The sequence below is a fragment of the Rhamphochromis sp. 'chilingali' genome (assembly GCF_963969265.1).
Source record: "Rhamphochromis sp. 'chilingali' genome assembly, chromosome: 14".
In the NCBI taxonomy this organism is placed as follows: domain Eukaryota; kingdom Metazoa; phylum Chordata; class Actinopteri; order Cichliformes; family Cichlidae; genus Rhamphochromis; species Rhamphochromis sp. 'chilingali'.
The window spans coordinates 4,099,612-4,387,969 of NC_137941.1; the positions used below are offsets into that span (position 1 = coordinate 4,099,612).

The window sequence follows — 288,358 nt, forward strand, 5'->3', positions numbered from 1 at the left end:
GGTGTCCGGACTCCCGTGGCTGTTCGGCGCGCTGCACCCCCACATCCGGGACTTCCTTGTTTCCACCGTAGGCGTCTGCCCGGAGCTGCCTCTCCAGTGTGAGGGGTCGGAGGACGTTCAGCCTGGTCCGCTGGAGGATTCGCGGCCCGGCTCATCTCCTCCCCCCTCTCGGCGAAAACTGCGCTCACGCCGCCGTCGCCCTAAAGTTTCTGAGCAAACTCCGGTGGTGAGTGACACTAACTGTTTCTTCCATGCCACTTCCAAGTCGGACCAACTCGGACAATATTCTGTTCCTGAGTCCGCAGTTTTTCACGTCTGTAACTCATCAGAGATGAACAGTAAGTTTGAAAATGACTGTGTTTCCAGGCCTCATAACATTTCTAAGTTCACCTCTGCACCTATTAAGCAAGAGACTGAGTTCATTGCCCCCCTAGAGACTGCTGTTCAGGCTGACTTAAAAAACTCTGGCACTGTAGACTCTGTGTGCGTCATCCCAGAGACCGTTAACTCTGTGTCTGGTAATTCTGGGTCAGTTAATCCAGAGTCTGCATTACCTACCCTCACACCCATGTTTGAGAATGACTGTTTTTCCTTTGCTCCTCCCGGGTCAGCAGTAATTGACACACAGACTGATAATCCCACTTTAGAAAAGAAAAAGACTATTTTTGAGTTGCATACTTGTGAACTAAGTGTTAAAACAAACTGTCCTGAGGTTCCTCTTCCTGCTGAAACCAGAGGGGACCCCCTGGAAAATGAACGGTGTGTCTGCCAACCTCCAAAGGCTACACTTTCTGTTTCTCAGGTTGCTTGTGACCCTCTGCCACATTTAGCTTTTCCTGCCTTGTCTGCTAGCTCTGACTCTGTTTCTCCAGGGATAAAGAATGTTGCTCCTCTAGTGTTAACACTAGCTGATGCGAAGTCTGTTAACTCAGGTTTTGAAAACACTACGACTGTGCATTCAATCACAACTGTTAAGGTTAAGTGCAACAAGTTACCGTCCGTCATGTGTAAACGGCTAGGGGAGCTCAGGTTGACTATTCCTGAGTTAGTTTCTCACCAAGTTGCCTTGGACACCGCCTGTGTTAACTCCCCTACTCCTGTACCTCCTATGTATAAGACTGTGGATAGTGTTTCTTCAGTCCTGAACTATGCTGCTCTCCTACCTGTATATTTAGAAACGGTCTGTGTGAATGCTCCTGTGTCCGCAACGGATCCCTTTGTGCTCTGTATTACTGACTCTGACTCTGCTAAACCTGGATCTTCCTGTGCTATGACTGTTTTAGAGACTGCTACTCCTAACATGGACAGCTTAAGGCCTACAGAGTTGCCAGGAGTGACTCGCCATGACTCTGTTTGCTATCATTGCTTCTAGCTCCACTAACTCGATTTTCCCTGTGTCTGTTTCTGTTCCTGTGCTTCGCTCTCCGCCTCTAGTTCCTGTAACCAGGGCAGCGCGGGCCCAGCTTTCCCTTGCTCCCGTACCAGTTCCTCGGGAGAGGGTGGCTGAGGTCAAGCTGGTCCCTGCTTCTGTCCCCAGCCTGGCAGAGGCGCCGTTCATCCCGGCACCCGTACCTGTTCCTCGGGTGGGGTTGATGGACACCCTGCCTTTGCCTGTTCCGGTTCCCCGGGTGAGGTCAGCCGTGACCCTGCCGACTCCTGCACCCGTCTCAGTTCCTCGGGTGGGAGCGACAGAGGTCCAGCTAGCTCCTGCACCTACACCGGCCCCCAGGGTAAAGGCAGCCAGAGCCCAGCTCGTCCCTACACCCGTATCTGTTCCTCGGGTGGGGATGGCTGGTGTTCGGCCAGGCCTAGCACCTGTTCCTGTTCCCAGAAGGAGAGCAACCCAGAGTCAGACACCTGCTCAACCACAAGCGCAACTACCACTACAACTGGCATTTCTGTCCATAACGCAGTCTGTAGCTCAGTTATTAGCGCAGTTTCTTGTTTTGTCGCCAGCCCAGACTTTAGCACAGTTAGCAGCTCCATTACCCATTCAGTCATCCGCTCTGTTACCACCTCAGTTTCTTGCTCCATTGCCTGTTTGGTTATCAGCCCAGTTCCCTGTTTGGTCACCAGCTCAGTCTCTAGTTCAGTTAGCTCAGTCACCAGCCGAGTTAATCGCTCAGCAACCCATTCAGACACTGCCAACCTCAGCTGGAAGCCTTTGTGAGCTTTCTCCGCCAGCTGAGGACTGCATGGTGCTGACAAACTTTGGACAGACTGTTTGCTCTGCACAGCCCCAGCCGTTGCATCCTAAGCCGACTGCGTGCCCTGTGCAGCTACAGTTAGCGTCCCCTCAGCCAGAAGTCTCTGCACCTGCTGGCTCTGCATCTGTCTCCGCTGGGGGTTCAGGAGGACCCCTCCAGCAGCACCTCGTTTCCGCTGGCGGCTCTGCCCAGCCCGGCCAGCACCTCCTCGTCTCCGCTGGGGGTTCAGGGGAACCTCTCCAGCCGCTCCTCGTCTCCGCTGGGGGTTCAGGGGAACCTCTCCAGCACCTCCTCGTCTCCGCTGGCGGCTCTGCTCAGCCCGGCCAGCACCTCCTCGTTTCCGCTGGAGGGTCCGAGGGGCCTGTTCAGCCTCATCAGCCTCTGCAGCTCCGCCTGGTCCAGCCTCAGCAGCATCCGAGTCTTCGTCCTCGCCTGGCCCCGCCTCGACTGGTCCTGTGCCCACCGGGCCTCGGCCAGTACACCTGACACTGGAGAGCCGCCGCTGCATTCCGCGCGGTCGGCCCCCTGAACTGCTCCGTCTCCCTAGTCGCCGCCGTTGCCTTGCGCACGGCCGGCCTCCGGACCAGCTCTGTCACCTGTGCCACCCGCCTGGTCGGCCCCCCGACCGTGTGACCCGTGAACTTTTGTGCCGGTGGGCTCTGGGTCGGCCCCCTGAACTTTATTTGTACTATGGTCTTGTGCTCCTGTGTTTTCTGTTGTTCGTTTTTGTTTCCTGTTCTGGTCCCTCCGTCCTGGTCCCCCGCCTCCCACCCTGGGTGGGTTGTTTTCTGTTTTTGTCTTGGTTCTCAGGTTTTGGCTGTCGGGAGCCAGCCCTTGTGGGGGGGGGGTACTGTCATGGTCCTGGGCCATGTTGGCCCAGTGTTCTTAGTTTTCTTGTATGTTTGTATTTTGTTCCCTGTTTAGGCTCTGTTTCCTGAGTTGCCCTGTTGTGGTGTTCCCTGAGTGCTTTCCCTTTGTGACTCTCACCCCCTGTGTGCCCCTCTGTGTATTCATGAGCCCTCGTCCCCTTTCGTGTTTATTCCGTGTCTCCCCTGCCCGTTATGTTGGTGTTCTCCCCGTGCTCTCTCTCCTCCTGTCTGAACCTCTGTACTTCCTGTTTCACCTCTACCGTCAGTCTTGTGTTCACTCCTGCCATGTCCCGTGATTATTATCAGTGTCACCTGTGTTCCCCGTGTGCTCCCACTTCCCTCGTTAACCCTCTGTGTATTTATGTCTGCGTCTCCCTCAGTTCTGTGTCGCATTCTCCCTCATGTTGTGTGGATCTTCCTGTGTCTACCTGCGAGTGTTAGTTTACTTTCCCCAGTTTAGTTTTGTATTTCCTGTGTTCTGCCGTGCCAGCATTAAAGCTGTGTTTCTCGAGTTCATCCCCGTGTCTGAGTTTTGCATTTGGGTCCTCCTCCTGCTTGCCACACAGCGATCCATGACAATAACAGTCAGGTCTTCTCAATAATAAATTGGAAACAAGTTTAGCAGTTAATCAAAATCTTTAGTGTTAACATAAGATTATCAGGAGAGCAAGTATGACCTTGTACACACTCAAAATTTTAATGGTTCATTAGGTTCATTACCTTCGATTATCTTCACTTTTGGGTGCTGATATTAGCATGATATTGACGAGCCCCGGTAACCTGAAGTGTAAAAAGATCCTCCACCTGGCTGGACAGACAGACCCAGTAAAAAATCAACAAGACTGTGAAAGATGCACTCCAGTTGTGTGAAAAGCTTTTTCATCTATCATTTTCTGCCGTTGGCACAGGTGAGATTGAGAAAACATTTTGTCACTGAGTCTGTTGGCATCTGTGAATTTCAACCTCAACATTTTGTCACATATCCAAATGTCAGTTTTGGGCCACCAGATTTTTGACGGTTATGCTGAACCATGTTGTGCAACTTGTGCTCTACTGGAATGCAGTCATTCAGGAAGCTATGAGGAACGTGATGATTATAAGGGCCCAAGCTAACTCAAGTAGCGTGCTAACTGATAACTGACTTTAGCATTTCAACAGCTGATTAAACACACTGTGATGAATAATCCTCTAATGTTTTTGTTAGGATGCCTGGGTCGTTGACCCAGGGTTTTTGAGTTTATTTATATTATTTATCATTTCTAGTCTTTGGTTTCTTTGAGTTCTGTCTTATGGTTTATGTCTCTGTCTTCTCTAGTTGCTGTCTCCCCTGTCAGCTGTATCCCCTTGTCAAGTTCGCATCTCTGTGTATCCTTAGTTGCTATCCGGTTGTTCAGTGATGACGTGACGAATCCTACTTCCGGGCCTAAAGTAGTCTGCGTTTAATATAGCTTTCGTGTTGTTAACATGTTTAATGTTATGTATTTTCTTCTATTTTATCTCAAAAAGCTCCTAAAACAGTCAGCGATCACTGTTGACCTCCCTCAGCTTTTATTACCACTAATCATTTATTTAAGCTCAGTTTTTAGAACCTTAGGATGTAACTACAGCCCAGCCCATGCAGCTGTATATGAATGACTAACCTCGTATTGTGTATGGATTATCTCAGTGATAAGGCTGAAGTTTGGTCCTTTTACAGCATCCTGCCATGCGATTACATTTGTTCCTGACCACCGAGAATACTCACGTTAACTTTTATCGAGTGGAAAAAAAGTTAGCTTGTTTATGTTATGCTAACATAGCTGTGTCGCTAGCGGTCACGCAGCACATCATTATATACCAGCTAGCCAAACTTCAGTAACCCTACAAACGTCACTGCTGTTTAGCTTTCTGTCTTCATTTATGCTGGAAGTGATAACAGAGCTGTACGTTTTAATTTGTTTCCAAAACCCCGCAGTCAGGACATGCTATATTGTATTTAGATAGAAGCTAGCGAGCTAACTCCCTGCTAACTTCTAACTCCGTTAAATGTCATAAATTACGTTTTCATGGATGCTGGATGTTAAACTCAATTGTTACACCTGGTAGAGCAGAACGCTGATCATTTTATTAAAGATGAAAGACTTTAGACAGTTTTTCAACTCTCAGTAATGCCATAGTGATCGTTTGATATATGGACCTGCAGCGGAGTTTAGACCCAGACACGGCTAGTGACGTCAGACTGAACAACCGGATATCGCCGTGTCCAGTCAGTGTCTGTCTGCCCTGGTCTCACGTCTCTGTTCCCTCTGTTGCAGTGCCTGCATGTGAGTCTGTGTCTTTAGTTCAGTCTGTGTTATGTTTCCTGTTTTACTTTGAAAGTCCGTGTCTCATGTATATGCGTCTGGTTTTGCTTCCTTTGTCTCGTTAGGCCTGATTTGCCCCAGCTGTGTTTCCCTCCTGTTACCCATTCCCTGATTGCTCCCTCTGTGTATTTAAGCCCTGTGTTTCTGTGTTGTGGTCTACCCTCATTTAGGATGTGTGTTCTGCCTGCTTGCGCATGTAAATTTATTTGTGTTTTTTGGGTTTTTGTCACATTTGCCAGCAATAAAAGCTGAGTTTTGAAATACACTTTTGCCTCCGAGCGTCTGCACTTTGGGTCCTCCTTACCATGACTCCTGCCTGCACACAGCCCTAACCTGGCAGTTTTCAGCCAAATAAAATCATTTTGTTATCTTGGGGTCAGTTGTTTTTCTCAAATCTATGACATGTTGTGCTCTTTCTTGACACACTCACATACATTAGAAGAGTGTGTGTGTGTGTGTGTGTGCCTAAATACAATTTATAATCTAGTTTATTGCATTTCCTTGCAGTTAGTTTGTGTTTTTTAAAAAAAAAAAAAAAAAAAAAAAAAAAATTCAGATATTTTCTCAAAATTCTTTCTTATCATAGTGAGGTCATGGAAGACTTTTGGGTTTGTTTTTTAAATTGTGTCATTTTTTAGTGTCCAATTTTATTTCTGAATACTTTTTTTTTTTTTTTTTTTAAACAAGTTTAACAGAGTACTGTAAAAAGCAGCAGCACACAACAGATATAACAATATAAACATGTCAACAACAATAATAACATCACATCAGATTGTATCACACTCATTCTGAGTTAAAAGCCAAGGAATAAAAATGAGTATTAAGATGTGGTTTAAAAACGGGTGTGAGGAGGCCATCCTACCATGGGCAGGAAGATCTTTCCACATTTGGCCCCTGGATTTCAGCTGGGGCTTAGGGACCACTAGAAGCAGCTGATCAATAGACCTTAGCTCAGATATTTATGGTTTTCTTGATCCATTAAATGTTTATAAAAGAAATGAAATCTTAAAATGGATCCTAAAACAAACAGGGAACCAGTGGAGGGATCTGGCCCTGGTTAAAAGACTAGCCACAGCATTTTGGATTAACTGACACGGAGGTTAGTCACTGTTGGTTTAACGCAGGGCTGTAGAGTCCCCCGGTCCAAGAGAAGAGCAGCACACGCACCACTAGTTCTGAAAACAATAACCTCAGTCTTGCTTTCATTGAATTAAAAAAAAAAAAATACTAATAAGTCCATTCATACTGTGGCGTGTTGGGGGAGCAGCTAGTTCTCTCCCATCATGCCTTGGGACATGTGCTGCTGTTTAGATGTTCTTGTTTTATTGTTTATGGTTATGTTACTTTTAACTGTTATCTTGAATGTTGTGTTTACGCTGTGGGGCAGAGTCACTGACAGTTGTTTTGTAGAGAGTGTGCTGTACCATGAGTGAGTTCTGTTGTGCTGTTGTTGACCACTGAGGCACATTGTGACACGAGCAAGTGTTTTAAAAAAAAAAAATCACCCCCAAGGGAAGAAGGTAAAGAGAAAAAAAGGATTGGCTCAAGAATTCATTTGTTGGTTTATGTCTAAAATTTAAGAGAACTGTATTTCCTTCAGGATTAATAAAGTATTCTGATTTTGCAATTGCAATCTTTTCTAGACTAATTCTGGATATTTCCATAAAGGATGATTATGTTCTTGCCACTGCTGAAAATCATCCAAATATGCTATTTTCTTCTGTTTCACCAGGTAACTTAGCGGGGACATATATAACTGCAAAAAAAGTTTCTCTGATGCAGATCACCAGAAAATTATTGACATGGTTGTCAATTTTATGGCAATGGCACATATTTTGCTGTCAATGCTAGCTACTCTGCTTGTGACAGCTACTGCAAGCCAAATCCAAATGGAGAGAAGTTTATGTACGTCTGCCGAGTTCTGGCTGGGGACTCCTATTTGGACAACCTCCACTGATCTGTACGACAGTGTTGTGGACAAAACCCCCAATCCCACCATGTTTGTTGTCTTCCATGCCACTCAGGCTTATCCTGAGTATTTGATTACATTTAAGTGATGCAGCCAACAAGGGAGATTATAAATCATAACTTGATATTACGTATAGCTCCATATTTTTATTCCTGGACTGTACTCGAGTGGCTTTTCATAATTCAGAGTTCAAAAAATCCTTTGGGGGCAACTGTGGCGCAGGAGTTTGGGAAGCGCATCTGTAACCGGAAGGTCGCCGGTTCGATCCCTGGACTCTCTGTCCTGGTCGTTGTGTCCTTGGGCAAGACACTTTACCCTACCGCCTACTGGTGTTGGCCAGAGGGGCTGATGGCGCGATATGGCAGCCTCGCTTCTGTCAGTCTGCCCCAGGGCAGCTGTGGCTACAACTGTAGCTGCCTCCACCAGTGTGTGAATGTGAGAGTGAATGAATAGTGGCATTGTAAAGCGCTTTGGGTGCCTTGAAAAGCGCTATATAAATCCAATCCATTATTAAATAGAGGGTTTACTGGTTTTCACCCTCTTCCTGAAACATCCCTTTTCTCCTTTGGCTTCTGTGCCCAAATTCAGAAAGATGTGCATGAGATTAATATATTAAGCAAACAATTTGGAGCTCCCAGATACCTCCAGCTCCTCGGTTGTGGCTCATCCTTCTTGCTCTGATAGACTGTATTCTATGTTTAGACGTGACTGGAGATATTGTCAACAGCCATTTAATGATTTTATGTTTATTTTAGCAGCAGTATGACTTCATGCTGACAAAAAGCACTACAGATGTGATGTTTACTGTGAAAGTGTGGATGGAGAAATATTGAGAAAGTCAGAAAGAGTTCCTTTGTCTCTATGTGGATGTGAAAAAAAAGCATAAAAACAAACAAACAAAAAACAAACAATAGGGTGCCTAGAGAGTAACTGAGGTACTGCATGTGAGAATGAGGCAGGATATGCATGAGGACAGCAAGATAGTGGAGAGGTGTGGTAGGTGTGACAGGTTTAAGGTGGGGGTGGGATTACATTAGGCTCTGAGCTCCTTATTGTTTGCAATTTCTGAAGGACAGACTGAAAGTTGACTATGGCTCCATCATGTATCACGATGATCGCAAATGCCATTGTTATCTATAGTGAGCAGGTGGAAGTGACCCTGTAGGGCTCGAGCTATGTTTTAGAGATAAGAGAAATGAAAGTCGATAGAAACATGAGAATACATGTGGGGGTGGGGGGCAGGGGAAACAGTGAATACGGAGTGAATAAAAACAAAACTAATTTATAAAATAATTATATTTTGTCAATTCATTTGCTTTTTTGTTTTCAGGTTTTAATTTTAAATTTTGTTCTTTTGAGTCACTGATAAATTTAGACCATTTTTTGGATGCTCAATCACCCCTAAATTTCCTCATAGCTCCCCTAAAATAACTATTATTTTTATTATTGTTTATTATTGTTTCCTGACTTTGTCTTCTAATGTTAAATTTTGCCAACTTTTCTATCAGAGAGGGTAAACTTTAGAGTAAAAACAGGTTTAAATGTTGTGTGTTCTTGATGTCATGGTGTTACAGATCATTCACACAAGAGCATCTGCATGGTTCCACAGCACAAGTGAATCTGTGGTGCAGATTAGAAATTTGGCTTAAACAAGCAAAAGTGCAATTTTCTTCTGGTAATCGATGGTCAGTAATGTGACTTCAAGCATGAATTAAAAAGTGTTATGTGTTTATGTTCTCTAAATAACAAATGAAAGCTAATGTTGGCTAGATAATATTTATAAGATTATAGCTTATTTTAACCTAATTAATAGCTGCCAGCCAAGGAGCTGATTTACTTTGTTTTATTTTGTTAATATTTGAGATTCTGGATGAACTGGATGAATTATGGTATAGACAGAAACACTGACTTATTGGAACTTACCTGCCAATGGCCACATTCAGTTAAAATGTTGCCACAAACTTTATTGAGTTGTAAATTCATTTTCACTGTTGCATTTGCCTTCTGGGTGTCAGCACAAAGAATCACAGCTCACAATAACTTCTAATGTGAGCTTCAGTAGATTTTCTTAATGTACAGGTTATGATCAGCTGACTTATTTATTTATACAAGTGAATTCCACAAGATGTCAGCAGTTCCACAGGATGTTGGCATATGCCCTACACTGACAGTATATACTGTGTTTATACCAGACAGTATACAGCTGGTATAAGGGTGGAATTCAGTGAATTAATCTAAGCATCATCAGATTTAAATTAATCTCTGCTAATAAATTAAATAATACAATATGTTACAAAGTCAAAAAATATAAGAAATAGCTCTAATATATACAAATAGTTTAATTATAAATATCCAAAATATTACAGGTGCCTACAGTTCCTTTTTGACACCAGAAGAAGCCCATTCGTTAATAAATCCGACCCTTTATAATGACAGCTTTGTTTTAATGAACTTTGTTGTATGAAAGACTCATGAAGTGACAAATGGATTTAAACCGATTATGTTAACTGTGCATATTTTGAACTTCTCTTGGAAAAAGGAAAAAAAATAAACGTTTGTCTTTTAGTGGAATAGCTAATAAAAAGGGCACATTTAGAATAGAATAAACCTTTATTATCTCACGGATGAGAAATTTCGGTGTTACAGAGCTCTTACAGCAAGGGAAAATAAAATATAAAAGGTGGGTGGTCCTATAAACATACAGGTATATCCAGGTAACAATGTACAATATATGTATAGAAAATTTGAAAAACATTGTACGGAGATATGTATAAAATGTACAGTAAACAAACAAGCTTTAAATTTCCAATTTTAAAATTATGTCAATACTAGACAACGGAAGGCAGCAGCAACACTCCAATCACATTGTCTTCAGGTTGTGGAAGCATATTTGTTGCATATTTTTTGCAGTCGTTGTTGATGATTTCAGTTTTTCCTCGTAAACATGCTGCATCTTGAATCTGCAATGTGTTTTTCTCAAATGTTTATTTTTTTTTCTTTTCTTTTCAGTTTTTTCCCAACATTTTGGGAAATTTGCTCGTCTGTCTAGTCAAAGTTTTGTTTGTTGTTTTGTTTTTTTTTCATAAATGGGCAAGTTAATTTTTCTAATAATACCGCCAATATAAACAGTATGTTAAACATTAAAATCGTTTTGTTTGTTTGTTTGTTTGTTTGTTTGTTTGTTAAATGCATTTCAACCTGTCTAACACTGATACTCGCAGAGTTTGTTTTTTTTTTAGTTTCCACCATGGGAGGAACCAGTCCTACATGCAGTCTACCAAGTGAAGCAGAAAGTGAAAGACTTTATTCTTCTTTGTGCGTCTTCCCGGCCTCTAACGATGGCCGAGGCACACTCGTATCCTCTGCTTGTTGGATTCGAAGAAACCAACATACCCAATTTAGAAACAAAGTTACTGCAGTACTTTCGTACTGTCGGTGGCGACTGTGAGATTGAGTATGAAAATGGCAGCAGGACAGCGAAACTGCACTTCACGAGAGAGGAGGGTAAGTTTGGCTCCATGAAGTAAACTGAAAATAATACTACTACTAATAATAGCTTCTACGCCGTATTATCAGTGGAGTTCTTTACTGCAGATTTTTTCTCTCTCTTGTGTCACAGATCAGAGGAATGTTCTGGCGAAAGAGTCTCATCAGATCAGCTTGGAAAAGGGCGTTTTGAAGCTGACGGTTCGTTTACCCACTGAAGCGAAATCATCACAGGTATTATTTATGATAGGCCGGTGTAGTCAAGGGAGATCTGCATACCAAGAATAGTTTTGTATGCCCTTGCCAATATAAATATGCTAAAGTAAAATATAGTAATGTTACACTATTTGTGGGTGGAAGTTGTTGAACCTCCTCCCCAGACTTCGAACTTAGGATTAGTTTATAGTAAACAACGATCTGTGTCTCGGTTTTGAGCTGTTTATCCGGTTCTAAAGGTCACATGACTTACCGTGAACTCAAAGCTGTTCTCTCTTTCTGCTGTAGGAATATTGCAAACAAAAAAACCCATTACTGTGTCTTTTGTTTTATTCTGCTTTACACAAATTAAGTATAATTAAATATTTTTTCCATTATATTTCTTTAAAGACCAACAGCTATTTATAGTCTGGTCACACAAGATTTCAGTATAATAAAAAAATGGTGAATACATTTATATTTTTTTTGTTCCACACAGGAATTCCCATTGGATAAAGACAACACGAAATGTAAGTACTGAATAAAAACAACACCTCAGTCTTATGCCATGCATGCTATATATGTAATGAAGGTATTTAGTTTCTACATAATATTTTTTTACAACCATGTGTTTGTCAAAAACTTCTACAAATCTCTAACTGGTATTTAAGGTGTTTTTTCTCTGATTAAGCATGTCTGGGTACATGAAACATTTTCCTGCTGTAATTTTGAATCGAGGAATCACTCCTCAACTCAAATACGAACTTTTGTCTAAAATATGAATTTGTCAGTTCTATTCATTTGTCTAACCCCTCTGTTTTATCAGGTTAGAGTATGTTGTCATCGTTTCACAGAAATTGTGGCTTGACATTGCAATTGTTAGTGATAGCTGATGCATGCTGTTGAGCTGGGTAAATAGAAACAAAAGGTCTTACATATCTAAATTGTTTTACATGTTTGTATTTTTTTCATTACAGCTGTTAAAAACATAAAGACGAAGAATTCCATAAAGAATGACGAGGCCAGAGTTAATCGGTTTTCTGTTTTAAAAAGTTTAAGAAGGTCATTTAAGGGCAAGGCGTCAATAAAACTTCCCGCTGCCATCTCAGAGCCCATTGACAGTGCTGTCCTCAGATACTAGCTCAAAATAAATCAGCAGCAGAGACCATTTGCAGTGAAATGGACAAACACTTCTGCATCGTAAACCTCGGCCAAACCACTGTGACCTTGAGTCCTGTATCTTCTTTACTAAAGCAAAAGGATGCCAAAGCCATCATCAAAGAGTGGACTGATACTGTGAAGTTAGTGTTTAAAAAATCTGTGTCAAAGTTCAAATCTGTGAAGTTCTGTCCAGATTCAGATGCATGGAAAGAGTCTGAGGAAAAGATCAGAGAGATGTTACTGAATGAAAATGTGATTGTAGTACCTGATAAAGACAGAGGTGCTTTATCAGTGGCTGGTCCTGTTAGTGATGTCGACAGACTGGAGAAATCTCTTTCTGAAATTATAAACAAAATCCACAGGGAGAAAACAAGTAAAACTGTAGAGATCGAAGTGTCACCATCAGTTTTCCATCTCCTGCATCAAAATGGGCTTTTGGACAACCTTCTACTTGTGTATCCAGAGGTCAAGTTGTCACCAGAGAGTCCTAATCTGAAAATAACTGGTTTAGGGGAAGAGATTAATGCAGCAATCAATGTTATATTAGATGCAGTACTTACAGTAAAACGACAGAATCTGGAAATAGATAAAGATGTGCTTGAACTGTTGAAGGATGAGCAACAAGAGGAGCTTACAGGTGCTCTCCTCACATCTCATCGAATAAACGCAGCGTTTGAAATCAGTGGAAACAGGGTGCAGCTCCTTGCTGTTTCTGACACAGATCTGTCTCATGCTCAGGACCATCTAGGACAGCTGTTAACAACTCAGTACATTAATGTTGAAGACAGTAATGTCCTGAAGAAGCCAGAGTGGCAGCAGCTGGTCAGTCACTTAGAGCAGGCTAACAGTAAGCCATGCAGAACTCGAATCAACACAACTGCTCAACAAGTCGTGGTGTCAGGCTACAAGGATAGTGCCATAAAGGTTCAGCATCAGCTTGGTGACTTCTTAACACAGAACGCTCACATAGAAGAAACTGTTGTGGTCAAAGCTAATGCTGTCGTTAAATACTTGGAAGGTTTTAACACATCTTGGATGGAGAAAGTGAAAGACAAGGTGAGAGTGTCCTACAGAAATGAGGCCATCTGTCTGAGTGGATCCAGAGTGAATGTGACACATTGCAAGACTGTGGTTGAAGGTGCCGTCTCTGCTGTAGTCTTTGACAGTCTGAATGTCTGCATGTCTGGAGTGAAGAAGCTCTTCCAGGAGAATGAAACACTGTATGTTTCCTCAATCAAAACTAAAACTGGTTGCCTGGTTCAACTAGTTAATAAGCCAGGTGGTGGACAAGACAATGATGACACTGCTGTTCAGGATATAGTGGCTGCTGTCAGGCAGGAGTTTGGAAACCACGGTGTCACTCATTCTCAACAAACTCCTCCTCCCAAAGCTCACAAGCCACCAGTTTTTCAGCCTACTGGATTGGACCTGTACTTGTATCATGTGCAGACAAATGAAGGCCTGGACATTGTTCTTACAAAGGGAAATATAGAGGCTGCCATGGTAATTTGGATTTTTATTATACTTAATTCAGATTAGATAGTTCTCTTAAGACAGAACTTTTCTTACCACAAGATGACAGACTGCAAGAGTATGTATGTAGCATTGACTACTCACCCTATCAAGCTTTAAATTATTATATAAATTATTATATAATAATTATTTAAATTGTATAAATTATTATTATAAATTATCTTTTTAGTAAAGGGGTTCACTGTGTCTTCTTTTATTATTATTTTTTGTTTTCTTGTTTATAATAGTTATTTGCACTGCTGAACTGACGACTGATCACTTTCATAACTTTTTAGACAGAGGTGATTGTGAACAGTGTGCCTCCAAACCTCAACCTGAACAGTGGTGAAGTTTCAAAAGCCATCTTGCGTGCAGCTGGACCCAAACTTCAGCAGTCAATAAATGCACAGGGTGCTGCTGGAAATGTTGGTGAGATCATTGTTACTGAGGGCTGCCAACTAAACAGCAAAAAAGTTTTTCACTTAATTGCACCTTACTGGGATAATGGACAAGGCACATCTGAAGAGGTAATGTATTTCATCATATATAATACATTTTTAATAATCATCACAGTCTAAAATTGATGACATATGCATATTCCTGAAACTAAATGTCATTATCTTTAATATTATTAAATAGTATTTATTTGTTGCCTTACAGTGTTTGCAAGGACTCTTTTTGGATTGTTTAGACATGGCAGAGAATAATAATCTAACCTCCATATCCTTGCCTGCAATTAGCACTGGAGACCTGTGTTTCCCAACAGCTGTCGTAGCTTCTTTGATGTTGGATACAATCTTAGAATTTAGCAAAATGAGACACCCCAAGCACCTGAAGATGGTTGTGATTGTACTTTACCCAGTTGATACACAGTGTATTCAGGTAAGGAAAGCTTGCACCTTAATATATCATATTTAAATAAACAGCAAGTCAAGTTTTTCTTTGGACATTGGCTGCCTTTTAATTTATTTTCAGACCATTTTCAGAGGATTTTTTGTTTTGTTTTGTTTCTCTTGGCACTTTGCACTGACCTATGAATCATGCAAGCATAACAAACTCATGGGTTGAACCAGTTTTGTATCCACGTATTAGTAAAGATGTGAATACAATTATTTTTCTTTAAGTATGTCATGCCTGTCAGGCATGTTTGTTCCCATTTCTTTGCCTGACTCTACATAAAATATCACAGATAATACAGTTAGACAGACATAAAAAAAAGGATTTTTCACAATGATATTCAAGCAGAAAACTTGCATTGGGCGCAGTTTGTCCTTAAAAAAAATCTGAGAAAATTGGACAAGCGGACGAGAAAGGAAGAAGTGGTGGGAATCTTCCTCTGGGCATAGATTCAACAAGGTGCTAGAAAGATTCCTCAGAGATTCTGTTCCATACTGATATAACAGCAGATGTAATAATGATGTAATAACATATATAAACATATATAAATGATATAATTATATATTTGTTTCTTTCTTGTGTTTCTTGTGTTTTAGATGTATAATTTAATGCCCCCCTCTTGAATCACTATCTTATCATAGTAGAGGAGTTTGTATGTTCCAGGTATCCCAGAGGCTATCTTGTCAGTAGGTCCTCCCATGACAAACTGATCCTGGGTGAGGGACCAGACAAAGAGCGATTTAAAAACTACAATGAGAACAAAATCAAGGGAACAGTTTACTCTGCCTGGGATAGGTTTACAGGAGCCCCACCCTGGAGCTTGAGAGGGTGCCTGAGGGCGAGTGCCTGATGACTGAGCCTTAGCGTATGGATCCCAGCCGTGCACAGCCCAAAAATGCAACATGGAACTAGCCTGCTGTAGGCCTACCACCCACAAGAGGCGGTGCAGTGTGTGCTAAGCAGCAGCCAGGGGTGGCGACCCCAGCAAACCCATCCCTAACTACCAAAATTAGCATTTGGGGCATGGAACATCACCTCTCTGATGGGAAAGGAGCCCGAGGTAGTGCGTGAGGTCAGGAAGTACCGGCTAGATATAGTTTGGCTGTAGTTATCCAAGGTGAGAGGCGGTAGCCTGGGGTGGGTATCTTAGTATCCCAAAGTTTGCTGTCTGTACATTAGTTTTCCCCAGTGGATGACAGGGTTTGTTCTCTGCACCTTCGGGTCAGGGAAGGGTTCCTGACTGTTGTCTGTGCCTATGCGCCAAACGCATGTGCTCCAACTATAGGAGGATCACACTCCTCCAGTGTGTGAATGGGTGGATGACTGGAAATGTAAAGCGCTTTGGGGTCCTTAGGGACTAGTAAAGCGCTATATAAATACAGGCCATTTACCATTTACCATTTAATTTAATTTTCATTGCTGCAGATTTATTAGCTGCTTATCCCAAATTCCCTTTCAAGTACGTACCAAGAGTGCTCTGCCGGATTGAGGTCTGTGGAGGCCACTGGTACAAAGTATTTTTCCAGTCTTCTGTTGTCCAGTGTTGGTGAGCCTGTGTGAATTTTAGTCTCAGTTTCCTGTTCTTAGCTGGCAGGTGTGGTCCCCACTGTGGTCTTCTGTTGCTGTACCTCATCTACTTCAGATGTGTTGTGCTTTCATAGATGTTTTTCTGCATACATGTTTGCAACGAGTGGTTGAGTCATTGTTGCCTTCATACCACCTCAGAGTAGTCTTGCAAGTGTTCTCTGACCTCCAGCACAGAGATGGGCCTCAAGTGGCCTTTTACGAAATTGAATTCTGTGTGAACTTTGTTTTTAAACTGTGCAGGCTGGTGCTTGGTATATTGCATCGTTTAACTTCTATCTTGGTTTAAATATTAGTGAATTTTTTCAGTTGTAGAATTTGGTTTTATTTTTGCAGGATTTCAGTCAGGAATTTAAGAAGTTTCCAAATGCCTCAGGCGATTCACGTTCAACAAAAGGTGAATGCACATAATATTGTTTGTTTTTAATTTTTTTTTATCACAACTTTTGCAAACATTTCAAATGTTGTTGTTTTTTTTCAATTGTTGATGCCAGGAGGCCCCTTCTCTAAGCTCACCTCGACCTCAGATATGCATGAGACAAAAATGGGAAATGTGACTATACAGGTAGTCACAAGAGACATAACCAAGGAGACAACTGATATCATTGTCAACTCGTCCAATGAAAGCTTTTCACTTAAGTCAGGTAAATCATAGAAAAAAGTGGAATATTCAAGTTCTGAAAAATATTTATAGTTATATGTAATTCTCTCCTCACTACTGCACAGTGGACATAGCAGTCAACAGAAGAATTAAGCATCTTATTAAATTAAGTATTAAATTACACAAAAGATGAATACAGTAATCATTATCTTTAATTTTTATTATGTGTATAATTTTTCCACTTTATCCAGGAGTCTCTAAAGCTATTCTAGACGCAGCTGGTAAGGCTGTTGAAGTGGAATGCCATAACTTCGGTAAGAAATCACTTTAACTTTTAGATTTTATGACACTGTAACTCAGAGTAGACTCAACCTACAGTATAACAGTTTGGGTTTTTTTCAACAATAAAAATGAAGCTGACTTAATATAAAGCCCATTTTTGTAATCATACTCTAAGATTGCCAATAAAGGAAATATGGCCTAAATAAGCATCCTCATGGTCATTAAGGGTAAAAGACATAAAGATCCACGATCTCCACATTTAGGTGCCAAGTCCAATCCAGGCATGATAATGACTCAGCCAGGTAACCTAAAGTGTAAGAAGATCCTTCACGTGGTTGGAGAGTCTGACCCAATAAAAATCAACAAGGTTGTGAAAGATGCACTTCAGATGTGTGTGAAAAGCTCCTACACCTCTGTATCATTTCCTGCAATTGGCACAGGTGAGATTTGTTCATGTATGTCAGAAGTTCATGATATGGGAAATCTACATACCATAGATACGTTAAGCCCAAACCAGAGACTTGTATTATGAAAGAGGTTATGCTTCAGATTAGAGATCAACAGACATGAAATCACCTCCTACTGACCAATCAATTCTCTGCACAATAGCAATTAAAACAATTACTCTATAAGTATTAATGCGTGATCTTAAAACTGGACATGAATTTGCACTAGTTAACTTTATGTCAAATTTGCACACAGTCTAAGCCGGATCTTTACTTACTGTCAAAGCTTTAAACACCAACACCATACATGCAGCTGAAGGAACTTCTGAACTGAAAAACTATTGTCAGCAGAAAGTATAATTGTGGACAAATAGTATGTTTACACATGAAGCAAACGTTTCACTGATAGCAACTCAAAACTGTAAGACCAGACTGACCAGTCTGTGCACTGCCTGTGTTAACTAAAAGAAAGACTACAGCTCATGGCCTCACACATGGCTCTTGGAATGCCTAGAACAATACAAGATCAATGGGACCGTAACACTCTTCATCAGGAGTTTGATGGGGATGTGGCGAACAACAGTATAGGCTAACTTCAAGACAATTGCACATGTCATTGTCAAGTGCAGGATTTAACAAGGACTTTAGAGGCTTTGGCAGTGGCTGGAAAAACGCTGGTGTTTGAGGAGTTCAGTGAGGCAGGTGAAAAAGACTGTAAGACTGCCTCAAGGCAATTCTGGCAACTCAGGATCCCACTGACACATCTTTCAGCAGAGTGTGGGGATGAGGGAATGAGTCATCCATCACTGAGGGTGAGGTCACCAAGTCAGTTAAACAACTCCTTCTAGCAGCCCCTGGGGTCGACGAGGTTAACCCCAAATTCCCGAAGGATGCTTTAGGGCTTCCTTGGTTGACTTGCCTCTACATTGTTGAATAGAAATCTGAAGCGATACCTCTGGATTGGCACATTGGGGTAGTGGCTATCTTCAAGAAGGGGGACTGGAGTATGTGCTCCAACTATAGGGGACTCACGCTTCTCAGTCTGGGTAAGTCTATGACAGGGTGCTGGAAAGGAGGCTGTCCATCAGTCGAACCTCGGATGTGGTTTTTCGTCCTGTTTGCAGAACATTGGATCAGTCATGAGCACTGGGTAGTGACCAAAAGAACGAGATCACAGATAAAGGTGGTGGAAATTTGCTTTCTTTGAATGGTGACTGTTCTCTCCCTTAGAGATGGGGTGAGGAGTTCAGCCACCTGGGAGGGGCTCAGAGTAGGGTTGGTTCTCCTTCACATAGAAAGGAGGTAGTTGAAGTGGTTCAGGCATTTAAAAAAGGATTCTTCCTGGGCGCATCCTGGGTTAGGTGTTACAGGCATGTCTCGCCAGGAGGTTTGCCTGAGGCAGGCCCAAGACACGCTGGAGGGATTATATCTCTCAGCTGGCCTGGGAACGCTTTGATGTTCCCCCAGACAAGCTGGAGGAGTTGGCTGAGCACAGGGAGGTCTGGGCTTCTCTGCTTAGGCTGCTGCCCCTGTGACCTGGCTCGGAGAAGAAAATGGATAGAATGGATGGATGGATTTGGTTACAGTTAATCTTTTTGGATTCTTGCTGATGCCCTCTACTATAATTCTGTTGTTTCTCTACTCACTTGTAGGAAACTAGAGGAAATAACTGTAGTTTTAAACGCTTACATGTACACACACAGTTAATGTCCCTCCATTTAGAAAGATGGAGGCATCAGAGTGAACTTCTCCATTCAACACAGAGGCTCTCACAACCTAAATCATGATGTCAGTTCTGAATAAATTAATTTTTTTAATTACATTTATGTATGCTGTATGCATTTTGTTCATTCCTAAGTTGTGAGTCTACATAACAGCCAAAATACTGTCTTTAATTATTAACATTTGAAATGATGAAGGCACTTGAAAATTAGCTGCCTTCACAGAAAAACACAAACACTTTAAGTACTGTATAAACTGTGTTTACTCTTTCCTTCCCAGGCTTCTAGAATTCCGATTGGCCAAAATTTCTGCACGGCTAGGATTTCACATGTTCTTGACAGTGTTTGACTGTGTTTTTGGCGTTTACATCTGGACAGGTTTTTAAAAAAAAAAAAACAAAAATGGAAAAATTCAATTTTCAAAAATACCCGTGTATGTATGGACGTAGCCTCAGTCTCTGGTTTCGACACCTTCTCAGATGTATGCTCATGATGGATAACAATAGTAGTAGTCGTGGTGGTGGGTATTCTTGTTAGACTTTCTTTTTCAGAACCATACAAACTTTAATTGGGTGATGTCACAGTGTTTTGAGTTTTGTGTGGAATTATTATTCTTTCCTTTGCATTAAGACAGGGGTGGGGTAGCTCCAGGCCTCGAGGGCCGGTGTCCTGCAGGTTTTAGATGTGTCCTTGATCCAACACGGCTGATTTAAATGGCTAAATTAGTCCATTAGTCAAGTTGTCCAGTGGCCTAGTTATGAACTAATCATTTGATTCAGGTGTGGTGGCCCAGGGTGATATCTAAAACTTGCAGGACAACAGCCCTTGAGGCCTTGAGTTCCCCACCCCTGCATTAAGAAGATTTTTTAAGTTTAAGCTTTGTACATTTTAGTTATTTTAGTGTATGCATTTGGGTCCTCTCTGCCTGAAACACAGCACCTCCATGACGGGTGACCTGGGTCATGACCCCCCCCCATAACACCTCTTAACCTTTCTGATGAAACAAAAAAGTGTAAAACTCCCCTTGGCCAGTTAAAAGGTTTTGCAGTGTGCTCAGATTTACAAAAAATGCACTACAAACTGAATTGTTTATCTTTTAAGGTAGAGAGCATGAGGCTGGGCATTGGCAAAATAAGTAAAACATCCAAAGGCAGGTTTTACGCTTCCGTAAGAATAGCTAAAGCATTCTGACAGAGCTGAACTTGTCACTCTGGTTCATCCAGTAAACAATGAGACTCATTATGTACGCAAGTGCCTTAGGTCCATAATGACAAACAAAGTATGGACATAAAGTGCAACTTATCATTTTTGAAATGAGGCAATTTTCTGTGTTGATTTTTTTAAATAGATTTTTTAATTATTATTAACCACATAGTGAATTTTGGGATTTATAAGTTGAACATCACCATTTATGGAAAATTCCATTAAAAAACAAAACAAACAAACAAAAACAGTGTACATAAAATTAATGTTTCAATAAAATACTCGATTAGCTAAATTAAACTCTAATAACTTCTACTGTAAAAATAATATTCTGACATCTAATCTTCTTAGAAGAGACACTTGCTGGCCTATACAGGGAGTGCAGAATTATTAGGCAAGTTGTATTTTTGAGGAATAATTTTATTATTGAACAACAACCATGTTCTCAATGAACCCAAAAAACTCATTAATATCAAAGCTGAATGTTTTTGGAAGTAGTTTTTAGTTTGTTTTTAGTTTTAGCTATTTTAGGGGGATATCTGTGTGTGCAGGTGACTATTACTGTGCATAATTATTAGGCAACTTAACAAAAAACAAATATATACCCATTTCAATTATTTATTTTTACCAGTGAAACCAATATAACATCTCCACATTCACAAATAGACATTTCTGACATTCAAAAACAAAACAAAAACAAATCAGCGACCAATATAGCCACCTTTCTTTGCAAGGACACTCAAAAGCCTGCCATCCATGGATTCTGTCAGTGTTTTGATCTGTTCACCATCAACATTGCGTGCAGCAGCAACCACAGCCTCCCAGACACTGTTCAGAGAGGTGTACTGTTTTCCCTCCTTGTAAATCTCACATTTGATGATGGACCACAGGTTCTCAATGGGGTTCAGATCAGGTGAACAAGGTGGCCATGTCATTAGTTTTTCTTCTTTTATACCCTTTCTTGCCAGCCACGCTGTGGAGTACTTGGACGCGTGTGATGGAGCATTGTCCTGCATGAAAATCATGTTTTTCTTGAAGGATGCAGACTTCTTCCTGTACCACTGCTTGAAGAAGGTGTCTTCCAGAAACTGGCAGTAGGACTGGGAGTTGAGCTTGACTCCATCCTCAACCCGAAAAGGCCCCACAAGCTCATCTTTGATGATACCAGCCCAAACCAGTACTCCACCTCCACCTTGCTGGCGTCTGAGTCGGACTGGAGCTCTCTGCCCATTACCAATCCAGCCACGGGCCCATCCATCTGGCCCATCAAGACTCACTCTCATTTCATCAGTCCATAAAACCTTAGAAAAACCAGTCTTGAGATATTTCTTGGCCCAGTCTTGACACTTCAGCTTGTGTGTCTTGTTCAGTGGTGGTCGTCTTTCAGCCTTTCTTACCTTGGCCATGTCTCTGAGTATTGCACACCTTGTGCTTTTGGGCACTCCAGTGATGTTGCAGCTCTGAAATATGGCCAAACTGGTGGCAAGTGGCATCTTGGCAGCTGCACGCTTGACTTTTCTCAGTTCATGGGCAGTTATTTTGCGCCTTGGTTTTTCCACACGCTTCTTGCGACCCTGTTGACTATTTTGAATGAAACGCTTGATTGTTCGATGATCACGCTTCAGAAGCTTTGCAATTTTGAGACTGCTGCATCCCTCTGCAAGATATCTCACTATTTTTGACTTTTCTGAGCCTGTCAAGTCCTTCTTTTGACCCATTTTGCCAAAGGAAAGGAAGTTGCCTAATAATTCTGCACTCCCTGTACACCTCATGATTATCAGACTGCATAACTACTAAACCTCCTTCTGTGTAACTTGAATCAACTTACAGAAGACTGATGCTCTGGAAAGTTTACTAACAAAACCTGAGACTACACATAAATAGCATGTACAAATCAGTTCTTCAAATTATAATAATAGTATTATAATATTTTTAGGTCAAGGTAATGTAAACGCAAGACTAGTAGCAGATGCCATGTTGGATGCAGTGATTGATGTGATGAGCCAAAACTCTTCCGGTCCCCTGACCACAATCCGCATAGTTATTTTCCAGAAAGCTATGCTAAAAGATTTCCACAGCAGCCTGGAACAGAGAGAAGCTACTGATCCTAATCCTAAGGATAAAGGACAGGGAACCTGGGGAGGCATTGGCAAAGTCCAAGGTAAAAATATGTAGAAGAAAAATCCAGCACTGTTCTGCTGTCTCCAGTCAATGTTGAACCTTAACTTCTAATGGTTTTGAAATGTGGTTTTTCAGGAATGTTTACTGATGGAAATACTGAAAAACCAAAGAAAGAGAAAGACTGCACAGCTGAAGGTCAGGAAGCTGATGCCACTTGCTTCCATATTTGTGGTGTCACTCAGGCTGATGTAGATATAGCCAAGAAACTATTGTTTCAAGAGCCTGAGACAACCACAATTGAGGACGAAGCCATTGGTAAACTCTGTGATGCAGACCACCAGAAAATTGATGACATGGAGAAGACCATGGGTATAAGCATAAAAATAGAAAACAGTAAAGTCAAGCTCACTATTGAAGGACTGAGCAATGATGTGCTTAAAGCTACCTCTGAGATCAATATGATGCTAACCAGGAAAAGAGAGGGTATTCCTGAGCAGTGGGAACGCATGCCAGCTGAGGCCACATGTCAGGCTTTTGCAGTACAAGCCAAGACATCAGAATATGATGAAATCCTGAAACATTTTCAGGCCTCATGCAGTGGATTTGTTACAAAGGTAACATTTGTTATTTATCACTCAGATCATTAGAGCAAAAGGTTTTTGGTGAATGGATCATCAAATTGATACTGACTAATCATTTCTAGATTTAAATTGAAAATGTATTTTCATGCATCTGTTCAAGTCTTTGTGCAGTCAAACCATTATGAAGTTAGTGTTAAACATTTTTTTTTTTAAATCTTTTAAAAAGTTTGTTTCACAAGAAAGCCAATAAAAGCAGTTAACATAAATCTACATCAGACTACACAAAAAAGCACTTTTCTTCCTCTCAGATTGAGCGGATCCAGAACCCTGGATTGTGGAAGAGTCTAGAGATTAAGAAGCGTGAGATGGAGTTGAGAAATGGTCATCAGAATAACGAGAGACGTCTTTTCCATGGTACCTGCAACAGAGCTGTGCCAAATATTAATGACCGTGGGTTCAACAGGAGCTATGCAGGAAAGAATGGTGAGATATTTGTGGGTGGGGGATGTGTCAGTGTGCCAATTGTTTTCAGTTTGATCTTAATGCTACCGAGAGTTACAGAGTTGGCCATAAACACACTTTTTCAAAATCAGCTTTAGACTACAGAAAGAATGGAATACACAGAATGTGGAGAAAACTTGCACAAGGAACAATGCTGAAAATAAATATTTTAGAAGACAGTGAGAGACAATAAAAGGTGGGAATGCGGAGATCAGAATAGGGATTATAAGTACTGGGATTGTGGCTGGTAAAAGGAAAGAGCTGGCTGATATGATGGGCAAAAAGGAAGGTAGATATATATTGTGTGTAGGATACCAGGCGGAAGGGAAGCAAGGTCAGGAGCACCGGAGGTGGATTCAAGCTGTGCTACAATGATATTGAAAGGAAATGAAACAGAGTATGGATAATCTTGAAGGGAGAGAATGTGAATAGTGTTGTGGAGGGGAAGAGAGTGTCAGACAGAATCATGGGTTTCAGGCTGGAAATCAAAGGGTTGATATTGTCTTCAGGGGGAGAAAGTGGTGACTGGAACAGCCTTCAGTGGAGATCTAGGTGAAAGGAACAGAGGTCAAATTTGGAAGAACAGATGGAAGTGGGTTTTGCTAAAAGGATGAAAATGGCTGTGGCCACCAAGTAAAGTCAAAAATCGAATATATGGGTCCACAGTGTTTGGGTTGTGGCTGCCCCTCCGGTGTACTTGCTGTAATTTCTATCTGTGGAAACCGAGGACTGAATCTTCAGATGATGTCTTCTGCTCATCACAAGACAGAGAGAGAAAAAACTACCGCATTTTCCGAGCCACCTTCTTTATACTCTTTTGTCCATTTGCGCCTCTCTCTCTCCTCCTGTCTGTCATTTACATACATCCAGCCACACTCTATCATCCTCTCCATCTTCAACCTTTCAGTCTCTTTTAACTAAGGCGGTGGTTATTTCGTTGAAAGCATTTCCTTACATCTTCTTCTTTTCCATATTATACTTAACAAAATTTTTCAATAAATACACCGCATATGAACTTTCAGTTGTGTATTCAACAGCACTTCATACCATTTCTCTTATTCAGAATCATGTATAATGATTGGTTGGCAACATATTTCTATGTCTTTGACTACAAGTTAATTTGATTTACTATTAGCAGAAGCACACAGAAATAAACTCTGTTTTTGTATCAGACATAAAAGACTGGATGTTAATATTTTCTACTCTCTCTGTTAGTGTGAGTTTAATGTGAGGTTAACCTCAATGTGAGGTTATGGAAGTTTGAGAGGATTTAGTGTTTGATTTTCAGACTGGTGCAACTACTAGGAATAACAGAAAGCGTGTCAAAGCGTTTTTCCGTTGACTTTCTGCTGCTCTTCATTTTCAGCTGCATTATATGGCAATGGCACATACTTTGCTGTCAATGCTAGTTATTCTGCCAGTGACACCTACTCCAAGCCAAATCAGAACGGGGAAAAGTTTATGTACGTCTGCCGAGTTCTGACTGGTGACTTCACTCTTGGACAGAAAGGCATGGTTACACCACCAGCAAAAAAACTCGGATCCACTGACCTGTACGACAGTGTTGTGGACAACATTGCCAATCCCACCATGTTTGTTGTCTTCCATGACACCCAGGCTTGTCCTGAGTATTTGATTACATTCAAGTAATGGTAAATGGTCTGTATTTGTATAGCGCTTTACTTGGTCCTAAGGACCCCAAAGCGCTTCACACTATACACAATCATCCACCCATTCACACACACATTGGTGATGGCAAGCTACAGTGTAGCCACAGCCGCCCTGAGGCGCACTGACAGAGGCGAGCCAGTGAACAAGATTATGAGACATAATCAACTTACATCATAAAAGTGAGCCCATTATGCTACTTTTTAACTCTATGTATTTATTCTTTGACTCTATTAGACTAGCTCTGCATGGTCCACAGTTCAAAATCATTTGAGCCTTTTATTGGCTCAAATTGTGGTCATCAGAGTTTTGTAACCTTGTAAACCAAAATATCTGAAAATCTTGTGTTTGTGCATCTATAGATGATAGTTTGTGTGCTTGTGTAACCCTGGTAAGATTTACAGCAATCAGAAGTACAGGGTTCTTTGAATGCATCGTAGTCCTTGTCTGATAGTTTAATTTCCGGGCTTGCCCTGAAGGCACCATCTGCAGCTCCGTGCGCGTGAAGGTGTGGTGTAGAGGAAAAAGGACGGCAAGGAAAAACTCCATGCTGCCGCGGAGCACGGTTTTTCCCAGTTGAAAGAGAGGAAAGAGGTTTAATTAACATTTGTGAGAGAGCTGTCGTTAGCGGTGAACCACAGACGGGTACCTACCTGAAAGGAGTCGGAGTATTTCTTCGAACTTTTTTGAACTATTCTGGTGAGTTAGCCTAGCTCACTTAGCACCGCTATTGCAGTTCAATGCACTGGAAAAAATAACTAACCAGTCAGAATAGTAGTAAATGTGTTTAATGATGTTTAAGATGTGTTTTCATAGTATTGCAATGTTGTGACAGTTTTGGTTATTATGAGTGTCTAGTGTTTTACTTTCTTGGGCCTGCTAGTTCAGCCGCGGCCAGCTAAGTGGTTATGCGCAGTTCACGTGCAATAGCTGTGCTGTTACTGTAACTGCGGGTGATGCACAGTAATACCGGTGTGTTTACTTTTAATGTGTCACAAGATGCAGATTTATTTTAATATTTCAAAAGAACCAAGGACATTAGGAACAAGGACATTTAAGGAATGTGGACATCTAACATTCTGCATATTTGTGTGCAGACTGGTTTTTTTTTTGAGGTACAGTTCCATGGGTGCCAAGTGAGGAGCTGGTATCGTGGGTCTAAGACACTGTTGCTGCTGTGGAGGCCTTCTCTGTGTCAGGACGCTACACGTTGATGCCTGCCGTACCAGGAGGGCGGTAGGAAAAAAAAACAAAAGGAAGCCCACCTGAGAGATACCTTATCATTTTCTTTTGCTACTTTTTCTCCGCCTGAGATTCAGGTCGTTTTCAGTTCTTAACCCAGGACAGTGGGTAACTGAATAAACTGACACCATAAGGAACTGGACACTCACATGCTATTTTATTTTCTTTTTCCTTTTCTTTGGGGTGTTGAAATATTGTGTTTCTTGTCTTACATCTATTTTGATTGTTTCAATTATTTTTGTGATGCATTTGAGATGGTTACTGCATTTGAAGGTATCCCTACATTGAGGATGAGCAAAGGGAACTGATCCAAAAGGAAATATATAAAGCAAACTTTGTTTCATAAACCTGTGGTCGTGCGTGTTATGTGGGTTGGAAGTCTCATTGCTCTTACAGAGTTGCTACCGCCAATCTCCTTCCCAAACCTAGATTCGGATATTGTAGACATTGCACTTGGGCGAGCAGTATAGATCATCTCTTTATAGATAGAGGGACACACGTCCAGGTTACATAAAAAGTGGCGAGCCAGCCAGGAGATTGGTTAATAGTAGCTTTCTGATCTTCCACCCCACACTACGCACGTTTGAGATTTTTTGAGATTTGTTCCACTGAGTCAGGTATGGATATTTGCAATCGTTTTGAGGTTAATGGTCAAAACTCCCTGTATGTAACAGGTATAGGACCAGAATACACAGATGAGGAAATAACTGCTGTGTTCAAAGTTAATGGAGATATTTCTAAATTAGTGAGGATCCCTGACGAATCAGGACAACCAGAGGGTAGAGCCCTGGTCCAGTATGCATCTGACAGGTCTATCTCTAGAATCGACCCCATTACTTTGGGTACCGTACCAAGTCCAAAGGACCCAGCTGTGATGTGGTTTGCGAGGACCATTAGAGATGTTTGTCAGGAAGTGGTGGGGAGGGAGATAGCTTGCAGATACCTGGACGAACTAAAGTCTGTCGCAGGCAGTGGCAGGAAAGGTTTCTTGAATGTGCTTCAGGAGGAACTGCATGGGAACCAGGGCACATCACATGACGTACACAGTAATGCTACACAGCCCTATGCAGCTCAAAATGCTAACACACCTAATAATGATCAAAATGAGCCTGCAGAGCCCACACATGTTTATAGTGCATCTGCTAGTTTACCAACGAGCCCAGTCCACATCAGTGAGGATGTTTTTAACCCCCCCCAGATCCAGAGAGTGATTGTGGAGCATGTCATCCGAAGTGAGTCCACCACTTCACCATCCCCACAAATAAGGTTGCGCACCTTCTCTGGGCGGATGCCAAGGCCAAACGGTGAGGTGGACTACGAAACATGGCACACCCAAGTTGATCTTCTCCTTAACGATCCTTCCTTGAATGATGCTCACAAGGTGAGAAGGATTCTTGAGAGCTTGCTGAGTCCAGCAGCTGATGTTGTGAAGCCTCTTGGCATCTCTTCACCACCAAGTGTCTACATCACTCAACTTGATTCTGCTTTTGGTGTTGTGGAGGATGGAGAGGAGTTGTTTGCGGCATTTCTCGGCTCTAACCAAGATAGTGGAGAGAAGCCATCAACATACTTGAACAGGCTCCATAGCCTCCTCACAAGAGCAATTTCTAGAGGGGGAGCCTCAGCTGGAAATTCCAATGATCATTTGCTCAGACAGTTTTGTAGGGGCTGTTGGGATCAGAGCATCATCATCGGCTTACAGTTAGAGTGCAAAAAGGGAAATCCACCAACATTTCCTGAATTCCTCCTCATGCTGAGGACTGAGGAAGACCGCCGTTCCACAAAGCTAGATAGGATGAAAAAGCATTTAGGTGCTTCGAAAGCTAACATGTATGCCCACCATGTTTTTGATATGCCCTCTTATGACTGTGAGCCTGTCCCACTGCCTAACTCAAAGCCGAATGAGACATCAAAGCTTGAAAAGAAAGTAAATGAGCTAACTAAACAGTTGGAAAAGCTAAACAAAAAGCCACCGAGCCTCACTCATGATAGTAATCCTCCCCTAGTGGTAAAAGCAAAGCGAGATGAAACCTCTGATATTGAGAACAAGATAGCTGAACTGACAAAGCAAGTTGAAAAACTAGCACAAAATCAGAGAGAGAGTACTGAAAAGACCGACTGCTTTGCAATCAGTAGTAGTAACATGAAGAGGGGCCTTAAGGTGCCTGGAATGCCGAGGCCGTGGTTTTGTTTTAAGTGTGGGGAAGACAACCACATTGCTGCTCACTGCTCCAATGAACCCAACCCCGCACTGGTTCGCAAGAAAAATGCAGAACTCCGGGAGAGGCAGGATAAGTTTTTAGCTCAGCAGGCTGCTTCCCCATTCACTTTAAACTAGTAGCAGCTCCTGTTGTGGGACGTCCAGGAGCTGCAGTTGATGATAACCCCTGTCCCAACAGATCAGTTGATGGTGCTGGAACACAGAAGAAAGTCATAACCCACACAATGACTGAAACCTACCGTTGCACAGAGCGATCTATACCTGCAGGGCTTGTAGGTCCTCGTTGTGCGGCTTCTGTCTTTCTTGAGGGTGTACAGTGTGAGTCCATAATGGACACCGGCTCACAAGTTACAACAGTGTCCGAGTGTTTCCATAAGAACCATCTGTCTCACTTACCTATACATCCAATTCATGCCCTTCTTGAAATCGAAGGAGCAGGTGGACAGCAGGTCCCCTATCTTGGTTACATAGAAGCGCGTGTCACTTTCCCGCTGTCTGTTCCTGGCAGGAAAGAGGAGCTAGTCGTGTTAGCACTTGTGGTGCCAGAGTGTCAGTTCAACAGCAGGACCCCCCTGTTGATTGGTACCAATGTGTTATTACGACTTTATGAACAAGTACTTGAACAGGATGGTCCAGAGGTTGTTTGCAGACTCTTCTCTAGAGATTTTGCAGTGATCTTCCAGCATATTGCCCAGATCCATGACCTCAACAACTATGCTCATCCTGTCAGGTTACATGGTGGAAACCCCATCACCATCCCTGCAAAACAAAAGTGCTGCATCACAGGTGATGTCAGGTTGAAAAGGAACAGTCAGACCACATTTGTGCTTGAACCCAATGAACATCACAGGTTGCCGGGTGGCGTGTTCCTTGAAGCTGCTCTGATGGATATTCCATTTAAGTCTAGCTGCAAGGTCCCGGTCGTCCTGCGCAATCTTAGTGACCATGATGTTACGCTGCAGCCAAAATGCATCATTGCTCAAATATGTGCAGCTCAGCAGGTCACATCACTTGGACCAGTGAAAGGTGACTCTCATCACAATAAGCCTGACAGTGACAACCTCGAGTTCAATCTTGATGATTCACCAATATCTGAACAATGGAAAGATCGTATCATCACCAAGCTTAGATCTATTCCAGAAGTCTTTGCTGTGGATGACCTGTCATATGGTCACACCACTGCAGTGAAACATCACATCAGGCTACATGACGAGACTCCTTTTAAGGAGAGGCCAAGGCCTATTCATCCCAGTGACAGGGAGGCAGTCAAGGAGCATCTTAAAGAACTGCTTGATGCAGGAATCATTAAAGAGTCACAGAGCCCTTTTGCATCCCCAGTGGTCTTGGTCCGGAAGAAGAATGGTTCTATCAGGTTATGCATCGACTACAGGAAGCTAAATGCTCGAACCATCAGAGATGCATACGCTCTTCCGAACATTGAGGAGACCTTTGCTGCCCTTAGCGGTGCTAAATGGTTCTCCGTCATGGACCTTAAATCTGGTTATTACCAGGTTGAGATGGCCGAAGAAGACAAGCCTAAAACCGCTTTCACGTGTCCCCTCGGCTTCTTTGAATTCAATCGCATGCCTCAGGGTGTCACGAACGCACCAAGCACTTTTCAGCGCCTTATGGAAAGGTGTGTCGGTGACTTGCATCTCAATGAGGTATTGGTGTTTCTGGACGACTTGATTGTCTTTTCAGACACATTGGAAGAACATGAAGCACGACTCATGAAGGTGCTGAACCGTCTTAAAGATTTCGGTCTAAAGCTTTCTCCGGAGAAATGTCACTTCTTTAAGACGTCAGTAAAGTATCTTGGTCATGTCGTGGATGCACGAGGAGTTCATACTGACCCTGACAAGATATCCGCCTTGAGAGACTGGCCTCGTCCTTCAAATAGGAAAGAGCTTAAATGTTTCTTAGGCTTCGCTGGGTATTATCGGCGGTTTGTCGAAGGATATTCCCAGATAGCCAAACCTCTTAATAGCCTGACAGCAGGCTACTATCCACCAAAGAAAAGGGGCAAAGTGTACAAGAGGGAACGCTTCACGACTCTTGTGAGCCCTAATGCACCGCTCGGTGAGGAGTGGACTTCGGAGTGTGAGAGTGCATTCAGAACCCTGATCAAGAAACTGACGTCTGCGCCCATCCTTGCTTTTGCGAATCCACAACTACCATATGTTGTACATACTGACGCTTGTCGCGATGGATTGGGGGCAGCGCTCTATCAAGAGCAGGAGGGGAAGCTCAGAGTTGTCGCGTATGCCAGTCGAGGTCTTTCCAAGAGCGAGAGAAACTACCCTACGCACAAACTCGAATTCTTGGCCTTAAAGTGGGCCGTTTGTGAAAAGTTCAGTGATTTCCTTTATGGGTCAAGTTTCACTGTGCTTACCGACAACAACCCCCTCACATACGTCTTGACATCTGCGAAGTTAGATGCTGCTGGTCATCGCTGGTTAGCCGCTCTTTCTACTTACCAGTTTACCATCAAGTACAGAGCAGGGCAGGCCAACCGCGATGCAGATGGGTTATCCCGGCGGCCTCAAGGTCCGCCTCTTGAGGATGAAGCTTTCACTAAAGAAAGAGAGAGAATAGAGGACATGAAAAAACGGTTCATGGAAGCAGGAGATGACATGGATCATGAGGTGTTCTCTGCATTATGTCAACGTCATCTTGTGATGGTTAAAGATGAACGTCACCCTCATTCAGAGCAGCCTGTCATTGCGGAGTCTCTTGTTGTCGACCCTTCTGTAGTGCCTGATGTTTTCGATGAGGGCACTTTACCATCCATGGCTAACTCTGACTGGTGTAATGCTCAAAATAATGATCCGTCTCTCTCACGTGTCATCACCTTTGTGAGGAGAGCTGTAAAACCCAGTTTCAGAGAGACAAACCTTGAACATCCCGATGTCAAACTTCTTTTTAGGGAGTGGAAAAAACTTGAACTCAGGGATGGTGTCCTGTACAGGAAGTGGTCTGAGCGAGGCGAACTGGTGTATCAGTTGGTCTTACCCGAACAGTTCAGAGAGAGGGCACTGCAAGGAGTGCATGATGATGTTGGCCATCTCGGTTCTGAGCGTGCACTTCAGCTTGCTCGTGCCAGGTTCTACTGGCCGAGAATGGCCAGAGACATCGAGGAGAAGTGCAAAAAGTGCGAACGCTGTTTCAGGCGGAAGGCTGTGCCTCAGAGGGCCGCGCCTTTGGAAAACATTTCTGCTACTTATCCACTTGAACTTCTTTGTATGGATTATCTATCCCTTGAGCCGGATGATAGAGACACGAGAAACATTTTAGTCATCACCGACCACTTTACAAAATTTGCTGTGGCGGTGCCGACTAGGGATCAGAAAGCCAGAACTGTTGCGAAGGCTTTATGGGAGAACTTTATTGTTCACTACGGGTTCCCCAGTCGTCTGCTCAGCGACCAGGGCAGGGACTTTGAGTCTAAGACGATCAGAGAACTCTGCACACTGATTGGAGCAGACAAAGTTCGTACCACCCCGTACCATCCCCGGGGAAACCCAGTGGAACGATTTAACCGGACCCTCCTTGGTATGCTAGGGACCCTGGAAGAGAGAGACAAATATCATTGGAGAGATTTTGTCAAACCTCTGGTCCACGCATACAATTGCACGAGAAACAGTACAACAGGCTATTCGCCTTACGAACTAATGTTTGGTAGGCAGCCCAGACTGCCAATTGATCTTGTCCTGGGAATCCAACCTGATATGGCAAGTCACAAGACCCACTCAGAGTATGTCAAGGGCCTTCGCCAACGCCTACAGGAGAGCTACTCATTAGCTGCTAAAAATGCCAAGAAGATGGGAGAGAAGAACAAGGCTAGGTTTGACAGGGAGGTCAGGGCAGCTGAACTCTTAGAAGGGGATAGGGTCTTAGTGAGAAACGTGAATATCAGGGGGAAACACAAACTGGCAGATCGGTGGGAACAGAAAATCCATGTTGTTGTCAGACGGATTAGCGACAGTCCTGTTTATGTAGTCAAACCTGAGACAGGGGAGGGGCCACACCGTACGTTGCATAGAGACCTTCTTTTGCCGTGCGGGTTCCTACCTGTAACTGAGATCAGAGAGCAAAGTTCTTCCACTGACGCATCGAGGAAAATGAGACTGAGGGGCAAAACAACAAAAGGCGTGCAAGGGGACACTGATTGTCAGGAGGATGAGTCGTACAGTGATGAAGATGAACTGTATCCTAATACATGGATGCCAGAAATCATCACGAAGGGTCCTTTCCTGCAGAGGGAAGGAGGCTTCAATGAGCCTCAGCCAGTTTCCAGGGTATTAAACCCAGACACCCCTTCTTTTGTGCCCCAAAGTTCCGCACACTTACCTGAAAGACCTACTCACGAGCTTCAACCAGGAACTCCTTATGTTAGCTCTGAGAATAGTGGTTCAGTTACACATCCTACTTCACACTGTAGGACTCCGGACCATATTGTCATTGATATTCCTGAACCTGATGTGACACAAATCTCACCTGATGAAGAGAACACAGATCTCATCACCACAGACCCTGTAGTTGCAGACACTGACAATGTAGTATCTGAGAGTCAAGAGTCCGAGAACGCAAGTGTCCGGCGTTCTACTAGGGAGAGACGTCCGCCTCGGAAACTCACCTACGATGAGCTGGGGGAGCCTTTAACCTTGGCCATTAGTTCATTCTTTCAGGCTTTAGGGGCTGCTATTTCACATGTGTCTGTACCGGTAGGGGCAGGTATGCATGCTGGGACTCATGCAGTCTAGAGGGGGAGAATGTAACCCTGGTAAGATTTACAGCAATCAGAAGTACAGGGTTCTTTGAATGCATCGTAGTCCTTGTCTGATAGTTTAATTTCCGGGCTTGCCCTGAAGGCACCATCTGCAGCTCCGTGCGCGTGAAGGTGTGGTGTAGAGGAAAAAGGACGGCAAGGAAAAACTCCATGCTGCCGCGGAGCACGGTTTTTTCCAGTTGAAAGAGAGGAAAGAGGTTTAATTAACATTTGTGAGAGAGCTGTCGTTAGCGGTGAACCACAGACGGGTACCTACCTGAAAGGAGTCGGAGTATTTCTTCGAACTTTTTTGAACTATTCTGGTGAGTTAGCCTAGCTCACTTAGCACCGCTATTGCAGTTCAATGCACTGGAAAAAATAACTAACCAGTCAGAATAGTAGTAAATGTGTTTAATGATGTTTAAGATGTGTTTTCATAGTATTGCAATGTTGTGACAGTTTTGGTTATTATGAGTGTCTAGTGTTTTACTTTCTTGGGCCTGCTAGTTCAGCCGCGGCCAGCTAAGTGGTTATGCGCAGTTCACGTGCAATAGCTGTGCTGTTACTGTAACTGCGGGTGATGCACAGTAATACCGGTGTGTTTACTTTTAATGTGTCACAAGATGCAGATTTATTTTAATATTTCAAAAGAACCAAGGACATTAGGAACAAGGACATTTAAGGAATGTGGACATCTAACATTCTGCATATTTGTGTGCAGACTGGTTTTTTTTTTGAGGTACAGTTCCATGGGTGCCAAGTGAGGAGCTGGTATCGTGGGTCTAAGACACTGTTGCTGCTGTGGAGGCCTTCTCTGTGTCAGGACGCTACACGTTGATGCCTGCCGTACCAGGAGGGCGGTAGGAAAAAAAAACAAAAGGAAGCCCACCTGAGAGATACCTTATCATTTTCTTTTGCTACTTTTTCTCCGCCTGAGATTCAGGTCGTTTTCAGTTCTTAACCCAGGACAGTGGGTAACTGAATAAACTGACACCATAAGGAACTGGACACTCACATGCTATTTTATTTTCTTTTTCCTTTTCTTTGGGGTGTTGAAATATTGTGTTTCTTGTCTTACATCTATTTTGATTGTTTCAATTATTTTTGTGATGCATTTGAGATGGTTACTGCATTTGAAGGTATCCCTACATTGAGGATGAGCAAAGGGAACTGATCCAAAAGGAAATATATAAAGCAAACTTTGTTTCATAAACCTGTGGTCGTGCGTGTTATGTGGGTTGGAAGTCTCATTGCTCTTACAGAGTTGCTACCGCCAATCTCCTTCCCAAACCTAGATTCGGATATTGTAGACATTGCACTTGGGCGAGCAGTATAGATCATCTCTTTATAGATAGAGGGACACACGTCCAGGTTACACTTGTAAAAAAATATTTACACGTTACACTTTTTTTTTGTTAAGGTTTGTTTACAGACAAAGCAAAAAATTACATGTAAAACTCTGCACTTGAGTTCCCTGGCTGTGTGTGTTTCAACTTGCAACTACGAATTTTGACCTGATTATTCTTCCTTTCAGCTGATTGGTCAATGTCATGTCAATCACAAATTTAACAATCCAGCCAGAGAACAGATGGGTTTGGCTGTCAGAGAGGTGCTTTACAGGAATACAGGAAAAATAGAGAAAACAATAAAACATAAGATGGTCACAGGAGGAGATAGATGCCCCTGATCTTGAGACACAAAAACTCAAAAGCATGGAGGACTCCACCCAAAGTCCAACTTTATTTTACTCCTTTCGCCTCCTAGGCAAACCCTACACAGGTTTTTTTTTGTCTTCTATTTTAAGTACAGAAGATTTGTGTTTTTTATGTGTTTGTATGTGTTGATTAAACATACAGTTTAAGGTTATCAAAGAAAGACTAAAAAGAAATAAAATCCTATTTTAAACTCTACACCTTCTGTTTCTGCCTTTACCTCTTCAGTATTGTATCACTGGAGGATCTTTACCTTCCAAAGCAACTTGAGGTGACTGCTGCTGCCATGTGGTGCTATATAAATAAAACTGAATTGAATTAAACTAATCCAGCTTTAACTTGTCACATGTTGTGAGTGTAGCTGTGTATCCATCTGAATCCATGGAAAGGTTTATCACTCTGTCCTAAATCTGTCTTTAAACTTACTTTTTTGGTCTTGCTTGCCTTAACTCTGTACCAAAATGCTTATTAGGATCACAGTCAGTCATAACATTTCTTCTGGACAAACATTTGAATGCTTGCCCATCCTACAAGAGGAGATGAACTGTTCTGCTCAGGGGAGATGGAAAGGCCTTATATGCTAAAACTAAACTAACCTTTAAAATTAAATCTAGTGCAAACTATGGATAGTGTAATACATTTCCCATTTCCTTACCATGATGAAAGTTGTTTTTAGTGAAATAAGGGTTGGGATGACAGCATCAGCACACTCTTATACATGTAGTTTCACTTAAAAATTCATTCAGTTAAATTTCACCCTATACTGTCTCCTTGTGGAAGACAATAACAGTGTTCATCATATTCTGTGATTCTTTTCAAACAAATAACATCAATACCACTTTCTGTTAGAGGAACACAAACATTTTCTGGTAATTGTATAACAAATTTTGTGTATTTTCTAGGTATGAAAACCCCCCACATCTTTTAGTATAACATGAATTAAGTATAGAATTGCTTATATGCTGGGTTGACAGATTTTTAATTTTGTCAAGTTGTCAGTAGCCCAAATTACAAATAAAATAACATTTTCAGAAATTAATTTCTCATCATAATAAATGCATCTCATAACAGTTAAAATGTAAGCCCTGTTTGTCAGTAACCACTATCCACCTCCGTGAAAGAAATTTGTCAGGTTTGACCTAATGTGTAACTTCTATATCGAAATTAGACACATGAGACAAGTGAGATTTGTGGTATTTTTTTAATGCTTAAACATTTTTATTTCTAATATTAAGTATTGGCAGTACTGAAATATAACTTAAAACACTCTTTGAATATCAATTTTCAAACAAAGGATAGCCAACTAAAATACGTCTCTGTCCTAAGATCGAGTGGAACTCAAATAGGTTTTAAACGAGCTAACTGAAAGTTCTCACCACCTGTAACAGGCAGCGTGGAAAATAAATCCAGAACATTACTTAATATGTCTGTGAAGGTTCTCAGTCATCCAGGTCATCGTAGTCAAAGGAGCTTGCAAAGAAAAGCGTCTGGACTTCTTTAAGTTGCTTGAAGACGTTTCACCTCTCATCCGAGAAGCTTCTTCAGTTCTAATGTATGTAAGTGATAATTTGTACGTAGAAGCTTACAAATGGTCTGTCTGCACTGATGTTAGGTAAAACAAGCCAAACATTATTTTTTTGTTAGAAATGAAGTAAGCTAACTAACACCGGGAAAGTCAAGCAGTTTCTTTCATGTGGACTTCGCTATGAGGTAAATTTCTTACCTGTTGCTTTTGAAGCCCAGATTTTCCTTTTAAGGAGCCGTCCTACTGTTAGGTAGCAGCGCGTGTTAAAAATGACAGTTTGACTCTTCGGCTGTTTTCTAGGGGCCTTGTCACTCATGAGCCTTTAGAATGGTCATTTTTCTCCCCCTGTCCGCTGTTAGTGTCCCGCGGTTTGATAACCACTGAGGGAAATCACAGTTGCCATCACATAGCTTTATTTAAATCAGAGTCTCTGGTGTCGCCTGCACTCTGGCGCTATCTGCAGCACACAGTGAGTCACCGCACTATTATATCTGGATTTCTGCTGCGCTGTTCGCCAAAGACTGAAAGAGTGCACGCCATTTGAAAATGATTTTTCTTTATGTGTGTGCGCTTGCGCAAAAGCCACGCTTATGTTTGTTTTTTTTTCTTGTTTATTGTTAAGGTGGAGTTTTATTTTTATTTTTTTAATTGTCAGACAGAATCATGGGTTTCAGGCTGGAAATCAAAGGGTTGATGCTAAATGTTGTCAGTGTGTCTTCAGGGGGAGAAAGTGGTGATTGGAACAGCCTTCAGTGGAGATGTAGGTGAAAGGAACAGAGGTCAAATTTGGCAGAACAGATGGAAGTGGGTTTTGCTAAAAGGATGAAAATGGCTGTGGCCATCAAGTAAAGTCAAAAATAGAATATATGGCTCCACAGTTATTGTTTGGGTGGAGTTTTATTTTTATTTTTTTTAATTAAGCTGACTGTATTCCCCACCCATGGGCGCAGGTGTGTCTACCTGCCATGGGAAGTTTCGAACGCGGAAGTTTGTAGGACTGTCATGGTTGCAGGGAGAGTGCGGCGGACTGGTTTAGCTGCTCTGTAAAACGAAATACGCAAAACAGCATCTTGTTCGGGCGCTGCGCCTACACAGGTTTTCTGGACTTCCCGACCCGAGTCGTCAGCCGTACAACGACCCAATGGCATCTCCCGGACCGGGGAGTACCACCGGCCCGGTGCAGGGAGCGGGGCTCGGGGAGAGCCCGTCGATGAGCACTGAGAAACTGAGCTCCTCGGCTGTCAATCGCATGTTAATGGAGTTTCTGATTTACTGCGGGAGAGCCGTGTTCATCTTCTACCCCGTATACTTGACGGGTTACCTGGGCCTCAGCATTAGCTGGGTGCTGCTGTGCATGTTTGTGCTTACTTGGTGGAAGAAAAATCGCCAGTGGAAGGACGCCCGGATCGGATCGGCTATTGACTTTGTGGACAATGAAAAGCACACGATCAACACCGAGCTGAAAGGTTCCCTACAAATGGCATCTTGGGTAGGTTATGTGTAAATATGTGTACAGTAAGAAACTGTCGCTCTGCGTCTGTTTTGCTTTAGAGCACTTCAGCAGCCTGGCAGCAAAGCCTTTCAGGTCAGCAGCTCTCCAGTCATGGTAGAAAAAGCTACCATGTCATTTATTTGTTTAAAACTGTAGGAAATAGTATCGTTCTCTCTTGCACTGTTTTGCATAACAAGACACACTCAGGCTGGTCCATTTTTTATTGCACCACACTCACCCAAAAGAGTGACTCATGGCACGCAACAAGGGTTAGGACAGACAATGAAATAGGTTTCTTCTAATGTTACAGGAGTTCAGCACGCACAGTGGCTGTGAAACCAGGTCAGATTTTACTGATGGCTGTAGTTCGTGTCTGACAGGCTTATCTGTTCGTGTGTCCATGACCATGAAACTTGCTGATGACAGAGCCCCTGATGACAATTAAATCAAAGTCTCAGTTCATGCAAGACATATTTTAAATACAGCACACCCGAATTCTCCTTTTAAAGCAGTTGGATGAGTTCATTTTAAATGAATTATATTTGCATGACTAATTCTATAATTGTATTGTATAATTAATAAGTAATTCATCTTCTGCACTCTTCATGTCAGCATGTTGTGCAGACAGTTTCAACGGAGATTATGTTTACAAAACCACTTCTAACTTTAATCTATTTTTTCCTAAAGGTGAATTTCACTGATGTGGAGAAGGCTCAGTGGCTTAACAAGGTATAGTACTGAAGTTCACTTACTCCACCTCATCTGAGCTTTATGAGGTATGACACCAAGTATGTGTCCCATCAACACTCTGGGGGGGTTCATTGATAAATTAGCTGAAAGCAGACTGAATGAGTGATGATCTTTCATTTAATTACTGTTAAAAGAAATCGTATTAATTGGCTGTGACTTTGAAATGATAAACAAAAGTTTAATACTATATGCCTTTTCGAGTTCACCTAATTTAAAAGTACACTGTAAGTACGATTCCATTTACTGTTTGATCAAGGTGTTTCCACATGGTGTTTTTTGTTATGTGTTCAGGTGTTGGAGCAGGCGTGGCCCTTCTTTGGGATCTACATGGAGAAGTTATTAAGAGAAAACATCCAGAAGTCTGTCAGGACCTGCAGTACTGCACTCAAAGCATTTACTTTTACCAAGATCCATTTTGGACACGTAGTGAGTTGCTGTGATTTATGCACCATTCCTTTTTGTACTGCTTCAAGTCCACTTTAATATGCAATGAGTTTTGTGACTGAGTGAGTTTCTTTAAATGCTTCTTTATTTTCAGCCTCTCAAGATCACTGGAATAAGAGCCTACACACATGAAGTGGAACATAGGGAAGTGATTCTGGACATGAACTTAAGGTCGGTCAAATACATTTTTAAAATGTAAATTCCAAGTAGTCTGCATGTTGTTTTCTCTTGCTATCATTTATGTCTGACCAGCTCAGTTCACTCTGCAGTTATTCTGGTGATGTGGACATCGATGCTCAGGTGAAGTCAGCAATCACAGCTGGTGTGAAAGGACTTAAAGTGAGCATCTCATTTTTCTGTCTTCTCTCTTTCTATCTGCGTCATGTTCTTACTGTTCTTCTAAAACTTTCTTTAAATCTTCCAGCTCCATGGGATGATGAGAGTTGTTTTAGAGCCTCTTATTGGTCAAGCACCTCTGGTGGGAGGAGTCACTTTTTTCTTCATTCGCCGCCCTGTAAGTGGCCATAGATTTTAATCCGTTATGTGATTAACATTGCTTAAATCTCCAATTGATCTCCAATTGATTTTTTTTCAGACACTGGAAATAAACTGGACTGGCATGACAAATGTTCTGGACAGCCCTGCTTTTGGGTAAGAAAATCCCAGCGGTGCTTTTAAATTGAATCATTCTCTTGTTGTCTCTTTAGGGTCATCCAGACTTTTTGATATTTATTTGTCTCACTCCATCTTTTGCCTTACAGTTCACTGTCAGAGGAGACTATCGTAGACATCATCGCTTCTCTCATGGTGTTGCCCAACCGCATGTGTATTCCCCTCATAGACCAGGTCAAAATGGACCAAATGAGGTTTCCACTTCCTCGTGTAAGTACCATCACATTTCCAATTCACACATTTAGCTTCACCTTATAACCAGCAGCTACTTGGATTTTTTTGAGTAAGCACAGTGAATTTTAAGACAACATACATTGTATATGTATACTTTTTGCTCTTTTAACCTATTTTTACTTGTTAATTATACAAAGATTCTATCATTAATATGAATCATGTGCTTTTTCTTCCTAGGGGGTGGTGAGGGTCCACTTGCTGGAGGCAAGAGATCTGGTGGCTAAGGATACATACATGATGGGTTTAGTGAAAGGCAAATCAGACCCCTATGCCACACTCAGAGTGGGCAACATACACTTCAAAAGCAAGACCATCAAAGAGAATTTGCACCCAAAATGGAATGAAGTGTATGAGGTAGGCTAACACAAACACACTTCAGTGACACGCACTTTGATTTCAGTAATGGGATTACTATTTGATTCTGCTGTTTTTGTCCCTCTTTTAATTCTCAGACAAAATTGATTTCAGGTCGAATCAGCTAGTTTTTAGAACGATTTCTGCACAACCGTCTCTGATCTGCCTAAAACATTTTGAACTTATATAATGAAAGCTGTGAAAGTTTTGCTTCACACATCAAATCATTTTCAACAGTATTTTTTTCAAAATTGATTTTAAAACATATTTTAACTGCAGATATTTATCAAAAGTATTTTCTCTTCAGTTTGTGGTAAGGACCCGACGCACACAAAGGTCTTTGCTGTGCTGATGTTTTATTATATATGGAGGCACGCTTGCATCAGGAGGCCGCTCCTTCCTCAGCTCCTCCACTGCACACTCACATCCCCACCATCCCCACCATCTCCACCATCCCCAGATATATAGAGAGAGCGACAGTCGTCAGTCACAGCACGCACCTGTCTCCTCTGCCACACCTACGCAGGACAGACAAGATAACATTTTAGGCTTTTATCTTTAACAGTCTTTGAGATATTCATGTTCAAACATTGCCTCAGATTGTACACAAAAAGGCCTGACAGTGGCTCAACAGACCATTTTCCCAAAAATATATATTGAAAAGTATCTGATATGCAAAGCTAAAATCTTTCAAGAATCATTGTATATGTTAAAATTTGTAAAATTTGTACGTAACTCGGAGATGGTTGAGCAGATGGCCTGCGCAGATTTGATGCGATCATCCTAACACAGACATTTTTCTTACACTGTAATCTCGTCTGCATCATGCTATTGAAGACAGAGATGCTTGTTTTTGCTTGTAAAAAACAAATAACTCATTATTTGAAGACTACAATTTATTAGTATCTAATATCCCATTTTCTATAAGTAATCTACTAAAAACCTTACCCATAATATTCTAAGAAGTCAGACTCATTAAACTTGAAAGACATTTTGAGATATCTTTGTTTTTTTTATGCAGTTTGTTGTCCATGAAGCGCCGGGCCAAGAGCTGGAATTAGAGCTCTATGATGAGGACACAGACAAAGATGATTTTCTTGGAAGGTATTTAGCATACTTCTGCCATTTTGTGTTACCTATGATTTCTTTGGTTCTTAGCCCTCTGCTGATATCAGTAAAAGGCTGATAGGTTGTTGTTGTCATCCCGCCAGCCGGGCAAAGGGGGACATTGCCTCAGATTGTACTGGTGCAGAGCCACGTCTGCCTCAGTGCATTTTAAGAACCAGGCAACAGTTTGAAACTGTTGAGGTCTTTTTTTATGGTCAGAAAATCGTATTGGACAGAATCTGTGGATAGCATCAATCATCTTGTATTAGTCCTTCCCAGAGTCATTGACATCAGTGGATTTGTAGCTATGAAAGTGATATAAACACGCAGTTCTGACGCATTGTTGACATTATGTTTTTATTTTACATCTATTTAGATATAACCTCGATTTGGGAGAAGTGAAGAAGGGAAAACAAATGGATCAGGTGCGCTCTTTTATCCTGAATAAGCTCAGTAATCTCTATAACACAACATGTCTTATCAAATGCTCTTGTATGTGTTACTATTTTCTATAGTTTTGTATTTACATTAAAGCTTTTGAAACATCCTCTTATTCTCCCAGTGGTTTGCTCTGGAGGATATACAGCACGGTGAAGTTCATCTTAAGCTCCAGTGGTTTTCCCTTCAGACTGACACCAGCCTGATGAAGGAGGTACAGCAGCCCAGTGTTTCTTCAGTCTCGCGTTCATACATTTTACTTTGAACTAAAAGCTGCGGCGGGATGTGCACTGCGCTCAGCTGCTCCATAAATCCCATTATTTTCCCCTCTCCAACACTTTCTTCCAGTCCACCGACAACCTTGCCTGTGCTATGCTTGCAGTGTATCTGGACAATGCCACTGATCTACCAGTAAGTATCTTCTAATGGGAAATATTGCTGTTGTTGTAAGGCATTGATTCAAGTGTGCTCAGCCATATTCTTCCACGTCTGTATAGAAAGATGGCCGTGAGGCTGCAGACCGTCATAAACATGGGAAGAACCCCAAAGAAGAACGGGTAAGACGAGAGCGTCGTTGCATAACTGATGCCAGTTAATAAAATTGGCGTCATTTCTGCATTTTCAACATTTCATTTTGCTTGTTCAAAAAAACCCAAAACACATTACATATTTTTTTTCCTTCTTAATGATAAATCGAGAAGATGTTTGCCTCAAAGTCTGTCGTTCACATACGCAGATGGTTGTTTTCTTTGACTGTCCAATAAAACTCGGCTTCTGTTTCATTTTAACACTGTGCAGTTGATAGCGCTTTCGTATCTTGATGTCTCGGTCAGATTAGCTTTCTCTTGTAGTTCTAGGTGTGGTTGTGTCTGAAAGCTGGTTCTTCCAGTTTGTCTGGTGCATGCCTGTCATTTTGTATGGGTGTGTTATTGTCAGCTAGTTTTCATATCACGTGAGGCTTTTCCAGGTTAAGTTTCTCACACTCGCACAACTCGTCAGGACTGTGCTGAGAAAAACTCAAAACTACTACAATTTTAAACTAGTTGTAGAATGATGTTTCTAAGGTAACAATATTCACATTTTTCTTAGACTTTATGAATAAATATGAATCCCATCCATCTGATATTTTGGGCAATTATAGGAAAGTGTGGGAATTATTTAAGAAAACGTTTTTACTCGGAGCGTTTAAGCTTCCACTTTGTGCAAGGTGGCATAATTTCATTGCCTCTGACTGTCCTCTGCTGGTCATAGGATGAAAAAGCAGTCAAAAGTGTGTGAAAAGTAAAGTGTGAGAGAACACTGAGTGTCTTAAGTTAAGGTTTCATTATCCTGAAATGCAAAAAAGGAGGGTTGGCCATTGTTTTGTGTGTGTGTGCGCGTGTGTGTGTCCCCGTGCCTCTAATGAATCTCAGCTTACACTTCTGTTTCCCACACGTCCCAGTTTCTGTGGTGTGTTTGCATTTAATACTGGGTTGAATTCATAAGATTCCAGTCTGCTTGTTGACAAACACCCAACGTTTGTAGAACCCACATAGAATTTCAATGACAGAAGGCAGACTGCCACCAGGTGTCACATACTGCAGCCTGCCTGTCAGGTATGCAGTGATCCATGAGATAAACGCTGTGTTTAGTGAGATTTCCTGTGGCTTCTGTCTCAGTAGAAGCTGCTCATGTTAAATACAGTAGAGGAATCCCAGAAGGTGATGTTCACCTTGTAGCTATTATTATCTAGATCTTATGTGGATTTTTTTGTTTTGTTTTTCATCATCCATCCATCTTCTTCCACTTATCCGGGGCCGAGTCGCGGGGACAGCAGTCTAAGTAGAGAAGCCCAGACCTCCCTCTCTGGGAGGCATCCTTGTTAGATGCCCAAACCACCTCAAGTGGCTCCTTTCGAGGTGGAGGAGCAGCTACTCTACTCTGAGCTCCTCCCAGATGGCTGAAGGTCTCACCCTATCTCTGAGGGAGAGGCCAGCCACCCTTCATAGGAAGCTCATTTCTGCTGCTTGTATCCGCGATCTCGTTCTTTCTGTCACTACCCACAACCTCATAGATCGACCGGTAAATTGTGAGCTTTGCTTTTACAGACAGCTCTCTCTTCACCACAACAGCATCCGCATCACTGCAGCCGCAACACCAATCTGCCTGTCGATCTCCCGCTCCCTACTCCCATCACCCGGGAACAAGACCCTGAGATACTTAAACTCCACTTGGGGCAGGATTTTTTTGTTTTCTTTTTTCACAGTTTACACAATTACTTCGTTATTCTTAATATATATATATATATATATATATATGTGCTCCTTTATAGACATTTTTTGTTCACTGTGGTTTTGCAAATGGATGGCATGTGTAAAAAGGATGAAATCAAAGGTAAACACTGACTTAAGCTCACAAGCACAGGTTTGGCCACAGCTGAAGAATTCCTACCGTATGTCTGTGAAGGTTCTCAGTCATCCAGGTCATCGTAGTCTAAGGAGCTTGAAAAGAAAAGTGTCTGGACTTCTTTAGGTTGCTTGAAGACGTTTCACCTCTCATCCGAGAAGCTTCTTCAGTTCTAGGGTCAAATGGTGGAGAGTCCCACTGGGTTTAAATCTGGGACTCTCCACTATTTTACCCTAGAACTGAAGAAGCTTCTTGGATGGGAGGTGAAATGTCTTCAAGCCACCTAAAGAAGTCCAGACGCTTTTCTTTTCAAATTCATACCGTAATTATGACAAAATTTCACACGAAAAGATGTACTTTTATTAGAGGTTTACAACTGCAAGTTGGTCATTCTGGTATTAATGTTGACATAGAAGTCAGTAATTAGAAAACTGATACTCTCACTGTCTCACTGATTTGCTTTATTTTCAGCTCACAAAGAGAGTCGCCTGCCCCAACTCCTTTGTTGAATTTTCCATTGACAAGGATGTTAAGAAAAGCAAGGTATTGCTCTCACTTAAACATGCTGATACGTCATTTTCTCCTTTAAATGTTTCTGTTCTTTATATTCTTGTTCATATGTGATGAATCCAGATGGTTAGACTTGCTGATTTGCTACCGTTTATCCACTTTACAATTTTGTTTATATACAGTAGTTATGTTTGAGAACACTTTGTGTGATAATATTTCCCCTTTGTTCATAATGTAGCAGATTATTTTTTTAAACCAGAGAATGGTCTACATTGAGGAGCTTTATTATGAAACATGTTAGAAAGCATAGCAGGTATATTTCAAGTAAATTCTCACATACACAAAAATCCCACTTGTGACAGAAACGTGTCTGTCTGTGGATGTCTCAACAACCAAACTTATTTGTTATTTCCGTGAGAAGAAGAACAGAGAACAGAGATTATCTGTATTTCACTGCTCCAGATCCTACGAGTCACAGTACTGTCAACAGCATATTTTAAAAGAAAATATTAGTTGTGTAAGAGGGCATTTAATAAATTCACTTTAAGCCCAACATAATTAAACCTGAATGAAGTACTACAGCATTTGGGCTTGTTTTTTTTTTTGCCAAAGTTCAGGTGTTAAAACACACTTTAGTCATTTCTAGTTAAATCAGAACTTTTAGTTTTAGGACTGACTTAGCATGGGGAAAAAAACTAAAGCCCACCAGCAACTCTAAGCATTATTTTCTCTAAAGTGGCCTAAAATTAAAAATGTTTGACTATTTTTGTTCTAGAAGCACTTTGACCTTTGATCAGTAATATATATAAAGTCTGTGTTGTAAAAATATTTCCATTGCAAACAAGTAGCACAGTAACTGTCTTAAAACTTTTTTTTTTACTACTCGATTCACTGTTTCCCAGGTTGTGTATGCTTCCAAAGACCCGGTGTGGGAGGAGGGCTTCACCTTCTTTGTGCGTAACGTCAAAGCGCAGCAGCTCTCTATTCAGGTTTGTTTTCTCTCTCTGGCAAAAAAAGCAACAAAGCTATTTTTTTACTTTTTTTTTTTAAACATTTTTTAACAGAAGTAAAGGTTTCTAATTGTTTTTACCATATTCTTCAATCATTATTTTTCCACAACTACCTTATAATTCTAAATCATATTCTGAAACTAGATTCTTTCAATCTGTCTGATCTCCTCATGAGGTTAATGTAATTTGTATTTTTCATATTTTCTTTGTTCATGTGTGGTTCAGGTCAAAGAGCCTGAGAAGAAGAATCCACTCGGTGTTCTCAACTTGCCCCTCAGTCGCCTCCTCAACACCTCCAACCTGACTCTAGACCAGCGCTTCCTGCTGGAGCGCTCTGGAGCAACCAGCCAGATCAAACTGAAGGCCACTCTGAGGGTGGGCATGCAAACATACACCCAAAGCAAATTATCTCTGTTGGTTTCCCCATTGTGTTTTCCACCTCTCTCATAAGTGATGGTTTTAGCCACAGTAGCACTGCTCATGTCTTCAACTCACACAGATTCTTAAATTGGAAGAGCCTCCACCCAAGCCTATCGTCAATCCTCCTTCAGAAGTCAAACAGCAACAGACCAAACAAGCAGGGAATACCTCAGTCTCCAATCCCTCCAACGCTCCATCCTCTTCTAACGCAGTTTCCTCCAAAGAAATTCCTGTTGTCTCTACTCCGAAACAAGTGCCAACTTCACCAAATGAAGGTTATTTAGCTCAACGCCGTGGCTCCTTCCAGGCGCCTGAAAACAGGAAGGAATCATCGTCATCAGCAAACTTGCGTCGGTTCGACTCTCACAGCCTGCTATCGGAGAACTCTATTGCTTCATCACGATTCGACCTGTCAGATGGAGCCACCTATCCCGAGTGAGACTTTGTTCTCTGCATGTTCTGTTAATGTCGACATCTAACCTTTTTAGAAATATGGTGAACTGAGGCAGTTGCTGCATTTTTGAAAGAGTAGAAATAAAAGTGACCTTTGCATATTTGTTTCTCTTTAGGGCCATTAGGAATCATCAGGGTTCGTTTGGAGAGATTGAGCTGGTTATACGCTACGCAACCCTGAGACATAAGCTTGTTGTCGTTGTTAACAGTTGCAGGTATGTCCCAAAAATCTGTCTTCAATAGTATTTAAGGCAGTAAAAAATGTAATTAAATATTCAAAACTTAAATACCGTGGTCTGTACCACACAGGAACCTATTCCCCTGCAGCGAGAATGGCACAGACTCTTACGTCCGCCTGTATCTCCTCCCCGACCAAACCTGGAAGCATCGTAAGAAGACGCATGTCAAGAAGAGGACAACTAATCCTGTCTTCAATGAAAAGTACGCTTACCTGATTCATTAACCATCTTGTACTAATTTTTTCAAATAGGAAGAATTGATAATTTATAGTTTGCAGATTGTGTATCTTTAAAGCTCAGCCATTGACATGGTTTCCTTTTTGTCCCAACCTGCTTTCATCACAGGGTTGAGTTTGACGTCTTACTCGAGCAAGCACAAACTAGGAAGTTGGATGTATCTGTGAAAAATAACAAGATGTTGGTTTCCAGAGAGAGAAAGGACATTGGCTCGGTGGGTAATTATACTTATAGATCAGATGAGCTACTCATGTGGTAGTGATTCCCTGAAAATATAAATAATAAAATATGTAACTATGTACAATGGGGAGGAAAGCATTAGAGCCCCTGCTGAATTTGCAATTTTGCTAACTTAGAAAGAAATGAACACACTCTAATATTGATGCAGAAACACAGAATATGAACCGAAAGTCCAGAAAAGAAAGCATTACATCAAAGTGATAAATGATTTACATGTTGGTGGTATGTTTTAGGTCACTGTCATTTTGGAAGACCTATCCACGACCCACCTTCAGTGTTCTGTCTGAAGGAAGGAGGTTCTTTTATGGCCCTGTTCATCGACCCCTTAATGTGCTGAGATAGTCCTGTACCCTTGGCAAAAACAAGGGAAAAAAGTCTCAAAGTATTATGTCTCCAGCTCCGTCATACTCAGCATTTCCTTCCTTGTAAACATGGAGGAAACTGATCCTGTAGACAGGTGTGCTTTATAAATATAATGAATTGACATCAGTAGTATCTTGATTGATTAACTGTAATCACAGTAAATTTGTAGCAGCCAGAATAATGGCTTGGTTTTAGGCAAATACTTATTTCAGTCAATGACATGCAAATCAGTTTATAACTTTTATGATTTTTTTTCTGGATTTTTGATAAATATTATGTCTTTAAAATGAAACTACCATAAAAAAAATTCAGACTTTATTTCTTTGTGTGAAACTTACTTCCCTTTCTATATTTCTGTTCCTGACCTAAGCTTTAAAACTACTTGCAGCCGTCCAGTGCCACTCTTGGCCACCTAGTAGATGAACCTATGGTATAAATTTGAAATTCCTAGGTAACTTCCTTCTTGAGTTATCACATTAACAAGATTCTCAAAAAACTTGACTTTTGAAATGCACATTGAGGTTGAGGTCACTAAGATTCAAAATTCATACAAGATTTTGAGGAGATGTAGTATCAACTTGAAATTCCTACATCGCCACTGGTGTCTGCCTGACGACAAGACCCCAGAAAGCCTTTTACAGCTGTGGGGTAAAAGGTTGTTAGTGAAACTGCTCGGTGCACGGTGATTTGTCGAACAAATATGCAACCTTTCATTTTCCAAACGGGCTCATAACAGTTTTCTTTTTTTATTGATCCCTTTCATGTCAAACTGTCTTTGGCTGTCACTCTTTTGCAGCCTGTTCCAGATAATTAATGACACTTTTGCTTCTGTCCACAGATAATAATAGATCTATCAGAAATGGATCTAGTCAAAGGCATCACAGCGTGGTAAGGGGACACTTTTCTTTTTGCATGGTTTATGTGACACTAGCTACAAACAAAATGTTAGTAATTCCTGATGTGTCGCTCTGATTGCCCCTTTGCTGTGGGGCACTTTTTTCCTGTTTCTTTTTTTTATATAACTTCCTGGACTATTGCTGCCGTTATGGAAGTTTTATAGCAATGTAGCATAAACAGTTTTTGTACAAATTCCCAGATGAGTGTAATTGTGGAGGGCATAGAGCCTATCTGCCTGATGGCAGAAGGGAATTAAAACAATAGAAGATAACCTTTGCTAATTTTTATTTTATACTTATAATCACATAAACGTGTGATATTGCTTTTCTCTGAAGGTATGAGCTCACTCTACCCGGGCTGAAGAAGTGAGTGTAACATGTACAACTGAGAGAAACTTCAGCTTGAAAAGCTGCTGCTGCAACCGCTGCAGAGAAAATGACAGACGTTCATACTCCTTACTCATCCGAAACACAGCAAACCAAGATTTATTTGTGTGTGTGTGCTTTTTTTTTTTTTTTTTTTTTTGTAACAAAAAGACCCTTAATAACAATGAAAAAAAGGTTTGTGCAAGCAAAGCAACGCCTATATTTTGGTTATTTCATCTGAACCAAAGTTCATCTTTAGTGTTATATTGTAAATAGATTTATTGACAGTTTTTATGTGTATATATATTGGGGCAAATCAGGTAAAAGCCAAATGTTTGTTACAGCAATGTAGATGAGTGAGTGCATGGTGAGGAAGGATTACAGACTTCGATAAACACTGAAATGCACGAAGTCCCACTAAGCAGATTTTACATCGAGGCAGCTGAGCTGTTCTGCAGCTCATTGGAAGTAAAACTGCATCCAAGAAGGACACAAGCCAAGTTCTTTGGCCTCAGTTACTGACTCAATAGGATGTCATTCCTTTTAAAGCTAATCTTCTCAGACCATTCAAAATAACATCTCAGTACGCCGTCACTCTCTTTATGAGGGACTACAGTTCTGAGCTAAGTAGTTAATCAGAGGTTTGACATAAACACTTTAAAGAAAGATTTTTTTTTTTTGTATTTATGTATTATTTAAAAAAAATCTCAATTGTAGTTGGTAAATTTGTTACAACAGGTGGCAGAATATTTTTAGTAGAACTGTCTTCAGACTACCAGAGATCTATAGTGGATGAAGACTTTGTCTTGGCTAATAGTTTGATGTTTTTCTGTTTTACATTAATTATTGAGCAGGGAAGCTGTTCCCAGTTGTTGTTTTTGAGCTGAAACTAAAAGGGACATTCATTTTCAATTCATATTCATGGCAAATAAATATCTTCAAACTAATACATGGTTGATTTGACATCATTTCAGTGTGAAAGTGTGATTGTGAAAAGAATAAATCTCTTCAGGCAGATTCCCAGATGACCAGCTGGGGGTATAGAGTCCCTATTCTCCCCACTGAACGCAGGGAGTATGTAATCAGTCACGTTTGTTAGTCTGTTTAGCGTCCAAAGCTTTCCAAGATATCCTTTTCAAATTTTGTGTGATGGTAGATAATATGCATATCCAAAAATAAAGATTGTAAGTGTCATGATCTTGGGTCTGGTGAATATTCTCTATTTTGTGGCTCTCGTGGCGTAGTCTTTTGTATTTGTAGCTCCCTAAGTTAGCTTTTGTATTTTGTCATTTCTAGGCTTTAGATTTTGTTACTGTGCCTCCCTGAATTCCTTGTGTTATGCCTGGTCGCCCTAGTTTCCATGTTCGTGAATTTCTTGTTTTACTTTGACAGTCCTGCGTTCGTCTATTCTGTTTCACTTTCTCCCTGTCTCATGTGTGTGATTAGTCCCAGCTGTGTTCCCTGTTCCTGTTTCCCTCGTTACCCTCTTGTGTATTTTGCCCTCTGTCTTCCTTTATCTGTTGTTGGTTTGTCTGATTGTGTCCCTCCATGTTTCCCGGTTCCAAGTATCATACAGTGTTTTGTAGTTAGTTTTTCCAGTAAAGAAAAAAAAACGTGCAAAATTGTGAACCGCGTTATAGCGAGGGACCACTGTATTGCTATTTTATTGCTTATTATATTCCTCGCACTGTTTGCAATTTCCACATGCTCTTATATGAGTGATAGAGTGCAGTACTACTTTTCAAGGCTGACTGTACTCTGGGAAAGAGTCGCTAGGGGGCAGTACCACCACATATACAGAGTCGGCTTGCTAATCTAAACAGGCGTTCCTGTTTAGGTGATTTGTGATCCTGTTTAGTTAAACATAACATAACACCGAAGAGGAAAAGCAGTTGAAGCGTACATGCGCGTGGGTCCTCTTGTTCACAGGCTTTAGGGCGAGTTAATTGGTTACCTAGCAACGGCGCTGAGTTTCTCTAAAGAGTTTATGATAACTATGAACCTTTACAGATAGTTTAACACATGTAAGTAAGTGTTAAACCAGGGTTAACACAGGTACGTTCAAAATACAACAGCTGTCTGTGTCTTCTGATACAGCATCATCGCTGTCAATTCACATATCAATTTATGTTGAACACTACCTGAACAATGACTCAGCAGGCCAAAACTGAGGGAAACTGAAGTGCCTTTAAAAACAATCCCTCCAACAGTATTGTACACAGCTCTTTCATATTATTCATGATATGCAAGCTTTGATATATAAGTGCTTGAAAAATTATTTGAAAGGACATTAAGGTTTGTATGCAGAGAAGTTGATCAGCGGTCCACTCCCCTCCCTGGACTTAATTGCCAGCTCAAGATGTCTCTCCAGAGCCAGGGCAAGTATACAGGACCACCTCCATCCTAACACCACCTCTTCAACATCCCGCCCTCTGGAAAAAGGTTCAGATCCATCAGGTGCAAAAACAACAGACTAAAGAACACCTTCTTCCCGATGGCCGTCAGAACTCTTAATGCAAACTAAGAGTGAGTAAAGACTTGTCCAACACATCCACTCTGACACTGCTATTGATCATCCATGTGCAATATCTCAATCTTTCCATGTTCTGTGCAATATTTTTTGGGCTCATGTGCAGTATCTTTGGTATGTGCAATATTTTCCGGTCTTGTGCAGTACTTTGGTCTCAGTAGAATTACCATCTCCACCCTAAATGACCACAGCACCTCCACCCTTATTTATTTATTATATTTTATAATTGTCCTTGTATGCAGACCCACAATCAGAATCAGAATCAGAAACTTTATTGTCATTGTCACGAGAACAACGAAATGAAGAATGGTCCCCGATCATTGCATCATCCCTAGCAATATCAAAATATAAATAAAACAATAAAATTCAATAAATAAAATAGATAGAATACTTAAAATACTAATAAGATGTAACAGTAAAACATTCACATACATTCCCACACACATGCTTCAGGCCGTGCATAGATTAACACAAGAGTGGCGTGATGGACATTTTTTTTGTAGTATTCAGATGTGTTATTGCAGTTGGATAACAGCTGTGTTTGAGTCTATTAGTCCTTGCTCTGATTGCCCTGTACCGTCTGCCTGAGGGCAACAGTTCGAACAGGGAGTGGCCAGGATGTGAGGTGTCTTTTATGATGTTTTGGGCCTTTTTAAAACAGTGGGCATTGTGTAGAACTTCCAGTGTGGGGAGAGGGCAGCCAGTGTTTCTTTTTCAATGTTTCTTCCTTGTCTTTATGTCAGTGGCTTCTATCTGCTCCTTTGGCCAGCTTATTATCCCAGCAGGATACCTGATCACGGGCAGGGCGTAGGTGTTCTTACCATTCAGCTGGCTCCTCAGGAATTGCCTGACCCTCTGCAGGTACTTGGTGGTTGCAGCTTTCCTAACGGCCTCTTCATGGTTCCCATTTGCCTGTGGGATCCCCAAGTACTTGTAACTGTCCCCAGTGTATGCAATGTTTCCTTCTGGTAGTTCGATCCCCTCAGTTCTGACTACTTTCCCTCTCTTTGTTGTTGTTGTTGTTATCATCCGACTACGTTTCTCCAGTCCGACTGACATTCCGATTTCATTGCTGTATATCCTGGTGGAATCGATGTTTCATTCACTCTTGGCATACAGCTTGATGTCATCAATGTACAGGAGGTGGCTGAAAACTGGCCCACTTTTCATCAGGGTGCCCTGGTTCCTCAACACCTGACGCGGACCTTGTTGATCTGGGTGACATCCGATCCGGCATCCCTTCATATTTATCTGTCTCGCTCATGTCTGCGGTAGGCTCACTTAGCATACAGTGGCTTGCAAAAGTATTCGGCCCCACATTTTGTCACATTTCAGCCACAAACATGAATCAATTTTATTGGAATTCCACGTGAAAGACCAATACAAAGTGGTGTACACGTGAGAAATGGAACGAAAATCATACATGATTCCAAACATTTTTTACAAATAAATAACTGCAAAGTGGGGTGTGCGTAATTATTCAGCCCCCTGAGTCAATACTTTGTAGAACCACCTTTTGCTGCAATTACAGCTGCCAGTCTTTTAGGGTCTGTCTCTACCAGCTTTGCACATCTAGAGACTGAAATCCTTGCCCATTCTTCTTTGCAAAACAGCTCCAGCTCAGTCAGATTAGATGGACAGCGTTTGTGAACAGCAGTTTTCAGATCTTGCCACAGATTCTCGAGAAATTTAAAGCAGGCTTAGGCTACAAAAATATTAAAATAAGTTGTCATTTTAAAAAGTTAAATAAGCCATTTGATACATTAAGCCTTTTTGTTTTCACCTCATATAAGAGAGCAAATAAAATTCTATGTACCATGTGATCTCATAGGTGCTGAATCAAGTTGTGCTAAAGTGGTGTGGTGTTTTTTTATGTGTTCAGGTGTTGGAGCAGGCGTGGCCATTCATTGGGATGTACATGGAGAAGCTACTTAGAGAAAAGATCCAGCCATCCATCAGGTCCTCCAATCCTGCACTCAAAGTGTTCACATTTACCAAGATTCATTTTGGATACAAAGTGTGTGGTTTTGATTTATGCACCATTTTTATTTGTTCTGCTTCAAAAATTCAGTAACATTCATCATTGGAAGTGCATCATAGGTGATGTATTGTGGCCGAGTGATTTTTTTTTTATTATTTTTTTTTCAGCCTCTCAAGATCACTGGAATAAGAGCGTACACACATGAAGTGGAACATAGGGAAGTGATTCTAGACATGAATATAAGGTTGGTCAAACACATTTTTTCACCTTAGTTTACAAAGTAGTAATAATAATGGATTGGATTTATATAGCGCTTTTCAAGGCACACAAAGCGCTTTACAATACCACTATTCATTCACTCTCACATTCACACACTGGTGGAGGCAGCTACAGTTGTAGCCACAGCTGCCCTGGGGCAGACTGACAGAAGCGAGGCTGCCATATCGCGCCATCGGCCCCTCTGGCCAACACCAGTAGGCAAGTAGGGTAAAGTGTCTTGCCCAGGGACACAACGACCAGGACAGAGAGCCCAGGGATCGAACCGGTGACCTTCCGGTTACAGATGCGATTCCCAACCCCCTGAGCCACACGGTAGTGTGATGTTTTCTCTTGTCATCATTTATGTCTGACCAGCTCAGTTTACTCTCCAGTTATGATGGTGATGTGGACATGAGCACTGATGTGAGCCTGGCAATCACAACTCGTGTGAAAGGACTTAAAGTGAGCATCTCATTTTTCTGTGTTCTCTCCATCGTCTATATCACATGCTTACTGTTCATGTAAAACTCGCTCTGAATCTTCCAGCTTCAGGGGATGCTGAGGGTCATTTTAGAGCCTCTTATTGGTCAAGCACCGCTGGTGGGAGGAGTGACTTTTTTCTTCCTTCGCCGCCCTGTAAGTGGCCAGAGACTTTCTCACAGCCTTATTATGACGAGTGGAGCCTTGTAGTTAGTAATGTTTAAAACTCTGCACATAAACTGGACTGGTACGCCAAACCTTTTGAGCATCCCTTCTTTAAGGTCTCAAATAATATTTTAAATATTTGAAATGAATGATTTTATTACTCGGTGTTTACTTGTTTGGTTGCTGTCCTCTCTCATCACATCTTTCACCTCACAGTTCACTGTCTGAGGAGACGATCTTGGATGCTATAGCTTCCATCATGGTGTTGCCCAACCGCATGTGCATTCCCCTCATAGACAAGGTCAAAGGGGACCAGATGAGGTTCCCACTTCCTCATGTTAAATATTTTTGGAGTTATTTTCATCTTATAACTTGCAGCTACAGTAAGCAGCAGTTCACATTAAAAAACAGAATCCTATCAAAATAAAAAAGTATAAAAATTTTGAATGTTGTTTTGACTATTGCTAGTTTTTTGCTCTTTCAGTTTACCTGACTGTTAATGTGAATACTTGTGCTTTTTCATCTCAGGGGGTGGTGAGGGTCCACTTGTTGGAGGCCAGAGATCTGGTGGCTAAGAACACACACGTGATGAATTTAATGAAAGCGAAATCAGACCGATATGCCACACTGAGAGTGGGCAGCACGCATTTCAAAAGCAAGACTGTCAAAGAGAATTTGTTCCCAAAATGGAATGAAGTGTATGAGGTACACAAACACACTGCACTTATCCACACTTTGATTCAGTAATCGATTACTGTTTGATTCTGACACTCTTTTTTCCCTTAACAAAAAAATGTGTCACTTAATTCTCATGGACAAACTTGAAAACACAATTACGTGGAGTTTGTTTGCATTTTTGCTCAGTATCTTATATCCACTTTTTCTTAATGTAACCCACTGAAATCCCATTCAGTGAAATTTAATCAAAATACTTGAAAGACAATTAAAACATTGTTGTTGTTGTTTTTGTGTGTGCAGTTTATTGTCCATGAGGCCCCGGGGCAGGAGCTAGAATTAGAGCTGTGCAATGAGGGCGCAGACAAAGATGATTGTCTTGGAAGGTAAATCGAATATTAAATGGATTTTGGCCAAATTCTTTAATGATAATAATAATGATGGATTGCATTTATATAGCGCTTTTCGGGGCCCTCAAAGCGCTTTACAATACCACTATTCATTCACTCTCACATTCACACACTGGTGGAGGCAGCTACAGTTGTAGCCACAGCTGCCCTGGGGCAGACTGACAGAAGCCAGGCTGCCATATCGCGCCATCGGCCCCTCTGGCCAACACCAGTAGGCGGTAGGTGAAGTGTCTTGCCCAAGGACACAACGGCCGGGGCTCGAACTGGCAACCTTCCGGTTACAAGACAAACTGCCAACTCTTTGAGCCACGATTGCCCCATCTTTAGGCAGCATCTGCCAATCAGTCATCAGTAGATTTCTCGTTGTAGTGCCTCCTGTAGTCACTGATGTCAACAGATCCAACTTAAAGACAGTTTTATCACTCAATATTCAACATATTTAATTTTTGTCCATAATATGTCATTTACTTGTATTTGTATAGCACTTTTCTGGTTTTACTGGCCATACATGACCAATCAAAGCTTTCACGCTTCTGGGTCGTTTGACCCAGCATTTTCTGTTTCTGGTGTTTTTGTATTATTCTGTATTATGATTTAGGTTCTGATTCCTTAGTTGTGCTGATTATTATTATTATTATTGTAATCTTCATGTTAGGGTAGGTTTAGTTCAGTGTCTTGTCTGTGCCTGCCGTGTTTCCTGTGTTAATTTGAAAGTCCGTGTCTCATGTCAGTGTGTGTAGTTTTACTTTCTTTTTAAATGTAGTGATATGATTATTGCTTTGGTATGCATTTCTGAGCCACGAAACTGATTAAAATAATGATCTGTCTGAGTTCTGATGTTATTCTACATTTCTTGTCTAATTTAGATATAACCTTGATTTTGGAGAAGTGAAGAGGGAGAAACAAATGGATCAGGTGAGCTTTTTTAACGCTAATAAACAACTAATAGCAGTATTTCTGTGCTAGAGGACATTGCAGGATTTATGTAGTGTTCAAGCTTCTGTTATAATTTCCTCTAGTTCTAGATTTGTATTTAATCCTTTTGAACATCCTTTTACTCATGCAGTGGTTTCCTGTGGACAGGGCACTGCATGGTGAAGTTCATCTTAAGCTCCAGTGGTTTTCCCTTCAGACTGACACCAGCCTGCTGAAGGAGGTACAGCAGCTTAGTGTTTCTTTGATGTCACTAACATCAGGATTTTATTATTCATCTTTTAACTGCCGCTGTAGGTAGCTCAGTGTCCAGCTGCTATGTAACTCACGTTCATTCTCTCTCCCAACTCTTCCTTCCAGTCCACGGACAATTTTGCCTGTGCTGTGCTTGCAGTGTACCTGCACAGTGCCGCAGATCTACCAGCAAGTATCTTCTAATAGGGAGTATTAGAAAATACTGACGTAAGTCAGTGATGCAAATGTGCTCAGCTGTATTTTTGTACTGCTCTACAAAAAGATGGCCGTGAGTCTCGAGAAAAGTAGTTTCACTTTATTATCTTCTAATTTTATAAGAATATTTGGCACCAAAGTACAGTATTAGAGCGCTTTATATTTAACTGAGTGTTGCGCCACTGAAAAACAGTAAAAGTGTGTTTATTTGAAATTAAAATTTGACATAGGTATATAAAAAATTCAAGCTTTGTTTTACTCATTAAAAATAACAGAGAGTGATATATTTTACTTCTCGGCAGCGAGCACATAAACATCTAACTTTCTGTGTGATTGCACATATTGTTGTTAAAACCAGCCCACTGGTCATGATGGAGATATTTTTTCATCTGATATCAGATAAAACTGGCGTCAGTTCTGAGAATGCATTTTGTAATTTAATTTCTGCTGCACTAAAAAAGAAAAATAAATCACATAAATTTGTCGTTAATGAAAAATTTAGATATTGGGGGGGGTGTTAAATTTATTTTCTTTCTACTATAAAATTGTCCAAAAATGTAACTCTCTTGAACAATATTTCAACTTTGCTTTCGAGTTTGTGGCTCATAACAAAGGGCAGTCCTTATCTTTCATTGGTACTTAGCTTTTCTTTCATTTTTGTGTCCTAGAGTTGATGATGCTTTTGAATGTTGATGTCTCAGTTTGATCAGGAGCTTTGTGTTATCACTCCAAGTGCTCTTGTGTCTGTGAAAGCTGGCCTTTTTGTCTGGCAAATGCCTCTGATTTTACGTAGCTGTGTTACTGACAGCTGGTCTTCCTCCTGAGCAATGTTCAGGTTACGTTTGCTAGCATAAAGAAGAATGCAGAAAGTGAACATAGTCGGGAACTTTTGAGGAAATTAGAACTATTAAATCTTTTTTTTAAATCAGACACACACTGACACATTACCAAGGTTGCTATACTCACAGATCTTTTTATAGTTACATGGTATTATGTGTGAATCCATTCATCTTGTTATTTAGGCACTGGCAGGCAAGGAGCATGTTTTCACAGAGACCAGCTAAGCATTTCTCAGTTCTGTTGCCTTCAGAAGCATTGCCTCTGACTGCCCTCTGGTGGCCATAGTGTGACAACGCAATAACACAGTGAAGTGTGATGGAGCATTGTTCTGCATGAAAATCATGTTTTTCTTGAAGGATGCAGACTTCTTCCTGTACCACTGCTTGAAGAAGGTGTCTTCCAGAAACTGGCAGTAGGACTGGGAGTTGAGCTTGACTCCATCCTCAACCCAAAAAGGCCCCACAAGCTCATCTTTGATGATACCAGCCCAAACCAGTACTCCACCTCCACCTTGCTGGCGTCTGAGTCGGACTGGAGCTCTCTGCCCTTTACCAATCCAGCCACGGGCCCATCCATCTGGCCCATCAAGACTCACTCTCATTTCATCAGTCCATAAAACCTTAGAAAAACCAGTCTTGAGATATTTCTTGGCCCAGTCTTGACGTTTCAGCTTGTGTGTCTTGTTCAGTGGTGGTCGTCTTTCAGCCTTTCTTACCTTGGCCATGTCTCTGAGTATTGCACACCTTGTGCTTTTGGGCACTCCAGTGATGTTGCAGCTCTGAAATATGGCCAAACTGGTGGCAAGTGGCATCTTGGCAGCTGCACGCTTGACTTTTCTCAGTTCATGGGCAGTTATTTTGCGCCTTGGTTTTTCCACACGCTTCTTGCGACCCTGTTGACTATTTTGAATGAAACGCTTGATTGTTCGATGATCACGCTTCAGAAGCTTTGCAATTTTGAGACTGCTGCATCCCTCTGCAAGATATCTCACTATTTTTGACTTTTCTGAGCCTGTCAAGTCCTTCTTTTGACCCATTTTGCCAAAGGAAAGGAAGTTGCCTAATAATTATGCACACCTGATATAGGGTGTTGATGTCATTAGACCACACCCCTTCTCATTACAGAGATGCACATCGCCTAATATGCTTAATTGGTAGTAGGCTTTCGAGCCTATACAGCTTGGAGTAAGGCAACATGCATGAAGAGGATGATGTGGACAAAATACTCATTTGCCTAACAATTCTGCACTCCCTGTATGTGCAAGGGTTTATTTCTGGTTTAAATGTTGACAGTGGCTCACAGAAACACAGACTCAGCTAACAGTAGTTGTAAACTAGAACAGATGTTCTCACTGCCTCACTGGTTTGCTTTTATTTCAGCTCACAAAGAGAACCACCTGTCCCAACTCCTTTGTGGAAATGTCCATTGACGACGACGTTAAGAAAAGCGAGGTAGGTATTGCTAATACGCCATTTCCACCTTTAAGTGCATATGTCCTTTTTTCGATTATTTTTCTTCTGTAAAAATTTAAAACACTGGTCAGTTCATCTGCTTCAGAGATTGCAGTTACATCCACACATCACAGTGACCGTCTTGCTCTCTTTCCACAGGTTGCGTATGCATCTAAAGATCCAGTTTGGGAAAAGGGTTTCACCTTCTTTGTGCATAATGTCAGTGCACAGGAGCTCATTGTTCAGGTTTGTCATTTACTCCGTACTGTTTGTAAAATAATGTAAAATAAATAGTTTAAAACCTTTAATTTAATAACCTAATTAGAAAAGTAATAGCATGTTCTCACATTTTTTCCAGTTTTTAATCAGATATGTTCTTCATACAGTTTTTGTTTTGTATGCCTGTAAACCAATCATTCAAACCTTGATTTCTCCAGTGTGTTGCCAATGTTGCAACACCATATTCCATCTGATCTCTTCATAAGTTTAATCTAATCTTTGTTTTTTCATATTTTCTTTGTTCATGTGGTTCAGGTCAAAGAGCCTGAGAAGAAGAATCTAGTCGGTGTTCTCAGCTTGCCCCTCAGTCACCTGCTCAGAACCTCCAACCTGACTCTAGACCAGCGCTTCATGCTGGAGCGCTCTGGAGCAAACAGCCAGATCAAACTGAGGGCCACTCTCAGGGTGGGCATGCAAGGCTAAAGATCTCTTAGGTTTCCCTGTTTTATTTATTTTAGTTGTTGTTTTTGTTCCCCCCCGCCCCCATTGTGTTATTCACTAGTACTGCCAATACAATTCCTCATCAGCTCTGATGTAAATCTCACACAGATTCTTAATTTGGAAGAGCCTCCATCCCAGACTATCTTCAGTCCTCCTCCACAAGGCAAACAACAACAGGCCAGAAAATCAGGGTACAGCTCAGTCTCCAATCCCTCCAATGCTCCACCCTCCTCTCACACAGCTTCCTCCAACAATATCCCTGCTGCCTCTACTCCGAACCTGGAGGGAGCATCACCAAGCAAAGGCTATTTGGCTCAAGGCTGTGGCTCCTCCCAGGCGCCTGAAAACAGGAAGCAATCATCTTCATCAATAAACTTGCGTCGGTTCGACTCCCACAGCCTGCTGTTAGAGAACGTCATCAATTCATCGCGATTCGACCTGTCAGATGGAGCCTCCTATCCAGAGTGAGAATTGTTCTCTGTGTGTCCATTTCTGTCCTCTAACGCTGACTTTTAATATTTTTACAGATATAATGAACTAAGCGAGATGCTGCATTCTCAAAAGAACTGAAAGAAAGAAAAGGTGACATTCATATATTTATTTTTACCTCTAAAGGGCCATTAGGAATCATCTGGGTTCATTTGGAGAGATTGCGTTGTCTGTACAATATGCAGCCATGAGGAACAAACTCATGGTCTTTGTTAACAATTGCAGGTATGTCACAGCGATCAAGCAGCACCAGTTATGATTTGCATTTTTAGTGTGATGACATTAAACTCTTTTTCTAATAAGCACCATATGTTGAAATAATATATATATACACCTAGGTCCAGGATATTGAAAATATGTCATATAATATGTTTGCAGTAGCTGGTATAAGTCATAAACAGGCTTAATTTAAGAATATTAAGATATTCATTATTTTTGTTTTAAATTATCTGAACTCAACACATCAGATGAGAAAAAGGCAACAGTTAGAGATTGTAAATTGCACATATAATATACAGTTTTCTTTTAAAATCCTCTGTCACGCAGGAATTTATTCCCCTGCAGTGAGAACGGCACAGACTCTTACGTCCGCCTGTATCTCCTTCCTGTCCAAAGCTTGAAGCATCGCAAGAGGACCGGTGTCAAGAAGAGGGCGATCAATCCCATTTTCAAAGAAAAGTGAGCGTAATAAACTAATTCTACATATCCCGTTTGTTTTTTAAAAAACGAAGAGCTGGGAGTTTTAAAGTTTGTGCACAGTGTTACTTTCTTTTACTTTTCTGACAATCATCTTTTGTCACAGGTTTCAGTTCGATGTGACACTCAGGGAAGCACAAACTAGGAAGTTGTATGTGTCTGTGAAAAGTAACAAGATGTTGGTCTCCAGAGAGAAAAAGGGCATTGGCTTGGTATGTTATGCTACGTCAGGGTAAACGGCATTGATACCTTAAAAATAATAAAACTATACACTGAGGAATATTCCTATTTGTAAATAAACATTTTTATAGTAATTAGAGTGATATATGCTTCTGATAAAAATAATCTTAATTTTTAAAAACATATTAAGAAATAATCAGTATTGGTGTCATTAAAATTGAAACAAATATAATTACTATCTAATATAAACAACTCATTTTTTCTGATACAAGCTTTAAAAAGCAGTTTAATCTATTTGTTTTCTATCTATCTATACATACATATGAGTGTCAGTATGAAGCATCTTATAAGGGGCAATACTTGTTTCTGGGTTTTCACTAAAATAACCACTTTCAGCACCAAATACAAACTGGTGCTGGTTTCTTTGTTTCTTTGTTGATTGCAAGTCATGGACTCTAATGTAAAACCGTGTGTGGGTGATTATTTGTTTTTAGATATAGTCATGTGAATATTTCACACCTGTTTCTCTAAAGGTATGAGCTCACTCTGCTTGGGCTGAAGAAATCCATCTAGCAAGTGGATCTGAGAAAAGCTTTGCAACTTAAAAATCACCTCATCAGCCACTGCAGGGGAAACTGCCGACATGATGCTTGAAGAGTTTCATACTCCTTTATGGATTTTTTTTTCCGAAAGTAGCAGAAAAACTATCTTTGATCGTGTAAATAAGGAACACTCTGATCCCAGGCACAAAATTCATCTTCCAATCTAGTAACACTGGAGGTCTTACTTGAAACTGACACACTTAAACGTAAGATTAAAACAAGTTTGTGTCACTTTTTGTATGCAAGAAAAGACAATTTGTCAGAACTATAACTGATGAGATATACAAGCAAAAATCAGCTTGTTTTTCAATGCTAAATAATATTTTCACAGTTTCCATCAAACTGCAGTAAGTTGAGGACTTGACCATTAATGCTGATGGTTGATCAGACAGTACCACTAAGTTAATGAGTGTCATGTGCTCTTTGTTCAACATGTATCTGGTCCCACTATCCTCGCAAAAATGCAACTTGGACATAGCTTATGGTGTTAAGTTGGCAGTAAATGAAGTTGCTTTTGGTGACCATAAGTCACTCTTTTAATGTTCATTTTAACTAAGTATTAACAACGTGTTTGTATTAGGATCTGACATTCAATTGATGACTGTTATTTCAGAGATGAACGTTTGATCCTCTTCTTTATTTGAAAGATCCTCTCCACTATTATAATGAAGCAGTGAAAGGGACTGGATCTTTTTATTTCAGCCATCTCAATCTAATTGTGACAAGAATAATCCCAGGATGACTGTAATGTATTTCTCAATCATTTTGTAAATAAGGTGACCGAGTTACCATAAGATCCAAGTTCTCCTTATGTTCCTCAGCATGTGAAGATGGCTCTTAGTGAGCTGAGTCCTTTACGTCATTCTTTCCAGTTATTGTTAATGGCTTAGTTACAGTAATGGACTCGATAAAACCCTCTTCATACTTATTTGAGATTTTACCTCTTTCCTGTTTGGGACTTTTACAAGTATGGTTCTTCATTTCTAACTACCGTTAACAACTGTTTGAAGTAAGGTTGTGGCATTCCCCGTTTTAAGCATTCCGAGCCAGTTTTGTTACTTTAAAAAATGTAATCTTGATGCCAGTTCTGTTGGGAATTATCCATCTGTTTCAAAATTGCCATTTACTCTATCAGGAGATTATTAGAAACAGTTGTGGGGAGTCAATTGAGATCCTTTTTATACAAAAAACAGATTTCTGACCTGTTCCAGTTTGATTTTCCAAAGCAGCACTTCCTTGAGATTGAGAGTCTATAATACGATTCTAATGGTATTTGATTCAGGAAATTGTTCTGTACTCATTTTAGTTGATCTCAATAGAGCCCTTCATACCATTGACTATGGTATGTTACTTAATAGGCTTGAGGTTTCGGCTGGTATCTCTGGCTTGGTGTTAGACTTGTTTTCCTCTGATTTTTCAGACAGGACTTTCTCTGTTTAGGGTAAACAACATTTCTTCTCTAACCTGTGAGGTTCCACAAGGTTCAGTCCCCGGTCTCTTACTACTATATCGCTACATCCTTCCTTTAGCTGCCATCGTTCAACCTTTCCATTTCTTATTTATTTATGCTGACATTCAGCTGTTTTTGTCTTTTAAGCCTTACCGGCTCGAGAGGCTATCCACCTAGTTCAATGTCTATCCCAGCAATTGATTTGTTTTGAATTTCAACAAGACTGAGGCCATGATTGTAGCTCCTCCTGAACTACACTGAAAAACCAGTCAAGTGATTGCTTCCTTTTGCTCGTCCAGCATTCATAATTTTGGTATAGTATTTGTTTCTTCTTTAGGCTTTAACTTTTATATAAAATCTATTTGACATTTCTGTTTCTTTCATTTAGGTGTATAGTCTCCTCGGCTGATTCATGCAAACCGTAAACTCCTTTTTTACTGACTTAGTTAAATCATCTATTTTTCACATCCAAGATTTACAAAACGGTGCAGTCAGACTGCTGATGTGTTTTACGTGTTTTATGTGTGAAATTCACATTCTTGCACAGAGATCACTAAGTGAACAAGGTCTAGACTATTTATCTAAGCTTGTTTTTACTCCTTCGAGCCTTCGATCACAGACTCTGAATTTAATAACTGTTCCTTGTTAGCGACTGGGGGGGGGGGGGGGGGGTATTGCTATTTATGTTAACTGATTTATTGCGACTTTTATTTTCTCTTTGAACTTGCTTTTGTATTATTGTTAACAGTGTTTTTTTAATCTTCTGATTTATTTTTATTGTAATTCTTCCTCATTTTCATTTATTTGAATGCACAGAACTTTGTGCCTATTTGTCTGTGAAAACAGGTGTATTAATAAACATTATTTAATCAAACAAAGCTCAGTTCCTTACTACTGAAGAAAGGTAATGAAATGTTAACGAGATGCTGTACAACTGGCTGGGTGAAAACCCTCACTCCCAGTCATTCCCATAACGGCATCCAGACCAGCTGTCTTTCCATTCTCCATCCTCTTCACAGCTGCCCTCACTTCCTCCTTACCAATCCTCTGCATTTCCTGATTCACTAACTGTCATCCCCTCTCTCTCCTTTTGTTCCTTAAAGTTCCTTTCATCTTATCAACACACTCGCACGCATATTAGTACATTACCATCTCTGCCCTTACACCATAACCTGCTGCACATCCTTTCCAGCTCAATCTTGATGTCTAGCTTAAGTGAAACTGGGACCGTTGTGGGGGGGGGCCACACAAACCACACGCAATTTGATTCTGCTCAATATATTTTCTCTTATAAACTGCTACTGGTAAGAGTAGATGTTTACAAGTGGGTAATAAAAATGTGAAACATGCATAGTGAAAATGCCAGAATTAATCAGCATTGCCAAAAACAACTATGAAGAAAATGTGCACTGACACAAACAAGAGACAAAGAATACATTGAAAAAGAGTAGAACACAAACAAACAAACATTTGTACATATTTGTAGAGTTTGCATTCAATTAAAACTGGGTGTGAGTTTCATGTGGTTGAACCCAATGCGTGGATATGGGGATCTACATTATGTGGTTAGATGAGTCATCATTAAATAATAATAATATCAGTAATAATATTAAAAATATTGGTAATAATAACAATATAAGTAATAATACCACCGCCAGTACTATTTGTACCACTACTGATGGTAATGATAATACTAAGAAAAAGACAACAACAAAAAAATCAAATGAAGCTAAATAAAGATATTAATGAAAACATGAATTGAAATAATGATAAAAGAAAGATGAGAATTGGTAACAAAAAATATATAAGTTTCCTTTTTGTTAATTACGTCATCTGCTATTTCTCCGTTCCTTTTTTTCTTGTCCATGGAGAGAAATGCGGTCTGTTTGGGACTTAAACGAGCGCAATAAAGTCGGGTTCAGTAAGAGAGGATCTGTATCTGTATTTGTTAAACTTCATCACTGAGGAATTTTAAGATCCAAAGAGAACCGAGACCTTATAAGCACATCTCCGTGTGCGTGGAAAGTCCTGACTTGAAGCGCACTACTGACACAGTAGGTGCCAGTAAGGAATCAAAAGTGCAACAACGTGCGTGTGAATGTGCGCTCGTGCCCTGATGACGTTACTGTGTAGTTACAACATCGACAATATGGTTCGGGGTGTTTTGGCACTGACTTACACAGCACCTCCCGGTGCAGAATAGGCATACAGCGTGGAAATCTAAGTTCCAGGTCTGGATTTATTTCCGTCATTTTATCCTGCATATTTATTTTTGTTTAAAAAAAAAACACGGAGAAGGTTTAGGACTACTATGAGCGCGAGGTAAGTGCGGAGGACTGGTTTGTCTACTTTTCAAATGAAAATGAAATGAAATACACAGAAAGTTGTTCGCCCTCTGATCATACAATAAGTGCGTTTTCTGAACCAGGTCCTCAGACCGTGTCTGACCCGATGGCACAGAAACCGTCCGAAAGCATGCAGTGCACGGACAGGCTGAGCTCCTCGACTGTTAACCACGTAATAATAGAGTTCGTGATGTACTGCGGGGGAGCGGTGTTCATCTGCTACCCTGTGTATCTGTTAGGCTATCTGGGCATCAACATCAGCTGGGTATTGCTGTGCGTGTTTATGCTCACCTACTGGAAGAAAAATCGCCAATGGAAAGTCGCCCGGATCACATCAGCCATCGACTTAGTGGACAATGAAAAACGCGCGATCAAAACCGAGCTGAGAAGTGCCTTACCGATGGCATCCTGGGTATGTTCTGTTTTTCTGTTACAGCCTAAACTTCTGAGGGAGGTTTTTAATCACCACACCTCTTCGTCTTCCACCAACGCCGTCATGCATGACACTGTGACACATCAACTTTTAACTTTAATGTCCAAAAGTTGATTCTGTTCATCTGGACGAAGCGTTTTGTGGGAGAAACGTTTCACTTGGATGAGTGACGAAACGTTTCTCCCACAAAACGCTTCGTCCAGATGAACAGAATCAACTTTTGGAGATTGACTTACCTGGATGATTGAGCATGCATCAAGATTTTAACTTTAATGCTTTTCCCCCAAAGGTGCAATTCTCTGATGTAGAGAAGGTTCACTGGCTTAACAAGGTACAGTATTCAAACATTTTTCACATGTTAAGAGTGATATTATCTATTAAGTCCTTTTTTTTAAAACAGGTTCTCTCGGTGAGATTGAAATCTCTTTTTCAAGAAAGATACCAAGACTAAAAACAGGTGCAAGAGTAGTTGCAGATGCACAAATACAACAATTTAAAATTTTCACATTATGCACTGTGATACACAGAATTTAATTCAAATTAATTCAATTCAATTTTATTTATACAGCGTCATATCACAACAACAGTCACCTCAAGGTGCTTTATATTGTTAATTAGACCCTACAATAATGCATACAGACAACATATGACTCACTGAGCAAGCACTTTGGAAACAGTGTGAAGGAAAAACTCCCATTAGAGACCTTAAGGTGGATATAGATGCACTCATAAAACAATAGCACCATAATCAAGTGAAGACAAAATTGTGGGTTGTGCAATGATCTTGCAGCTTATGAATGAGATTTAAAAAAAAAAACTATATAAAAACCAGATCTTCATCTTTTTTCTTTTTTTTTTTGTAGAAAAGTCTCTTTATCATCCAGCCAGAGTCTCAAGTATCTATAACAATCAACTGTTTCAGCTTTACAACCATAAAAGGTTTGAATATGGACTGTAGGGTGATTCAGTAAGAAGGACTAGATGCTACAATCCCTGATAATGCACTGCTTTAGATGGAGAGACTCTTGAGGGATGGCTGTTATGAGGAAAGGCAGCCCAGAAACTTTGTCAGCAGCACGCATCGTTGTGTGACTTTTACCCAGGCTAATCTGACATTTTCCTTTCTTGGTTAGGTTTAAGGATTAGAGATCTGATCTAGCTTATGATTTTAAAATTTAGGACAAATTGGATTCATCGGGTATTTCGGCCATCATCACTAGACACCCTCATCCAAGGAGGCCCTGCCAGGGTTGATCAGGCCCTGGAGTGTGTCACTGGTTTATGTTAACTTGTTATTTCTCTTCTTCTTTCTTCTGTTTAGTTTCCCACAGTTTATTTTCTATCTATTCACTGCAACTGAGAAATAATACTTATCTCTTTAGCATTTATGGAGCCTAACTTCTTGAAAGGGATAGAAAAGGCGATAGAGAGAAGTAAGACAAAAACAGGGGGCGCCTGATCTGGCGTCCCACACCTCCCTGCCGGATCGGGCTGTACTGGATACCTTTAGGTGACCTCATTAAGATCAAGTAGAATCCCGCCCATATTTGTAATGTTTTGTTCTTTTGATGCATTTTTAGGCTAATTTATGACAATTGTCATCTTTATTTTGACACAAACATTGGAAGAAAGATGGAAAATGTGGGAGAGAGAACATGTAGGCACACTGCAGCCATTCCAACAGTGGATCTGCTGCTTATGCCATATGGAACCTAACAACATGCACCAAATAATGATTTTTAACAGATTTAAAGAAAAATCTGTTAGTTTCATATAAATGCAAAATTATGGCATGTTAAAAATCAGTCAAAAAGAAAAAAAATGGAGTCATTGTTGATTAGTTTATTCAACAGTCTAGTTAGACCTAACCAGAACTTGGCACCACTTATTTTTAAAATGTACTGTGCTGCATGTAATGAGAGTCAGAACTACCTTACTTGTCCCATATTTGGGGGGTGTGAAGTGGTAGCACCATGACTCCTGGTTTGAACCTTTTGTCGTTCTATGTGGCGTTTACATGCTCACCCTGTTCCATGCATGTTCAGTTAATTGGTGATTTAATTGGCACTGAAAGTATGTCCAAATAAGCCCACATCAAATATCATAAAATCTGGTATCCAATACATCAGTTAGTCTGTAAATATTGAATCAGCTACACTTAGGTCCATTAAATCTTGGACAATGATAAGTTTTACTACTGTAACTTGCACTCTCCACTTTCTGCTGTGACACAACAAATTTCCTACGTATGGGACTAATAAAGGTTTCTCTTCTCTTCTTTTTTAAAAAATAATTTTTCGTCTGTATTTCGCAACAGTGGATTTGAAATCAAACAGTCAATATATGATAGAAGTGCTGACTTCCAGCTTTACTTTAAAGTATAGTATTTTCAGCTCACCTTGCAGATGAGTTTGTGCAGTGATGAGGTGTCTGTCATCTGTCCTTCCATCCACAATTCCCAGGAATCATTCCTACCAGATTACTGATCAGAGTTTATGATCACCTAATGAACTTATGGGAGTTCCTAAAACATGCTGATGCATGTGAATAAGGACTTTATGAGACTAAAACAAAACAAAACAAAAACCTTTCAGAGAAAGAGAGAGACAGAAAGAGCAAAAACCTGCAGCCAAATTAACAATCTGGTATATTCTTACAAAGATTCAATGCCCTAGCCAGCTCAGCAACACCAAAAGCAAAGAAAGACCACAGAAGACAACTAAAGTGCATTATAACACAATTGTTTCCATGGTTAAGAAAAACTTCACTGCATCTAACCAGGCCAAGAACACTCTTAAAGAGGTAGATCTATCATTCACAGAGCAAAAAATCAAATGGACAATTACCCAAAGTATAGTGTAAGAGTTTCGCAGGGCAATAATGGATATTCTTCAATGGCCAAGTCAGCTACCTGTGCTCAACCCAACACAGCATTCTGAATGCAGTGACACAGACAAGCAGCAACTTGTTTTTTGGAATGTATGTGGTATTTGTTTTCAGGCAGAAACAAAACAAAAGTTCTCCTCATACAGGAAATGTTATAGATTTTAATTGTACCCAGGTCCCTATTCATGGACATAATTGACACAAAAAGAAAGAGTTCATAGAAACAAATGATTTTCTTTGTACAACTCCTTTTTTACTTTGTTAAACAGAAAAAGCAAGCTCCTTATAGAAGAAAAAACAGGACAAAAATTGGAATGTGCTATTGAAGGAAAAGTAAAAAAAACTAACAGACAGACACATAACAAACCCAAGCCAACAACCATGGGGAGAATTACAGAATATTTTATGTAAGAACACAACCTAGAAATAACAATTTCAAAGAAAATAATAAATCAAGCAAATTCCTAGCAAATCAACTCCAGCGTAACAAAGGAAAGTCACTCACAGTCAGACATTCAGCTGGGCAATACACACAACAGGACATTAATAATACCTTTTATAGTCCAGCCATTCGCTTCCGCTTATCCTTTTCAGGGTTGCAGGCAGCACTGGAGCCTATCCCAGCTGTCATAGGGCGGGAGGCGCGGTACGCCCCTGGACAGGTCGTCAGTCTGTCGCAGGACTAACACACAGAGAGAGACAACCATTTGCATTCACACCTATGGGCAATATAGATTAATCAATTAACCTATCCCCACAAACTGCATGTCTTTGGACGATGGGAAGAAGCCAGAGTACCCGGAGGGAACCCACGCAAACATGGGGAGAACATGCCAACTCCACACAGAATGACCCCAGCCTGATGGAGGAACTGAACTCAGGACCTTCTTGCTGTGCGGCAACAGTGGTATCCACCCTGCCACCGTGCTGCCAGATAACTTTTATGCCTTTATATACCTTTTGTAGCTATTACTGTGATTTCTATTCTGCTGAAAATAAACACAATCCAGAAGATATTCGGTTATTCCTCTATAACACGAACTGGTTAAGGCCCTGCTGATCTAGAGTACACAAAACCTACACCTTGATGCAAAGCATGAGGACAGAAGGTCAAAGTCAGAGATAGATTAGCTGAAAGCAACACGGAGACTGCAGGAAGTGCAAACTATATTAAATAATTACTAACAAAAACATTTTACAACTAAGTTGTAATTTTAGAAAGCTAAACAAAGCATTTGATACATTAAGCCTTTTAGTGTTAATCTCAGTTAATGTTGTGAGTACATTTCAGTTTGCTATTCTGAATCAAGTGTTCACATGTTTTTTTGGTCATGTGTTGTCAGGTGTTGAAGCAGGCGTGGCCTTTTTTTGGGACGTACATGGAGAAGCTACTTAGAGAAAACATCCAGCAGTCCATCAGGTTCTCCAGTCCTTCACTGAAAACTTTTACTTTTACCAAAATCCACTTTGGGCGCATTGTGAGTGTCTTTGATTTGTGCAGTTCTGAAAACGAACTGGGTCTGTCATGGTCCTGTGGCTGCTACCCAGCATTTTGAGCTTTTTGCACTTTGAAGTTTTGTTTAGTTTAATTATTTATTTAATTCCTGGCTTATTTAGTGTTTACATTTACTTCATTCATTCTGTGTTCTGTGTGTTTTGTTTTGTTCCTAGTTCTCAGTTGCTTTAGAGTTTAGTTCTTCCCTCAATGTCACTTCCTGTTGCGTTGAGTCTCCTTCATTTTCATTTGTGTGTTTTCCCTGTTAAGGTTTGCTTTTCCTGCTTCATTTTGGGAGTTGGTTGCTTGTAGTGTGCTTCGTTCCACTGTGTGTGTATGTATATATATATATATATATATATATATATATATATATATATATATATATATATATATAGTTTCTGTCTCCCCTTGTCAGCACTTCTGTTCACCTTTCTCAGTGTTCCATAGCCCTAGTATGTTTCCAAGTTTGTTGTTTTTCAGCAACTTTTCAGTTATACTGTGGTACCTTATTCTTTGCTTCTTTTCTGAAATCTGTCAACGATCTAATCAATGACTCGTGTTCAGTCTGCACTCGGGTCTTCATCTCCCTACACATTACAGGGTGACTGTAATGGAAATAAAAACAGAACGCAATGCAAATCTCATAAATCTGTATTTCATTCACAACAGAACACAAAATATGTCAAATATTTCAAGTGAGAAAATACATAATTTAAAGAAAAATGTTAGCTCATTTTGAATGTGATAGCAGCAACACGTCTCAGAAAAGTTGGGATGCAGTCACGTTTACCACTCTTCTTTCTGCTTCTGATGTTTTTAGTTGGTGAAAGTTCTTCTACTGCAGGCAATCCATGTTTTTGCAGTCCATCATTACTTCTTAGAAACTCTCTCTTTCTAAGATGCTCCAAACCTTTTTAAGACATGGAGTTCAAAATGAACTATGAGTATTTTTTTCTTAAAATGGTCCATTTTCTCAGTTCTACTGTGAATAAATTATAGGTCTGTGGGATTTGCAAATTTTGCATTTTGCTTTTATTTACATTTTAAATCGAGTTTGTATTTGTTCTCCTGGAAATCCACCCTAATATCCAGTGACATTTATTCATTGGAAATGCGTTGGAGGTGATGTGTTGTGGCTGAATGGTTTTCTTTAAATGCTTCTTTATTTTCAGCCTCTCAAGATCACTGGAATAAGAGCATACACACATGAAGTGGAACATAGGGAAGTGATTCTGGACATGAACATAAGGTCGGTCAAATACATTTTTTTTTTTTTACTTTAAATTCTAAGTCGTGTGCAGGATGTTTTCTCTTGCCATCATTTATGTCTGACCAGCTCAGTTTACTCTGCAGTTATGACGGTGATGTGGACATTCGTGCTGACATGAACTCAGCAATGACAGCTGGTGTGAAAGGCGTTAAAGTGAGCATCTCATTTTCCTGTTTTCTCTCCATCATCTGTATCATATGTTTACTATTCTTGTAAAACTTTCACTGAATCTTCCAGCTCCAGGGGATGATGAGAGTTATTTTAGAGCCTCTTATTGGTCAAACACCGCTGGTGGGAGGAGTCACTTTTTTCTTCATTCGCCGCCCTGTAAGTGGCCACAGATTTTCTCAGTGTGGAGTTGTGAGAAGTGTAGTTGTGTGTTTAATATTATCGAAAGCGCTCTTTTTTTCAGACATTAAAAATAAACTGGACTGGCATGACAAACCTTTTGAGCAGCCCCGCCTTTAGGTCAGAGAATCTTTAAAAAATAATCCTATTATTACCGATTCATCCAGAATTTTTGATGTTTGCTTGTCTCACTCCATCTTTCACTTTACAGTTCACTGTCAGAGGAGACCATCATGAACATCATTGCTTCTTTTATAGTGTTGCCCAACCGCATGTGTATTCCCCTCATAGACCAGGTCAAAATGGACCAAATGAGGTTTCCACTTCCTCGTGTATGTACCATCACATTTCCAATTCACACATTTAGCTTCGCCTTATAACCAGCAGCTACTTGGATTTTTTTATAAGCACAGTGAATTTTAAGATTAAAAAAATATGTTAACTATTTGCTCTTTAAACCTATTTTTACCTTTACTTGTTACTTATACAAAGAAACTATCATTCATATGAATCTTGTGTTTTTATCTCATAGGGGGTGGTGAGGGTCCACTTGCTGGAAGCCAGGGACCTGCTGGCTATGGACACATACGTGATGGGTTTAGTGAAAGGCAAATCAGACCCCTATGCCACACTCAGAGTGGGCAACATACACTTCAAAAGCAAGACTGTGAAAAAGAATCTACATCCAAGATGGAATGAAGTGTATGAGGTAGGCTAACACGAACTCCCCCACACAAAATTCAAACACATGACTGTATTTCATACCCTGTAATGCTGGGTGTGTCACTCATCTTCGGTTTTACTTGTTTCATTGTATTGTTGTACAGCATCAGTATCTAATATTCCATTTTCTGCATGTAACCTTGTCGTCTTAGTGCTTTTAAAAACTTCCTCGCTTTTTTTATCTGTGCAGTTTGTTGTCCACGAGGCTCCTGGCCAAGAGCTAGAAGTGGAGCTGTATGATGAAGATGTAGATAAAGATGATTTCCTTGGAAGGTATGTCGTACAGTTTTGAGTTATGATGATGTTTTTCTTGGCTTTTCCTTATCTCAGTTATGCCTCAGTAAAATTCTAAGAAAAGCCCTTCTCAAAGTTCCTGGCATCAGTGGATTCTTACCTATGAAGAGCTTATAAAAAATCTAACTAATATTGACATTAACAATGTGATTTGTATTTTACATTGGCTGTCTGCTTTAGCTATAAGCTCGATTTGGGAGAAGTGAAGAGAGAGAAACAAATGGATCAGGTGAGATCTTTTACCCTGAAGAGCTGACAAATGAAAAATGTATCTAAAATCAGGGTTAATGGAATTGAAACTGAAAGAGTGTACGAAAATAAATTTCTTGGAGTGATAACTGATGATAAGCTTAGCTGGAAGTCTCATATAAACCACGTGAAAGCAAACATTTCAAAAACCATTGCTATTCTCTACAAAACAAAGCATGTCCTGAACAAGAAATCATTATACACACTTTATTGTTCTCTGTTGCTTCCATATGACTTATTGTCTTGAGACATGGGGTAATGCATATAAACAAATACTCTTCCTATTTCCGAGTTACAAAAAAGAGCTATAAGAATTATAAATCAATCGAACTATATAGAACTAACTAACATTTTGTTTATTAATCTGAATACCCTGAAATTTTATAATTTAGTTGAATATAAAATGGCACAGATAAAGCACAAAACAACTTGCTTTGCCACAGTACCCAGAAGCTGCTTAAAGTCAGAGAGAGTCAATATGACTTAAGGGGAACAGATTTCTTAAAAAAAACAAGATAAGGACGAACATAAAGCAGAGATGTGCTTCTGTTAGAGGAGTTAACCTGTGGAATAGTTATCACAGTGATTTAAAACGGTGGAGTTCATTTTCCTTGTTTAAAGACATGTTTAAAAATAGAGTATTAGAAAAATATATAAATCAAGAGTGAAAAGAGCAATAATAATAATACTGAAACTCTTGTTTTCTTTGTTTTGTTTTACTCTTTGCTTCGAGCCGTATGTACATGAGCTGCATGCTAAAAGATCTTCTGTTAAAAGGGTTGGCGTAATAAGCAAATGCTTCAGCCAATACCTTTTGATTAGCCTTGTCTCGTGCTTTCTTACTTTGTGGTAGATCTTTTTTCTGCATTCACTGAGATATTTGAATGCTAATCAATAAATCAATATTCAATAGATTAATCTTCATAACACAACATTTCTGTACCACAGTGCACTGTTTCATATAAAATGCATGTGCTACCATTTTTCCTGGTTTTCTATTTGCACTAAAGCCATTCAAACATCCTCTTACTCTTGCAGTGGTTTCCTTTGGAGGATGTGCCACACGGTGAAGTTCATCTTAAGCTCCAGTGGTTTTCCCTTCAGACTGACACCAGCCTACTGCAGGAGGTACAGCAGCCCACTATTTCTTCAACATAACATTCGAATTTGTATATTTCACTTTGAACTAAAAGCAGCAGCTGTATGTGTGTCAGTGTCCAACTGCTGTGGAAATCACATTTCTTTCCTCTCACAACATTTTCTCCCAGTCCAATGACAACTTTGCCTGTGCCATACTTGCGGTGTATCTGGACAATGCCACAGATCTACCTGTAAGCACCTTCTGTTGATAAGTAGTATTGTTCTTGTTGTTGTCATGCAAATGTTCTCAGCTGTATTTTTGTCCTGCTCAGACCTCAGACCACCAGAGGCTCAGGAAGAACTCAAAAGAAGCGCAGGTAAGACGACAGCTTTTCTAGCATTAATGCATCAGGCTGTGTCCTTGTTTTTCTTGTTGCAATTTGTTTTAATGCCAAATTTATACAGATATTTGGATCAAATGTGCAATATTAGCTCTAATAATAGAGACAGCAAAGCAAGTCCTTCACTATCACTTGTTTTGATCACATTGAGGACCCTTATGTCTTTCTGTCCTAAACATGTTTATAAAAATATCCGTGATTTTGGGGGTTATTGGGAGCCCAAAGCTTATTGAGTTTGCCAGTGAGAGTATGTTTTCTTTTACAATAATAGATGAGCATATTGAAACAAAAGCTTTGTTTTACTTTTATTTAATTCATTTCAATGTCCTGCAGCTGATAGTGCTTTTGTGTATTGATGCCAAAACACCATATCAGTCAGGTCATCTGCTTTCTGTAGCTGTTCTAGATGTGCCTGTGCGTGTTCAGAGGTGGTCTTTCCAGTTTGTCTGGCGCATGCCTGTAATTGTATATGCCTGTTATTGCCAGCTGCTCTTCATCTAACTCCTTGAACCAAGACATGTTCAGATTAAATTTCCCAGCCTTAAGAAACATGCAGGAAGGAAACTTAGAACATGGAGGAAACAAAAGGAAAAAAAAATTAAGGTTCTACTTTCACAGATTTCATAATTGATATGAATTCCATTCATTTGGTATTTTAGATAATTATAAACCAACTGGTAGAATTATTGAGGATTTTTTTTTTTAAATAACAAAACTCTTTTACTCTTTTCTCAATTCAAGGTTTCCTAATTTCATTAGTACTGTCCTCTGCTGGTTATAATGTGAAAATGCAGGATAAAAATAAACTGAAAACTTAATTTCTTATCTTTATGCATCATTATTTGGAAGTGTAAAGATGCAGGTTGGCCATTAGTATTTTTTTCTGCTTCAGTAATGATTGTCAGGATAAATGTTTTTCTTCTTCCTCGTCTTAGTTGGTGGTGTGGTTTATTACAGAGTTGAATAAAGAACGTTGCAGTTTATTGTTGGAAGACTCCCAATTTTGGTTTTGTACAAGCCAAATAATATTTTTATGAAAGGAGTGTCATAAGAATGCTACCAGAGAATCCAGGTGAAAAATGAAATAGTAAAGTAGTTGCAATTATATGTTTATATAATCCCACTCAAACTCATACATACATTTGATAAATGACATTTACAAATCCATAGAGACACCGTGAACCATTCTCCTAATGAGGACTTCATCCTGAGTGTTCGCAGGATTCCTCGGTCACTGTATTAATTAAACACTGCTTACAATTGGTTATGCAGCAATCACATTTACTATAATTATTCTTTGTTTCCTGTAAAAAAGCTGACTTGTTACCTCCCTTTTGTGCCTACCTTTAAGGATTTGTGGGTAAATATAATTACACAGTAATTTCAAATAAAATTCTGTGAAATTCCATTTAATTACATGGGACTTGGTCTTGGTCTTACCAAAAATTTGAACGTCGATTTCCTGCAGAATCAACTACATTTAAAATATGAGTATAAACAACCAGATAAACTAGTTCTTCAAAACACATTTAAAGTCAATATAAAAATCCAAAATATTCACCCGGTTATAGGAAAAAGGTCACGGAGATCTCACAAAGCACACAGAATTCATCACATAATTATGACAAAATTCACACAAAAAACAGGAAAAAAATATGGATCAGATGTAAACTGCTACCTAACCTGGTTTGCAGAGGTTTACAATTATAAGGCAGGTTATATGTTTTTTTATATTGACACTGACTGAAAGAAACAGATCCACTTGACCGTATTGGAATTGGAATAGAGCTCTACGGATGTTCTGACCAGGTCATTGTTTTGCTTTGTTTTCAGATCACAAAGAGAGCAGCCTTTCCCAACAGCTTTGTTGAATTTTCCATTGACAGCAATGTTCAGAAAAGCAAGGTATTGCTCTCACTTTACCATAAAAACACATAACTTTCCCCTATGATATCAAATATGATCATTAAAGCTGTTGTTATAGCTGTATGGGCACTTGCTTTAAATGGTAGTGCTTCACCTTTTTTCATTAAGTTACAATTTGTTATGAATGAAAAAGATCACTTTTATGATATTTACAGATTTTAGACCATTTCCGCTACCAGGAAGATCAAAACTGAGGTTAGAGTAGAGGTCTACAGATCAAATGGAGATATCAATTCATTTGAAATTTGATAAAAGCCTAAATTCAATAAAACTGAAGAATAGTTTGGGATGAGAACTCATCTGAAAATGAGCACCTACCTGCATTTTTGGCAAAATTCAAGTCTTAGATTCAATTTTTGTCATTTCTGGTTTCAAATAAGAACGTGTGTCACTTACCTACCAACAGTTTTAAGCAACATTTTTAGGTTTAGTGATCCAAAATAAATACATTTTGACTGCATTTTATCTGGAAGCATTTTGACTCTAGATCAGTGAAACTATTATAAAGTCCGTCGAAAAAAATACTGCAGTTACAAACGCAAAGCACAGTAACTGTGTCATCTTTTTGCAGTGAATAACTTGAATTACTACTGATGCACTGTTTCTCCAGGTTGTGTATGCTTCCAAAGACCCGGTGTGGGAGGAGGGCTTCACCTTCTTTGTGCGTGACGTCAACACGCAGCAGCTCTTTGTTCAGGTTTGTTTTTTAATCCAGAACAAATTGCTGTCAAAAACAACCATTTGGAAAGTATTGTTTTTAAAAACTTGACTATAATCACTGCTGCTAATAAAAAAAAAAAAAATAGTGCTATATTTATCATGTTCCCATTTAATTGTCCAATTTTGACTCAGAATGAAACTTTTACTACAATTGACACAAATGATTCTGAAGCATATTCTGAACCCAGACCTCTTTCAGTCTATCTGATCTCTTCATGAGGTTAATGTAATTTGTGTTTTTTTAAATATTTTTTTTGTTCATGTGGTTCAGGTCAAAGAGCCTGAGAAGAAGAATCACCTCGGTGTTCTCAACCTGCCCCTTAGTCGCCTCCTCAACACCTCAGACCTGACTCTAGACCAGTACTTCCTGCTAGAGCACTCTGGAGCAAACAGCCAGATCAAACTCAAGGCCACGCTCAGGGTGGGCAAGCACACACACATCCATCTGTCTTCCTGTACAAAGCAAATGTTCTCTGTTGGTTTTCTCATTGTCTTATTCACCTCTGTCATAAGTAGCATTGCTCATGTCTTTTACCTCACACAGATTCTTAATTTGGAAGAGCCTCCACCCAAGACTTTCATCAATCCTTCTTCAGAAGTCAAACAGCAACAGGCCAGAAAAGCAGGGAATACCTCAGTCTCCAGTCCCTCCGATGCTCCATCTTCCCCTCACACAGTTTCCTCCAACAATACCCCTGGTCCCTCAACTCCGAACCAAGAGACAGCTTCACCAAATCAAGGTTATTTAGCTCAAGGCCGTGGCTCCTTCCAGGCATCTAAGAAAAGGAAATCATCTGCGATTGTGCGCCGGTTGACCTCTCACAGCCTGCTGTCGCAGAACTCCATCACTTCATCCAGTTTTGACCCCTCGGATGAATTCTTATTTCCAGAGTGAGACTTTGTTCTCTGCATGTCCTTTAATGTCAACTTCTAACCTTTCCAAAGATATCCTGAACTGAGCTGGATGCTGCATTTTCAAAAAAGTATAAAAATGAAACTGACCTTTGCAATTTTTTCTCTTTAGAGCCATTAGGAATCATCAGGGTTCATTTGGAGAGATTGAGCTAAATATACGCTATGCAACCCTGAAACATAAGCTTATAGTCTTTATAATCAGATGCAGGTATGTCACAAAAATCTGTCCTCATTACCATTTAAGTTATTAAAAGGCTTAGATTAAAATATACAGAAACAGTTCTCCTAAATACCGTGGCCTCTCCCACACAGGAACTTGTTGCCCTGCAGTGAGCACGGCACAGACTCTTATGTCCGCCTGTATCTCCTCCCCGACCAAACCTGGAAGCATCGTAAGAAGACGCATGTCAAGAAGAGGATGATCAATCCCGTCTTCAATGAAAAGTAAGTCTAATACGCTCATTCACCATTTGTTTGTTGTAAAGGAATAATTTATATTTTTATACTTTGTAGTTTGTGTGTCTTTAAAGCAGACACTGAGATGGTGTCACTTTCTTTACCTGCTTTCATCACAGGTTTGAGTTTGATGTGTTACTTCAAGAGGCACAAGCTAGGAAGTTGGATGTGTCTGTGAAAAACAACAGCATTTTAGTCTCTCAAGAGAGAAAGGACATAGGTTTGGTATGTTAAGCTCATTTTGAAGCTGAACTACTCATTTGGTATTGATGTCTTAAAATATATAAAAAAATATAAAACTATATGGAACAATATTTATACATGTACATTTTTTTTCTTATACATATTTATGCTGACATTTGCTTTTTATTAAAAAAATCCTAAACATATATTGCATGGTTTATGAAAATATAACTTGAAAACTATTTTTTAAATATTTTTAAATAACAAGTACTGCTATCATAACAATTGTAACAAAAATAAGCAATATTTTTTGTGCTAATAACACTCATGCTGCTCCTGGTAAATTCTGCATTTTTCTTCCTGTCACAAGCTTCAAAGCCTTAAAAGCTTAAATCTCTCTAACTCAGCTAAACTGCTTTATGTGTTTACTCATTCTTCAGACAAATATGCGACCTCTCATTTTCCTACTTTTCTTCATTGTGGTTTAAATATTTATTTTATTTTCTTCATATGTGGCATAAATTGAAATCCTAGCTGCTTTCACTATCACACTTTTGCAGCTTGTTCCAGACAACTGATGGCAGTTCTGCTTCTTTCTGCAGGTAATAATAGATTTATCAGAAATCGATCTAGTCAAAGGCGTCACAGCGTGGTAAGGGGGCCAGTTTTCTCTTATTACAATTAGATTTATGTGACACTGAATGTGAATGTGCTGACTTTAAGTATCAATACTTCCTTCTTTTATTGTCTTGCGGTCATCAGTTTGTAAAGAAAATCCTCCCTGACCAGCTTAATTAAAGGAACAGTTTGAGGAAAATTCACATATTGACTTTCTTGCTGAGAGTTAGATAAGATTGATGGTTCTCTATTCCTCTGTCTTATCTGGTGGTAAATGAAGCTCAAGCCTGCAGCTCATTGACTTAGCACAAATAATGGAAACAGCTACAGCGGCTTTGTCCAGCAGTAATAAAATCTGCCTGCACCTTTGTTGCTGGGAACTTTTTAACTGGTTTCCTTTTTTCTATATAACTTCCTGGAACTTCCTTGCTGCTTTTATGGAAGTCTCACATTGTTTTTGTACCAATTACACAATTGTGAGGCATAAGAAGACAAATGTTTCTGTGTTTCTGTGTTTTAGTTCATTTAGCTGAAGTACAGATAAACTTGTGGTCAGATTACAGAGAACAATCACAATTCCAAAAATGTTAGGAAACTGTGTAAAACATAAATAAAAATTCAAAATGATTTGCAAATATATATAAACCCATAATAGAATATAGAATTTAAACATATGAAATGTTTAAACTGAGAAACCTTCAAGAAAGTATTACCTTATTTCAAATTTCATAGCTGTAACATGGTCCAGAAAAGTTGGGAGAGGGCAACAAAGGGATAGAAAAGTAAGTGAAACTGAAAAGAAACAAATTTTTTTGGCAAAGGTTATTAAAATATTCAAATATATAAAAAAAACAAACAAGTAAAGACTTGCAATCTAAGGGCTTACACATCTGGAAAGTCACTGTCACTGCTTTAGAGGAACTTATGCTCTCGTCCAGGTGATGCCTTTTTCAAGGAAAGGCCTTGCATATTTCAGCAAAACAATAATAAACTACACCTGTTAAAACAGGATGATCTCTTCAAATGGCAAATGTTTGTGTGCTTTTAAAAGACGAGTGTTAAACATGATTTGGAAACAGTTATGCTATGGTTCTTACGTAATAATGGTTCCAACCTGAACTCCTGGTGAAGTTGCATATTTGTTATTTTATCTGCACTTCTCCATTTTGTCCATTTTCAAATTTCACAAGTCTGATTCCAGTGAAACAAGATCAATTTTTCATGACTGTGACTCTGCGAGCCTCCTTGACATCTCAGTGGAAATGAATTCTTATTACTTTGTGCAATAGAGCCACCCAGTAACAGGAAAACTCATTTAACTTGCAGCAACAAATACACGTTTTGTAAAGAACTGGTTGACCAAATCTGGTTGTAGGGCATGGACCCTAAAAAAGCAGAGTATGCATGCTTATTTGATGCTTAATGATCTTATGAACATTTCATGCTTCTTTTCTCTGAAGGTATGATCTCACTCTGCCTGGGCTGAGGAACTCCATGTAGGAAGTGGAACAGAGAAATACTTCTGTGTGCTGTGATCTGATATAAGAAGTCAGTCTGGTTTCCAGACAGTCCTACTGAAGATCTTACTCGGAATAGAATAAACCTGAGAGCATTCTGATTCTCTTGTTTCCACATGTTTTCTGGATAAAAACCAGTGGTTGTTAATAATATAATTTCTAGGCATTAGAAAATATTCGTTTCTCTACAGAAACAAGGCAGTGTCTGTATTTTTAATGTTTTATCCGAGCCAAAGCTACCTTTGTAATTTTGTGTAAATAGTTTTTACAGTTTTTATGCAATATACTGAGGGGAATAAAAGAAATGTGTAGATGAGTCAATACAGGGCAAAAAATGTTTACACACTTTGATAAACACTGAAATGCACAAACTCATACTTAAAATATTTTACATGTCAGTTACCGATATAGGGAGAAGTACAGTATGCATTTTAAACCTAAAGACCTCAGACCAGCTACATTAATCTATTTTAAAAACTCACTCATAGCCTTTATGAATAGCTTCAGTTGTCAGTTGAATAGTTCATAGCTCAGTTGGTATTTGGTAAATTGGTTTCAACAGGCATCAGAATATCAGAGTGACTCTATTATTAGACTGTCAAACATTGATGGTGGGATGGTAAAGACGTTGTCTTGACTAAAAGTTTAATGTTTTGTATTAATTATTGAGCACAGAACCAGTTTCAGGTTGTTGTTTTTGAGTTGATGTTTAAAGTGACTTTTATTTTTACTAATATTTATGGCAAATAAACATCGTCCAGTAAACACATGGTGTATTTGAAATAATTTCAATAAGTGTATGATCATAACAGATTTCTTCATCTTGATCTATCTTTGTGTATCTTTATTTTATACAACATCATTCATTCTTTGAATGTATTGAGGAAATAAGAATAGGTATATGCAGGCACAGTGACTGTGCAGGAATGTTTTTTTTTTCTATATTCAGTTATTATAAGATAGAAATATCTCAAAGAATGCTGAAATGAAACCTATGAAGTATAATTACAAGGAGCGTAAGCTAAAAAAAAAGTTTATGGGAAAGTATACAGTATTATATAGAACATATGAAGTGCATCTTTATTAAACACGGTTTTGTTTTTATTGCTTTTCTTATTGCTCTTAGTTTCTCTGTTTTCCACTTCTCAGCGCTGTATCAGAAAGGGGGCAGTACCACCACGTGCCACACAATGAAAGGACTCGCTCACCTAAACATTGATGTTGCCAGGGGAGATTAAAGTCTAACAGACCCGCGAGGACTTTCACGACACAACGCGAAACACAGAAACAGTGTTCACGACAGACACAAAAACTCCAGAGAAAAGCAAATAAAACGTCAATTATTTTAAATATGAAGCTTTAGATTTTTGTTGCTGTTCTACCCAAACGTCCACGCGCGCGGGTCTTCCTGTTGTCCACAGGTGTTTACGCGAGGTCACCGTTAATCACTTGGCAACTGCCCTAGCAACGGCACAGAGCTTCGGTAAAGAGTTTAGCGGTGGTTTTATGGTTGCTTTGGCACGAATATGAGTTCAGCGAAGAAAAGAAGAACTATCACAGGTAGTCGCTCACTTTTGCCACTGAGTCCAGCACAGGTAAGTTCAGAATACCTGAACTCGAATATCGTCTGTGTTTCTGTGCTGCTAACTGACCGCAACAAAAAAGTTAGGAAGCCGGTGTTAGCGCACTGCGGACGTGAAGTCCAGCCTATGTGTGTAAAGAAGACAAATGAAAGCTTAACCCTGGTTGTTATAGCAAATTATTAAAGTTAATTGTTTTATTTATTCACTTACTTATTTTCAGGTGTATGTGTATGCCTGCTTTCATTTAGGTTAGCTTAGTCTTATTTGTTTTCAGGGGAGGGCGGAGGGGGACTTACCTTGAACTCCTCTCTGTTGTACCATAATAGATTCCAGTATTCTGGAGTCAAATGTCAGAGGTCATTATTATTATTATTATTATTATTATTAACAGTTAAAGCTTGGCTGGTATTGGGTCTTACAACAGGACAGTGATCTGATGCACACCAGTAAACCTCTAACAGAGCGGCTGAAAAAAAAAGAATCCAGGCTCTGCAATGGCCCACTCAAAATTCAAACCTCAACCCACTGAAGTGCTTTTGTTGGATCTTTAAAAAGAGGTGTGCATAAATGACTGGTCTCAGACCTTGCTAAGCAGAACCAACTGTGAAAAGCTGAGTGGACCATAATTACTCCACAATGATGTGAGAGACTGAAAGCCATGCAGAAAACCCTTACTGTTACTTCACATTATTGCTGTTAAATGTGCTTCTGGGGTGTGCTTTTTTTTTTAAAGGGACTGCTTCGAGTCCTGAGGAGACTTTATTTCATATGGCTGTGTATTTAATTTTTTTAGAGTTTGTTTTTATTTTTCTGAAGTCTTGTATTTCTGTTAACTCAGCAATTATCTCAATTTCTAATTTATTTAAGTTTTTGATAACTCCAATAACCTCTCTCCACTGCCCAGGTCCTCAGAAAGCAGCCCTGGATGGAAGCAAGACCGTCATTTTCGCTGTTTCCTCTAATCACACAGAAACCTGATGGGACTGAAACAGCTTCAAAACGTGGGTTCATTCCTCTAGGTTTTGAGTTGTTGCCTCTTTTTTTGGATGGTTTTATGCCAGCAGTTTTGTTTTTTTGTTTTTTGTAGCTTTACAGTTTACCTTCCTGAACTGTTTCTGTGCTGTAGGAGATGAGTTAAATGATGAGGCAGGCAGCAGGGCCTTTCAAAGCCATGGCAGACCTCAGAGTCAGTTTGAGGACAGAATGTGGATGCAGAGCCGTTGGACCTCCAAGCGTCGCAGCAGAATCCGCAAAAGCATCAATCGAAAAAACCTGAATCTCAGAAAAAACCTGGTTAAATTTATATGGTGAGTTCACTGTTTATTTCTGGTCCTTTATAAGTACTTATTTGTCTGTTATAGTACAGATATCAATCTGTTTAAAATATAAAGTAAAGCATGTTTATCTCCTCCCAGTGAATGGTGATTTCTTTCACAGTAATACACTAATTCAAACTAAAAAGCAGCTAAAATAAACATTAAATAAACTGCTAAATGGACGGATCTTTATGTCAGATTTCTTTTAACTTTTGCAGAAGCCTGAGAGCAGCCAGTCTGTCTCTTTCTAGCAGCAGTGAGGGTAGCCTGCAAGTGAAAGCACAGCTTTTACTCCACTGCATTATTTTAAAACCTTAGATGCTTTGTTTCTAATTGAAATATGATATCTAAATTATGCTAAGCTTCTAGCAGTATGTAAAGTAATTAAAGTTGCTTTTTTGTGGGCCTGAAAAAAAACATATTACTGGTTTGGTTGTCCAGCATGGAAAAAATGCTCTGCATGCTGACACCGGGCTTTGAGTTTGACATGTGCTGTATGCTTTGGCAGCATGGAAGGGATGTGACTAACCACTTCACCACACATTTATGGATGGTTTTTGCATTAATATTGAATATACATTTTATGTTCTTACTATAAAGTATAATCAGAAAACTTTTTCAAAGGCAATTTTTTACTACAAACCATAACTGAGATTAAAGTATTGCGGCTTTAATGTGTTTAATATATGGAAATACTGTTTAATATGATAAAGTGGCATCTGTTTTTACTCTTATTTGCATTTTCTGACTTAGCCGGCAGGAAGAGGAAGAGGAGGAGGAGGAGGAGGAGGATGGCAAAACACCAGAAAGTAGAGACTGTGAAATGGTAAAATTGAACTGTGTGCTTCATGGTCGGTCACTTTTTTTATTGTGTATATCCTCATTAACAAGATGTTGGACCTGAAGTGTAAAAATTCTGTAACAGAAACAAAAATCCCCATCCAAATGTTTGCAATATGGTGATGTAGTCCCAGCTTCCCCTACACTGACACCCATGCATAGATTTTAATGCACAGATAAAGGATTCAGGTTTAGAGATCATTTATGTAACAAGTTTACTGGAAACAAAATGGTAAACCAAATCCTACAGGGAATTTGTAAAGATGACTTTTTTCTTCAGTTTTTCTTGTTTACTTCGATATCATCTCGGTTGTAGTTTTGAGCAGTTCTTTTTGAAAATCTTTATATAATATAGTAATCATGTTTTCTCAGTTAAGTGCTTGCAGTTGGTAACTGCAGGATTTTTTATTTACTGTGAATGATTTCCTTTACTTAAACATGCATTTTGATTTGGTAGTATAGTAAATGCAAGAAGTAAAAACACATTAATTTGAACTTCCATAGTGGTGCACCTTAAATAAATGAAAACAAGTAATATACTAAGAATATATTGCAGGTCATTCAGAAAGCACGCACAAAGAAAAATGTGCGTGCCCAGTAAAAATGGGATATTCACATGTTGAATCATATCTTTGAGTTGCATATAGGTGCAGAGTGATTCACTGGATATAGATGGATAATTTTATCAACTATTTTTTGGCTTTTTTTTTGTCCTGTCAGAGATATAACTACTACATTGAGAATGGTATAGACCTGGACCATGTGTCACCTCTGGAGGAATCTTGGGTGGAGAGCATTATGAAAAGGGTCTCCCCAAACCTGAGGCGCCACAGCGCATCACTGGAACTGCTGGTTGATGAGATCAAGGAAGACTATTTGCACAGCATCAAGACAGCAATCTGTATTTATTCATATATACTTACTATATATATATATACTTTTAATCCGCAAATCATTCTGAGAATTGTTTATGAAATCCAAAACCAATTTATAGTCTTTTTTTATTGGGTTAATATGTTGGGTTAACACAAAACCTGAAGAGTTTAGTAATAATAAGAATAAAGTGGTTTCTGTGTGTGTGTGTGTGTGTGTGTGTGTGTGTGTGTGTGTGTGTGTGTGTGTGTGTGTGTGTGTGTGTGTGTGTGTGTGTGTGTGTGTGTGTGTGTGTGTGTGTGTGTGTGTGTGTGTGTGTGTGTAATTGCAGTGAAATATACATTCGGAGAATCAAAGGAAAGTGACAAAGAGAAAGAAAAAGATCTGCCCCCTCACAGACTAGAGTAAGTCTGCAGGATATTTATTGCATTAAAAACCTCTGCTAATATTCATAAGCAGTAACTACAAGACTAAACAAAATGTTCTAATTGTGTAAAGGCTTGTGGAAAATAGTTTTTTTCCTTACTGGCCCTTTATTGTTTACTGTCAGAGTGGAAAAGGTGCCAAAACCATGGAACAAGTCTTTTGTCCATGCACGCAAGAGGATTGGTGAAAAGCTTTACTCTGTCAACCCCACTGTGCTGAAAATACTCTACCTTTGGCATTTCTCCTTCAAGTGAGTATGGTTAGAAACATGATAGCTTCAAATTAATTTGGTTAAAATGAAATATTTTCTAATTTAGAAACTTTTAAATTACAAATGAATATTTAATTTAGTCACAAGTCCAGTATGCTGAAAATAGACTGTTGTTACTGGTATTTGGAAGCTGTTATGTAATAATTGATGGTGTAAAATATAGATCTCTCTCTGCTTTTTGAAAATTTGTGGCATTGAAACATTGCACCATGTCACAAATGATCAAAAAACAAATGATCAATGTAGAAGAGTCTTGTTTGCCCTGCTTGGCTATCTGGTTACAGAAATCTCCGGCTGATAGATGTAGAGGAGTTCCACTGCAGAAACGAGTCCATAGAGCTTTCTGAGTTTCAGCAGATTGTCGCTCGACATGTTGACAGTGCCAGAGGAGTCCTCCTCCAAGAGTAAGTCTGCTTTGAAATTCCACTGTTTTCGGTTTGAAACGCATTTGGTTGTAAGATGTTTAATGACTTATTTCATGTACTGCCTGTTTCAAATCCACCCACCTCATTTCATTAGGATTTAAATCTGAGCTGACTCAGTATTTTAAAACCCTCCATTACTTATTTTTGAGTCATTTTTTGCAGACTTTATAAGTCACAGTTGAACCAATGGCTAGAAGGTTCCACTCACAAAGGCCACAGCAGACTATCCCAAAAGTCCTTTGCCTATGCATTTAGGTATGGTGGTGGAGTCGTTGGCATGGTCACAGGAAAAGGTTTCCCTGTTCAAAGCTTGACTGAGGCCCGTCTGTGTGGAATTTTCATGTTCCCCCTATGGCCTGTAGGGGTCTTCACCTTCGTCTCACAGTCAGAAGACATACATGTTAGATTAACAGTTCATTCTAAATAGGCCAGGGTAGATAAAATGCTTAAAGTGAATAGAATAAAGTGCTGTATCAATGTGGCTTGTAGTTAAAGTGCTTTGAGTGGTCAGTTAGACTGTCGGGTATCGACATGTGTGGTTCTCATTAACGTAATGTAATCTTGAAGCTGATGTTGTGTTTCTTTTTGCCCTAGTTGGCTCCTTGAAGTACAGAACATTTACCACCAAGGGTGCAAGCGTGAACTGGTGCCTTTCAAAAGCAACATGACCAAACTAGAATCTTTTTTCAACTGTGTGGCTGCGCTGATGACTTCCCAACTGCAGAATCTTCTAACAGATTCAATCATCGACTATACACACTTAATTTCACAAGATCCGGTAAGAAGAAACTGAGTAAGCTAAAGGGATTTAAATATATTTTGCTTATATTTTATGAGAGGGTGAACACTTTTTTTTTTTTTTGGTATCATTTTAATTTGGACACCTAGCGTTCAGAACGAGCCAGTGAGCACTCAGGCTTTGTTCTGCATCTGATCTTGGAGGACAGGGAGATCAAGTTTGAGCCCAACCTCAAAATATATGAGGAGGCCTTCCTAAATGTGTACGAGTTCATGCTCAGATCTGTCAGTGTGATACCTCGTGTGGAAACCAAACTGTACTCTGACTGGGTAAGGAGACAACTCTATATATAGCCCTGTTTAATAGCACGCTTCCCCCTGATTTTTATACCTTACTTTGCTTTTCTCCAGCCAAGCTCACAGTTTGGAAGTACCCTGAAGCCCATCATCCTTCCAGAGGTCCTTCATGCCCACCAGGAGGAGGTAGGCAGGGTATTCTGGGCTGAGTGTGTCAGGCCCAAGGAGTACATCCACAAGTATGATAAATATGCCACACTGGTATCGAGGCAGGCGGAAAAAGATGTGGAGCAGGTCCTCCGTGACCAGCACTCTTTCCAGGAATTTATGGTGCAGGTGCTATACTACCAGAAGCTTATCGATGAGATCCGGTATATGCCTTCCAAGGTAAATGCATTAAAAAAAATCCTTAAACCAAGGTCCCATAACTTACTCTGTAACATTTCATGTTTCCTTCCAGTTATACTGATATATATTTTGCTGAAATAGTGTCAAATCAAAAAAGCTAAACAGTGGGAAAGCTTAAAACTAATAATCTAATAATCTAATTCTTAAATCTGTGTTTCTTTGACTGGGCTTATTTAAAAGCTCTTGCATCATTTATCACTGGTCATTTCTTAAATTGTGTTAACTGTGTCACTTATTTATACCATGGATTTTAGGTGGTACGACTTGGCATGTTTGAGGTCCAGTCCTATAAGCTCATCCAGTCTCTTGTCAAGCGTGCACGGGACATACAGCAGAAACTGGTTACACGGATGCTAGATGACCACCAGAAAGCCAACAAGAAGTTAGTTGGTTCTCTTTTTTTATACTCAGCAAGAGTGTTTTCTCTCTACATCAGCATAGTTCACCAATACATCTGAAGGAAGTTATCATTAAAAAAAAGCTGAGAGGGATTAAGCAGCTTCTGTTTGGCAGATACTACTGAAATATGCATAGGGAAGCTTAAGAGCTGGTCACTCTAAAAGAATACACTGTGTGAAAGTCATAAGGGATGTCGTTTAGTGCTCTTTGTGATTTTCGGCCCCATGTTAGCTGCTCTGTGGTGTTCTCTATTGCCAAGCGGTGCCATAATAAGATTGTAAATCTGTGAAATCCTCCGTATACAGCACTGAATTAATGCCATTCTTCCTCTCACAGGCTCTGTCATGAATTTGAGCAGATTTCAGAGAAGGCACTGAGCACACCGCCAGATACTCAAAAGCTGATGGAACTTAAGGTGACTGCACCAAAAAATCACACATACCAGGCTTGTTGCATTATGCCATGCACAATTGTCCTTTACAGATTGTTCACAAAACAGTTATGGTGTGCACTTAACACCAGTCAGTAAGCTTTGTCTTTTATTTCTTTTCTTGTGGTTTTGAGTGTTTTTGGTAGTAGGCCCTCAGCTGAGGCTACAGAAAGCCTGGAAGGTCTTGCATTCCTTCACACTTATGAACTACCTTAGTATGGTTGCTGTACATTTTTTTTAAGATATAAATGACAATTTTTTTTCTTATCCAGGCTTATATTAAAAAGGTGGAGACCACAGAGATGCCTCTTTTGCAACAAAGACTAGCAGACTCTGCCACGCAGTTGTGTTTCCTGGTGGAGTTTGCCACCCTGTCAACACTGGATATGAAGCTCAATACAAAGACAATCCAGTGGTTTAAACGTATGCCATCCATCTTTGAGGAACACCAGCAGATAGTTAGCAAAATGACGGAACAATATCAGAGTGGGCTTAAGGTCTGTGTTTTTCTGTTTCAGTGTATTTTAATGTAGAGAAAACATACTGGTGGCTAAAATACAAGGACATCTTTCCTTACCCTCATTCCAGTTGTACCGTGAGCACTTGTTGCAAGAACTGGACAGCTACAGTAAACAAGTGGAGGAGTTTAAGGCCTTTCGTGAGACAGCCAATCTCAGCAAGTACCTGACAAAAGCTCAGGCCCTCAATACCAAACTGGAGTTAGCTGCTGAAAAGGTATATCACAACTTGTTACCTGTAAGCCTAGAGATATATATCTGTACATTAGTTCACAGGCATTATCTCAGGCTGTATTATGTGTTGATGTCTTATTTATAAATCAACTATGCATCTACTCATTATTTTATCTTTTCTTTCCATGTCTTTGTTTATTTCTGTATTTTACTTCTACTCTTACCTTTTGATCCTTACCTCTGTGGAAAGATTAATGATTTAAATCTAGACGAGGAGGCTTTCGGCTGGTCTGTTTCCCAATATCCAGAGCGGAAGAAGGCGCAGGAAAAGTTGACACTATTCCTGCGCCTCTATGAGACAGCTACTGATTTCATAAAACAGCGTGAGAAGTGGCTGCATGGACCTCTCACCAGTGTGAACCCAGACAAGGTAAAAGCAGTAGAAAAATTACTTTGTATTCAATGCAGGAGTGACTGGGGAGTTTAGGTGACAGATTGAGCTCAGTTCTAATTTTCTGATTTTCATTCATATAACAACGACATTCTCTGTCTTATTTACAGCCTCAGTGGTCCAACAGTAGTATAATAAGGGCATCCAGACCGTCATAAAGATTCAGATTTCTATTTTTTTGTTGAATGGTGCATTTTATCAAGTCCCTGGGAAAAAAAAACAAAAAAAAAACTGAACAAATATAAATGCATAAATAACACAGAGCTTATTTTGTAGTATTGTGAACATTCAAAAGAGCTAACTTGGGTAGTTCAATAAGAAAGTGGTTGGTCAGAGTAAGAGTAGACCGAGTAAGAAAGCAATAAGATTAAATCATGAATATAATGTAAAAAAAAAAAAATCAAATGAACTTAGTCAACTTTCTTTGTATAACTAAAGCCCTTGAAGGAGCTGATGGATTTTTTTGACTGCATTTTTATCTGTTTGTGCCTTCTTATTTACATAATGACATCACTGCATGTGGTACTTTTTATTATACTCTGATGGTATTAGTATTATTTGCACTGCCATTTCCCTTTTATATTACAGCCATTCTTCCACATACTATATATATATATATATGAAAGCAGCAAAGCACTCAGCATTTTTCACTTCACTGATGTTGAGCTCCACAGAGCAGAGCTCCACATGAAACAACGTTTTCTGCTTAAACTCCTTTCCTTTTTTCCTTTTAATGCTTATTTAAGTACTTCTTTCATTAACTACATTCTCAGCTATTATTACTATAAGTACCTCTGTAAGCATTGCTAACACTGCTGCTGCCTCTACTACAATCAATAATTGTACTATTAAAAACACATTGTTAAATCTAGCATTTAATACTTGCAAGCAAACACCCTAAATACTCATAGCAACCATCTACCTTTTCATCTTGTGTTGTGGAAGTTTTCCATTAAATAAAGCCTGCAGATGAGCGGTGAGCAGTAGCTAACATTCTTTAATCAAAACACAAAAGAACAGAAAACCCAAGCTTGTGGAGAGCCTGCATGATTGCGGGGCAGACGGTCAGCAGAGTCTCTTCTGAGTCTAACATGGCTCTCAGTTAAATACCTTCTCCAGGAACAAAAAGCAGTACACAGCTGTTTCACACTTTAAGGTTCACACTCCCTTGCTACCTCCCAGAGTCCTCGAAGAGACAAAAGACTCTTCCTGTGGAGTTGTCTGCTTCCCCCAACTTCCTTACTAGACCCCCACCATTTGTCTTACTGTATGAGTGTGAGACATGTTAGAATCCAGTGGCACCAAGGTATCATACAATGAAATGATGTGATTAGTACATAAGTAAAAGAAATTTCTATACATCTTGGCAACAACAACAGTACAAATCTTGGAATAACCTTTAGCTTTCTGCCTTTATGTCCGTTTGTTTAATGTCTGTGTTCTTTGATTTATAAAAAAATTAAAAAATAAATTTTCTTTTTGTGTTATTATAAATCCTGCTGTAGAGTGGAGAGCTAAGTTATGATGTAATGCTAGCAAACATGATTCCTAAGGTCCACACACAGATAGCAAAATCCAAAACTGCAGTTCAGGCCTCCAAGATGGTCAGTCAGCTGACCACAGCTTCAGTCATTCATAATTTTAAACTATAATATGATTTTAAAGAGGGCGTCTATTTTTTAAACACCCTGTAACTGTAGTAATGGAGGAAACTCAAACCTTTTTTTTTTTTGGACTAGGTGGTACACATATGCATATTTCTATTATAAATTTGGGCATTTTAACAAGGGAGTCTAAAGAAATTGACCTTTGGAGCGAGGATGAGAAGACAACTTTATTATTCAGTTTAATGAGTCATTATGACGTAACTTAAGTAGAAAAAGTTATTTAAATTTTTGCTAAAAGTTATTTTAACTTTTGCTAGAAGTTATTATAGCTCTGATGAATAAACATTTGGTGGTACAAAAATATGACATAATAAATATTTTTATTGAATTACTTGATGTGAAATTTTTATAAATTCTATTTATGTCCTGTTGTTATGTAAAAAAATACCCCCATTCCCAAAATAGGTAGAAGGTGATGTTGGCAACTATTGGCGCGCTCTATACAAGCTGGAGAAATCCTTAAGTGAAGTACCCAATGCCCTTAATATAGCAAACACTATAAAGGCTAAGGTGGAAGACTTCAAGGAGCACATTCCTATGGTGCAGGTGAGAAATCAAGAGTAAGATTTGGTATTTGACTTTAATACAATATCATTTGAAATTTTGGAAGTAATTTGGACTGGATGTACTTTTTCATAGGTACTGTGTAATCCCGGCCTGCGTAAACGTCACTGGGATGCCATGTCGGACTTGGCTGGCATCTACCTGGAGCCAGCTGATGATCAGGTGTCTGTGTCTAACTTCCTATCAATGCACCTGGAACAGCACTTGAGCAGCTTCGAAGGCATCAGTGAAGCAGCCAGCAAGGAGTACTCACTGGAGAAGGCCATGGAGAAAATGGCCAGTGAGTGGGATCACATGGAGTTTAATCTCCTTAGCTACCGAGAGACGGGCACCTCAATCCTGTCATCGGTGGAAGAAGTGCAGATGCTGTTAGATGATCACATTGTGAAGACACAAACCATGAAAGGCTCACCCTTCATTAAACCTTTTGAAGTGGAAATACGGTGAGAGTCAAGAGGAATTGCTTTTGAGTAATTTTACTTTGCTTGCTTGGAAAATAAGTTTGGTGTAATGTTATTAAGGGGAAAATTCCATACACTCACTATTTAGCTGCAATCTGTTGGCAGTCTATGTATTGATTGCTGCAGGGCTCGGCTGAGATTGTGTGGCAAACAGACATCTGTGCCCCACCGCCCTTACTGCTAATGTGAACTTGTTGCATAATTTAGCTGCCAAAATTGACTGTTTCTGTGAGCATCTGTGCTGCCCAAAACACCAACAAAGAAGCCCAGAGATGTACGGCTTATTCATAGATGCTGTGGTGATAGTGAGCTAATGAGTTCTCTCCAGAAGGACTTCACATTTAAACAGATGCCACATGTGGATTAAAGTACCCACAACAATCCCTGCTGAGATCAGAAGAGCTTGAATCATTTTTTTAACCTCTACAGAGAGGTAAAAGGTCTGAAATGATGAACTGAAACAGTTTTATAGGGAAACATTGCATGTCATTGTACAAGTATAATAAGCAGCTATAGAAAATGTCTTATGGATGTTGTGTGAGTTTTCATCAAAGACATGGAAAGCACACATGTGTGGTCTTAGTTTAGGCCTGGTCGGGTTTTTTTTTTCTTTTTTAAATAACTGTGATCAGGATGAAGATGACAAATATTATATGTAATCATTGAAAACAAAAACTTTAAAAATCAGTTGGGATTTTTTTTTTAAATGCACCAACCTTTTTTATTTTTGTGAACAATGAAATATTATATAGCAAAGATTGCAAAACAAAACAAAAAAGAATAATAGCATGTAAAGGAATCAGTTTGTCTTTTCCAAAGCTTGAATCTGACCCTCTGCATCTGATTGCAACATTTTAACTGCAAAATGACTACACATCAGTAAGTAATGTTATTATAATTTTTATCATTAGGGAATGGGAGGGCAAGTTGCTGCTTCTCCAAGAAGTTCTGGACGAGTGGTTAAAGGTGCAGTCTACTTGGCTGTACCTGGAGCCCATATTCAGCTCCCCAGACATCATGGTTCAGATGCCTGAAGAGGGACGCCGATTCACAACTGTTGATAAAACATGGAGAGACATCATGAAACAGGTTTCACTGGTGAGTGTTTTTGATCTAACACTATTGCCTTTGAAAAGCAAAAAAAAAAAAAGACCTGTGTATTTGTACTTGTTCTGTGGTTTGAAATGCAAATATAGCTATAGCGCATCCAACTCAGGACATGTATTTATTACTAGACAGCATACACCTTAAAATTTCAAGTGTTCTACTGTAATCAGATTAAATTCAGCGCATTAACCTGAGCAGGTGGGTCAGCGTGCAGACACATAAACATAAACGCACACTGAGAGATTGTGAGAATATGTAGGAAAAGAACAATGTCAGCCAAATACACCGATACAGCCAAAGCAGAAGGGAGCATTCAGACAGAGGGAATGCGATAAGAGTGAATCAGTCCGAAGCGGATGGAGAACGAGGCAAAAACAACTGAGCGGGGATAGAAAGTGAGTGTTGCAAGAGCATCCTCAAAGAGTTTCCAAAGGGTAATTGGCGTCCTCAGTAGACCTGAAATGAGACACATCAATTTCAGGCAGTGTCCTCCGAAAGCCCAGCCTGACTGCACCATCAAATAGAAATTATGGATTTTGTCTGGAAGGGGCAGGGGTGTATGGAACCACAAAGAAAATGAGGTCACCGAGGGATGGGCAGCCTGCACACAAAGACGCTCATGTGTACACTCTAAGCTGCTTTGATATGTTACACTGTGTTATTGAGCATGCCAGCATAAATACTAAAGCAGTACAGTTTAAACTTAATTTTTTTCCTGTATAATGGAGCTCAGTTTCTAAAGGCTATATGTACTTTTTTCTTTTATTAAAGTAACATATGGCCAAAATGTTGTATCAATATAAGGATTAAAAATTTAATAGAAAATTCTGTAAATAGAAAGATTTGTTGGAGTGAGAGAAAAGGATAGATTATGAAGGCGTGATCAAAAAGTTTGGGGATTGGTTCATTAAAAATCAGAAATTTTACCTCAATAGATTTCAGTGTTTTTCTATTCAAGGTCATGTTTTCAAGACCATCCAGATTGCTTTCAGTGTGGTGGATATTTTTAGATATATTTAGAAATCCTGTTCTGACCACTTGGACTGTGCGTCTGGAATTTGGCTGTAGACCTTAAATTCGTCCAGAGAGCAGCCATCAACTTCAGTTTCAAATTTAGCCAGATTTTATTTAAAGGATCATTAGAGCTGGGCCTCCAGCTTCCACCGAGCAGTTTTCAACAGCTTTCAGTTACCGAGCCTGAGTGCGGTGTATCAGATTCAGTTCTGCACCGCGAAATCATACTCCAAAGTAAACCTATGCTCTAAATTGACCTTTCTGCAGTGTCCTGAAGCGTTATGTTGGAAGGAGAGCGTTCATCGTTGCGTTGTATCATGCCACACTTACACCACAGTAAAACAATCTGCGCTCAACAACTTGACTTCTTGCCAGATTTGGTTCATTGTAAGTTTGTCAAACAAAAATCAAACTATTTGGAAGCAGTGGAAGAGATGTATCGCCAATATATAGAGTATGAGGTTGGGGAAAAAAATTGGTATGGCATAGTATTATAATATTTTGCATGGGGGATATTGTATATATATTAGTGCATTGAACCAAAGAGAAAGTAGTTCAGCGTGGCACCAGAAAATGATCTTAAACAGATCCCTAAAATTAAATTATTTTAAAAAAAAAAAAATTTTGATAGGGTTTTGATAGGGAATTCCTCTAACTTTTTATAAAAGTGAATGTATAGCGCTACCAGTAATGACAAGGGGAAAAAGTGATGAGTGATGAGCTCAAAATCTGTAACTGTCCTCTGCTGCTGTAATACAACCCCAAATCCAGGCAAGCTGCGATGCTGTGTGTAATGTAAATAAAAAAAAAAATGCAATGATTCAATGCAAATCTCATAAACACACGTTTTTTTTCACAGTGCAAGACTGAAAACATAACAAATTTTGTCAGTCTAAACATTTGATATGTTTCTGTCTCCTCTTGTGTATAAAATACGTATTTATTTCGAGTCATTGCGTTCTCGTTTATAATTTAACAGTGTCCCAACTTCATTGTAACTGGGGTCATAAATAATTCCAAACAAGAGAGTTCCCCGACAAAATTGTAATTATGGCCATAAAAATTATGTTTTTCTGCTTTTTGTTCTCAAATTTTGTTCATTGCTTAAAGCTCATTTTAATTCACCACCACACGAGGGCCAGTTACAGAAAAATACCTCCTTGGCATGATCTTGTACTGCATCAAAATCTGACAAACAGTACATCCCTTCTCTTTGTCAATAAGACTGATCAGTGATGCATGAAATTAGAATCATCTCAACTTCATGCTATGACACGAGTGTGAGCAAAGTCAGATCCTCTGTCCACATCAGGACGTCTTTGCCCAGGTTGTTGTCATCACATCAGCCACTGGGAGTTGCTCAAGATCCACTCATCTTCTAGCACCTTACAGCATCACCATCTTCACTTAATTTTCCTGGTCTTTTTTTATTTTTTTTATTTGCTGCTTGTATTAGTGTGTCACTTACTTTACTATTGCATGCTCAGTTGAAAGTACAAACAGGGTAAATCAATTTAAAAGATTTATTTCTATGAACCTGCTTCCTTTTAACTATGCAGCGCACCACACCCAAGTTCCTTTGAGTGAGTGAAGAAGGAGAGAAACAGCTTACCTATGAGCACAAAGAGAAGACGACTGGCATAGTGTTTATTAATATAACCACATATATAGATATACCTCTAATAAACCTGAGAATGAGCTAGTAAACTAGCCAAAGACTAGTTCACACTCATATTGTGTAATAAAGGACAACACAATTTTTGTCCTGGATGTGTGTTATTTTTTTAAGACCTGCTATATCAGCTGGGAACACTTCCCACCCTTTGTGGGTGCATAGGAATCTACATTACCTCACAGTACCTCCATAAAGCAATATTAGCATTTCAACATAAAATATAAAAATAGACCTGTTATTACAATGTACTCCTAAAGAATGGACCAAAATCACAAATGTGAAGATTCATAGTTCATCAATCAGGAACACTTTGTCAGAATAATTACATGCTGACAGAAATGCAATCAAATGTGCCTTGTCTTTGCAATTGAGCTTGAACGTCTGATTTAGGCTTTCATTTCTCGGTTACTGTATTTTAAAATTGTATCTTTTGGCCTGATTTAAGAAAGGAAAAAACACGATCTAGAACAGTTTAAACCTCTCATTGTTTAAATGTTACTTTCACTATATTTGTAGGAAACAAAACCTTGGGAAAACTGCCTATACTTAGCACATTTTACAAAGTCAAGAGCAACCACGTGTTAAGGATGACTAAATCATTGCAAATCAGCATAAGGTGATACCGTGTCTGCACCATTTTTACCTTCAAGGTATAATCAGTAATCGTTTTGGCTTTTTCTTTCTTCTACATCCAACATTTGTTTGGCTTCCAGACGTCTCTGTGTCAAACCTTTGATCAAGTTATCCAGCCAGTATATATACTAGATAGCCTTGATGCTTCCTTGTTTTACCTGATAGATTTTTCATGTGCATTACTGTATGGAGCCCCTTACCAGATTTGTTTTCTTTTGGTGCCTGTTTCTTCTTGTACATGACCAGCAATCGGGAGAAATGCCTTGTTCTTCTCTTACTCCATGTTTATGAAATTTTGCACAATTTTGAAAAATTCACAATCTAAGGAGACACAAACACGGGTCATCTGACCAGGAATCAGACCGCGGGCATTGTGATTATGTGTTGTAACCATTAGACCAAATGTTCATCCATGTTTTTTCATGTTGACTCCACACTGGCTCTGCTCCTTCCTGTCTGTTATTTCATTCCTAGAAGATGATATCAGACTTCATTTCAGAACTGCCAAAATCTTCATGTGAGCGGGTTAGAGGTTCACTGTCCAACCTTGGAAATTAGACAGACTTTTTATTTAGACGCTTCCTGGGGGTGACAGCTCCAGAGGATATTGAATTAGTGTACAGATGAGATGATACGAGAGCTGAAATATTTCAAAGGTGCTAGACATGCCTCAGGTGAAATCTCTATTGCTCTCTCCCACCATAGATTTTTCTCTAGACTCTGTGTGACAGGTGGACCTCAGTGTGGAGCATAAAGTGGATTTTGTTAAAGGAAGAAATTGCAGTGTTTTAGTGTCACCTTCAGAGCAGCATTGACAACACTTATGCAAAGCAGAAACCTAAAAGGAATGTGAATTTCTCCTGAATGTTAATGTTTTATAAATAAATCAACTCACTCCGATCACTATTATTTAGTCATCGGAGTGGTCACTTTTGCATTTTTCTCACTTTTCCAACATGGTAACTTCATTCATTTGTAATTCTGGTATTTATGTTGTGCTTTAAGCTGTCCAGGGTGCACAGCCTGCCACTCAAAGCCAACTGGGCTAGACTTCAGGCTGTGTTTTACACTAATTTTCTGACATTTTTGGTTAATAGCTGTATACTCAACATTTCTGTTTCCAGGCTGCCACACTGTTGAGCCAGTTGTAAAATAGCACATTGTTCCTCACCAAATGCTGCCGTGCATGTTATTTGTCTCATTATCCCTCAGAATTTTGCTCTTCTGATGGATTTGAATTTGCTCTCTCTGTCAGTGGGTCTCAGTGCTGTGTATTGATATGAGCTGAGTCCTGAATTTGCATCCAGGATGTTTTCAAACTCTTATGTATAATTGTCAGTGCAGCCTCACCAACTTGGATGCAGGAAAGATGTGAAAAAGAAACAAGTGCTGATTCATCCAGGACTAGTATTATCACAGGACTCTGTATGGTATTTCCTTTTAACTAGAGCTTTATCAGACATTTATCTGACTATGACTAAGACTAGTGCTACTTCTCATTGAACTAAGTCATGGTGCTGTACAAGATTGTGACTATCTGGGAAGCTAATGTGATATAACGTTTGTATTCTAGTATTAATAGCTAACCCAGTGGAAAGCTTTATGTTACAAATAAGCCAACATAAAAAAAAACATTTTGGTAACACACCTGTGAAACTGAAGTGTGTAGTTGCCTGTTTACCACCCAAAAGCACATAAACTTAGAACTTAGAATAATCCATTTCAAACGTTTTGTACTAACTAGTTTTTTAAATGTGCTGAAGTGAGTTGACAATGAAGATCAAATTTCCCGCATTGACAGTGGACAAAGCATTAAAGGTGATTCTCTTCAATGCAGAACAAGCACGTGTTGGCTGTGATAGCCATCGACAAGATCCTGGAAAGACTGCAAATGTCCAATGAGTTTCTGGAAATGATCCTCAAAGGTCTTAATAACTACTTGGAGAAGAAACGTCTCTACTTTCCACGGTTCTTCTTCCTCTCAAACGAGGAGCTGCTGGAAATCCTCTCTGAGACCAAAGATCCTACAAGGTAAAGAACTATAAGTGTGCACACAGTTAGATTTATTTTTTATCATAACAACAGTAATAATAATTTTAATCAATTAGCTATGGATGTTATCGACAACCCTTAAAGAGAAAACCCCCCATCAAAACTAGCTTTGTACTAGAGATGGCACGATACCACTTTTTTATGTCCGATACCGATATCATAAATTTGGATATCTGCCGATACCGATATGAATCTGATATATAGTGTTTTTTAATCAATAAAACAGTTTTTTAAATATCTTGCTGCATTTTGTATAAGTTCATACTCAAGTTTAAATAAACAACAACACTAAAGCTATTCTGTTATACCTGTATGTAAAAAAACACAACTGCACCCAAAATATTTCATAGTTCAGCAACACTGATCAATCTAATAAACTTAAACCTGCACCATCCTCCCTATTCTGGTATTTTAAAGAGTACTTAGGAGAAATATTAAGCAACCTAACTAATAGGGTTGCAAACTCCCAGCAAAAGAAAATAGGGAACCACCCCCCACCCTCCACGTCATGATGCTTAATCGATGTAATCAACTTTAATTTAATGCAGGGTGAAAAAAAAAATGCACAGAAATAAATTATTTTTCAAGAATAATTAAATAGATTCAACATCTTTCTTCAACAGAATTGCAGACTGCACAGATGGTACCTTCCCAAAGGAAAAAGTACTATAGCTTACTAGGGTATATTAGACTTAATAGTTACTATATACAGTAATGGACTTCTATACATTTTAAAACTTTGGGTGTAAGATTCAGATAATTATTAAATAATTAAAAGCTAGATATTTTAAATGAGAATAAGAAAGAAAAGTATGTCTTTGTGCCCCCTTTTCCCTGTTCATGCCCTATCGGTCCCCCTGGCTAAACTTTGCTAGATCCGCCCCTGCACAGTTACCAGCCATCAGCTGCGTAGAAAAAGATCCTCGAGTAGAAAGTAATATTAAATAAATTCTAACAACAGCTTATCAAGCTTAAACGTGCTGCTGTTGTTCAGCCGCTGGTTTCCTCTTTCTGGTGCAAAGTGGGCCAAAAACAAAGAAGAGAGACGGACTCGCGACAGAAAAGCCGATCAGCGGATCATTAAGCAGTTTCACGATTGAAGTAGCAGCAGGAGAGGGAGGAAGAGAGAAGAGGCAGTCGCTCCATATATCGGTTGTTAAGCTTAACATGGGAATTTTTTACAAACATTCAGAGATGAACTTACACACTTGCTTTACTTCTCTCTGGGATAACTTCCTCGAAGATGAAATGCTGGGAGCCTACAAATACACACAGCCGCTCTATCACGTGGTACATACTGCTCGGTTATAAGCAGAGTTACGCCATGTCGCAAGTTTTGTGAGGTGCTTTTTTGATATTTAATGGATCGATTACATTTTTTATTTCTCACCGATATCCGATCCAGTAATTTAGGTCCGTATCGGACCGATACCTATACGTAATATCGGATCGGTCCATCTCTACTTTGTACTACAATGTATAGTATATAAAAAGGTCTCAGAACATTTTCCAGTAAAAAGATTTGAAACTGAGATTTATGAAGTGAAAGAAGAAATGCAGAAAAGGAAATGGAAGACTATGATTGGGGGCTAGTTATAAATTAATCATAACAGCCCTTTGTTTTCTTGTGCTTACAGCAGCTACTTTACCTCCATAGTGGTTACCCAGAAATCCTCACTGATAACCAACACTTGTCTCATTTCACCCTGGGCGTTCAGTTAATAATAAATGTGATTTGAGGCAAGATGTTCAAGCCTCTTACTCTCCTCCTGTTATTTCTTTTTCTCATTTCATTTTCATTCTGCTCTCCCTCAATTCGCTCTCTGACTGCTGGGACTTAACAGTACATCTGTACAAATACACAGTCATCAGCTCTTCTGTAAAGAAGGGATTTCTGCAGCACTGATGTGGATGGTGGGTTTGTGTAGGCCACAGAGGGGTAATTAATGTTGGGGGAAATTTGCATTACTTGTCACTGAATGTAATGTCCTGAGAAAAATGCATACTTTAAATTCAGGGACTGTTTAGCAAATACCACAGACAAATGTGGCATTTACAACATAGCAAACCACAGGACATGAAGCGTTAAATTAGGATGCTTGACTGAGAGTTATCTCTTTGAGGTTTTATAGGTCCAAGTGTATGAAAATTCTCCAACTAACTAAATTCAGTGATTTAATACTCAAAGAAGTCATAATCATACACTTGTGTACCTTTGGAAAGTAACCTGATACTATTAAGACCTAAAAAAAAAATGCTTTTTTGCCTACCTATGGATAGAAAATCATGTAGCAGCTGGTGTCTTGTGGCAAACTGAAGAACACTGAAAGTATTGAGACTTGAGTGCATTTATCTTTTTTCATGTGTGCTCTCTTTTTCTTTTTAAGAATTTCCGTTTTTAAACTCTTCTGTAATTGACAAATCCAAGTTTTATTATTCAGTACAACAAATGAGAGCTCAGCCAGTATAAATGCAGACCAATAAATCACCCTCATTGCTGGGGACATAAGCATCAAATAAAACCCCCTTTGTACAATTTTGTTTCAATATTCTTTGAAATGATTCTGTTTGCAAAAGTTTCTATTAGTAGAAAATTACACTGTTCAAATAATAATCCATTTTTTTGTTGCTTTGAATCAGTTTGCTCAATTTCCTCCGATGAAAGCGGGAGAGAAGATTTATTACGTATGTCTTTTTGAATACAGCAAAATCAGAAGTTTTCAAACTCTCCACATGGGGAATTTCGCACATAACGATATTGAAATTGTCTGGGTGATATTGATCCAGACACACAGACAATTTACTGCTTGTCTCACTGACAGTGCAGTAAAAGAGGGGCATCAGCAGCTCGCAGACAAAGCTGTAGTTTTGTCTAAAGTGGATTCATTTCAATCCAAATTAAGCTTCACAAAGCTAACAGACAATTGTATATATGGCTGTGTGCAAGCTTGATACTGTGTGTTAAAGTGAGGGACAGTGTAAGTTTGCATATATTTTGGCCATTTGATCAGATTTACAGGCCTGTGGAACTTGAACTGTAACTTTGAGTGATTCGCTTTTCTTGCATTCCTTTCCACAAGGGTGCAGCCCCATCTGAAGAAGTGCTTTGAAGGCATTGCTAGTGTGTTGTTCACTGATGTGCTGGATATCACCCACATGAAGAGCAGTGAGGGTGAAATGGTGCAGCTCCTGGATGTTATTTCCACCTCCAAAGCCAGGGGACAGGTGGAGAAATGGCTTTTAGAACTGGAGAGTGGCATGACTGCCTCCCTGCATAAGGTGTTGTGTGGATTTTTATTAAACTATTTTTAAAGATTAATTCATTTATAGCATAGAGAAACGTTTGAAAACAACATATTTCATACCTCAGATGCTGTTTTTAGATTGCTTTATAAAAGTAGTAGGATTGAGAATTTGCTCTTATGTGTTATTTCTGTTTCCAGCCACAGTTGACCGCGTATGTTCCAGGTTGCACCAAAGCCTAAGGGTGCAGCCAAACCATCATGATACACAGTTGTTTGAGTGATTTGCTGCTATTGTGGTCAATTGCAGGTAATAGGGGAGGCTATCGAGGCATACCCCAATGAGCTGAGGATAAACTGGGTGCGTGCTTGGCCAGGCCAGACTGTATTGTGTGTTTCACAAGTCTACTGGACGAAGCATATCCACAAAGCTATCAAAACAGGACAGAAGGTAATCAGCTCAATATATATCTATTTTTATATATATATGTCATATACAGTATATCCTGAATATGGGCTAAAAAGTTGATTGTTAACAATATCACCAGATTGCTGTTGTAACCAGCTGCTGGATGGAAACATCTCACAGAATAAATATTTTTTTTAATATCCGTCAGAAATTCTTTACAATTTATTTCACAGGATTAAGGACATAGCCAGCCAATTAGAGCACTAAGAAAAATGCAATCTCTTGATTGTGGACTTTTTTTTTTTATTAGTAATTTCAAAGATTGAACTTGATGCTGTTATCTTTCTGTCGTGATGAACTCTGTCTTCCTCTTCTTTCTGTTTAATGACGTTTCTCCCTTAGGCTCTTGATGCTTACCTGGAGCAAAACAACAAACAGATTGATGACATTGTGGGTCTTGTGCGTGGAAAACTGTCCAAGCAGAACCGGGTCACCCTCGGAGCCCTTGTCGTGCTGGATGTCCACGCCAGGGATGTGTTAGCCACACTGGTGCAAAAGGGGATAAGTGATGAGAACGACTTTGAGTGGCTTAGCCAACTGCGCTATTACTGGGTGGTATGTGAAAGGAGTGATTGGGGATACTGGGCATTCATGGCAACTCATAATACCATTGCAGTCATTTACTTCAGACTCTGCATCACATGCTTTGCAGGAAAACCATCTCCAAACCAAGATGATCAATGCTGGTTTGCCATATGGCTACGAATACCTGGGCAACACTCCACGTCTGGTCATTACACCACTCACAGACCGCTGCTACCGGTAAAGCTACTGCAGTAACATACTCAACAGTTAACTACACTGTTAGTTAGTCTCCTGTCTTATTACTTTTAACACAAAGATAAATTTTTTAGACTTTTCCTATCATCTTAAGGTGATATAATGTTACAGGTATAACAAGAACCAAACAAGGCTTTCACTTTCACTTTCAGTTTTTGTTACCCTTCAGCTATGCAGAGAAGGGTGAGGGAAATTCAGTGTAGAGGCTACATAGTGTAAACATTTGCATCTGGAAAGCCAAGAGCGAGTTGTCTGTCTAGGATACGCTACACATAGCTCAATGCTTACTAGTAAAAGAAAAAGTACTTTAAACAGGAAAGGGTCCAAGAGGACCAAGAAGTTGCTGCAGTTTAATTTTTTTGTAGTGAAGTTTCTTGCAAATTATTACAGCCTTATTCTCCCTGACAGGAAGAACGTTAGAGTATTTGACATTAATGTTAAAGGTTCTGTGCTGTAAGTCCACAGGTGAAGCAAAGTTTTTCAGAAAGCTTGTTGCTGTCGTCTGTGGCAGTGTCCAAAACAGTTGGAAAAAGAGTTCATATTGTTGCAGTAATGTTAAAATACCATAAAAGCTGTGCACACTCCTTCAAAACATAAATGGTGATCAATCAATGATTTTGGAAAATAAATATACATACACATATAGAAAGTGTGATGTACCTCACTGAAACTTTAATCTCTAGATTTCAGATTAAAAAGCTTGTAAGCCATCAAACATTCAAAGTTATATTTTCATTTACCTGAGAACAATAAATTCATTTTACTTACTGGTCATTTTTCCTTTTTCAGCACGCTGTTTGGAGCACTCCACCTTCATCTGGGAGGTGCTCCTGAAGGCCCAGCTGGCACAGGAAAAACAGAGACAACCAAAGACTTGGCCAAAGCTGTGGCCAAGCAATGTGTGGTCTTCAACTGCTCTGATGGTCTGGACTACATTGCTTTGGGCAAATTCTTCAAAGTGAGTAAATTGTGTTAATGTGAGTCAGTCCCAGCAGACATAGGCTACAGAGTTTTAGACGTAAGTGAAACGTGGCACTCGAAAAGATGTTTTACTTCACATAGCTCATCAAAGGAACATATTCATACATGCTGTTTCCGTCTTCTTTGGATGGAAGTGCGGCAGAACACACACATCTACCTTGGAATGTCCCACTGGTGTAACTATTAGCACTTCAAAGATGTAGATAATAGAAGAAGACACAGGGGTAAGGTTTCATTCTTACAGTGTTTCCCCTTCCCCACATGGCACACAGCCCTTTAAATGTCAGCCTCTTCACAGCCTGTTCTGAAAAATAAAATGTGGCACAGTGGTGCATTTGTTTGTGGTATACAAATATATGAAGACTGCGCGCGCCATAATTTTCTGATGTAAATATTGTGAATATTTATCCTTATAACAATAGCACCACACTAATAGGCCAGCAAGGCCGCCTCAGTGACCCACAGCGCCTCTGCGGCGGATCAGTGTCATGTAATTAGAAATGATCAGAATAATATAACTCCTTACACACATTTTTTTCCACGCTGATCCAAAAAATAGTTTGGATAAGAAGTAATGCTTATTTATTTAAGTGTGTGTGTGTGTGTGTGTGTGTGTGTGTGTGTGTGTGTGTGTGTGTGTGTGTGTGTGTGTGTGTGCGCGCGCGCGATCAGGGCCTCTTGTCCTGTGGAGCTTGGGCCTGCTTTGATGAGTTTAACCGCATTGACTTGGAGGTGCTCTCTGTGGTGGCGCAACAGATTCTCACAATACAGAGAGGTTTGTGTTTGTGCCTTTCTCTCCCTTTGATCTTTAAGAAAGTTGGTAGCACACCTGAAACAAATTTGACATAATCTCAGCAGTGAAAAAGCAGGCTTTTCTACAAAGCACACTAACACTGGCGATGCCCAGAATTTCTCCCAGAAAAAAATTAAATGTTAGTAGGTTTTGGTTAATTAACAGATGTTAAGATGCTTGTTTTAACAGTCGTACATAAACATAGAGCTTTTCGTTGTTTCCTATTATGTCAGATTTTGGACCAAATAAAATTCCCTTGAACTTGTCTGGCCTACGCAGGATTTGTTTTAAACCATGGTAGTATTTTTTATTTTTTTATTTTTTTTACACAGATGCTATAACTTTAAGTTGGATAATCTGTAATGTTATTAGCCTGCTGTTGCCATTAACCATTTCACACACATAAAACCAGCTAAACAAACCTAAAATTCTAAAGAACCAAATTATAACTTTTACCTGTTTTACCTTTTACCATTTATTTATTACACATTAGAGTATACAGCATAGTCTATCTAAATAAACTGGTTTCTCTCTCTTTTTTGTCAACTACTGTACGTGCAGAGATGCAACTAAGGCCAACAGAGCTGTGCTGTTCTGTTCGTGCCTAAAAGCTACTGTTATAGCATACTGCTATCCCTATCTGTTTCCAAGTTGTCCTCCCCCGTCGCCCCCACTGGCACCTTAGTGCCAGTCGAAGTCAGTATTGTTAACTTTTATTACTGGAATCGTGCTAAGTTGACAGATTATTGAGTTTCTTAGCCTGCTGCCGCAAATGTTAGTACCGGTATATCAATTCATGTTTATATGTGCCACTTATGGAAATGTCCTGTTAGGAAATTCCCTAAATCAGCAGTTGGATTGAATCAAAAATCCATTTGTAGCTGACTATATTGTTTCTAACTGCACTCGTGCCCCCAGGAATTGCTGCCCACACCGAGATGTTGATGTTTGAAGGGACTGAGCTTAAACTGGATCCCTCTTGCGCTGTGTTCATCACTATGAATCCTGGCTATGCTGGACGGTCTGAGCTACCAGACAACCTTAAGGTACAGTATCAGTTCTTGTCACTGTTCCTGTTTTAATTGTTCAAAATCTGATTCTTTTTTTTCTGGTAATTTAGGAAATGGTGCTGTCTTCTAAAATTAGCTCAAATTAGATTCGATTGTTTTATGTTTCTCTCTTCTACTACTTCAGCTCAGAATCTTTTGAGCCTTAAATCATGTTTTCATTTAGTACATCTTTAACTAATTTTTTTGGTTTCATACCAGGCTCTGTTCAGGACTGTCGCCATGATGGTACCAGACTACGCAATGATTGCAGAGATTGTCCTCTACTCATGTGGTTTTGTTAGTGCGCGACCCTTGTCAGTGAAAATAGTGGCTACTTATCGACTCTGCTCTGAGCAGCTCTCCTCACAGCACCACTATGACTATGGTATGAGAGCTGTCAAGTCTGTGCTAACTGCTGCTGGAAACCTTAAGGTACGTGAAAACAGATTCACGCTCATATGAAGGGAGACTGTGTTCTTAATTAGAGGGGCAGGGGAGGGATCACCGATCCGGGACGAGCTTCGAGCAGCAGAGAGCAAAATGGTTTGAATGTAAGCAGGCAACGTTAGCTCTGTTCCTCAAGCTCACTTCTGTGTGCTTTTTATTAGGAGCAGCACACATGTTCAGTGTGTGTATCCTCAAAACTGCCCTATTCTCAAGGCAACAGTGTTTAGGGGAAATCTGTTAATTGAGCTCCAAAAAATAACCAGATTTCACTGTCAGCTGTTAAACTGCTAGACTGCAGTGGTTGAACTAAAGGACCCAAAAGTAAGGAAAGCATAATTGGGGTGTGCAACATTTCTCAGCTCTTGCTCAGTCTTTCCTGATAAAAGTGGTGCTGAGCAACTTAAAAGGCAACCACTCACATAGCTGAGTGTAAGGAATTGCTTCACCCTAAAAGAGATTTACTTACATTTTTAATGCACCAGAAGTAAGTTTTAAGTCAGGTTGGGTTATAAGTTGGTGTTTCTGGGGTATTATTTTTTAATCTATTTTTCCCCAGGAGCAATCTTTTAAACACAAGAGTCTGAGGACTGGCTCATATCGGTGCATTTCAGAAAAACAACATGACAAACTGTTTTGCAGAGTACTGTAATTTGTGAAAGAGAAGGATGTGAGTCATAGTGACCTTATGCATACTGAGAATTTTATCATCGGGTTCTGTACAAGCATAGCAGAAAAATTAAGCCTGTCTTTTAAAATTTAGGTTTTTTTGTTTTGTTTTTTCATATGGAAATGTGTTTTGTGAGTTCCCTAGCAACAGCTGCTGATTTCTATTTTTGGCAAATATGGCAAATATTGTTTTTCTATGCATTACATATCTTCATCCTTTTCCACTGTTGTGGTGTTTAGCTCTTTACATTTATGCTCAGAATGGTGCCTTGTCTGATTCTCTTCTCTTCACCTCAGAGTTGTTTGTTTTACCACAGCTCACCTTTCCAGAGGAGAATGAAGACACCCTGTTGCTGAGATCCATTATTGATGTCAATCTGCCCAAATTCCTGGACCACGATCTGCAGCTATTTGAGGTGTGTGGAGCTCTGCTCGACTTGATAAATGGAGTCGTTCACATCAACTGATGTCAGCTCAAGTTAATTCCAGTCAGTTCATTTGAACCCATGATGCACAAGGACAATTTAAGCACCAGTCAGAACATCTGACTGGGTTATACGTGTGTTTGCATGAGTGAACGAATATTTATGTGTCTATCATTTGTCCTCAGTCCAAACATCAAAGTCAATGTGTGTTGCCGTTGTATGTTGTGGTTAGTATGTAAGGATCTGTACAGGGAGTGCAGAATTATTAGGCAAATTGTATTTTTGAGGAATAATTTTATTATTGAACAACAACCATGTTCTCAATGAACCCAAAAACTCATTAATATCAAAGCTGAATGTTTTTGGAAGTAGTTTTTAGTTTGTTTTTAGTTTTAGCTATTTTAGGGGGATATCTGTGTGTGCAGCTGACTATTACTGTGCATAATTATTAGGCAACTTAACAAAAAACAAATATATACCCATTTCAATTATTTATTTTTACCAGTAACATCTCCACATTCACAAATATACATTTCTGACATTCAAAAACAAAACAAAAACAAATCAGCGACCAATATAGCCACCTTTCTTTGCAAGGACACTCAAAAGCCTGCCATCCATGGATTCTGTCCGTGTTTTGATCTGTTCACCATCAACATTGCGTGCAGCAGCAACCACAGCCTCCCAGACACTGTTCAGAGAGTTGTACTGTTTTCCCTCCTTATAAATCTCACATTTGATGATGGACCAGAGGTTCTCAATGGGGTTCAGATCAGGTGAACAAGGAGGCCATGTCATTAGTTTTTCTTCTTTTATACCCTTTCTTGCCAGCCACGCTGTGGAGTACTTGGACGCGTGTGATGGAGCATTGTCCTGCATGAAAATCATGTTTTTCTTGAAGGATGCAGACTTCTTCCTGTACCACTGCTTGAAGAAGGTGTCTTCCAGAAACTGGCAGTAGGACTGGGAGTTGAGCTTGACTCCATCCTCAACCCGAAAAGGCCCCACAAGCTCATCTTTGATGATACCAGCCCAAACCAGTACTCCACCTCCACCTTGCTGGCGTCTGAGTCGGACTGGAGCTCTCTGCCCTTTACCAATCCAGCCACGGGCCCATCCATCTGGCCCATCAAGACTCACTCTCATTTCATCAGTCCATAAAACCTTAGAAAAACCAGTCTTGAGATATTTCTTGGCCCAGTCTTGACGTTTCAGCTTGTGTGTCTTGTTCAGTGGTGGTCGTCTTTCAGCCTTTCTTACCTTGGCCATGTCTCTGAGTATTGCACACCTTGTGCTTTTGGGCACTCCAGTGATGTTGCAGCTCTGAAATATGGCCAAACTGGTGGCAAGTGGCATCTTGGCAGCTGCACGCTTGACTTTTCTCAGTTCATGGGCAGTTATTTTGCGCCTTGGTTTTTCCACACGCTTCTTGCGACCCTGTTGACTATTTTGAATGAAACGCTTGATTGGTCGATGATCACGCTTCAGAAGCTTTGCAATTTTGAGACTGCTGCATCCCTCTGCAAGATATCTCACTATTTTTGACTTTTCTGAGCCTGTCAAGTCCTTCTTTTGACCCATTTTGCCAAAGGAAAGGAAGTTGCCTAATAATTATGCACACCTGCTATAGGGTGTTGATGTCATTAGACCACACCCCTTCTCATTACAGAGATGCACATCACCTAATATGCTTAATTGGTAGTAGGCTTTCGAGCCTATACAGCTTGGAGTAAGACAACATGCATGAAGAGGATGATGTGGACAAAATACTCATTTGCCTAATAATTCTGCACTCCCTGTATATACAGTGTGTTCCATCATTCCACTCCAGTATTCTCTACCAATTCTCATTTTTCATATCAGGGTATCACCTCTGACCTCTTTCCGGGAGTCAAACTCCCAAAACGTGACTACAATGTTCTACTGGAGGCCATTGAGGATAACTGCCGGCAAATGAACCTTCAAGTCACAGAATTCTTTGCTGAGAAAATCCTGCAAATCTTTGAGATGATGATAGTGAGACATGGCTTCATGTTAGTGGGTGAACCGTTTGGTGGAAAGACCAGTGCTTACCGTGTGCTGGCAGCTGCCCTTCATGACGTTTTTAAGAAGGTGAGATGTTGTTTTAAATCTAAAAATCTAACCAGTGGATTGTAAAATAGAAAGTCCCAGCTCTATTTGCACTCTATTGACACTTGGACTTAACGGGGTGGTTTGAGTGGTTGAATAAGAGTCATGATAATGGCAACAACAGCATAAGTGGTTAAAAGTGGCACTTGGCCTTAGGTTGAATGGCATTTAATATGTTCACATATCATGTTCTGAAAGAAACGGAAAACAAAGCTTATTTTTAAGTGGCTGACAAAGCAGAGTTAGTAGTTTTTAATAGTGCTACCTGAGTCCTTAATACATAAATTTAATCTGTGAAAGAAAAAAACAAAACCTAGCCCTTTGTGTCAAGTAAAAATATGTCTTACATGCAATATTCAAGGCTTATCTGAGCTACATGATTGTCCCAAGTAAACACATCCATCCACTTTTTCAGAGCTGTAGTCTTTGTTTAGTAGTTATCGATCTCCCAGAAAGGACCAGAACTGGCTTGTTGTATTTACATGGCTGAGAGGGCTGAGAGGCATCCCACCAAGGAGACAGATGAAGGCCTGCTGATGGAGCGCCTGGGAATGCCACATTTATCATCGTCATCCTTGTCGCTGCACATCCACTGATCATGTCGAGCCTCCCTCCCCTCACGCTCCATTTTTGTTTTTTGTTTTTTTCCTCCAGCAGTTTTTAACTCAAACTGACATCCTATCTGAAGTGCCATTTGAAGCAGGTTTTGCTTCTCTTCTTCAGTTAGCACGAATCCTGTCATACTGGCAGTAATTTTGTAAGCAATTTATGTGTCAAGGCAAAGACAGGTTGGTCAAATGAGTGTCATAGAAACACATTTAGTCTGTTTTTGCCTCAACTACGGAGTGCAGTCATCTTATGTATAATCATGTGGCTCACGTTTGTCTGATTTGTATTTGTCTGGACACCTTTTGTTTTTCCCAGTAAGAATATCTCTTTGCACACATGGCTTTTTTGTGTTGTTATATCAGGGTCTGATGGATGAGAACCAGGTACAGATCACAGTAATCAATCCCAAATCCATTACCATGGGCCAGCTGTACGGCCAGTTTGACCCTGTCTCTCACGAGTGGTCTGATGGCATCCTTGCTGTCAGCTACAGATCCTTCGCTGCCTCCCAGGTAAGACTGCTGCCTATGAATGATTTGCAAAAGCCTGCAGAGTACTAGCAGGAGATCATCAGAAATTTCAGGTCAGAAACAGTCAATGAGTCAAAAAGTTAAAGCAACTCTACTAGTACTTACTACTACTGCTATTACTACAGGTATCTGAGCACCAAAACATCAAAATCAGCTGACCGTTTGCTATGCTAACTGTGCTCTAAACAGGGTTATAGTGAATCCTTTTTTCTATTTTGCATCATATTTTTCCTCTCCCAGTGGTGGATGCTTGTTTCAGATATGAGATAAATAAGAATTATTTTTAACAGTTAGTCATGCACAGCTATTATATCAGGGTCCAACTATAAAAGTATGAAAATGGAACTGGGCAGAACAAGTGTACACTAAATCCTTTTTTTCTGTTGCTTTTCTTTTTGGACAAAATGCTTTTCTGTTGAGAATATAATTAGCAGTTTTATGCATGTGATTTTAGTGCTTGCAGTTTAAATATATTCGGCAGATAGTGCAGAACTGTGATTAAACTGTTAAAGGTCGAGTAAGCTTTTTGAAATTCATGAACTACTGGACTAGCTGTCTCTTTCTCGTCCCTGGATCCAAGCAACATCATCCTGCAAGGATGTTTTCTTTGTGGAGTAGAAATTGACTATACTTTATTGCCGCATAATTTTAGCATTTCTGTAACATTATTGCACTTATCTGTCAGCTCATAAAAATGTTTTTGGAACAACTTTGTATCAGTTAAAAGTAAAAAAAAAAATAAAAAAATTATTTATTATTTGTTTGTCTTCGTGCAGATAAATAAAAATTTTGAATGGGAATGTTTGCCAGTGTAGATTATTCTGACTTTATTGCGAGGCAGGCGGCAATACAGCATATGCTTTGTTCGTAATGAGTAATTCAGAACTGAATCAGGAAAGCAGGAAACTGCTGTTGCACTCCCCCTGCAAGGTAAAACTTTAAAGCACATGGTAATTATGGTACAGTTGGACCAAATGTCCTATGTGCATCCACCTACTGTTGGTAGCTGTGCAGGAATAAGATGAGATCGAGATACATTATTGTCTGCTCACCCTCAGTTAATGAGTTTTGACGGATCTTTATACAATAGGCATGACATTCCAATTAATTGCAAGCTAGTAGAAAGAAAGGCTTCAGTGGCAGGTAAACAAGAGAAACATTCGGCTGTCTTGTTAAAATTAGGTCTTTAATAACTCTCTTTCATTGTGACACACACACACACACACACACACACTAGACACACACAGGCAGACAATTTACAGGCTGCACTAGAGGCATGTCCTAATGGAAAATCATTTCTTCCCTTTATTCTCAGTGTTTCCAAATTAAGTTGTCATTTAAAAAAAGTGTTAGTATATAAAGCTGTCATATTACAAATTGTAAGGAGTAACATTATATACTGATGCAAACAAAACAGAAAACAAATCTAGCTTTTTTAAAGTCATTTTCTTCTGCAGACAGTGGTCTTCCGTTGTTTTTGCTCTCTTTTCCTGCAACACATTTTACTAAACTCATTTCATGTGCACTAATCTGGAGTAAACTGCGTTGTAGTGTATTAAATTTCTGCATACAAAATGCTTTTTTTTTTTTTTTTTCCCCCCAGATCATTAAATTACTGCATGTTCACTTCCCTCACAAGCACCAGATGGCCCAGGCCCAGGCATCTCCATTTGTTTATATTATAACAAATCAATTTAAAGTACAGCTCTTGCCAGCCCATTTAACTGGAGAATTGACACTTGTTGTCAGCCCCCATTATGACAATGTGGGTGTTAATTTCATTTATTTAGCAGACATTCTTCACTTACATTGTAATTCACAGGAGTTCAGTTGTGACCTTGGACGTATGCACAATGATTTCAGTGTGCAGTATGTGGGCAATACTGGCACATAAAGTTGTAAGACATGCACTCTTTTCACAAACCTTTAAACACATTTTTTCTAACCCTGAACATCATAATTATCAACACTCGTGTTTTTCCTGGTTTCTCTGATATTTTCAGACCACGCCCACCTTCTTTGCATTTTCTTCTGGGAAAATTCCTTAATGTGCATGATCCTCAAACTTTATTTTGAATATTTGTTTTGTTGTTAAATTTGTTGATTACCAAAGTTTCCAGATCGCCATGCTTCATGCACGGCATACACGACATACAGGTAAAGCCCACACAACCTGTTGGTGCAACTGGGCAACATGCATTCGGACTGAAGGTGTATATGTGCTTGCTAATCTGTGCACAGGCAGGACAGACCGAATTACCTTGCTATCTTAGCTGTTATTTTGATACTTCAACTCTTCTCACAGACTAAAATAAATAACTGCAGGTTGAGTACATCTGCCACTCTTTGGATGCTGAGAGCTGTTGACTTTTTTTTTCCAGCAACAGAGTGAGTAACAGCTACTTTCAAAATGAGCTGGACATTTCATACTGATCTCTGACTGTAGCTGGCTGTGAGATGAGTGTGCAGGGATCATCTATAAACTGCAAAAATGAAGATACTACAAAAATATAAAACTTACAGAGTCACCAGAATGATTTTACACATCACTAAACTTCTGTTGGTTGTACTAAACAGTCATTTTTAAAGGCTTTATATTTCACTGTACAACACTGCATAACTTCAGTGTTATACAGAGTCACTGCACTCATAAATGGTCTTCTGATGAATATATCAACATACTGCTGGCAAGCAAGCAGCTCATGATTGTGGTTAATAATCGTAACCTTACTTTATGTTTTGACCTCACAGCTTAACAATTTAGCTTCAGTTGTGTTGAAATGATTTCTTATGGTATGAATTTCATATTCCTTGTGTGTCTCAGAGCCCTGACAGAAAATGGCTCATCTTTGATGGTCCAGTGGATGCTGTGTGGATCGAGAACATGAACACAGTACTTGATGACAACAAGAAGTTGTGTCTGATGAGCGGTGAGATCATTCAAATGTCACCACAAATGAGCCTCATCTTTGAACCCATGGACCTGGAGGTGGCATCTCCAGCCACGGTGAGAGATTCCTTTAATTTAATCTGGCTATCAGGCAGGTTCTACTTGTGGCTCTGTATGATGTCAATGAGTGCAGATACCTCTATCATGGCACACAGCTGTGCCTTCAATCTGAAGAAAGCCTTGACGGTAAGGTGGTCTTAAGCTAAAACAGCTTATTTCAGGCAGAAGATGAACCGAGGTCCTGAACCAAAGCCAAGCACAAGATAAATAACGACAGAACTATAAATAGTGAGGCCACCTTGAAGTTCAGTCATTCATGAATACTCTGGTCAAAAGCCTGTTTTAGAGGACTCGACCTCTGCGGTCTCTGGGTTTGTTTATTGGGAATTTTTTTTTTTGTTCTATTGAAATTCTCTTTTTTTTAATGTTTCAATAATTAGAATGACAGATGTTTCTGTTTTGTTGTGGGACTGTGAAGAATTTTATTCTTGGGAATTCAGCCCCCTTTTCTGCCTTTTTCTGCCATTTTGAAATGTCATATTAACAACATCAGTGGGGGTTATTTGACTGGTTGATCTTCTCTGTTTGCAGAATTACTGAAAATCTGAACAGATATATGTATTCACCCATTCCATGTCCTGGTGAATACATTTATACAAATAAAAATGGTTCTCAGACGTAATTTTCAAGATAGACAAACACACTCTAAACGAGGTTCAGGCTCTCGGTTCATGCATGCTGTGGTATTTTGAGCCTTTGCAGAGGTATTCAGTCTTCGAATGCTACTTTTCTGTTTGCACTGTTGTTATTTATACGGCCACCTCTGCTATTGGCTTTGGGAGACTCTAGACAGCCATGCGCTAACATAAGCCACATTTCTTTACGAAGCCACAGTGACATTTATCAGGAGGGCATAACACTTGAGATAGCATCCTCCCCAACCTCCTCCTCACCGTTTCCACCCTCCACTGTGTAATTTCAAAGGTGCTAAAGGAAATGTGTGCTATAGGGTGCGTAATCTGTCAATCGTCAAAACAAGAGATCACAGGGGTGACACACCTCTCTCTTCCATTTGAAATAACCTGCAGTCCTTGTGTACCTGTAGTTTTCTTGCAGTATATATTCTTTGGTTATTTGTTGTGAGGCATAAACAAAGGATGTGCTTCAAATGCATAGATGTCTTGAGAGAATAGCTTCTGCCTCTGCTTTTTTTATTAAACAGACTTCTATTTTTGATTCTCTGTAGCCTGGCATCTGTTCCTTTCATTACGCTGAATGAAGAGGCATCAAACATTTTGTGATCACAGTGAACTCTTCCCAATTTGTGCATTTCCAACACTTTTGTGCACTATTGATCCCTCAGTTTTTATTTCTCTGTTTAAGAGTATGTTTATTAAAACCTTAACTTATTTACTGTTTTTGATAATATCTTCTAGCTTTATTAGTACTTCTTTGCCAAGCTATTAATGGGATGTTACAGAGAACTTCTGTCTTAAGGCAGCAACTCTTTCATTAGATAATAATTACAAATGATGTGATGAATGCACTGTGCATTAATTTGCACTATCAGTATATGTTTTTTGCTCCACTGCCATTTTTATATCACATCTACTTTCAGCATTGTATAGCTTTGTCTTCTGATAAGGAGTCTATCATAATTCTGCCTGACGGTTTATAGTTAATGTTATTTACGAACAATATTCTTGTGAGTGATGAAGGATAACTGTTTACATGTTTATTTTCTAATGTGATATAAATGATTGTGGCAGGTGTCTCGCTGTGGTATGATCTACATGGAGCCACATATGCTTGGCTGGCGGCCTCTCATGCTGTCCTGGCTCAGTACCCTGCCTCCTACAGTCAGTGCTACGCACAAAGACCTCATCACTGCCCTCTTTGACCGCCTACTGCCAGCCTGCCTACAGCTCATTCGAAAGGCCACCAAGGTGCTTAGAAACTTTTTTTAAAACACTTTCAAGTTGCCAGTACTTCGATTTTAGAGCAGCAAGTGGTCCAGTCAGCCAGGAATTGAACAGAAACTGCCTGGGGCATTTGCATGATTTCTTTTGCAAATGAATTTTGTGTAATTTTAGTTTTATGCTTCTGTTACTTTCAGATGTTTATAGTTGCCTTCTATACTAACAAATTAATTTTTTCTGAGGCTGGTTGACTTTTTTTTAAACATCATTCTTATTCCAAATTTGATTTTAGGAGCTGTCTTCAACGTCTGACACCAACCTAGTGAAGTCCCTCATGAATCTGATGGACTGTATGATGGATGAATTTCAGGATGAAGCAAAGATTAAGAATGTGGATGAAAAAAATATTTGCTCCTGGCTGGAGGTTTGTTTCCACACTACTGCTGCTAATGCTGCTACTTTCTATTGAAGTAATATAAAACATAGTAACATATGAAATAAGTAAAGGTCTTTATACCTTTTTAGCATTTTAGCCCAACCCTAAAAGATGGCTTTACAGAGCAGTCCACAATATACAGTTTTCACTTCCTACAGTCATTGCAGCTCTGTACCTCTTTGATATGCATAATTCGGCATACAGCATTTTGGCTAATTAGTTGATATGACACAGTACAAACAGAAAAAGTCAAACTCGCAAGAGCTTAGAATTACTGAACCAACATCCAAGACTCCCCATTGTGTCCGTTCTCATTTGATCACATTAAAAAATATGCGGTGTACTGCAAATCTGAGTCCTGTTATATGCACAGAATACAAATTGAGAATATGTCTCATAAAAAATTGGCACTGTCAGGTTCTGTTTTGTGTTGACGCTGTAAGTCTGGGATGTTGCTCTTTTTTTTTTTTTTTTTTTTTTTTGGGATGTTGCTCTTGGAAGTGTAAGGAAATGCTTACATGAACGTAAATGAGAAAAAAAATACTGCTGTTACTTTGATACAAAAAACCCCCAGTTTGTTTCTAAAATCATACTTGAGTAATACAAATTAATACTGTAGTTTAAAGTATTAAAGTGTGGAAGCATTTATTTTCTGTAATCTGTAGCTCAGTGTTAACAATACAGATATAACACAGAAAAGAAAATATTCCTTTTGTCTTTCTAAATTTACTGCATTAATAGGGTCTGCCCTGACAAAAAACGGAAAAATTTTAGCAGATGAGCCCTTTCATCCCCCCCCCCGTTCCAATTGATTTTTTGCCTCTGAATCATGTCTTTTGAAAGCACTGCTATTATCCCCCTGTGGCATACTGCACTGATGAATGCCTTTCAACCCTCGCTCCTATGTTTCTCAGCTAGTCATTATCAAAGTGTTGAATTAATCAGCTTTTTAACAGCAGGAGCTATCATGAGGCTGCTAAGCTTCATTTCCAATTCCTACAGTATCCCCTGCTGGGTTTTTGTTCTAACAAAGGTCCTCTCTTTTTGGATTTTGTTTTTTGTCTCATTTAATAACCTGGACAGTACTTGGAGCTGGGCTGGTGTGCCTGAATGCTTTAAATTAGTATAATAAACACAACCTATGACTCTTTAGTAAAATGTTTTAGAACAGATCCTATATGTCCATGGGATTTTTATTTTTATGCTAGACTGGTGGTATCAGTTTACCTTCTCACGCCCACCAGAATATGTAGTCTATTTAGTCGTCTAAGACTGCTCATTGGGTAAATATACTACGGTGTAGAAGTCTTTCACCAGGACATTCCAGGAGACAGGCGGGCCCTAAAACATGTCCTCCAGCAGGCGATTGGTGTGAATTTCACCTAACCAACCATCAAAAACATACTTCATGAAGGTGGCCTCAGAGCCTGACATCCTCTAGTGGGCCCTGTGCTCACTGCATGGAGCTCAATTGGCATTTGCCATAGAAGTGGCAGGTCCACCACTGGAATCCTGTGCTTTTCACAGATTAGAGCAGATTCATCATGAGCACATGTGACAGGCAGGATCTGGAGAAGGCATGTTCAGTTTGACCAGTTTGGTAGTGGGTCAGTGACAGTCTGCGGAGGCATATCCATGGTATTTGAATGAAATCCTTGGACCCATCGTCAGATGCTGTTGCAGAGGGGTCCTGGGCTTCTCCTGGCCTCAGGTAGTGAGATGATTCCTCGAGGATTAAGGAATTAATACTACTCAGTGGCTCCGCACAGTTTTTCTCATCAGACATTTTTAAATGTCTTGGAAAGTTGTCTTTTCAATGTATTTTAATGTTGTTTGTGGTGAGTGGGATGTGATTAGCTCATAAACAACCCCAGTTTCCTGAGTAGAGGAGTAATTATTATTTTTTTAACTTTGAGCTTTCGCCATTGATTTCATCAATCATATCCACAACATATATCCATACTGTAGGCGCCAGATGTCTGCTTTAGAATTTTATTTACATTTGAGTTCGTATTTGTTTTATAATTCATAGATTCATTACATAAGTCATCTTTTCAGGATTAATAAATATGAAAATATATGTTGTGTTTACATAAAGTAATGTTTGGGATTGGAATCTAAAAGGGGGTACCTCTTACTTTAAGTATGTAAGTGCAATAGTAGCATGAAACCCTGTGTGAGGGGGAAGGGGAGGAGCATGGACAGAGCGGTTAGGAGTCTCACGGTTTTCTGACCGTGTGCACAGGTAGTTCTGGATAACCTTTTTTTTTTTTTTAAACTTTCATGCTTATTTAGGAAGGAGTTCATTGTTACATCTTCAGTTTGTGATAAATAAACAGTCTTCAAATGATAATGCAACTGGAAGCATTTCTTTTGGAAACCAGGACTTGGTTTATTGGCAATTACCCTACACATACTGATATGCTTGAGCAGTCAAAACCAGTAATGATGTTCCTTTTCTTTTACAAAGGGCATGTTTACGTTCTGCCTGATCTGGTCAGTGGGTGCTAGCTGTGACGATTTGGGCCGAGTAAAGTTTGATGCTCTGGTAAGAGAGGTGATGAATGGCCCCTTAAGTAAGGAGACAGCAGCCCGCCATGGCATTCTGGTCACTGTGGAGGCTCCACCGAATCAGCTGACACTCCCCTTACCCACTAAGGGAACCCTCTACGAGTACTGCTTCGTTAAAGAGGTAAGAGTGCAAAAGGTAAGATACTTTTGTGCATGATATTTATAAGATGCTGGTATATAAATTTCAAGTGTTTTAGGATTAGAATAAATCCTAACCCTGAATAAAATAGAATAAAAACAAGAAAACTGAAGATAGCAGTGGTTTTGTTTTTGCCATAATCACAATATGTACAAAAAAGAACTTAACTCTGAGTTTTGTTATCTAGATGGAGTGACATACCAATAAATCTTTCCTCCCCTGGGGAAAAGGGACAGTAATTTATTGTCTGTCTGTGACCTTTATGGTTGCATACTGCAGTCTCTTTCACATCCCGCCATCTGGCTTTAATGTGCTGTAAATTTTAGTAATTTTTTATTTTTCATTCAAGGATTGTTTTCTTAGAAAAAGGTTAGTTCCCTTTTCAACACGGACATTTGAGATATTCTTAATATCTGCTTTGAAAAGGACATATGTACATGAGAGATAACATACCAGATGATGACACACACACACACACACACACACACACACACACACACACACACACACACACACACACACACACACACACACACACACACACACACACACACAGGTTGTGATCCTTGTACCCTCTTATTCCTCGTGCTTGTGATCTGAGGAGAGCAATTCCTTCCTGCTTTAAGCAGCAGTTTAACTGTTGACAAGCCCGGTGGCCATTTCATCAAATAGTATTATCTGTGATTAGTAGTCTGGTACTGTATGTGTCCAGCACTCACTGAGCTTTATATCGTAAATGAAAGTTTCGTCTTTTCATTATTTCCATGTCAGGGCCCGGGCAGGTGGGAGCTTTGGACAGATAAGTTAAAGGCTGCTCCCCCCATAGGCAAAGACATGCAGTTCAATGAGATCATTGTTCCCACTGAGAACACAGTACGCTACATGGCACTGATGGAGCTACTCGTCACTCACCAGAAACCCACTATTTTCATCGGTCCCACTGGCACTGGCAAGAGTGTCTACATTACAGTGAGTCATGCAATAAATCTACTTTACAGATCGAACCTTTCGAAAGCACTACAGTATTTTGTGTTAACGCAAACTGATTTGAGGTAATATACACAGTATAGCAAACTCTATGAAGCTCAAAGCTGTTAGTTCAAATGATGTCAGACAAGAACAGTCTTTTTACATTGCTGCAATAGAAGGATGTAATCATTACTTAGTGCCTAATTTGTAGTTACATTTAGAATAAAACCACTTTTGAATGTGAAATTGATCTAAGATGTTAATAGTCCACATTATTATAATAGCTGTCATTTAATACAACCTTTGTTAAGTCGTGCCTACCTACCCTGTCTCCCATCATGGTTGACGTGATCAGCAACTCTGTAGAACTCATATGGTAACAGCTGCTTTTTGCCTCTTTCTCTAAAAAACAAACAACAACAAAAACAACTGTGTCACCATATGGCGACCTTCCACTGATGCTCTATTGTATCTCAACTACAAGTTGTCCAATTAGCTCCCTCCTCTGGTTTTGTCGGTTGGTTGAATGACATCAGAATTTCAACCAGCTTTTTCAAAATAAAGTACAATAAAAATGAACTATTGGTTGTGGCTTTCAAAACTTTGCCCGCAAAAGTGGCTCATCTTCATCTTAATGTGGGTGGATGTTCCATTTCACACACATTTCTAGAAGTCTGCGAACTGGGTGTCAACCTGGACTCTGCTCTCTTGTTTCCATCACATGTCAAATCCATCTTTAAATCTGCCCTTTACCACCCAAAGAACTTCTCCAGACAATGGCCTTCATTCTCAGACTGAAACCCACACTCATATCTTCATCACCTCCCTCCTAGACTACTGCAACAGTGTACTGTTTGCCTAACAAAGCCCTTGGACAGTATATTCAGAACTTACTGTAGCTGCCAGTCTCTTACCCACACTAAGACCTGGCTCTGTTCAAGTTCTTCTCCTCACCTGCAAATACATACATGTCCTTGCTCTTACATGTCATCCTGAACTCTAATTTTTAAAATGAATGCCTTGATTATACTTTATTGCAAACACTGATACAGACAGCTGGCAACCTGATGGTCCAGTAGTCTTTCCTGATATACTTTAGGGCAGCTGATTTAAAATTGTCTAGTTTTCTTTTGTGAATGATCAGAAAACCAATCAAAGATCCAGGATTGCAATAATAGTGTTTCCTACTTTACTACAGTTCTGTGAAAAGCTATTTAATTTGCAATTGAAGGTGGTTAGTTGTGACATTTGGAGTGTACATAAAATTAATTTGGTTGCATTTTTTTACATAGCTTAAATATTTCTTTCAGAACTCTAATGTTGCATTTTTCTATTTCCTGTACTTAAGAAGCTATGAATGCTCAGAAGACATTAACTTAGTGATGCAGTAGGTCACATGTCCACAAACAATGATGATAATATCCAGTCAGAACCACATCTTACATAGTACAAACAGTTAAATAAGTCATCTACGAGTAATACATATTGCTTTGGCAAAATGGCAATATGTATGTATTTTGATGGCCTGTAACTTTTAAAAATTGCATTGTAAAAAGGTAAAGATTATTCAAATTTTGATTAAATTCACTGAAAATCAGCTCACTCTGATGTGGTCTGTTAGGACATTTTTCACTTTGAGACAAAACTGGGACATTGCCCTGTTCTGCTATTATTATCTTGTCCACTTTAAAGCTGTTTTTTATTTACATAAATTGTTATCAGATACAGACAAACATTGCCTGTGCCACTGATAGCATCACTGACTCAGATGATTAAACTTATGTGTAGGACTTGCAGTCCCAGGCTAGAGTAAGTGCTGCGAGCACACCAATCATTTGGAGGCAGCTACAGAAGCCAGGTGTGAAATGACCACCTTGGAAGAATACAGAGTATCTCTCAGCAGTGCTTTGACTATTTATATCAAGGACTAATCCGTCCTCCGTTCCTTTGCTTCATTAGTTCATCCATTAGCAAGTTCAAACTTCAGACTCTGGGGTGAGTGGAGATCATCTCACTGGGGAGTCTGCCTTGTACTCCACTGTCTGTCTGTCTGCCTGCCTGCTGAAGTGGCTCTGTCCCATGTCATAACCAGCAGACCGTGGCAGAATCCCAAATCTGGCACAAGTGATAAACGCTCAGACTATGTGAATATGTATGGCACCGTGCCCGCACTTGTATCCTCGACCGACTACTTAAAGCAAATTCACCTGCACCACACTAATCTGGGGTGAGACTCAGACGAGTGGTGCTGCTGGTTTATAATTTAGGGAAGAGGGTGATGCACTTTGTCTGCATCTTGTGATCATTCACATCACATGCTCCCTTTGATTAAGCAGCTCATTATTCAAATAGTTTGACAACCTCCATATGACCGCTTAATATATGCTTATGCAGAAAGCAAGCTAAGGATGTGCTCTGAACCTAAAGATAAAATCCTAATAAAATGCATCAGCTCTCTATGTATGCTATGTTCCCTGTTCATATAAACACAGAAGGAGATTTGTTCAGGGGGTGCCCGTTATTTTGAGCTTTTAGTAAAATGTCCTTTCTGTAAACTCATGCAGTTTGAAAAAGTCACTGATTTTACCGTTTTAGCCTGTGCACCATTACTTTAGAGCTTCTCCTCAGGGAGACACCTCTTTTCACAATTTATTTTGGAGTCATTTTCAGGGATTAACTGAGAATTTTTTCTAATGAAATACATACTGACAGCCACTTTTAATTTTAATTAGATTAAAAAGCTTATCATAATCATTTGTCCAGATAAAATTGAAAATGATCCTTTTAAGGTGTATTTGTAACAGGTACTTTTGGTGTGTTAATTTAAAATGGGGTGAAAATGAGCACAGTGTTTTTTGTTTGTTTGTTTGTTTGTTTTTTCTGTGTGCGGCAATCAACAAGGTTATTAATTTTCTAGAAGTATTACTACTACTGACATACCTAGTTCTTTATAAATCACTTGTAGGATTTGAATAAACCAGAAAGAAAGCCTTTATGAGTATAAACCCTCCACTGAGTGCAAGAGCAAGATTTCTGTTTGTCTCATGTCTTGGAGTGTGATACCTTGTTGTCGAGGTCAAAAATATTAAGCCAATTTGATGTAAATATCCAGAGGAACTTTTACTTAGTGCCTCTGATATCGACTTTTTAGGTTAACAGAAGGTTTCAGTTAAGGCTGTGATATATACCTGGTTATAACATAGAGAAGATCAGCAGGAAAGGAGAGGAAGGTGAAGTAAATAAACTGAATAGCTGGAATACGTTGGTGTGACCATCACCCTTTCTACTAACGGAACACCAGATCTCTGATCAGTAACACATTTCTGTGTGATGTGTTATTAGTGTTTGTTCTTGCTTTATATCTGTGTATCTTTTTTATTACAAAGTATTATGTGACCTGCCCTGAAACTACAGATGTAAACTAGCAGGTTTGCTGTAATCTGCCATGTTTACAGTTTATATTTTTGATACACTGATGTCCATTAAGATGCATTACTCCTGGTAAATAAACAAATAATAAATAATGAACAAAGAAAGAAATGTAATATACTGTTTACCGTATGCTCCCATACCTTGAGATCTGATGATAACTTGTGTTCATATTTCAAATCTCTTGCCTAGGACTTCCTGTTGAATAAGATACAGAAGGATGTGTACACCCCATTGTTTATCAACTTCTCAGCCCAGACTACAGCTGCCCAGACACAAAACATTATTATTTCCAAGCTAGATAAGCGGCGCAAAGGAGTGTTTGGCCCTCCAGTGGGGAAAAAAATGGTAGCGCCTCTTTATCACCTACATTTTATTATTTTTGAACATCTTGTTTCTTTGCTGGTGTGCACTCGATCGATTGAGCATTAAACAGTGTGGCAGCGTACAGTTTTAAATACACCAGATAATTTGTTTTTCTCTAGTATATGCAGTTTAAGTTTAAGAATACTAATGTTACATTCTATTAGGTGGTATTTGTGGATGATGTAAACATGCCAGCGAGAGAGGTTTATGGTGCACAACCTCCTGTGGAGCTGCTTCGCCAGTGGCTTGATCACTGGAACTGGTATGACTTGAAGGACTGCGCCATGATTAATCTGACGGATATCCTGATCATATGTGCGATGGGACCACCTGGTAAGTAGCCGCACTGATACTTAAAGGTTAATTAGAAATGCCGTCAGCCAATGACAGAAATGTCAGTGCTTGATTAAAATGTTTGTAGAGTGAGTATTCTTGTTTTTCTGTTGCTCGAGCGACTGTTGAGTCAGTGTCACAAACCATTTCCTGCCGTTTTGTGAGCTTCTCATTGCCTTAAGGTTTTTACAAATGGAAAAAATGCTTACCACATCTGTCTCCAATACAACAACCAGTGTAAACATGAAGGCAGCCTCCTCCACTGAAGCAGCTGGCAGTGACAGCTGCAAAAGGAAGGGGATGGGAGCCACTCTCAGGTGGCCACAGTTTTGGTGATGCGTGAGCTGACAGTTTTTTAGTTTTTCTGAGGTCTGCGTATCTGGCAGCCACAGAAACTAAATGCTGTCCCAAGTGTTTACCAGCTGCCACGGTGATAGCTGGTCAAGATGACTCATCTCAAGAATTCAAATAAAAAAAAAAAAAATTTCACATGTTTAATTAAACCAATAGATTTTATTAATGTATAATTTTTATGTTAAGTTTAGATTTTTTCTTGCCATTGTTTGTCCCAATCGAAGAAGGTTGGAGGGATTGTCAATCTCAGGTAAAGGAGAGAGGAGAGGTACTGTGGCCTCAGTTGAGTTTTTCATTGATTTGACTGCTAGGTGCCCACCTTCTACACTTTGTTTCCCTGCATTAAACTATGACAGCAGGCCTCTTGTTCCTCTGGAAGCTGCTTGGTAGTCTGCCAAAACCACACTGGTTTTGCTGAGCTTCAGGTGATCGCAGTAACACCATGTGATCGTGGCTTCTATTGATCTTCTGTACTCAACCGTAAAAACTGTCTCAAAGGGAAGCCAGTATGTTTCTCACTGGAATCATGCCCTTCATTATATTGATAAAATGTCAATATATTAATAACTTGCATTTTGCAACAAAATGCGCTCAAAACCTTTGAACAAATTCCTTAAATTTTTACTACATATACTATACTGTGTAAGTATTTTACAGACAAGGATGTAAAATACTTGCTTTATCAGGCTTCAAACTGTGAGTTAGTAATTCCAGTTTGTATTTTGTTGTCTGCTTTTTTTTAGGTGGGGGGCGTAACCCTGTCACTCCTCGGTTCCTGCGTCACTTCAACATGATCACCATTAATGACTTTGATGAGAAGACCATGTATACAATCTTCTCCAGGATCACAAATTGGCATTTTACCATATGGTAACACTAACAATTAGGATGTTGAGACAGTAATTTTATTCAAATTTACCAAATGTACCTGTGTAAATAACCATGCCTTGCATATACAGGATAATCAGTTACTCAATACTGCAGAAGATCTTTTTGAGCAAAATATAGTAAATACCAGCTAGGATCCAATTATTCTGTACATCAGTGTCTGTGTCAGTCATTTGAGGATTAAAGGTGGTACTTTTGCTCCCCCCTTTTTGCTCTGCCACATTGTTTACTTCAGAGACTATAAGACCAAAAGCAATCAGATCTTTTGGACAGATTTCAGATCTCCACTAGCACTCATCCAGGCACATATGGCAGCTGCATTTTAAAAATATATATGTTTTAAAGATGTTTTTGCATTTTGAAAACAGTTATATTTGTTTGAAGATAGATTCTTGATAATACCATATATTTATGAGTTCAGTGTTTAGTTAAAACAACAATTACAGATTAATTTTTCTGACTAAACTCCAGGAACAGGATCTCACCAATGAATTCATTTGATTTGCAGCTTTTTATTCCCCAAGGCATTTGCTACTCTGACCTCTCAGATCGTCCATAGCACTTTGTCAGTTTACCAAGAGGCCACCAAGAACCTGCTACCAACCCCCACAAAGTCCCATTACTTGTTCAATTTACGTGATGTCTCCCGGGTTATCCAGGGCATCTGCCTGTCACGGCCAGAGACTGCAGAGGAACAGTCTGTCATCAAACGGCTCTGGGTCCATGAGGTAATATCGTACATTACAAACAGTATGAGGTACATGAAAGCAGCATTACTAAAGTAACCTAACGTATTGCTGTGGAAAGTGGAAATCCATTATATAATAGCTTCAGTCAAGCCAACAAGATTTGGTGTTGAGATCTGTCCATATCTGTCTCTGCACATGTCTGTTTCTTTCCTTTTCTTGTTAATCCACAGGTCCTGAGGGTGTACTACGATCGACTGGTCCACGACACCGATCGATCCTGGCTTGTAAGTCATCTACAGGTTGTGTGTCAGACTCACATGAAGGAGAACTTCCATCAGCTTTTCCAGCATCTGGACCAGGACCAAGATGGAAAGGTGACTGAAGATGACCTGCGCAGCCTCATGTTTTGTGACTTCCATGACCCCAAAGGTGAGGACCGCAGCTACCGCGAAGTTCATGACTTAGATCGGCTACGACAGGTTGTGGAATCACACTTGGAGGAGTTCAACAACACCAGCAAAGCACCAATGAATCTGGTGCTCTTCCGTTTTGCCATCGAGCATGTGTGCCGGATTTCCCGCATCCTCAAGCAACCCAGTGGCCATGCCCTGCTGGTAGGGGTTGGTGGGAGTGGGCGTCAGTCTCTCACCCGTCTGGCTGCCTACATGGCAGAGGCAGAGCTTTTCCAGGTGGAAATATCCAAGACCTATGGAACCACTGAATGGCACGATGACCTGAAACAAATCCTGAGGAAGGCTACGGAAGGAGAGGCTCATGGAGTTTTCCTGTTTACAGACGCTCAGATCAAAATGGAGTCATTCTTGGAGGACATTGGCAACTTGCTCAACACTGGTGAGGTAAAGTGGATGGAAGAGAGAGACTGACTACTTCATTCAGGTGAACAGATGGTAACACATGGAGAAAAGGTGCGAAATTGTAAATATTTTCTTATTTCCAGGTGCCTAACCTGTTTGCGGTGGATGAGAAGCAGGAAATTTGTGAGCGAATGCGTGTGCTGGACAGGCAGCGTGATAGAGAAAAACAAACAGATGGCAGCCCCTTGTCGCTTTTCAACATGTTCTTAGAGCGCTGTCGCACACAGCTGCATGTGGTGCTGGCCATGAGTCCCATTGGAGATGCTTTCAGGGACCGTTTGAGACGTTTCCCCGCACTCATTAACTGCTGTACTATTGACTGGTTTCAGGTGAGTGTATGTATGTTACATACATGTTTTGCTGTGCTTTTTGTCCCATCAGAGGTTTGCACTAATAGTTGACCAGTAAACACAGAGCATGTAGTGTATTTCATGCTCCATGCTTCATTAGTAACTGATAACATTACCAGTACCACATAGCAGAGGGTAAATAGAAATGTCTGGAAGCACACCTGTTAAAAACAGGAAAACAACCTATTTCCTTCCTTGTTAGACTTGGCCTGAAGATGCCCTGCAGGCAGTGGCCTGCCGCTTCCTGGAGGATGTTGAGATGACGGAAGAGGCCCGAGAAGGCTGCATCACTATGTGCAAGAGCTTCCACACCTCAACCGTTAATTTGTCTCACCGCTTTTTGACTGAGTTGCAGCGTCACAATTATGTCACTCCAACCTCATATCTGGAGCTCATTTCCACCTTCAAAGCTTTGCTGAAGACAAGAAGAGCGTAAGATCAAGATATATTTTATGTATCTCTATTCCTTTGTAACGTTTTTCATTCAAGTGCTGCTTTTAGGTTTTAGTTTAAATTGACTTCATCAGTTGATGTGAATCAAGCGGCACAAAAATCTAGTTTGCAGGTGTAAGCGTTTCCCTTTAATCCCTCTGTCCTTTGCTCAGTGAGGTGATGAAGATGAAAAGTCGCTATGAGGTCGGTCTGGAAAAGCTGGAATCAGCTGCAGAACAAGTGGCTACCATGCAAGTTGAGCTAGAGGCTCTACAGCCACAGCTGCTTGTAGCTAGCAAAGAGGTTGATGAGATGATGGTGGTGATTGAACATGAATCTGTGGAGGTGGCTGAGACAGAGAAGGTGGTGAAAATAGATGAAGCAGTGGCCAACGAACAAGCCATGGCTGCCAAAGCTATCAAGGATGAATGTGATGCTGACCTGGCTGAAGCTATGCCCATCCTGGAGTCGGCCCTGGCTGCGTTGAATACTCTGACCCCTCAGGTAAAAGCTGAATATTTTAATATGGTTCAAAGGCTAAATGTAGTGTACAGCAAATAGTGATTAATGATTCTGGCAACAGGATATCACAGTGGTGAAGTCCATGAAAAGCCCACCCACAGCAGTCAAGCTGGTTATGGAGGCAATTTGCATTCTTAAAGGCATCAAACCAGATCGTGTGCCGGACCCCTCAGGCTCTGGTAAAAAAGTGGAAGACTTTTGGGGCCCAGCCAAAAAGCTTCTGGGAGACCTAAGGTTTCTCCAGAGCCTCCATGAGTATGACAAAGATAACATTCCTCCAAATCTTATGGCCATCATCCGCACCAAGTACATTACCAACCCAGACTTTGTGCCAGAAAAGATTAGAACTGCATCCACTGCAGCTGAGGGTATGTGTAAGTGGGTTTGTGCCATGGACAAGTATGACAAGTAAGTAATATTCTCATCTTCTGTTCTTAGTTCTGAAAACTAATGTATATGCACCAAGCCTGGGAAAGCTTTTCATCCGTCTTAGTGATTAACATGAGGCTTAGTTAGCTTCAAAGTTTCTGGCTGTATACCATGAATATGCCAGGTCCCAAGTGATTCATCTGCAAGGCCAATTCCAAGATATGACTCATTGAAAAGGAAATGTTAGCATCATTATTGTTGTGACATTTTTAAATGCTACTTTTATTTATTGATGCAAAGTTTGTCATAAAATTAAATTTTCCTGTCTGCAGTGAAGTTCTTAATATTTCTCAACAACAGTATCCAGTTTCATTATAAGGATGGCATCGGGTGACACTTTCCATACACAGTAAAAGCCTTAATTTAAAAACAATAAGATGAGATATTATTTCATTCATATTTTCATGCTGCCACGTAGTATGAAGTATTTCATCTTTTATGTTCTGAAAGCAGTCAAGAAGTTGCAGAACTTTGATATCTGTTAATTTATATTTATGCAGTGTAGATGAGTAATTTTGTAAAAATAAACTAACTCATAATGGTTTGTTTCACCTGTACTTCACACATATCTAGTAAATTACTCTTATGTATTGCACATTTAGATTTATGAAGATAAGATTATATGTTTTTCAGAGTTGCTAAGGTGGTGGCTCCAAAGAAAGAGAAGCTGGCACAGGCTGAAGGGAAGCTAAAGGTGGCCATGGAGGGCTTGAGGAAAAAGCAGGCTGCTCTAAAAGAAGTCCAAGATAAACTTGCAAAGCTTCAGAAGACTTTGGATGCCAATAAAAACAAGAAAGCTGACCTAGAGAGTCAGGTTTGCTATCTCTGATGGAGAATCCAATTGATTTTAATAATTGCCATATTTGAAATTTTAAACAGATCTGATCACTGGAAATGATCATATCTATTACGTGTTCTGTAAATGTTAATGTTAATGTTATAACAGTCAGCAGTTTCTCCACTGAATGTAAACAAATGTATGCAGTTATTCATCAACACCAAAAAAACAACAAAGAAAAGAATATGACACAGACAGGAATCAAGTACACTGTTTTTGAACTGTTGTTCAGTTTCCTTTTGTAATGATATCTTCCAGGTCGATCTTTGCAGTAAGAAGCTGGAGCGAGCAGAGCAGCTCATTGGAGGTTTGGGTGGGGAGAAGACTCGCTGGAGTGAAATGGCCTTACAACTTGGAAACCTCTACAATAACCTGATTGGGGACATCCTCATCTCAGCAGGCATAGTAGCTTACCTGGGAGCATTCACGTCAAGCTACAGACAGGTACAGACCATAGATTGTATTGAAAATAGCTTAATGACTTTTTTTTATGGCTCTGCCATAAAAAGCTGATGTTGTTGTCACTGTAGCTGGAAGGTGGCAAGAACACCTACATTTGTGAACGAAAATGTTTCAAGTTTTCTGAAAATCTTATGAATGTGATAACTTGAAAACGCGGTGAACACTCTGTATTATTGTAGGGTCTATACCTCAGAATGTAAAGTGCCTTGAGGCCACTTTTGTTGTGATTTGGTGCTATATAAATAAAACAGAAACTTTGTACCATAAGTGCATCTACTAAAAATCTCAGATGAGTTCAAATCTCAGTGATTTCCACTTCTCTGGGTAGAGTAAGTTTTCTGAAAAGCCTGTGAATGTGATAACTTAAGAACAAGACGATGTAGGATTTTGAAATTGATACTATAGGTGTATCTGCCTGGAGACTGAAGCACTGGCAGTCACCAGTATTTTTATTGTTTGCTATTGAAAGTGAAATGCAAATTAGCATTTTAACCCAAAAGATGAATTTCAGCAGTGCTAACACACTAGCTAAACTAAGCTATCAGAAATTTAAAAAGAACACTGGGTACACCAGTGTCTTCAGGTAAAATGGGCAGGTGATGTATTTGGTAGCAGGTTAGTGTGTTTGTCTGCATCTAGGAAAATGAAGAAAGTCGTTACTAGTAATCTGCTGCTTTCCAGGATCAGACACAGGAGTGGATGAATCTTTGTAAGAGCAGAGAGATCCCATGCTCCCACAACATGTCTCTAATGAAATCGCTGGGTGATGCAGTAAAAATTCGCACGTGGACCATCGCTGGCTTGCCATCGGACAGCTTCTCCATAGATAACGCAATCATAATCTCGTAAGTACTGAAGTCCAACTTTCAAAGGCCCAAATATTACCGTAATGTTTAACATTGTATTCACTGTGACTTAAATGGACTTGACTTAAATGATCTTGTATGTGAATTCTTTACAGAAAACTGAATTAAATTGAAAGGAGAAAGACAGGATTTTGAGAATCTCTCAAAGGCAAAAATAGAAGGAGAAAAGAGAACTTGAAATAGACTTTTCACCAAAGCACTTTAGAGGTGCACTGCACCTTTGGATTGTTGCTGTAATAGAGACAAGGGTATTTTATTACTCTGCAGGAATGTGTTTAGATGCTGTGTTTGAGGTCACTGTACATGTGGATTAACAAAGAACCAGGATAAAATAGGTCAGTTTGTCTAAAATGAATGGTAAAAAAATAACACTGTTTGTGTAAACCAGGGGTAGGCAACCTTTCTGATGATGTGTGCTAGTCAATGTGCCATATAATTGCATTAGCAATAAATGTAATAATGCTCTATATTAACAGTTACACACTATATAGAACAACTTTATAGAATTATATTTATTCCCAGATGTTGGCAGCTATCAGCGAATAGTTATCAGCTATTTTGAAACAAAAAAAGACACTTTTGATCCATAACAGCAAATGAACTGTACAACAGAAAATGCAAATGCTATTTATGGCCTCCTCACAACAATGATAAGAAAAATAAACTGAGCGATATGGCATGTTTGTTAATACAGGGATACACATGTTAATCTGATCTCTGGTCTCCCACTCAGAGACACAGGTCTCCGAGTGTCCAGCGTTCAGACGGCTACCTGAGAGAAAATCTGCTCACACAGATATGTAGAGCCAAATATTGTCAATGATGCCTCTGCAATATTCTGAAGACAGTTAAACTTGACAGGTAGTGATGTCCAGCAGCTGAAAATGCAAGCTCCATGAACACACACAGCTATGGATTCCAGCTGCCTTCGTAGTTCTGCAAACTTTGACCCCCACATAGTCAAGCTTTTCAGTTCAATCAGCTGCATTTCGATGTCCTCTGTGTCCAGCCAGTTAATGCGAGACAAACCCAGCTGCTCATTAAACCTTTCTGGTTTGATCAGAAAAGAAAACATTGGTCCATACACCTGAAAGTCCTGAAAACACATAGTGAATTCTATCTCGAGTCTACGGATATATCCGTGTATTTCCGTGGGGCTGATGCTGCACTGAGTGGACAGCTCCTGAAGCATTTGAAGTGTCGGAATTTAGCCAATTACAAGTTGAATCTGGTAGTTGGGGGTGTTAGCTAAGATACCGTCATTAAGAAGCGGCACAACTAATGTGTCTATGCGAGCTAATTTGCGATGTGCACCGCGGGCCCGGCCATTTATTTTTTTAATGCACCTTCTCAGATTAAGTCACTGTCGTGCCCAGGGCTGGACTGGGACAAAAAACCGGCCCGGGCATTTTGACTAGAGACCGGCCCACCAGGTATTAAAGCCATAAAGCCTTTGAATAAAAATGAACATTGTTGTGACCAGTGTTGGTCAAGTTACTTGAAAAAAGTAATCAGTAACTAATTACTGATTACTCCCCCCAAAAAGTAATCCTGTTACTTTACTGATTACTTATTTTCAAAGTAATTAATTACTTAGTTACTTAGTTACTTTTTAAAAACACGATTTACAACCTGAAGAGGTGATAAAGCGATAGATCTTTCAGCCCAATTCTACTTTTTCTACATAATCCATCATACAAAATGTAATCAAATGGAAAAGTCTCTTTTTTTAACTTGTTTTATCAGTTTTAATCTTTTAACTTTATGCATCAAGCAAAACATTTAATTATATGCAACATTCTCTGACTTGAATAAATTAGTTTAACATTTAAACCTATTTTCTACACATTCCAGCACATAAAATAAAATATTTTTTGTGTTTTCACTCACTCTTTCAAACAGATGCAAGTAAAACACAGCAGAAAATAAATAAAGTCAAAGACTCAGCGGTCCTTTTGCTCTATTTTCACCTGTAAAGCAGGAGCAGGGTAGGCGGAGGGTTACCCTGGTGTAGGTGTGCTGCGGTCAGTTGAAGAATCCGCGCGAGTGTCTCTGTGAGTTTCCCATCACGTCGTAGCTACTCGGTGCTTGCTCGGAAGTTTAGGGGTTTTTTTCGCTGTAAAAAGAAGTTTTCTTCCCACGCACGATGGACGCTAATGTTTTTGTCACTTTTTATGGAATCAAACTCAAAGTAAGGTCAGTACTTCCACACTTTAAACGCTGCACGCTCATACTCTCTCCCGCACTCGATATATTATCCATTGTTGATCTGCACACAGCTGCTGTCACCAACGTCGCACTTGCTTACGTCACTGTCATGAGACATTCTCGCAAAAAAAATCACGGTTTTAGTAACGCAGTAACGCAGCGTTCCTACGGGAAAGTAACGGTAATCTAATTACCGATTTTGCAATAGTAATCCCTTACTTTACTCGTTACTTGAAAAAAGTAATCAGATTACAGTAACGCGTTACTTGTAACGCGTTACTGCCCATCTCTGGTTGTGACAGTGATATACACTGTCTTGTTGGTTTATGTATGATTTCTATACATTTTACATCAGATAAAAACTTTAGTTGTAAGATTCAGATAATTGTTTATTAAAAGCAAGACATTTTAAATGAGAATAAGAAAGAAAAGTATTTCTTTGTGCCCCCCTTTCCCTGTTAATGCCCTGCCTGGCCCCCTGACAAAACTTTGCTAGACCCGCCCCTGCACCGTTACCAGCTGTTAGTTGTCTCTCAGAAACAGTTCATGACTTCCCATCAACTCATTCATGTCACCTAAAAGGTAAACCTGTTTCTCCATCACCAGTTCAGCTCTGATGATTCAGTAAGGACTAGAGATGGACCAATCCGATATTACGTATCGGTATCGGTCCGATACTGACCTAAATTACTGGATCGGATATCGGAGAAAAATAAAAAATGTAATCCGATCCATTAAATATCACGAAAGCACCTCACAAAACTTGCAACACGCCGTAACTCACCTCAGAACGTTAGCACGTCGGAGCAGTATGCATCACGTGATAGAGCGGCTGTGGCATGCGGGACCTGTCGGTGGTCTGGATAGCATGTGGAGCTTTGCTAGCAACTCGGCATTTCATCTCCGACAAAGTTATCCCCGAGAGAAGTAAAGCAAGTGTGTAAGTCCATCTCTGAATGTTTGTAAAGCATTCCTGCGTTAAGCTTAACGAGCGACTGCCTCTCGCTCTCCGGCTGCTACTTCAATCATGAAACTGCTTAATGATCGGCTGATCGGCTTTTCTGTCGGGAGTCCGTCTCTCTTGTTTGTTTTTGGCCCACTTTGCACCAGAAAGAGGAAACCAGCGGCTGAACAACAGCAGAACGTTTAAGCTTGATAAGCTGTTGTTAGAATTTATTTAATCTTACTTTCTACTCGAGGATCTTTTCTACGTAGCTGACGGCTGGTAACTGTGCAGGGGCGGATCTTGCAAAGTTTAGCCAGGGGGGCCGATAGGGCATGAACAGGGAAAAGGGGGCACAAAGACATACTTTTCTTTCTTATTCTCATTTAAAATGTCTAGCTTTTAATAAATAATTATCCGAATCTTACACCCAAAGTTTTAATTTGATGTAAAATGAATAGAAGTCAATTACTGTATATAGTGACTATTAAGTCTAATATATATACCCTAGTAAGCTATAGTACTCTTTACTTTGGGAAGGTACCATCTGTGCAGTCTGCAATTTTGTTGAAGAAAGATGTTGAATCTATTTAATATTTCTTGAAAAATAATTGATTTCTGTGCATTTTTTTTCGCACTGCATCAAATTAAGGTTGATTACGTCGATTAAGCATCATGAGGTGGAGCGTGAGGGGTGGTTCCCTATTTTTTATTTATTTATTTTTGTTGTTGCTGGGAGTTGGAACCCTATTAGTTAGGTTGCTTAATATTTACACTAAGTACTCTTTAAAATACCAGAATAGGGAGGATGGTGTAGGTTTAAGTTTATTAGATTGATCAGTATTGCTGAACTATGAAATATTTTTTTTGTATACAGGTATAGCAGAATAGCTCTAGTGTAGTTGTTGTTTTAAACTTGAGTATGAACTTGCAGACTTGCAAAATGCAGCAAGATATTTAAAAACAGTTTTGTTGGTTAAAAAACACTATATCGGATTCATATCGGTATCGGCAGATATCCAAATTTATGATATCGGTATCGGTATCGGACATAAAAAAGTGGTATCGTGCCATCTTTAGTAAGGACATCTCCTGGTTTCATCTTCATGTTTCCCTCTCACCAGATAACCAAACTGACATCATGACCAGCAGCTTTACAGCTGTGGCTCCAGCAAACATCAGCTGATACTAGAAATTAATATTAAATAAATTCTAACAACAGCTGATCAAGCTTAAACGTGCTGCTGTTGTTTAACGCGACATCCGCTGGTTTCCTCTTTCTGGTGCAAAGTGGGCGATAAATCAGAATCAGAATCAGAATCAGAATGGGTTTATTGCCAGATGTTGAGGTTTACAACATTAGGAATTTGCTGCGGTGCTTCAGTGCAAACAATAAGAATTAAAGTGCTATGTAGAAAGAAAGATATGTGCATGAGATATACATGAGATATATACATGAGAATAAGAATTAAGAGTGCTACGTAGAAAGATATATACATGAGTGCAGGTGGTGATCAGTGCCAGACATGAAATGATGCAGTGACACAGCGTAGGGTCATGTGTTAGTGGCGGGGACAGTCATGTGGTTATTGTTCATGTGTCCAACAGCAGAGGGGAAGAAACTGTTCTTGTGGCGAGAGGTTCTGGTTCTAAACAAACAAGAGAGAAAAGCCGATCAGCTGATCATTGAAATAGCAAAAAGAGAGGGAGTGGGAGAGAATGAGAGAAGAAGAGGCAGCTGACAGCATAACGACAGAATAACTCCAGCTTTGTGTCTTTTCCATTCTAGCTGAAGTCCGGGACAAACTGTGTTCCTTTTCAGCTCAATGCGAAACGCGTAATATTTTCTCTGAATGCGAGACGATTCAGTTTTTTACGGGATGGTTGGCAACTCTACTAAGTAATCTTATGAATAAAATAAAGTTTACTATCAGCAACATCAAAGCACCCACCCAGCTGTATAGAAACTCCGTCATGCTAGCTAGTACGCAGTACGAGTTATTGTAACTGACTGTAAAAAGTCAGCACAACGAAAATAAACTACTATTTGGTTTATATCTGACCCAGATAGACTGCAGGTCATAACTTCTTACCTGAAGTTCAGTTCATTGACAGTCAGACCGGTGGCCGCCTCGGGTCTCTCCTCCTCCTGCCTCCCCTTTCCCTCATCCACCTGCTGGCCTCATTGGAAGCTCCTCCATTGCCACCACCAAACAACTGAGTTATTTTTACACATCTGCCAGCATCTGGCCAATCCACCATCTTTCATTGTTTATACCGTAAAAAAACAACAACATAAAAATGAAAAATCACTATTGGGCATACCGCGCATGGCCAGTCCAGCTATGGTGGTGCCATCAGTTAACCCCTTGTGTGCCAGCTGTGGCATGCATGCCCAGGGTTGCCGACCCCTGGTGTAAACGAAGAACAAAATTGTGCTGTAGTCACAGTACTATTGCCACTGGGGTTCTATCCAGCTGTGAGCTGTCTAACTGCGTTTTCACCTCTCAGCTGCTCTCTGCATCGCAGTTGTTGTTCTTCAGCATTCCCCCCAACCCCGTATGTCTCACAGTTAAAAAGATCTTTCTCACTGACAAGGTGGCCTCATTTGATCACACACTGCTGTGTGTGTGTGTGTGTGTGTGTGTGTGTGTGTGTGTGTGTGTGTGTGTGTGTGTGTGTGTGTGTGTGTGTGTGTGTAGTAATGCCAGGCGGTGGCCATTGATGATCGATCCTCAAGGCCAGGCCAACAAGTGGGTGAAAAATATGGAGAAGGCCAATAACCTGCATGTTATTAAACTGAGCGATGCTGACTTTGTACGCACTCTGGAGAATTGTATCCAGTTTGGCACACCAGGTAAGTATAATAATTCTTCTAGTTCAATGCGACTGCCATGGCTGCCTCAACCACACTGTTGCACTCCCTGTTACTGCCTGCTGAGGTCTCTCTTTACCACAGAAACTAATTACTGCTGCCCCAAGACTGCAGCTCTCTTTTGTTCTCTGTTGTTCTGTAGTGGCAAAATTGAAATTAGCGATGTTTCTGAGTGAGACATTTCTGAGTGAGCCTTTATTCGGCCTAATGTACTGTTTATATGTCAGACTACTATAGATCACATAAAAGCTGTTAAGGTTCAAAGTTGAGGAAGGAGAGTACACACCACCCATGGTCCAGAAGGTCTTTGGTCAAACAATGATTTTAATGAACACACGTGTGGGAAGACACTCTGTACGCAGACAGCCAGTAGTCCTCGACTTAATCAAAGCATGAACAGATATTTTATAGCATCAGGGTTTGTTTACTGACGCCCCTTCATGCGTCACCGGTACATTTTATACATAGATCAGATCAACATCATCATGACTTTTCACCCAGAAAATCATCTTCTATTTTCATGGCTTGGTACTTTCCGTTCTTATCTTAAAATGAATTGTTCCTCTTTCTTGCCGAGACAACAAGGACGGTTCCTCTAAATAAATTTAACTAATGTGTGTGTATGTGTTGACCTCACATGCTCTTTGTGTCACCTCTTCACCTACTGTCTGTGTCTCGTCCTCAAATGCTCCTCAAAATAACCTGCACTTAGACTCTGCTTTCGGTTTCAGTTCTGCAAAAGGCACACTCTGCAAACCTGCAACTTCCTGTCAGCCTGCAACTTAGTCTTTCTGAAAGACACACACTGTTCAACCCCTGAATGCAATATAAACTCCAGATTATATTATTAATGCAATGGTAATAATGACAATTATTTAACAATAGCAGTAAAATAATTTCCCTGCTCCACACTCCCTCTCTCGACCTCTGGAACACCAGAGGTCGCAATACATTGTGTCCTCGCTCAGACCCTCTCTGGTGGTCTCGGACCTCGAGATCTCCAGGATCCTCGTCCCTCCTGTGGTCGCCGAGATCTTCTGCAAAGGAAACAAAACACCTTTTCCTGCACCTCCCTAACCTATCCTATCTGGGACTCTTTAATCAAAAGCCTGATCCTAATTATCTTCTTAACTTATTGACTTATATGTATATATATTCTTCAACGTTACTCATCCCTTTAAACTCTTTAAGCCCTGCTTTCACGTCCGGTTGCTCGCTCTATTTTTCCCTTATCTGATCATCAACATCCCGTGCACAAATTGTCGCTGCTGCAAGTTCCTCTACTCCAAAAGATCCAAAAGAAAACACCCATTCTAATCAATTAAGTTTAAGCATATAAGCAATTACTCCTGTATACATTTCATCATAGCTAAATGCTGCCTTGAAACAATTCCTATGTGTTAACTTCATTTTAACCTCACATTTCCTATGTTATAACCCATTTTGGTATAGCCTTTTTATTTCATTTGCTCCCTTTAATGTAACAATACCTTCTAATTCTAATTTATCAGACTTAACCAAAATATATGCTTTCCTTCCTCTTTGGTCCTTCTTTTAAGTTCAGTTAAAAGCTAAATGAATTTGAGGCCTGTTGCCTGGAATCAATACTGTCATGTGTGTTTCTTAACTCTGTGTCTGTAAGCGTGTGCAATCCTTCATGAACTCATATTATCCTCACAGTAGATTGGCTAATCATAGCGCTAGCCAAAGGCTCGTGACCCTCCAGAGACAAATTTGAGCCACAACTCCTTTAAAAGCACAAAATGCAATATGTATACAAATCATTTCTACGTAGAAGCTCCCCCTTTATCCTAAAAATACCTCCTATGTAATATCTGTATGTGTAAGCCTACATTATAACCACTACTTCTAGAAATCAAAAAGAACTCAAAGCTGTTCTACTCCTTCAACCCTCACTAATTTTCCCTCTAAGAATTATTCACAGCTTTGAAAAACCGGCATTGTATCTTCTAAACAGGATTCAGTTCTGTCATGGTCCTGGGCCATGTTGGCCCAGTATTCTTGGTTCCTTGTATTTTCGCTCCTTATTTAGGCCAGGTTTTCTGAGGTGTCCTGTTGTGGTGTTCCCTAAGTGTTTTTTCCCTTTGTGACTCTTACCCCCTTGTGCCCCTCTGTGTATTTATGAGCTCTCGTCTCTCTTTGTGTTTATTCCATGTTTCCCCCAGCCTGTTATGTCTGTGTTCTCCCCGTGCTTTCTCTCCTCCTGTCTGAACCTCTGTGTACTTCCTGTTTTACTTTGACAGTCTCTCGTCAGTATGCGTAATGTTGTGTTCACTCCTGCCCTGTCTCGTTATGTTTATCAGTATCCCCTGTGTTCCCCACCTGTGTGTAATCTCCCTGTGTTCTCTGGGTGTATTTAAGTTGTGTCTTCTGTTATGGTAGTTGCTGGTTCGTCTGTGTTGTTTCCCCTCGGTCTCCCTGCGTCCCTTGTGTATTTCCCCGGACCTCCCTGCATCCTCGTTTCTGGTTTGTGTTATTAGCTTACCCAGTTTAGGTTTCCGGTTTCTTGTTTTTCCACCAGTGCTGTTTTGTGCCCACCGTTGTAAATAAATATTCACCTGCACCAGAGCTGCCGCCTTTTGGGTCCTTTTCTACAACTCCACACGGCTTGCCTCGCAAACCGTGACAAGTTCACTTTTAATCCTTTAACCTTAACTTAAAAATAACAGTTTCAGTTTTACCATATCCAAATGATCAAAAACCCCAAAAGTCCTAAAATGATCCTAAATTATTAAACAATTAAATTAATAAACCCTAAACCCCCCTTTATCTTGATACATTTCATGTGTCAAGATACTATACAAAACTTAAAATGCTCAGTTTTCCCCACTCATGATCCAATCTATGTCATAAAAATAAACTTAAAACAGAACAGTTATCAGTCATGTGTTTCTTCAATTAATGGTAACTGAGTTTCATCAAAAATATTTCCCCTTTAGCATTTGGCATTCTCCCAACAATATACTATAATCCCATAATCTAACCCCAGTCAACAAAACAAAACAGAAATTTTCTCTGGTAAAGGCAAATTGTTTGTCCACATTTATTCACCCTCACATTCACTCACACATTCACTCCCATGCAGTCACACCATGTATTTGCTGATAGTGGAGCTTCCCGCACGATCAGATACTCCACCCTCAGCAAAATGAGCTCAGTCATTTTTTATTTTCCATAGGAAAATATTTCTTTATGCTTTTGGACTGGATTGACTCGCATAAAATCCTTTTTACAGGGACTTACGACCTTGATCAGTCCCCAGGTAGCTTTCTCCTCAGCCAATTATAATCTGGAAAGCCCACCTTATATTTGCTCTTCCCGATAATTTTCAGCGCTGTTATTCACTGTTGCAGGCCTGCTTAAAACAGAAATGAAAAAATAGAGCTGATTGTTAGCTCATAAAAACAAAACAAAATCACCTGACAGGTTTTCTTAAAGTGCACTGTTACAAAATAATGGGCCCCTCCCAGACATGTCCATGTTTCCTAAAACTCCCTCTATTAAAAACAAAAACACCAATCACATAATTTCACCTCCTCAATACACCGAAAGTCTCATTAAAACCACACAATTTGCAAACAAAAATCACCCCCTTTAACATACTTAAATTCAGCATAAAACCCCCTTGCGACAACGTATAATCACTAAACTATAAACTATTTCCTACCCAAATCTATACTCCTCTTGTCTGCCATGCTTCCTCGTCTGAAAGTCACTTCCTCAGTCACACACACACACACAGGAAGTTCCTTCGTCATATGGCTTCTTATATTCCTCAATTACAAACTCAAATGCATTTTATTAAACATTCACACCATTGTATCATTCATACAAAATAGCAAGCTGTTCTTCATTGCATATGTTTGTGTTCTTAGCCAGGTTTAATCAGTGTCTATGCATTAAACTCCATGAGCTTGTCTTGTCTTTATAAGGTTAATGCATTTTCTGTTTGTGTATGTCAATTTGCATATCTTGCTTTTGCAGTGTGTCAGACTCCTTCATAATTTTGCCTTTAAACAGTCAATTTTCTCCTCCCCAAATTTACTAACCCAAATTCTGATTTCCTACCTTAAATAGCAGCATTCCTTGTCCTCAGCCAGAAGGTAGGGCTCCACTTGCCACTTACCCCCTCTGCCTCAGCCCAGCGGCTTTACCCGTCAGGTCCCGTCTTCTTACTGAAGCCGAGTAATCGTGACTGTGCCTGCCTTAGGTTGTCCCAGGGTTTCGAGGTGGGATCTTACCCGTCATGGGCTATCCAGCCTTCCATACTCGCCTGATACGGGGCCCAAGTGGGCAGGGGAGGGAACACACTGGCTCTGGAAATTAGAGGAGTGTAAGCTGCTTCCTTCATTGCATCTTATATTAAACTATCTCACTTCTGATTCCTTCCTAGAATAATTTCACATATGGCACTTTGTGTATGTGTGTTTTCTATTCATTAATGTAATTGTCAGTTATTTTCTCTCTTCATTTTACCTTCTTTTGTTTGTTTGTGACGTTCTACTTTAGTTCTACTAAACCTTGACGTAAAAACAATACTCCCTTATTTCACGCACACACTCTGCATTTTGCCTACGCACACACTTCTCTCTCAGACTTCCTCTGTTCACACACCACCTTGCACTCACTCTACTATCAATTTTCATAGTGTTATTATTATTTAGTATTTTGTACACCTCACACAGAATCATTCAAATCGAGTACTCACAGCATTCACATCACAACCTTCAACTTTCACTTTCAATCCTGCAAGACGCAGAGATGGACATCTCCTTCACCTAACATAAAACTAAATTACCATATCAACATACAATTACTGAAATTCAAACTCAAATACACCGTCTGTTTTAATAAAGTCAAAGAGTAAACAGGTGTACCAAGTGTATGTACTTATGTGTTTTAAACTGAAAGAAAAAGAAACTCAAACTCTTATAACATCACTCATGCCTCTCTCAAATTAAAAACACTTTCAAACTTTAAAACCTCCTACTTTACATCACCAAAGAAATACCTCTCACACCTTTATTCATCATGTCAAAGCTTTCTCCATTTTGCACAGCCTGCCACATGTTTAACAAAAAAATCGCTGCCCGAGAAGGCTCCCACATATCAAGGTGGTCGTTCTCACAAATTTCCAGCAGACCCTCAAATAAACAAAAACAACGACCCAGGCAGGCTTCCAGTTCAGCCTCCTCAATTTCTATGCACACCGAAAACTCATGGGGAGATTCTTCTGTCTCCCCGTGTCCTACACAATTCACCTCCAAATGATCCCCTACAATTGAAATTTCAGTGTGGAATGACGCAGAGATTAACATTCCCTTATTTATTTACTATATGTAACCTGAATTTTTCTCTCTCTTATCAAATAACAAAGGTTATCTTTAAAATTTGTTATTGAACTACTAATTAAGTTGCTTTTTATGGTATCAATGGTAAACTACCCCTAAAAAGTCCACTTCATTGCGTGTTCATTGAGTTACTTCTATTAAGGCTATTTAACAAGTTCAATTTACACATACTCATTAATCTGTCACGCTTATTAGTGGCTCATGGTTACTTAAAACCTATGTCTGACTTGACCACAGAGTTAGAGCATCATTCAATCCTCTCAGGATGACCACTCCACTTACTCTGCATCCAGTCAGCTCATGAATTAACAACACTTGCAGACTGTAACCCTTTTATTTTTTGTTTATGCCTTCAAATCCACCTTAAATCTTCTTACCTAAACGTTGGTTTTAAACACAGACAATTCTTATATTCTATTTTGAAACGCTGTCACCATTCATATATTTACAATGTTATTATTTACTAAGCCAGCATTCTAATCGCAGACATTTATCCACATTTGCAAACAATAGTTATAGGGCTGAATAATCACACAAAACCGAAAGCATAGTCCTCTCATGCGCTCTGCATCAGCTGCCTCATTTGCATGCACACACACTCTCCATCTAAAAATGGCAGCAGGCAGTCAGTGCATTACTGACTCGACACACAGAGATCTCTCACACCAAATTTTCTTATTCTATATTACAACGACGTCTTATATTTACAACCACTGTCAGATCTGTCAGCTTTAGCGCCTACACAATTTTAGACAAATTTAAAATAACCGCCCAGCGGATAAACTCCCTGAGTTTTTTGCGACCAATTAACCAGTATCAAGACTTTAACTGTTTCTGGCCTCATTTCTAAAATCCCTAACTCAATTTAAAAGCGTCAACCAACCCAAACTTTGAAGTTTTAGGTTAAAGTTACACGCCCGAAGTCCAACTTCTTCTGACCAAAAAAGCGCAGGTACCGTTCCAAACGGTAAGGAGACTCTAACTCCTAGCTTAATTCCAGGATGCCCTGTACCCCACAGTTAAGCCAAACTGAACTAACCCTGTTCGCCGACAGGTCAATGTCGCGCGTCCACGACAAGGAGGGAGCGTAACCTCCGGGCTCTGCGCTTCCTAGAACCCCCACGGTTCCGTTCTAAAATAATTTATAATACTTTGAAACAACAATCAACACCCGAAACAAGTGTATAACTGAGGCAGGTGCAACCTAGTGGTCAATGGAGACTCCAACTCACAAAATGACCGCTCAGGTCCACTCTTATGACCAAATTTGGACTCTAACCAACACAATAACCAATTCCCTACCAAACTACTTGAGACTCGAACTCAATTTCTTTGGGACTTCAACCCAGTATTTAAACTTTTCTTATCAGACTCTTAACTACTTTCATTTCTTCTTAGCAGAACTCTAACTGCATCAACTCATGAAATTTTCATCAAAATCAAAACAGACATCCACCAGTAACTTTAGTGAGTAGACTTAAATTTTATCATGTCCAATTTGGCACACTTTGGAAATAATTCAACAGGTAGTGCCTTACCTTTTGGATAAGCCGGCTTATGCCCACTCACTTCGACCACTGGAATTCATGTCTGCCCGTCAGACCACCTCAGAGACCACCAAATTTCTCCATCTAAACCTCCAATCCTCCCTCCTCAACCACCGGACGAAGCCCCCAAATGTTAAGGTTCAAAGTTGAGGAAGGAGAGTACACACCACCCATGGTCCAGAAGGTCTTTGGTCAAACAATGATTTTAATGAACACACGTGTGGGAAGACACTCTGTACGCAGACAGCCAGTAGTCCTCGACTTAATCAAAGCATGAACAGATATTTTATAGCATCAGGGTTTGTTTACTGACGCCCCTTCATGCGTCACCGGTACATTTTATACATAGATCAGATCAACATCATCATGACTTTTCACCCAGAAAATCATCTTCTATTTTCATGGCTTGGTACTTTCCGTTCTTATCTTAAAATGAATTGTTCCTCTTTCTTGCCGAGACAACAAGGACGGTTCCTCTAAATAAATTTAACTAATGTGTGTGTATGTGTTGACCTCACATGCTCTTTGTGTCACCTCTTCACCTACTGTCTGTGTCTCGTCCTCAAATGCTCCTCAAAATAACCTGCACTTAGACTCTGCTTTCGGTTTCAGTTCTGCAAAAGGCACACTCTGCAAACCTGCAACTTCCTGTCAGCCTGCAACTTAGTCTTTCTGAAAGACACACACTGTTCAACCCCTGAATGCAATATAAACTCCAGATTATATTATTAATGCAATGGTAATAATGACAATTATTTAACAATAGCAGTAAAATAATTTCCCTGCTCCACAAAGCTCAGGAGAAATCAATTATATGTTCTGCATTTATTTTTTTCTCCTGCCCGGTGTTAGGCTCAAGCTGCGATGTGTAGGCAGATGTGACGATGTTTTTGGACCGATTTTATGTGTCCAAGTGTGGTTGAGGCAGCCATGTGTCTGATTTTATTAATCTCTGTAGCCCCGAAGTGGAAAAGCATTCAATCCCCAGTGCTGCTGTGTAGATGTGACCTTTTGGTCCTCAAACTGGTTTCAGAAAAGAGCCCACCATGTCTCATAGAAAAGTATACAACGTTTTTTTAAAAGTTGTGGTATAATATTGTAGATAATTGCTTCTCATATTATTTTGAAGGGGCCACGGGGGGCAACTTCAAGAAGGAATTAAGACTCAGAAACACAGAAAGCTGCACCACCATTACAGATACATCTAAATAATGAGCTGACCCAACCAGCCGCTAGGTCTTTGCTTACTGCAAGGCTAACAGCTCAGAGAGTAACTTGTCCTTTTACGGCGCAAAAGAGTCCCCTAAGGGTACAGTTTCATCCTTCACAGCCTGTTTTCTTATTTCACAGTTTTACAGTTTCTTGCTGTTTGTATTACCACTTATAATCCTGATGATGCACTACTATTCTTTTTTTTAGCACGGTTGGGCTGGTGCTTTCATGGCAAATCTCCTAGGATATGCATGTGTTTATTAAATTTAAAAACATGCTTTTTAATCTGGTAACATATATTAAATATTTATGCCTATAAAGGGTTGACCTGCTTTGGTAACTAACTTGTAAGAGAAAGTTCATCAGCTATCACTCCATCTGAAAACTGAAGAAAAAGTTAGTTACCACCTAAAGGCAAAATGTCAATTATAGATGGGCTGATGTTGGTAACATGAGAAGAGCATTATCATACTTAATGTGAAATCGTATTAATAATGATGTCATGGGAGTAAGGCGATTGCATTTTCATGTGCTTCACTGATTTCTTGATATTACTCATGTATGCAACTGCAGTGGAAGTTCACGGTTGAGTACTAATCACAGAAAGCTGAAAGACAGTTTGAGTTTAACTTTAATTCATCACACAACTTATAAAATATAGTTTATGCGAGCCAGGAATGCATCAGCACAACTATTACAAGTCTCTGTATGGAGTATAAACTTTCGTTGTTGGGAAGGGTCTCCCACTGCTCCTTAATATGATTTTAAAGATTTTTAAATTGAAAGAACATTTTCAAGCAAGATGCAGAGTACTTTCCAGAGGCAGGAACATGGCCACAATGACATGAAGTGAGAGTCCTGCATGAAATAAATGCACCATGAAATAAGTAAAATGACAAGCTGTGACACAATGCAGTACAGCGCATTTAAATCAAAACAACTGAATAAAACTAATATTAGAGAGAGATGTAAAATGAAACATGACAACAGTGAAATGATAATGGTGAAAAAAAGTTGTATTAGATAGTTAAATTGGGTAAAGAATTAAATATCAAAAGGAAAAGACCAGATTAAAGACCATTTGTAGTGTATTTTTAACCAGAAAGTGAAACATTTGGCATGAAGAGTCTCTTTTTCACAGGTAGAGCAGGCGACCGTATGCAGGGTTTGAATGCGCGTTTCTCCCAGTTCTGCCAAAATGGCTAACTGGTGATCTATAAAATACTGGTAAAGGTGTTGTAGGTAAAATGCTTTGTCTTGGCTGAAGAGTTTGGAAATATTTGAAGCTTTGAAGCAGCTCAGCTGTTGAGGCAGTAGTACAACGCATCCACTTAACACACTGTTTGCTGCTACAGCTACACATGTTTCTTTTCCAACTATTTATTTATAAGTGACTTATGTATGTATGTATGTATATATATATGTATATATTGTACTATTCTTAGTTAGCGTATTGTCTGTCTTGTCTTAATGTTGGTTTAAAATGGAGCACTGTAACAAAAAATAATTTCCCCCAGGGATCAATAAAGTATTCTGATTCTGATTCTGATTCTGATTCAACAGTTTGACAGCTTTTTATATTTATAAAGACGTCTCTCTCCTGATTAGAAAAAACATTGATTTGAACATTTTCTGTCAGTGCTGCTGGAGAATGTCGGTGAGGAGCTGGATCCCATACTGGAGCCTCTGCTGCTTCGACAGACCTTTAAACAGGGCGGTGCAATGTGCATCCGTCTGGGAGACTCTACCATTGAATATGTTCCTGACTTTCGCTTCTACATCACTACCAAGCTACGCAACCCTCACTACCTGCCTGAGACTTCTGTCAAGGTACTGTAGGGATACTGCTGTCACCACTGTTCTGTTTTTCTTCTCCCTACTATAGGATAATGTGCAGTAATTATAACTATGAAACCTTTTTTCATGTACTGAAGTCCATTTGGAAGGTGCAGTAGGATGCAGGACTGGTAGTGCAGGTTTGCAGCAGTTTCATTATAATGGCTTGCTGGGAGTTTCACTGGCCAGCTTGTTGGATCAAGTATCTGAGCATCCAGAAAGAACTTGAATGGATAAAATTCCCGGTGATTAGTTTTAATGTTTTAATTCTACGTTGTGGAGACACGCAGAGAAACCTTCTATTCAACATATTCCATCACTGAGACGTAAATCTGATACCACCTTTAGTTAAAGCAGAGGATAGCATTCATAGTCACCACACATAACAGTGCTGTTTACAGCAAGTTTCAGTGTTGCTGTAACGAGCCGTATGCAGTCCTCCATGCATTCTGTACTAACCTCTTCACACAGATGGAGCTACAACCCTTTAATTGTGTCACAGCTAAGGATAGATGTATCTACCACAACAGAGCCAACAAAGAAGGGAATAATAAAACACAAGCACACACATAAACCAACAGAGTCATCTGCAGGCTTCTGCCCTAAAATATCAATAATAATAGTGATAAATAGCATCATTTAGAACTGAGGTTTGATTTTCATTTTGTTTTTTTATTTAAAGTTTTCATTTGATATCAGATGAGATCTACTTTTCTTCTTTGGCTCTTAGTTATTGATACCACCCAAATGACATTTTTACCTCAATAACACAGTGAATCATTGTTCAGTGATATCACCTATATCACCTTCCCAATGGAACACAGCCCCCATCCACTCTGAAAAAAGGATTCCAAGAAAAGGAGCATTAAAGGAAAATTGCATTACTGAGAGGCAAGGGGTTGGAAAGCATTACAGAAGATCACATTTCAAGCATCTATTTGCAGGGGCTCTCCTCTTTATGGGCAGCCATTAGATTGATTCAACTCATTTTTCACAGCTGGCTCAATTCTTCCCTTTTTTTTTCCCCTCATTTTGCTTAAATCTTTTTTTTTTGTCTTCTCTACAGTACACTATGAGTTTCCATTATTCCCATTAAACCCTATTTGAAACGCAATAGCTCCAAATACAAGAGGGTAAGCATCTAGAAAAAAAGCCCTTAGGAGCGCAAGGGACGAGGCGAGGCAAAGAAGGAGGGTGTATGTGTGAAAAGGACAAACTGGAGATTTATACAGGCTCTGAGTCTTTACCACCAGCTGAGTGGGTCTCACGGCATCAATAGAAATGGAATTAAGCCCCGAAGAAGTGCACTCGTTTATTAGGGCAGAGAGTAGATAGCATATATAGGCTTTTAACCTCCGGGTAAGTGCAGCGCAGGATGACTACGCCTGTGGTAAAAGACACTCCTTCAACTCCTGCAACACCTTTCCACAGAAAAGGAGAAAAAAGTAAATGCATCCTACCTGTACTTTGCCAAGGCTGAAGCAGTTACTGGAATTTATTGGGTAGGAGGTTTGGCCAGGAGAACAGCTCTAAAGCCGAGACGATCAACACTTCACTTTAATGGCTGAGAAAAAGGGCGGACACCTTCCTCTGAAACATACACACGTACATCACTTATTCTTCAACAATTATGTCTCCATAGTTGTACGTGAAGTGGATATTCTGTGTGATGTAGGTGACACTGCTAAACTTCATGATCACTCCAGAGGGCATTCAAGACCAGCTACTGGGCATTGTGGTAGCCCGGGAGAGGCCTGACCTGGAAGAAGAGAAACAGGCTCTCATTCTGCAGGGAGCAGAGAACAAAAGGTACAGAGGCATATGTTAGACCAAGGTCAAATCCATTCAACTAATTCAATAAAATCTCTACTTCCCCGAGTGAAAAATACTGTAGACTATTAATTCAGAGTTTCTTCCCTTTTTTTTTTTTTTTTTTTTTCAGACAACTGAAGGAGATCGAGGACAAAATCTTAGAGGTCCTGTCCTCCTCTCAGGGCAACATCCTGGAGGATGAGACTGCCGTCGAGATCCTCTCTGCTTCCAAGGTGCTTGCCAACGAAATCTCAGAGAAGCAGGCCGTGGCCGAGGTGACAGAGAAGAAGATTGATGAGACCCGCATGGGTTACACACCTATTGCCGTGCATTCGGCAATCTTGTTCTTCTCTATTGCTGACCTGGCTAACATTGAACCCATGTACCAATACTCCCTCACCTGGTTTATTAACCTCTTCATCAGCTCCATTGAGAGCTCAGACAAGAGTGATGACTTGGAGCAGAGGTAGGCAGGCCTGACTAATGTACTAGCAAAATACTAGTTCCTGCTGGTCACCAAAACAGTGTTTTAAAGGTCTCTGTTAAAAAATTAAATGCAATGCTGGTGATGGTGCATTAATGTGATTAAAGATTATTAAATGATGGCATGCGTCTCTTTTTCAGACTGCAGATCCTGAGAGACCACTTTACCTATACACTGTATGTGAATGTGTGTCGCTCTCTGTTTGAGAAGGATAAGCTACTTTTTTCCCTCTGCCTCACTGTCAGCCTGCTTATGCATAGCAAGCTGGTAGGAATTTACACACGCACAGACACACATTTGATAATGGAGAACACACACATATTGTTTGGGTTTTGTTTTTTTTAAATAAGTGATTAGATAATCAAACAAGCTCCTTAGTGTCAGTTTTCAGCTCTGGTCTTCTCGAGGATTGTTTTAGATTATCTGTTTCTTCTATTTCCAATTTGCATAAACTACTTATCCAAAGATAATCCCCCAAATTGTCAAGCATTAATCCACTTAATTACAAATTCTGGTCATTCTGCTGCTGTGTTAACAGGACATGTCACTAATTAATGTTTTAGGTGGAAGAGGGGGAGTGGCGCTTCCTTCTAACGGGCGGTGTGGGCCTGGACAACCCCTACTCCAATCCCTGCACCTGGCTGCCTAAAAAGTCTTGGGATGAGATATGCCGCTTGGATGCGATGGAACATTTCAAAGGCCTGCGTCAGGACCTGACAGGCTGCAGAAATGAGTGGAAACAGGTCTATGACAGCCCAGTAAGTCGCCTCTCGCTGGGTTTGTTGAATATAGTAAAAAAGTATGATGACATTTTTCATTTATTTTTCTAGTTTAAACTCAGAAAAATAAACTTTGATGTAGTCTGTATTAAGTCACTTGAAATGAAATATTCAAGTCGGTTTATGTTTTAAATTTGATGATTATGGTTTATAGCATATGAAAATCAGAATTTCAGTGTGCTATTGGTACCATTGCATTGGCAATATTAACAATTATAGGGAAGACTGCTGATTCAAGAAGTAGAATCTGCCTCCATGCACAGGAATGGAGCTACACTGTCTGAGCCAGAGACCACATCAGAATATTTTACCTGGACTTTTGCTCAGTGGTTCAAAGTCTTCTTTTCAGATGAAAGTACATTTTGCTTTTTATTCGGAAATCAAAGCATCCTACCGTCTGGAGGAAGAGTGGAGAGAATCAAAAGGTGTTTCAAATCCAGTGAAGTTGGCCAGTGTTGGGTGCTATGTTATCTGCTTATGTTGGTGGTGGTTGGCCCACTGTGTTTTATCGAGTCAGCCATCTACCAGAGCACTTCATGTTTCCATCTACAGAACGCTTTATGTGGATGCCGATTTTCTTTTCTCCACCAGAAGTTTGCTTCTGCCCACAATCCCAAAACTGCTACCAAATGGTGTTTTGACCATGTTGTTAGTGTCCTTTATTGGCCAGCTAGCTGAAAGAGACTATATGGGGTATTGTCAAGAGGAAGATGAGAAAGATCCAACCCAAAAATACAGATCAGCTGCTATCATAGGGGCAGTAAATCATCCTAAAATGTAAAGTTAATCAATATTAAACATTAATTTAGCTTCTGTGACTTGTGTCATATTTTAGGAAGTGTGTTAACTTCTAGGTGGAAGTGAGTTTGGTTACAGTTTACATCAAACTGGTCCTCTTTTGGTGTCAACAGAGTATTGAAATTAAAACATCTGTCTGCAGTCTGTTGGTTTGATAGATCAGAGTGGATCCACTGACCCAAAGTTTACTTTGGAAAATTAATATGTACATCAAAAGATTTAACAATTATTATTTTTTGTTTGTTTCTATGTTTTTCATCTCGCCCTCTTACCCAAACCTTATAGATTAATTACTTGACGTACAGCGGACAAAATATTATAATTATTTTTCGGTGTGGGTGTTATCTGTGTCCTGCGGGTGGCATGGTGGTGGTTTCCTGGTTTAAACGACCACCAGCTGTTTGAGGCCTTTCTGTGTGGAGGTTGCATGTTCTCAGCGGGGTCTCTATGAGTATTCTGGCTTCCTCCCACAGTCCAAAGACATGCATGTTAACCGGTGATTCTAAATTGTCTGTAGGTATGAATGGTTGTGTCTCTGTGTCACCTTGTTACAAGCTTGTGAGCCTGTCCAGTGTGCACCCTGACTCTTTCCCTGTGGCAGCTGGGATAGACTCCAGCCCCAGAATTGGATGTGTAAGTGGAAGAAGATTGATGGATGCAATGAGTGTTTTGGAAGTGCTTGTCTTGTAGACACAGACTAGAGTAAAAGTTGCTGCTTTGCTGGTGAAAGCACAACAAGAAACAGAGTCTTAATTTCTTCTTAATATGAGTAAAAGTGTTTGATTGGCTGTGCAGATGCAAAACAATCAAACCTTGGGAAAACAGTGAATGAGATAAAATAGCAGCATTAAACACAAGGCCAGCTTCGCCCAACTTTAAGCTTAGCAGGGTGGCTCTGTGGAATCTCACAACTGGGGTGCAGCGGCGCTCCCCCCTTCCCTGCCTGGGAACAATGTGGATGCAGAGTACTTCAGTTTATATATTCAGTGTAGCATGTATGCTTTGACTATTTTACCACCTTTTGTCTCGGCTAGATTTCTTTATTAATCATAACATGTGTTCTCACTTTGATTCCACACACATGCCATAATTTGATTCGTTACATTGTTATCTTTTTTCTTTTTAGTTTTGTCAATACAACATCACTTCAAATATTGTATTTTTTTAAATTAATGATAGATATGCCAAACAAATCATAGGATTAGTTGTTTTCTCATACTGTACCCTCCTATAGTACAAGAAAATGTCTGATTCAAAAATATTGGCCCTGTTCAAATTAGCTTTTTTATTAATTTTTAAAGCCACTGGTTGATCTGATTTATCTGACACATTGAAGCTTTAACTTTGTACTTTGTTTTAAGAGTCTTTTTTTCAGTTATTATACATGTAGTGAATATAAAGGGCATACAGAACAAAGGAGGTTGAAGAGGGAAACATTTTCCTGTCAGATTATGATGCACACAGAGACACTGTCCATCTTTGAAACACAGAGAATCACAAACTGAGGTTTCATCTAATCTAATCAAATCTATTCAGCTCCTGTTGTGCTCCTCATATCTATGCAATCTAAATGCAAGAACAGCTGCTTAATCAATGTGTGGCGCATTCAAACATGCGTGCGGCGTACAGGCTTGTGTCTTTGCCGTCGCACATACGTACACACAAACCATCTTTGATTTATAATCAACAAAATCAGCCACAACACTTCTGTCTAATTAAATCGAGTTTGTTCCAGTTGTAGAATTCACATTTATTCAATTTTGATGTAAGAACAGCTGTTCAATCAAGCACACGGGCACTCACACACGCTAACACGCCCTGTTCACACAGTGAATCCCCAGGAGATCCTAAATAGGTGTATCCATCTCAAAGCACCTGCCAACACACATAGCCAGAAGTCTCTCGACAAACAGCCTAGGGGAAATAATTCCAAAAGTTTCCTCTACCATTGCTCACTTCCTCCGGTGCACTTGTTCCACTAATTAATCAAACATATTGCTGTGACCTAAAACCCATTTCCCATTTTTTTTTCTTCTCTTCCCCATTTCTGTCTGCTTCCATTTGTTGCCTTTCTTCATGCTTTTCATTTGCATGTCTAGTTATGTACAATATTTCTCTATTTTTTTGCACGATTGCACTGATTAACCTTGCCTGTCACCGAAAACTTGACATAATTATTCCTCAGCTGGTATTTGATTAGGATCATTTTGATCAACAGATTTAAAATATCTAGTGCTTTTCTACAGCTTAAAATATATATTTATGACATATGACAGGATTAATATTTGGAAAGTTATGCAGTGTGAAACTAAAAGTACTTCCCATGCATACTTAGTCTGAATCAAAACTGACTCTGCTTTGTCTATTTGCAGGAGCCCCATCAGACTCAGTTTCCTAATGAGTGGCAGGAGAAGCTGAGCCAGTTTCAGAAGATGCTGGTGATTCGCTGTCTCAGGCCAGACAAAGTCAGTCCACATGGGGAATGATCTCTTTTTATAACCTTTTTTTCACATAAAACCTCTAAAACATTCCTTTAACTTGTCCTCAGATTGTTCCCGTGGTTCAGGAGTTTGTTTCAGACAAGTTGGGCCATCACTTCATTGAAGCACCACCCTTTAACTTAAGTAACACCTTTACAGATAGCCACTGTTGTGCCCCCCTTATCTTCATCCTTTCCCCTGGCTCCGACCCCATGGCGGCTTTGCTCAAGTTTGGAGATGAAAAGGTACAGAGACATTACAACTATAGCTGTCATCCTGCTGTGTGCATCAAACTGTAAATGAAATCAAAATTGCCTCTAACAATGAAAGAAATTCAATCTCAATATTTACTGGGTCTAAAAAAAAAAAGAGAGAGAGAGAGAGAGAGAGAGAGAGAGAGAGACCTCAGTCAAAAAGCAGCTAAAAAATGAAGTGCACCACTCTTCTTATCTCTCAGGGCTTTACTGGTAACAAGCTGACGTCCCTCTCTTTGGGCCAAGGCCAAGGTCCTATTGCTATGCGCATGATTCAGACAGGCATTAACGAAGGCACCTGGGTGGTTCTGCAAAACTGCCACTTGGCCACTTCATGGATGTCAACACTGGAGAGAGTTTGTGAGGTGAGGACATGCGTTTTTTCAGTACACAGCAAGTTATATTGTTCCAATATATGCATGTATTTACTTGCTTTTTGCCTCTGTGAGCAGGGGCTGAACCCAGATACCACCCACCCAGACTTCAGGCTGTGGCTTACTAGCTACCCATCTCCCACATTCCCTGTGGCGGTGCTCCAGAATGGTGTTAAGATGACCAACGAGGCTCCAAAAGGTCTCCGCTCCAACATTGCACGTTCCTTCTTAATGGATCCCATCTCTGACCCAGAGTTTTTTGGCAGCTGCAGCAAGCCGGTCAGTATGCAAACATGTCTTGGTGGCTTGCTGTGCATGTCTACCATGGCTCCATCAGCGGGTGGATTTCAGGGTGTGTGTGTTTTAGCAGTGGGATACGAGCACCACTATTTATCTTAGATCACATCTTTCATCTGTTCCACCTCCCAGGCTGTGTTCAAGAAGCTATTGTATGGCTTGTGTTTCTTCCACGCCCTGACCCAAGAGAGGAGAAAGTTTGGACCTTTAGGCTGGAACATTCCATACGAGTTCAATGAGACTGACCTCCGGATCTCTGTACAGCAACTACACATGTTCCTGGAACAGTACCAGGTAGATGTTCTTGAATTGTTTCCATTCACGGGCAATTTTTTTGCTTACTGTGTTTTTCTCTCCAAAAAACATTGTATTTCATCGAGTGAACGCAAGCGTTTAACCAGTTACAAATTCCATGCGGTCTGGGATGTAGTGCTTTCATATAAACTTTACATAGAGCTGTATGAAGTGAGTTTATCTCACATGCAGACCCACATCCACGATGTACTCCTATATAGCTGTCAGCATCTAAGCTCATATTAAAAATTCTGGCTTTTACAACTACCGTCTGCTTTGCTCAAGTATTCCTTTTCATAAGCCATATTCAAAACCCCTCTTGACATTTTTCCACATACAGATAGCACTCCAATCCTCCACCATCCCCTCTTCCTGTGGAAAAAGCAGTAGGCATAAACTACTGAGGATCTTTTTGGAACGCAGTGACATTTTCAGCTTGTGGCTGAGTGTTGCTCAGTGCATTTTTAAGTGAAGTCCTCCTCAAGAAAATGCCAAACTGGCCACAACTTCACCCTTCTGCATCCTCACACGCTTTTTTGTGTGCGAATGCTGATTCTAAAGTGACAGGTGTGTCAGGTCACAGCATTATAACCCCCTGACAAATACTGTGTATGTCCCCTCAGTGCTTCGAAATACTTCTAACCTGTTGTGGTTTTGAATGGGATAGTTTGGATGTTTTATGGTTTCTGGCAGTGGGCTGTAGTTGGATCCTCGGGTTCTGTGGATTGTGGGGTGGGGTCTTTGTTCATCCGGCTTGTTTTACAGCTGTTAAGGAATTTTTGCATTGTGACAGAGCACATTGCTCTGCTGAAGAAGCTTCTACCATGAGGTAGAAGTCAAAGTAATGTCTGCATGAATGCCATAAGTTTCCCATCGTTTTGTTTCATTTTGCAACGAAAAAAAACGATCACTTCACCTGTCAGAGCTGGCAGATCTGTGTACATTGAAAATCAACTACCTCTCACTTACCTGCTGTTATGTTCTCTTATGAAATGAATGATTTATTGTGTTGTACAGGAAGTGCCGTTTGATGCCCTCTGTTACATGACCGGTGAGTGTAACTACGGCGGGCGAGTGACTGACGACTGGGACAGACGAACCCTGCGCACGATCCTCTCGATCTTTTACACCCCAAAGATCATCCAGGACCCTGGCTACACATTTGACCCCAGTGGGCTGTACTATGCACCAGCTGAGGGAGATGTAAGATATACAGAGTCTCAGATAAGATTTTTTTTTAAACGAATCACCTCTTTGGTTAAAGTCTGGCTGTAGGCAACAAAATAAGCACAGGATTTATGGTAATATGTCAATACCAGGGAAATGTTTTTGCAGTATTCATGATGCAGTCTCACTGATCTGAGTTGTAACTCTCTCCTTTAGTCACATTTAGTAACTTCTCGTTACTTTTATTATCTTCAAAATGTGTGTTTGGTGCCACAACAAAAACTCCATCTAACTCCTGTTTATGGCCCAAATATAATATGTTTTTTATCAGGCACACTCCATTTCCAGGGACAATAACTGACTGCAAACCTCATGATCATATGCTCAGTTCAGACTTATGGTAGATGCACTACCGGTCAAAAGTTTGGACACACCTTCTCATTTAATGTTTTATTCTTTCTTTTTTTTTACTTTTTATATTGTAGATTCATACTGAAGATAGCTTCATGATGTGGTCTCCTAAAATGGTTTCACTTCACAGGTGTGCTGTGTCAGGGTTCATTTGTGGAATTTCTTGCTGCTTTGCTGGCGACACTGTTGGGGATTTAGTCAAATTTGAAGGCACACTGAACCAACATGGCTACCACAGCATCCTGCAGTGACGTGCCATCCTATCTGGTTTGTGTTTGGTTGGACTGTCATTTATTTTTCAACAGGTCACTGACCCCAAACTCAGCTCCAGGCTGTGTAAGGGCTATGTAACCAAGAAGGAGAGTGATGGAGTGCTGTGCCAGATGGCCTGGCCTCCACACTCACCTGACCTATCCCACCTAGGGTGAGATGGACCACAGAGTGAAGGCAAAAATGGCCAACAAGTGCTCAGCATCTGGGAGCTCCTTCAAGATTGTTGGAAAACCATTTCAGATGACTGCCTCATAAAGCTCAATGAGAAAATGCCAAGAGTGTGTGCAAAGCAGTAATTATAGAAAAATATAAAATGTGTTTTGAGCTATTTCACACTTTTTGTGTTCACTACATAATTCCATATGTGTTCATTCATAGTTTTGCAGATTCTCACTGAAGCAACAATGTAAATAGTCATGAAAATAAAGAAAAACCATGCAATGAAAAGGTTTGTCCAAACCTTTGACGAAATAATACAGTTCTTCTGTATTGTAAGAAGAACTGTAAGTGTATCTGTACCTGTAAGTGTTCCTTCAGCTTTAACCTCTTCACATGTTCTACTCCTCAGTATTTGCCTTGATGTCACAATATGTCAACCAGGTTTAAGTGCAGTCTGCTAAACTAGCAGATGCTGAGTTTGTTCATGCTGTTGAATTTTTGATATATAGTACAGCATAGGTATGTTATTCACTCGTGTTTTCATTCATATTCAAATATCAGTTACACAAAGCTGCTTGCAGTATCATTGCCTTAAAATTCAATAAAAGTAAACCTGGCAGTTTTTCAAGGAAGCATATTGCAGGACTCCTTTGCATTGTTGTTGAGCTACCTTTAAAAAGTCATTAACAGATAAAATGTGTGTAACAAGGCACAGCAGGAAGCCACCATCAGTGAGGGCTGATATATTTGTTAACACTAGTACAATCTATGGTGCACACCATTTTATTTGGCATTTAGTTCTCCAGCACTGCACCCCCCTCCAACCACATCTTTTATTCATGAAGACACATTTACATAGTCATTAAAATAAATGTCAGCAATCTAAGGAGCCGACTTGTTTTTCAGCGAGTGTTATTACTCGAGATGTTTCCTGATGTTGCGTTAAAAAATCGTCCTCTTACTTCACTCGTCCCCTCTCCCTCTGTTTTCTGCATCTCTGTCGCAGTACGACAACTACATCGAATATACCAAGTCGCTGCCACTCAATCCGTCACCAGAAATTTTTGGCATGAACGCTAACGCAGATATCACCAAGGACCAGGCTGAGACTCAACTTCTGTTTGACAGCATCTTGCTTACACAGGTAACGCTACCTTGACCCTTGATAAGTCTGTATTGTATTGATCAGCTGTCACAGGAAGTTCAGACACACATGAGTAATCTTTTAGGAAAAATAAACGGGCATATCCAGGAGTACTTTGTAGAGACCTTTTTTTACTACCACAGAAATGGAAAAAAACAGCACTGAGGCCAGACCTCGGCACAAATTTAAAAAAAGAAAGAGCCAGCAGTCTTTGGTTGCTTCCCAGGCCAAAGCGCCCCCTCTTGGCCAACATCCCAGATGCTCAGCTGGAATGACCCCACCCACTCTGACCCCGCAAATACATAACACACAAACAAACACAAAATAAACAGACCGGAATACATGCATGGGAACACATTTACCTAGGCACCAAAGTTATTTCTCCCATAAACACACACAGCATCGGTATGCCTCCTGTGGATCTGTTCTAAATATTTTATCGGCCTGCATTAAAATGCACCGTGCAGCATTAATTAAAAACAAAAGAAAATCGAAATAAATATTGCAGTTGCTTTTAGAGAGACTTCTCAAAGAGCAACATTGTGCTTTGAGGCTGCAGAGACACAGTCACAGTGGCTTTGGTGGAGCTGTGTGATCCAGCATCATTATAGCTCAGCTTTGTTAGACGAGGTTAGCTTGTTCAGGATTATATATCTTACCGCTTCCCCGCTCCAGTCGATGTTTGATGGAAATCAAATGTGAGGGATTTTGCATCAAGGCCTACTCGAACATAAAAGAAGTGTGGCTTCTACTGCAAAGTGGAAAGGGGTTTTTATTTATCTGTGTATCCATTTATTTAAAGAACCACCACAGTGTCTTTGACTTCTGAAAAAATATTTCTCTATGCTAGAAGTTTTAAAGTGGATCGACACACAACACTAGAGAAGAATTCCACATTCAGCTCAGCATATATAGTGAAAGTGTATTTTTATAGCATCAGACCTGCGTTGCTACAAAGACAGAATTATCTCCACATGCATCGTGACTTCTAGATCTCAAGTTAAAATTAGAGCTCCGTGCAGTCTGGCATTTATTCGTATAAATTCCATTCAACAAGATTAATAATGGCTCCAGTCATGTGTGGACTTCATTAGCATCTAATACGATCTCATCAGTCTCAATGACCGATAAACAGGGAGACACTTCAAATGGAATGAAGCAGCTATTTATCATTCTCCTACTGTAACCCTGTTGCCATCAGCCAATGATTATCCATTACCGCTGGCTAGTGACTAAGCATCATATAGGTAAATGGTGCAAGTTGCACTAAGAAGAAAAGCGTAAGAATCACAGATTAGAGTGAATAATTATCACCATGAATGATCATTATAATTGTTGATAAGAGTGTGTCAAATTACTGCGTGGGAGAAATCGGGGGTAAAATGCAGTGAAGCCTTTCATCTCGCGCTGTATGATGAAATCCTGAGATTATACTTGCAGTGATTCCTCTGTGGACAGTGTTGCAGCTATAACCTGAGAAATGTGTACAAATTAAGAAAGAGAAGGTAAAATAAAATATAAAAACGTTGATATTCTGTGTCATTCCGTGTTCTTTTAGATGCATAAAATGTGAATCACTCAGGCACAAAGATGATGAAATATAAGCAAAGTCGAGTCAGAAGTCAGGCCCTCTTAGCATCAGGGTCTTTTCAGGATCAGAATAGCACTAGTGCAAATGAGTCTTTAAAAGAGAATACATAATTTGACAAGTCAAAGACAGCAAATGGTAATTTTCCCTAAAAAATATGAACTGTCAATCGATTGAGAACCCCACATCCTGCCTTCCCTTCTCATCAGCCCTCTGTCGCTCTGTTGTGCTCTATGTCTCTGATCAGTCCCGCTCTTCAGGCGCAGATGCCAAATCCTCAGATGACATGGTCTTTGAAGTGACAGCTGACATCCTCAGTAAGCTGCCTGAAGACTTTGACTTGGAGGCAGCAATGAGCCGCTTTCCTACCAGCTACAACCAGAGCATGAACACAGTGCTGGTGCAGGAGATGGGTCGCTTCAACAACCTGCTCGGCACGATCCGAGACTCTTGCATCAACATTCAGAAGGCCATAAAGGTACGTGGAGAAAGGGCTGGAATGTATCTCCAGCAAATTTGAAGAGTGTCTTTTTTTTTTAATCACTTTTCACAAGAGAAATATGAAAATATCAAGAATTAAGTGTTGTCACTTAGCAGCCATCTGAGCAAAAGCCTCTAACTAAATAACTGAAAGGAGAACCATAAGTCTTATTTCAGTGGTCATGGGATATAAAAACACTATTATGAATTACTTATAACTCACTTCAAAAAAGCAACACGATCAAAGTGTGTGGCTCACCCCACCAGAGCGCACAGAAAATGTGCTGGTTTACATTAAGGAGACTGTAAGATGAGAAAAAGTACTCCTGGCTAGAACTTTAGCATGATAACAGATATATCAGCAGCCGCACACTTGAAACTGTCATGAACTTCAACTGTGTACTTGCAAATGTACAAGATGACTGGATCATATGTTTCCCAGTTGGGCTCTGTGGTGGCTCTCTGGGAGACAGGTGAGACACTTGGCATTCAGGAGTTTTCCCATCACTTTCTATTGATCGTTTTGAGAGTGCCACGCCTCTCCTTTATACCGCCTCTGGGTAATACCTGACCTACCAGAGAGGGGAGTAAGCATTAAGTGTTTAAGTCTGGTCCAGGTCTCAGGAATCATTGTTGTCTGGATATTGTCCAAATGCCAAACGCTGTGTAATTGCAGTAAATTTGTTTAAGAAAAACAGTTACGCCAAATGATGAATCATCATTGATTTTACATTTCTGTTCAGTGAAAGTAATAATTCATGTGTGGACGCACATCTCTGCTGAATGATTATAGAGGAAACACTGGTAATGCATCCTCAGAAATCAGATACTATAAACATTCAGCAGAATACAGTTGGGTGCAACAACCTAATATACATCCTCTCTTTGTTAAACCAGGGAAAGTGTTGACATTATCCTGCATATAATTTTTGTCTACGTAAAAGTCTCTGTGTTACTGTTATTCATACAAGCAGTGTTGCTACAGTGGGGCAAAAAAGTATTTAGTCAGCCACCGATTGTGCAAGTTCCCCCACTTAAAATGATGACAGAGGTCAGTAATTTGCACCAGAGGTACACTTCAACTGTGAGAGACAGAATGTGAAAAAAAAAATCCATGAATTCACATGGTAGGATTTGTAAAGAATTTATTCGTAAATTAGGGTGGAAAATAAGTATTTGGTCACCTCAAACAAGGAAAATCTCTGGCTCTCACAGACCTGTAACGTCTTCTGTAAGAAGCTTTTCTGTCCCCCACTCGTTACCTGTATGAATGGCACCTGTTTGAACTCATCATCTGTATAAAAGACACCTGTCCACAGCCTCAAACAGTCAGACTCCAAACTCCGCCATGGCCAAGACCAAAGAGCTTTCGAAGGACACCAGGAAAAGTATTGTAGACCTGCACCAGACTGGGAAGAGTGAATCTACAATAGGCAAGCAGCTTGGTGTGAAAAAAATCAACTGTGGGAGCAATCATCAGAAAATGGAAGACATACAAGACCACTGATAATCTCCCTCGATCTGGGGCTCCACGCAAGATCTCATCCCGTGTGGTCAAAATGATCATGAGAACGGTGAGCAAAGATCCCAGAACCACACGGGGGGACCTGGTGAATGACCTGCAGAGAGCTGGGACCAAAGTAACAAAGGTCACCATCAGTAACACACTACAACGGCAGGGAATCAAATCCCGCAGTGCCAGACGTGTTCCGCTGCTGAAGCCAGTGCATGTCCAGGCCCGTCTGAAGTTTGCCAGAGAGCACATGGATGATACAGCAGAGGATTGGGAGAATGTCATGTGGTCAGATGAAACCAAAGTAGAACTTTTTGGTATAAACTCAACTCGTCGTGTTTGGAGGAAGAAGTAAGTAAGTAAGTAAGTAAGTAAAATTTATTTATATAGCGCTTTTCACAGATAAAAATCACAAAGTGCTTTACAACACAGAAAATGGGAATATAAAACAATATAACAGTAAATAAAACAATGTAAAACAATAAAACTATAAAAACAGCATAAGAAGAAATTAATCAAATGCTTTTCTAAATAAAAATGTCTTCAGCTGTTTCTTAAAACAATCAATGGAGTCCGTGCAGCGAAGAGACAGTGGGAGAGAATTCCACAACCGTGGTGCCACAGTCTGAAAGAAGAATACTGAGTTGCATCCCAAGAACACCATACCTACTGTGAAGCATGGGGGTGGAAACATCATGCTATGGGGCTGTTTTTCTGCCAAGGGGACAGGACGACTGATCCGTGTTAAGGACAGAATGAATGGGGCCATGTATCGTGAGATTTTGAGCCAAAACCTCCTTCCATCAGTGAGAACTTTGAAGATGAAACGAGGCTGGGTCTTCCAACATGACAATGATCCAAAACACACCGCCCGGGCAACAAAGGAGTGGCTCCGTAAGAAGCATTTGAAAGTCCTGGAGTGGCCTAGCCAGTCTCCAGACCTCAACCCCATAGAAAATCTGTGGCGGGAGTTGAAAGTCCGTGTTGCTCGGCGACAGCCCCAAAACATCACTGCTCTCGAGAAGATCTGCATGGAGGAATGGGCCAAAATACCAGCTACTGTGTGTGCAAACCTGGTAAAGACCTATAGTAAACGTTTGACCTCTGTTATTGCCAACAAAGGTTATGTTACAAAGTATTGTTGTATTTTTGTTATTGACCAAATACTTATTTTCCACCCTGATTTACGAATAAATTCTTTACAAATCCTACCATGTGGATTCATGGATTTTTTTTTCACATTCTGTCTCTCACAGTTGAAGTGTACCTCTGGTGCAAATTACTGACCTCTGTCATCATTTTAAGTGGGGGAACTTGCACAATCGGTGGCTGACTAAATACTTTTTTGCCCCACTGTAAATTATACAAGTATTACAGGAGTCTGAGCAGTTGCACTCCCAAATAGATTCTAACACCTTCATATAATTTTGATTAGTTATTTTATTCTTTTCTTAAATTGCGACAAACACACTTGGAAACTTGGAAACAGCATTCGATGATTGACTGTAATTAGACTAAATGAAATTAATAAAGCAAAGTTCCTCTGCATATAACTGCAGTCCTGTTGTTCAAAGGTTAGAAAAATAAGCCTAGACACTTGCGTGCTTGTCTTTGTAAGTTTAATGAACACATCTCTTTCTGAGATGTTCCATCGTCACCAGACTGAAGAGAAAGCCCAAGACTCACAAGGGGAACAAAGCACATCATAGTTCATTGTGGTATCAAAGGCCCCCCACAGAACAGTAAGAGTTCCCCATTACGCACCTGTCTGTCTCCTGCTAGCTTCAAAGAAAGTTAATCACATGTGTGTGATGTGTGGGTGTGTTTGTGTGCAGGGTCTCGTGGTGATGTCTGCAGAGCTGGAGGAGGTGGTCAGCAGCATCCTGAAGGGTCGCATCCCAGCCATGTGGATGAAGAAGTCCTACCCCAGCCTCAAATCATTAGGAAGCTACGTCAACGACTTCCTAGAGCGACTGACGTTCTTGCAGGTGACTAAAACAAGAGAACTGCATCAAATAAATTGGATTCTGGTCTGTTGACTGGAGTTTAGTTATAAGGATCTGACCATTTTGCTTTTTTTTTGGAGCCAAAAGTGAGCATACTTGGATGAGATGGTGGCTAGTGAGTTTGTTTAGGAAGCTGCATTTGAAAAGTGCACAGGTGTAACAGAGAAAGTAACATTTTACTTCCAGCCCATCTAAGTCCTTTACTGTGAATTAAGCTCATGAACTTACCAGATCAATGCATTAAAATTTTCCTACATGCAGCACAAGGCGATAAACATCACCAACAGGTTCAGATCAGCTCTTCAAGTTACAGGAGCGAGGCCTCGCAGACCGTGTTGTTCAGCCCTAATGTCGATCACTCACCAGGTTAAACTGGAAAAAATCTATGCCTACAGTTTTAATGGATGAAGGTCTAAAACTTTCGGAGAGCATCTTGGGGTTAGTATCTTGCCCAAGGATATTTGGCATGACTGGAGCAGACAGGGATTGAACCACCAGCCTTCCAATTAGTGGAGAACATGAGCTAAAGTCGTGCCTAAGTCAGGTATTATCACAGCACAAAATAAAAATAGTAAAGCTGATTAAAAATTAAATAACAACATAAAAATGTTTTAATAAGGTATTAACCGCATTTTTTACACATAAGTGTTATGGATGAAAAACTTAAGTCATTGCATACTTTTGCTGTATAACGATCTGCCTTAAGCTGTGCCACACTTGGCACACTTACACAAGAGTGCTTTATTCCACAGTGGCTTATCAACACGGAGGAGGCAGGGAGATCTGCTGTATTATGCATTTTAATCATGAGCAGAGTTGGCACTGGAAACACTTGCAGCCACATGACCTACCATGTGAGTCTGCAAAGTGAAGCGCTTCATCGAACAGTGCTGTCAGTTCCCACGGCAGAAATATCCTCCTCCTGTTAGTACCCACTCAAATGAAAAGAATACTGTGTGTGTGTGCATCCACTCGCAACTCCCTAAAAGTGAGCTGGAAAGTGCTGTGTTTCTTAACTGTGACTGCATGTTTGTTTAGGAGATGTTGGTAAAAATAATAATCCCTGTTAACATTTATGAATACAGAAATCAGTAAAAAAAAGGAGGAAAAATTTAACTTTTGACCCTACAGTGCAGGGATTTGGTGCTTTGTTGTTCTGTGAGAGGATTTTGCTGGTGTGGGTTGGGTCCACCTGCAAACCAGTACAAAGTTGCTCTAAAGATCATATTTATCATCTTTTCCAGGAGGACAATGCCCCCATCCCGACGGACGTGAGGGGTCTGTGATTGGATGAAATTGTGATCACTTTTGTTTCGGGGCTGGGGGTCGAAGGCTACAAGTGTTTTCTTATTCCTGTAGTGATTTCCTGAATTGGCAGGTTACATTTATTGTAATGCCACAGCACTAGCATGTGGCATGCTAGTGCATGCTAGTGCTGTGCCTCAGTGTGTGTCGCTTGATTTGTGGTCCAGACTGAAACATCTCAGGGATCAAGTGAAGAATTCAGTTTTAACATTACAATCTGTCATTTAAATAACATATGTGCTGTAATTCCTTTTGTTTGTATAAATCAGGAATTATCACAGGTTAAATTAGCAGCTCAACATAATATTAAACATATTGTACTTTAGTTACCTGCAGTGTGTAATGTTGACATGGACTTTCTTGTTCTTCTGTGCATTTATTTTTTGACTTGCTTTTCCTCACTGACTGTTTTGACTCTAAATGTCTTCTTTTCCTCTGTGTGTGTTCAGGAATGGTACGACAAGGGCGTGCCTGCTGTATTTTGGATATCAGGATTCTTCTTCACCCAAGCCTTTCTCACAGGCAGCCAGCAGAACTACGCCAGGAAGCACACCATCCCTATCGATTTGCTGGGCTTTGACTTCGAGGTCCTGGATGACAGACAGTACAATCAGCCTCCAGCGGATGGTAGGATGCTGCTAGGAGAAAGAAAACAGCAGATAGGATGAGGGAGCGTGGCCTTGGGTTAATAGTGTAAGCAGGGTATTAGGACAGGTTTTCTAAAGGCCCCTCTCATTAAATGAGGGTAAATAAAAGATACGGGGAAGATGGAGAGCACTTTTAGTAGGAAGGAATCTGAGAGATGAAAGAGGGGAATTCAAAATGAGGTTTCAAAGCAGAGAGCGAAATGAGAGGAACACAAGTGGTGGGTGTAGGAGAAGAAACAAACAGATGAAAGTGACACAAGGCTGACTGAATACGAGAGAAGCAAAGTATAAAGTGAAAAAGTAAGTTAAAGTAAAGCATCCCTGCCTCTCTCTTACATGCGGGCCTGCATCAGCCCCTCGCTGTGCCTCCAGCTCCGCTGTGAGATTCTCAGTCAAAGTCTCACATAAAGTCTCATCCTCAATCAGCTCCCTGCTGGGCCCCCACCAAGCTAACACAAGCTATACTGCCAAGCTACAAATCTGACAGTGTGTTTGTGCATTTGGGTGTGTCATACTGTAGGGGTGCCAACATCTAGTTATCTCTAAGTCATGCCCCCTTTTCCAGCCTATTAGAGGAAGAGCCTGCTGCACTCTGCAAACAAGCAGAGGTCAGTTCAGCTTAATTCATGTAGAAATGTGTTTGTCCAAATCTGCAGTTTGTAGAAGGTAAGGTTTTAATATCACAGTAAGAATGAATTGTGTGTGTTTGTGTCAGGTGTGTACATCAGAGGTCTGTTCCTTGATGGGGCGCGCTGGGACAGAAAGACCAAACGTCTTGCTGAGTCCTATCCCAAAGTGCTGCACGACTCCATGCCTGTGGTGAGCAATCGGCATTGCGTTCATGTTGGTCCTCACCTTTTATTTCTAATAATTTTGTGCTTTTTATTGAATTTTTTGCAGCTGTTGTGAGCCCTCACAAATAAAGCGCATCCTTATGGAGTTTTTCAGGGCTGATAAACAGATTAAGCTCTGTTTAAAAACTGTTTTCTGATGTCACAGCCTAAAGGCATCATTTAGTTTTCACTCAGCACTATTTTCTATTCCAGATTTAAGCACCAGTGTCAAGGCAAAAAATCATGATGTGTATGGCAGAATAAGAGGAAAAAGGCATTATTTGTAACCAGCTGATAATTCAGTAGAAAAAACCCCCACAAAACTTTGAAATGACTGGATTTGAAAGGCCTCGGTTGGAAGGTAAACGCTGCAGCGCGTGTGTGAAACTGGCTTATGAATGCCTTCCTGGTGAGGCCCCATGCAGAAACACGTAGAGAGAAGCGTGTTGGTTTATACTTTATATTACAGCTTGTGGATTTGAAAGCTCATTGTGGGCACTGTTAAATGAATTTGTGGAGCTGATAGCAAAACACTGCAGGCACCTGGTCCAAAAAAGCCCCAAAAAGCCGTGTTGCATAACAAATTCTTACATAAAGTTTGCAGGGAGGAGGTTTATTGATTGTGCTTGTGTGAATCCCTCTGGCCATCAGAAAGAAAAAGTTTTTAATTGTTGTGTTGCTCGTAAACCCCAGTGCGACAGCTCTTACTTAAGAAGGGACAAATACTGCAAAGGAAGCGAGCAGCAGCCGCTGCGGGTGTAGCTGCTGCTTCACCCAGGAGGATGTTCTCTGGACTCGGCTGCAGCCTCAGCACTATTTTACATTCTGCCTGCAGGACACTTGTCTCCTTCCCATCCTTTTATTAATTAGCAGGGCATGCTGTGGCATATGAAAGCAGAGTGATGGAAGTAAGAGCCGGTGGCTCAGAGCAGCCACTGATCAAGTTTTCCTTACGGTTTGAATCTTTTCCATTCTCTCTTCTTCACAATGCAGTCAGCGCCTATGAATTATGCACGAGACTGACTTTTTTTTAATATTCAGACAGTTCAGGGCAAGTTATTAACAGAATCAGTTCTTGACAAGAGCGGAACTTAATTAAAAATGTGTTTATTATTTGTGGGGAGAGAAAAAAGCAGCACAACAGAGGCTGCCGCGCCTGCCTTTGAAATGCAAATCTTCGCTGAGGCGCCCGTTATGGAACCAGATGAGCAGTTTTTCAGGCTGCAAGTCTACAAACAGTTTTTGTTTTTTGGGTTTTTAAAATGTTTTTTGGAGTGGCCCAGTTTATCCCTTTTGCATAACCAAGACTTCTTAATAGCCCAAGGGAGCTCTTGCTCGTTAATGCTATTGTTTTATAAGTTTGTCCCCAAAGTTCCAATTTGTAAGTTAATGTTTGGATAACAAATCGAGAGCCAGGTTAGTTTCCACTGCAGCGAATGCTTATCGCTCCATCCTGACCTCTGAACCCCTTTGAAGACACCCACGCCCATCACAGTGCATTTATCCTGCAATCAGGGCTGTTTCCTTTTGTGTGTCATCAGCGGAGGCGAAGCAAACCCCCAAAGCCAGCTGAATTATTCCACCAGTCAAATCTTATGAAAGGAAAACAACCTCTACACAACCACGGCTGCTTTCCAAACTCTAAACAGATCACACCCCAACACTTTGAGGTGCGACCACCCCATCCCGTCCCCTCTGTAACACTCTGTGCTTCTCTCTGTCAGATGTGGTTGAAGCCCATGAAGCGAGGCGACATTCCTGAGAGGATGTGTTATCTGGCGCCCGTCTACAAGACGAGCGAGCGACGTGGCACCCTGTCCACCACTGGACACTCCACCAATTATGTCATCGCCATGACACTCAACTCCAACGTTCCTGCGGAGCACTGGATCAGAAGAGGGGTCGCTCTACTCTGCCAGCTCAGCTCGTAGTCTCAGCTTTGGCTTACGTCTGGATTTGTTTTACACTCTGACGTGTAATTAAAAAAATCGGGAACAGAAACCGACGCAGGCTCTCTGGGCTTTTTTTCAGAATGTTACAAACCTGCAACGCCAAAAAATGACACCAATAATCATCCACAAAACACACAAGAGCACGTGTCGTACACAATGTCAGTGCCACGATGCATCAGCTGGACGACATCAGTGAGGCTGGTCGAGCTCCTGTAAAGGACCTCTTCACGCTGCACTGGATAATAACACAAACCACAATCTTCTCCTAAACGTAACCAAGCTTATTATAGTTAAATAAAACTACAACCAGATATCAAAAATAAACATTAGTTAACTGTTGTGAATTTGGAAAACTAAAATGACTTAAAATATGGAGGTAATACATTTGGTTTTAGTACCAGTTAAAACATTAAAACTTGCTGATGAGGGGCTGATGGACACATTTCTTCAGGCTTTGAGTGTCTACAAGACCAAGAAGACATATGCCCTCCACACAATATCATAATCATTACAAAGTCTGACAGTGATCTAACAGAATAAAAACTAAACTCAGCATGGTTCTGCCGGAGGTTTCTTACTGTTAAAAGGAAGTTCTTCCCACAGTCGCCAAAGTTCTTGCTCATAATGAGTGATACTGTTGGGTTTTCTCTGCAAGTATTATTCTAGGGTTTACTTTACAATATGAAGTGTCTTGAGGCGACCGTTGTGATTTGCCGCTGTGTAACTAAAATTGAATTGAAAATTGAAAACTGTAATAACACTGAACGTCAAAAAGTCGTTTCTTAACACCGAAACTTGACCAGTGAAAACCAGCAAATCCACCATAGAGACAAAAGCTGCACTCATACTTGTTTAACCTTAATTTACTTCACTGTCACCCCTCAAACCTCCTGATCTCAACTCCTTATAGGATTCTTAGCCCCAATAGTCCTGATCCAGATACCTGACACTGTGCAATAGCAGCATCGGACAGATACATGCGAACCCTGGAATAAAATCACAGCTTTTCTAATGAACAGGGCATTGACTCAGCTGCACAGTCTGTTTGGTTTCTTCACAGATCCATCTTCTGGGTCACTCATTTACAAACCAGCTTCAGCAGATAAAGTGAGGGGAGGATTGGCAGGAGTGCTGCCAACAGGGTTTCTCAGCTCTCTTCCGCCAATTTGTGCCGGTGTGGATAAATGTGAGAGCCAGAGCGCAGTTTGACGGGTTTAACAAGCAATTATTACGCATTAGCTCGAGCAGATGTTCAGGTGATATATGTAAGAAGGAAACTGTGGTGGACAGAAGGTCTGTGGACTACATCTGCCAATCACCGGTGAATTTGTTGTGGTAAATATAAGAGACAGGCACCGAGGGGCAAGATTATGGCAGAACCATCAAAGATCAGGAGTCCACGAAGTTTCCAGAGTTTATTTTCCTTCTGTAGGGGAGAATGTACAGACAGGCAAAAAGCAAGGATATCACATTTTGCATTTTATATCCAGGTCACTAAACAAATATACACAGAGCAAAGCAAATATGATCATGGTCTTTCTGCCTGAGAAACAGTGAGGAAACTTTGGGCGATGTGTCACAAAGTCTTACTGAGCACTTGACAGGGAGGTAAATGTTTAAATTATTTAAAAAAAGAAAACAGTCTCTATTGGAGGAAAACAATCAAATAGATGTAAACTTATATTTTAAAAAGGGGGAAATAATAAGCTTCATTTGATTCTGAATTAAAATACATTCAGGTCCCATTGCACTAAAATTCCATGTGAACATAAGATGAAATAATAAAACACTTGTACAAAGAATAACCGTGCAGATAATAAGACGACTGTGGTCACGACATAATCTGCTTCAAAATAATAAAAAAAAAAAAAAAAGGCTTGTAACACCGTCACAATACACCCTGGACAACCTCCCATGATCTTCACACAGTTCATTTAAAAAGGAACAAAAGTTTTCACCGTTTTTACTCTTGCAGTACAAAGAATAAAAACACCCAACACGTCTGTACCGCTTCACTCATGATTCAGTCAGATCGGTGAGACTCATGACGATTTACAGCCAGTTAAGACAGACGATGGATGTCACACAGTGACAGGATAACTGAAGTCTGCGTGCTCCAGCAGCTGAAGCCAGGATTGGTAGCTTTAGCATGTGAGCCACAGAGCAGCCAATGGAATGTCGGGGTGGGCGGGATGATGGGTGGCATCAAGCACCAGCCGCTGAAAATCCACACTGTGGCAGGTTTGGGCACAGCCAGCACAGTGACTACACATGGTTGGAAAAATACTCCCATTAAATAACCTTTGTGCTGTGGATCGATAACCTGGTTAATCGATTACTAGAAGTGCTGGGATGTTTAGAAGCACTGGAGTGTACTGCTCTTTGCGTCATCTGTCACAGATTGTCAGGAATTCATTCTTCAAACAACACTTTTAGCAGGAAGAATTTTTAGCTTCAACTTTTAGCTGCACAACAAGTGACGCTAGACAGACCTCATGTATTTACAGATGTATGTCTCATCAGTGAACATGAGACACCTGAACCTCCTACCATAACTACAGACCAGTTTGGTCCAATGGGACAAAGCACCTTTCATGAACTCAAAGAGGCACCCTAAATAAAAATAGAGTAAACTACAACACTTGTTATGAAGATAAAAATAAGTTTAATTCACATTTTGAAGTCGGTGACTCTCAAAGAGGCCTAAGTAAGAAACGTTCTCATTTAGCTGGAGATAGTTAGACCCTTACAGAACAAAGCTGGCTGGACGTTTGCAGCATTTGGTTCCCAAAGTAGACAAAAAGAAAACACTGATTACTGTAAATGCTAGTGTGTAAAGGCTTTGGCAGCTGTTAGCAGCAGCTGTCAGTAACCCTTTTCAGACACGCTTTAAAAAAAAAAAAAACAACAACTTTCATTTACAGGATCTGAATGTTCCCAATTTAGTTTTTAGATGCACTCCATACAGACATATTTTGATGACTTTAGTCACATTGGCTTTGCGTGTATTTGCATCTACTCCCACTAAGAAACATTTGGGTTGGCGGTCTGATGCTTGCTGGTGGGAAACGGCCACGTTGTGACGGTGGCGTCATGTTACATCCCACCAGCAGCAGTAAAAACATTAAAAATCTCTAAAAACAGTTTTTGTCTCAATTATAACATAACTATTCAAAGCACTGAAGAAGAAGAAACCTATGTTTGAATTACAGAATACTCTCACTTGTTACCTATCCCATGTCTGAAAAGGGCTACTACAAACTACAAAGGTTTAGTAGTCTTAAAAAAATTAGGCGGTAAAACATAATTCTAAGGGCAAAACTAAAGTTAATGGCAGCAAAAATAAAATAAAAACTGAGTAATTAAGACAATCTCCTACACACAAACAGCTGAATTCTTTTCTGTTTTGATACTGCAGCTTAAAACTGTCAGCGTGTTTTGCAGGTGAAGCAACACCAGCTAAAATAGTTTATTCCACATGTAGCAGCCAGGTGGGGCCGGGCCGGGCGTCGCTTTTAGGGCACTGTGCGATGCAGCTGTGGAGCTGCTCCAGTGGCCGGGGCTTGGCACGACGGCGTTTGATACACGACGTGATCACATAAGACAGCGACGATGGATGGCAGGTGAAACACACACCACAGATGTACGCAGCACAGCTGACAGGACACAGCACAGAGGGGATGAGAGACGAGGACACGGGGAGGTGTACGACGACAACACACTAACAACAGGTGATGATGGATAGGCGGCGAGCTGCTGAGCCGTGACAGCTGCCTCTCTGTATGAACACACGCCCTGCACCACCTCACTATCTACATTATTTTATTCTTTTAAACGTTCAGAACAGAGGAGGTGTATCCTGGTTGGGGCATAGCTTTGCTCCTCCGTCACTCTGCCTCTTTATGTTTCACGGGGAGCAGACAGATTGGAACTGACGGAGGAGAAGTGATGGAGGAGCAGAGTATAAACACCACTACCAGAGTCATGAGATATGCATAAGCTACCGCAGCATGTTTGGAATGGAGGCACAGGCCATGAACGAGACACGTTGCATGCAAGACCGGGCCGTTACATTGCAAACAGAGCAAGTGAAGGCCAAGAACAACACTGATACATCCAGCTCTCCCCTCCTTCTGCTTCCTCTGTCCTCCACTAGAAGCCAAAATCGAAAACAATGCGGTCTTCGAAGATGGCGATGAGCAGCATGATGCCGAACCCAGTCAGCATGCCCAGGTTCTGCAGGATAAAGTGTCCCAGCTGGCACCGCTTGTGGTCCTCACTGTCCCCGTGAAGCATTTCTGGCAGCTATAAAAAAGACAAAGTAACCAGTTGGGATAAGACTCAGACTTTCTGGGATTAGCATTGCAGATCAGGAGGCAACGAGAATACGAGCGACTGCCCGTGTGTGGGAGAGGAGACGGAGTCGGGGGACAATTATCACTCTGGGGCTGTGGAGCGCGCTCAGCCAACTCACCATATCCACCAGAGCCACATAAAGGAACATGCCAGCTGTGATGGCGAAGATCCAGTTGGTGACACTGTGCGTGTACTGGCCCACCGCGGTGCCAATCAGCATGCCAACGTAGGCCATGAGGGCGGACAGCAGATTGTAGACAATAGCCTGCTTCACCGACATCCCGGCTTTCAGCAGCACCGCAAAGTCACCTGTTGGCCAGAAGACACACTTGTTTAAACCACACACACACACACACACACACACACAGTGTGTGAGGTAAAAGCAGAATGACAGCTGTATGTCTGACTTCTGTTTACCGTCTGAAGAGTGACATGCTCTTTGTGGAGTACGAACTCCTCGGTGAGCAGCGAGGCTCACTTCATGTAGTTTTATTTATTTTTCCGGTTTATTCCATGACTCACTTTGCCTTCAGTGATGAGGTGAGCTTGTTCTAAACAAACCTTCCCACACGCATCCAACCACCACCACTTTCTGTCTTCACATAGGTGGAGGAAAAAAAACCCAGAGCCGCACTTCATATACTTATGATTACATATGCATGCAGTAGCCTCTCTACCCTCTTCAATCATCGCCGGGGCCAAATGCGAGAAGAGGCCCGAGTCTCAGCGGAAACGCCCTGGATTTGGAGAGAGAGATGAATACTGAGAAGGGGGGTGGCCTACATTTCCTGCGCCGTGTAACAAGCGGCCTCTTTTCCTCGCTAATTACCACAATGAATATATTACCACTCTGCTCTCATCCATCAATCAACCCCGGAGAAAAGAGGAGAGAACTTAACAGACGGTCCACGCACACCTCGCTTCACTGGCATTTTTTTTGTCAGCCCCCCTCTTCAACTTTTCCTACTTCCCCCTCCTGTTCCAAACCGTCAGACACTCAGACACGCCTGCTGCCGCCTCATCTACCGCAATTAACACACCCATCACTGCCAATTAGTTTCACTCTGGGTGGTTAAAGAACCCTTATAATCATCATCTTTTCCATCCAGCTGCCAGTCGGGGGACAGTCTTTGTGTTGAGGAGGAGCTGAGAGGTGCACTTGTCAAACTGCTGCGTTTGTCTGACAAGCTGCCCGACGGGGGTGAAGGCACGACAGCGAGCGCTGCTGAAGAAACGGGCACCGAATCAACAGGAAATGTGAAATTACGCGGGGACAAAGGGACCGAGCTCGCATATCTCCACATACCGCTCGAGACGGTGCTGCAGCAGTTAGCCATCTGGAAACTTAAAATAGAGAAAGGATTTTTAAAAATCCTTTCTCTATGTGTTCTTTATTTTTTTTAATCTATCTATCTATCTATCTATCTATCTATCTAGATCTATCTAGACATCTATATAGAGATATAGATAGATCTATCTCTCTAGATATAGAGATAGATATATATGCTGATTTTTTTATTTTTGCAGACGGTCATTAACTGGTACTTTCTGCTAAGCGCTTTAATATTACAGACTCAAAAGCCTGTTTCTTCTCCTTTACTCATTTCCCCTCTAAAACACAACAATAAGAGAACAGGGTGCTCTTGATCAACACAAGGGGAGGGGGCAGCCAGACAAACCTAGGTTATTATTCACCAGTTCACACGCAGCGGTAATTGACACTAGTCTATTCATCAAGAACACAAACGAGGCAATGACGCTGCAGCACAATGAGACACATCATCAGTACTGATCTGCTGTGGACGGGCCCATTGTCTGTCTTCTTTGCCCCATCCTCTTCCTCTCTCTATAAACAAACCGGCAGAGGAGAGCACTGCGGCGTTATTTACAAAAAAAACAAGCATGCCTGAACAAAGCTGTTCACTGCTGCTGAATCACACGGCTCCTCAGAGGAGGATAGCTGAATGCAAACGAGAGCACCGGCAGCTGTATTGAACAGCGTGTGCCAGGCTCAGTATATCATCTGCTCTGACAGATATTGGCGAATCATCTCAGTGCCGTCGTGTGAAAGCACGAGGCGGTGATTTAGACGCTGATTATCATTACGGGAACCAAAGCCTCCACAAAACAGCTTTGTTCCACTTGTTGAATAAATGAAGCGTGCAGTGTCTTGTGTGTAATGAGTAAATGAGTTGCTTTTGACAGTTTTATTTATTTTATCCCCCCTTCACAGTGTCTTAGTGCACGTACCGAGTTCATGAGGTAATTCGTGGCAGAAAACAGCCACTGATGTGCTGATGCCACCTGTCAGGTTTGCACTGAACGCAGCGCCTGTAGAGTTCAAAGTGTCAGAGAAAAGAGAAAGAAACAGACCATTAGAGGAAACTACAGACTGCTGGGCATCTACCAGTTAAATATTAATCTTCTGCCAAAAGACTGCTGGTTCAAGCTTCAAGCTTGGTATATAAAAAAAAAACAAAAAAAAAACCAAAAACTGTTTTGCGGGAGACCAACAGCACCGTGTTTCCAGACTTCAGACTTAACATAGACCCATTAGGCCTTATTTTCTGTCAGACATGTGCCGTTACATGACTGGATGTTAATATTAAATGACTAAAGTGAAGAATTTCATCTATTTAAAAGTGATCTCAGATCTAAAAGCTCAAGCTTTTATAAACTCTAAAACTAAAAGCTCGAGAGACAGATATGGGAGCTGGGAGTGATGTCATGCCCAACCGGACTGCATTCCAGCATAGTCCTCACTGCTTTCCTCATCTAATGGGCATCATTTGGAAAACTGCTGGTATTTCAGTGCCACTGGATTTAAATCCTGTATACTGGTGAGTTACAAAATCGTGGTACCTATGGCGAGGCCATCGCTGAAATTGTGCATGCCGTCTCCCATGATGACCATCCAGGCAATGCTGGCTATCCCAGCGTCCTTCATCTCCTGATCCGAGTGGCAGTTTCCTCCATGAGAGTGACCGTGTCCGTGCGAGTGCTTCTTGGTTTTACGTCCATTCTCCTTGGTGGGGGACTGACTGAGGTTTGCGGGTGCCAGCGGCGTCTTGTTGGTGGGAGAGTCGGGCGTCTGGAGCTCGGTGAGCTGCGTGTCGTTGTGGCTGTTGTCGCAGGAGACAGCTGTGCTGTCAGGGTCTGGCAGAGGGAGGAAATGTTAACGGGAGGACCAAAGGAGCTAAAGCTCGTAACCTGCTGTAAAGATTCACGAACAAACACTAACCTTCATTGAGCGGCTTAAGGTGGAGCCACTCTGCATCCGAGCGCCGATTTAACTTATGATCTGACAACTTCCTGCCAATCTTGCCCTCCTCATTCACCTTCTTCATGCCCTGTGAGCAACAATGCTCATTATATATATATTTATACACATTTCTTACACTGTGTTGCTTCAAAAGAGTTTGAACAAAAGACAAAACCTAAGGCAGAAACAGAGGTTTAGCGTCTGATAACGGCCCACTCCATCACCTGCAGCTGGATCAAGGTAACTCACCCTCTGGTCTTTGTAGTGCTTAAACATGCCAATACAGTGTTCAATGATGAAGAGGAGGTAGATGCCGGCCAAGGCTGTAAGCCCCTTCCACACTCCATCAAAAGCTGTTACCATATCTTCTTCCTGGTCGGCACCATGTTTGCTGTGATCGTGCTGCCCTTGAGACTGAAGACAGGAAGAGGAGCAACAGTTGACTGAGCGACACATGACATTCACACATTCATCAGAGCAGCGTAACCTGGACTCACTAAGAGGAAACAGTTACAAAACTGTTCAGTGGAACTGACGTTTTCATGTCATCAACATAAACAAATAAACACAAATGTGACACTGTTGTACAAAAACAGATGCTATAATTCTCCACAGTATACAAGTTACACATTTAACACAGAGTTAACAGTTGCTGATTTCCTTTTCTACATAGATGTTAAGGCTGTCAAGTCTCGCGTCAGGTCAGAGGTGACATAACATTTGCAATAAATTCTCAAGATAATTTTGATTTTACTCAAAGGGTTTTTAATTCTATTCTAATAACGTTTAATATAAAGAATTTCTCTTTTCTTTGACTTCATTAAATGTCTGTTACCATTTCACAGCGATAACATCAACGTGTTAAAATTAACTCAACGAAGCCCGAACCATGAACAAACTATATCAGTATTTTTTATATGGAGCAAGCAATTTAGTTTTTTGGGGGACCAAAAAAACAAAACAAAAACACACTGATGATCTGGAGGTGTCACAACTCACAAAAACTCAGGTATCAAATATCACAATGGATGTGAATGGAAGTCGTTTGTGGTTCAGTATTTAAAAACGAAGAAACATGAAGCCACCGTTCTTCTGATTAACCCACAGAATCCACACGTTCTGGTTCGATTCATTTCCACTGACGGAGCAAGTTGTGCTTGTAGTTTTAGGCTCTTTGTCACAAAAAGGTCATTTCTGTTACCACTTTACCCACTTCCATCGATTGCACAGGGGACTTAATGAAGTCGCCGCTAAGGCACCACAAAGACATTATTCCTGTGTTTAGAAGCTGCCGTCTGTCTTTTGTACTTACGTGAGGCAGCAGGTGAAGGAGAGCGTCACCACTGAGCGTGCCCACTGCCAACGCTACCAGAAAGGTGAGCAGGAACTTGAAGCACGATTGCTTGAGGATGGGCACGAGTACGACCCCCAGCAGAGACAGCAGGCTGATGATGGTGATGGACACAAATCCCCAAATCCAGACCCACACTGGAGGAGGAAAAATAAACACAATAAATTAAATGATAAAATATGAGTATTATTTATCGGACAGCTTATTTTTTTCCCCCATTTGTTTGGTAAGGACTTTTTGTTTTAGAAAAGGTACAAAATAAACGCTTTTTTCATTTCCAGTCAAACAACGAGAGACGACACCATCAGCTGCAGCTTTATCATCACATGGCTCATGGCTGCAGGTGTTTTCCCCCACATTGTTCACACATGAAGGAAAGCATCCTCCAGAGGTTTTAAATCCATGTGTCCTTGTGATGACACACGATGCCTAAAGCAAAAAACACGAGGTGACATTTCAGCAGAATTCTTCTCGCCTCATTTTTCATTCAAGGCCAGAGTCAAGAGACGTGAAGCGCCAGAGAAAAAGTGAGAAAGGTACACTATCATTTAAACTGTCAGTCGAGCTGTCAGCCCAGGACGGTCTCAGAAGCGAGAAAAAGTTTTGTCGTCAAACACGACAAAGTGTTTAATGTGGTATGAAATTCCATGTCGCACCAAAGCTGGTCCGTGCTCTCTAAAGCGATGCTGGTCCTTCACTGCTGACATTCACCTAAAGGACATCTATTGACTGAAACACTTAGTGCATGTAATGCACATATTACAGACAATTGACTTCAGGGAGGCTATTTGAGAACCATGACACGAAACACAAACAACACTCACCAACACATTTCAGAGACTTTTTTGTTAACTATAGTTCGATGTAGCAGCTGTTTGTGAGGCCAAACAAGTTTTCCATATGACAAACTCTAGGTTTTGGTGGAGCTTCAGTCATGCATACAGCCGTATCACAGGTGACACAGAGCCAGCAGGAAAACCCGACAGGCAGACCTTCTCTCCTCTTCTATTCGGCCCCAGTTGGCGGAGCTTTTGAAGACATGATCTGAAACATGTCTTACACCTGACGGAGTGGTCTTTAAAGAGGCTGAATCAAGCTGTTACTGTACCATTACACAGCTGTGGGATTAAAAAAAAAAAAACAAAAAAAAAAAAAACACTACCAAAGACATCTCTCCCCAAGCGCCAGGCTCACTACTCAGAAACAGGAGGCTGGAGATCCTCCTGGGGAAAGTATTGTGTACAAGTGGTGTGTCTGATGCTTGTAATTAGCTTTTGGGAAGCTACTCTTTTCCTCTGAAGCCATGAAAAAAGTCAGTATTTGACTGAGGATCTGTGTGCGATGGATTTACTTGCTGACGCCCCTTTGACAGTGGAGTGAATTCAGAGCACAGGCCGAAGCTGAGCACTGAGACTCTTTGAGCCATTTGGATTCAGGCTGTAACGTGCACGACATTGTGCTGATGTTTTTTTATTCCCTCATTAATTAGACCGACTTGGGCTAAAATCCTCATAAACCTCCCAACATTACTCTCTGCAGTTTATACCCCGTAATGACGGGCATGTTGGATACAGTTCACCAACATCAATTAAAAGGTTCTCCTCTCGCTGGCTCCTTCCCTCGGCTCTCCCTGTTCACTGTGTTCCCATACAGTACTTTGTGTAACACCACGCAGCATCATCTTTTAGTTTGTTCAATTAACTCGTGCCCGCAGGACTTCAGACTACTGGAAAATGCTTCGTTTTGACATTTTATTAAAGTCTTCACAGATATATTCATCTTGGCCACAAGGCTCTGGGTGTGAACTGAAAGCCCGCCCACCTTCCATTTAAATCTTCTGTTTGTACAAGGCAGCCAATTGGATGAAAGCTGGCTTAAAAAAAAAGAGAGAGAAAGAAAAAAAAGCCTTGTTTGAGATACAGACTAAACTAAAGAGCTGAACAAAGACCCAGTTTAAGATAAATAAAGATGATTTTGTTTGTGGATGGTGATCATGTAAAGCTACTCAAGCTACTAAAGGTCCCCTTTAAAAACTTTGACTCCAACGTGTTCAGAAAAGTGAACAGAAATAACTAAATCTTGCCTTTAATTCGAAATAATCCTGACATCAAAATATTTCCTCTCAAACTGGCAAAAGGGCGTGAATGACGAAGGCTTCTAACACGCCCACTTATAACATATGATCGCTCCTGGGCTCGCCATGTTTCCTCACACTGCAGGCCGTGAGTCAGCGCACAAAAATACCACAAAATGCATCTGGCGCACCCAAAGGATACCAGCCAGGGAGCATCTGACTGATCTGCACTGCCGAGATTCACCAAGGCCTCAGTGGTTTATTCATGAATCATAACATGTATATATGCATATGAATATATAAAAAAAATAATTATGTTTTCTACCATTCTTTTCTACTTTGTTGTTCAAGGATATTTTCTTTTGGGGAGGAAGCAAAGTCAAAAATGTTTAGTTCATAGCTTTAAAGGTTCTCTTGGACCAAAGCAAAGTGTTTGCGTCCTAGTATGAGTCACTACATATGTATTTTTAATCCTACTTTATGGTAAGAATGATGGGAAAGCCTGTTTTTAAGCAACTATCAGTGATTAGAGTACAACAAAGAAGTTATTTCTCCTTCGTATGTTAAACTTCAACCTCAGTCCTGTGCGGATCGCTGCTGCAAAGAAGCAGTGAAGCATCAAGCCAGCAGCGGGCTTAGTAAAACAGGAAGGAAACGCTAATTTCAGGTAATCATACAAACAAGTTTTAAGAGTCACGTGACTTGTTGTAGGTCGGTGTTGTGTCAGCACAGCTCATATTTGTTGTGTATCCCTTCCAGCGTCTTCATGGATCTATTAGAGCTTCTTCGTTCAGTTAAAGAGAAAAGGATGCGCTGCGTTTCTGCAGAACATTTTACGCACTCTACTCCCACGAGAACCTTTGAAAAGTCAGCACTCTTTGCTCTGTCGTCTGCAGCTCACTCAAACAGTATGCTGAACCCGGCAGCGAGCGCAGCACAAGCCACGTCCTGCGTGAAAGCCCCTTGAGGCAGAAGCTGCTCAGCGATTTGACAGAAAACCAGAGAGCGACGCTGAATATCAAGACACCTCCGAACCCTCTGGAGTTTTCTGAAGGTGGAGGACTTTTCCCTGCTGAAGTGGACTTTAGTTTGAGGAAGGCAGTCACAAACAGAATCGAGTCGAGCTCGTCGTCCCCTCCTTCCTTCTCTCTTAATATCACAGGACGATCGTGCCATCTGCACCTGTGCCAAGCCATACGTAGGAGTGAAAAGAAAGAATGCTTCTATTTAAAAATGGGCACAGCTTTGCAGAAGCCCACTAAATAAAATAATTAAAATAATTTTCTTTAAAATATAAATTCATCTCATTCCTGCCCCGAGGATGCTTCAAACATCAGCTTGTATTTTCAACCCCTGAAATGCTGTTTTATTTTATTTATTTTTTTTACGTAAATGTTATATACCTATGTGGTATGTGACTTTTGTTGCTATGATGCCAGGTCTCTCTTGGAAATGAGATTTTTTTACCTGGATAAATAAAGGATAAAAAAAAAAAAAAAAAAAATCTGCAGAAATGTCACTGTTACCACAATGTGGTAACAGTCACGATGCTAGCATCACGATGCTAGCCAAAAATGGACCTTTGGGATTTAAGAATCAGTCTGTGCATCATCCTGGTATTTTGGGGCATTTTAGGTATTAGTAACTGTATAATTGTTACAAACAAGAAACCCTCTATTAGTCTCTGTAAAGCACTTTGAATCACCTTGTTGTTGAATTGTGCTATACAAATAAACTTGCCTTGCCTTTATAATCACAACGGTGAGATTGATGGCCAAACCCTGATTGTTTGTTGCCAGCAGTTTTAGAAGCGTGACAGTAGAATTATAAGAGTTATTCACAGCTCAGACAACATGTTTATAAGAGCGCTCTACCTCTTGAAGCAGCAGACTACAGCTATTAGTCTCTTCAGAGCCGCTTTACTGATTCCACACATTACAAAGAGCGGCTCATCGTGAGACAAAACAGTCAATCTGTATTCAAATCTCTTCACTAACACTCACCTTATTGTTTTTATTATAACCACCATTTTCAATGTACATTATATAAGTGAAGTTTTACAGATGAATGCTTTTCTATTTGTTGCTATCATGCGGAACAACGTGTAACCCTGAGAGGCAACTGTACATCAGCCAGACAGTCCATCGCCACATCACCGCAGGTCCTTCACACTCACGCAGCTCATCTCCCTCTCTATCTCATTACCTTTATGCAGCTGTGGTTGTGTGGGCGGGTGTATGTATGTGTGTGTGCTTAGGCGTAGACATGGAGGTGGGCAGGGGGTTGCAGCAGGGCAATTTAAAGGCGGTGATAAGGGAACAGAGGAGAGAACGAAAGAGACCAACTTCTCTCCAATTACGCATCTCCTGTGAGCCACGGCTCAGAAAAATGGCCCCCGGTGTCGCTTAGGCTCTCCTAATTGGCACGGCGCAAAAAAAAAGAGGGGAGTGGGGACCAGAAAGAAGTGAACTGCAAATTTTCCGAGCTCCCCCGCGGATGCCGGCAGGAGGTAAATGAGAGGCAGCTCTGCAGCTTGTGGTGACGTCTATGGTTGAATCTTGGTGCACCATTTCTGAAAATCTAGCGCCTCTAGTTTTGCACTAATGAGGAGCCGTTGCTGTCCTTTTGACTTGTTTGTGCAGTCCTCCTCGTCATCGTTACGGTTTTAAAAAATTATTATTATTATTAATGTTTTCAGGGGCGGCACACTTTGGCCTGAAGCCCGTATGGCACAGGTTTCTCCAGGAGGAAGTGTGTGCTTAACAATTAAGGCACTTTGGGAATTTCTCCAACCTCACAGCTGAACTTCAGTCCCTTTTGTCTAATTCTGTCCCCGCTGTAAACCTATCAAGTGTAAATCTGTCTTCAGTCACAAAAGCCACTCCTCTAATTAAAAGTAAATCTTATGACCCAAAGTCACTGTGATGTCTAATTTGCAGCATGTACACAAAAACAAACACACTTACACAGCAGGGGGGGGGGGGGTCACACAAAACATGAGAACTCAAACTGAGACAGAACTCATTATGCTTTTCCCTAATTTTCTGTCATACACAAACCATTATAATGCTGGATGTTCATATTAGACTTGGCCAAAGTTTCACATAATGAGGTCAGTCTATAGACTAATCCCACCAAGCCAAAAGACTCCGGCTGCTCAATTACAGCAGAAATCATAACTAGTTATTTTCCACAAATAATAACTATCTTCAACTGTTTAATTTAACACCATGCAGCAGTAGCTACACTTGACCGAGATGAACACCATGTCTTAAGAGACCAACACGGAGACAGACAGAGTTAATAATCCTTCCACAGGTTCACCAATGGTAATTCTGGAGTTGCACTAAACAGCAAGTAAGTCTGAGCTTTCAGGACGCCGCTGTAAAGGAAGAAGGTGGGTGTGATTTCTATAGAAACGCTGAGCTTTGCTGTGAAAATTCATGGGAAAAAGTCTCATTGTCCCCTGGTTTGACTCACAGCTAGCTGCACACAGTGTTCCTGTTGTTAGCCAAAGTCTGAGGACAACTAGTTTTATTAAGACTGCTGCTGCTGCTGATGTTTCTCAGGAGTTTCTGATCCTTGGAGGTTAAAGTTCTGAATTTTTTTCCAGCCTAACCTTGAAAAGTGGCGTGATATCAGTCCTTGACTAAATCGAATACCTACATTTTTTTTCCTTATGTTTTTCTTGTAAATTTAGTGTTTTAATCTAGAGATTTTTTTCTCATTATTATCCCCCTTCACACCTTCTCTTTGCACAGGACAGACACTCTGAAATAACTTAAAGGGAGGCTGGAGATGAACTCACACTGAACTTACAGAGGATGAGCTACACCGAGGCCCATTATAAGTTAAAGAAAGATTATTTTTAAACATGAATCATGCAAAGCTACTCTAGCAGAAACCAAGAAAACAAATACAGAGCTGGAAACGAGCATAAGGTCCCCTTTAACTGCCACAACGTGATTAGACTGATTATTACACAAGTTTACAAAATACTGTAATTCCAGATGGCTTTGTGCAATCTATTCTGAGATTTACATGCTGAGCCCACCAATATAAACACATTAATGTACCGTAAAGCGTAAATTCAAAGAAACCCAAAGATGTGCAGTCTGTCTTGTATTTTTGGTTTGCAGTAGCTGAGATTACTGCTCCTCCTTTGATTTGTAAGAAAGGTTTTATAGCTTCGAGTTTTATTTCACGACCTGTAACTCATTAACTTTTATATTTTTATAATTTGCATTCCCATAAACCTGGAAACATTGTAAGGTCTCAGAGCAGGACTTAATACTGACCTTCTGACTTTATAGCTCCGCTTTTGTCCTCTTTCGGTTTTCAGATTTTCTTTTTTTGAATATTATTGATTGGAGGATGTGATCAGAATACAAACTGAGAGAAGAAAGCTCACTGAAAGAAAGAAGTAGTTGGGCACTCAAAGGGACACAAACGGTCCTTCTTTGCTCCATTTAGAAAAGACAAAAAAGGACCACTTGTTCACTGCCATGGCAACTGAAATAATTTAATAAGGAGAAGAGACAGATGGAAAGCTCCAAACACAGACTGAGTGCTGCAGTTAGGTGTGTGAATAGCCCAGAAATGTCCTGTATTAAGATGACTGCAAGAAGGCCAACTGTAGCACATTAATGGGGTGATTCCACTATGACCTCCATCCTAATCAGCTCCTGATGCTCACGGTGAATTATGGTAGCCTTTTCATATAGACAAAACTGTAAACTTGCTTATAAAGTTTTGTGTTTCACATATTTTTCTTTTTTCTGTTTAAAACAAAATCACTACTTTTAAGTCAGTTTAGTTTCACTTTGTTTACAATTTCAGTTTTTAGCGCTCAAAGTCACAGATTTCCTAGTCTCAGTAAACACACCAAAGCTGCCACCCTCTGTGTGTTGAAGACTTAAACTAAAGACGTCCACAGATACATGTTTACATGGAGTCTATGCTTGATCTATAGTTCAGTTAACTCAAACATTTCCCAAACTTTTTGCTTTTTCTTTAGTTAACTATATAAAAAAAGCCCTGAACCACAGATGAGATTCACAGTGGTTCCACAAACTACACACTGAGCAGAAGCTCATGAGGTCAGGGTCATGCCTACAGCAGCAGACGCCATAAAAAACGTCTTGAGTGGTTTTAGAGGAACATTTCCGTCTTGAACAAAGGTTAGTGTGAGACAACCTTGCAGCAGGTTTGATATAAAGAACAAAGTACATGTTTAGCAGTAAGCAGGAAAAAGCCTCCTGGACAATGACGACATCGCTCACTGCTTTAAGTGACTCGAGTCTCAAATTTCTCCAAGTCTACATTATTAGCGAGAACTGATGTTACGCCTTCCTTCAGCTGTAAATAAAACTCATGTTGTGTAAATACATGAAGCAATTTGAGCATAAGAAGCACTCTTCAACGACTGCTCTGGCTTCCAATACTCAGTTCTTCTTTTTTGTTAATGTCGCTGCTCAAACTGCTCTCCTGTGTCTCCTCTGCAGCTCTGCACAGCAGAAGGATGCCGCAGAGGTATGGTTACACAAAAATCACATTTTCATTTCCAAAACCTCGATCTTGGAGTCACGTTTGAGCGCACAAACACAAAACTGTTTTATTTATTTATTTGAATTAAAACTTTTCAAATTGTCAAAGTTGCCAAAATGAAATGAATGACTGTAAAGAAGGCAAGACGTCACCAGTTTAATGTTAAGTATATTATAAATTAAATGTGATCAACTCTACTCCAGATTAGTCTTAATATTGATTAAGAAAAACGCTATATACACCCACCGGCAGCTTCATTTGTCCCACCTTGTCAATGTGACAGGAGTGGCATCTCATACGGTCTTCTGCCGCTGCTGTCACCTTTCTGCTTCACAGTTTGCCGTGTTGTGAGTCAAACCAGAGCAGAGACGCTCTTCTGCATTGCAACAAGTGGTTGTTTGTATTGCTGTTGCATTCAAATCAGCTCAAAGCAGTTTAGCTAGAAGTAAAAACGTTCTTTTCCTTTTTTAAAGTATTTTATATATTATACTAAATATTTTAACATTTATATTTAATGTTTCTTATATTTTTTTTAACATTTTTATTTATAACTCTCTGTTTTGGGTCCAGTTTGGCACACATTGCCCTGTCCCCTTGCTATCAGGCTCTGAAAATTAAAATAAAATAAAATCAGTAAAAGATAGCGGCAGTACCAGGAAATAGAAGTCTCAATATAAAATACGGCTTAACCATTTTAAAGAAACATTATATATTTTGCAGATCTTCCACTCTTCCCTAAGAGAGGAGCTCCAGGTTACGTAAAGACAGCATTACATTAATGTTTTATGATGGGAGTCCCTGTGGTTTTACACTTATGAAGAAAGCAGTTTCCTATGGCCGATGGCATCAGACAAAAACCCTGACTTACAGTGTGCTTTGTTAACCACATTTTTTAATGTTTCACTGTGACTTTTTCCTCCATTCCAATTTCTTACCATCATATTCAGTGTCTCAACAATTTCATAATAGTAGATGCTTTTTAGTCCACCTTCCGTGACTGCTTAGCTTGCTGGTCTCACACCAAGTATCCAAAACAAGGATAAAACACTGGCTTCAGCTGCATTTTGTCATCCAAAAGAATGAAATGAAAATAAAATGAGCACCGTGGACTGAACTAAGCAGCTGACACTCATTGAAATTAATATTTCTCCTTGCTATGTGGTTTTTTTTTCCGAGCAGATCAATGAGTTTGCTCTTACCAGAACTGGCAGGCTCAAAGGCTTCCTGCTCCACATCCATCTGCTCGTAATGGAGGATGCAGACCCGCCTGTCTATTTGGTAGAGCAAGGCGGGACACAGATACGCAAACTGGCGGGGGGAGATGAGCGAGTCGGGATTGAGGCCGTAGTAGGTGAGGAGCTGAGTGAGGTTCAAACACTGGAGTGAGAAGGTGAGAACATGAAAATATAAATAAACGCAGGGAACCACTGAAAAACATTACAAATAACAGAATCACTTCTTGTAAAGTCAAATTTCACTCAAACACAATGTGAGCTGCAGCAAAAGACAGATTTTATGTTAAGGGAATTTCACTTTGGCAGTACTGACTGATCCAAACATCCACGAGGAAAGCCAACCATTCATTTAAAAATGCTGAGAGAGATTCCACACACAGAAAACCAACACGATATAATAACTTAAGCAGTAGTGCAACAACAAACACTCGAATAAGCACTGATAACTTATTAGAACAATAGCATTTAAATAAAAATCTGGTTTCTTGTGTCTGTTTATTTAATCCTTCTTGTTTTTTGTCCTTTTGTGAAAAAATACACATTTATTACAAACAAGTGGACTGTTTTCAAGGCTTTCAGATTTCCCAACACTATATTTAACTTCATCAGGGGGTTTATGTAATAGTTTTAGTTTGTCAGTCTGTTTTTTTTAACAGGATTGCTTAAAACTTTATGGACAGTGTCACATGTAAATTTGACCAGTTAATTGTTTTGATGTTCCCAAGAAGATCAAAATCTAGTCCAGATTCAAATATCCTGCTGGATCCATGGGCTCAATTAATGTATGACTTTGATGTTATTTTTAGAGTTTGCAGGAGTAACAGATCAATAAAATAAAATAAAAAAAAATGGCACAGGCTACCAATCAGAAAATAGTGGGTTAAAGATGGGGGAAAGGAAGCTTCAACTACTTGTTTGACACAGCGGAGGAGCTCAGAATGACGCAAAACTATCACAAAAGTTAAAAAAGCAAATTGGAAACCACAACAGGTGCATTTAATAAAAAAAGAAAAAAACAAATAAAAAATAATCTTACCTCCTCATGCTGATGGGTTAATCCACCTGGATGACCAGCTGGCATGGAGACTGGCAGAGTGGGCACGGGAAGTGCCCCCGGTGCCTCTCTCTTATCTTTATGAGAGTGGCTGTGACCATGTGTGTGGTTATGGTCATGAGTGTTGTCATGGTCGTGGTCATCAGATGCAGGTGTGTGAGAAGATGTGGTTTTGTCTCGCCCTCGCTGTCCTCTGACTCTTCCCGGTTTCCAGGGTTTCTTGGGTCGGTTTTCTGTCGGGGTGGGCTGCAGCCTCTGGGGCACCTGAGATGGCTCCAGCTTTTCCTGGTCGAGGTGAGTGCCGCCTATGTCTGTGTGCACTTCATGAATATGATTGTAGTCATGTTCATGATCACTGTGGTTGCTGTGGTCGTGATCAGGGTGAGGCTGAGAAGACAGGTCCCTGTGGTTGACCTGCTGGTGTTTGTGCTCTTCATCATGTGTGTGATTGTTGTGGTCGCCAAAGTCGTGTGTGTCATGTTGATGGTCATTCTCCTCTACCTTAGTGTGATTGTGATCTTGTTCATGGTCATGTTCGTGATCATGTTCGTGATCTGTCGGTCCAGCAGTGGTTTGGCTGCACCGAGTGGGAGCTCCTTCTGTGTGTGGATGCTGAGAGTCTTGTTTTTGGTGTGGACGCATCTGTGTGGTGTGACTGTGCCGGTGGCCCTGGCCGTGGCTGTGGCCAGCGTTAGTGGATGAATGTCCGTGCAGCATATCCAACACCTCGAGGTGGGCTACATGGTCATGGCCCAGATCCTCATGATCCAAACCTACAACCTTCACTTCTCCCAATCCCAAGCTAAACAACAGACTCTGAAAGCCCTTGAAATCTAGCCGGTCTTCCTGGCCATAGCGCCTGAAAAGCTGCTGGATGTAGAAGCGCTGTTCCTCCTCAAGAGCATCCCCAGCGTGCCCACTCTTGGACCCTGGGGACTCTGTGACCCCTCTCACGTATGGAGCCTCAGAAATCTGCAGGTCGCTGTGAGCGCTGTCATGATCATTGTGGTGATGCCCATCGTGCTGATGGTGGTGTCCTCCTTCATGGCAGTGGCTGCACTGATGAAAGAGGAACGTGAGCACACACAGGAAACAGAACTTTGTGTGCATGTGGACTCTCATTGTCCCCTCAATTCTCGTCACCTGCAATAAATAAATAAATAAATGGATAAATAAGTAAAAGAATAAGACCGTGACAAAAGCACTGAACTGATCTAAAGCCTGGATTCCTGTTGTACTTGCCTGTTACAGCGTCAGGCTCCCATGGAGCTAATGCATACTTCTATGGTACACTGTAATGTAAATTCTCCATAGATGGGTCTGCGTGGTCTCACAAACTAAGCAGACATGTGGACATCAACTCATGGACACAAGGGGAAGTGTAATCTAGCCTTTTTAGTCCCAAGTAAAACTTCACAATTAATCTTTTCTTTTAAGATAATCAGCACCATTGAGACTATGCTGATTAGTGCATCAGCAAATCAATCTACGAGAACAAATAAAGGCCTTTTATTTAGCTTGTAAAAGTGTAATGTATTTTGCATCTGTTTGTTTTCCTTTGTTCTTTGAAACGTATGATAAGTTTGTAGTGCAGTAAAAATCATTTTAAAAATAATGTTGTTATTTCACTTCTTGAAACCCATTTTAATATACTTGATATAATTTTGAGTCTAATGAGTTTTAATTTGTATTAATTTATGTGGCTACACAACATGTTTGATCATAAGTTTAAAAAAAAAAAAAAAAAAAAAATCATACTTATTCATTTGGAATATTATTTTTTGCAGTGAGGATATATTTCCTCATTGTCACCAAATCACAGTGAGGATCCGAATCTTGATTTATTCATCTTTTACAAAATATGTATTTATATGCAAACAAAACTTATTTAGTTAGTTTCCTGTTACTGTTTCCCTTGATTTGTTTCTTTGGATAGCAGCTTTGATTAAACAGTCAACGATGATTAAATCACCTCAATGAGACTGGTTACAGTCAACAAACAACACACATTAATTATGGTCTGTCCTTAGGTAAGAACAAATAAAAACGGACACAGTTACAGTTTCACAGTGAAACTATACTTTCTTGCAATCTTTTTCAAAATGTGGCAATGCAACAAGGAATAATAAAATCTTCCAGAATAAAAGCAAACAACCAAATGTTATTGGTCTATGTTACATACGGGAACACCATATAAAATAAGTAAATAAATAATACAAACACGAGCCACTAGTATCAGATTACACAATCCTGAGATCATTAAAATCTGTGATCGATATCAGGCCTACTAACACAATAACACACTGACATCCTCCAGTTTAAAAGTTCACATACAATGTTAGACACACACAAAAAGATGCGAGATAAAAAGCTGGCACACCACAGATAAAAAGACGATTCAAAGCTGCTACCTCCAGCTTAGAATAACAGATCTAATGACTAAATCATAAAGCCTTCTGGAGCATAAATTTGTGTAACAAATTGCTTGTTTTCCCCCTACTTTAAAATGCCTGAAGCAGCAGTATCATTCCAGTCAAATGATCCTCATAAGGTCTCTCGTGAAGCCCGTGGGTGGGTGATGCGAGAGAGGAGGGGTGGAGAGAAATAAAGAGAGGTCATATGAGGAATACTGCTGGATAATGGTGCGATGGCACACAGAAGAGACCAGACAAATGTGTGTAATCGCTCCTCCACACACTTCAGCTTGTTAGTAAAGTTTAGAGGATTTACAGCATGCACATCATGAGGGAATAGATCTGTGTTGTGCAGACCACAAATACTGTTGTAGACAAAGAAGATGATAGATCCTTCTCACAGCTGTCAAGGCTACTAACAACAGACTGCACACCGTAGGCATGTGTGAGAACCACAAACAAAGAACATCACAATTTAACCGCATTGATTTCTTTCTGGATATCCACAAAACAGCAAGAAATATCAAAATAGAAACTCAAAGGAAAGGAAACAGATCTGTGCACAAAAACTTTCCTTGGTTAAGAGTATAAGGAGAATCTATCCAATGACAATATTTTATCTTAGGATGATGCATAGTTTTCCTTCCTATAAGATAAAAATATCTCCTTACATGCGTAACACAGGAGTCATACCCACAACAAAAAAAGCCTTTTAAATCTATGCACCCAACCAGTGACGCCTTCTGATACAAATATATTTCCACTCAAATTTATAACAAAAGGAACATTCTAGAAGAAGCCAATCAACATAAAATCAAAGCCCTATTCATTCATCAGTGCCTTGATCACTGTCCAGACAGCATCAGTAGCTTATCAGCCAAAGACTATTAGCTCATAATGGAGTTTAGAATCAGTGTGTTACAGACTTTTGCAATATAATGCCATTTTTTGTTTTAAATGAACACCATAATTGTTGCTCTCTGCACCAATTACAGTAAACACACCCAAACCTCTACAAACACATTTAAACCGCATTCAAGCAAACACCTTCAAAAGGTGGTTAAACATTTCAAAACCACAAAAAAAATTCAGTTACTTAATCCCAGCTTCACTCTGAAACTAAAATCAAGCCAACTTACCACAGTGTGCTCTTGAATGAATGGTGTGTGAAATTTGAATGAGGGCGTTCTGACTCAAGGTTGCAGTAGTTAAGTGTGGTTAGAAGCATACTTCGCCACTGCCGGCAAGACGGTGTTTATAAACATGAGACAGCAGTGACCTATGAACCTAACAGCAGATAGGTTGGGGCAAAGCAAGACCTATTTTTAAGAGCACACCCTCTCAGCAGCAACAGAGCCTGCAATGTCTCCTGACTGGAGTCTTTGTTGTGCTTGGCCTTTATTGGAAACAACAGAATCTCTATCGAGTGCTACAGTTTAATTGTGTGTTACAAAAGCTAATGTAAAACGTAAGCAAGACAAATCAATTTTAAGGGATATTTTTTCCTCTCTGGAATTTTTATGTTCACATATACATGAATTTAATATAAAATTGATTTCACTGAGCGGTCAGAGAACTGTTTAATCGCAGTTGTTTCAGTACATGTTAAGAAAATAATCCTATTATCACCAGTGTTTCCCACACACACACTTTACTTCGGTGGGCTGCTGAGGTGTATAAACAGGTGCCTATGTACCTTGTTTGGCAACTCATATTAGAAATCTATCTATTCCTGTCTGAGAGAACAGAACCAATCAGACAATCCTCTAAATTTGTGTTTAAAGCCCCAGCTGTCATGTTGTCCCTACAGGCTGTCTTGCTAGCCAAGCTACTGTTGTGGGAATCCTTGATATCATTCAGCTGCTTTCCCAGAGAGGACATTGTCCCACGCTGGGATGAACTCCAACACTGTCTTGTACTGCAGCTGGTCGGTAGATCCACTATGAGCTAGATCCACTAACAGAATCTGAAGCAACCGACACCAGTTTAAGCTCAAACACAGAAAGTATGTTGTATGAATGATTTGCAGAGGGGAAAATAAAAACAGACTTGTTACCCACCAAACAGATCTCTGCCTTTCAGCACAGGTAAGTCACTCTTTGCCTTAAACTAAATGTAGACTACGTGTTCACAAGGCAATTTTGAGCCAAGAAAAACCCTGACACATTTCCCCACATCCCCAACACAGTCACACACAGAACCTGAATCTGTGGGAAATCTGATTACACAGCACACTGCAGTAAGTTTTTCACTCACCAAACACTTCTTTGCCTGCTTGGCCCCCAGTCTTGGTGTAATTAAATGGGGGTGTAACAACTCTTCTGAAACTTGCACCCTGAAAAAAAAAAAAAAAAAAAAAAAAAAAAAAGGGAGGCAGAGAAGTGAGAATCAGTCTTTCACATAAAGAAAAGGTGATGAAGCATTATGGCAGTAACAAGCTCAACAACATCTAGGCGTAGCTACATGGTGGAGGGTCTCCACTTTGATGACCTAAGGATTTCCTGGTCCTGCTGGCTTCATCAGCTGTTGACCTTCAGCTTGCACTGAAATGGTTCATGGCCCAGTGTGAAGCAGCGGTAATGAAAATCAGCACGACCATATCTCTACTATGTTTCTTAGGTGGAAAAGAGTGGAGTGTCCAATCATAGTCTGGGACAAGTCAATGCCCCAAGTATCTCAGGGTCTAGTTCATGAGTAAGACAGAATGGAGTGTGAGAGTGACAGACTAATAGGTGCAGCTATATTGATATGTTGCAGTGGAGAAAAAGCTGAGTGTAAAACCTTTTGATTTACCGGTAAATCTGGGTTTGTACCCTCACCCATGATCATGAACTCTGGGAGAATGAGGTTCCAGATACAAGCTGCAGAATTAGTTTCCTTCTAAGGTTTGCTGGTCAGGGTTGCTAGATCTGCTGATCCTCCACCTGAAAAGGAGCCAGTGGAGTTTGTCCACCTCTTCCAGACGGCCCACCATCTAGGCAGATGGGCAAGAAGAGGTGGCCAGGATGAGGGAAGTCTAGGCTTCTCTGCTTGGACTGCTGTTGCAAATTGCCTCTATCATTCAGATAAGTGGTAAACAATGGAAGGATGGGTGGAAAAATCAGACTTCATGGACATATCTTCTGGGTCTGAAAAGGAAAGTGTAGCCCAGTGGCAAACAGATGGAATTAGAGACTGTTTATTGTAATTATTATTAAAGGTGTTTTATTCTGTTCAGTTAAAAACACTCATGATTGGAGAGAGACTCTAAAGAAAAAATCCAAATTATTTTGTATGGAATTGCATTATTTGTTTATTTTTGTTTCTCAAAGGTTATTTGTTGACCTGGATACAAATGCAGTCCAACCAATGGGATTGTTTGTCCCGCCTTGTTTTTCATGTTTGGTTGCGCTGCTAAGGCTGTTTAGACCACACGCGCCATAGCAGTACCTGTGGGGAAAACGTGGTAGCTGTTGAAACAGCGAAGCTGTTGGTGTCTGCTTGATTAGCCGCCAGATTTGGATAGCCGAAGCTAGTTTTATGAATACGAAGTGCTTTGCACTGGTGAGTAACGAAACTGTTATAGCCGCTGATCGGCATCCTGAAATGTTAATGTTGTTCGCTTCAAAAAACAAACGCTAATGGTGACGGTACTATGCAAGTAGCTAGCAAGTGTGCTAGTAGCTAGCGAGTGTGCTAAACGCTCACTCCCGTTGTTCAGCGTTAGTTGAGAACTTATTAGCTGTTGTTAGGTTAAGGAAAAAACAGTATGTCTATCTGTTGTATTGAAATGTTTTGTGTTACTTTTTATTCATCACTGTTGTTACTTGACCGTGAGCAGAGTATATTGAGTTTGCTGCTTTTAATGAGCAGTGTGAATTGCTTTAATGATTGGCGATAGCTACATTGCCATATAATGAAAACGTTTAGAATTTGATTAGTTGTACAACATTAGAAATTGAAACACATTTTGTTCATGCTTTATACTTTAAAACAGAAGTGTTGTTAGTTAAGTGTGAACAATGTTCATTTGAAGTAATTCTGACCTCACTCTTAGGTCAGGTTTTTTGAGTTGGAGAAAGGAGCCGAGACTCCCCGGAGAACTTTGGATTACAGACTTTGTGGAAATCCGCAGAAGAGGAATAATTTTCCATTGCAATGGATGGCGAGCCACAGCCCATTTGGAATTGAATCTTGAAGTCTGGTTGCCTGAACTGTGGTAGGACAAAACAGTGCAAACCATACATCGATCGTGGACTGAACTCACACCAATAACTCACCAGATCACCAAACAGGCCTGATCTGGATCCTATTGACACTTTAAAAGACCCGGGTCTAACGTTCTTTTCTTTTTTATTTTGGGTATCTGTGCGCGCACACACAATTTTGGTTGTTATTGTAAATGCAATACAGTGCACAAATTTCAAATACAGTTGAACTATTGCTTCATCATTTGCAGTTGTGTTTTCATTGTGGTTACCCATCCTCTGGGCTCCTGTCGTTCCTGAAATCTTCTGATTTGCCCATTGTTTATATATTTTGTTACATACTGGTTACAAAAGCCCAGCTGAAAATGGCTTAAACCCAAATACCTGCAGGGAGTGACTTTCCTTGCCAAACGACGTACTAGAAATGTGTTTACTGAGATCATAGAATAAGGTAACTGGAGATTAGTTATATATAAGCTTCAAAAGAACAGCTCATGGACTCGATGGGGGGGAGCTTTCAAATTTCAGTGATATTCATAGACAAATTCATTTTGTAGACTTTGGTCTTCAGAAGGAGACACAAAGCCAGCCTGCAGTGTGAGCCTGTAGTCTCACAGTTTCAGTGCTCATAACATCTGGTTTCAGAAAGAAAACATGACAATGGCAAAAACACTCAGCTTTTACAAACCAATGGATAACATCACAGTGATGGCCATCTTTTATATACAGTCTAATGTAACCTGCAACATCTCAGTACCTTCTGCAGGTGACCCAGACCGTTGTACTACTGCATAATCTGTACTTGATCTTGTTTCTTTAGATATTTATACTTTAGATATTAAGAATTTGGGAAAGAAATTACCTTGTCAATGTAAACCTCTAGTGGATAACCAGCACAACCTCTGGCCAATTTGCCCAAGGAACTACAACCATTATAGTGAGACAATAAGTCCAAAAATAGAGCAAGGCCACATCGAGGCAACAGAATTAGATCTTGAGTGATACATATTCCCCGAGGACGATGGTGACCAAATTTAATCTTTACACCTGAGGACAAATGGATAAATCTCACAACTAAAACAGCACACACAAAGACAGAAATGTGCATTTGCATTCTTGTTCTCAGATGGTGTGTGCGTGCATGGTGCAAGAAAGAGTGGATGCACTGTTAACTTCTTTTATTTAATAGTTTTTAGTTAACATTGCTGTTTGCACCTTCTTGTGATTGCCAGACACAGCAATAAAAAGAATAAGAAAGAAGTGTAGTTTCACCGAATGTGAATCTGAGACATTTACCAGAGAAGCGGCGAAAAGGAAATGGGTTTTTTATGTTCTCAGCTCTGGGATCACAAACAGAAGCAAAACGACCGAAAGGGAAAGGCTATCAACTCTAAGGTGACAGAAATTTAGCTTAGCCAAGGGAAGAAAATTAAATCATTACGCATCAGCGCAGTAATTTATAGTACCCATAATCACCAATTAAAACTTAGCCACTGAAAGCCATTTAGTGTTTACTAACTGCACATATTAGCACCACCTGTATTAATTACCCGTTTTGACTACACTGTACAATATTAGGCTTGACCTGACCAAGAAAATGGTCTGAAATCTGACTCCGTTTATATGGTGGAAATGTATTTTTGTTTTTCTATAAATGTTAATAAATCTGACATCAGAACATGCCAAGAACACCACCATGTGCCCTGACCTTTAAAAAAAAAAAACAAAAAAAAAACATGGCTGCATCTAGGGCTGTGCGATATGAAAAAAAATCTCATATCCCGATATTAAGACATCTATCGTCCCGATAACGATATAAATCACAAGAATGTAATATTTTCTGTAAATTCTGTGACTCTCGGGCAGCTCGACTTAGTGAAGTGTTTCCAGCTGGGCGGCGTACCTGGAGTCGAGTGTTTTAACCGATGCATGAAACGATACATTTTTAGACGTAAGTTGTAACGCCCGCCGTTTTCTTTGTAAGCATTTATTACACAATGTGCTGCGGGGAAAAGCCTGTTCTAACGTTTGAATCTAAGGTTTATTTTTTAGCACCTGACGGCTCTTTTTTGCTTCTCATCCGTAAACGCTCTGCATACCCTTTCATGTGATTCAGTTTATTTTGAAAAGTCTCAACAGGATCTTGAACTTTATTGTGAAAGGTTAATGTGGAAACTAAACCAGCGGACACGCGATGGTTTTGCCGTCGTTGTTGCTAACGACAATGCATAAAAACAGGCGCTTGTCCATCTGTAGTGTGGTTATATTAAAAATAAGACAAAGAGAGAACTTTAGGAAATTAATATAGCCACTACAGTGACCATCAAAACCATGAAAAAAATATTGCCCTAAACAGTTTATTTTACAACACCACGAAACAAACGATAGCGTAAAATGAAACTATAGACGATTTTATATCGTTAGCCGATACATATCGTTATATCGAACAGCCCTAGCTGCATCTGGATATTTGTAGCTTAATCACCAGGCTGGGTGGCTTTTCTTTAGCACCTTCTGAGATAAAAGTGGTAAATGCCCAATGTGCTTACATGACCAGTATAAGGCAATACACCAAATGAAAACTGTTGAATATTAAGGCTGTTCTTCCTTCCCTGAGGACTTCAGGAACACTGAATTGTGCCATTTATGCGCCCCCAAGGAGGGGAAAGCTACAACCCAACTGTGCATCTGCAACATAAACCAGATGCTCCCATCCCCATTTTAAAAGCTTTTGACCACTGGCAGCTTTAAAGTCTCACCCTGACTTTAAAGTGTATCTAGAAATCTCTCAAAGAGATGAACAGATGAAGAAAACTAAAAACAAAACAAAACACCACAGCTGAATTCACTGTTAGGTTCTTACGCATGTTTGTTTCATAAGAGGAGCAAACCTCTTATTCTGGTCCACCAACAGCACTCAAACCCTGAAGGGTTTTACTTAAGCACACTTCGGTTCAGAAGTCAGCTGTGTGTAATATTAGTTTAGGTGAGACTCCAAACGACAATGGTGCTATATTATATTAAAAAAGAGACACTCTGAGCATAACTACTATTGTTCTACAACACACAAAATTAGAGAACATCTATAAGGTCTAATAATAGTTTATCTGACTGACTCCTGATTCATTCTGCAAACTGGAGCTACCATATGAGTAGGAATGTGTTATCTCATTGCCAAATGACTAAGCCGTACAGCTGAAAAAGCTAGCATTATAATACTTATAAATTAATCTTTAAAAACATGTCCTCGTTTCTCCTCAAAGTTGCTGATAACTAAAGGAATGCTGTTATTTCTCTGCAGGAAAAAAAAAAAGAAAAACCAACTTTGACCCGTAAGCTGGTTCATATGATTCTCACACGACCATACACATACCTCTCATCTCGGCATGAGGTCGGTGTCTGCAGGGAAACAGGAATGAAGCAAAACATAAATTCTGGTACCAAAGATATGTAAGTGAAACCTCTTGTGCTCACTGTTACAAAACAAGTATATTGGTTTGTGCCAACAAGACCAATAAAAGAAAAAATTTAATAAGAGATTTGTGAGGCTGGGAGATATATGCACATGGGTACTTTGTCACACTGCGTATTTGACTACAACTCCTTAGAAATGTAATTCTACTTAAAAAGCAATAAATGTACACATGGTTTCTCAAGTATTGCAATATTTTGAGCCCTTGAAATGTGATAAATCCCCCCAAAAGTCAGGCAGTTTTACAGACCTGTGATGGTTACATCAGAGCGGATTAAGCCTCCACTTTTTGATCCACACCAATAAGCCGGGAAGCTACATAACTAAAACCTTGAGCCAAGTGGGGAATGGGAACAACTTTTTTCTTGAGACAGGAAAAAAACAACATGTCAGAGAAGAGGGTTTTCTTAGTAAGGCCTCAGGCCCACATAAGAGGGCAGATGTCAGCTGCCACATGGACAAAACTGCCAGCAGATGGTCTGAGGAAAAAATGAAGGACCACAGTCACAGTCTGGCGTGGCAGGAGAGGAAACATATGACACACCTGAGTTTAGGTCATGCATCTCTGCAGACAATCACCAAAAACAGCAGGGAACATAATAGGTTGTGAATTGTTTTTTATCTCACACATAACTGCTGTCCTAAGCAGTCATTCAACAGTGGTGAGACATTACAGCACTGACACACAACAGCAAACTGTTACAGCCTAGCTTAACTGCCTCATAAAGCACAAGCAAGCCTACACTTTGCGGTTACAGAGGGACTACTTTCGTCAAACCGTGTACAAGCATTTACCAATGTTATTGGTAACAACAATGATAAAGGTAGTCATCTCAACAGGTGAAACCAGCAATCCTCTTATCAGAAGTAGCTATTCTGTATATGCATCATAAGAACCATCTCACCATGAGCTGCAGTGCAGGTTTCATTGCAGCAGACTCAGCACAGGTGGTAGGTGAAGACTACTACAAACTGATCCCAAGGTACTTTGTCAGCAACTGAAAAACATGGTAAATGAATGACCAAGAAATCCTTCCAAAAGCCCTTAAATGTCCATGTAAAACAAATCTGAGAAAACAAGGTTGGCACATGCCATATGGTTAAACCCCAGTATCCCACTGGGATTTGAAAATAGGTTGTCGGCTTCTGTGACACCTTCAGGTTCACATGTAAACAGACCGCAACTCCCCTTAAACTCCTTGCAGTCAGAGAGCGTGACAATGCTGTACAAGCATAAACATCTTTTCTGCACGATGCCACTGACTCACGCGTACACTGATGCTGAATTTGCTGTTTACAGCCATGGATTCTGCAGGAAAATTCAAGAAGCAGCTAAATGACACGAGGTTGCTGTGGTGAGACGCAGGTGCATGGCTGATGCTCTGTGGCCTGGAAGCGTGCTCATCACAGTGCAAAAACAGATTCAGACTGCAGTGCTGGATAGTGTACATACAAGTGAACTCAACTATCAGCAAAGGAATACACAATGCAAAAAAGACAACAAAATAAAAGAAATATAGAGTGATCCTTACCTCTGATTTAAAAGTATGCCCAAAACATTTGAACAAAGGCACAAATTCACGCCGGACAAATGCAGAATGTGGACCGCAGCACTAACATAAGTAACAGGTTGACTGTTTTGAGGCTTTTGAGTCCAGTGATTTAACTAATTTGTGCAGAGAGGCGGGGAGGCACAGAGGGGGAATGTGCGTGTCTGCGTGTCTGAGCAGTCAGGGATCAACCACCTGACCAACTACTTGGTCATAGATGTGTGAATGTGTGCATAGATGTGTAATACCAGGACATTCTGCCCATTTTATTATTTGACTTTTGATGTAAATTAGTTACTTGCAAACCTGAAATGAACCAAATGCCCCCTAACAGTGTTGTCTCATATCTGTTCATGAAAAATTAAAAAAAACAAATAAAAGAATTTAAACTCCTGTACCTCCTGATGTCTGCACCACTGACCCAAGTCATGTCTACTCAAGTTTTTCTTACACAAGACTGAGATTAGATTAGTTATATTTATTATCATTTCACACATCTTTGTATCTGGGGCAACTGGAAGACATTAGAAACATTCAACAACAACAGGCTCCAAAACAGTAACTTTACTTTAGCACAACAACGCACATGTAACACACCTATCACCTTCCAAAGCACACAGGACCCACAGCACTGTGTTTTTCTCAGCACAATTTTCTTGGACACTTAAAATCTTACTGAGTCTGCAATAAAGCAGAAGGTTCAAATACTTTCTTAACAACTGCTAGTTTTAAGTCACCTAGTCAGCTAACCACAAAAGACACTTAGCTTAATTTTTTGAACATACTACCTTGTGATACTCAAGAACACACTAATCCTCGTCACTGGGCTGATGGTGAAACGAACAAATACCAGGACCTCTGTGTGGACGCTCTTCAGTTACAACATGGCAGCAGTGATACTCTGTGCGGAAGCCTTTGCAGTACTGACTTTACCACAATAAAGTATCTAAACTTTGCCCTCAGCACAGGTGTTGTTTAACTAAAGGTAGTTCAACTCCAGACAGTGAAAGTTAAAGCCACTGGAAAGACTTTATCACCCAAATCAGATTCCAAGGGTATTGTTACCTGAAGCTAAACTAGAAACTGAAATCAGGTGTTTAAAAAAAAAACGTAAATGGATAAGGAAGAAAAAAACTAAAGCAGAATTTTGCACTTACAAACCAACTGCACTGAAACATACACTTAGCCACTCTATTGCACCGCACCATGTTCTGCATAATTTCCTGATTTAATTACAGTTAACAGGGAAGTAATGTAAGTAATTAGTAAGACTAATTTTGTGGTCAAAGTAGAAAAAAAAAAATATCAAGTGACAACGTTAGATTTAAATCAGTGGCTTATGGTGAAACAAGAGAACATTATGGCCAAATGCCATTTTAGTAATTACACTGCAGGACAAGCCTTACAGAAAAAAAATAGTTATAAACAACAAAAAAAACTGTTTCAATCATACATCTGCCTCTTAAAATTCTTCAGAACTTTTAGTGGTTCTTTAGTGCATTACAAAGCAGCACTTTTTCATTCAGCCCATTGAGCATTTAAAATGTACAATGATTCTTCTGTTTCTTATCTCAGTATCAGACAAACTTTGATTGTCAGCTGATCGTCTGACATTTGACTCTAGAGCACGCAAGTGAACAGCCCAGGGTCTTTGACTTTGTCATATGACCAAAAGACGTTTTGTGGCTTGTTCAGATGCAATTTTCCAAACCTTTGCATTGCTGTCTGCTTATTCAAAAAGAAGAGGCCTTCTCCTGAGAGCCTCTTTCCAACAAGTCATACTTGTTTTTTCTCATTGTAATGTCATGAACTTTAATGTTCAACATGCTAAGTGGGGCTTATAGAAGCTAAAATGCATGTTGCTTGCTTGTTTTTTCCCCTAGTTTTTCTGACCACTGACCTTGGGGTGAATTGGCTGATATGTTGACTTCTGGGAAGATGGACAACTTGAATGTTTTCCAGTTGTGAATAACTTTTTTCCATGTGGAATGGTAGACTTCAAATTGTTTGGAAATGACCTTAAAACCCCTTTCGCATTGAAGGGCAGCATCAACTGCTTCTCTAAGCTCAAAACTGATGTCTTTCCTCCTCAGCAGCGTGTTAACACACCTGAACGATCCAGACCACAAAACTGCCAAAACTTCTTTTAACAAAGAATCACATTTGTATTTGCTTGGTGGCACCTGCCTGCTACTTACCCTCTTAACCCCCACAAAAGAATTTCTACTTAGTTTTCCCACATACAGCTTCTAAACCTCGGCTTATTTTGTTAAATAAATAATGGCATAGTATAAAATGTTGTTTTATTCACATGAGGTTTCTTATCTAACGAGACTTTTTGTTTTGCTGTAAAAACCTTAAAATCAAAGGCCACACTGTATTCACATGACTGCATATGGCAAAAAAAGGTTTAGTACCTAAGCTTAACAATTACAGGATAAACAGACCTGTATTGTAGAGTAATCTCAGCCTTGGTTTAAGACTGCTGGTTTACAACAACCCTTGTATTATAAACTCAAGCCCTTAAGTTTGAAAATCAGTGGTATTTGCAAACTAGAGAAAGTCTAACATAAGAAACAATTGCATTATGGGAATTACAGGATCCAACATAAGCTACTCTTATTAAGGTGTCTACACACTCTGATTTCAGCAATCTTATAAGTTCATCACAAGTTACACTGAGCAACACGAATCTAATAAACATGGACATCAACTTTGATGCAAGTACACTGTATGATGATAGCGCCCGTTATTGAATCAGGGCCAAGAACCACGGCTGTTATTTCTTTTCTATTTTCTACATCCTCTTTAGTTGGAGAACAAATTATACACACGTTTCTTCTTCGTCAGAATCAGTTTTCCTTTTTCACATTTTTTATTTCATTTCATACAGTTTCCTGTTGGTTACTAGCAGACCGGTCACGCATTATCCAAATTTCCTGGATGTCTTTGTAGGCAATGGAGCATAATCAAGAGTCCAATGAAATGTAGATAAACAGACATGATTCCACTATTTAGTCTATGAATAATGATCAGTATTGGCTAAAATAACTACGTATATAATTTCTGGGATTATAAAGGGCCACCAATGTGGTGCCACAACATTTGGGACTGCCCAAGACTCATCTAGTATGTACCTGACTTTAGGGATTAAAAGTCAGTATATCCCAGGAGCCTTTCTTTATTCTGATCCTTCTAGTCCTCCTCACTCAAAGAGTATATCTGAACAAGGAACCACACTAAAAAGAGTTATTTAATTTAATTACCTAACGAAGCAGAACGCATATGTACAGAAGTGTGGACATCTAGATGCTAACAGGTGCTGCACTTGTGAGATCTTTAACCTACTCCCTTAATTGTGGTTGGTTTGGATATGGCATGTAATGCAGTGGAACCACATTGGGGTGGGGATGTAATAAGCCAACCTTTCCAGCTTTAGCAATTCAGCCAACGGCCTTAAGTCAGACCAAAGCACACCTAAATAAATGAGTGTATATCCTGCAGTAGCTGTTTCATCAATTTTCCACCCAAATGTTACACATATATTTTAAGCAGAGAGTAAATATGATTCAGTACATAACTACATACTTCAATGTGACTCATTGTGTTACATACACCAAATAAGGCACTGTGCTAGGAAGTATTTTTAGCCTTTCTGGTTACATATAGATGTGAAACTCAGAGTTGCATTAAACTTCATGACATCACTTTCATAGTGCCTACATTACAACATTACATAATATTTTTAGAAGTGTTAGACTAGAAGCTATTTTGCCACAAGGACCATGACCAAGGTGAAAATCTAATAAATTTGTTGAATTTGTCTGCCTCAAACTTATTACGTTTATTCGTTTTTCTTCCCCCTTAATTTTTTTAATTTTCTATAAAGGTTAGTTTCAATTATTTTATTTAATTACTATATCATAGATGGCATTTGTCAAGTGCAAGATTTAGGGATTTCAGATTAGGTATTACAACCTTCCAAACACCACCAGCCACACACTCGGATCCTTGCCAGGTAGAACTCGCTGTGTTAAAAATAAATAAATAAATGAATTAATTAAATAATTAATTGATTCCCAGTAATGAACATTTTTCCCCTTTCAGGATTCCTTATAGGCAGAAATGAAATGCCAAAGTATTATTATACCAACTTAGTACACTTTAAAACTGCAACTTAATATTGAATGAACTAGGTTACAGCACTGCCGCTGGACCGAATGTAGAGGAAACACACGCACGCAATATTTTACTCAAGCTGGCTGTTAATCAAGACGGTCAAACATGGCAGTTGCAATTGCAATAAAATCAGCACTGCAAGAAAAGTAAAGGGGGGGGGCGTTTACTCCACTGCATCCATTTTAAGCTTTAGCTATTAGTTACTTTGAACATTTAGTTTTTTAAAACAAATATCCAATCGTTATAGTAGTACAGATTAACTTAAATTAGTTTTACGCGGGTCAGTAAACTCTGCTGGCAACAGGAAGAAAATAAATGTTGGACGCTGAAAAGGGGATCACTGATTCAACGAGACAGACGATGAGAAAATGAACAAATGCGCGGACATTTCACCCGGATCACTTTGACGATGCTGATTTCAATTAAGAGCTTATAAAAAGACTTTGTGGTGATGCTCAGAAATTTAGTACAATAGAGTGAATATTTATAGAGAGGGAGGGTACTGTTTGAATGCCATATTTGCATATCACCAAATGCAGTCGCTCCACAATGGCAGCTCCCCACGCATGCAGTGTTCAGCAAGGTGGGTGAAAGCCGTGTAATGTCTACAAGTTCAATAAAAATCAGAAACAGACCAGTCACACAAGTTAGACTAGGGAGAACCGTCTGCTGTTGAGGAATCGCAGTAAAATCGCCAATCACTCATCAATAAACTGATCAGAGGGAGGGCTGAAATCCGCACGTGGTTCGAATATCAGACTAAGCGTGCTACACTTCCGCGTCCTTGAGACGTGATTTCAACACGACAGCGTTAAAAGGCACAAAAATGAACACTTGAAGTAGTCGCTTATGTTCAAAACACCGGAATACCTCACAGAGGTACTATTTCAAAGCCCCTCACTTCACAGTCAGCCCGTTCTCGGAAGGCTAACGCTAGCCTGGAAAGGAAGACAACAATCCAACCAGCTAACATAAGCTAGCAGACGACTCACAGGAAATTAGCTCACAGTCTAGAAAGACCAACGATATAAAGAACGGTGTTATGTTTCGTTACAAATGTTCGCAACAGCGGCGAACAAAATCCACGAGCCGTGGATAACGCTGCCCGGGTCCATGTTGTGGGAGTGAATGATAACAAATGGGTTTTTTTATATAGTTACCTCACTCGAGTGCCGTGTGCATCTCCTCTCCGCTCGTTACCAAAAAAAAAAAAAAAAAAAAAAAAAGTCGTCCAGCTTTACGTGAACGTACGAGAGACCAGCTCATTCACCAACGCCTGCTGAGAACTTTACGTGGAGTTCGTGGGGGTGGTCCTTAAGTCTACGTAAAGTGCGCAGTACACCAATGAAAGCGCTGACGTTTCTTTCCGCCAAATGGTGTCTGGTCTGTCATATGACTGTCTGAGGAGTTCACGTTCTTTTTTCCCTCAAGCTGTTTGTAAACAAGAACACGGCAAATAATTACATATTACAATTATTAACGTTACACTTAAGGGAGACGAGGCGCAAATTATAAATAGTTATTATTATCTTACTTCATAAGAAATATATGCGCAGTAAGTAACAGCACAATTTCAATAATAATAATAAATATTAAATAGCAAAAAGAGTTTAAAAGCAATCAAGTTAAATTAAACCACTGTATCTTAAATAAAGTCAAGTCAAAATTATATGGTTATAATCAGTTCATTGATTTTACCTCTGCTCTAACTTTATAAAGATAAGATAAGATAACTCTTTATTGTCATTGCACAGTCATACATAGTACAGTAGTACAATGAAATTGGAAAAACTGTCCTACGTCGGCACTACATATAACACAACACGACACGATATGACACATCACAACGTAACAAACAACACAACACAGTATATTAACTTAGTATAAAAAAGAAGAATAAGTGTATGTGTATTGCACACTGTTATTATTGCACATTAATTATTATTGCACCTTGTTATAAATATAAATATTATTGTTATCATTTTAAACATTGTTACCTCCCCCTAAAAAGTCCAGGGAGGTATCCAGTCAGGTCAGCTATTTGCATTGATCAGGGCTATTGCCCTGTTGTAAAAGCTGTCCTTGAGTCTATTTGTTCGGGACCTCAGCAGCCTGAACCTCCTGCCAGACGGCAGCAGCTTAAACACCCGGTGTCCTGGGTGTGTGCAGTCCCGTAGGATGCTGCGTGCCCTCTTGAGACAGCGAGTGCTGTACAGGTCCTTCAGGGAGGGAAGAGGATGTCCAATGATTTTTTGGGCCATGTTGATGACCCTCTGGAGTGCCTTTCTGTGTGCTGTGGTGCAGCTGGAGAACCACACACCGATGCAATATGTCAGCACACTTTCAATGGAGCAGCGGTAGAAGACGGTCAGCAGCTCCTTCTTCAGGTCCATTTTTCTGAGGATTCTCAGAAAGTGGAGACGCTGTTGGGCCTTCTTTAAGACCGCAGAGGTGTTAGAGCTCCATTGGAGGTCTGTGTCTATGTGCACACCCAGAAACTTGAAACTGGAGACCCTTTCCACGCACTCCCCGTTGATGCTGACAGGCTGCAGCTCGGACTTCCTCCTTCTGAAGTCAACTACCAGTTCTTTTGTTTTGGTGGTATTGAGGTCCAGGTTGTTGTCTGCACACCAATCTGACAGCCTCTGAACTTCAGCTCTGTATGCAGTCTCATCTCCCCCTGAGATGAGCCCCACCACAGTGGTATCATCTGCAAACTTGATGACTGTGTTGTCTGGGTGGGAACTAACACAGTCATGTGTGTACAGAGTGTACAGTAGGGGACTCAGTACACAGCCTTGTGGAGAGCCGGTGTTGAGGCTGAGGGCTGAGGAAAGATGAGGCCCCACTCTAACTCTCTGTACACGGTCTGAGAGGAAGTCTCTGATCCAGCGGCAGGTGGTGGAAGGAAGTCCAATTTCCAGCAGTTTATCTATTAGTCTGTCCGGGAGTATCGTATTGAAAGCAGAGCTAAAGTCAACAAAGAGCAGCCTGGTGTAACGGCCCTGCACTTCCAGGTGAGAGATGGTGGTGTGGAGCATTGTAGCAATGGCATCTTCAGTTGAAAACAAGTTTGTGGAGCATTTCACCCTCTTTGTTATATTTTCTTGGTCTAGTCAAATGACTTTCAATCACCAATAGAGCCAAAGTGACCATTAAAGGAACCACCAAATTGTGACTGGGTGACTGGACTGTCATATGACTGTCTGAGAGAGATCATGCTCCTTCTTCTTCTTCTTCTTCTTCTTCTTCTTCTTCTTCTTCTTCTTCTTTTCCAGGCTGTTTTTAAACAAGAAAACCATAAAGGAATTATAATTCGCAATTAGGAGAAACCAATGGCAATTTCATACTTAATAATTTATTTGTTTATAAGTTACAATAAGCAACAATACGACTTAAATTTACAAATACAAGTCTTAAATAAACTGCATATCGCAATGTTTCTGTTACTTATTTGTGTAAGAATATAATGAAACAGTTTGGCCTTTGTTTGAAAGTCATGAAATATGTGTGTCTGGCAGTTCATCTTCTTCTCTGACATTTAGATGAACTTTGCATTGGCTGTTTCTTTCTGCCAAACTGTGTCTGGGCTGCCACATGACTCTAGAATAATCTTCTTGATTATTTTTTACTCATTTTGAAAAAGAATACTTTACATTCCTTAATAACTTATATATACTTATATAGGCTACAACAGATAATTAGCAAAGTGAAAGTGTCTTGGTGAATATAATTTAAAAAAAAAACATAATTGAGCAGTATGTATATTGTTTTTAATAGATCTATAACCGAAAAAGTTAATTCCTTTTATAAGAGGTTTCAGAAGAAGAGATGGGAACTGAGAGAACTGTACAGCCAGCAACAACCTGAGAAAGTGAACAAAGCCTTCATCAGATGAATACACCCTCTAATTTTAACTCACATCCTCATTACTCGCGATCACTGGCTGTGTCACATTAAGGTCAACACCTTTGCTCTGACAACAAACATGCCATGATTACAGGGCGTTAACAGTGTATGACAAAGTGTTCAACTGGAGTTTCTAGTTTTGTGTCAGTCATCCTTTTCTATGAAGTGAAAACTACGTCTTAACATTCTGTCCATTTTACTTTAGTCTTCACTTGCTACACAAACATCTCAGTGGCCCACACCAAACATTCAAAGCAGTCACACAGAAGCACAAACAAGGGGGTCTATTAGAAATCTCATTTTATATATCACACAAAATAACCATCAGTCTGAACTAAACGTGACAAAGTGGGAGCAGCTCTGCACTCCATCAGACAGGGAATGTACAGAGGCTGAATAAGCAGCTTAAATAAGCTGAATCTTCCTTTTTTTAATGTGCAGGTTCTTTATTCACTTTAAACAAAGACACAGCTTGTACTCCAGCAACAGAGTATTATAAAAGTACAGGAAGCATACAATAATAATAACAATAACAACACAAAAACGAGAGTGAAGCTTGCTAAGAACATAACTAAACAATTTTTGTCTTACAATAAACAACTTGAGCAGGGTTTTTTTTTTTTAATCAAAAGTCTGTGTGTGGATTACCACTGGGACATGAAGCCACATGACCATCAGAGGATCATAGCTACCGCTGAAGGCACAGAAGTCATGTCCTCAGCACTGTCTCTGGGAATCAGGGATTTTAATCACCTAGACAAGGGTTTATATTTATATTACATTAGAAAATGTGTCTCCTGATGTGCGCCTCAAAAAAGGAGAAAGAGATCTTTGAAGACTTACCTTCAAGACTAAGCTCAGCTGATTTAGCCAAAAGAGGATCTTGACCTTGGATATCACGCAGCAGCATTTATCTAAAAAAACAGAACTACTTCTGGGTCTGGACAAACAGCAATCACTGAGGGAGTCGTTAATTTCCATCTTCACCAAGATATCTTGCAGAATACTTTCAGTGTGGCTGCCTGCCAGCTGTAGCTCAGCAGAAAGCTTGGTGATGCAGTAAAAAATGATCCCAAAAATAAAGTTACTCAAACCATTGGAGTTAAACTATAAAGCCAAAGGTATTTGCTCGTCTGCCTACTCAAATATATATGTACTTGAGTGACATCCCATTCTTAATCCATACGGCTTAATGTTGGTTCACTCTTTGCAGTTGTAAAAGCTTTAGCTCTTCTCGGAAGACAAAGTTTGAGGAAGTTTGGAGGTCTGTAACGACTGACAATGCAGAAAGTCGGTAACCACAGCCTGCTCTGCGATTTTACATGGTCTACCACTTTGTAAGTGACTTCCTGTCATTTCCAGTCGATTCTACTTTGTTATAAGACCACTAACATTGACTATGAGGTATTTTTACAGCTGGATTTTATGCGCAGAGGTGGCATCCTATCAAGGCAGCACACTGGAATTGATTGAGCAGCCTGCATGCCTAGGTGCTTGATTTTATGATTTTGTAGAGTAAGACTGCACAGATTGGAACACCTGAACTGAATGATTTGGATGCTTGAGTGAATCCTTTTGGGAATATAGTGTAATTGTCTGTAAACGCTCCCTTGAGCGTGATCCAGTTATAACATACTAAGTTGTTGAAAAAGCCCATTAAAGTGAGTTATTAGAATAATCGTTATTTTTTGTCATGTAATCTTAAATTTGTCTTATTAAAACAACTGTATGACAAAATTAGGGGTAAAAATAGTATATTTATGGCATGAACACTAACTACCTTAGAGGCTTTGTGCTAGTTTCACCTCTGACCTCTCAGTTTGGCCGCTGATGTATTTACTCTGGACTTTTTATACAGTATATTGAGGCAATGAGATTTAAAACATAGCACTCCAAGGAATCCATCAAGGTGAAATGCACTGAGCTTTCCTGTCTGGTCGTATTATGTGGTACGGTACAGAAGAGGCTGAGCACAGCTGACCTTCACTGCCTTTGTGTAGGTGGCTCTGAGTTTGTGTGCGTGTGCAGGTGAGCGTGAGGCATTTGAACGCTCTGATGGGAGCACACAGCTAATTTCTGTTGGCCACACACCAGCTGGGTCCACGTCCCGCTCCTCCCCACCCCAGGTTTGCCTCCTCCCCTCCCACCGCATGTCGGCTGTCTCTCGTGATCATAGGGAGATTAATATCAAGTGATTGGCAGCCATGTTCTCGCTTAGCACTCCAGTCATGGTGCCCCGGGGTCTCTGCCAGTCGTAAAGCAATGGCAGAAGTGCCACTGTGGCTTTCACTGTCATTTAGCCAGTACCCTGCCCCAGCAGACAGAGGATGAAAAGTGCCAATGACTGCATTGAATTATGAGCTCAACTCAGCCCCGAACATATATACAACCCAGCACAGGGAGCCATTTCCTGCTGAAATGCCTCCTGCTGCAGATTACTGAGGTAATATTTCCTGGACTGCAACTAGAGCGGTTATGGTCTGCAGGCAATCTACCTGACGCAGCTTTTGCCCACAGAGGTGCGACCGGTATGAAAGACGAGGCATTGACTTGTGGTGAAATTGCCCTTTTTATCACACAGTGGTTAAAAAGGTGAGGTGATTTTTAATGAGGACAACTACTATAACGTTTCACACCAAACTGAGGCCATAAGAGGTTGAACAGCTACTATGCACAGTTACAGACACAAGTGAAATAGTTCATTCCAGTTATACAGCATACCCTATTATAAACCTATATTACCAGAGTCAAATTAAGGTCGTACATCTTGAATGTGTCCTTCCATTTGATGGAAATAGGCACTGGGGATATGTAGCCTGGATCCAGTGTGTGTGTGCATGTTCCTGGCTGACATTTTGCTGATACAGAGCAATACTGGCACCCCTGCAGACCTGCTGGAGCTCTGTCCTGGAGGGCAGCCAAAGACAGGAAAAAAAAGAGAGAAAACTGGAGCGAAAGGGAGAGACACGACAAGTGACAAGTTTTAAATATCAGTTCATTAGCAACCTGTAAACCTATCTAATGAGCACTCATGGATTTTTCATTCCCTTTAATCGGGTGGAGGTTGAAGAAAGGTGAGAGCGCTTGCTTGTTTTCCCCTCGGGTTTGTTGTACTTGCCAAAGCTATAATGCACACACATACCACTGCAATAGCCAACGAACAGCTCCCCACCCAACAAGCTCACACGCTGTCGATCGATGCGAGCAGGGGAAGAGCGTCCAACAAGCTCCATTAGGCTGCATTTGGTCCATATGAATATCCACTGATGAAGCAGATTGACTTCTTGACCGTACTAGTCTTCAGAGACCTGTCTCATGATTGGGATCCATCAAAGACACCCAGTGTGTTCTTTGGAAAATACAATTTTAGCATTTTTTTTTTAAACCAGCTGATCTTAAAGGTCCAAAGGTGTTCACATGCCCAGTAACAAGGTAAATTGCAATTGTAAATGACTTATTTATTTCTAAGATCATGGCGACTACTCATTTAATCTTTTGATCAAACTTCTTTCTTTGTCAGGTAAGAAGACAAATGAATCCCACAACTACACACAGTCCCCACACACACCTCCTTTTATCGACATATTGACTTGCGTGGGTATTTGAGCAAGTGAATGACATTCTTGGTTACATTCAATCCAGTGACTTCAAGCTGAACAGTTCTTCTTGTTATCTGATGCAGTAAAATTGTTAAAAGAACCACAGTCAGACTCTTTAAAGAAACAAATTAAAAATGAGACATACAGCATACTGTATGTCTCACACTGCGAATGACTTATACATCACTTTAGGAGATCCTTTGAAGTCATTTTTAAATGGGTCAGAACAGCCCAGCCTATTTTTTAAATAATCTTTTTCAGGTGCAGAGAGTTTCAAATAAGACTCGAGGCCATTGTTTTCAGCAGGTTTCTTTTCTTTTTGTTCAGCTTTACATCTTAATCTCTTCTTGGAATCAGTCTGCTTGCTTGTCATGGTCTATTTGCTGCGTACAGTTTTCTGATCCAACTAAATTGGTGGATGGAGACCTTTTGCTTCAGGTGAAATGGCTCAAAATGCATGTTGTTTTCATAAAGATGTGGTGCCACAGCCAGTTTTTGCTCATTTTTATAAATGAGTATCTATTTTAAAGCATACTGTATGTGTTACATCCATCATTCCTTGCAAGCATGTTTTCCCACTGTCCTCCAGCAGGTTGTTTCAGAACTATTTACATAAAATTTCCATGATTCATGACCACCTACTCTTCCTGTGGGCTTGAGAGGACCCTGGGGCCACACCTTCAGCCAATGAGAATACTGTCTAATGAATAATGCAAGATTCCTAACATTGCATCTTTTCTGCAAGTAACAGCTGCAGGTGAAGGCTTCAGAATCTCTTCAAGGGTGCGGACATCTTGATTTGGTCATCATCTTAACAGGTCACAATAGAAATTCTGACATAGAAGTCACACAGGTACTCAGTGGAGGTAGGGGCTCATGAAAAAGGTACCCATGTGTTTGGATTTTCTAGTGTAAGTTTTTAATTTTGTAATTTTTTTCTCCACATTCTCCACAAAGTTTAACATGGATCCTTTTTTTTGTTTGTTTTTATATTTCTGCGGTTCACATTATAATCACATTAACACTCATGTAACAAATATCTGTAACTGTTTATACCTTTGATTTTGTCTGTGTCAGCTCCTGAGGGATGTGTAGTTGTTAGAAATTAGTTATGAGTTATTAGCTTGATTAGAGCTGATGAGAACATAAAAAACAATGGTAGTGATTTAAGCTACAAAAGTATAAAACTGGGTCAACATAGTCAACATAGTTTCTTTTTTTGCTTAGTATGAGACAGTAGTTCATTGTTGATCGTGGTATGAAGGCTTTGTAAAGTTACATTTTGTTGTCTTTGTGTTCGCCATGACTTGCAGGTTTCATTTGTGAGAAAAATTGTTGCTTTTGTTGGTTAAGAATTAAAGTGGTGCCTGCTTTAACATTCATTTCCAATAAGGGAAACTTCTACGTACATAGATCTGTTTCTTTTATGGCAAAGACAACACGGGAGACACAGGTGTTCAAGTTCCCACAGGGGTAAAATACTGTACGTGAAGTGTTATTCTAGGCTCCTTTGCAAGAGCTGATTTCTGTGCAAGATCAAGTGTTCACAGTGACACAACACAATTCTTTCAAGTCAGTTTCATCTTTTCCCCTGCACAGAGGCTTGCGTTTGATTCCTGACAGCCCTGACATTTTCTCAAATTCAGCCGCAGCGCCTCCTGTCAATAACAGCTGTTGTGATATTTCATCTTCTTGAGATCTTAAAGGGAAGGATTGGGCATGTTCAAAGGCTCCCTGCAGAGAAACATCATTTTACAGGCATTTAAAATCTCATGTCTACATACCAGAACCAATCCAAGAACATTTTTATTTTTCATTTTAAAAAAAATTCTCTTAATGACACGACAAAGATAAAGGGAAGTATCTGACAACACGGTGCCATCTGCAAAGAGAGAGCTCTGCTTATGCCATTCGTACTTGTACTTCTGTAGAATGCACACATTACATGGTTGTTAAAATGATGTAATAAGTAAGTGGAACGTTCTGATGGTCTGCTGCAGTGTAGTCATTAATTGCAGTGCTCCTAATGTTTTTATTTTTACCCCACACTCATCTTCTCACTCCATTCTAGCATCATTTATTAGCCAAGAGGTAAATCTAAATTAGAGCTGATGAAATTGCCAACCTTATGAGGTTTTGACAAGCAGTGGTAAATGACAGGGAACTGCTCAGATAATCCGTTTACGTACTAGAATTAAATGAGTCAGCCAGATGCCAGGTGGCTCCAAATCTCAAACACGCCGACCAGCCGAAACACTAAAACCTTTAAAAGGTGAATTATGTACTGGTGATCATTTATCCTGACATTTGGGATGCTACTCTAACACGTACCACCCACCAACCCAGTATCACGGCAAAACGTCCACGTGTCCATTTCACACTTTGCCTCATGCTTTGCCTCTCCAAAATGTTCTCTCCCCCTGCATTACCGGGGGGCGCGTTATATTATTAAAGCCACAAAGTCAGGAGCAAGCAAAAAACCTATGAAGTACAATTTACGGTCCTTAATTGCCAGAAACAATTAGGCGGCTAATATGTATATACGTGTAAATGTGTTAATAATGTCTATTTAAACGCTTTCATGTGATTATTTTCATGTTGATTGGAAATAAAATATCTTCCTCTGCTGTTACTGCAGCTTACTGGAACTTTGGAGAGGCAAAACGTATTCCAATAATTTGCAGACTGCGGTTGTGTGGTGTCAGAAGGAAGGAGTTAGGGTACACTGTGGACAGCTTGTCAGTCTATGGGAGGCAGCCTTGCTGGGAGGCAACAACGGTAACCACTGCACCAATGTGACATCAAGAAAATTATTGTATGTAATAAAAGAAACAGACCAGTAACTGCAATTACCTGGTCTTTGCATGAGCAGCAACATGAGGCATTCTGAGGATTTCTTTGCTTGATTCAATTAATATATCTTCTTTGACATTTATTGCTTGCATGATATTTACAGCTTCAAGGGAAATCATTTTAATAAGGGCACGGGTGTGATACACTGCAATCCATGCAACTACAGTGAAACATGTAATATTACTACATTGTGCTTGTACATGTCTTCAGTTTTAATTAGTTAAACCCCTGGCACATTTTTATTTAAAGTCCAGCACAATCACTTCACCCTTTTCATCTCCAGCTCCTACATTTTGACACCTGTGAAAACCCGGATTCTTAGGAGAACACAAAAACAAACTTATGAGACCTGTCACTCCCATGAAACATTTATTCTGGGTGTAATTCCCACACATCTGTCTTTTATTCCTTCTTCTTTGATTGCGTCATTTTCCTTTTCTGTCTTCGGCAACTTGTCTACAGACCAAAAAAGAAGACAAAAATCCACTTATAATCACCGCAAATAACACTTTAATAATAATAATGTTGCCACCAGTAACACACAAATAACTCAGTAAAAATGTTTGCTTTAAGTAAGACAGCTTTTCATATTTACCAGGTATGCCAGGCATCTCAAGGAGGATTAATCACAGCTTATATACCATAATAAAAAAAATGGCTGACATTTAGATTTCATTTGCATGGGAATTTTTTATCTTTTGTTCTTAAAAAAAAAAAGAAGTTTGCTACTAATGCCCAATTTTTGCAGTGTTTTATAGTTACAGATAGCCCAAAGCACTGCAAAGCAATTCAAAAGGTGATTTGATATATACAGATTTTATTACACTACCCAATCATTACCATAATTTTACGAGTTTTCCGTCACATTTGTTATGGAAACTGTTCTTCTGATGGCTGTGCCGTGCCTCTACCCTGACATCCCAAATCCGTTTTCCAATGTGCTGTCACAATCCATCAGTTTAATTTGAAAGATCACAAGCGTGCTTAGCCACGAGCGTCAATGCTGTTATTCAATAAGACGACCATGCTTAATTCTTCACGTCTTAAGGAAACCGCAAGAAAAGTGCAAGAGGAATGTGTCTTTCTCTTTTATCTGGAGCTATGTGATCAAGTAAATGGCAATACTTTTCTCAGTGTCACAGGTCACTTCATGAGACACAACATTCTATTCTAACACGTAAAAGAATAGGGTAAAGAATGGAATATGGGATGAAAAGGGACTTACAGTAACTGCATGGAAACGTCAGGAAATATAAAAAAAAGAGAAAAAACACAGATTGAATCAGATTCCAAACTAAGACAAGTGACATCGTGTTGTCAGCCAGTAAATTAGTCTATCTATGATAATGACTTAATTCTGAAAAAAACATTTGCCAGTAGCAAATCCAAACTTTTTTTCCCAGAGTCTAGACAGCAGCAGAGAAAAAAAGACCTTGGCTGAATTTTCCTTTTAAAAACTGTTTCAATTAAAACGGCTGAGCTGCCTGATTTTGTTAGTGAGCACTTGTCTCGGCACAGAAACTCACTGGTCTTTGTGGAGCAAATAAACCGTTTATTTACATCTACAGACAGTATTCATCTAAACCTTGATGGCATTCATTTCAATCTTTTCACCAAATTTCCCTTTGATTAAATCTTCATTTTTGTCCTGATTGGTGTTCTAATCTCATTCAAGAAACCAGTAAAGTTTATGCAATATTTCACTAAACTCTGTACTAATTTAAAATGATTCAAATTTTTAATAATCTGGCTTTCAAGGGCACTTTTTTTTTTAATTTTTTTTTTTACCACAAGGCCTAATCCCTGCTTCAGAAACTCGATCCAAAATGAGCAGAACAAGCCAAAGAGAGTTCACATTGTAATTTGCATGCTAGCCCTTAGCAGGAGCTTAGTTGGCGTATGCCTGAGGCAGACTGTGCCACTGTATCCTCCAAAGAAAAGTCTGCCTCATCACTAGGGAAGACCAAAAAAAAGGAAAAAGAAAACAAAAACTTGTTTTAAAAGTCATCAAGCGTGGAATAGTTTCCCTAGTGTTTCATGATGTCCGATGACATTTAGATAGGAGGCAAAGGGCTCTCTGTTTGAGTTCATTAATAAAAGTTTAAAACACAAAGTGAAGGCAGATAACTTGGAGTTATTTCCTCTAAAGGTCAAGTGAATCTCATGCAATTACTGAGTGACCGGCCAACTCTAGATTGTGCCAGAAATAATTGAAAAAGGGAGTGAAGAAAAGAAGTACTTATACATGAGTTACTTGTACAGTATAAAGTGACTTTTCCTGGAGCGTCTTGCGTCATATAACACTAAGCTATACAGAGCCAAGTAATAACAGAATGTTGCAAACACACAGTCAACACATTCTCATCCAGAGACATCAAATACCACACTGTAGGTTTATAAAACAGAGCCATAGTACCCTACTGCAGCAGGTCCATCAATGCAGCAACAGCAAAACTCAGCAAAGTAACAGGTCTATTAGACAGGAGGCCTTTTGTTTGCTATTTACTGAGACACACCCAGAATTTACTCTGGATCCTTAAGCTCGTTAAGTCAGTAGGTGATTCTAAAATGTCTGTAGGTGGGGATGCAAGGTAAATCAGGTGCTTAATTTGCATAGAATAAAGTGCTGTACATCTTTGTTAGTAAATGTGTCTTTAAGTGGTCGGTTGTTTTTTACTTTTGGTTTCACTCACTGTTCAGGTTCAGTGTCTTAAAATTACTTGGTTGCATGTAGGAACTATGCAAGAAACATCTCCTGGATGCACTGGCACACATCCTCAGAGATGTATCCTGGGGTCATCAGGATACAGGTTTCCGTTCTCGCAACATCATACACCTTCCCCCAGGCGACCCAACCGGGGGTGATCAGACCCCGACTTGTGTACCAGTAGCTACCCACGGATCAGCCCTCTTAATCCACAGCCACCTTGTGGCTTTCTCTGCCGCTTTGCTCACAGCTTGGATGGCCCTCTTCTAAAATAAATTAAAGTAGCAGGATGGAAAAATGCATGTGGAATAGACTAATGATTACTTCATAGTGTTGCTGTCAGAGGTTGTTGTAATTTTGGTGATAATATCAGTGGTTTCAATATTATTGTGCCACTCTGATGCCTGATTTTTGAAACAGCACCAGCCTTTTTTTGGCTGGTATGTGTGAAAATGATTCTAAACTGTGTACTGGCAGTGCATTACTGGAAAAGGTATCTCTGTGTTTGGCAGTTCTGCATAAAAGGAGGATTAAAGTCTGGAAAAGAAAAACATATCAAAGGTGTCCCTACAATGCTTCGACTCTTACTGCTACTAGAAGACAAGTTTAATGTTGTAAAGGACTTAATGAGGATTTTATAATGTGTATTCAGCATAGCTTTAAATTGTTAAAGATCTGTTTTCTATTACTGATATAAAAAGGAGAAGAAAAACAAACAATGTGGATTAAAATGCCACATAAAAGTAGTCAATTTCTAACATTATTACCAGTTATTGTACACCTCTTATATAATTCAGGCAGCTTTGCTATTAAGCTTAAGCTGTACAGTATCTGCAGTCGCCTGATATTGTACAGACGAGCATGCAGTCAAGCTGCCAGACACACACACACACACACACACACACACACACACACACACACACACACACACACACACACACACACACACACACACACACACTTGCTATTTCTTGGCCAATTATACTTCATCAATACAACTTGCCATTTAAACATTCAATATAAAGGAAAGTAGCTGACACGTTTTATTTGTGCTTGGTGTGCCCACTGGTTTCTTCGTGATCTCTCTGCTTTATCTTCTGCAGACATGGCCAAGTGTGTTATGCAACCTGTTTGATCGTTCTGTAGAGCTGCTTTGCAAGAAAAGGGAGGAGATGATGATGTGAAGGATTTTATTATGAAGGTGTCCCTGGGTCAGATGTCTATTTATGAGGAATGTGTTTTGTAATTTGTTACTTTTATCTTGGAGAGTACAATAAATGTCTGGATCTCATATTTAAGATCGTCTGGGTCTCTGTACGGCTGTCTGTATCTCTCTTATTACTATCTGAACACTCTGGCAGGAGAATGCAGAGAACTTTTTCCAGCTAGAAAGTGAAATTTTGACACCTCCAGTGCAGATGTGACAGCCATAAGCATGTCAATGGTCCTACCATAAAAGAACAACTGTTACAGAATTATTGTGCTATTGTTTAATGGGAAACAGTTCTCTGTGACCTTCTTGGAAGTAGTTCTGAATGATTAAGAAAAGAATAGAGCTCATACAGCACAAGGCATTTATTCAAGCAATAAAACTGAGCTCATGCATGCCTGAATTTACAATTTTTTTTTTAGCGCTCTTGCTGTCTGTCTGTCTTGGATTTCTTCTTCTATGCATGAAACACACACCTGTTCCTGTGAACATTTGATCAAAAGCAACTCTTGACTGTGTAAAAAGTGATGGATGCAAACAAGCACCTATCACTGTGTATACTTTCTGTTAGCAGGAAGGTAATGTTGGAAATAAAGCCAGACCGCAGTTAAGAACAAAAAAAAAAGCTATAAAGCCATCCAACCTAACGTTAGATAATTAGTGTGGCAATCTGCTTACTGAGAGTGCAACAGCTGCATTGCTTTTTGTTTTTTTATTTTTTTCATTTTCATCTGCCAAGAGAATTTTGGCATTGAATGCTGTGGATAAAAAATAACAGTCATATGCAAGTAATTTGCATTTACAAATATATTTTTGGACAAAATGTGTGGGGGATGCGTATCAAGAATACAAAGAATCCTCAATGTTAAAGCCTGTGTTGCTGCAAAATACTTGTAGCAATCATATCTGCCAAATATTTATCGACACATCTGAGGTTTTTATTCATTCCTTATATCTGGGAACTACAGAGGGGTCAACAGGTATAAATGTCTTAATCTTTTTGTTTTATGTTGCTGTGTTTTCCTTTTTTAACTCTCGTTTGGGATTAGCTCAAAATGTAAAAACTATATATAACCCCCTTTAGAATAGCTATAATGTTTATCATTTAATTGACTGACATTTGTTAACGGTGCATGGAGCAAAATACAACTGAGACCGATGGGAGTTTCATTTGTTTTGGGGTTTTAATCCATCCATCCATCCTTCCATCCATCAATCCATCCAGGATTACAGTTGGGCTGGAACCTGTCCCAGCTGACATGTGGGAAGAGGTGGGGTATCCTGGACAGGGTCCCAATTTATCACAGGGTTAACTGAGAGAAAGAGGAAAAATGCTCACATTTACATCTACAGTTAATTTAGAATAACCTAACATGTGTCTTTGAACTATGAGTGCTCAGAGAGAACCCATATAGCCAACATGCTAGCTCCACACAGAAAGGCCTCAGCCAGCCAGTGGACTCAACCCCAGGACCTAGCATGGCTAAAAATAAAATAGGATTGTGGGTGGAGAAGTTCTGAAAAGTCTTCTTCTTCTGACTTCTTCTGCCAATTGATACTTGAAGTTCTGCACCACTTTTTCAGTGACTTATGACTAATTGATTAAGTTTTTAACTACGTTATCCAGTGCATATACTGTAGGTTCCATAATCATCCCACTTCCCTCATTTATGTGGCAGAACATGAAACAAGTGGCTCCAGCTTGATAAATGCAAATTTCTCACAGAGATATTCTCTATTTATTATGTATAAATGTAGTTTGGCAAAGAATAGCTCCAGTGGGTCTCTGGTGAATAGAGCAAGGCAGAAAGAGAAGCCTTCTCTAACCCACAATATGTTTTGGCCCATTGGGAGGTAACTTTCCTCTGTGCATATTATATTGTAAGTCATGAATAAGTAATGGGACACAGAGTAAAGCAAGAACAAGTAGGTTGAATATTTCATCCCTCCAGTCCTATGCTGTGACCTAAAATTTGGACTCCTACAATAGACTAGTGGCAATTCAAAAATATCATGCAAATAAATGAAATTGTTCCCACTAGATTGAAAATGGTTCCAACTTTAATAGTTTGAGGGTTAGAGGAAGATTTTGACTGCAGCAGACATTAATAGGTCTGACTCTTTAATATGAGTTATAAAGGCTCAAAAGGAGAGTGATTTGTAATTGCTTCATTGAACTTGGCAGCAGGTGTTGAGGTTTCCATAAAAGGGGGATGGTTTCTGAACAATACAGAAATTTTCAGTGGATGCAATGAATTTTGATCTGCTTGAGTCTTTTGGACTTTTATAGCCACACCGATTCCTTTCTTATTTCCCCAGTGTTAACATCAGATTTGTCAAGAAAATAAAGTACCTTATTGTACTTTCAGTTTTATAGCAGCCAGTCTTAAACTTTTAGCAAGAATTTTGTACTTTAATGTAAAAATGTAAAGAATCCAGGACCATTTTTAATCGTTGATAGACTTGGAAATAGGCGGTTAGTGCTTTTCTACTCTTACTGCCCACTCAGACCTTATTTATATCACAACTGTGACTATGAGCAGTTTAGAATCAAACATTACAATCAAATATTTAGAATCCCATTCATAACTAAGGCAGTTGTGGCATCATTAATTAACCTAACAAGCATGTTTTTGGACTGTGGGAGAAAGCTGGAGTACCCTGAGAGACCTCACACAGACACATGAAGCAAGTATCTACAAAATCCACACATAAAGGCTACAGCCACCCATTAAAGTTCAATGTTTTTTTTTTTTACTTTAAGTAAAAAGTAAAAGCAGGGTAAGCGGGATATTCCCGATGTCCTTTCCCCTAGGGACTCTTTCCAGTTCCTCCCTGAGAATCCCAAAATGTTCCCAGGCCAGACGAGATACGAAGGGTTCTAGGTCTACTCCTGGGTCTCCTTCCAGTTTGGCATGCCCAGGAAGCATCCTAACCAGATGCCCAAACTACGTCTACTGGCTCCTTTTGACAGGCAGGAGAAGCAGCTGAGCCACCTCTGAGAGGTATATTTGACTAATTTCTCTTTATTTGTTTCTCCTGATACTGAAACTTAAATTCAGAAAAAAAAACAAAACAGTTCCAATGTGTATATTTCACTGCTTGGATCTACTGAGCTTTCAAAAAAAGGGGAACATAGTTAAATTGAGGGTCAACAATTAGCCCTGTTGGATAAATCTGTTTAGATTGTAGCTTTGTTGATTTTTTAACAAATTCCCTTTAGACATTTTACTCTGAGGATTTGCATTTTGCTCCCCCACACAGTTTCTTGTAGTTCCAGTGTGCCTTCGTGTCCTCTTTGATGGTTGTAAAACCAACATGAGTCAGAGTTTTCTGACAGGCATGGCACCTGTTCACTGTAACATCTGTCTGTCAGAGCCTGTGATAGAAAGTAATAGAGTTTGGGAATTTTTCTTGTTAAGGGACAGAAAATCATTATGTTTGTAAAATATGCCAGTATGATGAAGTTTAATATGAACTGATTGATATACTTTGCAAGTACTGCCACTGATTGATAGATTTAAAGCTGCATTATTGAGATTCTGAAGGGCAATTATGATGAGGAAATGAATGACGAGAAATAACAACAAATATGAGAGAGACTGCTGAGCAGACTCAAGCCGAGTCTGTGCTGTAGGAATAATAAATTATGTTGCTATGCAACTACCACTCATCTGTCAAAAAGACAATGCTGGCTTCAAATATGATTAAAAACGAAAGAGGACGAGCGCCAGTTGTCACATCTCTGTGCGGGGACTGAGACATGTTTCATGTGCAGGGCAGAGGACAAAACATGTCCCACGACACACAAACAGCTTCTTCAAATCAGAAAATGATGAAAGGAGAGCAGCTTTGAATATTTTGAATCAGTTTAAGTAAGTGGGTGAAGTCTTGTTATTATTGAAGCATGGGGCAGACTATTAGCAGGCATTGACTGTTGGATCTGTCCTTTGCTTTTTTTTTCTAAATATAAACAGGAGAAAAAGATAGCACTCTAAGCCCACTGAATGAGAGTGAAAACGAGAAAGAAATGTTCTTAGCTTTTATAATGTAACAATAAGACCACAACCACCGCATATAAAATAGAGGAAGCAGGATGAGAGAGACAGAGAGGAAGAGGAGACAAAGATGCACTGAAGTCACATAAACATAAACCTATTTTATTCTGGTGTCCTTTCTCTGGATCCAGAGCCGGGAAGCCAAACCAAGCTGTAGGAAGAGATTGAGGGGTTTCACGTTTGATCAGTGTACAAGCTTTGTAGGAGTGCAGGAGCAACTGTATGTTTAAAGAAACTGATTTTGGTCGCTAACCAAAGTGGTTTCCAAAGTGGGAACCTCGAGTTAGAATGTGGGGCTCTAAATAAATTGTACACAGTGTTCTGAACTCTAGCAACGAATAGGAAAATCTATAAAAAAAAAGGGCTTTTAGTTTAACCTAAAGATGATGAGCCTAAACTGAACACAACAAGCTCCAAAGCAAAGACTGAGACATCTGTGCTTTGACTTCATCAAATGCCGGATTCTCTCAACTGTTACAGGGCAAGAGGTGGAGCACATCCTGAACCACTCGCCAAAAAACACTTCTGTTGTGTTTTGTGTGCTTTTGCAGCTTTTTCTATTTGCTGTTTTTTTCTTAAGTTGCAAGTGTGTTTGACCTGTCAGGGCCATTCATTTAAAGGAAAAAAAAAGCCAGCTCATTGACAGTGGCAGTGGACCGCTCTCAACAAATGCCCTTATTTCTGTCCACAAGGACAATCAGCAAGATTATGCGACAAGCTAGATATGTGGAATATGTATCACTTTCTTTAAATATGCAAAGCAGGGCACTGGATGTGCTCTCTGAGTACTCTTGTTGATTGAATCTGTTACACAGGGTTCTAGCATTACAATGACCTGCCTGCTAAACAAGTACAAACTGGCCCTGTTTAAGCTGTAGTGCAATGCAAAGTTAAAGCATGCTTTCTGTTGTTTTTATTTGATTTTTTCTATAGTTAGCCTTATGTTTGCTCTTATTTGTACTTTGCATTATTTAATTTATTATTGTTAACTACAGAACTGTTTCAGTTCTGAGCGAACATTAAGGTTGAGATTTTTGTATTGATTTTTAGTGCCATTTGTTTACTTTGGGTTTGAGTTTGAAAGTTTAATTTTGGATTTAACATCATTCATCACCTGCCTCTGTCAATGTACAGTTACCTAATGTGTTTTTACAATTATGGATAATTTTATCATTAACTCCTCAGTCTTAAGTGGAAAAGGTTATTTATACAAGTCAGTTTGTTAAATGGTCTTTATTACTTTGATTGCCAGGAAAAACAACAGAAATAATGTGCAACAGTGACTTTGGAGCTTTTCTTTTCAGCTACGTCGACCACATTGATGGTTATTCATGCCTCCTCCAGAGGGACTGTTGTGTGCAGGTCGGCTCTGACGGGCAAATACGAGATGCCTGGAATAAGGGCAGTGCAGAGGGGGAGGGCTTGATTCACAACCCTCATTAATAGTCGCAAGCAGTGGCACCATCTAATTATGAAGCTCATCCATCAACTGTAACAAGAACCGTCATCGATATTTAGTTGGGCATAAAAGCCGGCACACTCTGCTTTATATGCTAAGCAAGACGCCACAAAGAATTTGCAAGTTTCCAATCTTGACACTAATGGCTTTCCATAATTTAATGAATGATGCATTAAACTGAGTTGGGAACCTTGGAGAACTGAAGGAATGAGCTGGGAGATACAAACAAGTCACAGCCTGTAATTTACTTGAGAAACTCTTGACCCATGTGAGCAAAGCAAGGTAGGAAGGAGGTGATGCACTGCACACATTGCCACTGCTGGTTCAACAGAGCAGGGACTTGGTTGGGTGTTAATGTGTGATTTCTTTTAAGTGCTGTCACAGGAATGCAAAGGTCAAATCTGTCTCATGCTAATTAACACCTCTTAATTATAATGAACTGAGTGATGGGCCGTGCATATTAGAAGGAGGAGAGATGAAGATGGATAACGGTTGAAGTTGTCAATCGTTGCTCTTTGAACCGCAGCACACAACAGTCACACAGCTGCATGTGTAATGAGCAATGTGAGTAAATACCCTGACACAATTGTCTCTGCAGATAAACTTAATAATACCCAATAATTATGATTATGACTTCTATGCACAACAAAAGGATGTATCATTCCAAATGAATCGCTGAACAGAATATGGATTATGACTTGAAACAGCTTCTGTTTAACGCTGTTTTCGGTTACTTGCTCATTTATGTTTTGTTATTAACAGAAACGAAGATTTGTGTTTGTTACTGTGAGCTTCCTTCTCTTGGGTTGTGAGATAATTTGCATTGCCGACACATGCGCGTTGAAATTCTTCCTTTCAGGGCTGCAATTTTTTCCTCTAATGAAGCCATTATTTTGCCTGTATCAAATTTAGTAGTGTGAGGTTAATGGCTTCATTAGGCAACAAATCGCCACCCAGGGCCTGTGTAACGCACTTTGCCTTCCTGTCTTGGCTATATTTCATCGTTTGCCATCTATGAAAGTATGAAATTACAAGGGAAACAGATTAGACCAGACTAACAACATGGAATGCTTTTATTGCACACTGCGATTCAGAGCAACTATTCATAATAACAACTGGCTCTGAGGTGGTGATTTAGCACAGACATCAGTCTGAAACCAGAGATGGAGATATACATAATTAAAAGAAAGGTGTCTTCCAGTTTGGTATTTCTGAACTTTTGTAAGCAGTGAAATATGTGGACAAGAAAACTTTTCTTCAGGAAACTGGAAGCAGATCATTAAATCTGAAATTTTCCCTGAAGAAATCCTGCAACACAACGAACTCTGACACACCCTCCTAACACTATGGAAAGTGCTGATCTGTTTCACAGTGTGTTTACGGCAATAACAAAAGTCTAAAGAAAAAGGCTCCAAAACCTCTTCATTAAACCAATGAGAAACAGCATGAAGACGTATTATACAGCTTCATAGAGAACAGCAAGAATGATTTCCTGAAGCATTTTTAACGACAGCGAGGTTGAATCAGTCTGAGAGAGAAGGAGCTCTGCTGCCTCAGAAGTGTGGTGTGGAGTGGATGTGATGGGTTGTTCATGATGCAGAGCAGTTTGTTCATTGACCTCCTCGTAGACTCAAATGCCTTCACTGGCCTTTTCTGACCAGTGATCCTTCCAACCTTACTAGTTTGTTGATCCTGCTGGCATCTGTGGCACTGATGCTGACCCCCCAGAAGTCAACAGCAAAATATATGCTCTCACTGCCACAGACTGGTAGAAGATCTCCAACATCTTACTGCACACATCAAAGGATCTGAGCTCTCTTAGAAAGTACAGTCTACTCATCCTCTTCTTGTACATAGCATCACTGTTGGTCCTCAAGTCCAGTCAGTCATTAAGATGAACCCCCGAGTACCTGTATTTGTCACCTGTTCCCACCTCCTGACCCATGATGTTGGTGGGCATAGTCACAGTCTTTTTCATCTGGAAGTCAACCACCATCTCTTTTGTCTTACACCACCACCATAAAGTTCCTCACCAGTTCCTTGTACTCCAACTGCTCCAGCGTCCGTTGCAGAAAATCTGAGGTATATAAGGTAAACAGATTATGTAGCAGTGGATTAAAAAGAAAATGAGTGTGCAGAATGTCCCATTTGATAATTTCCAAACAGAAAATAGTTTTGAAAAGTAGCAGAAAGATTATTTGTAAACTCAAATAATCCAGAATATCGACATTAAATTTTAGATAACTACTGAGAATGTGCTTATTCACCTTCTGCCAGAGTCAGAGTTTGTATGTAAAAACAAGACAAAGTCTCTGTACATTTTTCATGAAGCCCGAAGTATCAGGTGAGTTAAGTGTACAGTCATTTCACCATCATTTTAAAAACAATAGCAATGCACTCCTTGAAATCCATTCAGTTATGCACTGAAAATACATGGTTTTTAGCAGGCGCCATCTCATAGCTAACTCTGTGTGCAGCTGTAATGTTTAATTCATGCCCATGTGTGTCCCCATTCCAGGTAAGACTGTGACACTCACTGTCACTCTAATGGAGTTGGAGGGGGGGTTCTGTGGCAATAAAAATGATAATCAACTGACAAACAGAGCCCACTTTGAGCAAATATCTATAAGGCTGCTGGGATGAGTCAAGTGCCAAACCGCAGTCTCGAGAGTGGAGCTTTCCCGAAGTTGTGCTCTTATCTTAAATGAAAGGATGTTATAAAATTGGAAAGAGAAAAACCTATTTGGTTAAAACCTTAAAATCTCGTATCAGGCCTGGCCATGCTTTCTTGTAATCACAGCAGGTCTGGGCAGTGCTAGTAGCCTTTCTTTGTCATCGTAATCTGTTAGATCTGTTAGTCGCCATCGTTATCAAGCAGCAGAATCACACACACCACTGTTTTCTATGTATGTGTTGCTGCTGGGTGGCCGTATCTGTCTTTCTGAGACTTTCCCATTTGTTGGGTTTTTAAAATAAATTTCTTCTTTGGCTAGTTCATGTTATCTGTATACATACATGTGTAAAAATGAATCCAGTATGGATCTCAATATATTTTACAAATGTTTTTCTCCACAGATAAAACAGAATTGGGTTAAAAAAAGCAGCTTTTTTGTTGTCCCCATTTCCTGGAATAATTTGCAGGACAACCTGAAACTGCCACAGATGGATACTATGGGGGAATTTAAGCTATTTCTACAGTTATTTTAAAAGAAGACATAAAACACTTGGTCATTGTAATTGTTGTCATGATCTTTTATTAGTGTTCACTTGTTTGCAGTGTGTGATGGGCAAATTTGTGTTCTTACGTTCAGCATCGTTGCAGCTGTCTTGACCAGGTGACTCTTAAAAGTGTCCTGAGACTTTTACCTGGATAAATATAAACCATTATTAAACCAAAGCCACTACAGCACTTTAATACATGATATGTATTTTTTCATATCATGTGTAGTTAATAGATTAACAGATCTGTTAAGAACAAGTTGTGTTTTGTCACTGACCTTGACAGACTGGCTGTGGCAATATTAGCCACACAGTTCTGTGTGAAGGACCAACAAATACAATAGATGGTTAGTGGCACAAGTCACAGAAACACTGTTGCGTTCTTGTCAAGCACTTGACCATTCAATAGCCGGTTTAATCACTTATCGTTTTATTTGGACAGCAGATTTAAAAACAGAGTTTATAGAGTTGGAAGTGACAAACTCATGTCACTAGTGCCCAGTATGTGATGCCCTGACTCCAAAAGACACCTTGTGTTTAAATCTGACACATTTTTATACACAACTCTGCATTGAGTTATTATTCAAGTCTGGCCTTTTTTTTGTCCCATCTTCCTCTCCTCACCCTCAACCGGTTGCAGCAGCCAGACCTGGTCCTGGGTCAGAGGTTTCTTCCTGTTATAAGGGAGTTTTTCCTTCCCACTGTCACAAGTGTTTGTTATAGGGGTCATCAGATTATTGGAATGTTCTCTGTATTATTTAAGGGTCTTTACCTTACAAGGAAAAGACAGAGCTAGTTGATACCCTATGAAGGAGAAGCTCTGCCTAGCAATCCTCTGACTTTCACCCAATATTACAAAGTGGAATAGTGGTCTCCTTTGGTTGCTTGATAAAGGTACTTTACAAATAAGGGGTGTGCTCTAAATTAAGGGGATCACACTCCTCAGTCTGCATAGGAAGGTGTAGGTCAAGATACTGGAAAGGAGCAGACACTGTTGTACCAGTTTATCGTAGTGAAAAGAGAGCTGAGTACAAAAGTGACCTACATTCCCGTCATAATCTATTGCCACGATCTGTGAGCAGTAGTGACTGAAAGAATGAGACTGGGGATAAAAGCCAAACGGCAACTTCCTCGTGGTGACGTCGGCATTACAGAGGAATGTATACAGTAAATCTGTGCTAAATTCAGCACAGCGCAGCAACATATCGCTGACGTGGGCTATATGGTCTGTGTGGGTGGTGGTAGTCCCTACGTAGCGGAGATGTGTGTTTGCTCTTTGAGAAGTAGTTGTTTCTATGTCACTTAGCGCTGCTTTGCCTACTTTCACTGCTCTCTGTGGAACCCTGACAGAGAGGGATTCGGTAGTGTTAATGTAGCTTTGGGGTTGACCTTGCTTACCTCTTCACTGATGCTTTTTCTTTTTCTGTGCGACTCTGCCCAGGAAGCATAGAGTAGCTACCTTGATGTAGTGTAGCTGGATAGTGTAGTGGCAACGCTACTGTTTTGGAAAAATCAGACAATGCCTCGACATCTTGCCAAAGAGAAAGCTACATTAACTGTACCAAACCCCTTAAGGTGTGTGGATTGCACAGAGAGTGTTAGAATGTAGGCAAAGCAATGTAGAAAAGACTTCTTCTCAATAACCAAACACATGTCTCAGCTATGTACAGGCTAACACCACCCACACAACACATATAGGTTAAAAATACATCTCTGTGCTGTACATTAAGGAATGGAAGATAGGTTCCTCCAAAGGGTGTCTGGGCTCTCGGCTAGAGATTCGGTGAGTCATTCTGGAGGCGCTCGGAGCAGAGGTGGTTTGGGCATCAGATTAGGAGGCCTCCGGGATGCATCCGACATGATCTGCTTCAGGCATGTTCCACAGGGCGCAGGCCCCAGGCAGACCAAAGACGCACTGATGAGATCATGTTTCTTGGCTTGAGAACCCTGCCTCGATTTGTGCTGAGGCCACTTTTTAGACTGGATGATCTGATATCGTCATGTTGGTGTTGTTCCTGGGACAACATAGTAAATGTTGTTCCAGGATCAACATTGCAAGTGACCATTCACATTGTTGTGACGTTATTCTTTGGCGCGCCAAGCCATTCGTGCATTTATGAAATTCCAATGTTGCAAGGACAAGACTCCCCACCTGTGATGTGGACCTGGATAAGCAGCAGAGAAATAGACTGATGGATAGAATGAAAACAGGCTGGTGCAAGTGGTCTGCACTAACAAGGAGGAGACCTAGAATCAAAAGGTAATTTTTTAATGTTTCTGAAAGCATTTTAGTCTGACAAGTAAAAATCACAATTGTTTGTTTTTTAATTTAACTATTAGTCCCTGAGTGATTTTAGTGCATTAGTAAGAATGTGCTGGTTTTTTACAGAAGAGGGATTTAAATTGATTTTGGAAGACAAAACAGAGCTTTCACCCCCCCACCGCCACCTCTCCACCCCCACCCCACCACCACCACCACCACCACACACTTCCTCTGAACTCATTCACAAAACACAGCTACAAAAAGACAATATTTTTCTCTGCTTAATGGAAATGCAAAATTAAAAGCAGGCATAATTTCCTCTTTTTTCAAACCACAATCACAGCGTAAGTGCACTACTAATTTCTAACCATTTTTATTTATCTAGAAGTGTCTGAAGAAAAGTTTTTTTAGAGGAAGATTTTTCCATAACTGGAACCAAAACATTGACAGATGTGAAGCTAATATAAAACCCAAAGTGCCCGAATATCCCGATCAAGCAGGAGTAGAGAGGAAACTCCTCTGCCTACATTAATTGGTTTTCTTCACACAGATTCTCCTTACCTTTCGGGTAATGCTCCACCTAAAATTAAATTAATCTTCAGAGTATCAGATGGATAATTTCCTTACATGCAATTAGAGATTTGAGACACCCAGACTCAGATGTCGTCTAAATGAATGTAAATGACTGTATTAAAACAAACAGATGATGCAGGAACAGCTCAGGATCATGTATATTAAATGTGAACACGCATTGTTCCAAATCAGTCCTTACCTAGCTGGTAAGCATTAGTCTGCTACATAAGTAGCACATATAAATTGTGAAAACATTTACAAATACATATAGTTTGGTCAGTAGTTTACATACACTCATCATTAACATAAATGTCATGTTGATTTCTTTAAACTGTTCTTTTTCCAAGATTGAATGACTGTACAGCACACATGTTTAATTACTTTAAGCACTCACAGTAATATTTGACTAATTTTCTGTTAGCACGTTGCATCTTGACCTCCTTTAGTAGCCATCAACAAGCTTCTGGCAAAATTCTGTTGGAATATTCACTCTCCTTAGCAGAATTTGTAGTTCCTTAAAGATAGTTAGCTTTTTGGTACAGAAAGATAAGATAAGCATAGTCTGCAAATTTTCAGTAGAGCTAAAGTTGTATGCTGTCAAATATTGTGATGGTAGCATCGTATATGATACGTACATATGATAGTGTTTATATGAAAAATTCCGTCTGCATCCTTTTGTTACTATTCCTCGAAGGGTCATGTGATGGACCGAGCAGTGAAAGAAAGTCGGGCACAAGTTAAAGTCCCCCGCAAAGTTTTTTTTCTTTTCTTTTTTTTAATTTAACCCCAAAACATAGTTGGTTAAATCATACAAAAAAAAAAAAAAAAAAAAAAATCTAAAGCGTGGGCCCATAAAAGAAAATAACAGAACTCTACTCAAAGTTAACAACAAACAATTATGGTAACTCAAACAAACTGACCTAACTAAACAAGACAAAGGGGAAACTTAAATAGTGGCTGATCAGCCCAAAAAACACAAAAAGGGGTAAAACACACAAAACTTAACTGAAACTAACATAACAAACTCCAACTCCTCCCCATGATCCCAAGTTATGGAATGTGTCAATTTGCAGCTTGCTCCGCCCCTTTTCCACCTCTTGGCTCCTCAATCAAAGGACTGGAGCAGCTGTAACTACGGTAACTCCGAAAACAAAGAGATTAAATCATACATAACAGTGTAAACTAAAATGTGCGCACTTATTTTAGAATACAGTGTCAGGTGAGTAGGCTATGTGAATTAATTCTAAACCAAAACCAGTTTTTTAGTGTCCTGTGAATTAATTCCTTATTTAAAGACAAATGTGAATGCAGTGCTATGTATAAGCCTCTACACTGTATGGCTGTAACTGCAGCCATCATAGGTCACCAGAGACCTGGTAGATGTTAAGACGTTAAATATCAGAGCAGTGTAAACATGTTGTGTACAGTGCTTTAATGATGTCTCTGATCTCTGCGTGGGTTTAATTTGGGTTTCAGACTAATAATTGCCTTCTTCACTGGAATCGACATCTCTTTGGACTTCATGTTGAGTTCAAGTGAAAAGATGTCAAATGGAAGTTCCAACACTTAACAGTCAAATGTCCTGTTATTTTTGATTCTCTGAGTATATGGGACTACATACGATGACAGTAATTCCTAAAAATGTAATACAATCCTTTGCTAAAGCCCTTGAACTGAAGCTGAAAGTTGGCACTTTAATCATATCTCGATTGTGCATTTTAAAATCCTGCCTGTGGCGTACAGAGGCAAAACTACAACAATTCTGTCATTGTCCAAAACCTTATGGACCTAACTGTAGGAGGTAACTGATTGGTGAGAGCTCCATCCTTGTCACATTCACTCTCTCCTGAGGTTGTCATACTATACTCTTAGCATTCCTCTCACTGGCTTACAGCAATGATCTCCTTTGAGGACATGATGGAACTGGAGATGAAAGATTATGGAGAAAAAGCACAAATCAATGGATAATGAACACCAATCAATCACTAGAAGGGAAAGTAGGCATATGTGGCAACAAACAGAGCTCTCCTGGTCTCTGGCATGCCTTTGATTAATGCCATTCCTCTCGCCATGTGTGGCTGGGGCCCCCATAATGCATTGCAGACAACTGTCTAGAGACTTAATTTTCTTCAACCTCAATCCTCAGAAACCCTCTCTCCATCCTCTTGCAGCTTTACGTGTTGATGCCTCCCAGGTGGCGACAGCAATAATATGACCATTAATAGGGTTGCCATAGTGATTAATCATGAATCCAGATGGAGTCAAAGCTCATTGTTCTATCTGAACTAGTAGATTTTTGGGTGGGCATATTTGTGCCCTTGGATTGACTCACAATTAATGCATATCATCTATGGAAAGCCTTAACATAATAACCCATAAAAACAATCCTTATTTCAGAACATATGAAGCAAACAGACTCCTTTTTAGAGGAGCCAAAAAGTCCAGCTGTAGTCTTTACTTGTTGCAAATTGCAGCATTGCTCTGTAGAGGTGACACATGGGTTTAACGAATGTGATGAAGTGTGAAATGACAGATAAGATGAAACCTAATTTAAGCCCTGTGGGGATTTAGATCACTGCAGAAGCAGCAGTAATAGGATTCAGCAGGAGAGGGACAAAGATAATGAAAACGCAAAGCTGAATGTAAATAAATGAAATATATGCAATTGTCTGGCTCTGGCTCTAACAATATATGCTTGATTAAAAATAACAGGGACGTAGATGTAGGGAAGAAAAAAGAATGTGATATATGATTCACAACTAGTAGATACTAGCCACTGTGCTTTTTATTAAAAATTTTTGTGATATTATTACAAAGCAAATCATTACCTGATGGTTATCCACCATCTTCAAAACTATAATTAATTTCAGTCAAAGATGTAATCTGATTTTGTTCAGCATTTAGTCCTCCATTACAATAATTATTCCTATACTCAAAGCTGCTTTAGCACTTTGAACGTATCAGTTTTTAGTCCATACTGCATGATTAAAACACATTTCTCTATGAACCCAATGTTATTGGATCAGAGGTTAAGGAAGGCTGTGCAAATCAAATTAACAGAGCTTGTCTGCAACTACTGGCAATTGCCCATGAACTGCACACATTTACCTTCCAACTAGTGGTTTCCACATGATTGCCACCCCGTCTCTATGTACTAAGCTGGCTTCTCTGCTTGGGCCACTGAACAGTTTCAGGCATTTGTGGTGTTGTTGTCTTTTTGAAATGCTTTTAATGCTGTTGTCTAGCAAATAACATGGTATGCCTGTACTAACAATTAATCTAATAAACACCAGTTTTGGTTAGTAAAATTAGATTGTTTTTTATTTGTATGTTAATTGGCTTTTAGTAGGAAGTATCTGTGTCCGTGCTAAGTACCCAGACAGTCTTATGAAGCTAGTGTGCTAATCCAGCTTCCTAGCATTACCCAATAAATTAGGGCTTGAGCCTCCAATGCAAACATGGTCAGTTCTAGTTTAATGAAGCAACACGGCCACTATAAAAATGGGGCTGCATAACAGGGCTTCAGAAAGTAATGGGAAGTTATGGCAGCTTAAGTGTTTTGTATACAGTCTATGAGCTCTACAGATAGCACTGATCACTGATATCTCAAAAAATGTGCCTATAATGCAGGTTTAGAAATCTCTTTGGATTCTTTTTGACAGTAGAACAATTTTAGCAACATAGTTAAGTACAACAGCCTGAATAAGAGCTTAGCTAAAGGGCTGAGTACCAACACGTTCTCAGCAAGGTGACAAATTTCACCATAACCTGTTGTTGACTAAACAATTCAGACTATGAGACGCACTTTGAAACAACACTTACTAACTTCCTGATTAGAACAAGTTTGTTGTTGAGTTTGTTGGGCTGTATTTGTATTTCTGACTAAGAAGCAGCTCTGCAAGTGTTTCCTAATGACTTTTACAAACACAATCACAGTTTTCCCTAAGAAAAAGTTTATATTGCAAAGATTCTGGCATTTGTCTTAGTGACAACATAAAGCAAATATCTGTACCTGGTAGAACCTACATTTAAAACTTTGGGATTACATAACCTCTGGTTTAGTTTTAGTCAGATCAGAGGAAGAGATTTTTTTAAAAACTACCAGCCTTTATACTTCAATCTAGACAAGAATAATCAATAATGGCAGCACTTACTGTCAGAAGTACCTCCCAGACTAATTTGGGGGCTCAAGGGAAATTTGTTTAAAGTATCTTTTCAGAAAAATTAAGTTTTAGCCTCGAGCACTTAGAATGGACGAATATAAAATAATTGAAATTGTGAGCATACATCTTTGCGAGTGGTCTTTATTGCCTTCCCTCTCTACTCTTCAGAGGCCACAACAAGTGCACACAAGCAAAGCCTGGATTAGCGGGTAATGGCTGACATCAATATGACTGTAATGTCATTTGAAGATGCATCCTGATCGTTACTGGCTAGCAAAGAGTGGTCCCCAGCTTGCTGTAATGACTGGGATGTCAGGAAAACAAATGTTATTACGCAGCGGTATTAAATATAGCTGTTATTTCTGTGACAGCAGTGCAGAAGACAGCAGTCAGCTGATTTTCAAATGTGTTTCTTTACATCAGATGAACGCACATTGCTTACTGTGTTTACTCATCACTACAAAACACACTGCATTTTTTTTAAGTTTGATTTTTTTGGACTTTATTGAAACAAATTGATTCATTTGTTTTTAGTTGCACAAAGAATATGTATATGCAGCGACTGAAAATAATTTTTATTTCGCAATATTGTCTGAAATGTAAGTCCGCTAGGAAAAACAGACAGGGCATTACTACCTACAGCTCTGGGACTTGTTCCTGTGTTAGGAGAATAAAGTAGAAATGAGCTGGGTTTGGAGTAAATAGAGGATCTCACTGAGTGCATGCACTCACTACTCTGATTCTCTTCTGCTGCAATAATTAAAACTACTCCAGTCATTCTTGTTTTTCAGCTTCAGACATAATTTATATTCATTAGTCATTGGAGTGTAATTTTTTATAATGGTGCTTTAACTTAAAACGAGACTCTCTATGGCAGTTCATTTTCCTTTCTTTTATTAAAAGCCTGTAATCAAAAAAGTTGTGATGCTGTATAACATGTACATTAAAAAAATAATGCAATGATTGGCAAATCAATAAAGCCTATATTTAATTAAATAGCACAAAACAACCCATTACATTTTTAATTACATGCCAGCAACACACTAAAAGAAAAAAAAAAGGTTGGGACAGAGGTAACAAAAGACAGAAATAAAAGTGCACTGGCTTGATACAACATTAGAATAATTTAAAAACAGCACCTGTTTCATTTTAGCACAGAAGGTACATAACACCTGAGCCCAAATCATCATTGCATGGCCTCAGAAACACTTCTTAAATCCACAGAAGTAAACCAGTTTTTCAGTAAATTAACAAATGCTATTATAACTTTTCCGTACAAAGAAAACCCCCCCCACAAGTTCTAGAAATGTAGAAACTGTTGACAGACCATCCGGCTTTTTGTCAATGCTGAATTCAAAGGGCAACTTATGAAACTCGTACATCTGTATATAATTCATACATGTTTTAGAGCAGCGGTCCCCAAACCCCAGGAGTCTTTTGGTTTTCAGGGTTTTTATTGGTTTTTAGTGTTATTTTTTTTAATAGTTTTTATCATTAACTCGGTTTCCTGGGTCTTTTCCCGTGTGTTATGAATAAATCTTCTTTTTTTGGTACTACTACTGGTTTTATTTTGTTGTATTTATCCGCGACACCTTAAAGGCCGCGGAAATATTGTCGGACATACAGTGGGGCAAAAAAGTATTTAGTCAGCCACCGATTGTGCAAGTTCCCCCACCTAAAATGATGACAGAGGTCAGTAATTTGCACCAGAGGTACACTTCAACTGTGAGAGACAGAATGTGAAAAAATAATCCATGAATCCACATGGTAGGATTTGTAAAGAATTTATTCGTAAATCAGGGTGGAAAATAAGTATTTGGTCAATAACAAAAATACAACTCAATACTTTGTAACATAACCTTTGTTGGCAATAACAGAGGTCAAACGTTTACTATAGGTCTTTACCAGGTTTGCACACACAGTAGCTGTGTGGGGGAAACAGCTAGGGGAACTTGCACAATCGGTGGCTGACTAAATACTTTTTTGCCCCACTGTAAACCGGTCCATGGCGCAAAAAAGGTTGGGGGCCGCTGTTTTAGAGTAATGGTAAGACAATGCAGTTTCTAGTGAAGGTCTTGCTTATTTCAGCAAGATGACACCAACATTACAGCTTGTTAAAAAGGGACCAGTTGCTTAGGTGGCACCATTGAAAACGTTCAGAGCATTTTGAAACAACGCATATAACAGAGAATTGTCCAAAGTGTTGAGAAGCTGAAATTTTACATGAAGCCAGAAAACACTACGTCAAGTGGTCTCCTCCATTCTCAAAGACTTGCAGGGCCCCCTAATGGCTCAGTCACCTTAGAGAAAAAAATATGACAGCATCTTCTTTGTGACTGGGAAAAATCTGGTTCACTGCACTGAATCTTTTTTTGCAGTTGGAGGCTGATTACAAAAACGAGCTGGGTGCGATTGTTTTGATCCTAAGACAGTTTGGACAGGTCACCTGCCTCCGACCGTTACAGGTATGACAGGGAGTGATTGCAATCACTCTTAGACAGGCTGGTGAAGGCGTGAAAATAATTTCTAATTTATAAAACAGACTGTTGGGTCTGTGTTTCCACAAGCCCCGCTAATTCTAGAGACTTATTCATCATGAAGAAAACAAGACAGTCGATCGATCGATTATTTGCGCGAGGGAGGCCTCGTCTGTGTCCACCACGAAAATGACCCCCAGATCTGACCTCCTCCTGCTACCTTTTATTGAGAGACAGTTCACACAAAACACGTCAGAACAAAGCCACGCCCCCTTGGTTCTAAGACAAAGCATTTTATGTATATGTGTGAACTTCTGTAAGAGTGTGTGTGTGTGTGTGTGTGTGTGTGTGTGTGTGTGTGTGTGTGTGTGTGTGTGTGTGTGTGTGTGTGTTTGTGTGTGTCAGACCTCCTGCTGACCAAAGGGTCGTAAACCCAGGAAGTTTACATCAAAAGAAACAGATCTTTCAGATAGGATGTATCTACCTCCCCCAGCACAGAGTGGTTGGAGAGGTGGTCAGGATCAAAGGAATGGCTTTGGTCCTACTGCTTGAACTAAGACTGTACAAATTTAAGAAACACAATGGCAACATTCAACAATTAGACTTAACACAGACAAATTGCCAACACATTCCAGTGAGTCTGAGCCAGTCTGCGCCAATGACTGCAACTTGTCTGTGATGGATCTCAAGTGGCTATCAGCTGTTTGTATTCTGGTTAAATTCTTATATGAAAGTGAGGTTACTGAGCAGTTTTGTCATTTTGCAGCTAAATTGCTGTCCTGCAGCAACTACATTGCCATGTATGGAGGAATTTCTTATTTTGCCTTTAAATTCTGTGAGGTTCTGGCTGCACTCTCACTGTAAGCAGTTAATGTGAACTGATAGATTCATGATTTTCCCAATTTCATTGCAGTTTATTGCTGTGTCATCACAAAAAGATAGATATATAGACTTTCATTCAGAAAATGGCACCAAATTGACCTTATTGTTGTTTTTTGCTTGATGTCTGAAGTTTCTGTGACTCTGAAGCAATAATTTCAAAGGCAACAAGACTGCAAGTTCATTGCACGCGGTTGCAATCATTTTGGCTGTGCTGTGGTCTCCAACCACTGTTTGGAAGCTTATCATGATGCAACACAGTAGTAAACATGTCACTGTCACAGCTTTAATGAAACATGCTCCAGGCATCAAATTCAAAATGAACATTTATATTTTCAAAAAACTGTAAAATTTCTTAGTTTCAGCATCTGATATTTGAGAGTCTGTCAGCGTGTACAGCACATTGTGTGCAGGCTGTTACATCCTATTACTTACATATTACACAGCATGCCATCTTTTTTGGAAAAACTGATTGTAGAATAGCAACAAAAATTGTATTTTAAAGCTTAGAAAAGAAGAAAAGAAGAAAATTGTAATTGTAATATCTTGTAAAATGAATTCAAAATGAAACAAATGTAAGCTGAAACAAGAACTGAATATGAACACCCAGCATTATAAAATTGTTCAGTTTAATTGTTTTGATCTTAGGAAGAAAAAATTCCATTTTGCATATAAGTAAAAGTAAATGGGTGGATGGCTTCAGCTGTAATGTACAGTGCACTGCAAATTAGTGGAAGACATGTTTTGACACAGTTTCACAGTGAGCGGTGACACGCATACGGCACTGCAGGAAAACAGAGGAACACCTAATGAGAATGAAGAAGAAGAAGGAAAAAAGAAGCTGCAACCAAAGAAAATAATGAGATAGCTAGGGATTGTTAAGTGAAGTCGGCAGACCAGTGTGGTCTGTATCTCAGCATCGTTTCATCATCTGCAGAACAGACTCTGGTGTACTTTTACTGTTGTACAATTCCCTATGCTATACATTCAGATTTAAATACATCTCAACTAGCAGAGTAGTTAGCAGGCACATATGTATCGTGTCACTTTATTAAAACAACAACAATAACAATAACAACAACAACAACAGCAAAAGACAAGTTGGTAAAAATGAGGTTAAATAAGACACGTTTGCATATTTCTATTATCTTCAGCGTTTCTTTGGTTTGTTTTGCTAAAATCATGCTTTCATCTGTCCCTGTTTATACTCAGTCCTTGCAGTACTTGCAAGCCTTCAGAAAGTCGGGCTACACCATCATTCATTATATGTTGTGCTTTAAAGTCTTTTAAAAATTGTCTCACGACTTGTTATTAAAATGGACATCATCTCTCTGAGAGTACTGGAGGATTTTGTGTAATGAGGGAAATTGGCCGGCAGTGTCCTCCAGCTCAACTCATCCTTAATCAGTGCTGCTGGAGATGTCTGCCTGTCCGTGTAATGATAAATTTAGCAGTGGAGCAAGAACAGCAACTCAGTCTGCCCTTGTCTGCACTGTACATGATATCAACATCACTTTTGACACCGGCGGAGGAACAAGCAGTTCTCCTATGTGTTGAAAATGTATTTATGCTACAGTCAAGACATATAAAATATGACAGAGACACGATAGGTTTAATTAAAAAGGGCAAACAAGTGGATTAATAAAAATATTATTTAACACCACTGCACTGTACTGCACTACTTATGAGGATCTTTTTTAGTACTGTATGGAATAGAAGACCAGAAGAATTATAAACCCATAAGCTAATTTTTTTTTCAGTATAGCTGAGAGTACTAGCTAATTTAATACTACTAATACTACTAACAACACTAGCTTTGTGGATATAGCTGAAGAGGTGAGAGAAACTGCTAAGAGGTGTTGGATGTACCTTCTGGATGGAAAACAAAGGAACATCAGACTGGGTGGTGGAATCAGGAAGTACAGTAAAGTGTTCAAAGGAAGAGGTTAGCAAAGAAAACGAGAGATAGGGTGATGAAGAAAGTAGATGGGCTACTGGGAAGCTAGGTGTACAGCAAAGAGAAAGGTGATGAAGGCAATGGAAAATGGTTGTAGTGGGTGTAATGTGAGGCTGGACACTAAGGAAGGAGCGAAGGACTTGTATCAATTCAGTAGACAGAGAGACTGAGCTGAAAAAAATTTGCAGCCGGTTAGAGCGATTAAGAAAATAAATTTACTAAAAGTGAAGAGAGTGTGTTTAGATGATGGAAGGAGTACTGAATGAAGAAATAGAGGGAGAGAGGGAAGGACAGATGAGGAAAATTAGTGAATCAGGAAGTTCAGAGGATTCATAAGGAAGAAGTGAAAACAGCAGAAAAGCAAGTTGGTCTAGATGACATACCTGTGGATGTTTGGAGATCTAGAAGAGAGGGCAGCAGACTTTAACTAGATTGGTTACCACAATCCTGGAGTGTAAGAAGATGCTTGAGGAATGTTGAAGAATTGTGCTGGTGCAGATTTTCAAGAGTAAGGGTGATGTGCAGAACTGTAGTGACTAGAGAGAGATAAAGCTGGTGAGCCTGACCATGAGGATATAGGAGAGAGTTGCTAAATCAAGCAAGAAAAGGGAGATTATGGCCTGTATTTGTATAGCGCTTTTACTAGTCCCTAAGGACCCCAAAGCGCTTTACACGTCCAGTCATCCACCCATTCACACAGACATTCACACACTGGTGATGGCAAGCTACATTGTAGCCACAGCCACCCTGGGGCGCACTGACAGAGGCGAGGCTGCCGGATACTGGCGCCACCGGGCCCTCTGACCACCACCAGTAGGCAACGGGTGAAGTGTCTTGCCCAAGGACACAACAACCAAGACTGTCCACGCCGGTGCTCGAACCGGCAACCTTCCGATTACATTATTATCAGTGAGCAGCAGTATGGCTTCATGCTGAGAAAGAGCTCTATAAATGTGATGTTTGCTTTGAGAGTTTTGATGGAGAAGTATAGAGAAAGTCAGAAGAAGCTGCAGTCTCTTTGTGGATATATAAAACAGGTCATTTGGCTGCCAAGAGAGGAAGTCTGGAGTGGCAGAGAAGTATGTGGGGGTGGTGAAGGACCTGCATGAAAACAGTGAGGTAATAGTTAGGTTTGTGGTAGAAGTTACAGATGGGTTTAATGTGAGGTTGAGATTACATTGGGGCTGTGAGCTACTTCTTGCTTGAAGAATTAATGGACAGGTGGACCAATGAGGTCAGGCAGACCAGAACAGACTGGATTAGAAATTAGTATATTGGAAGGAAGCCTCGGGTTGAGTGGTTTGGGCACAAAGTCAGAAAAGGCAAAGCTGAGTTCGTTTGGAGATGTTGAAGATTTAGCTGCTAGGCAGAAGATAAAGAGGATGATTGGAAAGAAGGTGAGTAAGAGATGCAGAGGGTTGGTGTGATGGGAGAAGAAGAAGAGATCAGTGACAAACTGAGATGGAGGTACAGTGGGGCAAAAAAGTATTTAGTCAGCCACCGATTGTGCAAGTTCCCCCACTTAAAATGATGACAGAGGTCAGTAATTTGCACCAGAGGTACACTTCAACTGTGAGAGACAGAATGTGAAAAAAAAATCCATGAATCCACATGGTAGGATTTGTAAAGAATTTATTCGTAAATTAGGGTGGAAAATAAGTATTTGGTCACCTCAAACAAGGAAAATCTCTGGCTCTCACAGACCTGTAACATCTTCTGTAAGAAGCTTTTCTGTCCCCCACTCGTTACCTGTATGAATGGCACCTGTTTGAACTCATCATCTGTATAAAAGACACCTGTCCACAGCCTCAAACAGTCAGACTCTAAACTCCGCCATGGCCAAGACCAAAGAGCTTTCGAAGGACACCAGGAAAAGTATTGTAGACCTGCACCAGACTGGGAAGAGGGAATCTACAATAGGCAAGCAGCTTGGTGTGAAAAAATCAACTGTGGAAGCAATCATCAGAAAATGGAAGACATACAAGACCACTGATAATCTCCCTCGATCTGGGGCTCCACACAAGATCTCATCCCGTGTGGTCAAAATGATCATGAGAACGGTGAGCAAAGATCCCAGAACCACACGGGGGGACCTGGTGAATGACCTGCAGAGAGCTGGGACCAAAGTAACAAAGGTCACCATCAGTAACACACTACAACGGCAGGGAATCAAATCCCGCAGTGCCAGACGTGTTCCGCTGCTGAAGCCAGTGCATGTCCAGGCCCGTCTGAAGTTTGCCAGAGAGCACATGGATGATACAGCAGAGGATTGGGAGAATGTCATGTGGTCAGATGAAACCAAAGTAGAACTTTTTGGTATAAACTCAACTCGTCGTGTTTGGAGGAAGAAGAATACTGAGTTGCATCCCAAGAACACCATACCTACTGTGAAGCATGGGGGTGGAAACATCATGCTATGGGGCTGTTTTTCTGCCAAGGGGACAGGACGACTGATCCGTGTTAAGGACAGAATGAATGGGGCCATGTATCGTGAGATTTTGAGCCAAAACCTCCTTCCATCAGTGAGAACTTTGAAGATGAAACGAGGCTGGGTCTTCCAACATGACAATGATCCAAAACACACCGCCCGGGCAACAAAGGAGTGGCTCCGTAAGAAGCATTTGAAAGTCCTGGAGTGGCCTAGCCAGTCTCCAGACCTCAACCCCATAGAAAATCTGTGGCGGGAGTTGAAAGTCCGTGTTGCTCGGCGACAGCCCCAAAACATCACTGCTCTCGAGAAGATCTGCATGGAGGACTGGGCCAAAATACCAGCTACGGTGTGTGCAAACCTGGTAAAGACCTATAGTAAACGTTTGACCTCTGTTATTGCCAACAAAGGTTATGTTACAAAGTATTGAGTTGTATTTTTGTTATTGACCAAATACTTATTTTCCACCCTGATTTACGAATAAATTCTTTACAAATCCTACCATGTGGATTCATGGATTTTTTTTCCACATTCTGTCTCTCACAGTTGAAGTGTACCTCTGGTGCAAATTACTGACCTCTGTCATCATTTTAGGTGGGGGAACTTGCACAATCGGTGGCTGACTAAATACTTTTTTGCCCCACTGTAGATCAGCGGTCCCCAACCTTTTTTGCACCACAGTCTCGTTTAATGTCAGACAATATGTGACTTTGACAAAAACTGTGGTATTTTGTAAATATAATAATAAACGCCAAAACACTGTGTAATTGTGTGACTTTATTAGCAGCGTCCTCCTGAAATGCACCAACAACATTGGGAGTAACATCCTCCTCTCTGCCCCTTAATGCTCTCTGGTCGCTATGGTAACGCGTAAATATTTCTTTCAAAATAAGACACACAGCTACAGCACGGGAAAAGACCCAGGGAAACCGAGTTAACGATAAAAAACCCGGAAAACCATAAATTTCACATCCGAGCAACTGTCACACCAAACGACCCGGTCCGTGGCCATGGGGTTGGGGACCGCTGAGGTAGATGATCCATTGTGGCGACTCCTAAACGAGCAGCCGGACAAAGAGAAGGAGGATTGTGGATCCGGTTGGATGAATTATGCCAAGTTTAACAAAATATGCTCTTTAATCCAAAGGACATACCATATAAGGAAATTTTAATATTTAGGAAAGTCATCAGCATCAGAAAAATATGACATTCTAACATTCCAACTTTAGAGATGCTATGCTAGCTGTTTCCTCTGTTTGAAGCCTTTAAGTTAAAACAAATTAATCATCTGCTGGCTGTAGCTTCATTTTTAAAAGGCTGAGCCGATAAGCTAACTCTGTTCAAGAAAGTGAATAAGCCTATTTTGAAAAAAGCCAAAGCATTCTAGGACAGAGCTGATTCTGCATGCATAAGTATTTTAATTCAGCCAGAAACGTCTGGGAGGATTATAGTCATCTACAGTGTAATAGCACCGGGGTGTCCATAAGTGCTCACATACAGGCTCGGTTATTTAAAAACAGTCTGAGACATGTTTGGTTATTTCTATTATGCAGCAAAATGTACAACTTTATGTATATTGCTAAACACTGTTTAACAGCTGGGTGTGATTTAGAGTTCATAATGTGAGGGCAGTTGTAGTTGATTAACCTCGCGTCAGAGGAGCCTTACTTTCCTTTCTTTTACATGAGTCTCTGTTCTGCAGTTTCCTCATTATCAAACACTTTCCGGTGGCAACACTAACTACATCATTCCTCAAGCACCAGGCTGTAACTGGGTTAACTCAAATCACCAAGATGAAAACCCACATTTCCTTTACCAAACCCCACTCGCCTTATTAATGTCCTTGCCATTTACATAGGGATCATTGCTCATTCATCACAAATATTCCCAACAGTTTCATATCTCTCCAAAGCAATTCATCCTCACTTGTTTTCTCCCACTTAATAAAGAAACTAGGCGTCCACCAGCAGGGAGTGTTCAGCACGTTGACATTTTGAAAAACTGAGCTTATAGTATCCAGAAATCTTCGAGGATGACCTTTTCCTTACCTTTCAAACCTTTAACTGTACAATGCAAAAAGCATTGCTATAAGCATAAAGACATCAAAAAACCAAAAGAGATGCCTCATTAGCATTTCCTTATTCTGTCCTTGCTTCTAATTACATACATTAAGAAACCTCTGAGGAGGAAGAGGTGTTGCTAAAACCTTGGTGGTCGTTTTTCCTCTCTCCCTCTTTGTTGATGATGTGGATAATGAGCCACCTGTCTTACCGGAGTCCTGCAATATTTCACCCAGTATTTCATCTGCCAGAGCGATGGGAATAAAATCCTCAGTGTGGTATGAGAGAACAAAAAGGAGTGGCAGATTCTTGGCTCACTTGCTTAACCTGCAAACTGCACAGTTTTATCTCTTTTTGTTTTTGAGCAAATTGTCTGTGCCCCATTTTTCTAATCTCCAGACACTCTCTGGGAGCAGTGAAGTTGAAGCCTGCTATGTTTTTCAATAATATGTCATTATTATATTCACCCGTGTGCTAGAATTGTATCCCTAATGGTGGAAAAATACAAGGATGAATGAATTTCCATTCTTGATGACTCTGTCCTTGCTCTGAAATTTAAAAGGTGATCAGGGGTTTCAGGGAAGATCTATTTCGTTTCCAACATTCTTCATCATGTTAACAATGAGCTCAGTCACATTTTGTTGTTGCAGAGAAGCATATGTAAGTGAAACATAATGTGTTTTAATTTAATGTTCTTACCAAACAGCTCATTTATTTGGTGCACACTTTTCCCCTCCGACTCTCAGAAGAGCAGTGGGAATTGGGAAAGGAAAGTGGCCCCTGCCATACAAAATGCAAATGTGAACTTTGCAGAGAGACCAACTTTGATGCCCAGGTCTCCTTGGTTAGCGGAGACAGAACAAAAAGGGCAGTTGATGTGCCTCCATGTCTGACGAGGTTCCCATTTGCAGTTTCAGAGGATGATTAACAGGAAGGCTGTGAAGACTCTACCTGCCGATAACACAAAGATGGTCATCTGAAGTTTGTGGCTCAGTCCAAATCATTTTGGATTTTTATTACACTTACAAGCCAAAGAATCACATGGTCATGGTATCACCGCTCAGCTGATCAGTCATACTCACTGAGCAAAGAGCATAAGAGTGGATAAAGCTGTCTCCATATTGGAAGCAATTTTCCCATCATGCATTGCTTCAAAACTGGCGGCTGGTTTCTTGAAGACATTCCAGGCCCTGGTTGCCTGGGTAACACTCTTATGTATTTACTAAAAGGTCATATGTCAGTCAATAGTATCTTCATGGTAGTTGCTTCAATTGCTTGCCGGTGGAGAAGAAATGGAGAACAGTTTATTTTGGGTCCTACCCACTTCACATCGATAGTGATGATCTCACCCGTTGTCCCTTGAAGTTGGTGAATTTGCTCCACTTTTTATCGTTGCTAAATCACTGCAAAGTTTCCAGTGTAGTTGAAGCTCTAGTGGATGTTTAGTGTCGTTTGCTTTGTGTTGGCAAAATGTTTTCATGTCTGTGTATAGTGTCTGTTAGTTGCCTGAAAATCCATCCAAACTTCCCTCCCATCAATCTGGCTTCATGAGGCATCGATCCCAACTATATTGTTGAAGTACACCACCCCTACTCTCCAAGCCGGGATCTTAGGTCCACAGATGGTCTCCTTGTGATCGGAAAACTAAGGTGGATTGTGTATCCGAACTGTAGCATAAACCGTAAACTTTTAACTAAACTTTAAAAAGTGAATTATTAAATAATGTTAAAGTTCATGCCACAGCATTATTTATTGTTTTGTTGGATGTTGTCCATCTCCACCTCCCCATTTGCCCTTTGGTATTTGTGCCTTAATGCCAAAACAGGTCTATTATTTAACCACTGTAGGTCTAGGCACTAAAAACTTCTTGGCTAGGAAAAGACTGACGTTCGGGATCAAATACACTTCTTCTTCACAAGGTGGAAATAAAGTAGAGTGTGACAGACCTGCCTCACTGATGTCATAGCCCGTTGCATCAAACTGCAGAACTAAAAGCACCTTGTACCCACACCAGCTTTCACAAAAAGGAATTAACTGATGCCCCCAGGGAAACCAGAGAATGGTGGGAAAAATACTGTGAAAGGGGTCGTTCACTCACCATTTACTCATCTGATCAACAGCTTACTAGCTTATCTCTCACTGGTTTCAGCTGAATTCTCAGAAAAATTAAAACATTGGAACAATCTGTTCTTAATAAAATAGAATACAACAGAATACCACTTTATAGTTTTGTATAATAAAATTGCGGGTGCTCCTCACCAACTGTGCGGGAATAAAATATAAATATTAAGACAGCAGGAATAAATTACAGACAGGAGGAATATATACAAATCAAGAGAAAAGCGCATAGTAACACCAAATGACAAAGACAAAAAAGAAGTCACTGTATGATTTGGATTTACTGGATGGAAATGCCACTAGAAATGATAAACAAGTTCACATCAGTCGTTTGTTCAAAATCTGTGTCTGCTGCAGCCAAATGGCCAGACAACAGTACTGATGCAGTGAAGTATGACCTTTTCTAAAACTGAGGGAAGAAGCTTTGGTGCCTAAAACTCACCAAACACCAAAAAACAACAACAGAAACCCTCCTACACAGCCCACATCCTAGTTTATGCCACAGCTATTCCTTCTGACACAGCCTTTGTGCTCTTGGTGTCTCATATTGCCACGACTGTTGTATCAAGGCCACCGTATGCAAATTGCTGAGATGCTAGAGGCATAGACAAAACACCAAAATGACACTTTAAGAACAAAAACATGCTGTAATTGTCTTTTCCACTGTCATTTGATATTTGATCATATTGAGGATCTAAATACAGATCTCAGTTTTAATGAAAGCTAATACTTACCTAGAAATAAAACAGTAGAAGCAAAGCAGAAGAAAACACGAATGACAACTACAGAGACCACATGGTGACACACAGACTGACTGACAAGAAGAAGAACAACAAACAGGACTTTAAATACACAGAAAATAAACTGGGGATAGGTGGAACCAAAGAGAGTGGGGAGTAACGAGGGACAATAAACAAATGTAGGAAGTAACAACACAAGACAGCTGAGGAACCCAACCTTCAAAATAAAATAGGAATTAAATAAAACAAATAATAGTTCACATATAAAATACATAATGAGAGAGACTGAAGGAGACGGAGGGCAGGAAGAATAGAACTGAAAATGTTTCCGGGTCATTTTTCTTCTCATGCACCAGACATCTGTTCAAATTATCCAGATGTGCTGTTGTGTTATATTTTATAAACTTACATTTGCAATTATTTTATAAGGCCATCAGTTCCAACATGTTTCCAGCTTCAGCCCATATAGTACCAGGACATGTGGAGACTCATTAAACCCATTCTGTCATGGTCCCTGTGCCTCACCAGCTGATCCTGTATTAGGCAACATGTTTTTTCTCTCTTTCTCTCTCTCTCTCACCTGCCGGGGCGGTGCTCATTATGGGCTCCCGCCCCTGGCCCACGCACCTGCTGCCTATCGGGATGATCACAAGGCCGATTTAAGACAGCAGCACTGTGTCACTTGTCGCTGGATCGTTGACCTATCAGCGTCAGTTGCTCAGTAGTTTGAGAATCAGAATCTGTGAGTTCTTTCCGTCTGTTCGCCTCTAACTAAAGTTTCCGTGTACAGATCTTTCCCGGACCTTTTCCTGCCTGCCTGTCATCCCGTGGACGAGTGAGTGGATTTGTGTTTCCCCAGTGTGGGGAGTGAAGAGAGAGAGCCTTTGGAGTGCGTCTGATTCCCGTCTTTCCCCTCACATACCCCGGAACCCTGGACCCCCCTCCCCTCCCTCCAGCACGTTGTAAATAGCATCACCTGGTGTCGTTGTGTGAATAAACTGATTGTTAACTCTGTAAAGATTCCCGGTCTGCGCCTGAGTCCGTTAACCAAAACGTGACACATTCTTGTTCAGTACATTTTCTTACTTTACTCAGCGTTGTGGAGACTGATTTGTCAAAGAAGTTTTTCTAGCTGTTGTTGTTGTTAATAATAATAATAATAATATCCTGGAGGTTTAATGGGTGGCCATTTCATAATACACATTCTTTTTTAGTCTTATTAAGTTATTTCATTTTGAATATCAAATTGATGTGTTTGCAAAGCGGATTCATTAAAAAAGTCCAGAATCTTTTGACTATCACAGCTGTGTGAATGATGGGTCAGTAGCTACCAATGCATGCTGTTATCTTTATTTCCTTATTTACAGTTCAGGTTTGTCTTTTGAGAAAAGGCTCTATTGTGACTTTATTTTTTAAAGAAAGGGGATGACTGAAGGCCTTGCCTTATCTTTTCCTCCAATCATGAGTAGCATAACATACATGTTATGCCCGGGACAAAGAGTGCAATACATTCAATGCAGTTTTGTCATTTTTCTTTCTAGCCTTGTTAATCCAGATTGTTTCCACATTATATAACAGTTCAAGTAAATTCTTATTTGTAATGCTGGCTTTGAACACTTCTACTATTGAAAACAGTTTAAAGATTATCAGTGTTACAAACACCTGCAAAGGTGTTGTCTGCTGTCTTTATGACTTGCAGGTAGCAGATTTGCAAATCCAGACTTCAGAGATCAACTCTTTAAACAGAAAATAAACTAGACAGTAATCGGCCACAGTAGGGAGGACAACAGGAACACAGCATGACTCAACAAAGAACCGATGCAAACTGAAACTTTTAATAGACATAGGAGCTAATCAGAGAGACCAGAAACACCAGGTTAACAGGGCAAAGCTGAAACTTATCAAGACATTAACAAAGGAAGTAAGACAAGGCACAAGAGACAGAGGACCAAAAAATACAACAGGACAAAGTCAAACTGGGAATCATGCAACAGAAACGAAGACTTTACGACAAGTACAAGGACAAAATACAGAGGCGAGACGACTGGCCGAGACTTTTACACTGCCAAAACTTCCCACTCCTGCCTCTGAAATGTCAGTCCTACTACTAACTACCAGTGTTGGGTAAGTTACTTTAAAATAGTAACTTAGTTACATTACTAGTTACTTCTCTCAAAAGTAACTCAGTTACTTCAAGTTACTCGTTACTTTCAAAGTAACTAGTTACTAGGGAAAGTAACTTTGGTTTTACTCAGAATTCTCTTGTTAATGTGTTTCTTCCATAACTTTGCCAGTCTTCTAGCTTGCTTACTTGCCACAAGTGCACTGTGCCACCTACCAATAGAAAGGAAAAGATAATGTGCACATTTCCACAAGAGAAATCCCACGCCTGGACCGTCATTGACTGCTGCCATGGTTCTAGCCTACGTCACAGCGTCATGTGCGCCTTTTACATCCAACACAAAAACTGCAGTCGTGGTGCTTTCGATTGTACTCAGAACTCGGAAATTCTGCCTTCTGAATAGGAAGATGTAGGTAACACCAGACTGCAGATGAGCTGCATACAGGGCTGGACTGGGACAAAAAATTGACTAGAGACCGGCCGCCATTATAGGAAAAATCATAAAGTCTTTGAATGCAAACAAACGCTGTTGTGACAGTGATGTACACTGTTCTGATGGTATATATGCATCAATCTATCAATCGTTTGTTGTAAGATTCAGATAATTATTTTTTAAAAGCTAGATATTTTAAATGAGAATAAGAAAGAAAAGTATTTCTTTGTGCCCCCCTCTCCCTGTTAATGCCCTACATGCCCCCCTGGCAACACTTTGCTAGACCCGCCCCTGCACAGTTACCAGCTGTCAGCTACCTAAAAAAGGATCCTGGGGTTATTTGTCTCTCAGAAACAGTTCGTAACTTCCCTTCAACTCATTCATGTCACCTAAAAGGTAAACCTGTTTCTCCATCACCTGCTCAGCTCTGATGATTCAGTAAGGACATCTCCTGGTTTCATCTTCATGTTTCCCTCTCACCAGATAACCAAACCGATATCATGACCAGCAGCTTTACAGCTGTGGCTCCAGCAAACATAAGCTGATACTAGAAATTAATATTAAATCAATTCTAACAACAGCTGATCAAGCTTAAACGTGCTGCTGTTGTTTAGCGCTACATCGGCTGGTTTCCTCTTTCGGCGCAAAGTGAGCGATAAACAAACAAGAGAGCCGATCATCTGATCATTGATCAGTTTTCATGATTGAAGTAGAAACGGGAGAGGGAGGGGGAGAGGATGAGAGAAGAAGAGGCAGCTGTGCAGCATAAACACAGAATAACTCCAGCTTTGTGCCTTTTTCATTGTTGCTGAATTACGGGACAAACTGTTCCTTTTCACCTCAATAAGAAACGCGTAATATTTTCTCTGAATACCAGACGGGACGGTTGGCAACTCTAATAACTTATGAACAAAATAAAGTTCAACATCATTAACTTCATAGCACCACCCAGCTGTATAGAAACTAGAGATGGCACGATACCACTTTTTTATGTCCGATACCGATACCGATATCATAAATTTGGATATCTGCCGATACCGATATGAATCCGATAGTGTTTTTTAATCAACAAAACTGTTTTTTTTTAAATATCTTGCTGCATTTTGTATAAGTTCATACTCAAGTTTAAAACAACAACTACACTAAAGCTATTCTGTTATACCTATATGCAAAAAAAAAAAAATTTCATAGTTCAGCAATACTGATCAATCTAATAAACTTAAACCTACACCATCCTCCCTATTCTGGTATTTTAAAGAGTACTTAGCGTAAATATTAAGCAACCTAACTAATAGGGTTCCAACTCCCAGCAACAACAAAAATAAATAAAAAATAGGGAACCACCCCTCACGCTCCACCTCATGATGCTTAATCAACGTAATCAACCTTAATTTGATGCAGTGTGGAAAAAAAAAAATGCACAGAAATCAATTATTTTTCAAGAAATATTAAATAGATTCAACATCTTTCTTCAACAAAATTGCAGACTGCACAGATGGTACCTTCTCAAAGGAAAAAGTACTATAGCTTACTAGGGTATATATATTAGACTTAATAGTCACTATATACAGTAATTGACTTCTATTCATTTTACATCAAATTAAAACTTTGGGTGTAAGATTCGGATAATTATTTATTAAAAGCTCGACATTTTAAATGAGAATAAGAAAGAAAAGTATGTCTTTGTGCCCCCTTTTCCCTGTTAATGCCCTATCGGCCCCCCTGGCTAAACTTTGCTAGATCCGCCCCTGCACAGTTACCAGCGTCAGCTACGTAGAAAAGATCCTCGAGTAGAAAGTAATATTAAATAAATTCTAACAACAGCTGATCAAGCTTAAACGTGCTGCTGTTGTTCAGCCGCTGGTTTCCTCTTTCTGGTGCAAAGTGGGCCAAAAACAAACCAGAGACACGGACTCGCGACAGAAAAGCCGATCAGCCGATCATTAAGCAGTTTCATGATTGAAGTAGCAGCCGGAGAGCGAGAGGCAGTCGCTTGTTAAGCTTAAGGCAGGAATGCTTTACAAACATTCAGAGATGGACTTACACACTTGCTTTACTTCTCTCGGGGATAACTTTGTCGGAGATGAAATGCTGGGTTGCTAGCGAAGCTCCACATGCTATCCAGACCACCGACGGGTCCCATGCCACAGCCGCTCTATCACGTGATGCATACTGCTCCGACGTGCTAACGTTCTGAGGTGAGTTACGGCGTGTTGCAAGTTTTGTGAGGTGCTTTCGTGATATTTAATGGATCGGATTACATTTTTTTTTATTTTTCTCCGATATCCGATCCAGTAATTTAGGTCAGTATCTGACCGATACCGATACGTAATATCGGATCGGTCCATCTCTAATAGAAACTCCGTCATGCTAGCTAGCACGCAGTACAGAAAAAGTCAGAATAACGAAAATAAACTCCACCTAAACTTGGTTCATATCTGACCCAGAGAGACTGCAGGTCATAACTTCTTACCTGAAGTTCAGTTCACACTTGGACCGGCGGCCGCCTCGGGTCTCTTTTCCTTCTGCGTCCCTTTTCCTTCATCCACCTGCTGGCTTCCACCACTTGCTAATGTTACTGAATCTGTGGAAGCTCCGCGATAGCCACCACACGAAGTAACGAGTAACGACCCTATCTAAATCCCAGTAACGACTAACGCGTTCCTGATTTTGGCATAATAACTAGTTACCGTGCTCGTTACCACAATAATAACGTAGTTACTGTAACGCGTTACTTAATAACGCGTTAGTCCCAACACTGCTAACTACCTACTGCTTCAACCACCCATTGGGTGTGTACTAATCACTCCCTATTTCTACATGTCATGCCCACAGAACATGAACTGCAATTTCCATCTTTAATGTCTAATGATGGATTTTCATGTGAACAAAAAAAAATAATCTTGAGTGTGCAGTATGTTATTTACAATATTTTACAAATCAGATTTCAGCTACAAAAAAGCCTAAATTTGTGGCCTTACAGTATAAAAAAGAGGAGTCAAGTAGGATTCATGCAGATCGTGGCTCAAGAGTTGGCAGTTTGTCTTGTAATCAGAAGGTTGGCAGTTTGAGCCCTGGCTCGGACAGTCTTGGTCGTTGTGTCCTTGGGCAAGACACTTCACCTACCGCCTACTGGTGTTGGCCAGAGGGGCCGATGGCGTGAAATGGCAGCCTCGCTTCTGTCAGTCTGCCCCAGGGCAGCTGTGGCTACAACTGTAGCTGCCTCCACCAGTGAGTGAATGAATAGTGGAATTGTAAAGCGCTTTGAGGGTCTAGAAAAGTGCTATATAAATGCAATCCACTATTATTATATGATCTGTCCCTGGGTCCACTCTGGACCAAAGTTTAGTATAACAAGTTTATTTTACTATTTTTATTAAGACTAAATATTAATGACTTTCACATTTTTCCTGATTGACACAACTCTCCTTTAATGCATTTAAAATTATGCAGCCGCAACTTTAGAAAGTGGCAGCCAGCCTCACTGGTCAAAAATAATAATAACAGCTTTGAACAAGTGTAAAGGAACTCCCAAAGCAATGTGCGGATTATTGTCTGGTGTGTTTACCGTGTAATTCAGGGAGTTATTTTGCGGTATGGAAATAGATACAGCCTTTGTTCACATCACTTGAAATGTCTGTCAAAGTCACAGATTTTTTAAAAGCTGTCTTGCTGAGTTACTTAGATAGCTACACCTTTATGAGTGATCAAAGAGCTTCTAAATCTCCCAGTTCCCCGAGCTGCCTCAGTCACTCTTTTACTGGAGCCATTCTTTTTTGTTTTTCTTTGAGCTTTTGTCATTGCCACTTCTGGCTCCCCAAGGTTACAGCCTTTTCAGTCTCACTGTAACCCCCACTGGCATGCTGTATAAAAATACAAACAAAAGAAAGCAACGGCATTGAAAGCATTCAAACGTATTTCTGTTTCACACGTTTAACTTTGACGTGTTTGTTATGAGTATAAAGCTGACTTTATCTCCTACTGAGAGCATGATGCAAATAATGGTTATTAGTGCCAGACGAATGTGTAGGTTTTCACCCAGCAAACACGTGTATGTGGTCCCCCAAATGGGTTTTATTTGGGCTATGGGGGTTCCAAGTGACCATGGGCTTACAATGGACATCCAATCTGTGACCCACTTGGGTTAGCCATCACATCTCATGCCATGAGTTTCTGGAGTTGCTGTTTTGTTTCTCCCATGTAGAAACATCTCACTGCACAGCATTCACTGTGTTGTTAGGGTTGTGTTTGGGAGTTTTGCCCCTGTGATGAACTAGATTTTGTCAAAGGGTGTTGCTGGGTCTGAAGTGCACTGGGAATGTCTTGCTTGATTTTCTCTGACAAACCTGCAACATAAGATTCCAATATTCTTTCCCGTAGTTCTTTAGTGATTTGGTGAAGGGACAACTGAGATAACAAAATGTTTTAAGAGATTTTATGTGTGTGCTCCTTTTTCTTTCTCTTCTTCCTTAGAGGGAACGTTTTTCTGTTTGGTGTTGTATAAGAGCAGAGTGGTGAGAGTAAGTACTAGTAGTAGTCTCTGTTTGTGGGTTTTCATCTTAAGACAGTGTAAGTTTCAGACCTTATTGGGGAAGTCAGTGGATTTTCCACTCTGCCATCGAATATTTCAGTTGTATGGAATGCACATCCACTGTTGTAGAAAGTATTATTTAAAGGAACTGAGACGTCATTAATGCTGCCAGAGTGGGTTCTAATACTGGAAAGTTTGTTCTACTAGCTGACGCTTCACTATGGAGAAGAGCCAGCAGAGAGGAGCAACCACAGGTGCTTAGTGAGTGCATTTGTTGCATTAAAGTTTGACTATAGATTATAGTTAGGGAGAAATAACCCTGGATTGCAGCATCAAATGTGAACATCAAGAGGAAGATGTTGCTGCAAATCAAGTTTAAACAGAGCGTGACACTGAGAAACGGGTTGCTGGGATGTTGGCACTGATGTTTTGTATTGTTGTCAGATTGTTGCGTTAAAGGGGGCTGTGCTGGAATTTAAGCAGTCCATGAATCGCAACAAAGACAATCTACATACAAGCTGCTGCTCTCACTATTTAAAGTGGGATTGATTTCGAGCTCAGAGATCTCGAATGTGCACGGCTGGTTGAGGCAGACAGGGCCTTGCACATTCATCTGGGAGGTGAATCCTGCCTAAGCCCAAAGCATTCCTCACCTTGGAGGTTAATATAAAGTCATACAAGTTTTGGGTAGTAAAGACATAGTTTTGAGCTTCCTTCATGCAGTTTACCACCTGAGATCAAATTTCAATACTTTTGTCCTATCAGATGCTATTTGCTTACTAAAAGAGGCTCCTTTCTCCAGTGATATTGGTGTTGTTGTCAGTATGCTTTGAGAGCTCAATAAAAGAGCACAGCTTCTTTTACAAGTGTGTAACTTTGCTGTTTTGTCGCAGTGGCTCATTTGTACAAAAGCTGTATTTTTGATGGTTACATCATAGATGAGAATGCTCTGTCACCCCTAAGTCAGTCTTTTATAATGTGCAGAGTTAATATTATGAATGTTTCTTTGCACATTGTTTTTAAACCTAACCAAATAGTTTTCAGTACAGAAACCTAACCAGTGAGTAAAACTCATGTGTGAATGAAACCAAAACAAATCAGCAAATAGAAAAAAAGTGAAATGGATAAATGCCCCTCTGCCACCACTCCAAACTCCTAATGTTGACTTTGTAGGTTTCAAAATGGGGCAGTTATCTATGGGGGTGAAGAGGACATCATATACATATCTGCAGCGGGTGGCACCTGACAAGATGACATAAAATTGTGCAAGAGAAAATAAGAAAAAAACAGTTATGTGCTGTTCCCCCAATTGGAGGGAAATTAGACTTTTAAACCACATCATTGAGATTTATGAAAGGTAAAAGCAGAAGTCTTTGATTACTGAGGCTTTCTAATAATCCATTTATATTCCATCTCACCTACGAGAATTTTGAGTTTCTGAAGAACCTGACCTGACAATATTGGGAACAGCACACAGAGGACTTCCAGGTAGATACTGGGTAAACATGCAAACCCTCCAGAATGACACAGCTTGATTAAAGCCTGTGCCTTCTTTACAAAAGACATTTTAAATTCAACAGTGTCAGTGTGTCAGACCCCTCAGTATGTAGACTGCTTAGTTTCATACAAATTGCAGAAATTTTAACATTCTGGTCTTGAAATGTGTTACCACAGAAAAGCATGAATGCCTTCATTCCTTAGTCTTTTTTAATTAATTTGTAGCTCATAAGATAGATTCTGAAATTTCTTTTGATGAATGCTTTTTTTTAAACTCAAGTTTCTTTTTGAATGTGTGAGATTATGCAAAGATCATAGTTCCCTTTCAATTGGCAGCTACAATATATTGTTTTGAAAGGTAAGAGTAGGAGTCCTGGAGCCACTGGTAATATGCTAGTTTGGTTATAAACCTGCATCCTATTTGTAAAAGTATGGATAATAACTGTTGATAACCTGGATTCAAATATCCTGCTGCCATTACTGAGAAATGCAAATAACGGCTTTTGGCATCTTTGCTTATGATATTAGAAGTTGAGTGATTCTTTTAACGTGTGGTAAAGCTCTCTTTAGGCAGCTGGGAAGTTGTTGGTAGAAAAAGTCAAGTCTTTACTAACTGCTTAGTTTAGTTTAGGAAAACAGAAGGTTAAAATATGACCCTTCAAAACATTTAAAATGATGTTTGCCCAGTGCATTCACATGGGAAACTTATTCGTCTTCTTATAGCTTTTAAAGCTATTTGAAGAATCATGAAACTGAATGCTGCACAGTATGAAGCCGCTGAACTAATTAAGTAAACTAATTCACTAATCTGTATCAGTCAAAAGACGTTTTAAGACTGGTTAAAAGTTGGACTGATTAGAAGAGAAAAAGATTTCCCCCCTTTCCCTCCTTTTATTCTTCTCTTATCTCCTCTTCTCTATTAGTCAGCACTGTATGGGGCAGTGTCTCACTAGGAGGAAAAATCATTACCTCTCACTTTGAATCTCCCACTCCCCTCTTTGTGCCGCACACATACGGTTTAGTGCTGCCTTACTGAGCCCTGGATGCTATTCTAGTCCATGTACTGTAAGCAAAAGCTCCCCGCGGTGCATTCAATCTCTCATTCATCGTGCTTAGCTCAAACAATACCCTTTCATACTTTTTCATGGAAGAAGTTCCTGCAAAGCCAGAGCTGGGTTGCAAATGATGGGCATGTAAGAGAGACACAGAGAAGGAGAGGTAAAGAAAGATGATTGATTGCACGAGTATTACAGAGTATGTGTAGAATGCCACCCTCTGTGATTTTGATCTGCTCCAAGTTGGAAGTGAATCCTACGTGCCTCCTGGAGTTAACAGGCATATTTGCCTTTGCTGCACCAATGAAAAAGTGACGCAATGATGGGAGAGACTAGCATAAGTCTGACAAAGGAACACATAGTACTTTTAGAGTAACAAGTCTTTTTAAATCACTGAAGTTTTTAGATTTTCAGTCGACAGCAGGATTTTGAAAATGTGTCAAAGAGGTTCCAAATGTCAGCATGTGCCGGCATTTAAGTGTGTATCGCTTTATGCAATAAAAGGCGCTTTCTGTGCTTGTAACTAGGCATTTTTGTCTTCACTGTGCAGCGTATTTATCTTAATAACAACTGGAGCACAGTACTATCACACTGTAACACAGAGTGTGGCTCTTACGACATTAGGATAATCAGCAAATCTTTCATTGTGTAATACAACAGTAACAAAGAATGCCTGTAGATGACCAGGTTTCTAACAGGAGCACGATGGCAGGTTAAGTATCAGTTTAAAGGCATTATGCACATGCAGACCTTTTTCTGTTGTCTTACATGATCAAATTATTGTTTTAGCTTTTATTATCTTTAATGCCAGGATAAACACATTTTTACAGCACAAGCTAACAGGAGGTTGAAATGAATCCTCTCCTCTTGTCTCCTGCAGGGGGTGCCGTGGCTCTGCTCTTTTTGCCATCGTCTCTTCTGTCAGTTGCACACACATTGTACTGTAGCTCAGTGAATTGCTATGCACTGCTGTGACTCAAATGATGCAACAAATTTTTGTTACATAAAAGCAGTTTTTCAAGCTTCTGAAAAACAATATTCTTAGGAAAATCTGAATTTGGGGGGGGGGGGCGCACATACCGCCTAGCAGGTTGTTTGGGCACTTTTCACTTAAACTATACAATGTACTAAAATGTCAAAATGGTGTTTGTAAATAGGTGTTAGATAATAATATGCTACAGAAATAGAAAATCTGTTCTTTGAAGTCTTGTAGGGAAGCTGTTGAATTGCTTCCACATTTGATATTTAAGGGGATTCCAGCATTTCTGTGCACAAAGCTCCTATTTCACTGAGCTGTATGCTGCATTTTAACACTGCTTCGGTGTTTCTGTGGAGAGAAGCGATGTTTGGAATAAGTGTAGTTTTGTTATCTCTAGCAATAGACAACTAGGAAGCAAATTGAGTGATAAGAACCTGCCACAAGTGAGACATGAGCTTTTTTCCCTGTATAGTTTTGTTCCATTCATATTTACCAAAATCAATAGCAGCTATAGCCCCTTCGGCACTAATGAAGGATAGATGTAGGTGGGCAGATTTATCACAGCTTCTATTATAGATGTCCTATTTGTAAAGAGAGAAGAATCCAGCTCTGTGATAGCTATTCAGATATTCCTTTTCTGTGTACGCCTCAGATATGACATTTGATTGTGTATTCAAAGGTTAACCCTGATACTGTGAAGGAAACAAAAACAGAATACATGATTGCATGTGTTTATAGTCTGGCATAGTTTCAATATGATACAAGTCAAGCTCTTGATAACACAGTCACTCTGATCTCAGTGTCAGAAATACTCCATAAAGAATTTAACAAGGTGTGAACTTGGAAGGCTCCTGGGCTGATGCAGGGACAACTGCGCTGTGCAAGTGCACTGCAAGTGCAATCAGAAGATTGCATGTAGATGTACAAAAAGATATATCCACATGTACTAAAACAAGAGTATGCAGAACATGAATCCTCACAGCTCTGCAGAAGAGCACAGAACACAAGACGTCACAAGATGAGCAAATGTCCAAATGTCATTTATTTCTTCGGGTTCTGTATTCCAAAAAATGTTTCTGGGAATCAAATAGAGGCAGCGTATTTGTATTCTTAGACTGACGAGGCCGACAAGTATCAAGCCAGGACTTCACCGCTGCCCCAAACACACGCACACCTTTTTACTAATGCATATCCATTTGTCTGCGTAAACGCAAGGTGAGCAGTGCAACTGGAACTCAAAGTGCTTTGTTGTGCTGAGGGACTCTGAGTATCCACCCAGCAGGACATCCATATTTCCCTTTAAGGGCCCCAACTGAATTAGTCTTTCATTCTATTTCTATGCCCTCTTCCAGTATGTTCCCTTTTTCCCCTTTGAGAATTCAAGACTAAACAAAGTGCTCTGTGGCAGACCAACCAAAGGGCAATGTGCAATACTGTGTTGTAAACCCTGACATTAGTCAGTCATGTAGTTGTACTCGCTGTTATTTATTTCAAGGGGCAGTCTTTTAAGTTTATATATATATATATATATATATATATATATATATATATATATATATATATATATATATATATATATATATATATATATATATATATATATATATATATATACCGACCAATAACCTGCCTCAGTACTACATGGAAGCTCCTGTCGGGCATCATATCGGCTAAGATGAACAGGCACATGGGTCAATACATGAGCGGGACACAGAAAGGAATTGGCAAGAATACCAGAGGCGCAAAACACCAGCTACTGGTAGACAGAACAATCAGCCGAGACTGCAAGACCAGACTGACAAACCTGTGCACTGCCTGGATTGATTACAAGAAGGCCTATGACTCAATGCCCCACAGCTGGATACTGGAATGCCTAGAATTGTACAAGATCAATGGGACCCTAAGAGCCTTCATCAGGAACTCAATGGGGATGTGGCGCACAACACTAGAGGCCAACTCCAAGCCCATAGCACAAGTCACCATCAAGTGCGGGATCTACCAAGGAGATGCTCTGTCCCCACTGCTGTTCTGCATAGGCCTGAACCCCCTCAGTGAGATCATTAACAAGACTGGCTACGGATACCGACTACGGAACGGAGCAGTTGTCAGCCACCTCCTGTACATGGATGACATCAAGCTGTATGCCAAGAGTGAACGAGACATCGATTCACTGATCCACACTACCAGGCTATACAGCAATGACATTGGAATGTCGTTCGGACTGGAGAAGTGTAGTCGGATGGTATCAAAGAGAGGGAAGGTAGTCAGAACTGAGGGGATTGAACTACCAGAAGGCAACATTGCAGACATAGAGGACAGTTACAAGTACCTGGGGATCCCGCAGGCAAATGGGAACCATGAAGAGGCCGCTAGAAAGGCTGCAACCACCAAGTACCTGCAGAGGGTCAGGCAAGTCCTGAGGAGTCAGCTGAATGGTAAGAACAAGATCCGGGCCATCAACACGTACGCCCTGCCCGTGATCAGGTACCCTGCTGGGGTAATAGGCTGGCCAAAGGAGGAGATAGAAGCCACTGACATAAAGACAAGAAAGCTCCTTACCATGCATGGAGGGTTTCACCCCAAGTCCAGCACCCTGAGGCTGTACGCTAAGCGGAAGGAAGGGGGCCGGGGACTGGTGAATGTCAGCACCACAGTCCAGGATGAGACAAGGAACATCCAAGAATACATTAGGAAGATGGCCCCAACTGACCGAGTGCTCAGTGAATACCTCAGGCAGCAGAAACCCAAGAAAGAGGAGGGAGACGAGGAACCATCATGGAAGGACAGGCCCCTGCACGGTATGTACCACCGGCAGATAGAGGAGGTGGCTGATATCCAGAAATCCTACCAGTGGCTGGACAAAGCTGGACTGAAAGACAGCACAGAGGCACTAATCATGGCAGCACAAGAACAAGCTCTGAGCACAAGATCCATAGAGGCTGGGGTCTATCACACCAGGCAAGACCCCAGGTGCAGGCTGTGTAAAGATGCTCCAGAGACAATCCAGCACATAACAGCAGGGTGCAAGATGCTAGCAGGCAAGGCATACATGGAACGCCATAACCAAGTGGCCGGCATAGTGTACAGGAACATCTGTGCCGAGTATAACCTGGAAGTCCCGAGGTCAAAATGGGAGATGCCCCCAAGGGTGGTGGAGAATGACCAAGCTAAGATCCTGTGGGACTTCCAGATACAGACGGACAAAATGGTGGTGGCTAACCAACCGGACATAGTGGTGGTAGACAAACAGAAGCAGACGGCCGTAGTGATCGATGTAGCGGTTCCCAATGACAGCAATATCAGGAAGAAGGAACACGAGAAGCTGGAGAAATACCAAGGGCTCAGAGAAGAGCTCGAGAGGATGTGGAGGGTGAAGGTAACGGTGGTCCCCATGGTAATCGGAGCACTAGGTGCGGTGACTCCCAAGCTAGGCGAGTGGCTCCAGCAGATCCCGGGAATAACATCGGAGATCTCTGTCCAGAAGAGCGCAGTCCTGGGAACAGCTAAGATACTGCGCAGGACCCTCAAGCTCCCAGGCCTCTGGTAGAGGACCCGAGCTTGAAGGATAAACCGCCCGCAGGGGCGTGCTGGGTGTTATATATATATATATATATATATATATATATTAGGGGTGCAACGATATTCGTATCGATATTGAACCGTTCGATACAGTGCTTTCGGTTCGGTACGCATATGTAACGAACAATACAACATTTGTAATTTATTTTATCAATTTTCCTTCTGACGATGCTGTCTGTGTTGAGCGCTCAGTGAATCTGTGTTCGACTACTCCGCCTAGGCTGCACTGTCGAGCGCAGATCCACTGAGCGCTCAACACAGACAGCATAGTCAGAAGGAAGAGCGCAGGGCAAGCTAGCGAGACAGAAGTTAAGCTCTACTTGCAACAGGCAAATTGAACCTCATTCAGATCTGGCGTTTGGAATTATTTTGGTTTTCATGTGACGTATGACCCTGAAAGTAAGCGAGTCATGGACTAAAGTAAAACAGTATGTTGGATGTGCCATGCAATGCTCAATTACATTGGTGTGAACTAGTGTGTTAGCGCAGTTAGCTCGTTAACGTGTTGGCCGTCTAGCCCCATGCACGGAGCGATCGGCGGTAGCTCGTTAACGGAGATTTGCCGTGTTGTGGCGTTAAGGTCATTTCAACGAGATTAACCTGAAAGCACTAGTGGGAACACAACGAATATGACTGCACATTTACGCCGACATCATCCTAGTGCAAAGACAAGTGGAAGCAGACAAAAAAAAGCAAGCATGCTACTAACTTTAGCCGAGTCATTTAGACAGCTGTTAGCACATGATTCTCCTTATGCTGCTGAGAATATAGCCCAGAAGAAGCGGATAGTATAGCTTTTATTTTGGAAAGAGCCATTTCTCTGTAATAAACTCTCTTTTCCAAAGATGAGTGATTCCTCAATCAGATACAGGGCTTGCAATATCGCTAGCCCGACGTCCTGGAGCTAGCGATTTTTTTCAGTCGGGCTACCAAAATCTTTCTCTTCCCTGCCCGTCGGGCTATTGTAGGAAAAATATATGTCAATGCTTTTGCATTCTTTCAGAAATGTAGCTGGGTAATTATGTCATTGGCATCGGTGAGCCACTGTCAATATGTGACATATTGAAGTCGCGTTTGAATTTGCGCTTGTTTTTTTGCTTTCACTTTGCAATCGTGCGAACTGTGTATAGAGAGCGACAGCACTGATCTGTGAGTGATGATAATTTGTGCACCAATTCCTCTGACATCGTCTTATTAATCGTTAGCTTACTATGCAAACATGACAAGTGAAATCTCCCGCAGCTTACACATGTGAGAGGTTGATCGCGCAGAGAATCGCTGAGCTTATGTGAGTGAGCGTGTAAAAGCATTTCAGTTCTGCTGAGCCAAATAAGACAGGTCAAGGTGAAGAAGTGACAGCCAAAGAAAAGCTTACCACAAAACGGAGAAGTTATGACAAATCAGACTATAAGGCAAAAAGAAAGTGCAGCTTTATGGTTTCATGGACAAAAGAATTTCTGTGGCTGCGATATGATGAGCTAAATAACCAGGGCTGCACATAAGTGGTCCGCAGGTGCGCATTCGCTGTCAAAATAAAAAACACGCACAAGGGTTAGGGTTAAATTTAAAAACTGTACTTTTGAGTTAAAATATATATTTATAATTTTAATAAATGACAAATTAAAAATGCATGAACATTTTTTTGTATCGAAAAAATATCGAACCGTGACACCAAAGTATCGAACCGAACCGAACCGTGAATTTTGTGTATCGTTGCACCCCTAATATATATATATATATATATATATATATATATATATATATATATATGTGTGTGTATATATACAACTAACTACCGACCAATAACCTGCCTCAGTACTACATGGAAGCTCCTGTCAGGCATCATATCGGCTAAGATGAACAGGCACATGGGTCAATACATGAGCGGGACACAGAAAGGAATTGGCAAGAATACCAGAGGTGCAAAACACCAGCTACTGGTAGACAGAACAATCAGCCGAGACTGCAAGACCAGACTGACCAACCTGTGCACTGCCTGGATTGATTACAAGAAGGCCTATGACTCAATGCCCCACAGCTGGATACTGGAATGCCTAGAATTGTACAAGATCAATGGGACCCTAAGAGCCTTCATCAGGAACTCAATGGGGATGTGGCGTACAACACTAGAGGCCAACTCCAAGCCCATAGCACAAGTTACCATCAAGTGCGGGATCTACCAAGGAGATGCTCTGTCCCCACTGCTGTTCTGCATAGGCCTGAACCCCCTCAGTGAGATCATTAACAAGACTGGCTACGGATACCGACTACGGAACGGAGCAGTTGTCAGCCACCTCCTGTACATGGATGACATCAAGCTGTATGCCAAGAGTGAACGAGACATCGATTCACTGATCCACACTACCAGGCTATACAGCAATGACATTGGAATGTCGTTCGGACTGGAGAAGTGTAGTCGGATGGTAACAAAGAGAGGGAAGGTAGTCAGAACTGAGGGGATTGAACTACCAGAAGGCAACATTGCAGACATAGAGGACAGTTACAAGTACCTGGGGATCCCGCAGGCAAATGGGAACCATGAAGAGGCCGCTAGAAAGGCTGCAACCACCAAGTACCTGCAGAGGGTCAGGCAAGTCCTGAGGAGTCAGCTGAATGGTAAGAACAAGATCCGGGCCATCAACACATACGCCCTGCCCGTGATCAGGTACCCTGCTGGGGTAATAGGCTGGCCAAAGGAGGAGATAGAAGCCACTGACATAAAGACAAGAAAGCTCCTGACCATGCATGGAGGGTTTCACCCCAAGTCCAGCACCCTGAGGCTGTACGCTAAGCGGAAGGAAGGGGGCCGGGGACTGGTGAGTGTCAGCACCACAGTCCAGGATGAGACAAGGAACATCCAAGAATACATTGGGAAGATGGCCCCAACTGACCGAGTGCTCAGTGAATACCTCAGGCAGCAGAAACCCAAGAAAGAGGAGGGAGACGAGGAACCATCATGGAAGGACAGGCCCCTGCACGGTATGTACCACCAGCAGATAGAGGAGGTGGCTGATATCCAGAAATCCTACCAGTGGCTGGACAAAGCTGGACTGAAAGACAGCACAGAGGCACTAATCATGGCAGCACAAGAACAAGCTCTGAGTACAAGATCCATAGAGGCTGGGGTCTATCACACCAGGCAAGACCCCAGGTGCAGGCTGTGTAAAGATGCCCCAGAGACAATCCAGCACATAACAGCAGGGTGCAAGATGCTAGCAGGCAAGGCATACATGGAACGCCATAACCAAGTGGCCGGCATAGTGTACAGGAACATCTGTGCCGAGTATAACCTGGAAGTCCCGAGGTCAAAATGGGAGATGCCCCCAAGGGTGGTGGAGAATGACCGAGCTAAGATCCTGTGGGACTTCCAGATACAGACGGACAAAATGGTGGTGGCTAACCAACCGGACATAGTGGTGGTAGACAAACAGAAGAAGACGGCCGTAGTGATCGATGTAGCGGTTCCGAATGACAGCAATATCAGGAAGAAGGAACACGAGAAGCTGGAGAAATACCAAGGGCTCAGAGAAGAGCTCGAGAGGATGTGGAGGGTGAAGGTAACGGTGGTCCCCGTGGTAATCGGAGCACTAGGTGCGGTGACTCCCAAGCTAGGCGAGTGGCTCCAGCAGATCCCGGGAATAACATCGGAGATCTCTGTCCAGAAGAGCGCAGTCCTGGGAACAGCTAAGATACTGCGCAGGACCCTCAAGCTCCCAGGCCTCTGGTAGAGGACCCGAGCTTGAAGGATAAACCGCCCGCAGGTTTATATATATATATATATATATATATATATATATATATATATATATATATATATATATATATATATATATATATTAGTTTTGTTTTAAAGGCTTAAAGTTGTGCCCCCCACTGCTCATCTGTGAACAATTTAGAATCACTAATTAACTGAACTCTACTAACTGCATGTCTTTGGACTGTGTGAGGAAGCAAACATCCACACACAGGTCCTGGCCAGCTGGTGCAGCTGGTGGATTCAAACCCAGCCACTATTACATTATATTAAAAAAATAATAGGGTACAAATAGCCACCCTTACATGAGATGCTGACGCAAAGTATGGAAAGGGAAGTACTGAATCGAATAACATTAACCTCCTTGGTATATGGCTGGTTGATTTCCTACAAAGGCAGCTGAGCCCAGCTGGTCCTCAGAGAGCTTTCCCATTTCCACAAAGAAAGGAGCAGCTCATCTTAAGTGAGAGGAAGCTGGCTTTGCAGGCCACACTGCAAGAGCACCCCCAACCAGAAATGTAAAACCTATTGTCTGTTAAGAACAAGCTGTCCGAGAAAGCAATGCTTGGATGAGGCAAACTCGACTGTGCAACAAGCGTTTTTCTTTAAAGACCAGGGACTTGGTGTCCCTTATCAGGAGAACTTATATATCTGAGATTTGTGTAGTGACAGTAGCGATAATCTGAGGCAGATGCAGAGAAAATTTAAAAATTATTTAAAATTATTAAAAGTTTAATGTTCTTTCTCTGTGAACATAAACTGAAACTCTTTAGTTACATGCATGTATCACTTGGTTTCCTGTATGTCTCTGCATTAGTAGTGCTTGGTGGGTTTGTTTTTAGGTTTTCATGTGATGAACAAATGAGTGTGCTTAGAAGAAAGCTGATTGAGCTGAACTAGAGTTCAAATATCAGCTTTCTCAGCAGTACAAACATTCTGCACTGACTGGCCAAATGGACCACAGTTAATTTTCAGTGAACCAAACAGCTACCTGACTGGTATTGTCTTCATTAGGGCTGAAAGATTTATTGAAAGTTTTCAGAGAAAGCCATTGCTGTACTTCGACAGCCTTCAGAACTTCCCCACTATCTTAAAGTGTGGCCCGTGGGCAGATACTGAATAATGATTACTAGATAAAGCAGCACAGTGTGAAACTGTGGGAGCACTTCTATTCAGTTTTAACTCATTTAGTCATTATGTAACACTTAACCATAATCCTAACTTTGACCAGTACAAATGCAGTGGCTGTTTGTTAAGTGATTTGGTACACGGCATGGTTGTTGGTCAAGTCTGAGTATTTCCACACAACTATCTCTGAGGTTTGCAGAGAATGATCTGGAAAAGAAAAAATATTCAGTGAGCAGCAGTTCTGTGGTCAAATATGCCTCATTGATGCCAGAGGTCAGAAAAGAGTAGGCTAACAATCAGGGTCTGCAGAAGAGCATCTCTGATCGTGCAAAGCATCAAACCTTGAACAGGTCAGTGACAGCAGCAGAAAACCACACCGAATGTCACCACAGCCTATCAGAGTTGACCATGTCCATCCACATATTACCACAGTGCATCAGAAGCCTGATGTTACATAATAATGAATAACTCATCCACAAAAAAAAATGTTATTTTTTTAAATAATGAAGAAGCAAAATACAGAATGCTGTTTCAGTGAGTCACTGTAGGTGTTGCCGACGGGCACATCTGTGACACAGTCAGTGTTTTTAAATGATGCTTAATGAAGAAAACAAAACAAAACAAATGGCCTTCAGTGCAGATTTCCTTCACCGAGCATATATGTATTGTGACTCATGGCTGGGGATAGCATATTGACATCAGCCACAGTATGATACTCTGTGCTTGTGGTCAGGATTTCAGTAAGACCACAGTGTCAACAACAACTGCCTGCAGCAAACACTTCTCCAAAGGTCACCACCGTACATGAGAAAGGTCGCCACTGTACAGCAGCAGCCTGCGGTTTGTTGTCATGCCTTTACATAATAGTTTATTATATGAAATATTATAGCATTCAGGGAAAACAAATCCTGGTCTGCTAAATGCAAAGAATACCCTGAAGTTCTACAGAAGAGAGTCCAGTGACAGTCACATGTAAATAACTCATTCACAAACCCTCCTGCATCTAACTTCATCTCAGAGTTTGTCCCACATTCTCAGACATATGTTCTTTTTCATGTCAGTAAACCGCAACAAAAAGAGTTTTATCTTCATATATTCTTTATATAAAAATATAGCTTTTCAAATCTGATTTGCAGATCTCACACAGGTTCACCTTTTTATGCTACATTAGCCTGCCTACAGTTGCATCTGCAAGCAGCTTGGCAACCCACCTCGATCTCAGCTGTTCCTCTTCAGTGTCTCGTCAGTGTCAGTGAATAATTATCTTCATTGTTTATTACATAGGTCATAAGTGTGATGTTTATTAGCCCTGTGACAGGCTCATGACTTGTCCCAGGTATGGCTTACATAACAGTTTGAAGCTAATGAGAAATTACTATGATAATGGTATAAGACAAGAGCATCGAATAACTACGATACTGTATGTTAAAAACTCAAGTGACAGTATCGAGCTTAAACTACTCGTGATAGTCGCCTTGAAGGAGATGCAAAGGTCTGTGACAACCACCAGCTGAGATGTGCAGTCTTTGCGGTTCTGGCCTGGTGCCACTGCCATATGCAACGTTATTTTTAATATATGGCATCATTTATCACAGGTGATTTTTTTAACCTGACCTCCTCCTCTGCTTTGTAAATGGCAATGTTCCCTTCTATAAATCCAGCCTTCATCTTGTTATGCTGCCATAAACCTGATTATGAAATTGTACATGGCAATAACAAAATAGCTGCCAGGGTTGGAACCTTTTCAATAAACATAAATTGTGAAAAAATAAATAAATAAATGCCTCTGGTCTGTGTCCAACCCCTGATCTGTGTACATTAAATAAAGTAAAGCTTTTAAAATCTGATTATTTTACAAACACAGTCTTTAGAAAGCTACTAATTCGAATGGGAGTACATGTAACTTAATGTGTATTATTCATTCGTCTCTGACCCTGAAGTCAGTTTATTTCAGAGCCCCTCCACACACACACATTCATCTCCATTAGAGTCAGTGAGGGGTCTGCCAAGCCCTTCGCACCTCTGTCAGTCCCCATACTTTGGATGACATTGAGCCCAGCAGTAGTCGAAGAGCTACAGGGGAGGTGAGGGTGACTCAGTGGGAGTCCTTGTGGTGTTGGACTCCTGTAACTGCATCAACTGCTACTACCTTTATGACTACAACTACTGCTTCCTCTGCTACTTCTGCTGTCCTGTGATTTGTCTTCTCTTACTGCTACAACTGCTGTACATCCCTGCTATACTACTACCACTGCATGAATAAATAGCTTTGCACTTTCACTAGCTGTAGAGATGGTTGCAAAGTGTAAAGGGGAGGCAGCTCCCCCTCCTCTTTACCCTTTCATCCACCATTGCCCATCAGACCCAAAGTCATCCAGGAAAGTGGAGGCCACAATTTTATTGGCACTTATGACCCACAGCAGACCTGCAGTGATCAACAGGGGGATGGACACTCCGACATGGCATGGCCAAGGAGGCCAGTGGACCATGGTAGCTTCATTAACACCGGTACATTAACTTTAAATCCATGCAAAGCCACCCCCAGCCCCTGGATATCAGGTGAGAGGCCTCAGCTACAGCTTGTGAGGGTCAATCTGCAATAAAAGGCATCCGTTTTCACAGCCTGCGGCAGAGAGATTGGAGACCTCCCACTCCTATTTGAGCCATTAACTTCACCCTTTCATGGCAGACAGAGGGACTTGTGACTGAGCTCCCATAATCCCTGGCATTACCTTCACCTGACCTTCATATGCCCAAGGAAAGAGCAAGGATGTATGAAAAGATGAGTCTGCTGAAAAGAAGCTGCAGCTGTTGAAAGAACATTAGTAAAAGAGATATAGAGGGAGTATGTGTGATTTCCAAATTTGTGTTTTGGAAGGAAGTTACTGTGTTTCTGAAGGTCATACTGTAGCTTAATACATACAAGAAATTACCCCGATATCTCTAGGTCTGTTCAGAGGACGTGGGCTTAAACCATCTTCCCTTCCTATTTGGTTTGTGCCTAGATTTGTTGATTTGCTACCATTTGACTGGCTGATTGAATATTTGTATTAAACAGGTGGGCTAATAAAATGCCTGGTGAGTGCATATTTTATTTCTGCAGTCCTACCGCAGAAATAAAAAGAGAAAATTATAAATGGTGGCTCATAGCAGAAGTATTTGGTTGCATGAGAACATAAAATCCTTGTTTATATGAAATATTCTTATTTGTGATTTACAGGCATTGCCTCCCCACTGAGACAAATCCTTTGAGGAAACAATGGTGCGTAAATACAACCTGAACTGCGAGAACTGGGAGATACTGAGCTCAATTATGAAATGATTGGAAACACAATTTTAAGCATAAATTACCTTTGATTTGTTAGGTTTTGATTTACGTAGGAAGAGGATAGGAAGAACTCGATAGAAGACACACAGTTCTCAATCTTTTCAGGTCTCAGAGGACTTTACCAACAAGCACCGGGGTGTAAGACAGTATAGACAGGCTGCCACTGTATTATCAGGGTCACAGATGTTGTCAGACAAAAACATTTACTCTTTCCACCTTAATGAGATACAAGACAATGCACACTGCATTATTAGAACCTTCACACAGTGATTGGATGATTGATTAAAACATCAATATTCCCCGACTTTACCAGCCTCAGCTGCAGCATGGTAAACAGAGTGAGACCTGCGAAATGATGAGGCCACATTATTGCTTGCTTTGAAAAAGTGATTGTGCTTTAATGCGGTGGGAGGTTTGGGGGAAGGGGGATTCCAAGTATCCCAGCACCATTATTTAGGACTACATTACCTCCCATCCCATTCCTATTAGCAGGTACAGATGGCGCTTCTTGTGCCACTTCGAGGTGCTCACAGCTGGCAAATCTGAACTGCGTCTGGACTTTGGCCATTCACATCACAGACCAGATGGGAAAAGGTGAGTCTTCTAGTGTAACAGTGTGTACAGGCAACTGCATTCACACACCGATCTGGCTGTATACACATGTTGTCGTCAGCGCAGAAATGCCATACAATCACAGTAAGGTTGAATTTTGGTATTTGGAGTTACAGCAGTTTTTTTCCACCTTTGGTGGTCAGACTGTGGTCATTTCATTGATTGCATGCTATGCTAATGGATTATGTATTTGACCCTTGCGGTTTGTGAGATATGTAAACTGTCATAGCTGCCTAGTTACTGTTTAGCCAGCTAGCAGTGGAGGTCAGGGAGGTCAGTATTAAAGCTTTCTATTTCCAAAAGCAAATACTCAAAGAACCTCTGAACCTAAAACGTCATGGCAGCCACTTATTGTCATCACTGATGAAAATTACTTTTTCAGTTTTCTTGATAAGCTCTCGTCACTCAGGCTGAAAGTAATACAAGGACTTTCATTGATTGATTTGCTCTATCTGTTAAATAAGCCCTACCTGTTTTTTCCTAGCAGTTGTCTTTAAGATGACACAAATTGACCTGCCTGAAATTTTTTACAAATTGTCATGTCTGAAATATTTACCATTAAAATGTGTATTTGTTTAAGACTTCTCCTGATGCCTAAATATCCTCTTTTCCCCATCTAATTATCCTCTGGATCAGGCTTCTTTTTTCCCTCCAGCTGTAAAACTGCTCACATTACCCCTACTTTTTAAATCTGAGGAGCCGACTGTTGTTTCAGACAGCAGTCTAATAACCTTTCTCATAGTAATTTCAACATTTCAGAAAGAAAAGCCTCACTAACCAACTAAATAATCTGCTCTCCCTGTCATCTTTGTTATTCATAGGTGATATTCTGAAGCCATTTTAATGTTGTTTTTTTTGTTTTGTTTTTGTTTTTAATCCTTTGATGCTTTAAACTACCACACTGGTCAGCATGGCAACTTACTTTCTGTGATATTGGTATTTCTCCAATAGGTCCTCTTCTTATAACACCCCACCTGCTGTGGCATGTGAGTTCCACAGGGTAGTAAACTGGGTCCTTTTCTTTCTGTTTAAAATTATTTTCCCAACATGTTCCCAACACCTCTGTGATGGTAAAACTATAATTCTGCTACTTGATAATATTCTGTCACACTGCACTTAATAAGAACATGTTCACAATGATGAAGAAGCTCAAAGAGACTTATATATAATATCATCAGAGCATATCTCAACCATGCAGTTTTGTCCACATATTCAGTTGACTTCATTATTCCACGAATGTCTTGCTGTGCCGATCTGATTCCTCACCACAAAGGAAACCACTGAATTAATAGCAATGACTGTAAAATAGAGCATCCCAGATTCATGGCGACTTTTCCAGCACAAATAACCTGGGAATACTACCCACGGAAAATTCACTTCAAACCACTGCCAACAACCAAAAAGGCATTCAGGTGCATTACAATTAGTAGCCACAGGTGTTTACAAGTTAGTTTACTGATGATAATAAAAGAATGAGTAAAAGGGGGGCTTTTATCTATTCATATGTAAATATCGACTCAGTGCTGAGTTTACTTGTGGCCAGATGGGCTATGAGAGACGGGAGATGATCCATAGTGGTAAAAAGGGTCCCCTTCCAGTGTTGTTAAAACATTTACAATAACATTTGCAAGAATACGTTTTTAAAAAATCACCTGACTAACTAACTTTTAAGTGTCTGCAATATTTCATTAGACAAACACACGTTTTACTCTAAGCAGCAAACTGTTTAATGCTTTGAAATTGTAATCAAATTGGCAAAACCTTTGATGTCGCGCGCACATGCATACCACTGACATTTTGTCTAAATAGGCCTGAAGAACAGATAAACTGGCCTAAATTCAATAAAATGTTCCAAGGTAACCACTTAAAATGAAGACAGGAGAGCGAGAGAGTAAGGGAGACACTAAGACAGCGGCTAGAAACTGTTTATAATAAGAAGACGGGAGGTGATTGGCTGCTGATCAAGCAATAAAAGCAAGACAACACTCAGTGCAAAACAAAAACTAAATATTCATTCTGTTACATACAGAAAACAAGCCCTCTACAGTCTTTAATGATCTACTTCCAGGATACAATACAAAAGCAAGAGCGCATTACTCAGTCAGTTTGTTCTAACTGCAGTGCAGAGTGACAAAATGTAACTAGATTTTTAGAAAGAAGTAATATCAGCAAACTCTAATATACTATGTTAGCACCAGAGGACCACTACTACACACTAGTGGCATCTTAGATACACAACAAAGTAAACAATGCTGCACATGTAGTTCATTTAGAGTTCATATCATATCAAATAATATAGAAGGACAGAATGAGATCAAAGAAGCATCTGTCTTCACTTTTAGCCTTCACAGCAGATTAAACTGTCCTGGTGTCAGAAACTGTTACAGGAAAAATGATTCTATGTTTCTTTACCTTCTTTTAAATGTACAAAGATGCCTTTTGTCTGCCCTTTGCCTATGGTTAGATTAGTTTAGAATTATCTTTTTAGACTTTCCCAGCAAAGACATCTTGTTTCTGGGACATATTGTTTTAGATTGTTTTATCTTCCCTAGCTCTCTGCTGACGAGACTAGCACCATATATGGAGTTGTTTTATTTTATCTGTTTATTATTTGTTATCCTGTTCTCACTGTCTCTGTGCTCTGTGCCTATAAAAATTACCAAGCCACTGTGCATGGTGTGAGTTGTTCTTAGCAGCTCACCCGTGTACACGTTTGATAAAGAAAGTAACTTTGTCTCATTGTGTCTTTATTTCTCCTGGGTTTTTTACAGAGTTTTCCCCCAACATTTCTTGGTCCTTCGGAGCCGGAGCGCCTCCATCGTGTCCCATCTCCGTGACCAGTCCACGTTGTTCGTCTGTCGACAGCCCACACACTAGGTGTGTGGTCAAAGACCAAGGGCGTTAAATTCGAGTCTTGGCCAACGTTCTAGAAAGCGACCCACGGTGGTGGGACCCGATCGAGGTGGACCAGACCCGGCGACATTGACCAGGTAGATACAGACACACTGACACAATTTTGCGTAAAAGCGTATTTTAAATTCAGGAAATTTTAAATTCAGGGAGTTTTGAATTCAGGGAATTTAAAATAGCGAAAGTAGCTCGTCGACTGGTAGCATTGGAGCTCGTCGACTGGAAGCTCCCCACCTCTGTGGGTTAGGTTTAAAGTAGCTCGTCGGCTGGTAGCTTGGAGCTCGTCGACTGGAAGCTCCCCACTCTTGTGGGTTAGGTTTGGAGCTCTGGGTAGCTCCCCCAGCTGGGTCAAGGGAATAAGTAGCTCGTCTACAGAAAGACTGGCAGCTCCCCTTATGATAAGGGTTCCGATCGCGCGAATAGGTGTGAATGTGAATGTGTGTGTGTGTGTATTGTTTTAATTAACGGAGCAAGCTGAATTTTCACGGTCCAATAAGAGACTGAGCTGCTCCTACTGTGTTTTTCTTTTACTGCTATTCACTGACGTGCTGGTGAGTTGAGAGAACGGTCGAGTTCCGTCTCGTAAAGTTCACACCGCTTTTGGAAATAGTCCGAAAGTAGAAGGGCGTGTGAGCAACCACTCTCGTCTCTAATACCAGCGAAGGTGATAGCAGCTGTATCGTGTATATATTACTTAAACAAAAATAAGTAAATACATAAATAAGATGGGTAATCAAGCAAGTGAAATTAAAACTCACTCCTGCTGACGAGCAGTGGTGAGAAAAGAAAAGTCCAGACGCCGGACAAAAACAGTGTCTGTAAACTGAGAGATTTAAGAAAACAAAATATAAACAGTCAGAAGAATAGAACTCAACTGCCAGTTTAGTAAAACCAGAAGACGAGACACTGCAGTTCCCACAACCCTTTTAGTAAACCATCACTCATTCCTGCAGCCACATCTGCAGCAACACCCATATCAGGAAGAACATAATAATCCCTTATTAAGTGAAAACTAGAGATCAAAGTAGTTTGAAGTAGTTTAAAAGGGTTGAAAACAGACCCCACTGAGTAGATATAAATATAAAAAGTACGAAATAAAGATAAACAAAGGGAAAATTACAGTAGAAATGATCTTTAGAGTATTTGAAATTAATAATAGCAAGGATAACAACCTGTAAAGTGATATTAACAATGAAACACAGTTGGCATGATGACCATGCCCAGCATGTATAAAATGAATATAAAGCAAATAATTCACACGAAAATATTTTAATAAAATAAATAAGGTATATTAAGGCTGTGTCATTGTTCAGCCAAGGACAGTGTGTGAAAAGGTAACTGTCTCCACCCTGGGAAAAGGATGATTCTGCAGGTCATCTGAAGCCCTTGATGGATACAAAATAAAATATAAATAATATATTATAATAGAACTGCCTGGTCCGCCATGCAACAGAGAGAACAAATGTGACCGCAGATTGGATGAATTCTAAATTATCTGTTTGCTGAATAAGATGATCCTAACTATCAAATTGGCTCAGTAGTAGTATAGTGGTACACACTGATAAAATATAATATGCTATTACTGTTATATAAGACAAAGGATAATATTAACAATGACATAATATTAATATGAAGAGGCACCTTAATCGGTTATGATGTGAGGTGGATAATTGTTAAGCAGTAGTCTGCATCAAGCTTAAGGTTTGCTGAAACTCAGTGTAATGACATGTGAGATGAAGACAATACAGAGAATAACTAAACTAATGAAGTGCATAGAGGCACTTGACCAGCTTGAAACTTATCATTCTAGAATGACACATTGCTGAGATATAGAGCACACCTATAATAACAACCAATAAGCAAAACCCTGTAGACAACAGCTAAAACTACAGGATTGAGAAGCTGAATTAAATATGTAGACACTGCTAAGCTGATGAGCATGTTCCACATTTTCTTTTCTTTTTATTTATTTGTTTCTTTTAGAGCAGAAGCTGCTATTCTGCCCAAAGAAAGACTCTAGGTCTGACCAACCGTTTCAGTCATGGGCAAAAAGATGTCAGTCAATAAAATTCTAAAAGATAATTTATTGACGAAAAATATATCAAGAGATAAAAGATAAAACAGTCCAGTGTCCCACTTATGAATTGTATAAAAACACACAGTCCCAAGGCCAGAGCCAGCTATGCCACACAGCCAAGTTGCACTCCACATGTTGCCTTTAACAGGGTTAGAAGTTGTCCTTGGAGACCCACCACCCTGCAAGCATATAGTCAGTGGTCACTCAAGCCTCTGCAACCCTGCTGCCTTTAGGCTGTGGCATATAATAGGCCCTGGACTGCACAGAGAGACAAAACAACACAGCAGTGTTTGTAGTGTGGGCTATAAGTAGACCAGTGTATCAGTGCAATCAAGTACACCTGCCTCTAATTAGTCCAACCCCATTCCAGCCATTGGCTCACCAAAAATGTGACACACACAAAACCACTCCCAACCCAGTGCAACTTCACACAATAATATGGAGCTGAATTAACACAGGCACATTAGTCTACCATGTTACAAGCTGCATGCTATTAAAAGCCAACATATGCAGACTTCTGCCTTGTTCGGGTGGCAGCATTTTTCTTTTTCTTTTGTGTCCTGACACGTTTATGTTTTTGTTTTTCTTTGATTATTTTGTTGGTTTTGGAAACGAATTTAAACGAACTTGTGACCATACTTGAGAATCACAGTGACACATAGTGATTAGGCATATGATTGAAAAATGCCTAGGTTTAGAGCTGTGAGCTATGAGCTGTGAGCAATGCAAAGTTAAATATATATATATTTGTATAAATGGGAAACAACCCTAACTTGAAAGTTTGAAATGTGTGAGATCCATGACTTGTTTGAAGAACTAGAAATTATCTAAAAATGCCTTAAGTGAAAATGTAGAGTTGCATCTATTCTCCCAAACCAAAAAAAAAAAAAAAAAAAAAAGGAGAAGAAGCATTCTGTAACTTAGAAATAAGGCTGACGTGTTGACAACAGACTAAAACACTAATTCGCAGGTGGCTATCAGGAACAGAGAGGCGAGCAAAGTCACAAACACCAAGGCTGCAGACAGCCACGCAGCAACAGCAGATAACATAGAGACAACGCCTGCTAGAACCGTTTTGAAACCTCAGCAAAACAATTTGTCAGAACGTGCATGACGTGTCAAAAATATAATGCTCAGGGAAACCTGAGACCACACAATCCATATGGACTTTATTGAGCTAAATGAATGCCAAGGGTAAAAATACACCCTAGTGGTTATAGATGTATTCTCAAAGTGGCCAGAAATCTACCCAGTGAAAAAGGCAGATACAATTTCAGTAGCAAAATGTATGTCTAAGTTGTAGGAAAATAAAGAGATGATTGTAAATGACGAAGAATGTAATGATGTCTATCAAGTGTCTTGCAGATCACAGCCCGGTGACTGGGTTCTGATCAAAGTGCTCCAAAGGAAAAACTGGAGCTTGCAAAATAGCGGAACGACCATCTTGCATCCATCAGAGCCAGTAAGTGAAGCCATCTAAACACAGCTGACGGCAGGCTTGCCCACTTGTTGTGATCTCGCCCGGTGGAGGGGTCAGCTTTCCTGGCCGGGGGGTCTACTCGCGACAGGAGGGTGTGTTCCGTCGTCATGAGGTGGTGGCTCTTAACAACTGCAGCGGCCCTGACCATGGCCGGGCTCCTCACCTTTGCTTCCGTGAGGGACAACAAGTCACGCTACATGGAGAAAAGGCAGACACTGTATGACAAAGGAAAGTACACCAAGTTTCCCCATGGATACGCCACTAACTTCTGGTGGCAGTTTATGAACACTACAGCTCACTTGAATAACAAAACTGACTGCTATGCATGTACCCATATGCCCCTATCCTCACAGACGTCTGGCCTGTGGCCGTACAGCATACCTGAAGATTGCAGTTGGTGCCTGTTGGGCCTGGCAACACATCCAGGCTACGGTACTCTTTGGTCCAAAGCCAACTACAGCATCCCAGCGAAAGCAACCTGGAGGTCATCATCACTCACAAATGTGAACTGTTCCGGACAGACATACCTACTGACCTGGCCCCAAGTCTCAGACCCGCTGCCTGATGTAATTCTACTGAACAAACTGAACGCATCACAACTGCCAGTATGTGTGATGAACAATGGCTCGCGGGCAGTGGGGGAGCTGCCTACTCACCTATGTAAGCACATATACACTTTCTGCCCACCAAGGAACGAGAGGAAGTGTATGGCCTGTTCAATCAACGCCACCTGTGCCAGTAACACGACGCTGATGGGCCTAAACTGTCGCTCCGACTACAGCTACCGAATGCCACTACAAACAAAGACTCAGTACCAGACAGGATGTGCACGGACGGCACCCAGCAGCAGAGGAACCAGAGTTTTGGCTGACTGGTACTTCCTATGTGGCAACAAGGCTTATCTGTCACTCCCTGAAGGTTGGGGAGGTCTGTGCGCCCTGGTGGAATTATCAGATCACGTTTTCTTCATGCAACGTGTTGCACATCACCCAAGCCGCCGACAGAAACGTGAAGTGGACTTCACCTCACCCAATTCTTTCGGCATTACTGTGGACACTGGAGTGCCGGGAGAGTTTCGCATCTGGGGAGGTGGAGTGAAATTCTTACAGAGCTTGATCCCCGGCATTGGAGTTGCCGAGGTGCGGGATCATGTGGAAATCAACCGATATGCTCTGCTACGACACATCAACTTGACTAAGACCCTGGGAACTGCCTTAGCAGGAGAACAGCAGGCCATCAGAACGATGGTGCTGCAGAACAGACTGACACTAGACCTGCTAACAGCATCACAAGGAGGAGTTTGCAAGCTGATCGGGGAAACATGTTGCACTTTTATCCCTGATGGATACGAAACTGGAGGAGACATTTATGAAGCTTTGCAGAATTTGACCGCTCTGCAAAAATATGTCACTGACCACACACCTGGAGCAGCTACAGCACAAGGCTGGCTTGACTGGCTGCTCAGCGGCTCATGGCTGGCTGCTGTAGCAAAGCCATTTTTTCTTCTAGGTCTCATCATGATAGCACTGCTCATATTAGTGTTGTGTGTGTTGCCATGCCTAAGAGTAATGATTTCAAAGATGATAACAACTACAATGACTGCTTATGTTGCCGTGCCTCAAGAAGAACAACATCCCGTTGCAATTCTGTTAGAGGAGAACTTGTACTAACTGCTAATAAATGACGTGGTGATTAAAAATGACTTGTCAAGTGATCACGCACTGATTAAAACATTAGTAGGTTATGCAGGTTTTCATCCTTTTATTTTTTTTGAAGTTTTCAGTTTTAAACATAAAGTTTTTCATTTCAAATATAAAGTTTTCATTCTTTCATTTTTTTTGAAGTTCTCATCCATTTATTTTTTGAAGTTTTCATTTTAAATATGAAGTTTTCATTATTTTACATATAAAGTTTTCAATTTCATCATTTTAAATATAAGGTTTTCATCCTTGTATTTTTTGAAGTTTTCATTTTACATATTAGGTTTTCATAATTTTTAAATACAAAGTTTTCATTTTAGTTTTCATCCTTTTATTTTTTGTATTTTTAGTTTTATTATTTTTTTCTTGTTTATTCCACTTGCTATTTCATTTACTATGATTTTCATTTACTATGTTTTTCTTTTTATTATTTTTTTGTTTTATTCTTTAGACCGAATGACTTCCATTTCTGCTATGCTGACATTTTGAAAATTAAAAAATTGCTTAAGATACTTAATAAATAACCTTCACAGACAATTGTTGTATACATTTAAAATAAGTTAAAACAGGAGGGAATGTTACAGGAAAAATGATTCTATGTTTCTTTACCTTCTTTTAAATGTACAAAGATGCCTTTTGTCTGCCCTTTGCCTATGGTTAGATTAGTTTAGAATTATCTTTTTAGACTTTCCCAGCAAAGACATCTTGTTTCTGGGACATATTGTTTTAGATTGTTTTATCTTCCCTAGCTCTCTGCTGACGAGACTAGCACCATATATGGAGTTGTTTTATTTTATCTGTTTATTATTTGTTATCCTGTTCTCACTGTCTCTGTGCTCTGTGCCTATAAAAATTACCAAGCCACTGTGCATGGTGTGAGTTGTTCTTAGCAGCTCACCCGTGTACACGTTTGATAAAGAAAGTAACTTTGTCTCATTGTGTCTTTATTTCTCCTGGGTTTTTTACAGAGTTTTCCCCCAACAGAAACATAAACCACCATCCTCTACACAGATACATTACAAACACAAAAACATCTGCTGATTCCCTGTATTAGCATTTAATGATCAAAACACAGAGAGTCCTCTTAGAACAATAAGACTTATCACATATTTAAAGTGTAAAACAGATACATAAACACTATGATGGACGAGCACACTTACAGCGACACATTCAAATCATATACCATCTTAATCACTACACTTAAGTTGACTGCTCTGTAGTATCTCTGCAGCTGTTTATTTCTTTGCCGTCTTAATGGCTGAAGAAAAGTACAGTAAAATGCCTTGATACACTGGCTTCAAGCTCCAATCATCACCACTGCTTTAAAAGACTCATCCTCTCTCTCCACTAACACTGTCATCACTGCTGACCTTGACCTGCAACAGTTTGTTTCAAAGAAACGGATCAACAGAAGACACAGTTCTCCACACATCTCTTACTCACCTGGACCAGAACCCCCCCCTCCCATGTACGAATACTCTTTGTGGATTTCAGCTCAGCTTTTTATACAGTTGGACCACAGGATGTCAGGATGAAAGTCATCCACTCTAAACCTAAACTCTGGCATACCACTGGGGTGTGTTTGCAGCCCCTTCCTCTACTTCCCACTTTCCCTCAATGTCTGCTCCTTCATTCACACTACCAACAACACTGTCAAATTTGCTGGCTGTACCACAGTAGTAGGAGTGATATAAGACAATGATGAAACAGCCCACAGAGATGAGGTCAGGCATCTCACAGACTGGGGTTATCACAACAACCTGGACTTGAACTCTACAGAAACCAAGAAATTTATAGTGGTCAGTGTGACCACTCTGACTTTTGTGTACATGGACAGGAGGTAGAGAGGATAGAGGGCTGTTAGGGTTACTTGGTACTCACATCTCAGCTGACCTCATCTGGACCACATACATCTCTGATCAGGTGGGGAAGGGAAAACAAAAGCCTTTACTTCCTGAGGAAGTTAAAACACGCTCACCTTCCTCATCATCTGCTTACTGGCTTCTACTGATCAACAGTAGAGAAGCTACTGATTTGATGGTTCACCAGCTGCACAGGAGAGAACAGAAAGGACCTGTAGTGTGTAGTGAGTTCAGAAGAACATGTCATCAATGCAACTCTACCTCTACCATGGTGATATCTGCACTAGCTGACTCCAAAGGAAACCACAGAAAAGCCAATAAAGGATCACACCCATCCAGAACATCACCCATCCCCCCCACTCTGGGAAGAGATTCAGAATAAGCCCCAAACCAACAGATTGAAACACAGTTTCTTCCCACTGGGAGTAAGAGTGTGTAACTGTTCCCTCAGACTGTGGTCTAAGAACTGAAAGTACAGTTTGTGCCACAATGCATTTCGCACTTTTATTCTGTGTACGACCTTGGTGTGTTTGCCTCTATCTCCAGTTATTTTCCATTTATGCTGCAGCCCATTTTGAGTTTTGGTCTCAGTGTTGTAGGATTTGGTACCACCAGCAGGTTGAGATGTATCTAGCCATTGAGTGAATAACTGTGGAAGGTAACCATCTGGCAGACCAGGCACTTTCCTGCTGTGTAGATGTGCCTGCCTTTTGGGAACAATTGTGTTTTAATTTTTTTTTTTTACACAAGGCTTAGAAAACGGATAGATCAAAACAATGTTTATTTATTTATTTTGTTCATGATTATTTTAATTGACACTTGCCCATTGGGTGCAATGCATGTATTAAAAGCTAGAGTGCAAAAACGTAGGCACAGATAATACAAAACAGAGGCACAGAGAAATTGCAGGCAGATGCTTCCTAATGTGGGCAAAAACTATAATAATAAAAAAAAAAAATTTAAAAACATGTCACTGACATGTTTTTTTTTTTTGCAGGATTTTGCTTTCAGCACCAGTGGGCAATGATGGCATTGTTGGGCACAGTCTGGAGGATAAAAGTAGGGTGAACATAGAAGGTGAGAAGCATCAGTAGAGTATAGCAACGTAATGTACTGTACCTGCTGCTTTGCTACACAGGCTGCAACCCCTTAAGCCATTTCGTTGCAAAGAAAGGATGTAGTTATAGATTCAGGAGTGGAGTGAACATCAGCTACTTCCTGTACATGGATGACGAGCTGTACGCCAGGGGTGAGCGAGACATCAACTCACTGATCCATCAAACCAGGATCTTCTGTGAAGACTTTGGGATGTGATTCATGAAAGATAAAAATGAAAGATTCATTAAAGAACTAAATTTCACTCCAGTCCAAATCAGTGAATGCTATTGTAGAATATTGTAGAGGTTCAAGCTGTGTTTGCATCATAGTCCACTGGAGCTTCTGTTTCTCTCTACAATGGCTGTCTCCCTGCATGATATGGTTTAATTCTGAGGGAATGGTAATAGAATTAATAAGAGCCGAGCTGGAAATACATTATTACAATGTCAAATCATCTGTACCGAGGCAAAAATGAGAAAAGCAATATAAAACAAAAAGTGCATGGAAATGTGGCATAAATTAGACTTATTTAAATGGTCCTTTATTGTTTTACATTCCTGTTGAGGATGTGGATTAGGACAGAGATATTCCAGGCTCTCTGAAGGGCTGTTTTTAGCCTCACTGAGTACCTTTTTCCACTGAAATCCTGCATCAGCCCGCTGTCTGTCCTTTCTCCTTGCAAAAAATCTTGTCCGTTGGCTCAATGTCTGTTGTGTGCCTGCTGACAAATAAATGCACACATGATAAATGCGAAGCGCTGCAGGAATCCTTTTCTTGTTAAGAAATAATTTCACGATACATTGCAATCGCCGACCTCTCCTCAGTCACGCCACCTGGGCACCGGGTCTGGCCTGTCCCTTGTCTGCCTGAGGTGCAGCTGGCCCTCCCTGTCAAGCCTGCCAAGACACTGTCTCCAGGCAACAGGCTCAGAGGCCACCTGTCATTGTGGATCAATGGACACACCTGCACACCCACCTGTCCACAGTCTTGTCACAACGGGGAGACGCAAGACAAAAAAAAAAAAGACAGACAGAGAGGGACTCATCGTGGGTGGTTGATGACCTGATTCTGAATGAATGGATGAGCCCGTATAGCCTGATTTAGCTACACGAGATTGAGTTTGACAGACCTGAGAGAGGCTCGAGTGCGGCGGTGAATGTTTCGGCAGTAATGACTGCTTGTATTTGACACCACGCAGTGAGATGATTGTTTGCAAACTTTCTTATGTAACAACTCATTGCAATAATCCTCTGCTTTACTTGGCTTTCTTTCACCTTTGGAGGCTCGGAAACTTTTCTGATTAAGTGCTTGGCTGGACACAATGTCTGGACAGAAGCGCTCAGTGTCATAACCATTAGTTCTATTTGGATTCATCCACTGAATGACAGACGACTCACACCTCAGGCTCTTCGTAACTTACCAGAAACACTTAATTTCTCCAGATACTGGCAGTTAATAGGCATATCAGTGCAGGAATCTTCATATTCATATGCGCCAATGACCTTTGTGTAGACTAATTATGCGTTGTGCAGTGTGTAGACTCTACTGTGTTACAAAAATGTGATAAAGGGACTAGAAGAGAATATTACTGACATATGAAAAAATTCTCTCTATGGACTGGGAACCATTTAGTGTAATTTTTAAAGGAGGATTAACATAAAACAAAGTATATTTAAATCCAAACCATTACTACTTTTCCTTAAATATTGGTCCCCAAAGTTAACAAGGCTGGGAGTGAAAGCAAAGCAAAGCAAACTACACACACATAAATCTTCCACTCAGGACATGGACTGCAGTATTCTGGCTGACAGCCTCGTGCCGTTCACATGAACCAGGGAGTGTACTATAGATTTGATTGTGATGCAAACGCTTCAAAGAGTGGACGTTTTGCAACTGAAAGCTGGGATCTGAGGAGGTCTTTCCAACTCAATATCTCCTTGAAGTTCAAGTATATAATCCTAGTAACAGTGGCCGCTGGTGGACAAACATGTTTCAGTAATCCAACATTAAACTTAGACTGTGCCCTGCGGTGAGCATGGCTGGCAAGGATATTTCTGCTGTATGGACTGGATTGTGATCAAGTTTACCTCAGCTTTCAATGTCAGATGAGAAGCGACAACCTTTATTGACTCTAGAAGAAGCTGTAAAACTTTCTGAAATGAGTTTGATACGAGTCAGTGAGTCAAAGAAGTTCACTTCTGACCGATGACAGTGAAACTCGGGCCTAAGTTAGCCTAAGTTAGTCGCTGTTAGCTGGAGTTAGTGTAACTGTTTTTGAAGAAGATGTAACTTTGTTACGTCGTCTCTTTCCTTTCTCTTTTCGTTTCTTTAGTGAAGGGGATCCTTTCTTTGATGATAAAATGTAGGTATGATGCTTCATAGCTTGAGTCTGAAGATGCAGGCATGAATTTAAATGTCCCTGCATGGCATGAGTTCTCTTCTTCATGAGTAAGCGGTCTCTAGCCACATACTTAATACACGGTTAGTCAGGAGGAAGACGTCCTTCCTGGTCACTATATTCAAATATGGTAGGGGTACTGGGCAGCATCTACAAATCACATACCTTCTCCTATCTGTTTTGAAGAGATGAATTATGAGTTAATGAAAATTCATCAGTTTGTTGGAAAACATAATTGTACATTAATCTGTGTATATTTATGATCACATTATCTGTTTTACTATTAAATAATCTAAAAAAAATTAAAAACTGTATCTTTAAGTTCAGTGATGACATCATAAAAATGAAATAAAATAAACACAGAATCACCAAATTTCATTAAAAACACTTTCTTTCTATTTCACATAGTTATCAATAATTGTCAAGTCATTTGTTGTTTCAGCTGCTATGTGCTGACCTCTCCTCTGTCACTCCTTGCATTTGTTGCAGCAGGATTGCAGTCCACCTGATCCACGAAGCACACTGCTTGTCCATTACCATCCACCTCACAGTTTCACTACTTAATCTACAAGCACTCATATAATCTAGTAGTAATTTTGCATCATGTTTCAACTACATTTGAAATCATGTGGCTCCTCAGCTTGCAGCCAGGGGACAGTATATACGTGTGCAGCATTCACACATGTACCTAAAGGTTTCCATCACTTCAGCAGACATTACAATGACTTACTTTTATAACATAGTTACCTAAGCCTTATCCTAATCTGAACTGGGACTTGTTATACAAATTCTCAGCTCCATATTTGTAGTCAAGGACTCCAGAGAGTTGCTTTGCATACATCACAGTTAAAAAAAAACAACAAAAAAAAAACCAAAACGCACAAAAATGATCTTATACTCTCCAGTTCACTCTCCTGTCTGAATCAAACATTTAAGGTCATCTCCCTTTAAGCATGCTTTTTTTTTGATTGGCTGCCCTTTACCAAGTGAAAGTGGGTGGGGCCTCTGTGGGTTAGGAGTATCCACTGTTGCAGGGAAATATTCCTACTATTGGTACTTTCTGCCAGAGCATTTCGAGCTGTCTGAAGCCTTGGAACTAACTGAGATCCGAGCTTTACTGTAACCAGAAACCTACATTTAAAAAAAAATTTATTATTACAGTTGAAACACCTGAGGACTTATGGGGACCAGCCCCCAAGATATTTATCATCTTGGGGTGACCTTAGCTGACCACAGCTTGGATTGAAATTTCTGTGAAGTAAAAGCCAAATCACTGCAAGCTCCAGGTCCGGGGTGTGGAAATATTTCCAGCACCTTTGGAACAAAGAGTGAAATAACTGATTTCAGCCTCAGTGAGGCCTCTGAGACATGGCATTACTGTTTTCTTCTTAAAGAGCTTGAAATTTTAAGTCAGAGCTTATTTTTTCTTGTAACTGAGACACAGTATGTGACAGGTTTGGATGTCCAAGTATGTGAAAATACTTACCGTCCTTTGTATAAGCTTCCTTAACTCCAAAATGGGTGCCATTTGTCACAATAACACAGAATGTCAGGAAGCTTAGTAAAGTGGCTTAGAGAAAGAAAGTGTGGTTCTCACTGTTCTGTGAATGACAGCTATTTATTTTACATGAATGGCACTCATACTGTAGTTGTCTGCTGCTGGTGAAAAATGTTAATTTAAGTCATGATAATTTACTCCTTATTTAATCTTTCATCAAATGTGATTAATAAATGTTGTTTTCTCACTATGTAACTTAGCTGTTACCAACAGAGACGCCTGTACCCTGTGTAAGGTCCCAGAGGTCAATGTTAAAATCAGAAAACCTGCTCTGAGAAAGTCTCATTGTATAATGTGGTTGCCCTGAACTGATTTGAGTTAATTCAGCCCCAGGATTGTATTGAGGACCTGTTGCCCATACCATATTTGTAGCTACAAGCTGTTACTAGGGGCCATGTTGATGTAGCTCTATGCTCATGGTTCAATATTCATGTTAGTTATGCAAACTTTCTCAGATTAAATGTTTTTTCTCTCTGTCCAGATATAATACCAAGGATGAGAGTCACAGAGGGAAAGGAAATAAAGGGTAGCATATTTCCAGGTCAGGATTCTCTCTTTTAAATCCATCCATCCATCCATCCAGGGGTGATTTTAGCCCATTTTTGGGGGTGCCCCAAAATGAAACAAAGCACCCCCAAAGATTTCTTACTTTTTTTTGACAATATTTGCTGTTTGTGTGACACACTACTAAAAATATAAAAAGCATACAGAACTTGGTTGAGACGTAACATTTTAACAACAAAAGTATCGATTACCCCCCCCCCCCCCCCCCTCTCCCAAAATGGTTTGTTCCTGCTTGCCTTTCCCCTACTCTGGCTCTAGCACCCTTTCTGCCAGAGCGATGGTGGCTGAGATGCAGCAGAGCGGAGTTGTTAGTGCCTGGCTTAAAACAGGACATGTTGGCTGCATTTAACCTTCAGTTACTCTTTATATAGTTAGGTAGGAGTCAGACCATGTTTCTTTTTAGCTGAAAAACATTACACCCAGGTAACCTGCTGTGTTGAAAACATGTTTTCCGACGATGTTTGCTACCCTACAATCCGTCCTGCTCTGTAGTAAAACTGCCACAGTACGTACATCACATTTGCACACTATGAGAAACTGCCAAACAGCCCTGGTGGAGTGAGGAGCTGTAAAGAGAAGCAGATGCTCTGTTTATATTCTAAAAATGTTTTAAGCTAGCTTGTTTCAAAGATTGTGTACTGCAGCTTTAAATGTTTTCCAAAACCACACATACACTTATGAGTGTTTCTCAAACTTGTTACAGTGTGCACCACCTGATAAAAATGTCAAACTCTCCCAAGGACCACTATGAAAGCTTGAAACTCATAAATCTTACAACACAAAATTAGTATCTGCAGTAAAGAGTTTTTCATGCATTGTATACATTCTACCACAGGCAAAGTTGCCTCCATTTTTATATTCTTTTTTTAATATTTTGTAATAATTTATTTGTAATAATTTATTCTGTTTTGGGAGTGTTTTGTATGTATCTGTATTATATTATACATACACATTAAAAGTGAATCTCTGTCCAAAAAATGCACTCAGTTTACTTTTTACTCACTATGAGCATCATTTATTATTCTCCCCCAGTAATTAAGGTTAGGAGATGTATTTTTTTTTTTAAATTCCAATCCATTCTTCTTTTGCAGCATTTAAATAACCTTTATCAGATTTGATGGTTTGGTTACAGACTTTTCAAAAAAGTGTTTTTCTTTCACAAATGTGGGATTAAATTGTTAAAATGTACAAAACAGTCATGTCATGTTTTGTGACGAGGACCCAGGCACAGAGAGACTTGATGAATTTAAGAATCTTATGACTTAATAAAGAAATTTGCAGACTTGCACAGAGATGGTAAAATTATGATGACTGATAAAGGAGACGAAGACAACAGACGATGAGGACAGGGAGGATGCAGGGACCGAAAGAGACAGGGAAGAAGTCTCATTGTGACGAGTAAAGTGTATCTTGGCTGGCTGGGTAGCTCTCTGGGTGCTCAGCATCCCCAAAGCTCTGATCCTAGAATCGCCCCTGCATCCATCCATCCATCCATTCGCGTCCGCTTATCCTTTTCAGGGTCGCGGGGGGCGCTGGAGCCTATCCCAGCTGTCATAGGGTGAGAGGCGGGGTACACCCTGGACAGGTCGCCAGTCTGTCACAGGGCCAACACACAGACAGACAACCATTCGCACTCTCATTCACACCTATGGGCAATTTGGATTAACCAATTAACCTATCCCCTCTTCTAAATCCAATACTGAAATCCAAATATGCTTCGAGTGCAAGATGTCAGCCTGGTTCAACTTGTTTCCTACTCCCTGTCACAGTGGAAATCTGTACAAAATCAGCTGCTGAGGAAAACACTTAATTACCTTACTTTGTCAGTGTTGAAGCTGCCCTTATTGTGAATTCAAGACAATGTGAGTGGGCAGCAGAGAACATATTGATTTTGTGGCTCACAAAGAATGCGTATGTGTGACTGTTTTGTGAATTGCTGTTGCAATTCCCAGCCCTGCATACCAGCACCATCGTAATTTAGGTCTGATTATGTCTTCATTCTTCTGTAATTTAAATGTTTACCGGGCACCCAGTCAACATCCACAATCCTCCACCCTTCATTTGCATACTGATGCTGAGGCCAATAGGCCAGAGAGTTTTGGAATAAATACAGTGTGTCATCAGCATTTGCTCACTCAGAGCTTAAATTAGCGTGGACCTTTTGCCAACGGTTCATGCAGCAGAAGTGCCTCTTTTAAATTGGCTGTGAGGGTTCATGATACCCCTGGGAAGACAGAATAGACTCATGTTCTGAATGAACAATTGTGTAAAATCCTTCCAGAATCGAGTCAAGCGGCGAAAGAGAGGCATTTTTTTTTATTTTTCTCCAAGTGTCAGTGTCAGAGATGTGCTTGTAATGTGAAACAAAAACAAGAGTTCATTTAAATGCATTAAAAAGGAGACTAGCAAATGCAATCTGGAACATACAGAGTGGTAGCTTTTTAGATTTATTTTCATTTTTGGTGATTGTTTTGGTTTTACGGCCAAGAGTTGACCTTTATCTGCCTGTCACAATGCAATAAAGGCAAGGTATTATGTGGTAAACTAATAAAGGAGGAAGAACCTAAAGGGATAATATTCTGTTATAGATATTGCTAACATTGCTCTGCAAACACCCGAATGTAATGCTTTGGATGGCAGTCCTACCTGCAAGTGAGTACAGAAATCAGTTCTGGCAGCTTTGGATTTATCTTGAGGTATGCATGTTTCTGCTTTTGCAACACTAGCATATTCATGAACTGAAGTTAAAAGTCTGCATTACCAGCACTGCAAAATCGGACCGTTACAATAAAAGCCAGAAGGGTGGGGAGCTAATTACTGCCAACTTGCATTTTATTCTACATCTCTCCGTTGTCAAACTTACCCTCAAAATCAATTTCAATATCATGATCAAAGTTCATTGCAAGTCCACTCAATCTTTTGTCAGTCATTGTTCCTTTCAAAAAGGCTGAAGGAGCACTCAGTACTGGGAGCAGATATGGGCATCATTAGTATAATGGTAGATATGGGGGCGATCGTGGCTCAAGAGTTGGGAGTTCGTCTTGTAATCGGAAGGTTGCCGGTTCGAGCCCTGGCTTGGACAGTCTCGGTCGTTGTGTCCTTGGGCAAGACACTTCACCCGTTGCCTACTGGTGGTGGTCAGAGGGCCCGGTGGCGCCAGTGTCCGGCAGCCTCGCCTCTGTCAGTGCGCCCCAGGGTGGCTGTGGCTACAATGTAGCTGCCATCACCAGTGTGTGAATGTGCGTGTGAATGGGTGGATGACTGGATATGTAAAGCGCTTTGGGGTCCTTAGGGACTAGTAAGGCGCTATATAAATACAGGCCATTTACCACTTACCATATCACTAATGGCAGCGTCCACATTTCTAGCAGCACTGTCAGAAATTCTTTCCAGCTCAGAATTGTTTTGCTTCTGTTTTTAAAAGCTTAAAAATCTCAAGTT

General features: G+C 40.3%; 8 protein-coding genes and 1 long non-coding RNA gene across 21 annotated transcripts; 8 read left to right on the forward strand and 1 right to left on the reverse strand.

The window, feature by feature from the left end:
• Positions 1–10,569: 10,569 nt before the first annotated feature.
• Positions 10,570–25,722, forward strand: LOC308409367 (protein mono-ADP-ribosyltransferase PARP14-like). Its single transcript, XM_080902058.1, is given in 15 exon segments — positions 10,570–10,891; positions 11,007–11,107; positions 11,568–11,598; positions 12,046–12,204; positions 12,207–13,732; positions 14,038–14,268; positions 14,402–14,623; positions 16,559–16,619; positions 16,717–16,866; positions 17,075–17,137; positions 17,369–17,545; positions 22,412–22,636; positions 22,732–23,210; positions 23,486–23,660; positions 25,045–25,722. Coding segments are annotated over 15 exon segments (4,050 nt in total). The 5' UTR covers positions 10,570–10,725; the 3' UTR covers positions 25,329–25,722.
• A 5-nt stretch (positions 25,723–25,727) lies between these two features.
• On the forward strand, positions 25,728–29,513 carry LOC308409369 (paraneoplastic antigen Ma3 homolog). The gene is made up of 2 exons (XM_080902061.1): positions 25,728–26,045; positions 26,444–29,513. The coding sequence occupies exon 2, from the start codon at positions 27,208–27,210 to the stop codon at positions 28,924–28,926; it is 1,719 nt and encodes a 572-aa protein (XP_080758187.1). The 5' UTR covers positions 25,728–26,045; positions 26,444–27,207; the 3' UTR covers positions 28,927–29,513.
• Positions 29,514–32,998: 3,485 nt separating this feature from the next.
• On the forward strand, positions 32,999–34,538 carry LOC308409779. Its single transcript, XR_013974077.1, has 2 exons — positions 32,999–33,900; positions 34,299–34,538. It is a non-coding gene; the product is annotated as an uncharacterized lncRNA (long non-coding RNA).
• A 3,015-nt stretch (positions 34,539–37,553) lies between these two features.
• On the forward strand, positions 37,554–50,599 carry LOC308409962 (extended synaptotagmin-3-like). Its single transcript, XM_080902960.1, has 23 exons — positions 37,554–38,303; positions 38,994–39,035; positions 39,348–39,482; positions 39,595–39,671; positions 39,770–39,839; positions 39,925–40,014; positions 40,096–40,151; positions 40,262–40,382; positions 40,584–40,760; positions 41,782–41,864; positions 42,244–42,292; positions 42,430–42,519; positions 42,654–42,716; positions 42,803–42,862; positions 45,162–45,233; positions 46,103–46,189; positions 46,436–46,585; positions 46,710–47,065; positions 47,200–47,298; positions 47,393–47,524; positions 47,668–47,773; positions 49,001–49,050; positions 49,395–50,599. Exons 1-23 carry the CDS (start codon positions 37,956–37,958, stop codon positions 49,426–49,428), a joined length of 2,547 nt encoding a protein of 848 aa, XP_080759086.1. The 5' UTR covers positions 37,554–37,955; the 3' UTR covers positions 49,429–50,599.
• Positions 50,600–51,559: 960 nt separating this feature from the next.
• LOC308409966 (extended synaptotagmin-3-like) lies at positions 51,560–55,076 on the forward strand. Of its 6 annotated transcripts, none has more exons than XM_080902969.1 (6): positions 51,560–52,815; positions 53,002–53,225; positions 53,837–53,971; positions 54,103–54,179; positions 54,586–54,655; positions 54,740–55,015. In XM_080902969.1, exons 2-6 carry the CDS (start codon positions 53,217–53,219, stop codon positions 54,881–54,883), a joined length of 435 nt encoding a protein of 144 aa, XP_080759095.1. In that variant the 5' UTR covers positions 51,560–52,815; positions 53,002–53,216; the 3' UTR covers positions 54,884–55,015. The 6 variants fall into 6 exon arrangements, 5 of the variants coding, with proteins under 5 accessions (XP_080759095.1, XP_080759096.1, XP_080759097.1 ...); XM_080902970.1 differs by having other exon boundaries at positions 51,560–51,950; positions 52,698–53,225; XM_080902971.1 differs by having other exon boundaries at positions 51,560–51,950; positions 52,724–53,225.
• Positions 54,858–63,728, forward strand: LOC308409965 (extended synaptotagmin-2-like). 5 transcript variants are annotated; one of them, XM_080902965.1, is made up of 14 exons: positions 54,858–55,139; positions 55,367–55,543; positions 55,817–55,899; positions 56,790–56,838; positions 56,990–57,079; positions 57,217–57,279; positions 59,526–59,597; positions 59,757–59,843; positions 60,132–60,281; positions 60,426–60,781; positions 60,933–61,031; positions 61,353–61,484; positions 61,609–61,714; positions 62,216–63,728. In XM_080902965.1, the coding sequence occupies exons 1-14, from the start codon at positions 54,987–54,989 to the stop codon at positions 62,219–62,221; spliced, it is 1,623 nt and encodes a 540-aa protein (XP_080759091.1). In that variant the 5' UTR covers positions 54,858–54,986; the 3' UTR covers positions 62,222–63,728. The 5 variants fall into 5 exon arrangements, with proteins under 5 accessions (XP_080759091.1, XP_080759090.1, XP_080759092.1 ...); XM_080902964.1 differs by having other exon boundaries at positions 61,609–63,728; XM_080902968.1 differs by having other exon boundaries at positions 55,055–55,159; positions 61,609–63,728.
• A 2,093-nt stretch (positions 63,729–65,821) lies between these two features.
• Positions 65,822–82,349, forward strand: LOC308409963 (extended synaptotagmin-3-like). Of its 2 annotated transcripts, XM_080902961.1 has the most exons (24): positions 65,822–66,056; positions 66,163–66,491; positions 66,802–66,843; positions 70,742–70,876; positions 72,069–72,145; positions 72,250–72,319; positions 72,404–72,493; positions 72,579–72,634; positions 72,726–72,846; positions 73,047–73,223; positions 73,428–73,510; positions 73,712–73,760; positions 74,819–74,908; positions 75,049–75,111; positions 75,193–75,237; positions 77,095–77,166; positions 77,798–77,884; positions 78,179–78,328; positions 78,452–78,798; positions 78,932–79,030; positions 79,135–79,266; positions 79,398–79,503; positions 80,064–80,113; positions 81,540–82,349. In XM_080902961.1, exons 2-24 carry the CDS (start codon positions 66,186–66,188, stop codon positions 81,577–81,579), a joined length of 2,487 nt encoding a protein of 828 aa, XP_080759087.1. In that variant the 5' UTR covers positions 65,822–66,056; positions 66,163–66,185; the 3' UTR covers positions 81,580–82,349. The 2 variants fall into 2 exon arrangements, with proteins under 2 accessions (XP_080759087.1, XP_080759088.1); XM_080902962.1 differs by lacking the exons at positions 79,398–79,503; positions 81,540–82,349 and having other exon boundaries at positions 80,064–80,107.
• A 513-nt stretch (positions 82,350–82,862) lies between these two features.
• On the forward strand, positions 82,863–168,946 carry dnah7 (dynein, axonemal, heavy chain 7). Its single transcript, XM_080901961.1, has 66 exons — positions 82,863–83,191; positions 84,084–84,180; positions 84,306–84,486; positions 85,249–85,321; positions 86,056–86,236; positions 86,540–86,612; positions 86,759–86,884; positions 87,190–87,309; positions 87,925–88,108; positions 88,219–88,398; positions 88,480–88,752; positions 89,028–89,155; positions 89,509–89,587; positions 89,875–90,099; positions 90,191–90,337; positions 90,545–90,724; positions 92,818–92,958; positions 93,052–93,419; positions 94,349–94,535; positions 99,704–99,897; positions 102,999–103,197; positions 103,471–103,611; positions 103,972–104,184; positions 104,282–104,391; positions 105,199–105,367; positions 106,063–106,165; positions 107,102–107,229; positions 107,452–107,664; positions 108,663–108,761; positions 110,634–110,882; positions 111,872–112,021; positions 114,864–115,046; positions 116,759–116,935; positions 117,201–117,332; positions 119,815–120,036; positions 120,826–121,023; positions 124,645–124,800; positions 124,983–125,151; positions 126,249–126,375; positions 126,902–127,121; positions 127,313–127,939; positions 128,041–128,286; positions 128,510–128,739; positions 128,913–129,243; positions 129,323–129,669; positions 130,324–130,504; positions 130,787–130,972; positions 131,672–131,835; positions 137,710–137,864; positions 147,653–147,843; positions 149,525–149,658; positions 149,792–150,127; positions 150,286–150,412; positions 150,709–150,903; positions 154,095–154,187; positions 154,271–154,447; positions 154,660–154,821; positions 154,909–155,109; positions 155,260–155,421; positions 156,439–156,624; positions 158,438–158,575; positions 160,411–160,641; positions 163,992–164,144; positions 165,917–166,094; positions 166,830–166,933; positions 168,672–168,946. Exons 1-66 carry the CDS (start codon positions 83,123–83,125, stop codon positions 168,876–168,878), a joined length of 12,006 nt encoding a protein of 4,001 aa, XP_080758087.1. The 5' UTR covers positions 82,863–83,122; the 3' UTR covers positions 168,879–168,946.
• A 3,446-nt stretch (positions 168,947–172,392) lies between these two features.
• On the reverse strand, positions 172,393–204,801 carry slc39a10 (solute carrier family 39 member 10). Of its 3 annotated transcripts, XM_080903699.1 has the most exons (11): positions 204,741–204,793; positions 192,449–192,527; positions 187,761–188,921; positions 186,689–186,866; positions 177,830–178,005; positions 176,767–176,931; positions 176,497–176,605; positions 176,118–176,411; positions 175,506–175,586; positions 173,374–173,564; positions 172,393–173,204 (listed from the first exon to the last, which is right to left on the reverse strand). In XM_080903699.1, exons 3-11 carry the CDS (start codon positions 188,898–188,900, stop codon positions 173,052–173,054), a joined length of 2,487 nt encoding a protein of 828 aa, XP_080759825.1. In that variant the 5' UTR covers positions 188,901–188,921; positions 192,449–192,527; positions 204,741–204,793; the 3' UTR covers positions 172,393–173,051. The 3 variants fall into 3 exon arrangements, with proteins under 3 accessions (XP_080759825.1, XP_080759824.1, XP_080759823.1); XM_080903698.1 differs by lacking the exon at positions 192,449–192,527 and having other exon boundaries at positions 204,741–204,801; XM_080903697.1 differs by lacking the exons at positions 192,449–192,527; positions 204,741–204,793 and adding an exon at positions 191,332–191,470.
• Between the last annotated feature and the right edge of the window lie 83,557 nt (positions 204,802–288,358).

Bases quoted from the DNA above. Each gene is read 5' to 3' on its own strand.
- LOC308409965 (XM_080902964.1), top strand. From the start codon at position 54,987: ATGATTTTATTACTCGGTGTTTACTTGTTTGGTTGCTGTCCTCTCTCA. The intron at 55,140-55,366 runs GTCAAAGGGGAC...TTTTCATCTCAG, and splicing joins GCATTCCCCTCATAGACAAG to GGGGTGGTGAGGGTCCACTT. The intron at 56,839-56,989 runs GTGAGCTTTTTT...TTACTCATGCAG, and splicing joins GGGAGAAACAAATGGATCAG to TGGTTTCCTGTGGACAGGGC.
- LOC308409369 (XM_080902061.1), top strand. From the start codon at position 27,208: ATGGATATTTGCAATCGTTTTGAGGTTAATGGTCAAAACTCCCTGTAT.
- dnah7 (XM_080901961.1), top strand. From the start codon at position 83,123: ATGAGTTCAGCGAAGAAAAGAAGAACTATCACAGGTAGTCGCTCACTT. The intron at 120,037-120,825 runs GTAAGAGTGCAA...TTTCCATGTCAG, and splicing joins AGTACTGCTTCGTTAAAGAG to GGCCCGGGCAGGTGGGAGCT. The intron at 147,844-149,524 runs GTACTGTAGGGA...TGTGTGATGTAG, and splicing joins TGCCTGAGACTTCTGTCAAG to GTGACACTGCTAAACTTCAT.
- LOC308409966 (XM_080902969.1), top strand. The intron at 53,972-54,102 runs GTGTGTGGTTTT...TTTTTTTTTCAG, and splicing joins AGATTCATTTTGGATACAAA to CCTCTCAAGATCACTGGAAT. The intron at 54,656-54,739 runs GTGAGCATCTCA...TGAATCTTCCAG, and splicing joins CTCGTGTGAAAGGACTTAAA to CTTCAGGGGATGCTGAGGGT.
- LOC308409962 (XM_080902960.1), top strand. From the start codon at position 37,956: ATGGCATCTCCCGGACCGGGGAGTACCACCGGCCCGGTGCAGGGAGCG. The intron at 40,015-40,095 runs GTAAGTGGCCAT...ATTTTTTTTCAG, and splicing joins TTTTCTTCATTCGCCGCCCT to ACACTGGAAATAAACTGGAC. The intron at 42,863-45,161 runs GTAAGACGAGAG...CTTTATTTTCAG, and splicing joins AGAACCCCAAAGAAGAACGG to CTCACAAAGAGAGTCGCCTG.
- slc39a10 (XM_080903698.1), bottom strand. From the start codon at position 188,900: ATGAGAGTCCACATGCACACAAAGTTCTGTTTCCTGTGTGTGCTCACG. The intron at 186,867-187,760 runs GTAAGATTATTT...TTCTCACTCCAG, and splicing joins TAACCCATCAGCATGAGGAG to TGTTTGAACCTCACTCAGCT. The intron at 173,205-173,373 runs GTGAGTTGGCTG...TCTTTTTTATAG, and splicing joins ATGTGGCTCTGGTGGATATG to CTGCCAGAAATGCTTCACGG.
- LOC308409963 (XM_080902961.1), top strand. From the start codon at position 66,186: ATGGCACAGAAACCGTCCGAAAGCATGCAGTGCACGGACAGGCTGAGC. The intron at 72,146-72,249 runs GTCGGTCAAATA...TTTACTCTGCAG, and splicing joins ATTCTGGACATGAACATAAG to TTATGACGGTGATGTGGACA. The intron at 78,799-78,931 runs GTGAGACTTTGT...TTTTCTCTTTAG, and splicing joins GATGAATTCTTATTTCCAGA to AGCCATTAGGAATCATCAGG.